Source organism: Passer domesticus, chromosome 10, assembly GCF_036417665.1.
Source record: "Passer domesticus isolate bPasDom1 chromosome 10, bPasDom1.hap1, whole genome shotgun sequence".
Taxonomy (NCBI): domain Eukaryota; kingdom Metazoa; phylum Chordata; class Aves; order Passeriformes; family Passeridae; genus Passer; species Passer domesticus.
The window spans coordinates 17756092-17978995 of NC_087483.1; the positions used below are offsets into that span (position 1 = coordinate 17756092).

Consider the following 222904-nt stretch of genomic DNA (forward strand, 5'->3'; position numbering starts at 1 on the left):
TGTTGGAAGTTCATATTAACACTCAGGACATCTGCTCAGATAACCTTTGCTTTTGTTTCCTTTGTCTCTGCCAATGCTATGAGGCAGACTCATGATTTTAAGACTCAGCAGTGTTGTCTGTGCCCTTTAAACAGACTTGGCTTTGAACTGGGGTTCAGTCCCTTGACAGGGGAATAGGAATCTAGGAGAAAAATCTAGGGGACTCAGAATCTAGGAGAAAAAAATGTAAATGGAAGCATAAAGAGAAATTGAGCAAATTATGATAAGTGCTAAAACTCAACTCCAGCCCAAAGTTTCCACCTTCATGTTGAAAGCAGAAGCTATTTATTCTGTGGTGAAAACATCACTCCTATGATGCCAAATAGTTATGAAGATAGACAGACAGACATAGATAGATAGATACATAGATAGAGTCAGTTTGCTTAATGAATATAGAATTCAGAAGAAACGGCAGTTGCTTGCTAGGTCTTTGATTTGAATTCTTTTGAAGTTTAGTTGATTTTAATGGCCTTTAGATGAAAGTCCTGTACAAATAATTATGGGCATTTCTCTGATTTAAGAAATGGGCTTATTTGGGGGATTTCAGCAGAAGATTTGTTTGTAAAAGACAATACTTCATTTTCTGCTTGCGTTCAGCTGGCAAGCAGCACTTCTGAATTCAGAATAAAAGCCATTAGAGACATTATTCTGCCACCAATGCAAAAAAATATCTTGGGATGAACAGTAAACTTCAACAAGCCTATTGCCCTCTTGGGCATAAATAATGTGTCTCTCAGTAATAAAATCTGTTCTTTGGTCAGGTTCTTGCTGGCAGCTGCTTATCTTTCTATCAAATGTGGGAGGCAGCTTAATGCATTTATTCCCTCCTTGAAAATAGTGGGCAAAAAGGCATGGGATTTTCTGGGGAGAGGAAGGGTCATAAATATGTGATACAAACATGCTACATGAAACCATGTGGTGTCCTTTTTTCCAAACAAGTTTAGTTTGCACATCTTCCATACATTCTTCTCAGAGCTTCAGAGCATTTTTTTTCAGCATCAGTTTAGCCTCTCAACTGCCCTGTTAGACAAGCAATTATTATTTCCACTACTTAAAAGATTAAGAAAAAAGGGGGAAAAAAGTGACTCCCCAAGGTGACATAGGAACATTGCTGCAGAGCCAGGAATAGAATTCAGATCTCCTGACTCCCTGTCTGGTGCTTCCTTAAAAATATATGACCATCTGCTCTACTGCTGGAAGTATAGATACTATATGCTGACTCCAACAAGCTGGCTGCTAAGCCTGTTAGTTTATCCTCTTTTTATCCCATACTGATATCATCTCCAGCTAAGCTTTTGGCCTGGAGTCAAAGTGATTTCCAGTGTTTGAATGATTCGACCTGCGTGTTATTGTTTTAACCTTGCACCACACATATGCTCAGCTATTTGTGACTTATCTGCATACAGTCTGTGTAGCAACAGCCACAAGCTAGAACTGATTTGTTTAAAGATTGCATACTGAAGCACACCACATGTTTTAAACAACTATCATATAGCAGGCAGTTTGATCCTGGTAGCTTCCTGCACCCAGATTTCCTGATGAGCTGCATGTTACTTTCAAGGACATTGTTAAAGAGACAATTAAATGTACACATGTGTGTTTCCACAAATGTCAGTTCGTCATGTTAAGCTTTCCCACTTCACAGCTAAATCCCACACTGAAACCAAAAACCTAACTAAACTAGATGGAATTTAACATGATCAACATTTTTTAAAATCATCATTGGGATTCAGAGAAAATCATGCTCCATTAAATTTTCTTCTCTCTCTCATTGCTGCAGAAAACTCACTGTATGTGTCCAAAACAGAAGCATCACTCAGTGGGGTCAAAACAGTAGCAGACTAGTGTGCCTTAAATCCTAGACTTGTGCTCCACTGCAGAGGGGGGTGGATAATTCAGCTGTTTTACTGAAATATCCTCTGGTTATCTCTGTAATTTTACTTGGGGAAAGAACACAATGAATTGACAGTTCTGTTTCCCATTGTGTTGTCAGAGGACATAGGATGTTCTATAGGTATTGTCTTTTTCTGTAGCATTTATATATCCAGCAGTATGTTGTGTGGTTTTCAATGTGAATCATTGTTCCTCTCTGTATTCCAAGCCTTCGCTTCCACAGCTCTGTTATAGAAAGGTTTTACTGAAAGTCTCTGGACTCCATTGTGATTTGACAATGCTAAATGTTCTCAGACCTCATTAGTTCCAGCAACAATTTTAGGATAAATGGGAATATACTGGAAACTACACAGAGTTACAACAATTTTGTTCTAGTCATCTTGCTGATATTTCCTTGTTTTCTCTCTGTCTCTGCTATTACAGTGAAAACACCCCATTAACCTTACATTTGGGACTTTAAAATAATCACATACCAGGAAGAATTCCAAGCAATATACAGTAGATTAGAATGACATTACTAGTAAACCTTAAAATTAGTTCCATTAAGCCAACTTTAAATGTCCTGCAGCTCATCGAGCAACACAGGATGCATAAGTTTTATCTTAGTGGAACTAATTTGACTATTGGCACATGATCTTGCAGTTTCAAGAAATACACATTTACAGACACTTTCAAGGATGTCTCAATAGATCTTACAGCATTTGTGTACATGCATACTCATGTATTTGAGCACAACCATAAAAACCAGTGTGTTGTGTCAGTGTGGGAAGTTATACCCGCCTTTTCTCCACAAGTCCTGTGATGCAGCTTTTAGACAGCTCTCCTATCAGAGAGGAGCTTCAAGTACCCATAGTACCAATAGCAAGCAGCTCCTTATGGAAATGGATGACACCAAGCTGACAAAACTTGCATGGTCTAATTAGCCTGGCAGACCAGCTTCCTCAGACACCTTTTTCTTTAACCGGGAAAGAAAAATGTTAGTACTGAGTTGTCTTTCCTTAACAGGTGGTCTGAATGGTTACTTTTACTTCATCCTTTAGACAGCAAAATATCACTGCTTAAGGATCTTGAGCTCTAACATACAGTCTGAATTCAAGATGATATTTACCATGTGTTACTCGAAGGTAAAAACCTCTTTTGATTCTGATTTAGGGGTTAAGGGTGATCACATTCACAAGGAGTTGTGCACAAAACCCTATAATCCTTATGTAAACATAATTCCTATGGGAAATTATTCTGCATAAGGACTGTGCAATTAAACTTTAGCAGTGTTTTTCAGGTGCAATGGTAAATTGCTAAACCCCAAGTCCACACTTGCAAGGCTGGCTGCAGAATATTGTTCTTGCAGTTTGATCAAAGATTCAATTTGCTCAAAGATTTTAATGTGCTTGGATCTACTGTCAGGAAAAGAAATTTGGTTTTTTTAACTCACTTTCTCCAGTCCTAAAAACTTTGCTTTATAAGCATATCTTCTGATGACATGATTAGAACTCATGATTGCAAAGGTATTTCTCTAGGAGGAAAGAATTTGCCTAAGTGTTTGATCCTGTGTTGTTGTTCTGAGTGGGCAAGAATTAGGCAAAAATAATCTATTTTGTGGAGAAACAAAACTTCTTGTAAAGCTTTAGCTGTCAAAGTAATGCTTTGTTTGTAATGCACTGTTTGTTTTAGTTAGGCCTTTTTACAGAAGATGTCATGTAACATTAAAAACCTGGCTTGTATTTTTAAATAAAACAGTTATCTTTGTAGGTAAATAAATTAGTATTATATTATTCCTACTAGCACAACTGTAAAGGACAGCACATAAGTCTCCATTACTGTTTAATGGTTAAACAACAACTGTATCCTAGAATAGCCAGAATTATTTTTAATGAGTTCTGTTACAAGGGCTAAAACACTTTATGATTAGATGTGAATATGCTTGCATATGATTTCTTAAACACAAACAATACACACTGTATAGTAAGTAATTAGCTTTTGCAGCTATAAAACATGTTCATATTAACCTTTGTCCTTCATTCTACCAGCAATGACAGACACACTGAGCTTTCTGTGCAATGCCAACACCACTGAGTAAATTATTTTTTGCGTGCATGTAGTTATGTATGTGTGGCCATGCAAGGGGAGTAATGCTCCAGACCCTTCAACCACTGTGAGAAACTGTTGGAATGTTTATGATATCCTTGAAGAATCTCAGAGATCACTAATGAGGTCAATAGTACCTGGCAGAAGATCTCAAAGTGGATCATGCCTGAGTGAAACAAGTCCATTCTGCATAACTTACAGTCAGTAGAATTTCCAGAGTAGTTTTGCAAATGAGCCTTAAAGAATTTGTAAGCCACATTTGAGGTGTGTATGTATGGGTGTGACATGCAGTAGAAACAGCTTGTATTTTGGTGAGTAATATTGTTCAAATAGTTGCTGCTAATAGTATCTGAGTAAGGGAGTGGGTGGAGTAGCTTTAAAGTGCTTGTGTGACATGACGGGGTAGGTTTGCAGTAAGGCTGTTGACATGGCTTGCGTTGGTCAGAAACTTTGGGGTTCTTCAGCAAAGGCAGCCAAGACTTTCTTCACTCTCATGTCTGGACTGTTCCTCCTCTTTGTAAGAGGAGTGGATCTGAAACATCAGCCAACTCTGCCTGGGAGAGCTTATAAATCCAAACAACTCAACATGGGGGCATCCCCATGATATAGACATGGAGCACAGACACCTGGTTGGGCTGGAACTGTGCCTCTGCTGCCAAACATGACATTCCTTGGAGTCATGCACTAACAAGATGGGTGCAGAACAGCAGGAATCTGGGTGTGCCCCAAGGACCTTCTCAGTGCCTTTCCTGTGAGAAGACAGATACGCAGTGGCAAGCAGGGAACTGAAGTCAGATTCCTTAGGTCTCTGACTACTACCTTTTAGTATCAGATCATTTTATCTTTGTTCAGAGAGAGTGGTTTTGATACTTTCATTGCTCTCTTTCCCCCCCTTCAAATGAGTTATTAGGTTCAGCAAATTAATATCAAACCTACAGTAGAAATTTTGGAAAGTGCATTCTTTATTCTGCATCAGCAGAAACTGAACCCACCTCCATCTTCCTCAGTACTACCTTTTGGGGGGATTACTGCCTTCTGAGAAGAAAGTCTTCTTGCTGACATCAGGGAGGCATTCACCATTTTGTACTGCTCCTTGAACACAGACTGATACAGAGCAAATCTCCCAACACGCACACACACACACACACTTTTTTTTGTTTGCTTTACTTTTTATATCTCCATCATGTTCCTTACATTTATACAGAAGTGATCCAGACTGAAGATTTGTTTAGAAGTTGGCATGTCCCTGGGACAAATCATTTATTGGCAAAATGAAGTGTATTCTAAAGCAAGAAGTACAAATGCATCATCTTTCTGCCCCATACAATGCAGTGTGTAAGGGGTGTAGGTTTCTTTTGTATTTTCTGGAGAGTTCTGTGTGTTGAGGAACTGCTGTTCTGATAAAGCTGATATCTAACTGCTGAGCAATCACAAAGGGACCATACAATATTGGTTTTCAATATATGTATTTTTAAAGATTAAATAGTCTTTTATTATGTGAATGACATTTCAAATGTGGGTTCCTCCACAATATGCCATTGTATATTTCCTGAATCATATCTCATCTGTGTCAGCACAAATCAAGACTTTAGTGACAATTGTTGCTATTTACACCAGCATCTGTGCAGTCAGAGGCCAATTCACCAGCTGCTCCCTACTGCAGAACAAGAAAACTGTGGCCACTTAAAGTTTTTTGCTTTGAAGTTGTAGAGGCACTCCCTCAGCGGGTGTATATTTGCTGTAGCATCCTGACTTTAATCAAACCAGCTGAGGAACCACTCCCCTTTTCCCCACAATCCCCACATACTTTCCCATCTTTCTAAACTGTGAGTACAGGTGACATCTTATGTGCAGCAGAATCTGTACCATGAAAATCAAACGGGAAAATACGGAAGATTTCAGGAGTGCCCTTTGTGGATTGAACTGATAAGAATAAACTATGGCACCCACTCAAGAATCAGGAATGTTCAGTAAAAAATGCCGCTGTCTCTAAGCATGGATAGAGTCCCTTACCTAGAGCAGTGAAAAGTGAAAATAAATTCTCCTGTTTATAAAAAAAAAAAATTCATCTTGCTCCATAAAGCAAGCGTTTATCTAGGTTTTAATAGGTGCCATGGCAACAATGTTACTGAGTACTCATAGGCACATTTTTTGAGAGAGGAAACAGGATGAAACAAAAACCTCATGGTTATCTGTGGGCACAAGGACCTGCTGCAGAAAAATAAATATTCTCTTTCTTATTATTTCTGGGTGGCTATTTACAATTGCCACCACATTCATATATTATCACTTAATACCATTGTTGCCCAGAAATACTGAAAAAGGGGGAAACCTGCTACAACTAGAAGGACTGATTTTAAACATAGTTCAGAATTCCATTGTATTTGCATCAGTTAAAAGAGATGAAGAACTACTAAAGCTGATGTAGTTGCTATAGCAAAAACCCCAATACCACAAGATTTACATGTTCACTAAAACCTACACTTAAGTACCATAGTCCCTTTAAAATTATGCATGTCACAATCATCAGATAACTCTGGGTCTGGTCTTGTTCTGAAATAACTAATTTCAGCACATTTCACCTAGGAGTGAATGTTTCACCTTTTTTGAGCTCTGCAAAACACCTGCAGTTCTATCTTAATTCCAATATTCTAGCGTCAGTAAAAGGATATTGAAACTGGAACCTCGTTCATGCAAGCTTACATGCACTGGTATTTGTGTGCAAAGGGAATAGCTCAATATTAACAAATGGCAATACACCATAATACTTACTGCAATAACCAGAAAGGGGTGGAGGGAAGAACCAATTAGAGGGAAATCTTAGTACTTCCTTCACTTTTCCAATTAACCAGAGCCACATCTTTAACTCTCTGCATACAAAGCACTACTCAACCTCTTGTCTATGCAGAATCTGTTGCAATACCTGAGAAACAGTCTCTAAATCAAGATCCATTTTATCTAGATTCTGATTTCTTAACAAAAATCACACTCTTGCAATGAACTTTTAGTCCCTCTTTCCCAGTCACTTATGAATATCTTTATCAGTTTTAGACCAAGGTGGAAATTTTAAAGAGAGTTCCTGAATGTTTCTTGTGAAATACGTAGCCAGAATATTTAATACCCTGAGAAGGCTGGAGTTAGGGTTCAAAAGTAGATTTAAATATGAAGAAATCCAAACTGGAGAGAATTACAGATCATCACGGTCTGAAAATCCAGCTGTTTATGGAGGAAATTTTTTTTTCCAAATACTCACTGTTCTCATTTTGCATTACTTGATAAAATTTGTTTCGTTTTTGCTCAGATCATACCAGTTTATTTTTTGTTAATGCAAGAACCTTCCTGACCTTTGCAGCCCACATCTTCTGCCTGTTTCTTGCTTTCATTTTAGATCTGTTCACACATCCTGCAATGCTTAACATGGATCCTTGGGCCTGTGAAATTTGCTATATAACTTACATTTTTAAATCTTTCTCTCAATGTTTTCTTTTTGATTGTGTGATGCATGACAATGATCTAACCTTGTCACCCTTTTGCATGTATAGCTTTATGATGATGTGGAGATTTCACAGGATAAACAGTACATGCATTATTCTCAAGGAAAAAAAATTATCAGATAATCCAGCTTTATCATGGCATTTTACTGTTTTGTAATAAGACAAGATTTATGAATGAAATAATGTCTAACAGCAAACAGCATTCCCAGTAAAAACTGGGAATCATAAAAGGCAGTGTCTGTTTCTTTGAGATTGGCAGGACCAATACTGAAGTCCAGTATTTCATAGCTCAGAATGAAGGAAAGACATGCTACTATTTTTCTGACTTCTTTGTGGCTCAGGAATAAAATATACTGCCTTCCTATGAGAGTCTGGTTAAATAGATGGTTGCTTAGTGCAGCTGAGTCCCCTGTCTTTATGTCATAGATATATAATTAGTCTAAACCCTATACTTTCTTTAATAAGCCTTCAATTCATTAAAAATCCTCCCCTGCTTCAGCAATTTAGTTTACTTAATGAATTACCTATTTTCATTTCACATGGATTTGAGAATCTTGGCTTGCTATGGATTCTTGAAATACCTTTAGTCAGTCAAACATCACAGCAAAGGTCTGGGTTCCATCCATTGATAAGATACATCCATGGGCTGTATGAAATAAAGCCATATACAGCGTCCTTGTTTCTCACTCCTCACTGAGAAACAATTTCCAGCCACTGCACTTACAATGAGTTCCAAGTGTGAATAAAGGTTAGAAACACATGTTCCTGAATCTTCAGGCAGACTGTAAAAATGGTAGGAAAAGATACAGCTTATATCTCCAGTTAGCCTCAGTGGCAGGTCAGCTAAAATCATCCATTTTGTACCTGTTAGGCTAAAAAAGGGGATTTTGCACCTTTCACACCAAGCATTCCATGCAGTCACAAACCCCATAATTACAGATGCAAAATAATTATTGTTGATCTTCATTGGGAGTCTACCACTAATTTTACTACTGATTCAGGAGAGGAGAATGGTATTCTAAATATAGAGTGTAATGAACAGAACAGGGGATTAGATCATCCTTACTACATGAACTGGACACCTGAAAAACCTGGATTTATTTTCAGCAGACTAGCTTTTTAGCATACGTAAAGATCCAAGAAACCCACAGCTATGAAGTCTCTGGCAGCAGCTACACACTGCTTGGAACTCTGAATCAGTGTAGATGACATAAATTCTTGAGAGAACACAAAGCAAGAAACTTCAGTACACAAGGTGATCCATATGGAAGACAACTACACTTGCACACTGCTTGTATAAGTTTCTACCTACTCACAGGGTGTTTAAGAAAGAATATATAGTGATAAGCTAATTTAATAACACGCTGTGCCATTTTGTGCCCACTGGTGGTTAGTTCTGTCCAGGCTGCTGGCACCCCTGCCTGTGTTCTGTCCCTGAATTTGCACACCTCTGACTGAGGGAGGACCTGACTGAAAAGCTCAGAGCAGCTGGAGGAAGCAGCTCCCCAACCCACCCAAGAGCCACAGCTGACACCACAGCATTGATTTGCAGGTTTCCAGCTTGAATGGCACCGAGTACCATCTCAAACACAGCTCTGTGTGCTACCTGGCCCTCCAGCACAGAATATTTCATACATCCTTCAGTGCAGGCTGGGACCCTGAATCCAGATCAGAACAACAGAATGGCACTGACCAGCCTGCTTCACAGACAGTGCTTCCTTAAAGCACAAGATCCAAAAAGGGAGCATAACAAACTTCTCATTCAGTCAAGCAAATGATTTCTGCGCTGCCTGGTAAGTTTTGGCTGTTAATGGCCTCAAATCTCTTTTTCTGCATGTGCTCCATTTCAGAGACTAAAATGCTGAACAGCTCTCTGCTTTTTATGCCAGAGAAAGGCGACCATGCTGCTTTGGTTACACTGCTTCCTTCATAAATAGGCACTATATTCTATCTACATGTTCCACAAAAAGTTGGGCAGTGAAGTTTTGTAAACATATTGTTCTTTCCACATTATCTCATTACTGTAATACCTTTTTAATATAATCATTGTAGTACCTTAACCATGTGTCCACGCTACTTGAGAAAGACAAAGAACACAGTGCTTGTAGCTCAGCAAGTGAAGCAAGGGCACCACGGTTAGGTAGCACACAGTCACTGTAGCAAATATTGCTGTTTCCCTGCTTCCCTTCGTGCCCATGGGCTGTGTGCTACAGCAAAACGGTGAATGAACATCTGATTACAGGGCAGAAACAAGCAAGCTGTTAGCAACTTGAGCAACTCCAGCAGAACAAAATGTGTTGTATCAGCTACGTGTTATCAAGAACAGAATAGATGTATCAGTTCTCTCTGCTCCTTCCTATCAAAGGTCCAAAGCTGCTTTGTAGTTCTGGAACTGCCAACATCATCAATTGCACCAATACACAACAGGCCTGTGGAGATGCATTGCAGGGTGTAATGAACAAGTCTGAGTATTGCAACACCTCTATGAATAGTTGTGGAGCTACTTATATCAGAAACTTTATAAGAGTCAGCTTATAAAGACACAGCAGATCTATGTTCTTGCAGTGAGAAGTGTCAAAATCTACTACAGTAGCAGTGAAGCAAAGGGTTCAAAAGAAAAAGCACACAGCAAACAGACCATTACTGGCCTAAAGTTCTGAAAACTGAGTGAGATTGATTTTTTCAGAGTGTCCACATGACTGGATCTTTTAATTTACCACCTAGGCTTAGTTATTTACTGATTTACCATATATAGTTCTGCATAAAGAACTATATAGTTGAGAGGAAATCCTCCTAGTGCCAGGTTGTAGGCCAGGTTGCAACAGCACTTGAAACAATTAGAGTTACATCTTTCCCCAGGCTCTCTAGAGAAGAGAGAAATTTAACTAGGGGCATGCAGGAGGGGAAGCAAAGTACAGATTAATCTAAGACACTGTAACAGCAATAGATGTCAGGCCGCTAATTTTTTCAATTATTTCCTTCCATTAAAGAAAATCAGCTCCCACCTCACAAAAGAAAGCCCCTATTATCAGCAGGCAGTGTTAATTTCACAAACATTTCTTACTCAATAACATAGTGGAGCAGGTAGTTGTATACAACATTATTTATCTCTTCTGTTAAAATCCTTACAGAAATTACACAAGAAAAAGAGAAATCAGGAGACACAAACTCTTAGTTTATTTTAATTATTATTCTGCACAGTTGCTTCAGGAAAAGAGAAAGCATCTTCTGAATAAATTTTTCTTTTCAAAAACTCAACTGCATCTTCATTTTTCATTTCCTGAAACTTCTTGTTCTGGATCTGTAAGAAAGTAAAAGGACAGGGTACATTATTTCTATTGTCCAAATTACCCTGTCCTACAAACAAATGCTCAGCAAGGAGAAGGCCACATGAAATTATTGTAGTCTGAAAACACTTGAATCATTGTGTCTATACAAATCAGGGAAATAAGCCAAAGACACATAGGTTTCTCAGGTTCAAACTAATAATTTACTGATAATGGTAAGTAGTAGCTTGTCTTTTAGAGTTCCTCTCTCTTTTCTCCCTAGTGACAGCACCACTACCCTCTAACTAGAAATTAGACACAATTACCACTCTGGAGAAAACCCACCATTCCTGGCGAACCTTCATGCATTGTAGAACAAGGCCTGATCTACCAAACATACTCATCACTGTGCTGCTAACAGAAACAGAGACAGTAGCAGGGCTCTTCTCACCAGAATCACATGATAGCCCAGTTTATTTAGATGCCGCTTCTTCATTGCCAGCTTCCCCTGGGGGTGTGTTGTGCCCAGACAGAAAGCAGACACAGGAGCAAACAGAAAAGCCAACCTGCAACCAAGCAAAGTAGGGAAGATTTCACTGTACAAATGCAAAATAATCATTTATAAGACACTGATTCAATGATGTCTCTTAGCACTGCAGAATATACATGTGTCATTCTGGTAGGCAAAAGTATCAGGACAAACTTCATTATCCTCTTCTTTCTTCAGGTTTAAGTAATTTAGACTCTTTTCTTCCATGAGCTTCACACAAGCACCAGCATCTACAGCAGAATTAGGTACCTAGATCTCCACTTCTCCCACAATGAGAAGACACATTCAAATACATCATTCAACATTCTCTATTAATTTGACAGGTTCTGCATTTACTTTGATCCTTTGCTAATGATATTCATAATCAGTCACTTCCTGCCATAATAACCTATTTGGAAGGGTTTGGAAAGCTGAATGCCTTGGAACACTGAGTTTCTGTTACACAATTCATTAGCTCTCCTTTTATCAAAAAGCAAACTGTACAAAATGCATTGCTGTGCAGTGATCCAGCACACAAATGTTAAGCAGTACCCAATTCTGCTTAAGCATTACTTAAATGATATATATCCTGCTTCAGTTACTGAGAGGTCAGTTTTCTACACGAGATTAAATTAATCACTAAAATGTGGATATCATGATCCTTTTTATTCAAATTATATTTCAGTAGCTGAATTAACTGACATAACATATCACTGAGATGCAAGTTTTTGAGACTTGAGAGAATAACTGAATGTTTAATTGGACAAATACTTTTAAAAAACCTGTTTTACCTGCATTCATGACAAGAGTATCAGATCACTGTGATGTGATTTCTTGCCTCTTTCTCTGAAAGGTTAAGTGCTAGCCTCTGTTAGAAGAAGGTATCGAGCTGGATGAATTGTTGCCCTGCACTGACATGGCAACTTTTGGATATTCCAGTGAGCACAAATAACAACTGAGTCACCTACTTTGCTTCTGCAAATCAGTGAACCAAAGAAGTAACCGGATATGATACATGCAAATAAAACTAGCATGCTAGAAAAAATATGCAGTAAAAAAACCACCTCTGAACACGTGAGTCAGGATGATCATCTGTTGCAGCTATAGGGAGCACCTTCTTTCTGTCTGAATCCATTCTGATTTCAAAATCTGAAAACAAACAAAACAACAAAACATTTAACTCTACAAGAGGTTAAAATTAATGTTGCCATTTGAACACATTAATTGTTCAAATTGTTCTCAAATGAGCAGCTCATTTGAATAAGTTAATAGACACTATCACTGCTCTAATTGCTGCTCTCTAATAATTAAATTATCACTGATAGCTTGCCCTCCCTGCAATGAATATAAAGCTATAGCTTGCCCATCTCAAGAAAAAAAATAAATTTGTTTCTGGAAACTGCAGATTTAAGCTTATGGAGTGAAATAATTATTTAAAGAAACTACTCTTGATCACAGTCTGTCATGCCTACTCAGATTTTCCCACAATCCAATTCCTCATTAGAAATATTTAGAAATACAATTATTACTAGTACAGAAAAATTGGTAAGCTTGATTGCTGGCAAAAAAAAAAAAAGTAAAAGAAACCAAAACAAGTCATATTTTATTTCAAAAAACAAAGTAGAGTTTAAATCTTAACCAGAACTCCAGAGAAGAAACAAGAGAAGAAAAAAGAAGAAAAGAGAAAAAAAGGCAGCTGCTGTTTGGCTCTATTTCTAACATGATTTGGTGCTAACATGTCAACTCTGTCAAAGCTGGCCACATTGGATTTATGTACAATTAACATATGCTTGCTGATGCCTGAAAAAGTGTCCAAAGCAGCTTTGTAAACAAGAAAAATTATAAAAGTTTTAGTAAATTGACTTAAAAACTTTAATAGAAGCATCATTAAAAGTAGATTCACCAATCAATGACATCATTTGTTAAATTACTGTATCTTCAAAGTGTTAAACTTTTAATCACTTGCACCTTATTCAAATTTATTTCCAGCTTATCATTTATCATCTTACAAATCCACATTAACAGTATCACTTCATACCAATGTGATATCTGTATGGCAGCCGAACATTTTGCCGAAACATGTTCTCATCTCCCAGAAGTTCTATCAGTGCCTCCTGAGCCTTTCTGAGATTAAGAGATACTAATGAGGACAAATTCTCAGTCAGCACAAAGGCAGGCTTTGTGAAAGAAGGGCTGTCAAGTTCCATACACGTTTTCACACAGCGAAGCATCACTGTGTTTTGTTCCTTAAGATCATCTGAAAAAGGATACAAAAAATATTACATGCAATATATTATCCCACAGAATTTTTCGTTTCATTATCATTTATAGTCTGGTTTAGCACAGCAAAATCCACTTGACTAGTCTACTACCTGTACAAAATTTTTATATGGAAATTAAATTCTTCTACAAACCATTCCAAGGACCTCACTGTAACTCAGGGCATTCCAAATCCCACTTTTACTCCTGACTCCAGGTAATAAAGTTAGTTTGCAATGGTTAAGACTGCCTGTGTTTAAGTGCACAGCTACTGTTAAACTGTTGCCACCATGGGGCCCAAGACAATAAGCCTGATTCCCTAGTGTACACCCAGATCACTCAGATCACCATCACTACAATTAGCTTTGTCTAGAGGACTTAAAATTTAATATTAATCATGCTTGTGTTCTTTAATTTCTGATCTGCTAACACAATTACAACAAATTACATACACAGGCAGACATCCTGTTTAAAACAAGAACATGACAAAGTGAGGTCTGACCTGGCAGTATAAGTTCATCCTTGCTGTCCTTTTGCAGCAGCTCATCAAGTGCATGGTGGGGAAGATATCCTAAGATGCCAAGTGAATACACTGCCTTCAGCAGCTCTGTGTTGGAAATCTGAGGCAGGCACTTATTCAAGCAGCTATGAAGAGTCTCAAAAAACCTTTTCCAAAAGAAGAAGAAAAGTATCTAAGCACACATAAGGCCACATGAAGTACATATTTCTAACAAAAATACAACTTAGAAATCTTTATTATCTTGCATAATAGTATTTTGTGTTATCTAACATTAATGTTTGATTTTTACTTTGAGGATACAGCAACTTAACAACATATTTAGTTAGTCTGGAACCTGTTTAGTCTTTTAGTTAGAGAAAAAAAATCATATTTAGAAAAAATATGATAAGACACAGCAATTTACTTTACAGATGAATGAAACAGGATTATGAGCTCTTTCACAAATAAAATTAAATACTAGTTGCCATACATTACTCTGTAATGACTATGTAACATCAGGCACTTTAAATGAAAACCTACAGATCCTTTTGGACTCTGGGAACATGGTTGAGTCGTGAATACACTCGAAGAACGATCAAAAGGTTTTTCAAGTTAAGGAAATCAGGGTCTTCTGTCACCTTCTCAGCAAAAACATCCAGCAACTCAGTAGGCTGAAAGCCAAGTGTCTCACAGGCAGAGAGAAAAAGGATAATCTAAAAGAAAAGATAGTTTTATCAGTAAAAAAATAAACAATGAAGTTTATCCAACCTGTTGATTTCATAGAAGACATTTTTAAAGAAAGCAAATTTTTCAAAACTTTTGTTTCTTTATCAATAAATAGAATAGCATTTTAAAAATGTAACAGCTTCATCAAATTGATATTCATAAACATTTGTTCTCCAAAGATCAAGCACAAACATGGAGGTAAGATGGAAGCATCAAATACTCTATTAGTACCACTATAAATTATTTGGCCTCAAACAATTTACCTGTCTTTTGTCCCAAAGGTAGGCAGTAGAATTAACATAGTCTGCTAATGCTGAAAACAGTTTCACATTACGGTACTGGAGAGTGTAACAAGCTTCCAGAATGAGAATTAACTGCCGAAATGGAACATCATGGACATTTTCTGCAACAGAAGATCAAAGAAGGACAAATGATAAAAAGCAACAGGAGCTGTGGGTTGGAGATGTCGAGACATTGTAGGAACAGTTTGGTTAAAGGATGGAGGAGGGGGAAAATATGATAAGAAACTGTGGAAGACCATGACTAGCTAGGCAAAGCTCAACTGAGCCAAAACACATTAAGAAACTGAGAGACAGAAGAAACCAAACTGAGCCAGAATCAAGCTACAATACATTAATCAGCAAAAGGGAACAAATTAACAAAATAAGCAAGAAGATTGTGTTCCCAGGATGTCTTCTGTTTCGGGATTTTTGATTTTCAGCATGCACCAAAAAAATGCTGAAGAAAGTCACTGCTCCCTCTGTGTATGCCACCTGGCCTGAGTGCTGAGTGTGGTGCAAGTCCTATGGGAGAAGGCAGGATGTGCAATTAAACATTGTGTCCTAACATATATGAGAGACCAGGACAAATAAAGACTGTACAAGCAGCCTCAACACTTCTGGATCATTTCTATTAAGAATACTATTTTGCTTCATGCTTTTTGAGACACAAATTCTTATGTATTTTAAGCATGAATCAACACATACTGACCACATATACTTAAGCAATGTATTGGCAAGGTATAGAGAGAGGTGAAAGCATTAGCTTCCATTTAATATTTTTATGGGCTACAGCATGAGGTTATTAAGCAGTACCCAATAATTAAATCCAGTAATCAAGGAAATGCTATTTTCCCTTTAGTTTACCAACTAATCACACTAAGCCACCAATCCATCCTGTAAGTTCCCAATTTCCAATTCAAGTTTTCTTATAAAATTTTATTTGAAATCCTTTTTCCTTGCTAAAATTAAATTCTTTTTCTTAAATCTGTGTACAGAAAAAATTAAAGAAAAATATGTAATTCAGATAAATGTTAAGAAGAGCAGAGATGACAAGAGCTATTTGCTTTTATTATTGATCAGTAATTTTCTGTCCTGCTGCTTGTCAAATGGCTCCACATAACTATAATATCCTGTAAAACAAAGATGTTTCCTGAGTTTTAAAGGAAATCAGAAAAGGGAGATGAGACAATAATTAGGAAGAATTTGGTATAAGGAAGGGAAATTTAATTAACATATTTTTTTCTTACCCTGGATCTTTTTACTGCAGGGATTCAGGATTGGAAGGGAACAATAATTCATTGCAGCAAGAGCCAAAAACATACGCTGCGCAGTCAGAAGAGTCAAACCGTCTATTTCTCTCACAACTGCCATCTAAAGTGAACCAGAGTTTATTAAATCCTTCATTCTTCAGGTATATTATCATTGCTTTCTGGTGAAGACATTATCACCAAAACTTTCCCAAAGTCCTTAGTTCAGATTTATAGGAAAGAAAAAGAAGCAAAAAACAGTAAAAGCATATAATAATTAATGTCAATTTCTTAATACACAATTATAGTAGGTCAAGTGCTCTAGAAATGTGTCACTACACAAGTTTCCAGGAATTTGCATTTATATGGTTATTTTAAAACAAAAAGCCCTCAGTAAAGGTCATTTCCAAATATGGTGAATACACATCTACCAACTCTTAAGAAAGAAGCAGAAATAAAATAGATACAGTTAACTTAAAAGTTCATAGTAGTCCAATTATGGTTTTGCATGTGCATGAAAACTGTAAGCCTCCAAAGTGATTCAACAGTGTGTGAGTGGCCTGTATTTTATACAAACACCCAACTACGAATGTGGACTGAGGCAGAGTCAGCTCTGATGCCAGAAAGGAGATTTCATTTATCAAAGCCATCATTACCTTGATACAAATGACAGTAAAAATGAAAATACAAATTATATTGACTGTTAAAATACAGTATTTTTATTGTATACATATCAGACGTTAAATACAAAATGCATCTATAAGAAATTGCCCTGTGAAAAAATAGCACCCTGTGGGCTGAGAAAATTAAGTGCTCCCTTTAGTTAACAAGTGCAAATACTATTTTCCTATCAGTTTTATGGTGTTTCATGAATGCTATTAAAACCTCTGATGTCAGAGTCCTACAGTTATGAAAACACCAGTAGGCTCTGTTTGAAAGGTTTCCAAAAGGGATTTTAAACCAGGGGACAAAACCCAGTACACCCTGCCATAAAACCTGCAGGTGCTCCCAGCCATTGTATTTCCCAGGGAACCTCTCTCATACACAGAAAAGCAAGACCATGAGCTTGGGGAGTTCTGGCATCTCACTCCCACCAGTCCTCCTGCCCTGTACAGTCACTGGACACAGCCCCATCACAGACCAGTTTTCTGTCACCTCATCTTCAGCCACAGGCTGGGCAAGGGAACAAGGAAACAGCCTGTAAGCTCTTCTATGAACCACCATGTGGCCAACCCAAAGAGCTGAGGGCACTGCTGTTTTACTGCCTCAATTTGTTTTGTTACCAGCCTCCAAATGTAAGTTCTTCCTGCAGATATATCTGGACTCTGATGCATACAGCAAATACAGTTATCTTTCTATTACATTTTCTCTTTCAGTGTCTGCAAAGAACCATACACAGTTTATAAACTATGCACGAGCACAGGCTTTGTGGAAGTAACAATGAGCCTCCAACTAACTTTACCTCTAATTTCTTTTTCAGAAAAACTGGAGCATCTCTTCCCAGGCATTTCATCAGGTTTTGCAGAATAAAGATGTCTCTGATACTTGAAATGCGCTGCTCCACTAGTAACCTGATGGAGAAACACACACAAAAGCTCTCCTCATTCCAGCAGAAACAGGTCAGTACCCCCATTTTTCTTCACTGATGTAGCCCCCAAGTGAAAGCTCTAATTCCTTGCTCCTCTCCCATCTTCCTTTTTTTGAAATGCTGACATAAGTCAACGTTGACATAGCTGCAGCACAGATATTTTACACATGGAAAGAATTATAAATGCTTTCTTAGTGTTAATCCTGATAGATGAATTGTTGTTGCTGATACATTTAACAGCAGGGGCACCTAACCAGACTGCTCAAGTGACAGTGCAAATATGAGTGCTGTTCAGCCTCAAGGAATTAACATCCTTCTGCAGAAAATGAAAATTGCACATTTTTATCTTTAAATCATTGATGTGCAGGCAAGTTCTGAAACAGACAGGAAACTGGATGTCAGGAATGGACACAGACAACAACTGGATGCAAGTGATGAATAAAACCAAACAGACAGTGCTGTGGGCTGAACAGGAGATAATAAGGAGATCATCCACACAAGATGAAGGTGCACTCCTAGCACCTCCTCTTCTGGCTCAGTGGCTGGCATTGTAATTGTTATGTCTGAACCACCCTTAAATATACCTGCACAGGTAAACACATCTACAAAAATATTAAGTGTCACTTTTTAAGGCAGTGGACTGGTCTGAAACTCATCCCTGCAAATGTGCCAGAGCTCCAGACATCAGGACAGAAGAGTGTAGACGGGACTCCTGCTTTGCACCAACTTTTAAGAGCTGTGTACCTGCACTTGCAGGAGAACCTGGTTTTTGGGTATCACATCAACTTTCTCAAAGCAGAACGTGATACAGGGTCAAAAGTACTAATCCATGGCAAGTTTTGTGATAGCTTCAGTAAAATCAATCTCATGGGAGTGAGCAGATTGGTTATACACATAAATCGCATGGGCCCAGATAAAAGCCAAAGAAGTTATTCTGATCAATCACTACACAGAGGGCTTGCTGGACACAACTAGTCTTCATCTGAATTTTCACTTACTTAAACTGTAAGAAAATATTCCCAGGCTGTTAAACAATGCTTTTCATCATGAAAAACCAGGTCCCTAAGACAGTCTCATTACCTCCTGTCTGCATACAGATGAAAAAGGGATAGATATGTGAAGGGACTTGATCAACATCATAAAAAAAACTACACTGGAGCAGCTGCAGTCAGAACACAATCCCCTGCAGACTAGTACCCTTTACCACTGGAAGCCCTCCTCCTTGAAACTGTAAAGACAGTGCCAAAATTCACTAACACAACTCTTTTCTCATGTGATCATTTAAATCCTAAAACCACAGAATGTATTTTACGTGCAGACATACCCTTGATGATTTCTAACAGACAAGCATTTAAACAACATTTAAATATCAAGGACACATGAAAGATATATTTTTCTCACTGTAATCCAGCTTGAAGAGCGCTCACATTCTTGTCTTTATCCATCCCTGCTAAAGTAGTTGCCAAAACTGAGATACATCGGTTATCAAGTTGATTGAGCTTCTCCTGTTAAAAGTTGTGACAATGTCAGATTACTTCAAATCAGTAAAAGTTTCAGAAAAGAAAAACACCACTTTTAATTTGTAACTGCCATTTTCTTTTTCCCCCTGAAAAGTCAGTTGACAAGCTTTATTTCTGCAGAACCCACAAGGTCTCACATCAGTCAAACCTAGTTGATTTGGAAGAGGTAATGATTCAAATTTTGAGATTTCTCCTCTCTTTTAAATCAGGCAGTGGTTTCAAAAGTTAAGGAAATTAGAAGCACACACAAATGAATGATGGGAACTGTTTCCATGGAACATCAGCCTAAACCAGGGATACAATCCAACTCTCTCTGATGCTGCACAGCTCCCCAGAACTACCCAGCGGTCATTCAGCCCAAATTTCGGAGAAGGATTTTCCCTCACCTGGCACACTCTGAGCAGGGTCTGGAGCAGGAGCGTGTTCTGCGGCACGCCGAGGCTCACCAGGGCGTGCAGGCTGAACACCAGGTCCCCGCGCGTCATCCTGCGCGCCTCACGCAGCAGCTGCTGGCACAGCTTCACGAAAGCCGGGTGCTCGAAGATCAGCTGCTTCTCGTAGCGCTGCTGCTCCTCCGACAGGCTCTTGAAGAGCCTCCAGGCCGTGGTCAAGGAGTTTGTGTAGTGCTTGATGGAAACGGCCGCCTCGGCGGCCAGGTCCAGCGCGTCGCTAGGACAGGAGCACTTCTGGAGGCTGCTGAAGAACGGGTCGCTGGGATCCACCGCATGCTTCGCTTTGAAGCTCCCTGAATCACCCAGCTTTTCAACTGCCAAGGAGCTCTGGGAAGCCTTCTCACTCACCAAAGCCTCTGCACCTGTGCTATAAACATCTGTCTTTTGAGATGCAAATCGAAGAGATGATCCATGCAGAGAAGGCAAAATATTTAAAAGTAATTTCCTGAAGTTCGCCTTTCCTAAGGGATCCCTGTATCTGCCAGTCCATGAAATGTGTTTTCTTGTTGTGGCTGAAGATTTGGGAGCGAGCACAGAACTGTACCTATGCACACATCTGACAGTATTTAACAAATAACTTATTTTATTATTCATCTCTGCTAATGCCTCATGAATAGATTTGAAACGGCAATTCAAAGTAAGGGATCTGATGACATTCTACCAGTGGAAACAGTTCTGGAGAAACTGCACAAGATCGCTCATCTGTAAAAACAATTGAAAAGTTATGGATTAGTTACCAGACTTTCAATTCCCCCAGTTGCAATTGCCAAATCTGCACACTTTTACAGGAAGGGAGAAGATCTGGTAAAAGATCCCCGGAAAATGGTTGGCAGAGAGGCTTTTATTGCTCTCCTACATTTCAGTCAAACATCTCAGCACAAGGACAGCCCTTGCTTCCTCCTTGCTGCTCTGCCCGGAAGCGGAGTCTTCTCCTAAGGGACGTTTCTCCAGGCACACGCACCTCCCGACAGGGCTCCGGAGGGTAAGGGGATCCCACCCGCGAGCCTGTCCCAGCCCGCCCGCCATCCCAGGGGACAGCCGCCCTCCCGGGGCTCCCGCGGCCGCCGGTACCTCGCACGCGCGCCGCCCTGACACCGGGCCCGGCGCGCCGCCAGCTCCCGGCGGGCCGCGCGACACGGACGGCGCGGGCCGAGGGACAAACTGCCCCGGCGCGCGGAGCGTTGCTGAGCAACGCCGAAGCGACCGTTGGAGGGCGGCGCGCGCATGGCCAAGTTCGTGGTGGCGGGTGAGGGGGGAGCCGGGAGCCGGGCGGCACCGGCACCGCCACCTTGTACCGGGAGCCGGGAGCCGGGGGGGGGGCAGCTCGCCGTGCTCGCAGCAGTCGCCCCTGTCTGCGGGCTCAGCCCCGTGCCCGTCTTTGCGGCTCTCCGGGAGCCTCGGCGGTCCCGGGTCAGCGTTCCCCCTCACCCCGGCAGTGAGGCGTCGGCATCTCTGCTGCTGCCCCACAGGAGTGGCCTCCTCGGCCCCTTGGGCGCTGGCTCGGGGGTCTTTTTCACCTGCAGAATTACTCTTCCTTAGCTGGCTCACGTTAAACAATGTTTGGTCTTTTAAGCCCTTGTCAGTGAATGACAAAATCTTCCCATTGTGCTGCTGTTGCTATGTTCACAGGTAAGGCAAACTGCCCTTACTATGCCAAAGCTGAACTCCTGGCTGACTATCTCCAGACTAACTTGCCCAGCTTCAGGGTTCACAAGATTGCTCAGCACCCTGACAAGTGGGAGGTAAGAGATTGTAAATCAAGTCGCTGGTAGGTGCTCCAGTGTTCTACAAACCAAGAAATGTGCTTATCTGTAGTATGTTTCTTCTTCTGTTAGTGGTTTGCTGTGTAGGTAGAGGTGCTGCAGAAGCAGCTCTGGCTGCCAGAGCCAGCCGGAGGAAAGGTTACAATGTTTTGAGCAACTGACATCTCTGAGTTTTACCACAGAAGATGAGCACAAAGTGTGGACCAGCCTCAAGCTGTGTTATGTCAATAAAAAGTTTTTGCTTCTTTGTTTGGTTTTCTGGGGTATTTTTTAAAGTATAAATGACTGTTCAGCCTGTAAATCTTTTGCTCACTGTGATTACATATACCTTCAGAGTTCTTTCTTGTCAAGAGCCTTTGTGGCATTCAAGGGCTTTGAATTCCAGTGGAAGTATGAAGTTAAATATCACATATTTGTTTACAGTATGGATGTGCCTTATGCTGTAGACATGCTGCCTATAAGGCTCTGAAAAAAACTGCAGTCTTACTCCATGAGATAGACAGTTCTGTGGTATTTATTACCTTGCGTATTTTGCTTTACACCTCCACCAAGTAACTTGAACAGTTAAGTGAAAAGCAATTAACCTCTTCACCTTACTTACCTTCTGTGGCTGAGTAAGAATCCTCAGATTACTCGCTGCTCCACAACATTGCTGTCTTCTGTACCACTAAGACAACTAAGTGAAATCAAGACTTTGAGGTGAGCTATCCCAGTGTATCACCATTCCTTTTGTTATTCCTGCATTTTGTACCCACTGGTAATTAAATTCTGAAGCACCTTGTAATTATATATTGAGAGGAAATAGTAAGAATGCTTGTAGTTGTAATGTTTAAATGTTATCAAATATAATGTATTAAAACATCTGGTGGGGATGTCATCAGCAGTGGCTTCATGACATTTGTGAAACAAATGGATGGCAACACAGCCAGTCTCCTATCATTTGGAGAGAACTGTTGGACCGTGGAGGGAAGGGTCAGCTTCTGGGAGGACTTAATGATTTTCTGGAATATGCTCAGGTAATAAGCTGCCTTTAATACTGTTAAGCCCATGTTTTACAACATTGTTGTTCTTTTTTTCTCCTTCAAACGTAAAATAAAGCCATTGTTAATGTTACCTTGGTGGGTTTGGACTGCCATTTGCTTAGAGATCATCCTTTTTGTTCTTAGCAATATTACGGCATCACTTCCATGATGCTGAGTGAGGAAATGTTAGACATTGCTGAGGAGAACCTGCAGGCATATCTTGAAATTGTAAAAGAGGATGAAGAGATTAAAAGTCTTATCAATCCTATGCAGATCTGGATTACCAGGTGAGAGTGAAGAGAGTATCTGTGAACTTTTACTCTGTTCAGAAGAATGCACTCTTTCCTATCACATATAACAGGTGTAACCATCTGAAGTTAATCACAAATCCCTATAATTTCATGATTTGACTTGGTTCTGCACCCTCACTATTAGTATTTAACTTAGTAATTAGTATATAACTTAGAAATAATTTATGGTTTTGTTACATTTTACACCAGTTCAAATGGAGGGTATGAACAGGCATCATTTAGACTTCAGATCAGTTTAGGGAAAGCAAGTATTTACAAAATAAGCTAAAAATTTTATAGTGCAACTACCTTGCATTAGATGTTGTTGGAAATATTAGAGTAGGTAAAGAGTAGGTCTTTATGTATAGAAATTCCTGTGTTTCTAATAGTCCTAATAAAGCACCTTAAAAAATTGTGGTTCTATAAAGACATAAATTTTAAGTGGTGGCATTGACTGAAATGTGCAGGATGGAGGAGACTTCAAATGAAAGGCTTTGGAAATGAAAGGAGGACCCAACTCTTTTAATTCTTAACCTGTTAAAATGGCAAAAAGAGCAGTAAAGGATACAAGCTAATGGTATTTTTAATGTAATCAAGTACAAAATAAATACCTTTTTGTTTAAGTAATACTTCCAAACAAGCAGTGGTTAATTGTTTACTGTACCTTTTCTACATCCTTTCTTACCAGTGCATCAGTTCCAATCTGTTATCATCTGATCCCACTGTTGGCAAATGGAGAAGTGTTTGGGATGACCACAGAAATCAGTATCCATTTGCTTGACAATGAGCAGTTTAAAGAAATTCTTCGCAGTATTGTAATGGAAGCTGAAGACATGGCATTCCCACTTCTCCGCAGTATTTCAGAGCACACAAAAATAGATGAGGCTTTTATTGATGCTGATATTATCATTGTTCTTGATGATGTCCTCCTAAACCTTGAAATCCAATCCATTGAGAGCTACATCAGAGAAGTGAGTGAGATCTGCCAAGTGTATGCTCCCTTGATTGAGAAGAATGCCAAGAGTGAAGTCAAAGTCATTTCATCAGGAAAAACCTTTGTAAACCTTAAGGCAACAATGTTAAGGACATATGGCCCATCCATTAGGCCTGAAAATATCATTGCCATTTCAACATCCTGGGAAAGTGCAGCTAAAGCCATGCTGGCCAGGAAGCTGAATATGAACGCAGCAGGTGAATGTTTATGTAGCCTTTGGGGATTTCAGCACACCTTCGAGAGTGTATATTTAATTCCAGAACACAGTTGATGTGCATGCAGAAATGCACAGCGGTGCACCCTCTGAATTTCTTGGCTGTACAGAATGCCAGAGTCTTTGCTTGCTCTGAGATGCAGCCCTGCCACTCTGGTGTGTATTTCATACTGGAGATATTCTAAGGAAGACAATTGTTTTGCAGATTGGGAAGTAGGACTTCAAGATTGCATTTGCACTCTGTAGTGCATTGTTGTTTTGCAGCTGTGAATAAACATGACAACATACTGCTGTGCAGATAATGAGAGTAAAGTAGAACTGTGTTGTAGTCTTATTTTGAGGTTAATTAACTTCCATTTTGAGGTCAATTGTTATAGCTTCGTTATATTTGTACAGTTCTGCACTGCATAGCAAAGGGGTGTTCTGACAATCTGCTCAGCATCAGGATTCTGTAAGTGTTGCACAGCTAGAACTGGTCATTGATGACAAGTCTAGATATTTTGGAGCCTAATAAAATGGAAAAGCAAGTTGATAGACTGAATAGTCTATCAGCAGGTTATTTGAGAAAATCCTTTTGCACCAAAGCAGGTAGGTTTTTAAAATTTATTTTTTACTGTTTATATATTTGTTTTTAGAGGATTTTAAAAGGAACATAGCTGTATGTTTGCAATATGATTTGTTACTATTTTAAGAGTTGAATATTTACTAGATTTTGTCTATTATTTACAGTAACATGATATAAATTAAAGCTTCTTTTTCAGCTTGTGATGAGGTCTCACATGTTAGGGAGAACTTGGTTGCATTTTTCAGATCAAATAATTTCTGCTAGCAAGGCAGGGCACAGATTTAAATAATTAATTTTGAAAAGGATTTATGAAGCCCATTTTTCTAAAAGTATTTGTCTTTTCACTTTCCTTTGTTACAGGAGTTAGAGATGTGATTGTTTGGGGCAATATTACTGGGTCTAACTACATTGATTTGTCACATGCAAAACTTTATGGATATGACTGTGCTATTCGGGGCCCTCCTAATTTTCAACGTCCTTTGTTGAATATGATTTATGATAGGTACAGTACAGATTTATTTCTTTCAAGTAGAATTAAATAACTTTATGAAAGTTAATATAATAGTTTATATATTTATAGATTACAAAATTAAAAATCATTTTAATCCATGGTTATCTGGATTATCTAATAAAGCATTGATAAATGTTTTTGTTTTCAAGATTTTTCTTTACTGATTGGCACTGTACATAAAGGAAAACACAAACCGAGTTACTCCATTTGCAAAAGAAGTTGGGTAGATCCTAGTGCTGTGTGTTGCACTCTCCTGCCAACTCTGTTTATAAGTATATTTTCCCTACATTTTAAATGGGTTTCTCTTATATTATGAGCAGTTTATAAGAAGTGACGGAAGTCCAGGTAGTGATTTAGATGTCTAGTTTGCATGAAGGAACTTTGAAATAGTATTAAACAGATTTCTGAACCTGAATTACATGGAATAGGCCTGAGCATACTAATGTTGTCAGTTTCCCAAAACAGATGATTTGGTAATATATGTGAAAAGGAGCAGTTAGATAGCTTCCTGTGGAAAGAACAGTAGCAGAGAAAGGGTGGGTGCAGTGAGAGGGCAGCAGATGTTAGATACAGCCAGGCCTGCCTATCTGGAGCTCCCAGTCTGGTCTAGACTTAGCATTTACTGGAGAGCAGACATTTCTATGTTCTAGGCTTGTACTGAACCCCACACAGGCAGTCTGGTTCATGGCTGGGTTCTTACTGAAAACAGTCATATATAAATTATATATAAAATATGAAAATGCACATAATTTATAAATTACAATAATAATAGAGGTTATGACTTGAGTAAATGGTCTTTCATAGGACTTGCTACTTTTTAAGCTACATTTTTTAGACCTTTTTTTTCTCTGTCTGTAAAAATGCCTTGCTTTCAACACTGACGTTTGAGTAAGTTTTGACTATTTTCTTTCCTCAGGTTTAGTTCTCTTTTTCTCTAGGAAACTACTCTTCCTGCAGTCATCTTAGTTTTTCATGCCTTTTTTCTGCGTGTTTTGTTGGTAGCGAATGGCTGCATTCAGAAGTGCTGTGTGCACAGAGCACGCTGAGCTCCCGGCTGTCCCATTGCACAGGGATGTTACCTGCCCATGCAATAGCCACGGTACTGCGGTACTGGTACCACGGCTCTCCTTCTGAGGAGATCATTTCTGTGGGAATACTTAGTGAAGGTAAAGCTAGTTTTGCTTCATATGTTCTCTTGTAGCTTTGCCCTGCATATAATAGCTTTCCCCATCTATAATGTTATTTTTTAATCAATATTTTTCATTTAATAAAATCTCGTAAAACAAATCATGTGAGGCTAAGAGTTTGTTTCATCATAAGAACTTCCAAATCTAACAGAGCTTGTGATAATGCTCACTTTTTACAGGCATCTCTTAGGTTAATGTTGTCTTTTTGCAGATGATCTCTTAGTCTTTTAGTTTAAATGCTTTTCTGATGTATGTGTTTTGTACAATAACTCTTTATAGTTCTTAGAGCCTAGGCTATGAAAGTGGGTTCTTCTTGTGTAGTCATGTAAACCAATAGGTGGAATATTTCACAGCAGCCATTTAACCCTTATGAAATCAATCATTTTCCCCCTATTTTTAAGATGTACAATCGATACACAATTGTGGTATTACAACACAGGAAAGACACCTGTTGGAGATGGTCCTGAGGAGGGCCACACAAAATGATCACAGGGATGAATGCCTTTCTTATGAAAACAGGCAGAGAGAGTTGAGGTTGTTCATCCTGGAGAAGAAAAGGCACTGGAGAGACCTTGTAGCACTTTCCAGTGCCTCAAAGTTCTTATAAGGAAGATGGGGACAAATGTTTTAGCAGGACCCATTGCAATAGGACAAGGGGAAGTGGATTAAAAATGAAGGAAGGTCAATTTATATCAGATTCAATTAAGTTTTTTACAATGTATATGGTAAAACACGGGAACAGGCTGCCCAGAGGGGTGGGAGACACCTCAGTCCTGGAAACATTCAAGGTCAAGTTGGAAGTGGATCAGATGGATTTGAAGATGTCCCTGCCCATGGCAGGAGGGTTGAACTAGAGACCTTTAAAGGTCCCTTGCAGCCCAAACCCATCTGATGCTATGATTCATGCACATATAACTAAAGTACAAAGTTACAGTAAAAGAGACATTCTTTTTTGAACTGTACATTGAAAAAGGCAGTGTCCATTTATAATGAGATCTCACAGTTGTAGACTTTTGCAAGTCTGTAGGACTTAATGTTGACATTGGTGAGGATGTAATCAGAAATAACATGTTTTGTCCTTTTTTCCCCTTCTTCTTTAGGTCAGTTTTGCATTCCTGAAGGAATTATCTTCTCTATGCCAGTGAGGCTCCAGAATGGTAACTGGGAAGTCATGACAGAATTAGAAATTAATGAAACGACCCAAAAAGCTCTAGGACGCTTATCCCACGAGCTGGTTCAGGTGAGGGTTACTTGAGTCTCTCAGTGTATGCCCGTTCTGCCACCTATGGGCACGTTGTGATACAACTTTGAGCACAGACCTTTCAGTGTTAGATGTACAAACTGCACACATGCACTTATGCATGGTAAAGACTGGGTACTTATAAGTGTAAGGTAGTATTTGTGTATTGAAATGAACACACAACTGTTCTGCCCAAAAGGAGATGATAAAACAAGTTCACCTATGTACATGTAGAATTTGCACTCCAAAGTTCTGCAGGCTTTGTGCAGAACAGAAATACTGCCTTTCTTTCAATGTTTCTACATTCTATGTTGATTTTTCTTATTCAGAGTTTTTCTATGCTAGAAGACATATTTTTTGCATTTTTATGGCTGTAACTTTGCATGAATGAAGGCCAGACCTTACTAGAATTAGGGATTTTTCAGAAAATACAAGATCATTGATCACTATTTTCGTCATAAACTTCTTGTCACTAGTGAGACAAAAAAATTTATTTGTACTATAGAAATATTTTAAAAGACAGGTCCCAAACTCTACATTCCAGCTTTAATCAGGTTCTGTGATCTTCAGTCATAGTAGTAATGTGTAAGAATTATTTTGTTTTAACATATTTTAAGTTTGTGCTGGAAATTAGAGTAGATTAAAAGAATGGGTGGTATTAAAATACACTTTTTCTTCCATTTAGGAAAAGCTCGTTGCACTAAAGGAAATAAATGAAATGCATCCATATGAAGCAGAATAAAAACTCCACATCTTCTCCCAAGTGTTTCTTTGCTGCTTTTCCTATTATTTTGCTTTTCAAGTTCTCTGTCCTCATTCATCAAAATAAGAACAAATGAACTCTAAAGCATGTTTTAGTTTGAGGGTTTTTTTTCACTTTTTCTCTATTTTCAGGTTGTGAAATTCTTGCACTTTTCCAGTGTTCTCACAATTTCTTTCTAGTTTTCATTCCTACAGACCGTTTCCCTAATTTCTTTTCTTTCTCCCTTCCTTCAGATTCTTTCCAGTACTTTTATATTAGCCTGTTATTTACTATGAGCTGTTCTTCACCATCAAGGATGGGCTGAAGAATGGGGAAAATATTTTGAGTTGGATACCCAGACCTTCTACTGAGCACAAAGCCTTTTGTTATCCATACTTGTTTTTTTGGGAAAGGACTAAAGACACAGTAAGATATTCTTGATGAATGCAGAATTTAATTATTTGGCTAACCATGACCTTGTTTAACCTAGACAGGGAATTCCCAGTTAGATAAGAGCATCCTTCCCTGTCTGCTCTCTACCTGTATGGCACTGCTGTTCTGTAGAGCTGTCCCGTTCCTCCTGTGTCAGTGTTAAATGCTAAGCAGAGGCCTTCCCACTGCTAGCAGCGATGTGCTCAGTTGTGGCCTTCTCTTGTGATGTCACTATCAGGTGTTCAAGTGTTCCCAAAGTGCCCTGCTTTATCTCCTTGCATGTGGAAGTACTTTAGGAGGCTAGCAAAAATAGCTCATGTTTTGCTTTTTTTTTAATCACAGAAATGGAAACCTTGCCTACTGGATCACTTTAGCTAGAGTTGTCTGGAGGAGAAAATGCTGGAAAGTCCCATATTAAATAAGGTTTCCATTGCCCAAAAGAGCAAACTAGAAAGAAAGTCTAAGCATTGCTGTAGCTTTTGCGGTATTTTCCTCATTTAAAATGAGCATAAGAAATCTCTAGGTGAAAAAATATTTCAAAACCAGTGAATGTAACATTTTTAACCTGTAGGCCAAAGTACAATTCCTACTGATTTTATTGAGTTTAAGATTTCATTTGCATCCAACCACTTACTTCTTCAGACCAAGAAACTATTGCAAAAACAGTTTAATGCCTTAAATGTTCATCTGGAAATATTGAGCAGAACTCTCTGTCACAGAGTAGAAGTTTTGTAATTCCAAATATTTTTTTCAGAGGTACTGAAACACAGTACTTTTGTAATAAAGTATGATCTTAGCCAAAATTGATTTTTAAAAGAAAAATATGTTTATACATTTCCTTAGTGGCAATTCATCTTTGTTTCCGTGTTATCCTTATTTATTTAATGAGTTTCAAGAGAATACTCATGTGTTTTAAGTCAAACATAATTAAATTCTTGTTTAAACAGAATTGTTGCAGAACCACTTTTACTTGCATCTTTGGTGTCTTAAATTATGGAGATTGTGTTAATGAAATGTTCCTGTACTTGCTAATTTTTTATCACATATGTTTGAAACAAAAGAGAAAGCTTCCTGTTCTTTGAATCAGTTGCATACAGTTGCAATAAATTCCTTATTTCTGTTCAAATAGAAGTTCAAGCTCTGAATAGGGGTAGACTTCCTATATGAGGAAACTAAGAGAAGTTACTGGCTGATTAGAACAGGAGTGGGAGGGATGTCATGCTGGTCTTAGAAAGAGGAGCTCAGAAAGCTGGGGTATCACAAGGGGTCTGGAGGAATCTGGGGTTCTATGCAAAGTGTATATGGGATAAGCAACATTTAGAGGAACTGAGATAATATTGTAAGTATCCTCATGGAAGAGTTCACATGGAAAATGTAGAGGTAGGTGTTGCAAAAAGTCTTGAAGAGAAGGGTTAGGAACCATTCATTTCATGGGAAGTAGTCTCCAGGAAATTAGTTTCCAGTATGCACAGAAGACTGGCTGAGTTTTCTGAGGAGCATCTAGAGGAAGATGTCTCAGGAGAAAATAGCAGGAAGGAATGCTACCAGTCATCTCTACAAACTACCTGTTTTTCTATAATTCCTTTTCCAAGATAGAAAAGTTAGATTTTCTAATGTGTATTTACATTTGGGCTTTTTCTATATGAATAGGCTTTAGCAATCTTACTCTTTGAATTCTTTTATTCTGCCAGTGGAGACAGTTCAAACAACCTGCAGTTCAAGCACCAGCACTGCACAGCTGTTAATGAGAGAGATAATAACTCTTCCTGCAATATATAAGTAGACTTATCTGACTTCTGAGTCACTAGCTGAAAACCTCTCTTCTCAGAGACTGGGAGCAGAAAGAAAAAGCTGCTCGGGATGTCTTGTGTATCCTAAATTATTCTAACTGGATTTGTTTAGTGCTGTGCAGGGAAATTCAGGTCTTTCCTCATGGAAGCATAAGTGAATACAAAAGGTTTTTTCCCTAGCTTTTGTTTAGGAGAAAAAGAAAGAAAAAAAAAAATAGGAAAGCTAAAATATGGTAACATATTCAAAATTGGTTACAGCTGTAAAACAGCAATTGACTTAGTCATCAGTAAGTTTGGGTTTTCTATAAGCAATGAGGAATTTCTGGGACACATTTTTTCACAACTCTCTAAGCCATGTTATGCAGGTTATTCACAGTATTGATGACTTCTTCTACCTGGGTGTTATGGTAACTGTTGAAAAATTTATGAAAAGGGCTTTAAGTTGTATGTGTCTTACAAATGTTATATATAGACTCCTCATAAACCCTAATATTTGGGTGTACTGAAGATCTTTGTGGTTGGTCTGAACAATTCTAGTTCTAGGACATTACCACTAGGGCTTACTATTTTTCTTCTTTGTATAGCTGCCCTAACTCTTTGTTACAGCTCACTGTGCTTTCTGCATTAGTGTCAGCTTCTACCTCATTTTCAGTCTCTATAGCAACAGTTTCTCAGCAACTGGGAGATGCCTAGTAAAGGCCTCTCAATTTAGAAATATTGCACTCCAACCATAAAAAAAAAAAAAAAAAGCTTTGAAACAAAGATCAAAGAAGTTTTATCTTTAATAATTCAGGATATTTATTACTAATTAATTAGTGTTCTCTGTTTTGACTGCTTAGACAATTACCTGATACTTTGATCTGGGCCTTTGCTAGGCATTTGTTGTGAGCAGCTTTAATTTAAAAGCAAAACCTTTAGAACTGTGTCTTGAAGTCAACTTTTAAGTGCTGTAAAACTGCTGGACTTCTCTGGTGTTGCCATCTGACTTCTGGACCTTCAGTAAGTAATGAGAGGAAGGTAAGTGCAGCTACTGTATTTAAGAGGAGACAATAATTTTGGCCTTTGAATAAAACATAGAATGTCTTCATCCTTCACAGGAAACAAAAGTAATTGTAGGTTCTTTTATGCATATTTAAGATGTTGATCATATGTTGTCTGATTTCAAAAGAAAAGTCTCTGTGATCAAGTTGATTGATCTGCTGGGAGGTTTCTGCCTTACTTCATGGGGCTTGTCTTTCTCTGTACTTTAATTTAATTATGTAGCATATTTCAAAATGCATTTTATTTGCTAAAGTACATATTCTGAGAACCTGTATGTCAAATAAACAAGCTATAAGTAATCAAATGTTACTTTTCTTTCATAATTCCACTAATAGTCAAGAAAAAGGCTATCCTTACTCTGCACATAAGAGTATTCATGTTAATGGGACCAGGACTGTTAACTGTAACAATGTATTTTCTGAACATTTGTACATAATTTTAATTTTTTTGTTTGTTTTCTTAAGTGTTTTTTCACTATTAAAGCACACAAGTAACTGAAATATAACACGCAGGCTGAAATAGTGTATCAATTGGCAAAGTTACTTCAAATTTCATGGGCAGCAGATACTGCTTCTGCTTTCACATTGTGTTCATGTGCTAACACTGAAATAGATTCTCTTTGTTTCACCCAGGCACTCCTACTGCAGTCAAGATCTGGACTGGACACAGAGTTTTGTGAATGTAGACTGTACATACATTAATAATGTCTTCTGTAACTTTTTGGAAGGAGAGTTCATAGATATGATGTTGTACAATAATGGCCAGAAATACGTGGTTGACTTTGAGACTATGAATACCCTAGTACAAGACTATAGGGTGGTTTTCCATATGGGTAATTTAGATGTGAGACATTGTTGTGTTGTACTGGACAGAGATCTGGTCATCTTACAGTAAGTATCAAGCACTCATAGATTATGCATGCTGTATAACTCAGGAAGTCAGTGGATCTGTCCTTATTTGAGTGAGCAAATTCTAATGAGTTCTAATGTCAGTGAGTTTAACCTGGATATTTTTAAATTTATCCCATCCACTTTCTTTATTTTATGTACCTCTGGTACAGAGAAAATAAAGGAGGCAAGCTGTGTATTTCTAAGTCTACCTTCTAGATTGCTACATGTAGCTTTCACCAAACACTTAAGTTCAATTCATTGCTCTGTGTCTTCTGATTTCACTGATTTCCATACATGAACTTTTCTGTCAAGTTATGCAGAGGCTCCTACTACTGCAGCTATTTTAGGAACAGTTGTATCATATTTTTGTATATATTGCATATGAATATATATCTGTAGGCAAACTTATGTGCCTGTGTAAATGCTGGGCAGAGCTGTAGTTTTGCAGAACCCTTAGTAAGAAAGAAAATAGAATAGTGGAAAAGAAACATAGTGACTTTTTTCAGTGAAGGACTACAGTAAAAACTGTGGCTTTGTAGTCTTGAATGAAAAAGACTATTAAAGCAAATCTGTATCTCAATCTGTATTTTAAGCATCTAAATTTAGGTTATGACTGAAATTTAGGGACTGAAACACAAAGTTGCAACTTTGAGGAGCATATTTATGGTAGACTCGGTAATTTTAGATCATTGAATATTTATGCTTCATAAATGGCCAGTATTCTGTCATGTTTATGATCAACGATTCTAACTGAAAAAATGTAATAAGTGAACATTTGTTTAAGTTCAGATTTAACACCAAATTTATTAAGTTTTAGATAATTTCCAACTATTTAATTTTTATTTATTTTCGCAAACTTTCCCTTTGTTCTGCACAATAAGCCATATAGATGGCCTTTGGAATCTTCTTAGATCTATTATACCTAGTGTTTTGCAACTGCAGTGTTAGCTGAAAGATAGTTACTACAGTTAATTAATATTTTTATTTCTGTGATTGGAAATATAATGTTGTTTAGAGCATTAGTGAAATAAATCCTGAGGGGAGACATTCAGTTTCCATTATTACAGTGACATAACTACTTTTGCTTTCACAGTTGTTAATGTAAGTAGGTTCATGGTTAAGCTTCCTTTTCCCCTTCCATATCAGCTCAATAAGAAATAATGTCAGCTCAGCCTAAAACTTTAGTTTTGCTTGAAAATTTTAGAAAATACTTTTGAGTAATTGCAATCAGTGAATCTTAGGAAGAGTCTGGTGCAGATATGCCCTCTGTGACCTGAAATTGTACACTATGGACCATATGGTAATCCTGAATGTAAACACTGGGCTCTTAATAGTGAAAGATCTCATTTCCTGTACTTAAAACTGTTTTGAGGATTGATTTTGCCCTGCTACCATTTTGCAGTTACTTGAATTACTCCTATTTTATGCTGAGCGCAGAACTTGCAATTTGCTGGCATTTCTCTGCACGTGGCACCAAAACTATTTTGTTTAATGTAATTCTGTTTAATTTAATTTCTGAAATGCATCCAGTGAATTGTTCAGATTAAAAGGTTTAATTTGAATGGTTCAATATGTCTCTGTCTAGAATATGTGGTTTTACACTTTGGTTTGTTGTGTTATAGAATGCCTAATGCCATCTGTTAATTTCAAATGGATCCAGACTTGCAGGGTAAGGATTTTTCCTATTTTTCCCCAACTTTTCTCAAAAGACATTTCTATGTCTTTTTGAACAGAAACTACTGAATTTTAATGAAATCATGCCACCTTGAAAATCTCTGTGCTGTAGCACGTAAATCACAAATTACACGGCTGTGATGTCCTGCCTGTATTGTTGGATGTCCAGGCACCTTCCTTGCTGCTATCACATTGGCTTGTGGAATGGTCAGGCACACAGGGCCATGATCCCTAATTTATAATACATGCTAAGGTCTTTTTGCATATTTTGGAATAAGCATTCCAAAGATGGCTGTACACTCCCTTTTTGAGTGCAAAATCTCAGTGGACACTTTATCTGCCACAGAGCAAATACCTCAAAATGCAGAATAGCAGGTAACCAGCTGAAGATGTCAGGAATTAGCACATTTCTACGTGTGTAGTAGCTCCTTTGTCAGCTTCTCAACAAAGGGCATTTATATTACCTGAGGTGAAATTTGACCCACAGCAGAATGATTGCATGCTGGTTTTCTGTCCAGAGGGGAAGTCCCTTTCCTGTGGAAAATGAAAGATTTTAATGTCCCTAAATAGCCTCTCATCAGTAATAATCCTAAAATGATTTGCTATTTTACTTATGTGTCCTCACAAGTTAATTCTGGAACTGCTTGACAGGCACAGAATGCCCTACTTTGAGGCTACATTTTGTTTCTAAGGGTGGACTAGAATTAAGTAGCAGATGGCTACTAAAACAGATTCCCTTCAATTTCAAAATCATCTTGTGCAGGGAAGGTGTTTGAGTTGAATTGTGTGTATATTTCTAGCATTTGTATTTGAGAGTAAGCATTTGGAACTTAATCCATAGCCTAATGAAAACTATGGGAGTTGTTCTGTTCCTTTCAAAAGGGCTTTGGATCAGTTGTTGACGAAAGAGAACTGATGATGCGTGGAAGTCAAAACTCATTTTTCACATTGTATGACATGCTACACTGCATCTCCAAATAATATCACAAAACATAGTATGACAAGAGTAGGACTAAACAGATGGTATAGCAGTTATTGGCATCTTTCTATAGCTTAGGCAGCATCTGGGAAGCAGAAGAACCCATAATTTGCTGACTATTAATATTAATCTGGTGTATTTCTTGGAAAGCATTACACACAGATTGGCACCTTTCCAGACTGAACAGGTGAAGTAATTTGTGAGCTATTTCTACTCATTTATATATATTTATTTCTTATCTTTAGCCTTAATCAACTGTGTGTATCTCTCTCTGAAGTACAGGGAGAAAAGAGTCTCTGAGGACAGAAGGATAACTGATAAATCCCTTTCTAGCTTCTGACATTTAGCGAACAAGCCTTGGTTTTGGTCTTGAAGTTCTAAGTATGTATAAAGTATTGGGTATAGGTCGTGGTCAGCCTCTCTTACTTTCCACTCAGAAAAACATCCTTTGTTGATGTGAAAGATATAAGCTGAAATCATATAAGGGTATGGGATTTAGTCAAGCAGATTGAGTGTGTTTGCTAAACAGAGATGTCAGAAGTAATTTGCTCTGGTAAAGGGCTTGTCTTCTTCTACAAGAGACCCACATGTTGATCTTGACAGAAGATTTGTTTGGTGCTTGAAACAATATGCATCCAAAACAATAACCCTGCTGTGCAAACTGACAAACTGTTCCTTCAAGAAGAGAATATCTGATCAAAAAAGCTATTTGTGTGAAGAAATATTATTTCATTATGATCTTGGCTAAAAGTTTGTGCAGTGTATAACCCTCATAGGCCTTGTTCTGATATATGAATGAACTTGATTCCCAAAGAAATAGATGTGTTCTCTATGTTAAATTCTGATTTTACAAGAGATTGTGTCACTGTTTACAAGAAGACTGTTCATCCCACAAAGTTATTCCAAAAAAGAAAATGTTTTCTTTTTGTTTTCTTTTTTTTCCCCAAAATTTTCCTTCAGAGTGTTGATCAACTCGAAACTCCAAATTTGGTTGTTTTGATTTTTAGTTCGTTTTGAATGAACCACTCTATTGTAATGTGTGTTTGTTTTCTTTCACAGAGGCCTTCAGTGATGTTGAAAGCTCCATATACAGAACAGCCCTAAAAATATGCTCAGTACAAAGTCTTTGCCAGTGTTAGTAGTCAAAGAGAATCCTATGCTTTTACAGGGACAAGAATCTGTATAAAATTTGCTTTGCTGTCACCATGAGTTATTATGCTACTTTGCTTTCTCATTTTCTGCCTTAGAGTTTCAGGATGGATTATGAACACTTAAGATCTATATAGTACTTCATATACAAATTGATTTTTTTTCCTTTTGAATGTCAATGGAAATACATTAGTGAAATTCTAAAATGATGAGACAATCAAATTATTTTTACAATCTGCAGCAATGCTATGTAGACATCACTGACAATTATTAATCTATCTGTGTATTATTTTGCTCATGAAAAGTCAAATTCGAATGTGTTTCTTAGGAGCTGATTTATTTGAAATAATAATTTCTTATTGAAAATGCATTGACTGGACTATAAGAATTAATGCGAGCAAAATAGAACATGATAGACCAGAAAATGCCTGGTTAGTATTCATTCATTCTTGTCTTTGAAGTGAGGGAGAATTCAGTGCAAGCAGAGAGTTGTACAACAAAGTCCTGGTCACCTGGCTCACTTTGAAATTACTGGATGTAAATTCCATATTGAGCTAAATTTCATGGAAATCTTGAATTCTTTATTTGTGCTGAAAATGCACAATATTGCAAGTGAGGTCTTCAGGGTAACACAGAGAAGGTGACTAGTTTGTTGGCCTTGGACATATTTCTTTCATTTGGGGATGCTTTTCTATGAATACGTTTAGTCTGGTCTCAGTCCTGATATAGTTTATCTGCCTGATGCTCTGTGCCAATATGGAAGTACCACAGGTACCGGTTTTCTTTTTATGTGGTGTACTGTTTTAGGCTTCATTTTACAGACCTGTCTTAGCTAGGCATTTCTGATAAAAAATAGTCATGCTTCCATTCATGAAAAGGCAGGGATCCTCATTCATTTCTTCCTTAATTTTCCCACAGTGGATTTGATTGACATTTCTCTGATTCAGCACATCCTATCAAGTGAACAAAGCCAGAGGGAAGAGCAGATTTCTCTGAACACTCAGCAAATCTCTAGAATGCTGATGAAGCTGTTCCAAAGGGCAAGGTTAGAAAAACCAGGCCAGGTAGATCCAAGAGCTGCTGAATTCTCATTGGGCCTACTGATTGCCATGTATGACAGGTGAGAAGCAGAAGGAATGTAGATCCATTGTGAAGTACCATAGAGTCAAAGAATATGTTTTTACTCAGGACCTTAAAGATCATATAGCTCCCACCTAAAGTATCACTAGACTAAGTCCGTTTCTACCACTCTCACACCATTGCTGTGTGAAACTCTCCCACTTTGATTGGTTTTCCTTTGTATAAAAACTAGGAGTTGCTCAGCTGTAGGAATATAAGGCACAAAACTGCATCAGAAACATGGTGCTCAAATGTTCCCAAAACTGGAAATCCAGACTTTTGCTAGTCCATGCTGACTTTTTCTCCGAACAGCTTTACAGAGTAGCTCTTCTGACTTCCGAGATATTTTGATACACTCCTAAAAATGAATCCATATTTGCCTCTGGAAAACAGTACCATGCACAGGTCAGGAATTTGCCAGTAACTTTTTGTTATTAATTTTCCTCAAGCTTAAAAAGTTCATCTACCAATTAGGAAAAAAAATTGATGTCTCATAACTAAGCTTTGCAGCTTAGTGAATGGCAAAGTTTCTGAAAATAATAAGGAAAGACCTCACAGAGTGTGTTTTTCTTATGTATTGTTTGTAAATAATGAGTTAATTATCTAAAGGCAGGATTGGTTTGTGTTTGTATCAGATTTAAAAGACAAAGACTAAGTTCATTGTACAAGTTGTTTACCATAGGTGAAACTTCTCTCTTCTACATCATAGCAAAGTTTTTACTGAAAGTAAATGAGATGTAAGTGGTCTTCAGGACTTTTTCTTGAATTATTATTCACTACTCATACAATCACTACAGCTTAAGGTCCCACTTTGTAAAATTTTTTTGTAAAAAAATCAGCTAAGGCTAAGAATAAATGCTGTATTAAGAAACAAAGAAATATCAAGAGTATTTTGTAATTTTTGTGTGCTGTGGGAATGATTTAGAAGAATCTTCTTAACAGTACTATTTTAGTCTTTTAGTCTGTTTTCTTAGTACTGTCTTGGGAGTGTCATTTTCTTTTTGCTGCTATTTATTTATTTGAAAAGAATTTCACAAGTTTCTTGACAGGTATATAAGATGGAAAAAGCTTCTTACAATTTTCTAATCATGTTTTATTTATAGAGTGCTATTGTCCGCTATTAACACTCCTTTTTAATAGGAGGAGCAGACAGGAATTTTACATGTTTTTGTGGTATTTACTTGATAAGCTTGTATAAATATCTTAAGGGTGTTTGATTGTGTACTTCAGCTTTAGTCTTGGAGTTTTTTCTTTGAAATTTTTTGGAAAAACAAAAATTTTCCATGCAGTTTGTATTTTAGAGTCTATATTGCAGCTTTACACAGTGTGGATTTATCTTAAGACTCTTGAAGACAATTTTATGTAATGATATTTTGAATCTTTGCAAAAGTAATACCTTAAATATAGATTTCCGGGGCTTCCTGATTTGTGGTTTCTGATTAATGTCTGCATTGTCTTCTCCAAAATAATTGTGTCTTTCATTAGGTGCCTATATCACAAAATTTTGTTCTAAATTAATCTACATTATTTATTATCTAACAGTCAAAACTAAATATCCTGCTCCTGCATATATTCTTTTCATTAAATTGAGTTTCAGTGAAATTAAATGTAATCAGCTCAAGAGAAGCTCAGTGCAGATCTGGGGCCACAGTGGAGCTGCCTGATGATATATGCAAAAACTTAGATTGTATCCTGTATTCAGTACTGTATTTGGGAAGGCTTTCCACAATAAAAAGGGCAGAATTTTTTTAGGACATACATTGTAAAGGTAAAATTACATTTTACTTGCAATGTGAAGTCTCTGAAGGAGCTGTTTTCTTTTTGTTTTATGATTGCATGGTATCTTGGAACAGTTAACTCTGCAGTTATGTTCAGTGACAAAGGGTTCTAGACATAAAATGTCACTGGAATGTTACTTTGGTGACTTTTATACATATAAAAGGATACTTGTTTTGAAGTTTTCTTCCTACATAGTAATATTCCATTCTTTAGATGTTTTAGTGCTTATATTCTCAGTGAACGAGAATAGTGTAACTTATTTAATTTTCCTAGATCTGGAACAGGGTATGTCAAAACTAGATCTGCTGCAGCTTCCCTAATTTCCCTTTCAGGAGATGCTTTATTGGCTAAATATAGAAGTGGGAAATGTATGATTTTATACACTATCTTGAAATACTGAACATTGAGGAAAATTTCCATTGTATTTTTTTTTTAAATAAAACCTCCACCATGAAAAAAGTAAATTATGTTGACTACTTAGTTGTAGAGAAAGGCTGATGCAGAATAATGCTTTCCAATCAATATTTTTAGCCATCTTTGCAATAGAGAGCCTCAAAAGAGGTTATAGTGACATTTAAGTAGAGCTTCTATTTGCCTAGCAGAAAAGAACAGAAACCCCATGGTTTTAAATTAGCAATTTACAATTTAAATAGAACACTTCTTGTATAAACATATTTAAATATTTTTCCTAGTTTTGTAAGAATGAGTTCATTGCTTTTTTTCCTTGCTTTCCTTCTCTTTCCCTCACTGTAGGGAGAGCTATGGTCACAGCAGTCACTGAGAGCCTCTAAGGTACATAATATAGTGAAACTTTCTGGAGGGGTTTATTTGTTACACTGCAATTACCATAGCAGTTTGAAGATAGCTTGAAGACAGTTCGGGCTCTGCCAGGATTCCAGGGTTTTTTTCCTTGTTTTCAGCTTTCTTCCAGTTTTTTGCTGTCCCTGATTTGAAGGACACCTTGATTACCTGTAGTGCCCTGAGAAGCCTTCTAACAGACTTAAATCAGGTGATGTCAGTGCAGTGCTGTTACTCAACAGATTTTGTAGGATTGTACTAACTTAGCAGAAGAAGACCCCTCATAGTTGATACCTCTTTTTATATTTGATTACCTTATGGGACTGAAGTTAATAGTATGCTGTGGACATAGGGATCTGTCATGCAAAGTAGGTCAAAGAATCAAATTCTGTCCTTTTTTTCAAAATAACCACTTTCATTAATGAATGCCTCTGTGCGTTCATGTTGCCTGAGCTTACAGGTCCTGGAAACAGCTGGATACAACTGTTCCTAAAGCAAGTAAGCAACTCCAAACTTCAGATGTCTGTACTCACTAGAATAGCTTGCAGTTGCAGTTGTCTTAGCATACAACTATTTCCTGGTGCTGAAAATGGGATCTGAAAATGACCTCTGGGATTTAAACTCAGTGTCCTTCAGTAGTGTGGTGTGGAAATATAGTATGTTTATCCATTACAGTAAGTGAGTTGGAAATAAATCATTCTGACACACCCTGAACTGTGAAACTGCATACTGATGGCATGAATATGAACGGGCTTTCTTCAGAATAGTGTGTAAAATGGCATTGCTGCAGATATTTCACCATCTGTGTGCTGTCACCATTGCAGCAGAGCATGATGGGAACATCTGTTTTTTATTGAGGTGTTTCTGAGCCTTTCTTCTTGATGTAGATCCCAGCCATTTTGGGAGAAGGCTGCACTCTGTCTTGTGTAGAAATTGCAATTCATGACTGTTTCCATGGGGCGAGTGAAATTCTGATGTCCTGGGAAATTATTCTGAATGTTGCTGATTGATTAAACCTTCAAGTGTATCACCACATAACATCCCCAAGTATCTGCTTTTAAGAAGCAGGCCTGATCATCAGTCTCACAGTATGGGAGGATTTGTATCCATAGAAAAGATGCTCAGTAAGATACTACTGAGGACTCTCGCTTTTATTCCAAAACCTTTGGAACACAGTAACATTTTACATGAATGGAAAATTTATACCAGCAAAATCCAATATCAGAGCTTTTATTAGAGATTGTAGGTGAACCACCAGGGTTTTTTTAAGTGAATGTATGAGCTTGAGACATGTATTTTTTCTAGGTTCTGAATGCAGCTATTGTTGAAGAAAAATTCCTGTCTTGGCTGAGATCAGAGCCTGCTGTTCTCCTGTGACTCCCTACATGTTACAGATTATCAGTCACGGAAATGGTTTCTCACCAAGCTAGATGCAGAGTCTGCAAAGTTTTCCCCATTACAGGCATCAGGTGTGTCAGTGGTCTTTAGAATCCACACAATTAGCTCTCACGATCTGCATACCTTACAGGCTGTAACTGATGTACTAAGTAACAAGCTTTGGATGTAATCTAATTTAACCAGGAAAGAGGGATAGAGAGAACCACTGTAGTCTAATGTTCAAGCCTTCATCCTACTTCTCTTTAACTCACTAGCACAAACAGGAAAACTTGCCAAAGGTAAACTGGCAGTCCAAAGGTAAAGTCAAACCTGTGTATCTCATTTCTTAGTTATTTTTCCTATAACCAATTTTATTAACTGGCTTGTTAAATTTTCCATCTTAACATTTTAGTCATCTAAGTAATGTTATAAAATGGCATAGTGGTATAAAAAGAACACTATCCATTACCATCTGACCAGAATGCTCAGAAAAACATTTTACTGTTACTATATTCTCACTAATTGTAAGCTTGCAGATTTAGTTTATTGTTGTTTTTTTTTTTTGTTTTGTTTTGTTTTGTTTATGTATCCTATGTCAATATTACAGTTCCATGGAAGCAGCAAATAGAGGTAAGCTGGTGTGTAAGAAGCATATGAAGTTGTAACTGCATTCTGAAAAATGGGAAATGGTGCTAAAACAACAGTTTCTTCCATGGACTGCATTTCAGTGCAGCAAATAAATAAAATCAAAACCACTGGTGGGTTTGGAGAAAAGTCCTCAGTCATTTGGGCAAAATAACTTGAATTCAAAAAATGCTGAGGAAAGTAATTTATTCTAACAAAGATGTTTCTTTGAATTTCAGAGCCCAGGGATCTGGGTTTCCAGTAATCAAGCTTACTTACACCAAGTTCTTACTCTGGGGAGGTAAAGAAATCCTTTTGTTTTCCCTCACAGGTATCGCTGTTTAAAGTGCCTCAATTTTGACCTTTGCCAAGCCTGCTTTTTCACTGGCCATCTCTGCAAACCACATAAGAGATCACATCCTGTTGTGGAACACTGTGTGCAGGTAGAGTCCTATTGTACTGATTAATTTCCCCATTGAGGTTCTTCATGGAGGCAAGTAGACAGTAGATTCTTGAACAACAAGCATTTCAAAGTTATGTGTGTATTAGCCATAATGGCCATGACATATTAGCATTATTAGTCTGGGAGCAGGGACACAGGGAAGGGACAAAAGCAGGCTTCTAACTTTAGAATGAGTGTTCTGTTCTGAAGTAACTGAATAGATCTATGAAATATCCCACTGCAAGTCTTCATCTTAAGGAATTTTATGGCAAATTTTCTGTTAGCAGATAATCCTTACACCAGTGAAAAATTCCCTCAATGTTCCAATGTTTCTTCATCCCAATCCCAATGCAAACTCATCCAGAAATTCATTAATCCTAAAGTTATACAAAGTCCTATATGACATGTCTTTCTTTTTCTCTCTTTTCTGAATGGCTTCAGTTTTTCCAGTTGATTATAAACCTTTCTGACTCATTTGCCTCTGTCAGTTAGGGATCACATACCTGGACTCTGTTACAGGGGCAACTTGTGCTATCATCACACTAGTGGCAAAATACAACACTGAGAATTTGTATTTGGAAGAGCAGCTTCTCCTTTAGGCAGGAGATTCCAGATCTTGCACACAGCAGCAGATGGGCTTTTTGTGGATCTGTAGAACAGTATCCTTCTGTTCCAGTAAATTAGCTGAAAAGCACTTAGGAAAGTTTCCTCAGAAACCTGTACTTCTTGTTCTCCTTCCCAATCCTCTGCAGTTGATGTGAAAGATACCACAGCCAGAGACTGCACTAAAACTAAAGACTGTTAAGACTTACACCAAGTTCTTACTTGTGGGGAGGTAAAGAAATCCTCTTGTAGTCATCCTTTGTCTGGGGTAGCATTAAACTCTTGCCACTTCATTGCTGTCTTTCTGAAAACAAAACCCTATTGCTAACATTGTGAGAAAATATATCTGGATGCTCAAGATCTGCATTAAAAATAACAGTTCAGTCCTCCAAATATTCTTCCTCATACTCCATCTGTGAGAAAATAGGAAAATCAAAAGTTAACTAAACTCCTCATTAAGAGATTTCTAAGCAGAGACCTTTAAATTAGTGTGAATTGAGAGTGAATGGGAATGTGTGTTTGTAGAAGCACCAGAAGGAAGGACAAGAGATAAACGAAGGCAGGAGATGTTGCAGCCTGGATTGTAGCCACATTGTTGCTGCAGAATTGCGATTGAATCACTGAACTTAAACTTCCTTTATGAAGCCCTACTCTAACACAAACTCTGTAAATATTACTTTATCAGCCAAATATTACAATACAGGCCAAAATCTATACCAAAATTTAAAAGATAAGCTACTCACTATGACAGATACCATTTTTGTATCTGTTGTGTGGGACATAAAATAATCAGCAGTAAGTTGCTATCCCCATACCTTCTACTCTTAGCAGATGCTGTTCTTGTCTGGGTAAGTTTTCACACTGTCTTTATCAGGGATTGAGCTGCTGAGTGGGGGTTTGAAATATCAGCAGTTTTTCCTTACCGTGCTGACACCTTGTGGTAATGTTACTACCATGCTAAGAAGCACTAGGAGGCATGTAGTGTGTTTTCTTTGTTTTCCTGTTCAGTCTGTCAGGGCTCACCCCATGTTCTGCAGCAGTCACCTAAGGCAGAATTGGTTGGTGTCCTCCAATAATACAGCTGCTGAGCTTAGTTGTTGTACATGAGCCTGACACTCCTGTGATAAATGGATGTGTATTTTACTGTATTCTGTGAGAGGAGGATGTGAGCCATGGAAGACTATATCTACAGATACTTTATACAGGTATAAAAGTATTTCTTCCTTAGATACTACTCAGCAGAATTATTGTTCTGACTGTGAGCTTAATCATTGTAATTACCAAAATCCTGTGTTTAGGCATTTCCAGGCTGCCTGACTTGGATCCAGTCAGTATTTTGCCTAAAAGTATTGGAGCTGCTCTTGTGTATGGTCCTACAGCATTACCCACCTCAGGTCCCCTTCTAGGGCTCAGATAGCAGCCATGAGCCTTGTCAGATGATGAACAGATGGACCTTTGCTTTGGAAGCATGTCTGTGTCTGTTTCTGGGCAGCACCTGTTTGAAAAGTCACTTTCTTCTTTATTATCTATCCCTCGTTCCAATAGATGTCAGCAAAGGCGAATGCAAAGCACTTTCTCCACACCATCAGGAACAACCTGTTTCAAGAGTGCTGCAGAAGAAAAGAGGCTCAGAGAAGGACAGCTCTGGAGTCAGTGGAGGAGAGGCACATCCCTGCTCACAAAAAGACTTTGTGAGTTTCGGTGTCAGATGAATTTATAATCTCTGAATGTCAGGCTGTAGGATATGGCTTGATTATGTCCTTTGAGTAAGGGATTTTGTTATGACAGATACCATGTCATGATTTTTCTATTAAAAAGGGAAAGAATAACTGAGAAGTTGCTGCACATTGTTCTGTAGCTTAACTATGGTTACCGTGCTGACAGCTTAATGATCAGTTGTCTTATATAACAGGCTTGTGTTTTGCTTCCCTCCTTCCTTATGTTGTATTTTTCACTCTGTTCTATTTCTTATACTCAGTCTAGGGCCAAGCATTGCAAATATTTACTACCTTTATAACTGCATGGGTTCTTAAGCACCTCCTCTGTGACAAATCCGTTGGAAATTAACTGTGAATACTTTCCACATGTGACCCACAGTGCATTCACTGGCAGTCATTCTACTCAAGTCCCACTAAATTGCAGACGTGTGGAATCACTCACAATAGCAAGTAGATGATCTCACCATTCCTCTTCTTTCAGATCAGTTGTTTTGTGTGCTTTGGTTAATATTTAAAGTCATTATTGTGTTTCCAGTTATCACAGTGGTTAATAATGAGCATTGGAGGTTATGTTGAGATTTTTCCCAATACTTTCTCCTTCCTTACTATGAGATTTTGGTTGATACTTAGGTATAGAAACTGAAGGGAATGATTATAGGAGATTAGCACTAAAAACATACAAAGGGTGAGATTCCTTCCTATTTGTATAAAGATCTAGCAACTGTCTTGCATCTCATGTGTTCTCCCAATGAGGCTACAGTGACGCTGAAATAGGGGGAAAATGGTCAGCCCTCTCTAAAATAATTAATTTCATCTTTATGTGAAGGAGGATAAAAATCTATTTATAAATCTGGATTGTGCTACTCTGGTAGGTTTTCAGTTAGAAAACAATTTTTATATACTATAAGAGCAATAGATGATAGTTACAGTGATCCTCACAGAGAATATTATTTCAGTGTTTGTTTTTTAGAACATGGTGAAATGCAAAACATCCTTTGTTGCTAATATTTCCTCTCCTGTATTCAGCAAAAAAACCAATATTTAATAATTTTGAATATAATTTAATCTTTTTGGAATCAATCGAGATTTCTTTTTAATTCTGTGGGGGTTTGCTTACTAACTGCTTGGGTAGCAATGAGACAAAGAAGAATTTGGGGTTGCTGTTACAGGTGTCACTGAGAGGTTGATAAATATCTAGGCTTTTCCTAGCATATGATGGACTGAACAGCAGCATATTTTGCTATCTTTTTGTGGTTGAATTTCCTAATATATTTAACTCTTGGCTAAAGGAAGCAAAAAAGAGAAGCAGCAAATTGCACTGAGACTAAATGGGTGGAAAGTAGAAACTGTTGCTGAGATTCTGTTGGAAGAGTGGAATTTGTTTTCAGAAATTTCATTCTTTCAACCAAAATATTCCAGCAGGCATAGCTAAACTTTACTTCTTGCTTAGTCAATAGCACATCTCTCTGTCTATTTATACTGTATTAGTTTTCTGCATTTGGATCTTCCTGGGTAGAAAAACCATGTGAGGCCTGATCCTTTCTCTACTCATTACTTCTCTGTTGGTATACAGTCCTCCTGTGGAATTCAGTGGTTCATCACTACCTGGTCCTGAAAATGTGTCTTTCCCAGTGGACAGTTGTGTCCCAGAGTCACCCAGGTTCGTACCTGAAAACAGGACTGTAATGCAGAAGAGTGAGAATAACAAGACACCAGAGCAAGGCAAGACAATAGCTCAGGTGAGCAAAACATGAAGCAGTAATAGTGCTAAAGCTGTGGAGAAGACCTGGCAAGTTAATTATCTAATTGCCTTCTAATTTCAATGAAAATGTAATGGCCAGCTTCACCTTTCTATTAATTCTTCACTTACAGTGAAAATTGTGGAATCTGAAAACTTAGTGAGGTTTGAATTTGTTATCTTCCCAAGTTAAGTGACTAACTCCTTGACTTTCATGACCTTCAGAAGCACCTGTAAGAATATTTGCTTTGGGGTTTTTTGAGATGTCATAGAGTAGCATGCTAAAGTCTGGATGAGTCTGGAGTCCTCTCACTATTCTGACAGTAAAAAAGGCCATCATGTCTTCCTACTGCAAGCAAATGTCAAAGAAGAATGCCTGAATTCTTATCAGACTCAGGCCATTTTTGTTACCATGGAAATAGCAAGAGGACAGGATGGGCCCTCTTAGGATAAACCCAGAGCAATGTCCACTCCAGCTAAAATAGCTAATGCACAAAAGGTCTCTATTAATCCATTCCCAGCTTTCCTCCAAAGAAACAATGTTAAAAGAGTGGGTAGGACAGTGTAGCTAAAAAAAGTACATAGCAGTTTTTTGTTTCTATATTTTTTGAGATGTTGGTAGCTCTGCACTTACTCAGAATACAGGGAACACTGGGTTGTGTTCAAACCAGTTTGTGTCATCCACTCATCTTGTTCTTCCCAGGAGCCAAGGGGTGCAGTAACACAGAACTAGTCTCTGTGTATCAGGTCACTCCTTTGGCTGCTAATCCTGTGCTTTGGAATACCTGCCTTTGGAATACCTGCCTTTTAGAACTCTGCTGCCCAGCTCAAGGTACAGTGCCAGCCAGCAGATATCTGCACGAGATGTTGTGGGCAGACATTGCTTAAACATAGAATTTTGATGGTTGGCATTTGTCCTTTTAGAAAACAGCAGGACAGGAATTGCATCCCTGTGCTGGGATTCTATCAGGTGCATTGCTCTCTTTTTTATTTTCTCTCAGGGCTGAGAATTCCTTTTAAGCAGTTTTATACTGATTTCTAAGATCTTATAGTGCAGATTATTTCCACTTTGATTGAAAAGATGTGGACAGTAAGTCAAATGATTGCTTTTAATAGAATCTGTGAGTATGGAGGTCCTGGGTGATCCAACTCTTAGTCTCAATTTCCTGGCAGCTCTGATTCCTGCCCAAGTTATATCATACCTCAAAAGTAACTTAGCTGGAAAGTGTTTGTCTCCCTGACTTCTGGGCTACTGTTCTCTGCACCCTCCAGAGAATGTTACTTCCATTTAAAGACCAGGAGTTTCTCTTCTCTCTTCTACATACAGTCTCTCTCAACATCTCCTTCTCTCAAAGCAGCTGTGGGACTTGAGAGAGATTGTTCCCAAATCAGAATATTCCATTTTGCAGAAATTGGGAATATGGATTTTGTTCTAATTTCAAACAAATTCTCATACACTTAAATTTGTCATAGAACAAAGAATTTGTTCTATAGAATAAAATTTCTAGCCATTAGAAATACTTTAATGCACTACTTGATTGTAATACATTAAAATAGAAAGGTTAACTAGTAAATCTGTAGATCCACCAGGTCCAAAATTGCCATGCATTCCTATAATAAAAATTGCATATAAATGCTATTGCTGATAAAGTTATGAACAGATACTTCTTTTTGTTTTAGGCAATAGCCTGTTTTGAAGCAGATGTGTTAAAAATGCATGAATCCATTAAAAGCATTCACAGTGACAGCAGGTAGGTAAATGCAATAGTAAACTCACTGAAGACTGGTGGGCATTGCTGCTCCAGCTCCATCTCTAGAAAAGAGATGATTTTTCCATACTTTAGAGATTTTGGGATTTTTAAAAATTCTATCAAATGAGGATGAATAATAAAAACTCAGCAACAAAAATTTTATATGAAGATCACTGGAAAAACAATGACAAAGCAAAACATTTTTTGGTTTGCTTTCCTCAGCATTTCTGCAATGGCTAGCTTACATTTCTAAAAGGAATTTTTAAACAAAAAGACATTCATCCACATAACAATGTCAGAATAGTATATTTTCTCAATTTTTTCTCTGAATAAGGCTTAATCAAAAGAAATTTCATAATTTGCATGAAGCTTTTAAATCAAAGCAGAATTTATTTCTAAAAAACATGCTATACATCACACAGAGATTAATGGAATGGATACAATAACTATTGCACTATAGTTATTAACTATAACAGTTAATCACAGAAGTTCCTTCTCATAGTCAAATCTTTGACACTGTAAATTATTAATTCCTAAATTAAAAATCTCTTGGGAGGCTTGTTTGCTTGGGTGACATGGCAGGGGAGAAGTTGGTATGTGAGCTATGATGCTTACCTTTTACTTGCATTTTTGCCTTCCCCCCCCTTCATTTTTGTAGCTGTATATAAATGTGCTCTATATAACCATGCCTATGACCACTGAAAATGATGGAATTACAATGAGGTGTAGAATTCAATCCTGAATCTATTCTCTTTATTTTCTTCAGTATGTTCAGTTCCCTCTGTTCCTGTTCTGTTTCATTCCAAGTACAATTGCTGCTCCAAGTTCACAAAAGGGCACTCCAAGATTAGAGCTAAACAATTTCAGTTTCATTGTGAGTCTGTTCTCACTTGGGAAAATAAAGAGATATGGCAAAGATCTTCAGCTTTCTTTTAGATTAGCAAGCGTTGAGAGGATATTTGGGATGCCTGTTCCTATAATGCTGCTCTGACCCAGAGCTTATCATGGACCTAGGTGAATGAATCACATTACTCATGGGAAGCTCTTTATTCTTGTTTGTGCACTGACTTCCAGCATTCACCTGTCTGTTCTCAGAACTGCACTCTGAGTTAGTTGAAGGAGGACAGCATTTTACAGTGAGGAGCCCTTAAGTGTTATTATAAGGGACCACTGTAGTATTAATTTTAATTTTAAATGGTCTGACTCGCTGTTCCATTCAGACAAATCTTGCCTAGTTCAAGTGAAACTGATGGGGCTGTTGTCTCTAAGCCAAAGCATTACCACAAGAAAGTGAATCAGGTGAACTTCTGAATGTAACTAAGCATGGCAGAAAACTATTTCAGATCTGTGGTATGAAGCATTTGGTTTATTACTGTAGTGTTAACAAAATTTACTGTCTGCACCTCAGCTGTGAGGAAAGCAAAACTATTCCTACCCTGACTTCTTAGAGAAATCACTAAAACAGAATTATGGGTGGAATTTCTGTCATACTGTGCTCTGACACACTCTTTAGAAATTACTCTTAGGTAATTTCTAAATCTCTGTTGTACACGGAAGGATGGCACTTCTGATTGCAAAAATCAGAGTGTTTTTTCAAGGACAAGTGGCCTGTGCAGAAGCTATTGGTATCATTAAAGAAACTGCAGACAATACCACGAGCAAGAAGAAATTCTATCAAAGAGGCACAACCTGCTTTTACTTCATTGTTGTCCAGGCATGTAATGGGAATCTTTTGCAGGTCAGGGAGCTGCTATAAGCAGTTTGGTCCTATACAGAGGGACTGCTATTGTCTTTTGTTGCAACCACCTTTGTGGGAAAGGTAAAACCCCAAGATGCAAGGTTCAGTCCTGACCACAGTTCTACTCAGCTCTCATATTTCTGCATCTGGAATACTCATGTTCTTGCTAATTCCATGGATATAGTCCAACTTCTGAAATATTGGCCTCTAATCCCAAAGCTGACAAAAATTTCCTGAACTGGTAAAGGGGATAAAGTTTGTGCTAAAGTGTTTGCTCATTTCCATGAATGCATATATTTGTGCATGTCTGGTCTATCAAAAATCCCACCCTCCTGTATCTCTGGCAGGTACATGAAGAAGCAGTTCGACAAATGGAAGGACAAAATGCAATTTCTTCATAACTGCCAGGAAGAAAAAAGCTGCAAAATAGAGGCAAAACTGCAAAGACTGAGAGTAAGCCATGAAAGCCTGCAAATGACACTGCAGCACATGAAGGAAGAAGTAAAGGTGTAGTGATCTATATATCAAGAATTGTCACAGCTATGAGCCATTACTGAACACTAAGAACTGCTTTTCCTGTAGACCAGCACTCTTAACACCATTTCATTACTTTCTAATTGTATTTTCAGTTGTCTTAGGTTCTTCTCTTCAGAGAAAGCAGATAAGGTCTTTGCAGTAGGTATTTTCTTGTCGTTCTGTGCATATCTGGCATCTAGCAGAGATATCCATGTTAGCATATTTAAATACTACTGCAATGAAAATAATGATTATTCCAATAAGAGTTTCCAACAGAAGTGTTAGATACTTCAGTGCAGTCTGTTCTCCAGAGATGAGTCAAAGTGCTGGCATTGAATAAATATAACGTTGCTCCTAATTGCTGTCTTTTACTGGGATGTAATACAGACATCTTATAGAAAATATTTTATTTGTTTTCAATTATAGTGATTCTTATCATTACAATTATTTCTGAGATTCTTAAAAGGCCCTTGTTTCACAGAAAATATTTACGTATTTTCCCCCTACAGCTTTTTTGTAGTATTTTCTGCAATACTGTTTTAGTACTACTGTCAAAGTGAAATACCAATTATTTTTACAATTTATTTTCTGTGTTTTTTCTATTGTAGACCATATTGCAGTCATCAGAGCATCCTTTTGCACAGTGTCATAATACAATGCCAAGTAATCCACATGTTCTGCTGGAAAGGAGAATGCAGAGTGAATTAAATCCTGCCCAAATAAGGCCTATTTCTAGAACATGTGCAGAATGGAAATATTTGAATCCCCCAAACTCTGTAAATAGAATGCAGCTTTTACAGACACCTGAGGTTCCCACTGCAGTGGACGTCATGTTCTCAGATCACCCACTGGAGTCAGTGTCCCTGCAGAGTGACAAAACCTTTATGGGACGGCATAAACAAGCAAAAGAGAAACAAACATATCTGCCTAAACTGACAGAAAACTCTCTTGGTGGAATGGGGAATACAGTTCTTATTTCCACTGCAATGCAGACAGCACCTGATGAGAAGGAGGTCAGACAGGAATTGGAACTGCTAATGATGAAACTGAAGGATGCATTGTCTCTCCAAACCCAACCAGGTATAAGTTCTCCAGTCATCTTGTAATTTCTTCTTACCTTCATCCTGTTTATTCCATAATATTGTTCATAATCATGTAACCCTCAGAGGAAACTCAGAATCTTGCTTTAGCTTTTGTAGTATTATTCTATATAGTAGAATAATATAAGTAGAGCATATTCCGAATATAGCCCCTAATGTTGGACTGATTTGGAACTGGATGAGTCAAAGCTCCTAAGAGATAATGAGTCTTGGCAGTCAATTAAGGAGCAAACTCCAACTGGTGAGGGCATGAGAGGTTTTTGCTCTTACCACTTCTATGACACTGTAACTATAACTCTAGTCCTAGCAGACTTCCAGCAATACAAAATCCCTTTGTAATCAAAGGTCTTACACAGCAGAGCTTTGTTCAACATTTAGGATGCCTCACTTTTGATAATGAGAATGTAATATGGAATATGACAGAAAAAGCTGGTGCTTCTACAGTTATCTTAGAGATTCATTAAGAGTTTTCTAGTGCTCTGGCAGCATCCAAAAGCTTGGAAAAACGTAACATTTATTCTGCTTTTCAGCACAACAAACTGCTTTGCACCAGGAGTTCTTCTCTACAGCTGAGCATGTTTGCAAGTCCTTTTCTGACCTCATCAACCAAGTAATTTCACCAGCTTGTAAATGATGGAAACTACCATTCACCTTACAACTTCACTGAAATACTTAAGGTAATTGATGCCATGTCTCTTAAAAGAGACTCTTTAAAGTGTTTCAGATGTTGTCTGTAATAACACAGCATGACAGGTTTCTGCATTTGCTGACTTCACCTGGAACATTGTGGAGAGCTATATTCCTTTTCTGTTGGTGATTTCCAGCTCCCATGCTGTGACTTCTTCAGCAGTGCAAATGGTTGCCCATTTCTCTCTCTTTAGCTGTTGATATCCCATGGCTGAGTTACTTCCTTGGAATGCTGCTGTATTTCTTGTTGATGCCAGCAACAAGGAAAACGCTTTTTCCTGTAATGTACAGAAGGATTTTAAAGACCTGAGAAATTGAAATTGTTTAATACCACTTCAGAGAGAAAAAAAAATATACAGTCAGTTATTTACTGTCATTCTTTGGCAGGAGGTGCATAAAAATGGTAAATAACTATGTTCATATATGCTCAAAACCAGTTATGGTTCAAGAAAATTTGCATACTATTAAGGATTTTTATAACATCCTTGAAATGATACCAGCTTTCCAAGAAAGAAAACAATCTGAGTTTTTACAGGATTTTTTCTGTGATTACAAAGAAAATAAATTTCATTTGGGTGAAAACAAAATATTTTTGGAAGTTCTGGGAGAAAAGTTAGGTACATTTTCTGAAGCTTTGTTTTGTGTCTAATCAAACAGTGTTTAGGCTGATGTGATTGAAGAGGCTAATGAAAAGCATAGGGCTTAAGAAAAGCTGCTTAGCAGAACTCCACACAGATTTTCCACATAGATTTTCCTTGTGTTGTATTTTTCAGAATGAGTTATAATCATCAAGATAAAGGGCTGCCTGACTCATTAAAGAGGCTAAAATTCTTATTTTCTGTTGGTAGCACCTCAGCCATCTTCTTGAAAGATCTTACACTGTGGTAGTGAGATTAATGAACATTCCTCAGACTTTCTGCTAGTTTTGCTCAAAGGAGGCCTGAATTACACATACTGCAAACACTGGAGAATTTATAGCAAGAAATAATGGTATACTACTGGAAGCTAACAAGTGGTTTGTCTGTAGTAAAGGAAGTGTAAAGAGGTTGAAAATTTAAAAAAAAAGAAACTGATTGAGGGAAGAGGGAGGGCCCCAGAGAACAAATAGTGATGAGGTAATTAGAAAGTGGATATACGCATATCATAACATAAATAAATATACTCTGAGGTAGAAGCTTAGTAGTAAGCTTTTGCAATACGCCAGTGCCAAGAGACACACACAACAATCCAAGGAACCTAATTGTTGAATATGGGAAGATACCCATCAGCTTCTGATGAGACTTTAAATCTCCTTCTAATGTGGGCATCTGAATTAAACTTGGTTGGAAAGAGTAGCAACTGACAAATGCTGGTTTGGTCTGAAGCAACATTGAACAGTCCTGGAGCACAAATTCTTACAAATAGATATTCCTGAACTACCATGAATTGTTTTTTCATGTCATTATGTAAAGATTAAAGAATTGTTTTCCATGCTAAGAAGCAGTTGTTTAGCTCACAGATCCCTGTAATATGAAAAGGACAAAACCACAAGGTCTTTATTTTATTATTCAGTTCAGCTGACAGTGAGGGAATTTCAGTCAGACATGTTCATCCCATCTTTCTTCTGACACACTCTGACTGAGAAACAGTAAGCCGGGAACAGTATCTGCAGAAACAATCGTAGTTCACTGCCACGAATTTGATAAGGAACAGTGGTAGGAGGCAATATCCTGTGTTAAAACACAGTGACATTTTTAAATGTTCCTGTATAGTGGATCTACTTTCATCTCAAACTGAGAGCCCTTCCTTTTCTTTTTTTTTTTTTTTAATATAGACACTCTTTTATCACTTGCATTCTATCACTTGCAGGTTTACCTGTAGTTAGTTGCATCCCCTTTTTTTTATTTCAAAACAATTAATAACACAGATTGCCTCTTTACATCAGCAACTTCGAAATCCTCTCCAATCCTAGAGATTGATCTGTTTTGTCAGTCTTGCCTCCGCATCCTTTCCTGCCCATTGCCTCAAACGCTGAATTTTGTTACAGCCTATTAATTAATAAGCTTACTGAAGCAGAGAAGTATTGTGAAGTCATTTAAGCTAAATATTGTCTTGGCCCGTAATGGTATTTCTGTCTGAAAGGAAGAAGAAAGCTGCCATGAGCCGTTTCCTTAGGGATCCTGTTGTTGCAGGTGGGACCTATCTAAAGTGGAAGCACTAACAGCTGCCCAAAGGGCCCTGTGGAAATGCTTCTCAGTTAAACAGGACCTGTTCAGATAATCTGTCTGGTTTCACATTTGCTAGCATTTGGGAGTGTATGGGAACAGGTAACATCTGCTCTACTCCAATACCAATCGTCCTGGGCTGAGGCATCCAGCCCTTCACCCTCTTTGTCAGGTGCTGGTCTTGGTAGCTCTAGGGACTGTGAGTGAAGACTCTCTTATATTGATACAAAGTTGCAACAATAAGGTTTTTGGATATATTATAATGATATAATTAATGAACAACATCAGTAGAGGAGAGAGCAGATCTGTTGTAACAATGCTCCTGCTGCCCTCCCACGTGGCAGCAAAGCACTCTCATAGGCTGTGACAGCAACTGGGGGTCTGTTGCTGAGTACAATAATCTCTATGTTCCTGTGTTTATCCTGCTTTAGTGTTCTGTGTTAAACATAAATGGTTTGCTGCATGCTTAACTTGAAGAACAAATTAAGTGCTATTGAAGCTGCTAGCCCTGATAAAGTTTTTTATTTGCTTCCTTAAGTCAGGATTTCCCGCAATAGGACTGTGATTAGGCCTTATTTTGTTCGTGCCAGTAACCATTTCAAGATTTCTTTACACATTTTGTGACTTGAACCTACTTCTGCAAGTTGATGAACAACCAGGAAGCCCATTTTTCTGTGGGCATTTGGGAAAAGGTAAAATAAAAATATTGCTACCAAATATTGCTGCATGCTCAAGGAAAGAAACTTTGAATGAACAAGTAAACTTGGAATTAACAACTAAATGTTCATTCATAGCCCTGGAAGGATGAAATTTATGGTTTCATCCAGCCAGTCTGGCAATGGAAATAATTTATACCATAAAAGCAATCAAATGTTTCCTGCCATAAGTTGTTTTGCATTAGTTTAGTGTCAAATTGCCTGCTAGGGTTATCAGTAAGAGTCAGAAGAAGCTGATTTTTCTACAAAGAACTTGTAAACTAAAAAAGAAGCAAATACAAGTTGTGTATGGGAATTTTTGTGATTAAACATTTTAAGTGTGAAAAGAGAGGAGCTGGTAAAATCTGTTAACCCTTTTACTGGAAAACTGAAAACATTCTTGGAAGGTATTTTTCATGTAGAAATATGTACCATTTTTCTTCAGTAGGATGATATCTCTGAGCAGGGGTTGCTCTGTACAAGTGCACAGCTCTGCATACAACCAAATATCACCATCTCTTCTCTAATCCTGTCTTGGAGACAGTGGAGGTTTTTTGACAACTTCCTTCTCTGCTTGTCTATGTTTTATTGAAGGATCAGTTATTTCCTGTTTTGGCACCCAAAAGACAATAGTTTGAACAGATCACATGTATTACAAAAAGCCTGATATACACACAGATTAAAGTAGACAACTGCTTATAAATCATGCAGTTTAGTAAGGAGACTAAATTAATGGGTAATTAAGAAAACCCATAAGTCCGAGTTAATCAGAGATGTAGTACTCGAGGTTACATGCCTTCTTCCACCACATAAATTGACATCAATGGGGATTAAAATATAAAAATAAAGATAAATAGTTTAAAATTATCTACAAATCAAAATCTTAGACTAAATGTGTAATTTCCTCTTTTTTCCTAGCTCTCCAATGATTCTTCCAAGTAATATAGATCTACTTTTATGTATATGGATACTTATTAAATCTTCAAATGAGTCTTTCTTCTTCAGAACTGGTGGCCTCTGAATATGAGAAAATGTCCCTGAAAAGTGACATAGAAATTCATATAAGTAAATAATTTCCAAACAGCAAAGAGCAGCTGAATATTCAGTTTCCCACATCCATGTTTCCTCTGCCTTTAGCTGCTGCTGGTCCTATTTATCAGCATTACCCCCAAGCCTCTTGCTCTGATGATAGCCATATCCCTCCATTTGCATGTTGCCTTTCAATGTCAAGTCACTTTCATCTTTTCCCAGTATGGACCTTTTCCTTTAGTCTTCCTAGAAAACTTGTAATTAGCAGAATCAAAGTGCTTAAGTCTGCTCAGAATCCTACTATTCCACTGCCCTGTTATCGACCTCTCTGCACAGTGAGATCTCTCACATTGTCTAGTTACACATTTGTTATTTCCTTGAGGAACTATGGGGTGTTTTCTTTTCAATGATCTCTAAAAGGCAGCTGGTTGGTTTTCTTTCTTTTAGACATATTTGTCTTCTGAAAAAGTAACCAATTAACACAATACCTGCTTACTTACCAGACCTCAATTGTACAATAGCCTTTGCCCCACTGCCTGCCTGCCTGCCCACCCACCACCCAGCTGAGCTGGGACAGGAAATTATGTCTCTCTTGGGCCAGGTGCAAAGGGTGCTCTGAGCCCAATCACCTGCACCGTGAGGAGGTGAGCACAGCTGAGGCCACTGAGTGATAACGGGCAGTGGGACTGCTGGGTGAAAAGAGAAAGGAGGAAAAAAGGAAAGCAAGGAGGCAGAGGGTTTGTATCTGTACTCTTCAGCTGTTTCTAGGGATGATGTGGCTTCTTCAGGAGGATCTTCTTGTACAGCTGCTCTTCAGGGAGATTGCCGTGAGTACAAAAACTATGTTTTCTTGGTGGTTCTAAAGTCTTATTTTGGTTAGAGTTGTTATAACTGTAATGTAACTACCATGTTTTAATAGATTGGAAATGCATTTATGAAACCTGATTTTTCGTGGTGTTTTTAGGGAAAAGGGATGAGTTACTAAAGATAGCTTGGCCAGATATCTGAAAAACTCTCCCTATTTGTCTCTACTTACAGCTGATTAAGAATTCTCTGCAGAATATCTAGGGAAGTTGAAATGCTGCTGGGTTAAGTATTATTTTAGGTTGATTGAGACAATCTGTCAGATAACTCATATTCAACTGTTGTGATTTTGTAGTCTTTTTCATGGGTTGTGTAGAGTTTAAGAGTATTTTCAGACTGTGAATGCAGTTAAAAGCCTGGAGGGACTAAACTGGCCCAGAAAACAGTGTTTGAATCTCTAAGTCTGGAACTGGGCTACTTCTACTTGTTGGTGCACACTTGAAGAGAATTGTTTCCCAGGAGGACCAAGTATGGGTAACTGTGAAAATGCCTCTAAGATGTGATAAAGTAGGGGTTTTTTCTCCTTAGAAAAGTTCCTCATTCTCAATCTTCACAAGCAGGATTTATCCATTAGTTCTGAAATGTAATGCTAATAATAACACCTTAACATCAGTATTTCTGTGCCAAGTTCAGATATCTGTCTTGCTTTTCCAATTCAGTAATATGTTTAAGGAACAACAGAATGCAGGTTACAGATTGCTCCTTATTTCTGATTTATGATCCTGTTTGCAATTAAAACAACAAAACAAACTCCAAACATATTGAAATTTTAACTATTTAAGAGGAATAAGACTAAAAACTTGGGTGTGAAGCAATAAAGTTATCAACTGTTGCAAAAGTAACAGTATAAAACAAGACAACTTGCTTCATTTTTGGATTTCTGGAACAAGCCTACTGAAAGCTATTTTTACCTGCTTGTGTAGATGTGAAGTACCCAAGGTAATTTACGTGCTGTTAGTGCTGCTCATGGGGCTGAGGAAACAGGCTTGTACCTCTGTGTATAAGAAGTGCAAATTCTATTCCTCATCATTTGCTATGCCATTTCTATCTGCAATTTTTACCAATTGATTTCTACTTTCACTGGTGAAATAAGACAGTTGGATCAGAGGTTACAAAGATTAAAACAGCTGGCTTTGTTGAGAAACTGTGAGACGTGGATGAGAAGTTAGATAGCTCCTCTAAAAAAAAATTTTTGTTGTCACTGCTATAAGCTGCCTGCGACAGACTGATGTTAATCAGCTGTACAGAGAAACCAGATGAACTGATTACAATTCACAAAACAAAGAGGGTGTGAATACTTAGTAGTACTTAAAATCTCTTTGTATAAGAGTGAAGAATAGTCAGAATTTATCATAAAACCCTTAATTTGATTCTTCAAAATACATCAGACTGTTACTCTTTAATCTTGACTAGAACAAAAGCTCTTTGTATAGGAAAATCACAGTGTGATATAGATATGTAGAGCCAGATGTAACAAAAGAATAAGTAGGAGTTTAGACAGTGATATTCAAAGCTGCAACCCCAAACAAAAAATAATCTGGTGCTTTAACCTGGTGGGTTATCTCAGTTTTTGACAATACTACTGCCGTGTGTCTAAAGCTGGATTCTGTTTGCACCCAAAAGTGCGTCAGTCTGGTAAGGATTGAGCAACTTGCCTCTGTGATGTCCAAAACCACTTGGAAACCAGAAGCAGGTTCTGTGCTGCATGCCAACACAGCAAAGATCCAGTCAGAGCTCAAATTCTTTGCAGAGCGGGATAGGATCCAGTCCTTGCTTTTAAATTGCAGGTAGTGGTTGTTTGACTCACAGATTAGAAATTGACTCTGTGTGTGTAAGTTTTTCAGTCTGAGGGGATTGATTCAAGCTCAACTCCTATCTCAAAGTTCAGGATACTGCCTATAGGTAATAGCATAAGGACCTCTCAGTCCTTCCTATCCCAGATTCTAGCTTTCAATACTCAAAAATGTTTAAGGTTTGTGGGCAAGAGTGGGATGGTCCAGTAGTGTATTGTCCATGGGTACAAGAACCCTGAGTTCAAGTCCACTTTTTAGAGACACTCGAATGGGTACTTGCCCAGAGAAGCTCTTCTTTATTCCATGAACATTCTCCCCAAACATCTTGATAACTAAGACACTGCTCTAGGAAGTGGAGATAAGGGTCTCAATCCATTGATGTGTAAAGGCAGTTCTGTCTCTCATGGTGAGCTCATGAACTACACTGCTGGTGATGGAAACAGCATTTCTCCATCGAATTATAGCAGCTACCTCTATCTGAAAGTGGATATATCCTTGCCTGGAGACCATCAGAACTGAAGCCTTGGAAGGGACTGAGATTTAGGAAAAGCTATGTTGTGTCTCCCTTTTGGGAATGAGGATGGTAATTGGCATGCATATGGAAGGGGGCTGGGAACCTGGAGTCTAGGAATTGCAGCACTCAGTGTCACAGTGATGTTCTTCCTGGAGCTGTAGTTGTGCCTGAAAGCCTGCACCCTCTAAGGCCTACTTCTGTTTCCATTGTGTGTTGAGTAAAGTTACCAGTATGGAAAATGAAAAATAACTAGTGACTGACTGCTAGATGGCAAGTATACACACCTTTACCCTTCTGCCAAAAGGCTGCCACTCTCCCCAACAGCACAATGCAATGCATTCCTCTCAGAATGGGGAATTCAGAGCTAGCCTGTTCATAGCACAACTGTGGTAAAAATGCTTGTGTGGAAGAATATATTGGCATATTCAGTTGCTGAGCTGCCTTCTTTGTTTGAATCCTCCTGTATTACTCTTTCTGCTGCTTTTTCTGCCCTATCAAACTGAAACTTAAAAGCTGTTGTGAGAGTTCAGGTTGTTTGGAGGTAAATTTTTTACTGAGATCACATTGAACATAAACACAGCTCTACACTTCACTGGGAGGAGTAGGGGGTTTTTGCACAACATTGTTCTCTGTTTATGTATTATTAGCACAATAGGCCTCAATCTCTTTTCTTTCCCACTAGACTCTAATTATTGCCCATGAGATGCATATTAAAGGACTAGTGACCTTGGTTTCTCCCTGTGAACTGAGAATGTAGAGTAGCTGTCTTCGGGCCTGTGACAGCTTCTGAGAGCTGCCTTCTCCCCAGCCCGTGGGTTCTGGAGAGCACACAGTCCACATAGATATCCCAGAAGAGCTGAGCCAGGTCCCAGAACAAAGCCCCATGTTTCAAGTTCTCTGAGGATTTCAGAAAGATCATGAAGTCCCAAAAACCACCGACAGAGTCAGAAATGCGAGGCTTCCTCATCTCCAGTAAAACAGCTGAGGAGGATTCCCAGCACTGTGGGTCTGCCCGCCCAAGAGCCAGTGGATCAATTTGACTGTGGCAGAGGAAAGGTGTCACACAGAACACTGCCATGAGTAGGAGAGAGCACGTGAGTCTCATGGTACAGTGGATTCTTCCTCTGCTTCCAGGATCCATTATGGCACTGAAATATAAGAAAACCAAGAGAAGCTGAAAAAGTCTCACTCTTAGATGCAGGAATAAAATCCTGTTATTTTACATGATATGCAAGGCACTCAAATACTGTTTCTCTGCTCCTTAAAGATTTGTGTATGCTTTTTGCATGTATATAAATACTAGAGGAGTGACAATGCTCTGTGCAGCAGAAGCATGTATAAAAATTTTTAATCATCCTCAGATCTGAATTATGAACTGTCTTATTTAGAAGTACTTAATATTGAAAGTAGTTTACCATTTTTGGTTTACAGATCCCAAATCTTTTTCACTAAAAATCTATTCCTTTTTACATAATTTAAGCTTTTTAGGCAGTTTTGCTTTTCTCAAAAATTTTATGAGCCGTTCAAAGTAGTCTTCAGAATCACAAGGGTCAGTGGACAGCAGGTGGAAAGATGTTGTTGAAAATGTGTTTCAATGGTTCTAGTTATTGCAGGTTTCAGATTCATCCATTGACCAGGAGTGGTTTAGGTGCTGAAGGGCAGAACAGTTCAGAAGAGAGGGACCATCAGCTTTGCAATAGCAACATAGCACCTGTATTGTACAACATGTACCCATGCATATAGAATCATAGAACAGTTCAGGTTGCAAGGGACCTTTAAAGGTCTCTAGTCCAACCCTTCTGCCATTGGCAGGGACATCTTCAACCACATCAGATTGCCCAGAGTCCTGTCCAACATGACTTTGAACTGTTTTCAGGGATAGGGCATTTCCACCTCTCTGAACATCCTGTTCCAGTGTCTCACCACCCTCATTGTAAAATATTCTTTTCTTTATATCTAATCTAAATTGGTCCTCCTTCAGTTTGAAGCCATCACTCTTGGTGCTCTTTCAACAGGTTGCTAAAAAGCCTGTCCCCATCTTTCTTATAGGCCCTCTTAAATACTGGAAGGCTACAACAAGATCTCCCTGAAGCCTGCTCTTCTCCAGCCCCAACTTTCTCAGCCTGTCTTTTCAGGAGAACTGCTCCTCCCTCCTCATCATTTTCATGGCCCTTCTCTGGACTTGCTCTAACCGTGTCTTTCCTGTGCTGAGATGTATTTGTGTATATTTACGAGTATAGATGTGTATTGCAGATCACTGAGAATTAACTGTTAAAACTGTGACACTTGCTAAGTAGTATCAATAATGGATAGGTAGAAATTCTGAGAATGATTGATTGTTTTATAGACAGAAAGGCCCAGTTGTCTTCATCAGATTTCATTTCTGGTACATCTCTGTTACATTTTCTAAGAAGCTTCTAGCATTTCTGATACTGAACAAGTCTGAGGGGTTGTTTTTAGTGTCGCTCATGGCATATGGAGAATGGATTTCCCATTTGTGGAAATCAGCTACATTTGAAGTCAGCATTTATGACAAAATTCTGTTTAATGCATGTGCTGATCTGCTGAGTATTCATGCTCGTGTGTTTTCAGTTTGGTTGTTGTGGGAAGATACTTCTCTTCATGAGCTAGATAAGCAACTGGCTTTTTGTGTAGAAAGTCTCTTCTATGAGTGATCCTGAAGAAGTGCTTCTTTGCTATGTGAAGAAAAATGCCAAAGGCAGGATATTCGTGTGCAGAGGGATTGTATGAAAAGTAGCCCAGCCACAGCCTGTGTGTGAGACTGGGGAGCAGTAGTCTGCTTTGTGGAATATATTTCCTTACAGAGCTAAAGGACTCTTCAGAGATTTCAGTCCTAGAAATGTTATTCTTACCTAGTCCCCTTCTGGCTACCTGGTCAGGTTCTGGGAACATTTTTGAGGTATTCAGACTTTATTCCCCAGATGCTAACAGTCACTTTTTAATCAGAGTTTGGGTGTTGTGAGAAGAGCTGGATTGACAGTCCTGGACCTGAACATTGCATTTAAGGAACAAAAGAGGGACAGCTTGCTCTTCCTACACTGCACTGTGTAGTGGATGTCACTTATGACAGTGGTTGTAGTAATAGGGCTGTCCTCCTGCTGCTTCCAAGATCCCCAAGAAACATCATTCTTCTGTACCCTACTCCACAAGGCAGGCTTTGATTGCTTTCTGAGAAGCAAGCCAAAAACATCCTGTGAGTCACTACTTCATTCTTGTTTGTGCATCAGAGCCCTTCCACTGGGCACAGACACCTGTGTGACATACAGTAAGCATATATGTCTGTTTACTTTTTCAAGGGACATAGTTATCTTTATCAAGTTTCTGTATTTCAAAGCAATTTAGCAGTTTCTAATATGACCATGATGGTGAGGAGACAGACACAGGACAGTGGGCGGGGAGCCCCAACAACAACAAATTGTTCAAACAAATGAATAATACTAAAAGAAGCTAATAATACTAAAATCCTTTAAATTATGGTTCTGTGACTTTGACAGAACCCATCTCATTTGTACAGGTTAAAAACTGAACTGGTTGCTTTGCATTTTCTGCTCCCCAGCACCTATTCTAAACTTTTTAAGTTACAAAACTGGCTAAGAGAAGGGTTCTTGATCTGTCAAAACAAGGGGACAGCCCTGGGCAAGGAATTGGTAGGACATTAATATGAGAATCAGTGCCCTTGAAACTGTGATGTGCATGGCATTAATAAGGGCCAGTAGCAAAGGCCACTAGTCCTTATGGTCTGGTCAAACTCTAGCAGCACTGTGCTATTAGTCTCCCACAAGGTTCAAAATAGTATTTTTTAGACAGTTGAGAGCTGGAGGGGATCCCTAGGAAACGCCAGAATTCATTAATTTCTTACCTGTGCAGGTAGTGAATGCTTCCATGCAATTCCTCCCCTACACCCCCCAATCTCTTGGTATTTCTGTCCATGCATTGAAGTTTCTGTCCATACATTGAAGTTTGTGTGCGTGTGAGTGCTCTTTACACTTCCTGGTTCTGACTTTTCCCACCCTTCCCCTATCCCTGCTTCTCCTTGCAATGTAGTCTCCTGCTCCACTCCCCGGCATGGATAATGCCTTACAATAGTAATTTAAAAGTTAATCAGTTAATCTGTTGTTATCATCTAACTTGGAGCTCTCGTTACGCTAGTCCCTCTGCCGTGCAGCTGCCGCAGCCGCTCCCGGGCCGGGTTCCCGCTCGGTGCAGCATCCCCGGGCAGTCCCGCCGCTCCCGGGCCGGGTTCCCGCTCGGTGCAGCATCCCCGGGCAGTCCCGCCGCTCCCGGGCCGGGTTCCCGCTCGGTGCAGCATCCCCGGGCAGTCCCGCCGCTCCCGGGCCGGGTTCCCGCTCGGTGCAGCATCCCCGGGCAGTCCCGCCGCTCCCGGGCCGGGTTCCCGCTCGGTGCAGCATCCCCGGGCAGTCCCGCCGCCGCTCCCGCCCGGCCGCCCCGCCCCGCCCCGGCACCGCCCGCGGCTCCCGGCGCTTACCTCGGCGCTCCGGCCAGGGCAGGGCTCTCCGAGCCGCTGCCGCCGCCGCGCTCCTTAAGAGCGGGCAGCCCCGCTTAGTTTTTACGTCAGGGCTCGAGAGCAGCCCCCACCCCCTGTGCCCGGCCGCTGCTCCGGCAGCCGGAGCTCCCGCTTTCTCTGTGCGGAGCTGTCCTTGCTGCAAGTCTGCTCTGCTTCTCCGTCCCGCCTGTCCTCCTCTGCTTGCGGACCCCGGCCCTCCCGGGGCAGCCTGGTGGCCGTGCTGCCTCTGGCCGTGGGGAAGGGATGCACAGCGGGGTGGAAAAGTAACAGATCTGGCAAAGCTGCGACCCTCCCCTTGCTGCACGGGGCGGGGTGGGCGGCAGGAGGAGAAGAGTAGAAAGCAAGTCTGCCCTTGGAGCTCGTGTTGTCCAGAGCCGGCTCAAACCTCAGGTGTCTTGCTTTATGTGCTTGGCTGTTGCAGAACCCTCTGCCCCAGAGCAGGAATCTGTGTGGCACCACTAGAGCTATTTGCTGGCTAGGGCTCAGCCCACATGCTGCAGCTCATGGAAGTTGAAGCAGAGACCCAGAGAAGAGCCACAGAAGGGCTCCACTTAAAGGCATTAGTTGAAGTAGTTGGGCTGTGCTGCCCACTGCAGCTCAGTTTACACAACTTTGCCTTAAGGAGAGCTAACTTGGAGGGCTCCAGCAGAAGAAGATGGTCTGGTTCCATTTTCCCTCCCAAGAACAATAATGTGTCTACATTTTGCAAATGATGTTGCATTTTCTCTCTGTGACTTTCTCAGCTGGATTATGACTTCTGTGTAACAGCTGGAAAACATCTATATTTTGGAGAAATGAGTTAAGCTAGTAGGGAAGTGAAAGGAAAGCATGGAGAGAAAAGGCTGAACACACCTCTGCAACTGACAACTCTGCCTGTGCTCACTGTGCCTGCTGTGATCCCCTTGCACACAGAAAACATACTACTCAAAGAGCTGGGGCTCTGTGGCCATGCTGATAATCACTGTTGGGCAGAACTTGCTTAACACCAGCTATTTGGAGCAATAGGCAGGTGAGACCATTCTTTTTTCCCTCGCTCTGTAGTTTCTAAGCCAAAGCATGTAGCACCTTGCTGCATGTCTGAAGCCAATGCAGCTGCACCAGTCCATACCAGCTGGGCAGCAAACTATTTGTTTTTCCAAGGCTTTAACTGGCAACTCCCTTTTATCTCTGCATGCGGAATCATAATCCCTTCTCCAGAAAGCAACTGTGTTTCAGTAGCATAAGGCTTATCTTTGTTGAAGACAGTGAGGCTGCACTGGTTCACATCAGCTGGAAAGTTGGCTTGAGACTCTGATTTCTTTGATGTTCATCAATACCTTTAGAGTTTGCATTCTTTCTGTGCATCCAGTCCATGTAAATGGAGAAGCAACTTCCTTTCCAAACCCTTGGTCTGGAGATGTGCTTATGACAATAAACACTGCTTTTCTTCTGATGCTTTATCTGCTCAATAAGCAATCCCTGTCAAAGTGTATTTTGTGTAAGTAATGCTACTGTTTAACAAAAGTGCAAAGAACTTTTTGGGGATGAGAGAACGCTGTCTAGAACTCTTGTAAATAGCTGTGCTGTAGGACTTCGGCCACTTGCAAATGTTCCATTTATTTGGCTAGAAGTGTGAGTTTGGGAATGGTGGGAATAGTGGTCACCAGCTGCTGAAACAGACTTCAAGATGAAATGAAGAGTGTAATACCTTGCAGGGGACCCTTGCAATGTGGTGGAGGAAACCTCTCTTATGTAGGATCTCCAATATTTATTTGTGCTATGGAATACAGGCTATTCCAGTAGACTTCATTCTCCTGGGTTCTAGGGCTGAAATGATCCTTAGGGATCAGCTTTTGCTTTTATTTGTTTCTTTTTAAAATCTGCTCTGTACCTGACTCTGCACCCATGTGCAGTCTGGAGCCTCCTTGGCAAGTGGGTAGCCAGTGTACTTCTCCTTGTCTCTGTATTTGGGGGTTGAACAAGGCAAAGGAGAGAAGGAAGGTGTGAAGGTAAGATCTGGGTATTGGGAAGGCAGTTCCTGGGTAGAAAAAGCTCTGGGGCTGCTTGTGTTCATGGTTGGCCTGGCTGCAGGGGCCAGAGCTGAGCAAGATTAAAATGCCACAGAAGTGGTTTTTGCTGCTGTTTCTGTTATCTGTGATGTGTCACTCTAAGGACTATCCCCCATGTTGTTAAGGGTAGAGCCAAATGGAAAGGAAATGATAAAATGTTTCTTTTGAGTTGATAAATTTCTGTCAGCCTGCAACCTTTGTGGAATCATTGCTAAAAAGTGAGTTTGAGTCCCCTTCCGGGGTGCTCTTTATCTGGTTTCATGAAACATTGGTTCATTCCACTCAGAATCCTGGCAGACCCAAGGGTATTGAACCAGGGGCTCTCACAGAAATGAGAGTTGCTGCTCAAGGGAAATACTGCTGCAGATAAAATAGTTGGCTCCACAAACACTTCCTGAGCCTACTACATTCTGCTCCCTCTGAACCAGAGCACTTATATTCTATTTCTGGGAAAGAGGTTTTTGATAATTAGATTGATCACCTCAGCCTCCTAGTGGAGCAGAAATGTACCAGGATTGGCGATCTCATTCAGTTCCACACACTCCTTCAGTCAAGCTTTCTGTGCCCTTCTTAAGCTATCAATAATCTTACTTTCATTGCAGCACATTATATACTCCCCTATATAGCAGCCAGTGTTCATATCTTCTGTGGGTCTCCATATATAATTAATATAATTCACATGAGCTGTCAATCATATCCAGAGTCATTTGCAGAAGGATATTTTTATCAAGAAAAGTTGATTATTTACTCACAGATGAGAGAGATTATTTGCTCATAGATGAGACAGAGGTTTCTGATCATGTAACATTACAGAAAGGATGACATTTCTACCAGAAAAACATAAAAATAAAATAAAACAAAGGGTTAAATGATCAGGATAATAGAATAAGGGATAAGTAAGAAAAGTAGGAGGCCATTTCACTGGTATTTGTATTTTGAATAAAGCAAAGGTATAAATAACTATATACAGAGTTGCTTTCTTCCTGCATTTGCTCCCAGCAAAACTTCTGGTGGTTTAAAACTAACATTTAAATTAACAGGCAGTGGCTTATGGTTGCTTGAGTTAAGTAAGCATTTACACATAAAAAGAGATTCAGCACTGAGGCTGAGACAGTGATGTGTGATAGGATGCACAGCTTGCCTGTCACTTCCATAAGCAGCCACACCTGAATGCAGTATTAAGCTTTTGAAAATGTCCCACATGATGAAAGACACCTGTTTTAGGCTTACTAAAAAAATGCTTTACAGACATATTCTTAATTGAAACTTTGGGTTTTGCTGAATTGGGTTCCAAATTATTCCTGCCTTGTGTGAAACTTGGCTAAGTGATGGCAAAGGCAAAACTTGTGATTCTCAGAGTGGGGGATACCCAAAGGTCTGTTAGCTTTAAATTCATAGTACCTGGCAGAGGCTTGATTTTTCTTCAAAATCCATAAAGGCAGAGTGTGGAATCCTACTCCCATTTTTAACTTTTCCAGTTCTCTTTTAAGCAGAAGGTTAAACTGTCCTTAAAATTGGCTCTCTGACAAACATACTTAAGAGCTTCTTGGAAATCAAATTTAATACTTGATCGGAAGTCTGCAGCTATGTTTTATTCATTTTTAAAATGATATGTAGAGAGCTTTGAGTATCTAAACCTGTTTTTTTAAACTTTTGATGTCAAGTTGTCTTTTTTTTTTTTTTTTCTTCTGGTGGATTGAATCTCTATTCCCAAAGTGTTTGATGACCCCACACTGCTCTAAACAACCGCCTAGGTCTATTCTCTGTTGAAATGGCCAGCAGGAAAGGCACTGTGTGTGAAGCAACCCTTAAGCAGTTCTAACCAGTGGAAAGATGTAGTTATCTAAACATACAATTCTTCACTGCTGTACACTATTGCTGATGGCCTGAAACATTCCCATGGAGCTGCCAGACCAGACATGGCACAGGCAGGAGACCAGGGTATTTCTGTGCCAGGAGCTGGAGCCCTGTGGGCACCCTGGCATGTCTCTGGCCTATGCTGAGAAGTGGCTTTCTGCTAGAAGGTTTGAGGAACTGCAGCTCCCTGTTAGAATAGATTTGTCTTTCTGTGATCATGATTCTCTCTCTCTATGCCTACCAACTGTTGTGTGTGAGAGGCTCTGTCTCCTGTGCATTACTCAGAGTGTTTCCCCAAGAGTAAATTTAGGCGACATTCAGAAGTGTAAACTTCATTGTTGAAGCCACTTATTTGTGGCTTCATGTGGCAGATGTACATTAATTTTTGGAGGATGTAACACTTCTCCTGGCAAATGTATTTAACACAAGCTTTGAAAAGACATGTGGAGCAGGTATTTTTACAAGTGCAAGCTAAGCAATGTTGGTTAAAAATTTATATATATTTTTGAAAACATAATCTGGTGATATGTGATGCTATAAATGCAAATAACCTTTATAAAGGATGTGACCATATTTCTCTCTAGACTTAAGCCAAGAAAATAAGAAAGAACCCCAAACTGATAATATAGTACATTAAAAATTAATTTATGTCTTTTGGGCAAGTTGTCTCACATTAACCATTCAGTTAGAGAGCTTTTGATTAATTTTAATGACATTCTAGGTATTTATAGCCAGACAACTATTAGCTTTTGAATTGAAAGATTTGTTGCCATTTGGGTGCTGGGCTGATGTCAACATGCTCCAGAATAAAGTCTGGTTCTTCCTGACTCAGCCCTCCTGCTCCCTCATAATCCTGCAATGGGGAAACCCTTCTCACCTTCAGCACTCCAGGCAGTCAGGAGAGTCACCCTGGTACGTCACAGCTGGAAGAGCAGTTCAGTGGAACATGTTTTCATAAAACTGCCACTAACATCTGAGAAAGCAAGGCTGTTACAGGATCAGTTTCTCCAGGGAGTTACAGCCAAATCTTTTGGGGAAGAAAAGCACTTTCACAGTGCATTCTTTCCTGAGGCTGAGCAGGATTGCAATGTGGAACCTCCTACCTTGTCCATCTCTGAGAGTGATTCTTTTCTGCAGCTCTTGGGAGAAAAGGGTGTTGGAGCACACTTGCCTCAGGGCAGGTCCTGGGCAATGCCAGTGGGCCACCAAGGAGGGGTGCCAGCTCTGCCCCTGTCACACTCATCCCACAGCATGGATAACCCCTGGCAGCCCTGACCCCATGCAGGGAGCCTGCACATTCCCACTCGAAGTTGTTTGGGAAAATAGTCTTCAAGAAGAAATTGGAGGAGGGGATAGCAAATTATTTAGGACCAAGAAATAGGTTACAGGAGATTCTGGAGAGTAAAGAGGATAGTCTCTCTCATGGGAAAGGGAATTGGGGCATCTTCAGCTCTCCTTGGTTGCCTGCTCATTCTCAGACTCTGCTGGACTATCTGATTTGCTCTGTGTTTTGCTGGTAGCTCCTACTATGGTTCTTTGGCACTTATAGAGTACTTGCTACTCTTCAAACCACAGATGTGAATTCTCATATGTGCACTACTGCTGTTGTCAGAGGAGAAAGTCGGGGGTTTTTAATGTGCAAGATGTGTCATGAATAATTTATTGGCAGAGACATCTGCCTTCTTGAATTATTTTCCTGAATGAAGTAGTACAAGCTCTGTCATTTAGAATACTTAGATGAGTAAAATCCACACATTATCAGTAAGGAACCATGTGATAGAGGCAGAAAGAACACTGGTGGTTTGGTTTTTTTAAAATTAAGTATACAGTTTATTATTTTTTTTTAACAGGTCAGGATACTCAGCCTTTGAAACTCCCATTTTTATTTCACAAATGTACCCTTTGAAACCTATTCTCAAAGAAGATGCTACAAAGGTGATACTAGAGTGAATTTCTGTGCAGTGAGTTTAATTTGGAACTTCTGAAAAGACTTCAGTTTAATTTAACAAGGTCCTTTATTTCCTATCCTATTACTGATTAGGCACAGCGAAAAAGCTGCATATTTCATGAAGATTTTTTTTTTTTTTAATACCTGGGGAGGGGGTTTGTCTCAAACTTATCAGCCAGCCAGCTGTGCCTAAAACCAGTGCTCCCTGGCCTAGGTGTAAAGGTCACCTTTGTGTACAACAGTTCCTGTCCTAGAGATCTTGTGTTTGAAGTGAAAATGACCAGCCAAATCAGAGGAAGGAAAACTGAAGCAAAAATGTAATGGGACCTGAATCTTTTACCTACCTGCCCAGCCCTCTGATCCAACAGCACACAGATAGGGTTCTGTGATGTAAGGCAATTGTTTCTTTCCTTCTGCAAATGAAGCAGTTGTCAGTCTTGTGTTCAGGACTCCTCATTACACAAAGCAGAAGTTAAAATCTTTAATTTCCTGAAGCTTTTCAGTGAATGCTGGAGGGCACTAGTTCTGTTTCTTGGAACTGCTTTTTCATTGCACAGAAATCCTGGTCAAGCATTCATTGTCTGTAAACTATGTTATTGTTAACAATACCTGTAAGAGTAACTTCATAATGGAGCAAGTCTTGAAATAGCAATACAGAGTTCAGATGTACATGAAAGAAAATATGGGAGAAGTGACTGACTTCAAAGGAAACAGGCTTGCTTCTGTACTTTGCCTCCATCTGATTTCATTGTTGTGCCACTCTCAGAGTGGGGCATGTTGACAAGGGAGGAAATGGATGGTCAGAATACGTCAAATCCCAACAAAAATGTATGAATGGAGTATGGAGGTTTAGACTGTGGTCCTTGTACTTACTTTTAGAAGTAACTTGAGCCTTCTCTTTGAAAGAACAGATTGAGACTGCTTAACAAAACCATGAGCACTGCTACTGCAAGTTCTGTACATTTATTCTCTAATTATATGTTATCAGTGTGCTTTGGAGCAAACCAGACAGCTAGAAATCATGCTTTGGGAAGAGGTCCTTGTTAGGGAGATGAACATCTCTGTTTACATAAGCTGAAGAGAGGAGTGGAAGCATCCTTGTGTGACTGCACTGAAGCTGAAAGTCAGGCTTGGCTATGGACAGGTGGAGCTTTAGGTGTCCCCAAAGCTGCTGCCACACAGCTCAGAGCACTGACTGAGGAACACAGGGCTGTGTTGTGCCAGTAGGGTCTGGGAACTTCCTTCAGCTCGACAGCACAAGGTGCTGAGCACAGCTGCCATCAAGGGTCCTTAGGACTGTCAAAGCTGCAGGCTCACAGGAATGTCAGCTGGTGCTGCTGGTGCCATTTTCTTCTGTAACCCTCGGGTAGATTTGAGGTGTTTAGACATTTTTCACTTGTGAGAATAAACTGATCATCATCTCAGCTGGAGATAGGAAACCAGTCAAAAGCAGTTTGCCTGTGCTGGTTTTCAGCTGGACAGTGTCCAGGTTAGACTGCAGGGAAGCAGCACCTGTCATGTGTGGGGACACTCTTTCTGCACAAAAGGCAAAAGCGACGTTATAACCCACAGCATGTTACCAGTGTGTGATGTAAGGAGTGTGTCGTGTTGTGCCTTTGTCACCAGTTAAGTACAGCTGCAACAACCAGCCCTTCTCTCAGCCTCTTGTGTAGTGCAGATGCAAACATTGCTTCATGGTCTCCAAAGGGAATTCAAAGCCTCCAGCAGCTGGACTGATGGCTCAGAGAATCTGTGAATGTATGCTATACAGTGGTGAGTGTTGTGCTTATGAAGTCTGACAACTGGACTTGGACCATGTAAAATGCATTTAAGTTCCTCCATGTTTTGAGTTACCAGCTTTGATGGGGGAAATTCTTATACTGGCTCAGAAAGTGCCACACTAAAGCACGGCATGTTACAGTATTAGTGGTAAAGATAAAGGCTATCCCATGACTTATTACCAAACCAAGCTTTTTTAGAAGAAAATGTTAGTAAGAAAAAATCAACTGACACTTGGTTATGAGTTTTCTACACATTAGAGCATTCATAATTATGCTGTCCTCAGCAGTTTGTGGTTGCTCAGAAATAACACATTAAGTGGCTGCTGATGCTGGTCTCATGTGGAGTCCTTGTACTTATCTAGGGGTTGTGTCCCCTCCTGTGTTACCTGTTCCTACTAAATAACTTATTCCATAAGCCTACAACAATGTGCTTGCTGAGTTGTGAACAAAACATCACTGAACTGAATTATAGTGTGTGTAGCTTTAAGATAATGTTTTTGTGAACTTTTGCTTTCAATTGTACTGGTTTGAGCATCTCTACTATTAAAATTCTTAATTCCTTTCTTTAATTTAAGCTTTACATGGGCACTTAAACAGTCTCTGTGATATTACTGATGGATGATTCATGTTAAATTAACTTTTCAGCTCTTGTAGGTAGGAATCTATCAGAAGTACAGAAAGAGGCTTTTTTGGGTTTATACTGTGGGGCTTGGTGTTGTGTTGGTTTCGTTCATGATAATAAGTGCCCCAACAAGATCAGTCTTTAGTGTTTGTGCTGGAACTGAGAAAGTTTTCATAAACAATTCTAAGATTTTTTTCTTGTGAAATCAAAAGCAGGTATGCATCTGTCTCTATATTGCTTTTCTATTCATATGCTGCAAAAGACTTAACTCCTATTGTAAGGAATGACTGTCTATTCTAATTATAGCCAAAATGTTGCATGTTTCTATTGAGTTTATGGATAAATCCTATATTTAAATGACAGGAAATAGATGTGGATAATAGTGCATCCATTAGTGAGAGTGTTCCCTCACTCCATAATTCTAAATGAGAAAGATGCTTCAATACAGAACCTTGGGAGACACTAACACAAAAGTGTATTTTGTTTCCCTGTCTGGAGCTGGAGAAAGCAAAACAATATCAGTAGTTATCTGGTAACTGTGACATGCATGCATTTGACTTTCCCAGGCTGGCTTCACTAGAGTTAGTCTGGCAAAAAAAGAAAAGGGAAATGGAGTTTCATACAGCATTCCATTAAAGTGATGGCCATAGTATCTGGTAGTTACGATGTAATTATTTAAAGAACACTTCAAGGGCCTTATTTTGGACTTCTTGTAATTATGTAATTCAGATTTTTGAGCTGGAAAAGGCTGCCCTCCACTAACAAAAGCCTCCAGGTCTCACTGAACTCAGTGTAGCCAGCAGCTGGGACTGAAGCAGGCTGGGCCCATCCTGGGTGCACAGGCGCTGGCTCCATGCACGGCGGAAAGGCTGCATGCAACGTCCTCCCACAGACAGCCTCACTGTGAGCCTTGACACAGCTCCAGATCTTTTGTAAAACAAAACTCCATTCAATTTCCACTATTACAAAGGTTTGATTCTTTGAACACAGAAATTAAATTAAACTGAGAAAATAAATTTTTAAAAAATTGAAAATTAAAAACTACTCCATTCCATGTTCATGACATTTTTAATACTCATCTTGCTAAGATGCAGAACAAGGACTATTGAATTTCCATTCATTAGCAGCCAACAGATATGAATGAGTATTAACTTCAAACAAAAACTTGATTTATAACAACATTGAGTTGTGCACTTAAAAAAATAATTACAAAACATTTTTAAAAGGAAGAGTAACAGTGGAAGCAGTAATGAATATAAAACATGACTGATTAGGCTTAAAACATAACTTCAAGTATTCTATGGCATTTCCTCAGACATTTGTCTCATCTGTTTGTGCAATACCCATCTTTGCATAGTGAAGAAAAATTGGTCAGACTCCAGCCTTGAGTAATCTGTTTCTTGACCATGCACCTATACAGCTGTTAATTTGCCTGGCAGCCTTCTCTTTTAGGAGTATCAGATCAAATCAGTGAGATCAGGCGGCACACTGGAATGAGCTATACAGTTACCACAGTTTCTTGTCCAGCTGAATGGAGCAAATGTAGAGTAGATGAAATGGAGGCAGAGTCAACCTGGTCTTCTTTTGGTGACACTTTGTAATGAACAAGTTACTGCTAAATGGATATGCACTTCCCAAAGCACAGCGAGGGGGATGTACAAAAGCAACACCTATCAAATCCAGTTTTATAACTGACTACCAGCACAGGAAGCACTTGAGCCTGTACCCACTCTGTACTGAGCTGTATTGTCACTTGTGTTGTGTGCAAACAGGGCAGAAAGTGTGTTCTTCCCATACACACAATGGCTGAGGACTGGAGCATAAATTCAGTCAAGAAACCCTAATTGCTATGAAACTGCTGGTGTAAATAAAAAAGTTACTCCAGCACTGAACATATATACATAGTAGTTGGGGACCACTGTGGTCTGATTTAAAACATCACATCACACACTAACAATGTTGTTTGTGAAATGCTTCTCCAAGGTTTATTACACAGGTAGTTTATGTATATCCAGTTGACTTATTGTAATTTTGATACCACTGGTGTTTCTGTTGCAGGTTATGCTTGCTTTGGAAGCAGAACCTGAAAAAAGTTAGACATTATGTTCCCAATCACAACATTTTTAGAGAAATGTAATACAGTTGCAAGTATTTTTTGTTTGTCATCAGAAACATGTCACTAAATTACTTCTGCTTAAAGTCAAGCAGGAAATTTTCAGAATAAGGTTTATAATTTCTATTAATGTCAACTACCTGTGTGTGCAGCACCTTTAACTTATAATGTAGTAAGTGTAAATGTGATTATGTTAAAGCTGATTGAAAATATTTAATAACAACTGTGAATCAAAACCAATATATTGGGATGGTTGAATTGAACATTATCATAATAAGAAAAATAACTGAAATGAGGTTTTCTAACTCACAGGAAAATGTCTGCAGCATTTTTGAATGTTTTGGCTCTTAAAGCTAACTTGGGAAATGGATTTTCTCTGAACAAAGATGCAGGAAGTAGTGTAACTAGGCTTCTGTTGTTCCTAAACTGCAACTTTTAAATTAGATCCAAAAGTCTTTAATTCTGATTATCAGACACAGCTGTTAAAATTTCAGTTATGTCACTTACCAAATGAGGTAAGTTTTAAGTCAGGATTAAAAGGATGAGCCAGACTGTCCAGGCCTGTACTTTAAGGGAGCCCTAAACCAGACCTCTTCACAAACCCTTCTCAGGCAGCTGCAGCCAGGTGAGCCTGGTTCCTAGGGACCCAGGACTGCTGCCCAGGACCACTCTGTAAAAATCTGTGTTTGTGCAGAAGGTGTCTCTAAAATAATGGCAACACACATGAAATTACCTGGGATTTTGCACATATTGTGGTGGTAACTGGCTATCAGTAGCCAAGGGTCAAAGTATTAATCTTGCATTAAACTTTGAAAAGTGACATGCAACAAAGACATACAGGGAGTGAGTTAAAAAGGTCAGTCACCTTTGCAAGCTGCTTTGAGTGGATGGGCAGAAGGCAAGAGAATAATAGCTCATTCCAAGCTTTAACATCTTTTGAGTATTTTAAGGCTTATTTAAGTTTTGATTTTACAGGATCTAGGCAGGAAAAAAACTAGCTTTTCTTAAAAGAAAAAAAAAAGCGCTTGGCACTTCTGTGATTAGTTTGAGAGTGTGTTACTTATATAATGGAAAAGTCTGTATAACAGCCAAAAGAAGTAATTCAGACTTATAGTCAATACATAGATATGCATTTATACATTTTAATTGTTTTTGGTTTCAAGCATACAAACTTTAGTTCACATCTGTTTGGTGTCAGAACTCCCTGCATCTGCATGCTGTTATCTGCCTTTTTTGAGCAAGCCCAGAACATCTGCTGTACAACATGCTACAGAAAAAAAGGGGAAGAAAAAAAAACCCAAAACCAAACCCAACATCAAAAATAGATTTACATAAAGAATAGAACCTTTTTATATGGAAATTCTTTCCTCTCATATATATATATATTTATATATAATCTGTGAAAATGATACATCAAAATCTTATTTCCATATTTACACTTTTTCCTTCTTGGAAGAGTTCCATCCATCATTCACTAGCTTCCATACCCAAGAGGCTCCTGTCCAAGGTGGACAGTGAGCCCATGGAGCAGGGAACCCTCAAGTCCAGCAGCAGAATGCACTGCGTGGCTGGAAAAGCTGTTGAAGCCTGGCACTGGCTTCCCAGTGGTTTGTATTTATTGGGCTGCAGATTCTGCCTGGGGTCAGCTTGCTAACTTGGTTGTTTGTATGTGAGCCATGCAGGTTACCCTTTCAAAATTAGCTCCTCATGCCACTGGAGTTTGATAAGAAAAAGGAAGTCATGCGAACTCAAGTGAAGTTAGAGTGCCAGCAGGCTGGGAAAGAATCTTTTGCAACTCCATTATTTTGGAACAGTTCTCTTATTGCACTTGGTCTGTGTGTCTCCTTCTTAATTTGAGAAAAGGAAAAAAACACCTGATTTTTTGAAACAGTTTGCTTGTACCGCTTGTCAGTTAATGTTAACAAGAGAAAGGTGAATAGAGGAAGTATTTCCAACTTATTTCAACATCCCAACTTTGTGTTTATAGTTACTGTTCTCATGTTCTTCTGTACTGATTTAGTTCTTGTGTAGCTACAGCAAAGACATCATACCCAAAATCCAGTAGTGCAAGAAGCAGCTTTTTGAATGGCATTTCTTCAGATAGGGCCTTGTTGAGTTGGATCGAACCTTCGTTTTTTGACATTTCTTCCAGGTTGCATCACAAGAAGATGGAAAGAGAAAAATGCAAGACATTAGTTAGATATAACAGGAACAAAGCCATTGCTAAGGTCATAGTAAAGTAAAAGGCTCACACTGACAGTTTAACCAGTAACTTTTTCAAGGGGTAACTACTGAAGGAATTTGGTTGCATGCTTTCTACAGCACAATACCAAGCACTGGTTTCCTTATGCAGTTTAAAGATCATGCTGGCATCAGAAATCAATTATGTTTGTAGTATTTCAAGCAGTGCTCTAAATTTGTAGAACTTTTCAGCTCCCGGTAACACATGTGTGCACTAGGCCAAGAATGCACATGTTTACCTAAAGAGAATGAGTCACAAGTGCCAGGAATGGCAACACTTCAGCCAGCAGAGGCTTGAGTTCTCAGAGCAAGTGCCCAGCTCTGGCTACAGCAAAATTTAGTTTATGTAATCCAGTGTGACAAAAGTGTGTGTGCCTTTGTGAGCTCTTACCACACTATTGACCATAAGTGCTGTGACTCTCAGAAAGGTGCAAAAGACAGCTGAGACATTGCATTCGAAGGAGACTGGCCAGCTTTGTCAGTTGTGTGATTAGAACTGAATGTTAACAGTGGGCAGCAAGCTGGTGACATCCAATCTCCTGCGATGTTGATGTCCTATGTCAAACAGCAAGACATTAGGAAGCAACAACAAAAGTTGGGTGCAACCTCCCCAGTATCTGGCTTTATGTGGGGCATCAAGCAAGGGGCTCATGCATTTAGTTTTACCATTGGGCATACACACCACTACCACCACCAAACCAACATGCAGAAAATACAGAACAGGAATTCAACCCCTGGATTTTCAAGCTTCTGCAGCCCTGCTAACCTCTACCACTGCTACAATATTTATTCTATACATAAAGTTTAACTGGTGGTTTGAGGGTTTGAGACTAATGCAAAGGCAACTTCTTTTTGAGAGGATTTCCAGAGGCTGGTAATTCTTGGACATCCTTGATTTTGGATTTTTCCTTGGATACCTGTGATTGGATTTGTGCAAGATGAATGCTTAAGAACTGTTAGTTTCTGAAAGAAGATTATTGTATTCATCTTTCGGTCTTTTCCCCTCCAGGATTACTGCACTAATGCTCCTTTGGAATGTGGCTGACATTAGGTCAGTATCTCAATTCCTCATCCTCTATACTACAGGTACATTTGAGATGAGGAAAATAATTTTCAGGCCAACTTGGAAAACTGCCAGATAGGAAGTATGAATATCACAGAACTTGGTTAAATGTGAGTTAAAGGCTGCTGTGTATCTGCTTGTCCTGCCAGTTTCAATGGGAAAAGGACATGTCTGCTTCTCTCCCCTCTACCTCCTCCTTTTAAATACTGCCTAGCATCCTTGAATTCAAGTACTACTGATAAACAACTCATTAGTCAGTCCTTTTAAACCAACAATGCAGATGAAAAATCCAGGTGACATAACTTGTCCATACAGTGATATGGAAATACCATATTCCCATTTGCTTGAAGAGGACAAGCAGACCTTAAAACAGACCCTGAATTATATTGTCACCTGAGCTTATTTTAATTAAAGAAATTGACTATAAAGTCTTAGAACATGGTACAGAGGACAGATGCTATGCTAGCTTCCCAGTACAATCTAACAAAACTCTTTTGACTTTTATCATATCTGTTCTTTTCTATCCTGATCTTCTCTAGTGTAGTGTTCTAGTACAAACCTCATCATGGATTCTGTCCAAACCACATATTTACTTATTTCCTAGTTTTATTCAGCAGAAATACAGCCTTTGAGGAACAAGATACTGACCAAACCACTGCCTTTCTTCACTTAGGATATTCTGCTAACAATGTTGTATGAGGGAGAGAAACATGTGAAGAACTAAAATAAGAGCCTGAAATAGGGAACATGAGGTACAGTGTCAATAAGGAAACAGTACACACATGCAAAGCTTTAACAAGAGCTGCCATTGTAGCACTTCAGAGCTGAGCAGGGAGCTGTTACCCTGCAGGAATTGAAATTCTGTTCTGACTACCTGACCTGCTTTAACAACTTCATCCTGAATTACCAAGCATTATAATAATAACATGAAGACAATTAGTAGTCTAACTTAAATTGGCAAACAGAACAACTCTCCTTCTTCCCCAAGAAAATGATGATAAAGGAGAGGAGGCGAGTAGCAGGTTGTGGACATTTCCACCATTGACAGCTTTGAGTTATAGCAGTACAAGGTTCCTTCTGCTATGCTTCAGTTAAATGGTAAGGGGCAGAAGTGTTCTCTAGGGAAGGACACACCTGAGAATGATGCTGCTTCCTAGTCCTTTGTTGGTTTATGTGGAAGATCTTAGAACATCAACACCTTTGCATTTTAAATTTTAATTCCTCTTTAAATAATGAGGGTCAGCCTTTCTGTCTGTAATCTAACCAGAAAGAGGGTCTCTAACAAGAAGATAAGTATAGGTTATTTTTAGTCAAAAAAGCACTCCATGCTACAGCACATCACTGCCTAACATGGTCATGTTTACAAAAAAAAAATTTCAGAAAAGAAAAACTGGTTTCCAAAAGGGCTGGATGTATTCAAGAAATACCTTGCTGCAGTCTGCTGCATTCTTTTGTGCAGCTAACTAGGAACAGTCATAGAGTCCATTACTTGCAAATGTGTGCCCCTGTGTGTGTTCATGTAAGTACAAAGCTTTATTGCAGATTTTATGCAAACCCAGTATTTTAATCACTTCAACTACCTAATGTTTTCATAGGCACTCCTAAAGCATGGTTCAAATGCTAAAGAAAAGCTTAAATTAACTTTTGCTACAAAACTGGTTAAAATTATCAAAATGAAGGACTAAAAAAAGCAACTTAAAATAGGACACTGACCTCCCATTTATTCCAGTAGTTTGGGGTAAAAGTTAGAAAATACCTCACATTTGAGTCTAGCTGCTGTTTGTGCAGTGATGACTGGATATTGGTCCACAATTCATGCTTGATGGAAATGCTGGTAAGGGATCAAAATGTTCTTCCTCACGAAATTGCCACCAGCATTCCACTGCTTTAACTTGTGGAAACCTTTGGGGTCTAAACGCAACCGCCCAGACCAGTTCAACCTCAGCATCTGTTAGAGCTGGACAAGTCTTTGGTCCCTCCATTCATCTTCTATTAAAGAAACAGAAAACCTTGCAGCTCTTTAGCTAAGAACAATTGCTGGAAATAGAATTGTGCCTACAACCAATTCTCTACCTGCCACTTTTGTATTCTGCTATAACAAGCAGCAGCTTTTCATGTATACTTCCACATCACTCTTATTAGTATTACCTCTTAGCAGTGTTTTGTTACCGAAATTGCTGTTAAAGTCAGTAACAAAAGCATTGACTTATATTACTGCAGTAGCTTAGCAGAAGTGAGTGAATATATGCTAGGAAAAAAAGTGTAGGCCCCTGAGCTACTCTAATGGTAAAAATGTCCTTCCTATGTTAAACACTGTATACTGCACAGACTTGCTGCACCACAATCAAGAACTTACTGCTGTACGTAAACAGATTTAAAAGTACTATGCAAGACTCAACTGTGTAAAATCTACTTCTTAACAAGGTTTCTACCCACAGCCTTTAAGCCACCTCAAATGTCTAATGAGATTCTATATTCTGTAAAATTGTCCATTAATATTTTCTTTCCTATTCTGTCCACATATTAACTTGATTTAAAATTAACCTTGGATTCATTCTTGAAACTGGAGGTCGTTTGTTGAGCTGTTTTTACTTTTTTTCCTCTGAACTTGCATCAAGGTTTCTTTAACACTTCCCCTCCAACCCCACCCCCCACCTCAGTTCATGAACAAAGTTTGCTTAGTTGCAGCTTACGTTTGATATGGGCTTGACACCACAGTACCGTATGTTCATATGAACATCTGATAACCTGTGAAACAGAAATCACATCTCCCAGTTTGTAAAGCATTAGCTACCTTCTCTCATAGTTGCAGAGACTAAATATATCACTTGCTTAAAAAAAAGGAAAAGTTAAAATCCCTTTATTACCCTCATCTGTCCCTCCAGATCTATCTGAAGCCAAGTATTGGAGGTCTACATGTGCTAGCCCTCTTTGTGTACAAGCTCAAAAGCCTCTTCTCTTCCCCTCTGGCCCCCAGAAGAAACATGCACTTCAAGCTGTGAGCTAGGCCAGGCCAGTGTATTTGAGGTTCTGCTACAGAATAAACAGTTGTATCTTGCTCCTGTGAGAGTAAGAGCTTCAGGAGGCATTTCCAGTGCAGATCCTCTAGAGTCACAATGAGCTTCTCCCTTTGGGCAAACAAAGGACACCAGGGTGCAAAGCTGATCACTTGTGAGAGCAGTTTGAGAAGTGTGAGACACAAAGAATAAATAATCAATTACATCCTCTTTTGTTTTAAGACAGGGAGGGATTGTCCTACTCCTCTCTTCCATGCAAGTTCTCAAGCTCTGTGTCTGCTGGAGGCAGGGGCTGCAGTGCTGATGGCAAAGGGCAAAGATGGCCAGGGCACAGGACAGCTTGAAAAGACTATAATATAATTATTTTATATATATATATATATATATATATATATATATATATATATATATATATATATATATATATATACACATACATACATAATAGAATTATTTTATATTTTCATGGCATGTATTTTGTTTTCAGCAAACTACCTTGTGCAATACAAACCTATCATCTAGGGACGCACACCCTGCTTCTGCAAAGTCTGTGAATTGCTAGGTAATGGACAAATGTCTCTTACTGTAGAAAACTCATCCAAAAGGGTAAACAGGCTTTTTTTTCCCCCAATAGCATCTTGCTTGGTTAATTCCCATGGGCACCCTCCAAACGAGCACTGAGAGAAAAATGAATGTGGCCAAGTCTTTCTGAGAACACCAGCAGTGACAGGCAGTGTAATAGGGACTAATTGCCTTGTCCAGGAGAAAGGGCAAAGCCTGATTTACTGCTTTCAGCAGGCCTGAAAGAGATTTTGAAATATTTTCCTTCTACATGCATAGTTAATTAAGGCCAGCTGAAACTTCAAAAATATAAGAGTATAAACCAGAAGTAAAACATTTTCAGGTGACCTTTGAAAGTGAATTGCAAGATAAGACCTTATCACCAGATTCTACTTTGATAACTGCCTTAATCAATTAGGGAATATTTTTTTTCTTCTCAACTTTGCCATGAAATATGAATAGAGGCCATAGAAAAATTTCTTTGAATTATTATTATTACTACCACTTATTCTCCTTGAAGAATTATGGCTCACTGTTGTATCATGGCTTAACCTTGATTCATGTTATTGAAAAGAAACAGCAACTTTAAATGCCATGAAAAATCACTTGTACTTAATTACTTCCATGATCTGTTTGGTTATAAACACTGCTTCTAAAGGGAGAACTTTCATACCAAATACAGGCCATGCATGTGGGCAGAATGGACACTACAAAAAGGGTAGGAATTAAGTACCTTTGTACAAGACTCTCTGTTTGTTTTAACAGAGTAGTCAAGAGGAATGACTAATCTGTTAGTCCTTATAGTTACAAAATACATCAAACTAGAACTGGGAGAGAAATGCTTTCATCTTTCAGGAAACAGCTCAATATTTCAACATGGTCTCTCTAAACATGAATTTGCTTTTTATATTGCGTATTAATTAAAAAAAATAAATCAGTAACCACAAACAAGTTAGGTCTGCTATTCCAGAGTCAACTATGTCAACACAGCTGTTCCTGAAAACTTCTCTGCTCCTTCCACCACTGACCATTTACATGACATCTCTTGTTATCAAAAGTTTGAGCAGTTTGAAACTACTACTAACCAAAATAAGACATGCATCTTTTGGGGGCTTTTTAACCAATGTAATCAGCTTAAATGCTATGGACTGGAGGTGAAAAAAGACCTTGTTCCTCAAGTGTTAATTTAACTTTCATGAATTGACCTAGTTCTTTTATTGTTATTCAACTTTGCACCCTGATAACATTTGCTATTTTCAAATCCATTTTCTTCACTTGTTTACTTCATGTGTAATATCTTTTCTTGTTCAAAGCAGTCTGTTAAGAGTCTGGGGTTAACCAACTTGGAACTCTTGTAGCAGGAACTCAAAATTGAGTGATGTAAGCAAGAAATAGAAATGCCAGAGCCACCGAAGAGAAGACATGCGGCATTGCTTACTTAAAGCCCCATCCTGTCCCCCCAAGGACAATAGCTGCTACCAGGATGGCACCAGCGATGGAGCCTATTATAAGATTGGTGGCACTAGGACCTGTGGTAAAGGATTAGGGTAAGACAGACATAAGAACCAACAACTTCATTCACATTATGTGAAGCATCTGAAGGGTAGTCAAACAATTCAGGGAATACGGACAGCACACAAGGTGATGCCTCTAGACAGTCTCAACAAGCCCAACTTAACTTACTTTTCTTTAACAATAGGAACAAACAAAGCTGTTGGTCTCTGCATTGTGCTATGCTGACTTCTACCACAGATAAAAACCTAGTATTAGACAGTGAATTCCATTGTAACTTACTCCATTATCTGCTTCATGAACACTCAGCTGAGGACACCAAGATAGTTGTGAATAATTCCTTAACTTAGAGGGAAAAATATGAATGCTGTATGTTTTAAGATTACAGAAAATGAGAAAGAAATAAAAAATCAAAAAGCCCTCTCTTTTTCTCCTGAAAGGTGTAGATATTTTAATATGAGCTGAGAGCATCTAGCACTACTTACTCAGAGTCCAGACATCCTACAGTTACATCAATGCTCAATTTACAATTGTTTGACAAAAGCAAAGGATTATATAATAGGGAACAAAAGTTGAAATAAAAGTTTATTTCCACTAAGCTTTCCAAACATCAAAGCACCTCTTCATCATCCTCAAGAAGCTACTGAACAACAAAGTGGGGAAGGGTAGAGCAGAAAAAAGAGCAACAAAAAGAAGCAGCACAAAATATGTTCGTGCAATTTTCTGAAGAGGGCAAGAGAACACCTAAATAAGATATTAATAATCGACCCTTAAGTGCTCTGTTTACCCAGGACAGAGGAAAACTGACAATAGGCTTGAGTAACATTTGCTCTGTACAAAAACTTCCTATTGCAGTCTTTGATGTAAAACATTACAAAATGAAAGTAACTCAACAGCTCTTCTGCAGCATATCACACACTTTTTGTTTAACCATTTACATATTCAGCAACAGCCTTCAAAAACAGCTCTTACCCCTATTCCATTCTCCCCAAACCAACATTTCTACACAGCAATTGAAATTTTCCTAATTAATTGTTCTGAGCTGAGTCTGGAAAACTGTCACACAGCTAATATAAGGAAGAAAGAGGAGCAGCCAGAGAGCAGCAAAGAAATAGCAAGACTGAACTGCAACAACTGAAATTTTTAAGCTGTTAGGTCGATATTACAAAACCTCCTGCCCAACCCCACACACTGCAATAAACACTTGCCCTAGGTTTTAAAATTTACTGCAGCCACTTAACTTTATTGCCTCTACTACATGTTTCTCACCTCAGTGCTTCTGGAGATTCTGATTAGCTATAAGGAAACCAAATTTTAAAAATTGCTTCCTGCAGTTCCTACACAAAGAGTATTCAGGAATATGAATAAAATAGTTGGACTGAAGAAAAATATAATGAACTTTATAGATGAGCTGTGCACAAATTTGACAACAAAAAAATCAAAAGGTAATTCTGTACAATTTGGAAGAATGGATCTTATTTGGACTTACCTTAGAGTCACACCTGGCTCAAACTAACAGGCTTGAGCACAGTGGAGGGTAAGTGCCATCCTGCAGGCATTGTTGTTCCAATTAAGGCTTGCTTGTAACAGCAGCCTAATGAGCCACCATTTCTGACTGAGATCTACTGTTTGCTCTGGATTTCATCAAATGATCTCACAGAACAAAAGACTGAAAACACAGCAAGTGATTTATCTGTAATAAATTTGCCTTGAAAATATATCATAAATATAAGCCTTGAAAAATTCTAAAGCCAGTTTTTTCCTAGCCATAGAATGCCATCTTCTCACAAAAGAGGTGCAATGATTAATTGATAGTAACATAGTAATAAATTAGATAAAGATGTGCCAAATCAACTTTTACATCCCTCTTCTCACTATGTCCCCTGGTTGTTAAATGCCCAGGGATGTGTATCCATTTCATAGAGCACACCTAATCACCAAACATCAGTTTATTCTTTAAATAAAGAAAATCAGTATTGGTTTTATTTACTATAAATATTAAATAATTCAATCAATTTAAACAGAAGATATGATACTAAACAATCAGGCTCAGGTAATAGAAAAGTATAAATACTAAAAAAAAAATAAAAAATCAAGCCTGCAATAGGTAATATGACTAAACAGCAACCATTTATTTATGAGACTGGAGTACTCCAACTGCTGAATCCCAGTTTCAAAATACAGAGATCTAAGAGGATCACTGATGAGTTATACCTTACTGTAAGGATCTATGCCTTATGTTTTATTAAACATTACCAAATAAATTGTAGAATTAATAAACCAGAATTTTGCTACCAGTAAAGGGATGTTTACAAAGAAAAATAAAAATCCTTACGTTTCAGCTCAGTAAACCTCTCCAGTCACTAACTCAGATGCTTGACAAACCAGAAGTAAGAGGCAGGTCTTAACAACCACCACATTGTGGGATCATTTTCCATCCAGACTATCACAAGAGGCAACACTTTGGTATGCAGTTTTTCCACCACACTACTGCTATAACCTGCAGACACAGATTTATCAGGAGGAATCTCCTGCAGATAACTGCCTGGCACACCTCCTTTTCCTGCAAGGACACTGCTCTGGCATGGCTATTGTTCCATCCCTGGCCATCTGTTAGGACTGTGACACAAATCCTACTGAAGGTGTTAAATCAGAACACACCTGAAACTTCAGCAGACTTCAGACTATTCCCAAAATCTTCATCATCATCCAATAGATTCTACAAGAACGAATACACACCATTTGAAACTCTGCCAGTATTAGAAAAGGCAAGTTTACTGCAGACTGTCCTGCAGGTAACAATTACTCTGGTGATCTGATGTCTTTTCTTGCCTGTTGCTTTGCCAGCCAAATCCTCTGGTTTAAGTTCAAAGCTAAGTATCCATTTTGGTATGAAATCTGGCAAAAAAACTACTGCACTATTTTGTCCCCCATGATTCCTGAAATAAGTTCATAAATCATTAAGTAATTAAAGTTATTTCAGCACTTGGAACAAACATTTACAAGTTGCAAGTGAAGTGGTGAGGAAGCAGGAAGGACAGGTCCTGGCATCAGGCTGTGATGCTCACACCCTCCCCTGCAGCTGGTGATGGCCAGGCAGGCATTAGGAACACAAAGGGAATTTGCAGTCCCTGTGTGCTTTCTATAAAACAACAAAAAGTAGCAGTGGCTTGCCTTGAATGCACATTTGTATCTGAAGAAACCAGAGGACAGAGAAATATTGATGAGATGCAGGAAAAAAAGAATGAATAGAAACAAAAGGAATGAGTCAGGAGGTGAGCGAGAAAAGCAGAGGAGAGATGAAGAAAAGCTGGCATTGGTATGGAAGGATACAGGAGCAAGAACAAATGGTCAGGGACACTGGTCAGAGGCGAGTGGCTTGAGACAGCAGGTCTCAGGACAGCAGGAAGAGACAAACAGAAGAGAACAAGGCAGAATGTAAGCAAAAGGCAAGTGGTCCTCAACTTGTAGATAAATTTTCTGCTCCAGAATCTGTCCCCCAAACTTCTACAACTTTCACAGTCTTCAGTTTTTAGCAAACCATTGTAAAAGCTACCAGTAAAACACAGATCTGATCTTTCTCAAGGAAATGACCTATTACCTTCTTTCTTCTATTTGTTTTCTAGTAATTGTCCTCTGTGAACACAAAGGTCTCTACTCTTCTGAGACTCTTGGATCAGTTCCATGCGTGGACAGGTCCCTAGGGCTGCAGACTCAGACATGTGCAGCGCTGTCTGACTGGACCAGAGCTGTGCGCAAACGCCTTCGCACTCAGCCTGACTGGAAGTCACACACTGTCCTGCTCATGAGTCCCCCTTCAGAGAGGTGCCACTGTCACATGCCAGATGTCATATATGGTACTAGAAACATGGAAAAGTTGGAACTCTCAGAGCAGCAAAATAGCAGTCATAACATCTTTGTGTGCACAGTGAACGCGAATGAAGACAGCTTTTACATGGGCCTTTTTATGTGTATATATACATGAACAGAAATTTATATACATCATAGCCATTGTTAAAATTGAGGTACTGGGATAACACTTAGGATTACCATTTTCTAGAACTATGAAGAGATAAAAATTGCTCATACGTATTCTTTATACATGAATACTACACTGCAGCACTGTGCTATCTTGAGGTAACAGAATCCTAGCAACAGAACCTTCAGAAGCTTTACTGTAAAACCACCTGTCTGTATGACTATCACCAGCTTTCATCTGCCTAGCTTGATCATTAGACTGAAAGCCCTGCATGTAATAGAACAGTTCACATTACTCAGTCTATTTTGCAAAAGAATCAAGAAATCCCTTTTTTTCCTCCTTTTCCTTTTTTTTTTTTTTTTGGTAATTTGGTATAATGGAAACATTTAAACATTTAGTTTTATGGTGACAATGTAAAAATTCACAAACTTATTTTTTTATGCCCCACATTATCCCAGACAGGAGAAGGTTTAGCACTGCATGAGCAAACCACATGACACAGACACAGTCAAATCACAGGACAAATACAGTCACCACAGGACAAAGCTAAGGGGAACACAGAGGGCTCAGGTGCATACGGTTACCTCACACACTAAGGCACCAGACAGAGAACTCAAACTGAGAAAAGTGCTTACTCTATTCCCCACCCTGTGCCTCCAAAAATCACCCCCAAGGCCAGAATGGTCCCTGCCACTGCACCTATTAGCCTGTTAGCGGCCATGCTCACTGTGTGGAGGGAAAAGGGAAGAATTTTTCAGGAAATCATCACATATATGTCTGAAATGAAAACACGAAATAATTCCTCAAAGGAATACTTTATAATCCACAGTTGGATAAACAATTCAAATCTCCTCACAAACCTTTGTTTACCAAATAGCGTAGCTTTAAAATTCTGAAATGAGCTCTATTTGGTTGTCTTTGAATGCTTGTAAATATTTCAGTGAGAAGTTTTCCTGTAAATTCCTTTCAGCTTGTGATTCTATTATTTACTCTGAAAGGGAGCTTATTTAAAACAGCCAAAATATAAATAAATTGCCAATAAACAAACTTTCTTTTTGATTACCAGAAACTTACTGTATCCATAACATAATTAAGAAAACGAAAACTGTTTGGAAACAATTCCACCTCAGAAAAAACTAAAAAACCCCAACTTTTAAAGTAATTCCTTTACTAATATTTTTCTTTGTTACTGCATTTATCAATAGGACTCTCTGTTTATCTATATGACCTAAAACAGGTAATATCTTTTAAAAGCAAAAACCTACCCTAGAAACATGCTTCAGGTAGAAATTTTGATATGTTCAGATAGTCTCTCAAGACATTGGAGCCTTACTTTTAATCCTTAAGGGAACACTTTTCAGGAAAAAATTCTCCTGTGTTAGAGATTAAAAGTTTGATAGGTTCATGAAGCCACAATAGATCACAACAAAGAGTTGAATTCCCTGTCAAATGGGAACTTAGGGACAAAGATTTTATGGACTCCATGCTGAGTGAAGTGTGTTTTAAAATATTTTGGGGGGGTTTTATCCTGTTTCATAACTATACACACACAAACACACACACACACTTGAGACATAAGTTCTGCATTTAAATAAACAAACAGTACTCCGCTAGTCAAATAAAAGCCTAATTCTGCAAATTAAATTGCAGAGAAGAATCTCGTGTGTATATGGAGTTCCACTGATTTAAAAACTGCGAACCCACACTCTAAACTAACTCTAAGTTTCTGCAGTAACCAAAAACTAACAGCAAGAACTCCTTGTCTTCCCCAAACTGCTAAATGCTGTGTACATCTGCTAGTACAGGATACAGTAGGTTACTGAGTTTAGAGCAATTAAAGAGTCATGTATTAATAGCACCATAATTAAGGACCACCATTTTTTTTATCCTGAAGTAGAGAATGGAGCCAAAAAGCAATTGATGGATGATGGAAAAGTCTGAAAAATGTAGCAGAATAGCAGTCAATTGTCAATTATCACAACAATACATTAAAAATAGCAACACTCCCTCACTGTACATGTTCTAATTGTAGCAAGAAAAATGCTTGGAGTTTTGGTGTGAAAAAGATTAAGCCTACTGGATGAATTTTCACATCAGTGAAAGTGAAATGAGTGCTTCACTTCATTCAACCTTATGCTAAGGAAAAACAACTCTTTTGGTTTCTGTCTTGGACTTGTAAACTGGCATATGACATAGGGAGTAAAAAGGGATAAAAACTTAATGGAAGCTACTCTTGTGTATGCTGGGTCGTTACAACAAAGGAAAGTACTGCTGTACTCTTCTGAAATCTCACAAATGAATTCCTCTATAAGCATACAGAAAGAGATCAAAGTGTTCAGTCTCTTAAATTCATTTATAGGTGATTCAACATCAGTAAATTACTGATAATAAGAAAAATAATCCATCTTTTGAGATCATTGAGCCACCCTGAACAAAAGCACAGTCTGCCATTTTGCAGAGGACTCCACTGAAAAATGCAGTCTAAACTTTGCCTCTACCTGCTGGCAGAATTCCATGTACATACTATCCATTTAAGGCTTTTTCCTGGAATAATTCAACGTTGATGTATTAATTTTCACTAGGGTATCTCCATGCTGAACGAGATGAGGCAATCTGACTTACAGTGATTTATCAAAAATAAGTGTACCTTCTGTGTTACCCTTCCAATGGACCTTTTCACAGAGGAGGGAATAATTTCTTACCTACCAGATTTGGAAAGGAACAAAGTAAAATTCATATGCTCTCAGTGTCACAGCTGTAAATCCTGCTCTCCTCATCCACACACACAGAGAACTGAACAGCTCTACAGTGTTGGTCTCCATCATTTACATTTTTTTAAGACTCTCTAAGCAGCATTCCACTGTCAGGAAGGTTTTTAGAGGAAGTGGAATGATAAGTGGCTTGTAAGGCAGAGTACAAACCAGGCAGCTCTACACTGAGCAATGTTGGGACTGGGAGCCCAGGAAGCACCTGTACAGATTCCCTATACAAATCTGGACTGGTCGACAGAACCTCCTTCACAACAGTAACTTGTTTCAAGATGATCTCTTCAAACACTTCTTGGCAAAGGTCTACTGGAACCATTCTGCCAAGGACAAAAAGGCACACAAGACAGAGCCATTCCAGAGGGATATACCAAAATCCTGTCCTTCCTTGAAACCTTGGTACTTTCAGAGTAATCAATTAGAGTCTGAGTCCTCAGGACCAGCTTTTTGAACAACTCTTATTTTTTCTCCATCTACCTTGCAAATGGAGCAGGAGAACCTGGAACTGGGGAGTTTGTAAATGCATAAGACTGAATGAATATAGTCTGATGTTGAACAGTGTCCTGATGACAGGAAAGACATTAAAAAAAAAAAAACCCTGGACAGCACAAGTCCAAAGATATCCAAAGATATTCTTTGGCAGAGGAGTCGGAGAAAAACTCAAATACTTTCCTTCCTCTTTGAAAAAACTTTTGGATTATTTCCTCAATACCTCCTCCTTGTATTTGTACTTCATATGTAGTTGAAATACATACCACATACATAAGAACAAGCAACAGTGATTGTAAGAATAATTTATCAAAAATCTTAATTGTTTTTTCTTTCATTGCAATATGATTTCAAGGAATCTGATTTTACCAGGAACATTCCACTTTTCCCTTTTTTATGCCACAGCTCTCTGAATTAGTTGACTAAGAAAACTGAAAATCTCTAGTAAAATATAAATATTCAATTAACATATAAAAAAGTAAGAGCTACACTAAGTCAGGTTCCAATCACAATGAAAATTATCATTAAAAAACAGAGAATAAGGGACAAAGGAAAAAAACATTACCTGTTGAAATCTTCCCCAAATTTAAGTTAAAAAAGTAAAAGTTTTATCAATTCTCAAAGTAGAAAAACCTATTTCCTCTACATGAAGCAGAATTTTACTGTCTGGGTGTAAACACAGCTGTACAATAGTATTTGCTTTTTATATGCTAATTCTGCTACCATGTATCAACAGAAAAACATCATAAATACTTAAAAGAACATAAAAACTGAAACAAAACACAAACCCTTGGGTCCTTCATCCTTCTTGCCACCGGTATCCCTGACAGGGTCATCAATGCTGCAGTCTGTCCCAGCCCAGGAGAAATTACAAATGCAAGTGGCTTCATTACTACAAACCTAGCAAAAAAAAAAAAAAAGACAGCACTTAATTTCTAACTACATTTTATTAACATATCACACTGCATTTATTTAATATGTGATTAGACATTTAACTCATGGTATAAAACTTGCCTATTTGTATATTGTAACAATAACATTGAGTGTTTGGAATGACACAACACTCCTGGAAGTTTGCCTCAGCCCTCCTAATACTCTCACATACTGGGAGAAGCAGAGCTGGTTCTATCATCTCTGGCACACCCCTGCACAGGCTGTGAAGCATGACAGCAATTTAGCTAGACTAGTTAGACCTCCACCAGGCAGCTATCTGGACTTCGAGCCTGGATGCCCAGCAGGGATACAAACATTTGCCTTTGAAAGGTTCAGGACATGGTTACACTTTCCAACCTCTCATTTACAGCTTGCTCCCATGTAGAACAAAGTCAATTTATTTTAATTTGATTTCTCAGCATTTTTCCTAAGCAGCAATGAGGAATGCTTGCCTGGCTTCTAAAAGAGAGGGAACAGTTCTTCCTCAGTTTACATGTACCTGAATGACCTCTAATAAAGAACTTAGCACTCTAAAATTGGAAGTATATTTATTAGATACAGAAAAACCTATCCAGTGGACAAAACCTAAACCATATCAATACTAAGACTTTATAGCTAAAAACTTTCTTTATGAGAAAGAACAAGGAATGGTGCTGCTAGAAGAGGTTACTGTGGAAAAAGCATGACATAAGAAACAGACATAAAGGATGAAGTTTTGATTATAGGACTAGAAATGAAGTCAATCATTACACAAACAGCTAATAATGTCTTTGGACACTGGAACACCATGTGAAAAAAATCCAGGAAACAACCTATCCATAAATGATTCTCAGTAACACATGTGATTTTTTAATTCAACTTTTATAATGCTCTGCTTTTAAGAAGAACTCACTGGAGAACCTTCCCTAAGAACTTGAAGATAAACACATTTTATGGCAGGTTTGATCAACTGAAATACCCTTTTAAAATTAGGAACTATAACAATCCAAAACAGAACAGGTAAGATGGTTCACTCACCCTCCATGTCACTCTCAAAAAGTTCCAAGATGATTTCTAATCTCATAGGTTCAAATCCTTACTTTCAAATTTTAAAATTTTTGTATTCTTGATTTTAACCTAACCCTCTACTTTGAAACACTCAATTTTATTTTCAAGCACAGACAACAAGAAGAAATAACCCCTTCTCGTACAGTTGAGCCCTTTAGGCAAGTATGTGTCTCACTGAATCCCACAGTGGAAAGGTTTTACAGGTATTTAAAACAGCGATCTGTTCATCAAAACAGACACAACATCTTAGACAAATGAACTTGTAGGTAGAATAACAGCACATAATGTGCCTGAATGTAAAATGATACACCTTGGACCTGTTCAACAACTCTTTGGAACTGTTCAAGACCTCCCTCTCTGCTGAGGACCCACAGTTTGGAATTTTAATTATTTAAGCCATGGGCTATAAATCTATGAACACAAAACCAACTTCATAAAGGTGTTGGTGTGCAGGAAAAAGTTTAATTCAAGATGGAAAGTAACTTGAAATACGGGTAGTACATTACAGAAGTTCTTCCAATAATGAATGTCAAAGGTCTTTCTTGCTACTTACAAACCCAACTTTTGGATATAACTGCAGAACCGATTTGAGAAGTTTCCTTTTAAAAATTTTTTTATGCATCACAAAATGGCAGTCTTCCCCTGAATCCAACATTTGTGGTTTCAGATCAAAAGGTCTTAGGAAGACTTTGAGGTGTTAGGATCAGGTAGAGCAGAGAGAGCTGGGCAAGCTGAGCTGCTCACTCCCAGTACAGACTCACCCCATGACCAGAACAGACTTTTCCATTGGAACCAATGGGACAGCTGCTTATGTTCAAGGACTGAATTGGCAGGCACTTTTTGTCCAGACACATCATCTGAGGTCCACATGGAGCTCCATCCTCCACGTAACCTAAATCCGTATCATCATCTAAAAGAACATGAGCACCACTAGGAGAAATAAGTTTTAAGACAGTATTAGTATTATGACTGGAATCTTTTGAAAATATTAAAAGCATGTTGGTGTAGACACTGAAAGCCCCACACCATTCTTTCATTCAGACAGACTGAACAAAACTGTAGAGTTTTTCTGTCTGTCCACAGCAATAACACTGTTCCAGTTGTCAAAATAAAAATAAGTCTAGATTAGAACTTAAATACTCAAGAAGGGCAGCTTAGGCTTTGGGGATTTTTAAGTCTCTGACAGATCATTTTCCTCCTTTTTTTTTTTTTTTTCAAATGCTGTGAAATATTATTGCTAGAAAAAATACTAAAAAACTAACTTCCCATATGATTTAAATAAAAAACTGGTGGAATAATGGAACAATTAAGAACCATTGCTCACTCAGGACCCAACTATGTAAGAGTGTTCTCAGGGTGACAAAAACTGCAATGTTGCCAATGTCTTCAAAATACAAACCCAGTATTGTGCACAGACCCAGGAGTGCAGCAGACTGAAACTCATTTACCTGTTCTTTAAGTGAACTGTAGCTGAACGTCTTACCCTGCCACAACTCTGCAGTTTCCTCCTTCTCAGCCTTCACTTCACTACAGCTGTTTCTTTCACTATTTAACACTCAAAATCATTATATTTAAAATACAGGTCTTTCTCCACCCCCAGAAAAACATAATGCTGAGTATTAAGTTCTGACTGAGGTTCTGCTACTGGAGGGATCAAGCAGAAGATTCAGGAGTATAACCCCCATTTTACTCTCTTTAAATGTGGAATATTGGGCTTTTTATAGTTTGGGGATTTTTTTTAACCAAAATAAACACCACTCAGAATAATGATTTTGCTGCAATTACCTAAAATTCACGGACTCTCATATTTATGTCTCTCTTGATTCAATTAGGTTTGACAGAGATAAATCATGTTGGAATACTGCATTATCTTTTACCTGCAGTCCACTATGCGTCCTTGATGATAAAAAGAATTTGGGATAATTTCTCCTTGAACTTGACCAACTCGTGGAACTCTAGTGAGATTAGTACAGAGCAAAAAGCCACAGAAAACATCACTGGAAAATGAAAACAAAAATCAAAATATTACTGGAATAATATGAAGTAAACTTACAAAAAAAGAGTCTGGCAATGGTGCTGCTGATCACAGTAATATATTACCATAAGCCACATGACAGACTTTCAGAGTGCAAGCCTGGAAATAAAATATTATTTAAATGACAAAAGGCAGAAACAAGTCATCATTCATTCCAATGCACCAGTGAATGCTCACGTGAACACAGAATGTATCTGTGCTCTAAGAACAATCCAGTACAAGTAAGAGGAGCCAAACTGTACAAAGCTTTGTCAAGTTGGGCTGAACTGCTTTTCTCTCTCCCTGGCACCTTACACACCATACATTAATGTCAAGTTTGAAATCTTCATTGCATTTTATTTCCCTTGCAGGACAACAGAACCATAACACAAATTTTTAGTGTGAAGTTGTGTGTGCCCAAGTTTTGGTAAAGAATCTTCTTTTTTAATGTTATTTTATATCTGCATGTATTTAAATATATTTTGTATAATATATACAACATATCTTTTTTATCTTCAATAGAAGGATATTAACTAATACTGCTTGTCCTAAGTCACAGAAGCAGATGAATGAATGCTGGAAATTGACTTTGTTAAAACTGCAAAGAACATAAACAGCCCTTCAGCCAGAGCATTGTCCTGCATCTCTCTACCAAGAAAGAAAAGCTTTTATAGAAATGAGGGGTTTAACATACACATTAGAACACACTATCCTCATCTAAATTAAACAACTCCTTTCCTTATGATCCTATCTAAAAACGAATAATATAAAAAAATCCACTATGCAGGCATCAAATAGTCAAAGAAGGAAAATACTATTCCAAAACTGAAATTTGTATGTATGCAATTAAAAATTACAAAGCAGAAGTAAATTGGGAGAAATTTAAGTCTATCCACTAATGATCATTACATTGAAAAGTAAATTTAATCAAACATTCATCTAGTAATGATCACATGGAAATGAATCAGGCCTTTTCTCTATGGCATCCAAATGTCTAATGGTCCTCTCTGGTGAAAATAAAGGTTGGAACAAACTTGAAACAACCTAATCTGGTGTCAGTCCCAGAACAGAATGTGTGTATCTGCAGCCTAATTTATCCCTGCCAAGGCTGAGGTGTTTTTATGTCATGAACTTGTGACTTTTTGCTGTCTTGTCCCTCAGCTACTCTGAAATAATGGAAGTCACAGTATATTCTTCTGAAAATCTAGAATTATTTACAAGTCTATTGCCGAGTCACTTATAGATTTGTCAGAGTGCAATTTTGTCAAGATGCAAACCTCACGAGGGAAAAGAAATTCAAAATAAAGCAAAATAAGCTGCTGAAACATGCATGCAAAAGTAGAAAAAGTAGACGGTATTAAACCATTACCAATCTATTTAAATTACAAATAATCTCTACCAAGCTGAACTTACTGTTTGCTGCACTGAATCCACCGGTCTCCATCCTTCCCACAGTTTCCTTTTGTTGTGCCTTCTGTATTAAGCTTTTCGTAACAAAATTTGTCAGATCCTGAAGACTCTGTTGATGAAGATAAAGGAAACATGTTTTTCACTAGCAGCATGACAGCTTTGAAACCTGCATAATTTATTGCAGCCATTCTCTGTAATTTTTTTAATACAAAACATCAATTTAAATACACATGTATGTGCACAGCTGGTATTTTCCAGTGACTAAAAGGGAGAACACCCTAAACTGAAATACCTACTGATATGTTCAAAATTTGCTCTGAACTTCTAAAAGTAGCCTCCATGATTTCATATGCAGTATTGTATTCTGCATATGAAATTCATCTGTGGTCTAATTTTGTTTGCTTCATAACAGTTGCACATAGATTTAATCTAGTTGTTTTTCACTGCAATTTTTCCTGATCTGCATTTCAGAAGATTTTATATAGGACATTTATGATAAGCATATGTTCTGACATCAACTCAATGTTGATTTTATTCAATTTTTCAGATGTTCACAGGAAACCAAACTTGAACGGAGTGTAATTTTTATTTTTAGGAGTAAAATTCTGAACTAACAGGTTTTAAAGCTATAATTATTTACTGATGAGCTCATTTGTTTTTTCTAAAAATTAATCTAAAAAAAGAAAATAGAAAAGCACAACAATTATATAGAGGAAGACAAAATAATAAGACAGAGTGGCCACAGTGGCAGTTATGATTAGACAAAATGCCCAAGAACACAACAAATGCCAGAGCACCGGATGTCCTGATAATTCTACTCTGCTGAATTGTCTTCAAATCCTTACACAGAACATTCAGCCCCTCTCTGCTGCAAGCAAAGCCCATTGCAATTGCAATTCTGTTTAACTCAACACCTCTGGACTTAAATCCATACTATGCATATTTAAGTGCACACCAATGTACTAACTTTCCTGACTTGGAGAACAGTATAGGAAGGAGAGGCAAGGTGGAGCAGCTTTGCCATGAACCACTAATAGGATAATGGAACTGGTGACTGTCATTAAAGAAAAGCCAAAAAATCTGGTTTTGAACTATACCCAAAAAATCTTCAAGCCCCTCCCCCCAGCAGCATTTGCTGCCCTACCCAGATCTGCAGCCACATCATCGCTCTCACTGACACCACTCCCAGATGCAGAATTCCACTTGGCAAGCAAGCCATTTTCCCACTGCCGTCTACTCACCCTACTGATCAGAAAACTTCAACTTGTAGTGACAAGAACAAAAAATAAAACCATGAAAAATCCAAAGGAAAAGCAGGAATGAACTAGAAATAAAATACATTTAAGGAAGTTAAAGTTGACCTACTAGATCCCCAGATATATTTGCACTGATTATCTCTTGTCTTGCATTCACCATTATAGCAACGACCCTAAACAAAATGGAACATGTTAGGAATGGGAACTGAAAACAACTTCATCTCCTTCCCCTCCCACAACAAATGTCTCATTTTCACCATTCACATGCATATTGGGATGTAGGCTCCATGAATTTGGGTAGATCAAGTACACATTTTGGCCCATATTCCCAAATCCAGTCTGTGTCCAATACATACTGACATTTAAGCAGTTGGAAAGAACATCGTTGGAAAGAACTTAACATGGAGTGTAATAAAATATCTACATATAAAATGTAGAGATACCAAGTGGATTTCACTCTAAGTAGATATCATTACTATTCATAGAGTGCATAAAACACAAGCAACATTAATGTTTAAAGGATAAAATTTATGAAGAAATATGGAATACACCATTTTTAAAAATCAATACCAAAACAAAACAAGAATGTGTATTTGGTTGATTTCTATTTACTGATGTGTAGGGATTTTAAAACATTGCATACCTGATTAGAATCACAGGCATACCCATCTTGTTTATGAAGATTTGGTGGACACTGAAAAAAATTAAGAATCTTTTTTTTGTCATGTGTACAGTAATAATACATCAGAGTATCACATATGGAATTTTCCTACTTTTATGAAAATTGGACAACATGTAAAGGGGGTTGAAAACATAATTAGTGCAATAATAGCTACAAATAGAAATGAAAAAAATTAACATCTTGATCCATTTAATACAATGTTCAGATCTAACTTCCTGTATATTCCAAGAAGAAATTAACGAGGTGAGACAAAATGAAAGTCAATGTGTTCAGTAAGAGGATATTTGGTAGCTAATACTGAGGATACATTTGCTACACTGCCACAACATGCATTTCAGTTCCACTGCAACAGTGAGGGAGCACCTGGTCACAGCCCAGCAGTCTGTTGCTTACACAGCTTTAGGGGGCTTCATGATCTTAATTGTTATGTTCCCTTGGCACTGGAAATTCTTTTGTACAAAAAAAGTCACTAGGTCCAGAAACCTCAGACTATCAAAGTAAGGACTCACTTTAAACCATTCTTAAGGTTTTTCCTCATCTAGAAGGGACCTGTGAAAATTTGGAAAGAGAATGCTGCTGCACTGGATTGTGTTAGCCAATACTCTGAGGGCAGCTTGAGAAAGCCCTTCTCTCTCTCATTAAGAATGCTCCATCTAGAGTAAGAGATTTATGATAAAGTATTGCCAATAGCTACTTGTCTATGTGTTGATGTCTCAGATGATAAAATTAAAGGAAGTTATTGTTAATTTATTGGCATTTTTAACTATATCCAATGCCCAAAGAGATTGTGATTTGTCCTGAATCTCATTTCTTCAAGGCTAAGAACTTGATGCAGTAGATGACTGCATGAGTTATGAAGTTCTTATATAAACAGAATAAATATATAAACATTCAATATTGAAAAGGAGTATACATCACCTAAAACACCAAAGTTGCTGTGAAATGGAAAACATACAGGATGTTAACTATTTAAAAGAAATCAAATTCAAACATTCTGGCTGTTGTTTATTCCCATATTTTATATTAGCCAAATGTTTCCAGGACAAATACATAAGATCCTCAACTTTTAAAATTCTCATACATGTGCATACTCTTAGAAAACATAACACACTTTATACAAGTGTTACGAGGAGCAGTTGAGGGATCTGGGGTTGTTTAGCCTGGACAAGAGGAGGTTCAGAGGGGACCTTCTCACCCTCTGCAATTCCCTGAGAGGAGGTTATGGAGACATAGAGGTCAGCCCCTTCTGCTCAGGCAGCAAATCCCAGGATGCGAGGAAATGGCCTTAAGTTGTGCTGGAGAGGTTTAGGCTGCATATTAGGAAAAATGTCTTCACCAAAAGGGTTGTCAAGCAGTGGAACAGGCTTCCCAGAGACACAGGAAAATCTCCATCCCACAGGTATGTAAGAGACGTGTAGATGCAGCATTTAGGGACATGGTTTAGTGGTGCAGTTGGCAGTGCTGGGTTCATGGTTGCACTCAATCTAAAAGGTCTTTTCCAATCTAAATGAGTCTGTGTTTCCATACTTCTGTAATTTGTTGTAATAAGTTGTAATTTTTTACAATTATATTTTAAGCCATTTTATCTCATAAAATCTTAATGTTATTACCTTTGAATACATTCACATTTGCAGTGTATTCTTATTATTTAAGTTATAGACCAGGCAACAACTAAAGAAGGATGCCTGACACAAATATTGTACACAAAACCCCAAGACTTACAAAAGCCAAATAAACCTAGAGAAGTAATCTTTTGAGTCCACTTAGATTATTGTTTTCATAAGTTTACACTCCAATATTACATCATCATTTTGGGCACATGACTGTGCAGTTTGTTAATACAATTTTCCTGTTTAATGAATACAAGAAAAATACTGCAAACAAACATCGGCAGTGCAAGCAGAGAACATTTCTGCACACATACCTGTCCAGAATCCCCAGTGCAGAACTCTGCAATGTCACACTCGTTCACTGCATATCGACAGTCATAACCTCGTGGGAAAAACTAGAAAATGAAAAACATAGTTTAGCACTAGGAATACATCTACATCAGCTGCTTCTTTTCCTTCTACCTAAAACACACTCTGAACTTTAACAGGCTGCACGTGACTGCCTCGGACAGCTGAAAAGAGCAACTGCTATATGGCAGCAACACTCACAAGACACGACGTGTTACAGCAGGGTCCATCACTACAATGAGCTCCATTAGAAAGAGAGCACTTCTTACAACAGTCTGCATAGCATTCCTGAAGAAAAAAATAAGCAAAAAGTTTAGTTTTCCATTTTAAACAAGGGTTTTTTTCTTCACAATCTTTCCAACATCAAATTATTATGTACCAGCAGACAAAAGATTCAGTTTAGCACTGCTGATTTGAAATTATCAGCTGGAAGAAGCCTTTGCAGTACTCAAATACTAAATGGAAAACAGTGACATACAATGCTATAGCAACACAGGGATTCACACCTGAGGCCTGTGCCAAATTTATGCTCCTTAGTTCTATTGAACTATTCAATGCAGAAAAAAACTCCCAACCTAATTACAAGTGCAATTATATTTAAATACTAGAACGAGAACTCAAATCTGGAGGGCAGATTTTTGCAAAAACATTACTGGACTATTTCTGCACTAGAGAAGAAAACAACAGTTTACTTGTTCTGTCTGAAAACAGGCACCAGTATCCAAAGTATCAGGGAGGAGTCTCCCACTCCACATATGCTATTCAGGAAAAGCAAAGAGGTAAGCACTTGTCCAGTGCAACTCAGAAACTGCTGGCAAACAGCTGTATCTTGTCATTGGCGTAACAGGAACAGGTGTTCAGAGGACACCATCTTTGCACTCATTGTCATTTGAAAAAATGTTTTAACACAGGCTTTTAACAAACTTGTTTCCAAACAACAGGCAAAACAAATTCATTTCCATAATCCTTCCCTCCTCTCTTACCAATCACTTAATTTATCTTAATAAATTTCATAAGAAGGACTTGTGGAGCAATTTGTAACTCCACTTACCATTCGGAACCCGCAATCACATTCTTCTCCCGCTTCTACGTATCCATTTCCACACTCGGTGGCTTCAAAGAGCTAAAAGAAAAAAGCCCCCATTCCAAAGTAAGAATAAAATTAGCATCAAGTGACTTCTGTGTCACACACAACCCATTTCTGCAATGCTACACAACTGTGCTGTCCCAGCCAATGCAGCTGCCATGCCATCACAAGCATGATAAATAGAGAGACACTACAATAACATTTAAGGGGATGACATTTGAACTTCATTCCTGTTCCATGGACTCCCAGTATTCTGTCAAATCCTTCAAGAAATCGGTCCACAATGTCATTCTTGGGATTTGCTCAGGTACCCACACTTGCTCATACAATGAGCTACTGTCTGTTCCTGTGCAACGTTTGTGCATGAAAATAATAAACACAAAGAAATACTGCCAAAAGGAAGTCCTATGTGCCTTATTAGTAAGTTATACACAACCACATACAGAGACTACTGAACAGCCAATCCTAGAACCAGGTACATACAATGCAGATAAATTCTGCAGCTCAGGATGATGCAGATTCTATAGTGGTTTCACACATTGTAATTTTGATTAAAGGTACTTTTCATTCTTGTCACAGAAATAATTCTGTAAGAAGCCTGTCTGTTTTCAACATAAGTCTGCTTTAAAATAATACAAGAATATCAGGAATCACCAATTTAACTGGAATATTAGCAGCAGAAAGACATCCACTACAACGTGCTTGAAATAAGAAGTTACCAAGTTAAAATGTGAACAGATTAATCTAAGGGTGAAAGATGTGAGCAAACCTTTCTGCACAGGCTTAGTGGAAGTAAAGCTGTGGAGAACCAGCAAGATATGAAACACAACATATAATACAATACAAATTATATATAAACTTGTATTGAATTCTTCTTTGGTAGTTTTGGTTGGGGTGGAGGAGAATTATAATGCTAGTAAAAAAGAAATACAGCATTTCACTTTTGTTGCATTGACCACATAGCTAATCAACAGCACCACAATTTTGGCTGTCAGAAGCAAAACAATAGTGAAGAAATATCCATATGCACTCTTCTTCACCAGTAACGCTGACAGATTAAAAAAAGCATTTAATTATTTTCCCCCCCCTCTGTAAGCTCCTGTCTCTACTACACTTTGGTGCAAACAGCAAGATTGCTTACTCTGAAACTGAAATTCATTTCTCTATCAAACAAGAAAAGTACAGAACACAAGCAGGCACACACAAATTTCCTATGGCAAACAGGAACCATTTAATGTTCATATACACGTCAGAGCTTAACTCAGGATATAATCTTAAAAATGGCATCACGGTAACTGCTTAACAACTCTGCTTTACTTACCAAAGGATTAAACACACAATTTTCTCCTTTTCCTCCTGACCTCTAAATAAAAGCATTCTAAACATTGTATGACTATTTTTCCCTCCTAAAGTACTTTAAAGCTGTGAAGCACTGGCACAGATAATATCTAAAGATAATTCAATCATTTCCCCGTGAGCCTTTCCCCCAAAATAAATCAGATTTTTATTCTGTCAAATTGAGTCAAATTGACAACTTCACATTACTTCGCAAAACTGAAGCTGTGTTTTTCTATTTCCCTACTTATTCCTTTGTGTAAGAATTCTTGCACTCTTATTCTATAAGCAAAGATTGCTACCCTGGGAAAAGTTTCAAAAGATTCTCTTGAACAAGCAAAATTTTTTTTTAGTTAATTGTGCAAGGTGATGGTCCACCAAAGGGTATAGCACAGTAAACAGAACAGCCTAATAGCCTCATGTGGTATTAAATTCTACAAGGACAGCAGTTTGACACTATGATTAAATAGAATACTAATGCTTTGGATGGCTCTTACTTGGCAAAAAGAGCCACATGGAATATTTTTATACTGCTCAGCTTTCCAGAGATGTCAGGCTAACATTGTCTTAGAAAAATTATGACCTTGGTAAGTTTTTAGGCAAAAAAGCAACGGCAGAAGGAAACAGCTATGAATGATAGTTTGCTAGATGTATATTTGAAATTAAATTAAGCTAATGTTGAGAACAACCAAAAGTTACTACTGTCTCTATGAAATCAGCTATGGACTTCTATTTCCCAGTGTGGTAAGTAGCATTCTTTTTAACAACCTCAGTCACAAAGTCCAAGAATTGAGTATAGGTGGAGCATACACTTCCAGATTTATTTTGCACTACTTCCAGCTTAATAAGAAGTGAATTTATGCTGAATGTGACATTTATCATTATTTGAGTATGAAGAATTAGGGAAATCAAGTTGCATTCCTCTCAATATTATTTTTAAATGTTAAGGGGCTGAACAGCTAATTACAACCTCAAGAAAATACCCACACAGATATCTGAATAAAATTGAGAACAGATGATGTCAGTGAAATTATTACATTTTCATTACAATGTGTAGAGATGTCCTAGACTAAATAAGACTACCAACTTATTTATTACCTTTGTCGGCCTGTTAAAAAGACAGGCACCTCCCCCACGACGTAAAAATTCTTTGTATTCTGCAATGCTGCATTTGGAGAATTTCCTGGAATGGTATACCCTAAAATGGCAAAGAATTAGGTGAGTAAATGCCTTGAAACACCATCAGCTACTGGAAAGGGGCAAAGGGGTCACAACTTTTTTAAAATACTGTAAATCCCACTTTCTTACAACCACTGTATGCAACAGTATGACAACTCAGTCTTATTCTCAAATCATAAAATCAGAACACAAGAAAAATTTTATAGTGTTTTGCCTTTTTTATATTTCTGCTTTATGTACAGTATATGAAACCGTAGGTTTTAAACTTCTTAATAAGGTAAACCCACATTACCATAGTAGCTGCTAGTCACCCTTTCTATTGCATGCATAATCCAGTATCCTCTCAGGTTGTTTTTTTAACACCTACAAGATGCTACAATAAGAAGTTTCACAATTTAATACATCCCACTTTCTTCTGATATTTGCTAATCTCTTTGCATGTCTCCCTAATTCTTATACTAGAAGAAAAATAATTGTTTTTGCATAATGTTACAGACTTCTCTCGTATTTCCTCAATATAATCTTTTTCCCAGACTATTAGAAATGTACTTTATTAGTAATTTCTCACTCAGAAAATGTCTGATATGTTTATTAGTCATGTTTTGAGATCTGGGAATGAGATCTATTTACACTACGAAAGTTGGGGTAACCATGCCATAAGGAGGTTCACCATTCCTTTCCTAACAGCTCACTGCCACTGAGCTATTTCCACACTGAGCTATTTCCACACAAGTCTACAGGGAAGCCACAAAGTAACTCTACTGAAGAACTAAGCTCATTCTGTCTTATTTGTAATTTTCTTTGTGATTGTTGCAATCCAGCTTCCACAGTCATCAAGATACTGACAGGAAGTGATTTATAAGACTCAAACCCCTATATTTCAGAAGTTATCCTTTTCTAATCAATTACTTGCAGTATAGAGAAAAGAATCTTTGGCAGTGTGTGAGGGTGGAGGGGAATGAAGTTCCTCCCATATAGATGTGTTTCCCCTTCAGACTTCACTGACCATTTATTTACCCAAGGACTGAGTTCCAACTGTTTCTAGTTTTTCATTTATTAGCACTAAAACGCTTGGATAAAACTCAATGCATAAGTATTTCTGCCATCATATAAACTATGAACTCATTCCAGAGCCCTCAATTACTGATATTTATGACATACCCTGTTTCCTCCATGATGCAACCACCCCAGGATTCAGTGCAGTCACACTCTTCTCAGACAAGACCAAAATACAACAGAAAAGGAGAGAAGTTATAAATATGCTTACAATAAATAGAAAGTACTATAAAAATGGAGCTTGACTAATTATACACGGATTTGATGGTTGCTTGGCTGTACAAACTCTAGCCCCAAAAAGGAAACCAGCCCACTTGAAGACATACTAATACCTTCAATAAATACAATACTTTCCGATTACCATATCTGCAGGTTCTGCAGGCTCAACAAAATTTCAGGCACTACACAAAGCTAAAAATAGTTGGCAAGGTTCTTTCCTCCATGCTCTATAAACAGGCAGCACAAGGCTGTCTGCAGCACACATAATATTGATGATTTTAAATGTTCACCTTTTGTTTAAATGTTTACATTTTCTCCTCCCTAAAAATACAGAATACCCTGAAAGAGGATTGTTACTGGACAGGCCAGGCTTTTTCCATTTGGCATAAAATTATTAACAGTAATATGTCTATCAGCCAATCAAACATTCATTCCAAAAAGTAGTTGAATGAAAATGGATTTACAGTTTACTTACAGCTACAGCACGTAAGTCAACAGTGACCAAATTCATAACATAAAAACAAAAGATCAGCACCTTATGGTTGGTAAAACAGAAGCTGCAAACTGCCCATAAAATTATCTACCAAAGGTAGATGCACCATAGATACTACTGGAAAAACACAGTTTCTCCATGGAAAATATCCAAAGATCATTTTTGTGGTTATTTCTACTCTCCCCGGGTCTTTCATTAATCTTTCCCTATAAAGGGCATCCAAATAAGGACACTAAGTTATCATATCAAAAGCCTCTATTTTTCAGTTAAAAAATATTCTGAGTTCCAAATTGTATGAACTCTGTTTTACCTGTAAAACAATTATAGAGAAAATAGTTTAGTAATTTGCTAGTTTACACAATTCAAAAGCAATGCTTTACAAAACAATATTCCTAAGCATGGTTTCCTAATTCACAGATTTTTGAATTGATTCCACAGTGAAGTCAACATTATCATTCACATTTTTTAAGAGGAAACAAAGAGAGCAGGTAGCCAAACTCCTTACAAAATGCAAGTGAAAACCAAGCAATTTTCTTTAGCCCTGAAAAGGGGTTTGCAGCAGTTTTTGTACCAACACTCTAGAGATGTTAAGGTAACACAAATCTGGTCTGACTGTGAAGCAGCAAGATAACAAATGGGGAAATGTCACACTGGACTAGGTTACAACTCCTCACCATTTCTTCAACTGTAAATCAGGTATTTTTGCATTTCAAGAAGATTGTTCTATTGGATTTATAGATTTCATGATGATAGAAAATGAGTTCTAAATTAAATGAATTAATGGTGTTTTTACCAATATACCTTTGAATATTGGTTATGAATCTAACCTCGACACATGACATCACTGAGGTCATACAAAATGTCGCTAAACTGGAGGTTCTTATTTTGGTGAGGCTGAAATTTCACTACATGTATTTCCAAAAGCAGCAATTCTTGTTCTGTGGTTACAGAAATGTTGGCATTTCTTTCAAACACAACAAAAGAAGTGTTTGTATGTAGCTAAAGAAGACAAAAGACTCCATGTACATACTCGGCTTCCTGGCGGCCGGCTCCCACTGTATTCCAAGATTCTGAGCAAGACTCTGTGCTAGTTCCTGTGCCATGGGCAAAGGGAGGCCATACTGCATTCCAAGAGAAGCACAATTATAAAAGAACAAAAACCCATTAGATATTGCAATGAACATTACACTGCCTCATTCTGCCTTACCACATACCTAAAACTTCAATAATTCTGTGCAGTCAATCACAATTCTGCGTGCATACAAAGAAAATAAACTCAATAAAGTACATAACAGATAAAATATTCTTCTCCTAATCTCAGGGCTGGTTAATCTAAAGAAATAAGTTTATTTGATACATATGCAATACAATTTTGTAATAATAGGATTTAACCCATGTAAAAACAGGAGAATTTCATTATCAATTTAACACTGCACTGAGGAAAAAAATAACAATAATAGTAAAACATCAATACACAGGGACAATTTGTTTTATAATTTCAATGTTAAAAAATTTCAGGAAGAATTACATGCCATTGGCATTGGTACCTCAGAAGATCAAGTGTCTTACAATGCTAAGACAAAGATATTCAGTGCTGTGTTTCAAATACTCCTGAGATTTTTGGGTCTAAATTCCTGTTAAATACAATAAAAGCCAATTCAAGTTCTTTTTAAGACAATAATGAAGACAGGAGAAATACTCTCTAAAAAGAAAGGCACTCTGAGCAGTGGTTTGATTATGATTAGGAAGGCTGGCCATGAGAATCCTAACTTTTTAATATGTAAATTATCTTTAAAGCCCTGGATACTAAAACATATGAACTCTTGAGATTATAATGTAGAGATTCATTCTACTTTATTTCACTTTAGTCATGAAAAAAAAAAATTACCTCATTCACTCCTACTCCTCTGGCCACAGAGCAAACACCTCCAAAGTAACTTAAGCTGCTCCTTTTGTAATGAAATGTCACATTCCTTACAAACAAATAAAAATGAAGAAACTATAACACATTGACATTGGGCACTGAGAGCTTATTGAAAGAGCATACTCTCACACACACTAGGATAGATTTCATGTACATCCATCTATTTCTAGCATAATAAGCAACTGCAAGTTTACATACAGAACATAAACACTGGGAGAGATGGTTTTATATAAGCTTTGACACAAATACTATTTTTCTCTTGTAGAGTCAGAATCAGTCTTAACCCACAAACCAACCAAGCACAGAAATCTTGAGTGTCAGACTCCTAAGACAATACAGTGGTAATATTTCTTTAAAAAGTTCACAATATATTCCAATTTATGATTTGTCATGAAGGAATTCTATTCTGAAATGTACTAGTACTGAGAACTTTAAAAATTATTATCTGAATCCAAACCAATTTAAGTTTTAAATCCAAATGAAAAGACTGAGAAAGACACCTAAAGGGAAAAATATTTAATAGTGCTCTTTAATCTTGCAACCTACAGTGATCCTGCAGGATGTATGAATGACCTAACCTTTAAAAACTGATGGGTTTTTTTTAAGTGACAGGTTACCCCATACAGGTATGTATTTGTTTTTCAGAACATTCTAACAGCCAGCAGAACATTCAGGCTGCAGCTTAACTAAACATTTACAGCCAGGGGCTTTACAACAGACAGGACTGCAGGCACTTTTGGAAATGTTCTAGCTCATCTCTCCCCAGCTCCAAGGAGGCTCAGCTGGAGCATGCCACATTCCACTAGCTTTGGAACATCTCCAAGCATGGGCACTCCACAGTCTTTCTGTGCAGCCTGTTCCAGCATCTGAGCACCTTCTCAGTGAAAGGGGTTTTTTGCCCTATGTTTAAATGGAACTTCTTGTATTTCAGGTTAGATTTGATACCTTTCACCATGAGAAGAGCCTGTTGCTGGCAAACTCTTCAGCAGGTGACACAAAACATGCATGGAAGTCACTAAGAGTGCATGTCAGCTGCACTGTGCCTGTATTATGGAGAACAAAATCAGCATTGTATTGTGATGCCTGTATTAAGGAAATCTGGAGGAAATTCTTCATCCCCTGTTTTTATCTTCTTCTGCAGAAGATGAACTACAGGAGAAAATATATTCACGATGGAAGACGTTAGTTACTCCATCCTCACAGTATGTCATGCTGCTGGGAGACAGCTCAAGATCTTTCCTTATGCTGCACAGGGGAACACACATTTCCTCCTCTTTGCTTACAATGCCATGAAGTAAAATAATCCTTGCCCAAGGCTGAAGCTGAGCCTAGTGATGCAAGTGGAATTTCCCTTCAAAATGCATTGTGTTTCAGAACAATTCATTACAGCTTTAAAGGAGAAGACCTTCCATTAACAAATCATCACTGCAGCCACATGTGCAAAAATGTGCACAAATTTACTAACTGGAACACTCTTGTGGCAATACATAACCCTGTCAGCTCTGCCCTCTCCTGATCATAACTGGAAAAGCAGCACATTACACACCTGATTAGCAAAGCTAAGTGTCCTTAAGGGCTCATCTAAAGACACTTCACAAGTGACACTGTCTCCAGGTTGCAAAGACATTGAAATATCATTATAGATATCTATCGACATGACCATGGTATATACTACACCTATCATTAAGCTTCCTAAGGAAGGCAGATGTTGACTGATACAGAGAATACAAAGCAAAAAAAACTAAGAAAGAAGAGAGAAGTGGAGAAAAGCAGCAGACAGGAACTAACATTCTAAGGATACATACGAGAGCAGGTGCACAGCATCGGCGTGCTGCTTGACGTAGTGCTGCCGGTACTTGGAGAAATCGTGGAGCATCTGCAGAGGGTCAGGGTGAATGTTAATGCGGTCTCTGTCTGTCCAAGTCTCCACAGCAACCAGAACCACCCTGGTGTTCAGCTGCTCCTTGTATATCTGAGGGCAGAGACAGGACAGGCACAGGAGTAGAACACTGGGTCAAACATGCACAGCTAGCCAGTAAGAGTGAAGCGGAAGGACAAGAGGGATAGAGCAGGAGGAAGACATGGGGAAACAGTTAGCTGGCAATGCCTTGCATTCCCTAAAAGCTGATAGTCTGATCTACTTAAATTTTACGTTTTAGAAGGGGGAAAAAAACCAATCCTAGTTGCTTTTTTTTCCTCGAGCCACTCAATTTTTTTTAAATTATCATGGCAAATAACTTTGCCACTGAATTTTGCAGAAAACTTATGCAAAAATCTGCAAAGAAGAAATGTAAAGGTACTCTGGGTGATCTCAAGGAAAAATAAAAGAACTATCTCAAAAAGTAGTGAAAGACTATTTTAAAGTTGAAATGAAATAATTTCTCAGTTTTCCAATAAATCCAAATTTTAATTAATGCTGGATTTCAATTTATATAGTAGGATCACTTAATTCTCACATTGCACGAGTGGAATTAAGGAAAAATATTGATTTTTCTATAAATTTTAATGTTACTGTAGCAGTAGACAAGGAAACAACAGTCAGACAATAATAACAAAACAGTGTTAAAATATGCATTTTAACATTGTGCATGGTACTTTATTCTGACATAAACCTACTGCTGTCTTTAGGTTCAGTTCAAAATATGTCAAATTTTATTAACTAAGGTTATGCAGAACTTATAGATCTACAAAAGATGCATTCCTTATTCACCCTCACCAGAAACCCAGTTTTGTACCAGGACAGTGTTCTCCTTATTAAAAAGTCAATGTATAATACTCAGCTTAGGAAAAAAAGAGAAATATAAAAACAAGAGATAGGAACCAGCTAAGCTCAGTCTTGTCCAAGACCTTTGAAGGAAGAGAGTATTGGCATGCTTCAATCTCAGGGAGACAGGCTCAGAGCATCCACAGAAAATAGTTTACAACATGAGCAAACCCAATGAAATTAAACTGCCTGAAATGACACAGGGGTGGATCAATAAAGACTCTACTTCTGCTTGTGAGAGGAAATGTCTATTTCCTGAAGCAAAAAAACCAAAAGAATGGAAGAGGGGGCAAAGAACCTGAAGACCGCTGAAAGCCATTATTCTTTTCCCAACAAATCAGTAAAAAATACAGCCCACACCTTATGGACACAAGAGAATAACAAGGCAGAAATCCTGCTCTTTTTCATGCTTTATTTAAATAAAAAGTCATTAAGATGTCATTTTGTAAGATCTCTATGAAGGGACTGAATTCTACACAAGAATGAAGCTTGTGTTTCTGCGTACACACAGATAAAAATGGAAAAAAACAAACATAATAGAGAAAGAAAAGATGGATGAAATAACTTTTGTTAAAATGCAGAAGAAAGAAATAATTATCAGATGAGGAAAAAAATAAAGATGCGACCTCTTCTTTGGCGTTGTCCAATATAAATTGCAGAAATATTACAATTATTTACATTTTTATCTGCTCTAGAAATTTTTTCTTTAGGCTATTGGCATTTTCACATAATTACAGAAAAATATTCCAAAACACTTCTGGTATTTCACATATTATAAATATATTCACCTAAATTTTCAATATACATCCAGTACACTTTATATGTAAGAACAAATACTGCACTGTTTCATCCGAGTCAAACTGTTGACAATGTTTTGCACTGAATCATATCACACAGTTCCACTGGAATCAATAATGTCACATGGAAAAGGGACTCAGAGTCAGCATTTGGTAGCCTTTGTATTCATCCCTAGTAGAAAATCTACTTGTTTTCACTACACACAGAGCTCTGAAACATGTGTGATCATGTGTATCAAAAAGAGGAAAAAAAAACCAAATTAATTTTACCACAAGTATTACTTTTAGTTTATATGCTGTGTGCAAAATTGTTTTAAATTTAACACAGATACAATTTATGGTATCTGTGTCAGTTCCACCTATTTATAATGTAGTACAGTGGCATTTTTTTGTTTTTAACCTATAAATAGAGATTTATTTTACTCACGCTCACTTTTTCTTCCAATAGATATATGAGCTATAGTTCCCTTGTGAGCTATCGTTGCAGTTTCAATCACTTGTAGTTAGATACAAATATAAATTTGATTAAATCTCATTCTTAATTGCTGACAGATAATGAAATCACCCCTGCCAAAGGCAAACTCAGTTGCAAGCTTTAAGAAAAATGCCACAGATAATCTGGGAGTTTCTTATACATTCACCCCAGGCTATTCTTCTGCAGAGGAACTTTAGAAGTGCACTTTAAAGTGTAATTGAAATTTGGTATCTGAAAATTATAACATTTTGAATACAGCGCTAAAGTAGAAGGCAGTGAATCAGTTTTCAGAAGAAATATTGATACTTACAGCATCGACAAGGTTTACCACAGACTTTGCAAAATTGTTTGTGTATGCAGTTGAAGAACGGTGCCTTTTGAACTAAAAGAAGAGAAAGTAGAACACAGTGAGAACTTAAATATTTATTACTAATTCTTTATTTTTACAGCATGAAAGTAAAATTAATATTTTAAGAAAGAGTAAGGGAAAAACTCAAAAGACCTTTCAGATCACAGCCTATATCTCATATTCAAGAATCCCTGGAAGATAAAGGAAGCCATGTATGTTATACAGCCTTTCCCAACTGTAAAAGGAGCATTTAACCACAAGAAATACTGTGTTTAGAATCAGAGTTCAAATGTTTGAGACAAAATTACAGGTAAACAAGAACATAAACATGAGCTCAAAATTGAGAGGATGCTTTACCCATTAAAATTACTTACCCTGATGAGTTACATATCAGACTGTAGTAGCCACATTCCATCACTTTAATTATAAGACATAAAGATGAAACATTTACCACTTATCCTGTGCACAGCTCTTTGCAAAGCCCTCCTTTTCTACAACAGCACAATACTTTTGTGACATGTAGCAGTAGTCATAGGAAAAGGCAAAATGGAAGAGGGAGTGCATGGTAAAAGTAAATATATGTTTGAACATGAAAACAGTTAAGCTGAATATACAATAAATCCTAACTTTATTTTTTTTTAATAGACCTAGATGAGCTGTATTACAAATTCTGCTTCACAATGTCTGTGCATGTCATTACAATGGTTTCATGTCTTCCCTCACCCTGGCTCATAAGCCCCTTCTCTTCCAAGTCAAGTTTTTTAAAGATGTAGCTATGGTATCTGAAGATGAATCCTTATGACTTTCAAGAAAATATAAAATTATAAACCAAGATTACTTTACATAGTATGATTTGCAGATAGGAAAAATAGTTCTTCAAAATTTCACAGAAAATGAACATGAAATTGCTTAGAACAGGGGGAAATTTAATGTGTTGAGAGATCTTTATTGATAGAGGAAAGGAAACATTGTGAAAATACACACTATTAATCATTTAACACAATGATCAAGGAGGTTTAAGATAGTTCTTCCAACAAAGACCTTTGCTGCAGGGGAAACATGCCCTCTCCTGGTAAGCAGAAAACCTTGAAACCTATTTAGTGAGCTCCTGGACTGGCAAGCTCTGACTGTGATCACTTCCCTAAGTATGTCCATTTTATTCTTTGAAAAGAATTACTATCTGCTTCTAAGTCACTGATAAGTATGAAGCAAAAAATCTTGTGCTGTAAGTTCTAACAAATAAAGCTTTACAGGAAACAACAGTGTCTGAAATAAGTGTAGTGAGCCCCTTCAAGCACGTCTGCAATACAAGAGGCCAGGAGAAAGAGACAGACATAGGAATATTTTCTCTTTATAAGGAACACCAGGCATAGACAAAATGGCCATAACTTCAGTTACTGTGCCCTACTGCTAAATAACCAACACCTGAACACTCTTAAGAGTAGTTTCCTACCAGGTGGCTTCACAAATGAAAACAGCTCAAGAAATTTCTGTCCTATTTTTCCCACCCATTCAAATTCCCTCCACAGTGCTAAATTAACACAGATAAAATATTAGCTATGTTTGCCCAGACTACTTCTATGATTTATTAGACAGGTGAGGGGAGGGTACATTATGTGTCTATTCAGCACTGCAACAGGTATTAATTACTGCATCCTGTTCTGACATCTTCAATTTCTTGCTCTTAAATATCATCCTTTAGTGTTGACAACAGAGTCCATAACTCCATAAGGCACTGGGAAACTTGCAGCAGGGAGTGAGAGACATAAAAAGCTCTTTACTTCCAAATAAAATAAGTAAAAACTACTGTATCAGTAAAATTTGATTAAAAAAAAAGAAGTCATGCTTACAACAAATATCACTTATCTGACTTTTTCCAGTCATCCCTCAAGACAAAAAGAGGAAAAAATTGGGCTTTCCTCCCACCATGCATTTTGGTTTTTTTAATAACAAACACTTTCTGAATCAAACAAACCACTTACTTTGCACTCCAATATCATTCCTGTTTATAAATATGGAATAGCCATGAAGAACAGAGTTTTGTCTACATGTTTTGCTGCATTAAAATTTAAACTAGTAAAACTAAACTCAAAGTAACAAATTCTGACCCTCCTTCTATATAACTTCAAAGATAGGATGTAATTTTAGAACATTTAGTGTGTTTGTTCTGGACAAAAATGTTTTATTGTTTTACTTTGTTTGTTATGGGCATATTAATTTATCCACATGATACCAAAGTGTTCCAGATTCATTTTGAATATATAATTGCCCCAGAAATTCTGAGGTAACATTAAGTTTCATTAGGTATTATGGCCTACAGTGTGTCTTACAGTACAAATGGTTAATAGTTGCTGATAAATAAAATCCTGGGCCCAAAAAAGGGTGACAATTTGTAGGCTGTACATCAGCCTACAAACTGTCACCAAAAGGAAGATTACCTCTGAATTGATATACTTACCATTTTATGGTCATTGACTATCATGAGCTCCAGATATTTCATTTCTTCAAAGACACCACGAGATAACTGATGAATTAAAGAAATTCTTTGAGAAATCATGAAGATGGAGTTATTTTCAAAAATAAGTGCAGCTGATTTTGTTATATATACATATAAAATATCTATTGTTTAGGGTACGTAAAGCAGTAAACAACTGGGTGACAAATGCAAGTAGGGTAAAGAATCATAGCTCCAGTAACTTAAACACTGCCTGAGAATCTGAGCACCATCACTAGGAAAGCTCAGGATCTACTCTTTTTGCTTCAGTGCAGACACCACCACTGCTTTCCTCCTCCTTACATCACATACTATTCACCACAGATTTCATGAGGAATGAAGTTACTAAAAACATAAGCATCCTCAAAAATATGGGGTGGCTTATGCAACTCAGTGAAGAAATTCAGGAAAACCTCCTTTAACTCCATTATTCCCCTAACTGATACATATGCATGTCAAGATCATGAGGACTGCCCACTTAGGTTCTCCCAGTAACGCAGTTCTTGGTGTCCTCATTTGGAATTTTGATATAATCATGCTACTTAATGAGCCAAGTGACAATAAAATCAGGCATCTATAAAGTAGCAAGAGTTCATTCAAAATCATTCTTCATTCTCAAGCAGACAAAAAATTAAAATTCTAAAGTAATTTCCACTACTAAATTTCAATTTAATTGATGCATAACATTGCTATGACTTTAGAAAGTTTATCACTTTTCTTCCAAATTTTCTATTTTTGAAGCAAAGTCTTGTTTTCTCATTTGATAACTGTATTATGGGACAATATTAAGCTTTTAAAAATACTTGTTTCCTAAACCCTACATTCTCTTGACATTAAAAAATACAGAAATTAATGAGTTTGGTTTTAGAAATGATCTTAACTCAGAGTCAGACTTCTACTTACTGCTCTCTTTCTTCTTCTTCTTCTCCTCAGCCACTGCAGTTCAGACAGAAAGGGCCATTCAGAACTAGAGTCAGTGTCTGTAAAAATTACAATTTAAGAATTATTTTAAACTACGTATGTACACTATCCAAACCAAAAGTAAATTAAGATCATAAACATTAGAAACACCCTTGCTATCCAAAAGCTCATTTTTAAAAAGATAGAAGACATATCAAAACTCAGTAATTCAGAAATTTTAAAGCATGCAAGGAGATGTGAAGAAAGCATAACCTGGGCTTAGAATATACACTTTCTTCCATCTCACTGCCTCAGTAACATTAATATCACTGGTTTAATTCAGTGATTTTCAGAGAAAAGCTAAATACAGGTCTGTGGAGGAAAATCTTACAGCTGCCTTTTGAAAAATCTATATTGCGTTGCAATAATTGTTAAAAAAGGCAGGTAAATATCTATTTTTTCAAGATTTTCTAAATAACTAGCAATTTCACAAACACTGCTAGCTCAATACTCAAATTTTCCAAGTCATATATTCGATTATTTCCAATATTTAAAAATTTACAAGCAAAAACATACCAGGGTCTCGCAGCTGTTTGGAGGCTTGTGTCCCGTAAGTTCTTTGGATGACATGTGGCCTACTTTTACTGTCCTGAAAAGAAAAATATGTGAAATTTTATACTAATTAATAACATCAAGTGAAAAATGTGGCACTTCTTTCAGTATTTATAATTTTTATCATTTTTTCTATAAAACACAAGCAACTGTAGTACCAATCTGGGATAGTACTAACCAGAAGCAATTTATTTGCAATCCTGAACAAATCATAGAGCCTCTCTGCTTCACCAAATTGACCACTCTACAAAAAAAAAAAGTGCCACAGATGTCTTGGAGATTACCTTTAAAAAAGTCATTTAAAAGCCTTAGCATTAGAGAACACAGATCCCTTATTCCAAAAAATCAAACTAGAATGTTGGCATTTGGTTGAAATCTTTTTTCCACAGATAAAAAGCAACTACTGCTATTTACGGAAAAAAAACCTAATTGCAGCAAATTGCAAGAAACCAATAAGTATGCTATCCTTAAGAGGATCCTTTCACCCTGTTTTATTGGTGTATTCCACACTTTGAAAGGACAAGATTTTTAATGCATAGTTCTTTAGACATCTGCCATACCCTAAATTATCACATTTGAGTATCTACTCTAGAAAATAACTCCTTTATTCCGTAACACCTCCTCTGCAGAGCCTGCCAAAACAAGCAATTCTTATCAAAGGGTAGGTTGCTACTGTTCTGTAACTTCCATAAGAAACACACAGCACACTGAAGGACAATACAGCACGCATTGGCTAGATTTTGGGGGGAAGGAGAGGGAGTTTTACATAGCATCTACTATAGTTAAGATTAATCAAGCTGAATAAAGTACATGCTTAAGGCTTTGTTCAAGATAATTATCTCATGTACTGTAATAAAAAATGAGCCTCTGAAAGCTGCATTATTTCCAGTACACTTGAGAAAATTATGTATCTCATCTGTTTTCTCATTTAGAGCTCAACTTGAAACCTTGAGTTGGCAAATGGTATCTCACTTTTATAACTTTTGCTCTACTTACAATTTTTACTGAAATACCACTCAGAGAGATTTCCTGGTAGTATACTAAGCAAGAAAACAGTTTAGTCAATTTTTTTTTCTTCCTTGTATAAACATAATCTCCATGAATTTACTGTGTCTGTGTTGTCAGTTTTTAGAATTGCAACCTTTATGAACATGTGCTACATCACAGATACACAGCATGTACTGCTGCTCCTGGGCAGACTGACTCTTTTAGGTGTAATATTTTCCCATGTCTCTGAAGTTTCATTTGTAGCCCAATAATTGACTGTCCACATGACACCGGGGCCTCTGAACGTTGATCCAGTTTGACAGCATCAGCCAATGATTTTGCAGATCTTTATTCAGACTCTAGTTTCAGCTTTCCAGTCATTACAAGTTTCAGCAGCATCACTTTTTGTCACATACTATACATATACTGTCACATACTAGAGCGAGACAAGCTTGAGAACTGTGGCACAGCATCTGCAGTATAGCCTACAGACCAAGCAGGATACAAACCCTGAGAATTGTCTCAATGTTGCAAAATCATTTCGCTGAAAATCACTCAGAGGTTAGAAATAGACCTAGTTTTACTACTGTCTGTGAAACTCTGTAAACTGTACCAACAGCTAAAGTTTTAGAAACGGTTGTACAAGTGAAACATGAAATAAAAAAAAAATTAAAAATAGCAAAATACTTGCATAAATGCAGTCCTATACGCTGATCCAGCATAATCTTGCATTTGGATATGCTGGATCACAATCACTTAAGCTATACAATGACCACTGACTAGAGACGTACAAAGTTTAAGATACCCAGATGTAATTATCTATTTAATCATGCTTTTTGTGGAATCATGGCAGGCCGAGAGCAACCTGATGCAGCTATTTAGAGAGGAATGTATAAATGAATTTCAGAGATCCTTCCAATGAATCTATAAACGCTTTACTTCAAGTACTAGAGCAAACTGATAAGCACTTTTTGACAATCCATAACCATGTGCTATGGGAAACAGTTTTACCTGCCTGTTTCCAGCATCTAAATGACCAACAGCAAGTAGGAAACAAAGGATTAAAGAAAAGCAGAAAAAAATCATAGGTAAATCATAATTACATAATTGCCACCTTAAACAAATTCAAATCAAGTGTTTTAAAATACTTTTCATTTTCATATTAATGCATGAGACCTACCACTTATTGAATTATTCTAATACTTTTATTTGGTATTCTATTCCTTGAGCAGTCTCCTAAACCAAATAAATTAGACAAAAATAAACTTACTGCAGTGTGGGTCAGATCCATTGGTTCTATCAAGTACAAATAAGTATTATCTTCAAACATGCCACTAGAACATGGAGAAAAAGAAGTCATATTTAGGATTACAAGGCAATCGGTTTGATTCCAGGATATGAATTTTGATAAGACAAAACCAAACTTAGGGCTGAAAAACTGACCAATATTAAATAGATGTTCATTACTACCACTTGTAGCTAAAGCCAAGATTGGGGGATTATTAAGACATGTGGCATATTTTAATGGACTAACACTAAATGCAGTGGCAATGCAATGATAAAATACCAAAAGAGGTAAAGATTTGACCTTGGAAAAAGGAAGTCCTATGACACATCCTAGCATGCAAAATATAATCAACAGCTGAGCTGCACTTAGAAGGAATTAATGGTAATTTGTTGCATTTTTTCCTTGTACAATCTAACAAAAAGATCAATTTTTCTATGACAGAATCATATATGAATACTGAGTATACAAACTGCTAAAATGTAATTCTTGTTTATCCTTTACCATAATAAGTTATCTGGGGAAATATTTACCTGCATTTATTGTATTCAAAGGTTTCATGAGACAGCATCAAAACACTAATTCCAATGAGAATAAGAAAATTTTCAAAACATAAAACATCTTTGAGCCTCTAATACTTCAGTTCCTTCTATATTAAGAGACAATATTCAAGAATAATAATCGGTTATAGCCTTGTTTAAAAAATGAGAACATGCACTTACTGAAGTCCATTACAAGTTGAAAGAGCAACTTTGGAATCCTTCACACCTCTGATATTTCCATGGTAGTAACAATGCTCTCCCCCCTAATAATTTTTAAAAACAAACACACACACAAAATTATCCTGATTTCATGCCTGTTGCATAAAACCAATGCCAAAAAAATCTAACAGTAACATTAATCTCATTTATGTACTTGTCTTTACTGTCTATCAGTAATAAGCTCAGGTAAACTAAAAAGTATTCTCAAAAAGTTTTATTAAAACTCAAGCGTGGTTGTCTCTCAGCCATTGTTTGAAAAACCTACTATTCATCATAACAATATTTTAAATTCTTGTGTCATGTCATCTGAACTCCAACATGCATATTAAACCCATTCTTTATGTAATGATTATAACTCGAGACAGTATAAAAAATGTAAATGCTCTTTGTCTATGACAGCATTATTTCCATTTTGCATCTTACTTAATGAGTTATTCAGATTCTGATTTAAATTCCTTACAAGTTATTGTATATAATTAAATCAAAGTACTTCACAGAGAGTAATCATTCTGTGTTTACCCTTCCATCAGTGAGAATGCATAAAACACGCTTTTTAACAGCTAAATTTGATTATGTTTCTCACACAAAGCTTTTCAAGATTTTTTTTTCTTTAAAGATGATCACCTGAGTAAAGAAATTGCTGTTTGTTCTTCAGTCATTTTTGCAATTAACTAACTCTTTCTAGAAAATACTTTTAATTGAGATCTCACTTCTTCAGATCCACATCAGGAAACAAAACAATCTTTTACTTGGGCATAAAAAGTATTGCAAGACACTGCAAAGGACCAGGACACAGTCCTTATTTGACCTCCTACACAAATTGTGTGGGGTTCTGGGGTCTTTTTATCACCTATAATGAAATCTTTTCCACATTAACATGACCTCAGGAGCTCTATTATCGCTTCTAAATACAGCAATTCAGAAAACATCCCCTAGGAAGTTTGGATCAAGTTACTGCAGCATGCAAAGGTAGCCCATTAGCTGAGTCTGAAGTTCTAATATAATTTTCCAGTCAGATTCATGATTCAGCAACCGCAGTGCTCAATGCTAGTGCTGCAGCTGACAATTGCATGAGCTAGACGAAATGCCAGAGGGAATTGTTTTCTTGCATCATTTAGCATTTTTGCCTATCCTGCAGAAGACTGAGTCTTAATGGAACAACTTCCTTTGTATGTAACATGAAACTGTTTTTCTTCTTCAGTGGAAGAAAACAAAACAGCATATCTCAGTAATCACATAGCAATGGAGTTGTTTAATTCTGCCCTAATCTGCCATTTATTATTTTGAGATTCTCTACAGAAAGGTCAAAATAATAAACCAGACATCTAATACTTGGACAAACAACAGTCTGGACTTTCTGAAGACACAAATACAACCAGAATGCTTGCTTGCCTCCACTCTAAATACAGATATAATTCTCACATAATAAGTTTGCAAGAAATATGTTGGCATTTCTACCAAACACAGAAAAAGTAATTCCCTGCAAATGTAGTTTATAGCCTTCCTAGGAACCTTCCAGTCCTCATTTTGTTACCAGAAACAAACAAAAAGACTGGTCTGGTTCCCTTAGGGCTGAACTACCTTGCAGAACTTCAATCCGGCTTTGGATCAATAGCCTATGGCACTGAATTCAATTTGGGAGCTAGTCTGACAAAATTAACTGGATGTCTAGCAATAGGCTGATTTTGTAATAACTCCAGAGGTTAAGGTTTCAGTTAAATCTTTCTTTTTCTGTTTCACGACTGTATAATCCTTGCAAAGAAAAGTCACTGGAAGACTTTTGAGCTTGTTTAAATGTCTAACATTACCATTATTCTTTCTCCTTGCACTTTGTGCTAAGGACACATAAATAGTTAATGAAGACTAATCTGATGGTGACTTCAACCCCTCCACCTCCTATATCTTACATGATGTAATTGTGCTGGCAGTAATGGATTATCTTCACTACTACCACTACAAATGCCTACTCTTCACCCCAAAACACAGCTTTTCTTTTTTGTACAGTTCCTCTTGTATTGCTGTGATATCTGTACACGATGAGATCATAGTTACCTTCTCGGTGTGGAAAAACACTTCTGAAGTTTATAAGTATTGCTAAACATTTTTTTCTACCCCTTTTTTAAAAAAAAACATTTTTTTGGCATTGTTCCCTAGGAATGACAATTTAAGAACACAATACCTTAGAAAATTTTGGTTTTCCATCTTCATAGTGGATCTCCACATAATTGGAAGATAACAAGTCACTGTCAAAGAAAGGATAAACAAAGATGAGAAAAATCTGAGTACTCTTTCTATTGCTATGGGTAAGTTTGAGGGTTTTTGTTAGCATTTTCAAACCATTTTTGTTTTCCTTGTACATTACTTAAAAAAAAAATCAAGCAGTTTGTATTTCGTAAATGGTTTGAAGGTACAATGGAAGTGAGAGTGTGGTATAGAAGGGTGAATGAAATGCAATCTAATCCCCTGCATTTTAGCTTTACAATTAGATAACCAGCCTTCTAAATATGCAAAGAAAAATACCCCTTGGCCTCAGAAATTTCCTTGCTGACAGTATACGTATTTTAGTTCATCACCATTATCAAATAGCTTTTCCATTCTATCTTAAAGTGTAAATAGATTGTATGTAAGGCTGAACAAATAAATACACCATTATTAGGAAGACAGTAATGTATAATCACTTTCACAAGCTGCAAATACTCTGGTTTTTTTTTTCCCAAAAGCAATAATGTTCCTTAAAAGAAAACACGATGCAGAACCCAAAACACAGTCCATATTTCCCTTTTTCTTACACTTTTTATTTTTGGATACCTCTCATTCTTATTTCCTTTCTAACTCTGCCAGGAAAATTTCAGAAGCATAATAATATTCTATAATATGTCATTTACACTTTTTCTCTTTTTTTTTAAACTAAGCTTAGCCAGCCTGTACACGTCCTGCAATAACCTCTGTGCCCATTCACATCTCACCCTTTTACAATCAGGATTGCAGCATAATGCCCAGGGAGAGCAAAGCAATTAAAGACATTAACTGGCCCCACCAAATATGCAAGATAAGCATTTTACTTAATGTGATCCAGAATTCTTAGCATTTTTGAAGTCTCTAATGTACACTTGCAACTAAAAAAAAGAATTTAAAAATCATTAAAAGGTCTGATACTGGTATATATATATATCAAAACAAAAAAATCATTGCTACAAATAAAAAACACCATTATGGAAATCTGGTGTGGCAAAATAGCTCTCATGGGAATTCATTACTAAAACCAACCTATGATAATGGGTATCTCAAACTCAGATTAGGCTATTAGCAATCCTGATAACACTTCAACTCTGGGACTCCTGGCTCCTCAAATCAATTCTTCATGCCATATTCATCAGGCATTACACTCATTAGAGAGCATCCTGCAGAAGTCAGTTATCAGTTAGAAGTTCTTTCTCATTAAACTGACACAGCACACTCTGGGCCTGCCAAACCAATGCTAAGAGCCCTGATTAATTACTGAAGTCTAATAATTTGTCTTAAACATCACTGTGAAGGCATTATTAATTTTTTTAAGTGCAGATTTTAAAATAAATTCAGTTGCATTAATTAATTTTAACTTTGTGTCATAGTAAGCTATAAACATTCTGCAGAAATTACAAATGCTATATAAATAGTGTAAATACTTGACTGCAATGCAAATATTTATTTAACGTGGCAAGACTGAAGCTTCTAAAAAGGCATACATATACAAAACAAAGTTTAGAGTGTTGATAACATCCTTTTATTCTTTGCATTTTCATACTTGTTATGAAGCATAAAGACTACTGTTCCCTGTAGGGGATGGTACAGACAAGGCTGCAGGTAACTGACATAAGTAAGAAATCTGAAAACTGTAATTACAATACAAGTATTTAAAAAATTACTGCGAATGATTAAACACAGGAACTGTGCTAACATGATAAGGCCCTGACCAGATTCCAACTTTTACAGACACTTCTGCTTCAATTCATGAAGACCCTTTGGTTTTCTCAAACTAATTCCTGGATCAGCACTTACCATCAGGCTCACAGCTTCACACCTTTTTTGCCCTCTCTTAGTATGACTGATCTCAGAACTTCTATCTATGCTATCTAGTGCTTTTTGCATCTCATAAGACTTGCAGTAAGTGATTTCCCACTACGTGTACTGACTCACAACTCACTATAGCTTAATTACAGCATTTCTCTCAGATTTATCCTATTCTGTGTGACATAAGAGCTGCTCAAAACTTCTTTAGTCTACTCTTTGCAGCACCTTTCCAGACTTCAGTATCCTTGGATTTTGGTTGAGCTTCTGTTGTAACCTAGTTGGTTCCTCATCTGCCAACCTTTTCCATTCTTTAGCTTCTCATTAGTTCCAACTGCCAAAAGAATTCCAGTTGGGTTTTGTCCAAGTACAGTGTCCCACATGACAGGATATCTACCATGGCATACTTATGATGGAAAACTCCTGTATGTATACACACAAATACTACAAGTACAAAGCAAGGATGCAGACAGTTTCCCAGAAGACTCCACACTTTTCTCATCTCTGACTTTCCAGCATGTAGGGGGTGTGCGTGGCAAGGTTTTGGTTCTGGGGAGGGCTGTGGGAGTGGCTCTCTAAGAAGCTGCTGAGAGCTTCCCCCATGTCCAACCAGAGCTGGTGCCAGCCAGCTCCAAGTTGGACCTTTGGGATCTGCAGGACATCAGTGAAATTCTCCATGCTGAACGAATTCCCTCCAAAGAAAATTAAGGCCTGCTGTTTGTGATACTCTTCCCAAATGACATGCTATAAACAAAATGCAACTTTAATTTGTGAAGCACCCTTTTGGCAAACATAACACAGTACCCACCACCTAGAAGGTGGAGTGGAAATCTTTTACAAGACTATTGAATTTCACAAAATTGTTTCTCATACAAGACTGGACCAGAGTGTTTATCTCTAGTTTCTGGTCATTATTATGTTTTTAAGCTTGCCACACATAGCCACCAAGGTCATGCAAGGGCATTTTTCCCTTAACATTTCCCTCAGGACAGCAAGAATTCTGAACATTCCATTATAAAAAAAACCAGTCAGCTGTTCCTTAAACTGCATGCCTCCCCCTTGGCAAGTACCTCATTTTTGTCAGGTACCTTGTATCACTTTGTCTCATTTCAAGTATCTGCCTACACTGGCAAAACATCCAAAAGAACACCTCACTTGCAAACATTGAGAGAGACAGGAAGGATAAGGAAATTTGTTCTACATTTTGCTATAACTCTGGGAATAACAGCAGATGTTAAAATACACATAGAACTACTATTGCAAATTTCCCCTACAAAACTTTTACCTGTTATTAATGCTGACAAATCTGACAAAAGACATAAGAAAGTTTTAAAGAAAAAAAAAGAACACTTAACCAAAATAACTTTCAATCATTTTTCCTTAGACAAAAGACATACACAGAAGAGCACTGCAATTTCACCAGGAGGTGTGATGGGGCTCTTTATGTAAGTGGCATCAAAAAGAAAGACCTAGAATACACCAATTAAGAGCTCATGTAGAAAAGCAATTGCCTGAGGAATGAGGCACAGAACTCATGCATAAAGTAGGGTCTCCACAGCACAAAATAACTCTTCTTCCTTCATTATCACTTACAGAATGCCTAAATTTACCTCTAAAAGGCAAACCTGAGTTCTATGAAATACATTTGCATCTCATCTACACTGGACTGTGTTTTGCCACCTTTGATCCATTCAGAACCATTCACATCCTGCTTAGGGCAGAAATGCATCCAGCACAGCAAATTTGATTTTCAGTACAACAAGCACCAGAAACAGTGCAAGCTTTAACTGAAATGAGTGTCAGTCATGATCACATCAGACAAAAGTCTCTTTAGGTAGTGACACGTTAGTATGATCCTATACAATGAACACACAAAGTTGCAACATATTGAATGAACCCATGACAAAATAATTTGTCTGCTGTGTCCTTTTCTACAGCTCCTTCCACCCTGCCTTGTTTATCTCAGATAATTGTTCTTATTGAGCTGTCTTGCTCCTGAGTTACACTGAGAAATGCAAAATAAGCAGCAAAGGGATATGCCATTCCCTGTAGCTGCTGCCTTTGAAGGCATAGAGCAGCTGTTAAAGCAAGCAGCAGATGCTTTCTGAAGAACTCACATCCACTTCCCTGGCATGTACTTCACTGCTGATGTTTTCATTAGCAGGAGAGCTGCAGAGTAAAAGTGGCTTACCTCAGCTGGCATCCAACTATCCTGATGAAGAGAATTGATTTGGGTAGGAAAAGGCTATGAAATTACCAAAAGCTATCACACACAAGAAAGCAAATTACCTTCCAGCAACCTAGCAGACAGGCTGCAAAAATCAGAGTACAGCAAGAATTAGCTTTCTTGCATACTTCCTCTATTATCTTTATACTAACCTATTACCAGGTAATACTTTATTAACTATTCTGAAGTGTTTCAAGCTCAGTACCAGTGTCTGAGCAACTTAGTTTAGTTGAATTATTTAACAGAACACCCATCAGATGTTTTTGTCCATTTGACAGATATAGTTTAGTAGCACATAAAGATGGGAAAAACAAAGAGACCTTGCTGCAGTATTGTTTTAAGACTACCAAGGCACCATCATCTAATGCAATGCCCATCTACAGCCTTGTTTATATTAATAGTTTCAATTATATTCACAAACTTTGTTGAACTCACTGTTTTTAGGTGAATTTATTAAATTTCTATTGTTTATTTAACAAATGTCATAAATACCCAAAGTTTCCTTCTGAAAAACTATGACTAGCTTTCCCATTTTCATTTTAAAAATAGTCATTTTTAAAAATTTTATTTTAAAAAAGAATTATGTAAAAAAAAACAAGAATCAAGTAGTTTCTCAAATAATTCAGTTATCACCCTACTGTTTTTTAAATTAGGATAACATTGTAACTTCCTCTGGGACCATTCTCCAGTTAATTTCTACAGAAACATACACCACAAAGAATAAACACCAATTATAAGGTTTAAACAATTAGACAACATTTTCTGTTATGTTGGCTGCACTTCACAAACGAAACTAACTTTCCACCATAGTCATCATATTTTAATATCTCAAATTATTAAGTCATGTTATGGTCAAATGCAGTGGGGTTGGGTTTTTTCAATTCATGTCAAAGATGCCAAATATTTTTTCTATGACATCTTCATGGAAAAGAAATCCATTTTCCTGGAAACAGAGTTTTCTGGAAAGATGGAATTCTACAGAGAACAGAAGGAAAAGCTAAAAAATGTAGAATGACTGGTGATTTTTTTCCTCCTCTTTCCCAAGAATCCTAAGTTTTGAGGCAAGTTATCCATAGGAAGAAAGAGGAATTTTTGACTTTGGGCATTCCCTCGTTTCTGTCCGTATCAATTAATTAATTTCCTATTCTTGGCTGTGTCTCAGCCACCACAGTCCCAGGGGTGAAGGTTCCAGTATAGCCTCAGCCCCCTATGCTGGTGGAGGCTGGAATTAGACTATGGCTGCAAACTGCCAGAAGATACAGCCAACTTCCCTCCTCACTAAAAAAGCAGCAAGTAGACATTTTCAATTTACTGCTTTTGGTAGTACTGCTCTTTAATGTGTTTTAGTACTACACCAGAACATAAAGCCTGCTACCTTTAAATAGGACATTAAGAATTACCTGCAAAAACTCTTTCAGCAGTTAAAGAACAGCAAGTTAAAAGCTATTTTACATGCTGCTGGAAATGAGATCATTAAAAACTAATCTTCTAGCACCTTGCAAATATTTGCTTAAATAATGCAGGAATATAAAATAAGAAACTGGTCACATATACTAGGATCATTGATTACCCAAATACAATGTTACAACACTGCCATTTGAGGACAAAAGTGAACTTACTCAAGCAAGTGAACAAAGGCTTTTTATATAAATTGTGTTTTATGACAATGCTACATACTACTCATTGCATAGGAAGTTTATTGAGTTTGGGCAGACAATCTGAGTTGAATTGTAAGTCTAACTTTTCAAATGGGATTGTCACCCCACTACCACACTACAACCTTCCATTTTCATACTAAGGGTATTAACTGAAAACATTTAATCCATTAGAGATTATAAAACTATTTCTTTCTGCATCAAGTTATTTCCACAATCAACATATCTGCAATTATTATGCATCATCATAACTAGCATCACACTGAGAGCCTGCAACTGGTCAACACTTGAGTGTAGCAAGGGGCAAGATGTCTAAAATTTCAGAGTAAGCCACCTTGCTAAAGAGTTCAAAAAGTGAGCTCTTTTTCACTGAGTCTTCTTGTCAGAAAAAGCTACCAAAAATCACTCTTAGGATAATAAATTATATTTCATCTGGTTTAGACCATGTGAATCTGCAAAGTTGGTTACCCTTTCAAGCTCCATACAAATCTTACTTATTAATTGTCTCTGCACACTGGATTCAAGGGCTTGAGAGGCTCACATTTCTTTCAAGCTGTTTGTGCCATTGCATCACGGCAAGATGGAAAACAAAGCAAAATTTTCTAGTAACAAGCTCCATAAACTTTCAGATTGCCATCTCTTCTTACAAAATCTCGACAGTTATTAATGAAATTGAATACCCAATTTTCTTCACTTAATTGCCAAGTTATTGTATTTGCTGTGAAAAAAGAGCACCTGCAACATAGAAGGTCGGCAATCACATAGTTTCCAACAGTGATAAAGAAAACAAAAACCTAGAACCTGTTTGCATGTAACAACCATCCTCGATTTTAGCTTTAATTACTATTAGAACACTCAAAAAAACTACAGGAACAAAACCAAAATGCACAGAACACATACAGTGTCAGTGGCATTAACTTAGAGCAACTGATACAAATATATATTCATCATATACAAGGGTATTCCCAATTGTTCTGCCTTTGCTTCTGACTAGACATTAGCAGTACCAGTATGCCAACTACAACCCAACATAGCAAAACAGCTCTTTTGGCTGAACACAAACATAACTGAATTACAAGAATGGGTCTTTTTTAAATCATTGTGTATGGGTATCTACAATTTATGTTACAAGTTTTATGACTTACAATTTTAGAGTATTATGTCCAGTCAAAAACTAGCACAGGTTTTTAAAGTCTTTTTTTGGAGCAGAACTGGATAAAGAGTCAAACAACACTAAAGCAGCTAGGAGGAAACCTAAAGTACAAACAAGAAAGCAGCAGGGACATCAGTAAGGCACCAAACACCCTGTGGCAGTAAGAACACTCCTGATATCACCAGAGCAGAACTTCTTCAGCCAAGGTGCACAGCAAGTTTATTCCCTCTCTTTTTAAAGTGATAGGCACTGCATTTCTTGATTGCTGAGAAAGCAGCCACAATTATACAAAATCTGTACATTTACTTATGAACTCTTGTTAAAAATAAGCAAGGACAAACAGCAGGACTGGACAAAGGGTAACACTGCCAGGATATGAGGAATGTCAATGGGCTTGTGATTTTAACTTGGATAATAGCCATTCACCATGAGACTAAGACAGGAAATGCAACAAAATCCAAATCCTAATAAACAGGAGATAAGAGTTCTGGTCTTCATTATTGCCTGTGTTAGGCCACTGACCAACAGGCCATGGAAGAAGCCACTCAAGCATGGTCTTGAAGAGGTTCAGCCAGAAATTTAGAACAGATAAGAAGTGGTAAACAACATAATTTGTCTCCCGGGAAGGAACAAACTTATCTCAGGATGTCTGCCCAGACTTGGGGATATGTGCAATCATTTTTATGGAACATTCAGGGAATGTGCCAAGGGTAGAAAAGGTGAATCAGGACATAACGTGTCAGAAAACGGAGAGGAGGTGGCCTAGAAAGGAGTCACTAGTGTGAGCTGCAAGACAGCTTGTTTGGCACAGCCCTGCACCTGATCACTGCTGTGTGTCCAAGCCCTACTTGTAATACTCCCTTTGTGACTTTGCTCTCTACTCTGCATAGGTGTGATCTGTAAGGGAACTTGAGAGTCAGTCAACAGCTACAGGGAGATCTGTATCTGGAAAGACTAAGGCCTAAGACAGTGACCACAGAAGAGACCCCAAGCCTAGGCACCAATATTGAATGAACTTAAAGCCTGTGTTAACATCTGTGTCAGAGAGTGCTGGCCTGCCCGTGAATCAGAGGAGAGCCCATGGAGGGGGCTGGTTTCCTTTCACCAGCAAACTTTCAATTCTCATCAGCTGTGGAAGAATTTTATGAACCTGTTTTCTTCTTATTCACCTAAGTACTGTCAGCATGTTTACAGGGTGCCAGTAAAGGCAATGTTTTTTCTTTGTCACTGTGTGTGACCAGCCATACCCTACATACACTGCCATCTTGGGAATGTGTGCTCACACTCACTGCTCGCTGGATGTGCAGACAGGAGCAGTGGAAAGCAGACCAAGAGGAGGAATTCCCTGTAGCTTAGAGAGCACTAAATATTGGTTCCCTTCACAAATATGTCATGATTGGAATTACTATGCACAGGTCCAACCCTCATAAAACAACACAGTCTTGCATTACACTATAATTTTTTCCAGAGCCTAGAGAACATCCAGTGATCTTCAAATTTTCTTTCTCCTTCAATTGTGTGGCATTCCCAACCTTCACACTAATTCATCTTTTGCCAGACACTCAAGACTTTACATAACATTTTGAAAATATAAAATAAATATGAAAATAAAAATGTAAAAGCAACCTAACTTCAAAATTATGCATGGATGAAGGAAAATGTTTCCAGCTCACCTTTACAGCAAAATATCTGATAATTAGCAGTCAAGAAGCCAAACAGACAAATATAAGTTCTGCAAATTTTCTAAAGCCGTAACTTACTGCTTTTGAAAGCTATTAGATTTAATAAGTTAGTGTCTTTATCTCTAACAAAACTTCCCTTTCATGACAGTTTAAGACCAAGAAAAGACCTCATATGAATCTCAAAACCAGAGGATTACTTTTTAAAATCAGTATGCAATTGTTTCTGTAAATTCATTTCTACTTTCTTAAGCATGCTCAGTCCCAAGGGACATAGAAGGGGAAATGCACTTTAGAACATTACATTCTACCTGCTAGTATGAATTTTATACTTCTATCTTATTCTTAAACTTCTTAGAAAATCATAGTTCCACACCTTCAGCAGTGATATAAAAGCATGTGGGATATACACAAGTAAACCATCACTACCCTGTATTACAAGTCAGTTCCTCCAGACTAAAGAATTATGTCAAATTGTCTGCCTGACAGCAAACAGACTCCAGCTGCACCTTTCAGCACAGGCACACCACTAAGAGTCCCATCTCATTAGGAACTTCATGCCTGTAGTGACAATAGTTTGATTTCCAGATCATTAAAGATGAGCTATTCATGCAAGAATTTACAGTATTTCTACACACTGACTTGAGCAACTAAAACATCTCATGATAATTCATAAATAAGTTTTTAAAAAAGCATAAGAAATTCCACACTTCGAAAACACTACTGGAATTTCTCCATCTATCACAATTTATTTTAGCATGAACAATAAAATTTTAAGGGTATTTACGTTATGGATGTCAGTAAGTGTTACTGGTATCTTACATAAAAAATGTTAAATGTTGTTTTGTATTAATAAATTTGGATAACAGCATCTTTTTTCAACAGATCTTGGAATATTACATGCCCTGACCTTGTACCATAAGATGGTAAGAGCAGGAGTGAAAGAAACTTCAAATCATGCACTTACTTATTCAATGTGAGGTCAAGGATGAATTTAGAGCCAAAGGCCTCAATCTGGAAACTTGCCTGGGCCAGATGTACAGCCTGTAAATAGAAACACACAGTTGTCAAAATATTCACTGAGTTTTATATCCAACAAATGTGAAAAACAAAGCTATGGAAAACATGCTTATTTTCATTAATCTCATGGGCATATGAAAACTTCAGCCCTTGTACCAAATTCTGATTCAAAAGGATTTTCCTTTTATAGAGGGAAGCAAAGGATACCTGAAAAGCATACTTTCAAATACACACTCATCCCTCTTAAAAAGAAGAAAAAAAAAAAGAGAAAAAAGTTTCACACAAATGTCTATATTTTGCCATAACCAGATGGCTATGTAACATAAGCAATGGAGTATACTGTTCTTTTAATTTAGTTATTGCAATCATTCCCTTTAAAAGGCTGAAATAATTAAAGCATTTTTAATACACACTTTCAAATATGAAAATTATGGCAAGGCTCATATTACACATTATGAAAAAGTGCTTCAAAGGAATCCCTTCACAATTAATGGCTTTCTACTTGGCACTGTAGCTAAACCAGTATAAAAAATACTGATGCTGGTCGTACTACAAATCAACATTAGCTTGTCTTACATAGAGAGTTAAGTTTAACTCCAGGGTATTCAGTTCTTGTCAGATAAATCGTATTCTTTATTTTTCTCTATACTGTAATCACTGTAGCCAAAGACATTTAAAACATGCTTATCTGTTTTCTAGAAAAATAGGGAGATGATAAGAGATAATCCAAGACTTTCTTTTTGTGAAGAGCTGTTCCAGCAGGGTTGAAGAGATTAGATCTGAATTTCATAGTATCTTTCCCAATAATGTTCTAATAAAATCATGCTTACTTATACACTAATTCGATACAGTATTAATAATTACCCAAAGCTGGAATATTATGACTAAGCCCATTATTCAAAAGACAAAAAAACCCCTATTTTTGATTAAACACCACAATTAATTCTCAGGTATGTAACAGAAAATATATCAAGTTCTAGCTAGTTTAGAGCATACTTAAATAGTATGAGGGTTAGCTTTTACAGCCCACAGCTCTGCTCTCTTTTGGAAATTTCTCCACAAAGGATAAGTTCAAAGGATAAGTTTCTCTTCCATTCCTGCACTACACAAAATAGCACTGATTTTCATCTTCCTTCTCAGCAAAGTTATTAATAATATTTCAGAAAGTTCTTCAATACAATTTTTTTAAGTTGCTATTGTGACTAAAATCAGCTGTGACATCTCCTGTATTACTTTATCATTCTTTGCTGCCAGAATTATAATTTCCCTTTCAAAAGGGTCACAAAGCTTTGTTGTCAAGCTTCTTTTTTAAAAATAGAAGTGATGTACAAATATTTTAAACACTTAATGCCATTAAACAATCTTAACTAAAGCCTGGTTTTGTTCATTAAAAAAATACAATGACTCTAAATGAGAAATAAAAAAATAATATTCCTAGCTGACATCTAAAATCATATAGAAGCAAACCAGTACTAAGCTTTCTCTGTGTTCTGTTTTTTGGTAAATGTATACTGTCTCACCAATTTGCTAACACTGGCCTGGCAGATCTGAGTTCACAGCTGCTCTGAATCAGCAAAGCAAAACAGTTTAAGTACAAACACAAACAGGTGGCATGATCAGACTCTGCTAGCATATACATTAAATAAAAAAAAGGAATGTCAGGTTAAATACATGCCTAGTAGGAGAGGCTTCTCAACCCCAAATCCACTTTTTTTTAACAAATTAAATAAAGGAACAAGTATCACAGGGAGCTTTCCAAGCATCTGTTCATGACAGAAACCTTACTATGTTTTCAAAACATACATGTATTCTTTTTTTTTTTTTTAAAGCATGAAAATTTGTTACAGGAAAAGGGCTGCAAATAGTTTTATGCCATAAAGATTCCACTTCAGAGTTATACAAGCTACTGCTTTGAATCTCCTCCACATGGAACTTTTACCTAAAAGGATGTGTCTTCATATACATGCCACAAACAAGATTTCAATGTTAAATATCTGCAAAATTTACAAGAGCACGAACTATTCCATTAAGGTCATTCTGAAACACGAGAAATCTCTCCCTAGGCATCAGCTACTGATTTCAGTGACAGTTAGATGGATGAGTAGTCTGACCTGCTACAGCTTTCCAACTGTCCAATAAAGCCTGTTCAATGATACCTGTGTATCACCCTTCAAGTTTCTAAGCCAAGAACCATGTATTCTTTATCTTTCTGCAATTTCAAATTATTAAAAGTAATTTTTATTCTTGGTTTCCATTATCTTAAAACCCCTTCCTCTTGTAGACTTACATATAGCAACATTGCTATTTCTGAAAACAACTACTTCTGTGCAAAAAACCAGTACTTGTTATCTATTAGTGTGACTCACTAGAGATGCAGCCTGTGCACAGAAGCAATTGCTGCAAAGCAGCTGACACTAATTTGATGACCTGCAGCAGGGCATGTTCTCCAAACTCAGCTGAAACCACTGCTTACAAAAAGATTTGAAATCCCTGCAGTTTAGCAAAAGCACTGTTTTGAATTCAGGTGAAGGCAATACACTGCTGCTCCAGCAAATACAGATTCTCTTAAGCCAGTTTAACAACAGATAACCACTCCCAAAAGCCATAAACCAGCTGAAGGTGATGAGACTAAATATCCAATCCTGAAACATTATTTTCCTGCAAGAAGTTAGCATAGAAAGCCACCAGTGAATTATCACCAGGTGTTTTAAGCATTACAACCATCATGTACCACAATGATGGGAAGAAATATTTCAAAAAAGTATCTGCAATTCTGTTATCCACCTCATAATTTCACTGTATTCTCTCATCAGCTGCTGTGTAATACAAATACCTGAAGGATAATCTGAAATACAGTGTTCTTCTCATTTGCATAGAAATATAAATTCAAACAAGAATATAATGTTGATCAGCATGTATTTTGAAGAATAGATATGTTTTTGCAGGAAAAATATTAAACATCATCCTCTTGTCTAGCTTGTGCACATGCAAATGCTCACACCTGCAAAAGTGTTCAATATTTACATAAAGAGGAGACCAAGTTCCTTTGTCTGTGTTTGCTTATCATCTAAAAACCTCTGCAGAGGTTCCTGCTTTGACAGCTACAGCCTAGTCCAATGGCAAAGCTCCAAAATTATATAAAGTTTTTCTTCAGCAAAGACTTACTGATGATGTATAATGATGTGGGTTGAAGAAAAGTCTGAGTCTCTCAAATTCTTCCTGTCCTCATACCCAAATTTTAGGGGAAAAAAAAAGTCCTTTTTTCCCCCCCTGTTCTGGAAGCTCGAATTACTGATATAGTCATTGTAACAAGATATTCTTCATACTAGGGACATTCCAATAGTGCTATAGCTGCTTATGAAAAGTAGTAGCTCTCAGGGCTTTTTCCAAGCTAAAAATCCATATATATAAAGAATTACAGTTTCTTTCAAATCAGTCATTATGTTGCAGTATGTTTCAATATAAAAACGGCTATAACAGGAATCTCAGTTCTACTGATCTATGTCACAACTTGAATCCTTCCATTGTTTTCATTATCACATTTGGGCATCATTTGTCAATAATTCACTTTTTTCAGACTTTCAGGAAATTTACAATCATCACCACCAAAAATAAACTACTATGTTAGTTTTACTTTCTTCACAGTAAAACTATGCCCAATGCCACAATGTCTTACCCCTTCAAAAATACTAACTTCTGTCACAAGTCTTTAAACAAAAGTAACAGCATTATTTAACTGACTAATGGTAGCTATGAGTCTTTGGCTATCTTCATGCAGATACAATTTCCAAAGGACAAGCTCATTGCTTTTAGGAATCTATTTTTTTATACAATTCTGCTGACTAAAATAATGGCCAAAAGCTACCTCTCTGTGTTTTGAAGCTGAGCAAGGGGTTTCATCACTCTCATTATGGAAATAGAAATGTAATTCAAATTTAGATGGATTTTACACCACCAAAACAGTTTTTTGCTCTAGACCTCCATTCTAATAATAGCTTAAGTTTTGTCACAAGTCAACGTGACTTATACATATGAGTACACAATCCTGCTTTCAGCTTGTTGGCCTATCCTCAGACCCCATACAGAAACTATTTCCTCTTCAAGCATTTGTTACATTCCACTGCATGGCACATCCACCAAAACAACCTTCCACTACTCCCTTGAAATACAAAAATTCATATTGAAACAGAATACATAAATGTCCCAGCAGCATGTGAAATTTGATGTTTAAAACATACATTTCAGCATTTCACAAAACCTCCTGTTGATGATTTGTCTCTGGACTTTTACAGTAGAGGAATTACTCTGATGCACTTGAACCCCAAGCCTTGAAGACTGTTCTTTGAAAGAAAGGTTATGGGCATGTGAAAAAAGACCTCTTGATGCAATCCTATTGTTGAGCATCTAAACACCAGGGGCCAGAACTCACCATTCTCTCCCAACATGGCAATACTCACATACCCTTCTGTAGTAACACTGGCCTGCAAAGTCATATCCCTCTGGAGATCTTTTCATAAACTCTACAAAGTAGCACATCCCTATCTTGGGCCACTTTCCTGCAGTACCCAGGTTCCCACAAATCCTAGAAATCCTATAAACTTAATTTATTTCTATTTCAGAACAAGGCATAGCAAGTACAAGAGTTGTGCTACCTAACACTTAGGAAATGAAATCTTTTATAGGTTATTGTGTGAAGCTCATGAGAGAATCCAGAAACACATTAAAAAAAATTAAGAAGTTGTAGAAATAACATGACCTGCATTTCAGCTAAGAAATAAAGATCTAGATCTAGTTGAAGCTGGCATAAGGAAGATCTACTCTGAGAAACCAAAGACAGGAAAGACCAATTTCAATCCTCCTGTTAGTAACTACTGAAGACACAGAGTCAAGATAAGCCTTCTGTATTAATATAAATTCCATACAGAATAGAAAAAATAAAAAGTACACACAATCCTCCATTTACAAGTAGTGCAAACTGAAGCTGCACCACAGAAAGATGAGAGGAAAAAAAAAAAAAGAAAAGACAAAGCCAGCTGAAATACTACAAAGATTCTTCAACAATCTAATACATGTAAGTCACATGGACTCCATTCATCATTGTGACCAGTTTTCATTACATGGGGATTAAAAATAAAAACACAGACTAAAATAGGCATGTAAAGGGAAAACTAACTAGTGCATAGGATTTTTTTTCTGGATTTTAAAAAGAATTCACATGATGCCATCTCTTAAGAGTTCATCAATTGTGATCTCTGGTCTTTTGCAAAAAAAATACCTGCTTTTTTTCCAATACGGCTTCCTTTTAAATGGAAAAGAGCTGTTTTCCTTCATCTTAAGGATGCTTTCCTGCTGAACTTTCATATGCTGCATACTAAAATTACATCGAGGACTGAGAGAGCCCTGTATCTCAACCTTTAAAGCAAGGCAACATAGCAAAAATTATTGCATCCACCTGGAGGAGTATTTTCTTTATGTAAATGACAAACAGCTGACCTGATCAGAAACACCTGGAGTTCCACCTCATGAAAAATAGCTCAAAATAAATCCAACTTTTTGGGGGAAGGGGGAACATCTTCATAGTCAAAAGTACTCTTCCTTATTTTTTCCTTTTTAGGATCTGCAAAACAGTTTTCCTAACACCTCTCTCCTTCCCAAAATCACATTAACAGCTTATAATTATGCATGAAGAGATGGCTTCCTCAGAGTTCCTGAAAACTTCTGATTCAGAAACTCTTCAGCAGATACAGTCAGCCTCCATATGAATCCAGTCTGAGTTATTTTCAACTCAAAATTTGCTAAGGTTGCCCTGGGCTGTGCTTCTCCAGCAATCCTATTATGTTCAAACACCTTGCATTGCAGGATTTTTCCTTCTGCTGGCCACTGTAAGGACTTGCTCCTAGCCTTCTGTGACAAGTTGTGCCCAATGCAGTCTTCTTGCTAGCTCCTAAAAATCTGGTGTATGTAGCCTGTGAAAATGAACCAGAGCAACCACCTGGTTCAATAAAGAGATTAACAGTTCCTTCAAAATACCACCTCCACCTGCAGAAGCTTAAAAAGACAGTACACAGGTGACTCAGACCTCTTCATCAATTTTAAGGATTCCTGTGAGTTTCTTCAGTGTGTTTTTATAAATAGATGCTCATTTTTGAACATTTTGCACTAAAAATAACTTCAGAAGAACTCAAAACCAGCTAGCCTTAATTTGACTATGAGGAAACAGGTACACAGAATTAAGAGTTTTCAAGCATCAAGTATTTAAAATCTTTTTTAAGAGCACAAAGCTAAAATAAAGTATACACTAGAACTCTGCCCCCTTGGATATAGATCACTTTGTCAAAACTATGGTTTTGACATTTCCATCTTTTAGCAGTGATAAAAAGCTTTTCCCAAGAAGAAGAAATACAAGAGGGTCTTGATCACAAACACCTTCTCAATATGATGACATTTCACCAAAGGGGCAGAGAGAAAATCAGTGCTAAGGAAGTAACTTATTATTTATTCTCTGCTACACTGTTTTCTTTCCAGTGTGTAATTTCTACCAACATTTCATGGAGAACATTGCAGACCCTTACTTTTGGGACGTGATTTTTTAAAAATATTTTAAATAATTTTACATAATTATATTTCTCCAACTTCTCCAACCTCTTTCTTCCCACATGCACACCATTTCTTCTAGTCTCACCCTCTCCTTATAGTGACTCAGCATTTCTGAGGCATCCAGGCCTAATCCCACAAACTGCCCACATTACACTATTCTGACTACTGTAGAGAAGTTCCACAGAAAGGAGTCTACTGAATATTATCAATAGTTAGGGACACATCATATACCTATAAATGGCATATTAAGGTTGACAAGAAAATACAGGTTAAAATGTATAGTCCCAAGAACAGTAAAAGAACAACAAAAGCATTTTTTTCCACTCTACATATATATAAGGCTGTCTTAACTTTTTTCACATGTTATTAAAAAATCCTAAATACAGATGTCTTTCTTTACCTAACTATATTTTGTTATTTAGTAGTTATTTACCTAACTACTTCTCTTTATTACCAATGTAAGAGACATCAAAATCTCACAAGTAGGATTTATTACCATACAGCATTTCTTTTAATTTGGGGAAGGATAAAGGCCAGTACTGAAAAGAATCCCCCACTAAGTCAAAGCCAACCCATGGGTATCTTACACAATCAATTTCATTGTTTTGTTTATGGGTTTTTGTTTGGATTGTTTTCTTTTTACACCTTCCAGACTTCCCCCAGGCCACAATTATTGCTCTACAGAGAAGATTATAGCAAATCTTAAACAGAGGAAAACAATATAATAACAAATATTTTAGTTATTGTAAAGTAGATGAAAGTGCAAAGAATTACTTCATGCAAGGAAATGCACAAGATGCAAGTTGGAGGTGAAGGTGTCAGGTACGATGGTCCAGAAGCAACACATACAAAAATCCATCTGGACAATGAACATAATCAACTCTTTCCTTCAATTAAATACAAACAATAAATATAAAACAACCAAAATTTCACGCCAGAAGAATGAAGTCAACATAATGTCACTCTCCATGAAGGCCCAGGACTGAGGAACCCTTCTGTGGGAAAAACTGCAGCATTAGCACTCCCTGTGCTTAAAAGGGACACAGTGAGTAGAGAGAAGATCCACTTTACACAACAGTCAGCAGCAAGCATGCCCAAGGAAATCAATACCAATTCTGTCAGCACTGATTTCTGCAGAGCTTTACTCCAACATGTAGATACAAGGCAGGGCATAGGAAAGAACAGCAACGTTCTCGTGGGCAGTGCTGGGTAAGCGTAGAGATTGGTGGACATTGTCCCCAAAGGATTTCAAAAAAAACCAACATACAGCAACATGGAGGAAACATTATTCCCAAAAGCAAGCCTGCAATCACTTTCAAATCCCTTTCTTCCCAGGAGGGGAACAGCAAGGCCTTAGTGTTTTAAGTGTATTTAAAAGAGTGGAGTCACTTGAGAAAGTGTTAGTTCTGAATGTAGCGTTCTCTTAACTAGCTCCAGTTTCCAACAAAAAGCTTTTCTGTGCCACCCATAACATATTGCTGTATCGAGATGCATCCAAAGGCACACACCAGTATCCATGTTCAAGAAGCTAGGAAGCAACCTTTCTTCCTATTAAAACATAAAAAATTATACAGGTACCTTAACCGTTTTTTTCAAAGATTATTCAGTGCCTTCTTATTAATTCCACATCTGAAATGGCACATAATCAATATCAACATAAGGACATAGAAATGTATTAAATTTGTTGTCTAAAATTTCAAGTGAAATGCTATTCAATATGTAGGAACTCCATTATAGCTACATCCTTCAGTAATACCATACACACTGATTTGCTTTGTTGTCGCTTCCCTATCTCTTTATATTCAAATAATCTTTACCTTCATGTTACCTTTTACCCTGTAGGAAGAAATTAATTTTTTAATAAAGATTTATAAAAATAGGATGAAATTCATTTAAAGGGTAAGTGATATTGTTTAGACAGGTTTATTTCTTTACAAAGTCATTCCCAAAACCAAACTTTGTGCAATTCCATACAATTTCAAGGGGAAAAAAAAAAAAAAAAAAAAACAAACAACTTACTAGCTCCATCCATATAAAATGTAACACTAGAGCTTGCCATAAAAAATGAAGAACGCAGGTAGTGTTTCACAAAAAATGGAAACATTTACCACAGTCTTCACTGGCCATGCAGTGGCAGGAAATGAATGCTGCATTTATTAGGTAGTGCACAGCACACTCAAGTAAGTAACTCATGCTGCAAGTTTAGGATTCCAAAGAAGCTCCCTATGCAGATACTTCTGCAGTCTAGAGCTATTTTGGAAGAAACATTTTGTTGATGGTGATGTACCAAAAGTGAAGACACCAGAACCTGTGCTGATTAATCAAGTCAACTTCACCTAATTCTCACTTGTTTTATCTACAGTTCCCTTTCTGAACCATTCTGAAATTCAAAATAATTATCTTTAAGTTAACACAAGGGAAATTACATTCTTGTTTAATTACATACACTCCCTTAATTCCTAAAAACTGTGGTAGGGACCACCATTAAATCTTGAATATCTACAGATTAAAACAATCACAGTTTCACATCACATAGCACTGGTTTGAAAATTCTGCAGATGAGCCTCTTTTTGCCCTACCTTGTCATGTTTCTGCTGGTGCCTTGCCCTGGTATCCAGGATATGGTAAGGGGTCTCAGAGTCTCTGTTGATGTAATAGATTAGTCTTGAAGGCAGTGTGATTTCTTTCTGGATTGGATTGCTGTAGCTGTTATTTTTACTGTTACTGCTGTTACTCTGTTGAAATGCACTCTCTTCATCTGCCGGTACTTCCTCTATACCGCTTGCTGTTTCATTCCAGTGCAGGCCTGGGGAAGAAAGATATGCCAGCCATAAATTCCATGGCAGAATGTGTTTATTTCCATGAAAAAGTTACATATTTGCTTGCAGTTTTCTAACATTTTACTAATCACTCAAGCAAACAAAAAGATAGCTTACTCATTGAGATAGATTTTCACACATGTTTTCAGAAAGAACATTTTTTATTTAATTGCATTAATCTACATTTTCATATGCAGTCATAGATTATAAATATTTTAATACCTCTCCACCTTCAGGAGGAAGAAACCCTCAACTTAATGGATATGTAGTTACCCCCTACCTCCTCTTGCATAGCTGAATTCTTTCACCAAAAGAAAAAAACCTACAAAAAGCTAAGAATACTCTCAGTGCTGCTAACATATACTGAATTCAGAGTCCATGTGCAATGAATGCTAAACTTCCTATTATGTAAAGGGAATTGATTTCTACTTCTTTTAACTTTGACAAGAACCCTTTTCTTCAGTGGCAGCTTTTGAAAAGAAATCCTGTATCTTTCTTCATTAAAATTTCAAGACAGTCAATCAAAGCGATGTAACAACATAACAATATTACAAGGTAAGGACAATGTACCAGCAATAATAACATGATGCACAAACAGACTGCATTCAGAGCATTCCACATGTCACCTAGATGCAAGCAAGAGCAAATAAACAAAGCACACACGAAAATCCGACCGCAAGCAGACAACCTAGCGGATCGCCGTGACACGTACAAAGCCCACCGGAGCTTTTTGTGTCGCATCCCTCACGGGCGTCTTTCCACGCACAGCATCCCAACCCAACACACTGCAGCAGCGGCACCGCACGTACCTCTCTTTGGTGAAAGCAAGCAAACCAGCGAAACCTTAACCGAGCCCCGGCTTTACACACGCTGACACAGACACGTACACAAAGCTGGGAGCGGGAAGGGAGGAAGGAATGGTTGAAGGGAAATGGATATTGCCGGGGTTTATCGCGGGGACGGCGACCGAGGGGCCGCAGACGCCTCAGGCACCCGCAGCCCCGCCATACGCACCGGCGGCCGCTGCAGCCGCGCGGGCCCGGGGGCAGGAGGAGCCATGGAGGAGCAGGAGCAGCGAGACGAGGCGGCCGAGGAGCGGCAGGAGCGCGGGGCGGCGGCGGCGGCCGCAGCCGGGCTGCCGCAGGGAGCTGCTGCCGGGCGGCTTCATGGCTCATAGCGCCCCGGGGCGGGGGGGGCAGCGCGGCACGGCCCTCACGGCCGGCGGGCAGTGCCCGGGGGGCGCGGGCGGAGCGGAGCGGCGCGGGCGGGTCCCCGCAGCGGCACCGCCCGTGCGGCTCCTGCCGCCGCCGCCGCGAGGGACACAGCGGCACCTCGGCGCGGGGGCGGGCGGGTCCCCGCAGCGGCACCGCCCGTGCGGCTCCTGCCGCCGCCGCCGTGAGGGACACACCGGCACCGCCCCGACACCTCAGCGGAGCGCGGGCGGGCGGCGGCGCGCGCGCACCTACCGCGCCCGCCCCCGGCCGCGCGGCCCCGCGCACGCGCGCTCGGGGCGGGCCGGGCCGGGCCGGGCGGGGCGCGGCGCTGTCCGATGTGCTGCTGCGGGCCCCGCGGGACGCGGCTCCACGGCCCGCCCGCGCCCCGCCGGGCCCGGGCGCCGCCGAGAGCGCGGTGCTGCCTGCCCGCGGGGTGCCCGCCGCCAGCTGCGCGCAGCGCTGCTCCGGGCCGGGGTCCCGCGGCTGAAGCGGCAGCGTTCTGCACTGCCCGAGGCGCAGCGCGCAGCCCGCGCCCCTGACGTGGGCACAGCTGCAAACAGTTGGGTTTGGGAACTGTTTTAAAGAACTTTCGCGTAGGGTGAAATGGCTTTGAGGTGCATCAGCCCTGAGCGAAGTTCGGAAGTCTCCGGAGGGCTGAGCAGCAGCAGGGGCGGCTTGCTCTCCCGAGAGCAGGGCCGGGCTCCGCGCGGCCCCGGGCAGCGCTGCAGGTCCCGGCCCTTGGGAGCCGGCGGTGCCCGCTGCTGCCGAGGGATGCAGAAACAGCTCCGAGGGCTGTGCGGAGCTTCAGGCTTCCCCCCTCCTCCCTCCCAGCTCTGTTCCGTGCATTCCCCGGCCGCTCAGCCTTACTGCCTGCAGCTAGCTAGCCCCTGCAGTGGAGGGGGGTGGAGGGAGAGCCAAATGCTCCCAAAAAAAGGTGCACAGGTATTTCAAAGAAAACGGATATGTGTACAATAACCCAAGAGCAGGACTGCAGCGGGGTTGACGGTCAGGTTCTGCCCTGGTGTAAATCCACTCTGCGGTGCTGCGTTCAGCAGCGGTCCGGACCACAAACACAAGGACTGGTGCATTTCTGGGCAGGGAACAGCAGCTCTCATCTTCCAGTCCAGCATGCCTGCGCTGAACCACCAACATGAAAAATAGTTGCAAAGATAAAAATAACTTCAAAGAGATATGAGAGGATGAATCTGCTGTTTTGTATTCATACTGTGACTTCAGGAGTCAGAAAACCTGAGTTCAGAGACAAGTTTAGATACAGATTTCTTAGCAAACATTTTGCCCAGCAGACTTCTAATACCCAAGAACAGATATGTTTTATTTTGATGCAGGTCTTGCTGCTGAGGAAATAAAGATGTTTCCTTTTTTTTTTTTTTTTTTTGGTCTGGATGTAGCTTTTTATTTGTCAGTTAATGCTTCCTAAGCTGAGTCTGCATACCACATGGATTTCCAGAAAGATAGATAGTGTTCTGTTTCACATAAGTTTCTCTACATTCCAGCCTGACTTCATTATCATTATTAATTTAGAAAGTATAAGCAGTTTTACAGATCATTACCATGCAAACTACTTTATAGCAGTAGTGTTATTAGATTTTTTTAGCAATTAAATCTGAATTCTCATGCTGGTTAAATAGATGTTGCTTGTGGAAACTCAAAATTTAGGTGTGTAGCAGCAGACAAACACTTTGAAAAGACAAATCCATGGTATTGCCGGGGTAAAAAAAAAAAAAATAAAATGTGCCTTAGGATTTCACTGTTTTCTAGGTCTAATGAGAAAGCCATACCCGTTTTCTACATAAAATGGATTTCCTTAAATCTCACATTTCCAGGCATTTTCCATAGAGCCCACCCAGCCCAGCTGTTCCTCATCATTAGATATCACTAGAATATTTCAAACAACAGCAGCTCATGTTTTTCCCCATAAACATATGAACAGAACAGAGGATCAGTTATGTCAGTGCATTCAAATCTAAAATAAATACAATTTACAAAACTATTTTACTAGCAAAGAGAAAAGAGTAGAATGACCATGCAATTTAAAAAAATCCAGAAACTTTCACCACGCACAAAAAAAACAAGACTAGCAACAATGAATGCTGGAAACACCTGCTCTCTGAGACTATTAGGTCCTGAATTTGCTGGCCAGATTTTGAGGTATTTCCTTTTTTGTACAAAGGTGGCCTAGGGCAAAGATTTTCTGAAGTTCTTTTAACTCATGTACAAGCCTCCAGCAGAAGTAATCACCTGAAGAACCATCTAGCTCTCCATGAACCATGCATACTCTCCAAATCCCTGATGGACACAGCTCAAGCTGTGCCTCATAAAGCTGCTAGAAACCTTCAGATGGTCATATGCAGTTCACAGAGCACAATCAGCTCAAGATGAAGTGTCCTGCTACGAATGACAGCTGCCTTTCGTTGTTTGTTTGGGTTTTTTTAACTTGCCTTCAACTTTGAAAGACACTACGAAATAATCCCAGATATATTGCACTGCAGATGTCTGAAAACAAAACACCAGAAGCATGGATTATTGTAGCCTCTGTATGCAGTGAAGGAAATGGAAACATCTAAGTCAGAAGCACAGGGGAAACAGCTGCCAGCTGGAGCTTCAAGACTGGCTGGGGAGCAAATGTGTGCCATGCAAGGTACACACATACTTTCCATCAGGTGTTAAACAGACTGTACATCACAACTTCAGATGATTGCCCAGACTTTCCAACTCCTCCTCCTTTTTCAGGGTGGGGGGCAGTGAGCACACAGGATGACATTTCGTAGTGTCACAATTCAAATAAAAAGGGCTTCAGATGCAAAACTGCTGATTATAATCCTGGCTGTTCATATTGATACTCAGGTGGAAGATGTTGGTCCAGACTCTGTTAACCCAGCCATAAAGATAACAAACTTCCAACACAATCAAATACTTTTTCTGGTGTCACCTGAAAAAAGCCAAAGTATCACTTGTCCTGGGAAAAATCTTCATATAAAATATGGATTTAAAGAACTTGTTCATTACAAAGCATAAATAATATTGATCTTTCTGAGTGAACACAATAAGACAGTACCTTCCTATGGAAGAAAAAAAATATTTCTAGATTTCAACAGTAGTTTCCTATCTAATATTTATTTTGATAATCCATGTAACAAGTCCTGTAACAAATCAGCAAGTGGGATATTCCTGGATATTCCCTACAGATAAAAACTGGTTTTTGTTTTAATAGGAAGAGGAATATTTCTGTTGCAGATGGAATAGGAAATTCAGGAGATGAAAACATGGGTGACTGATTTATCAAAAAGTCTTTTCAAGGATGCTATAAGAACAAATCAAATTTACAACAGTGATGATCATTTGAGAGGAGTAAAGCACTAGGACAGTCTGTCACTTTGACAATAACAGATGATTGCAGCTGGGCAGTTCCAGCCTGACCCTGGCCAATGGAAGGTATACATGCCATGGAGTGCAGGCAGCACAAACAGCACGGCAGAAGCAGCTATTGCTGAACTCTGCTCCCAGAGAAGGGCAGTAGTCAGGCCTGATTCTGATTTACTCACATTACTGCCACACTAGCAGGCTCAGCTAGGGTCCTGCTGTGCTCTGTGCTGTACACACAGGACAAAATGACAGACCCCTGTAAAACGAAATTTCCTTTTTATTTGCAATAGCAAATAGCCCAGCCAATGCTGTAAATAACAGAAGAAACCTAACAGCTCTAGGAGGGACACCAAGCATGCTGCAAGTCTAAAAAGTGGCAATTACACGGGGGACTTTGAACAATAGAACCTCATTAGCTGGCACAAGTAATGCACACAACCTGTAATCTGCGCGCAAAAGAGGGTGGTAGCCATTCTCTATTTCTCAACGGGGGTTAACAGAGAAGACAAAGCTGTACTGAAACTTCATGCCACCCATATTCCCTTACTTTGTATCATATGCAGTGTAAGTATGGATAATTTGTACTGAGAAGAAACCTGGTAATTGCAATGAACAATGCATTGCATTAGCATAACTGGTTTTAATCATTCATATTTGAATACTCACCAATTCTCCACATTCAGCTATTCTTAAAGAGCTCCTCAGTAAGTAGAATGAAAGAGGATATTGCTGATAGAAATTTTGTAATTATATTACCATCTCTTGCTACATGTCCCACCACCTAACAATGCAGCAGCAACACAGCATTTAGTCAGAAAAATCAATACTTTTCATTAATTCTGTTTATTTTAGCCTCTTTAAATACTTTTAAGTAACTGAGGGGGCAGGGAAGCATTAAGCGATACAGTAATGTGAGGAACACATAAGACACATTCAGGAAACAGAGCACTGACTCTGTTGTTCAGAAGCAGACATGACTTTCCAAACTGTAGATCTAACAGAAAATGGTTTCCATTACCCTTCACTTTTCCATCTTTGTTTCAACCTCATACACTTTAGAGGAAGAGCTTTCTCCTGCTACTTCCTGGTTCAACAGAGCCCTAAACACAGTTTTCCCCTCTATGTACAGTAGTGGAACTATGTACAATATTCGGCACAAAACTATTTTAAACACAGTAATACTATAGAATAAAATACAGTAAAAAAATGTCACTTTTCCCTCAGAACTGTCACTCATTTACTGAGATCTGTGTGCACATCTTCATTAAAAGCTCCACTCACCAGTGGTACTGCAAAAATGAACTCTTTTGTGAGTACTGTATGTTCCAGCACTCCACAGTAGAATATACACAGTAATTAGGACATACTTGCCAGCCCTCTCCCCTTAACACTATGAAATATTAATGTTAAGGTCAAGTGAAGAAAGTAAAATGATAAAAGAATATATCTTACCAGTGTTCAGCAGGGAAGGAAAGGGAACACAGCTGTGCTGCTAATAGCAAATGGGTCAGAGGGTTTTTTAATTGCAGTTCAAATTTCATCCAGGTGAAATTTGAAATAAATAGTTTAATTCTGGATGCAGGAAAAATTATTTTGAATAAATGTGCTAGACTAATTTCAGAATTAATTTTCTGTGTCCTCCTGTATAATTAACTAAGCCTTCATAACCAAAGGATTTTACAAGCTGTTTAGTAGGATTCCTCAGCAGCATTTAAGCAACTGCATGTAAGAAATTGTACACAAGACACTGCAGTGAGAGTTTATGCCATCAATGGAAATATTCTCATACTAAAAACTCCAATTAATCACCATATTGTCCAAATTATTAATGAGAGAGAGAGCAGCAGCAGAAACATATTGGTCAATGAGATTTGTCAAGTGTTCTGGTACAGATATACTTAGCAAGTAAAACATATGCCACCAGCAGGGAAAAAAAAAGCTGCTCTTCTAATAGGCAAGCACTTCTAACTCTGGCTGTGACAGCATCCTGCTTCTTGCTAGCTTGTTTCACTCTTGTGAGGTAAAATGTAAAAATAGTGTCAGGAAAGTAATGGGGTGGCAGGGGAAATCTTACTTAGATATGTACTTTGATTTATATATCCTTAAAAAAAATACACGGAGTCGATATCCCAAGCACTTGCCACAGCTGATCAAACATTTCCAAGTGGTAGGTTCTAAAAAAGCTAGATTGCAGCTATTCCAGTGCAGCTTTGGTTAGGGGAGGGGTGATGTCATCACTCATTCCCTGACACACTTGTGCAGGGGAGAAGGGAACTACAAGGGATTTCTGGAACCATCAAGTCCAGCCCCCGGCTATTCCACTGCACAGTTCCTTCCATACATTGCCCTCAAGAGTAACTGGGGAGTTTGTCCTTCTACTACCACTGGAAGGCTGTTTCAGAAGCTCATGGTTAGAATCACTAAGCAAATCCTCTTCCTTCCCAGACTAAATTCACTCATGCCCAACAGAAACCCATTTTTCCTTGTGCCCCCCTTTTGTTCCTGAGGCAACACGAGCACTAATAACTCATTCCCTCTACTGGTAGAAAGGACCAGGCTCTCAGTGCTTACAGCATGTAAGCCCAAGTGGTAGGTGAAAATTTCATGAGATTGAAGTTGAAAATACCTCTTAGCAGAGAGAGGCCCCAAAGAGTAAAGGCTGCATTAGCCTAAGAAGCAGAAGGAATATGGCCATGCCAGTACAACACATGCTTGAGCTACTAAACCTCACTGGGAAAAGGAACTCGCTATCTATAGCTGCTACTGCTTGGAAGATGGTTCACTGGGTGTGGACACACAGCAATTAAAGGTGTTACAGTTGCTTTTCCGATGTTCACCCCAAAACAGAAATATTCTTCCTTCAGTAACTGGCAGGTGCTGAGGTGCTGCTCAGGTACACAGTCTTGCATTCAAGAGAGACACCTGTGCTGCTGCTGCTGCTGTCATCACTGCTGTCATACTGTGCTGTAAAAGGTAGGTAAAAATGCTGAGAAGTGGCAATGTTCATCACATGAGGAAAATCCTGGTGTTTCCAAAAAATGCAGCTCTATGAAACAGGCGGAAAAAAACCCAGAAACTGTTATATCCAATTAGGCATCCTGACTTTTCTTCATAGACAAATTTGGACCAGCTTCCCTGCTCTTTCCCTAATTAGGCATAGGGATGAATCAGACATGAAACACGCTACCCTAAAAGATTCCTATTTGATGCTGTATCTAGGCTTTGACACTGATTCCCCTAAAAAGCCTAAAACATTTAACCATCATTTCTCTAGAGAGATGGTCTGAATTTTTAAGAAAAATCAGCGCAAAGTATTATCAAATTGTCGTGCTAAAGCCTTAGGGTGTCCCCAACACATATCACTAAAATATTTTTTTTATCACAAAAATAACTTGCAATATTGAACATGGATCACAGATTGGTGTGTTATGATCCCCACACCAAAGATGTTCTAAACTAATTTCCTTGTAAGTTTTATATACAACCAAATAAAGTCCTCTTTCAGCTTCTCCCTGCCAGCCATTCTGGACCTATGGATTCCCAAATCTTAGAGATTAGTCAGAGATTTGGTCATTCTCATGACCCATCTCTCAAAGAGACCATCAACGTAGTTGTTTTGTAACATTGCATCGAAATTACGCACAGATCCCAGTGAACGTTTTGCATAATTTCTGCTATTAATTTCCTGCTTCCTAAGGAAGCTTGAGTAAATTTTCAATCTCTCAAAGCACAGAAAGGATCATGACCCAACAATATTTTACTGCTTTACCAGACTCGAGCTGCTGGTGCCATAATGCAGCAGATAATTCAGGGGTTTACTGCTTCTGCTTTGTCATCGTGGTACAAATGCAAATAAGATCCAAAAAGTCTTTCCCAAATAGAATATGAAACCCTCAGGCTTCATGTTAATTTTCTGGACAAAAATCTCAGCCACAAATCTTTAGAGCACAAAAAAACTGAAGTCCTCACAACCATGAAAGAGGGTAGTCCTCTTTCACACCCACAGGAGCCACACACAGCCCTCCCATGTGGATTGTCATGTCAAGAACCCACACCTGGGGGATGTGAAATTATGTCCTTTACCCCGCTGCTTTCATTTTTCCTTTCACCCACATGAACTCATACTTAGTCACCCTTCAAAGATCTTATTATTTCTCTATAAGCATATGTTCCCCATGGTTTTCTGGAATTGCTTATCCCACTAGTTAACCACAAGTTTAAACACACATTATTATTTGTTGTTACTATGGAAATGTAGCATGTTTTTTAAGACATCCTTGGAAATTAAAGCAGCACTATTTTATCCTGCAGGGAGTATCTTTGTAGCATACATGATTGAAAAAGCGATACTTTTCCTATACCCCCCACTATCAAGAACAGGTTTATTATTCAAAGCTTATAGCTCAAAACCAACTTTTTCTATTATTACTTATAAAACTGGTTCTTATGAGGAATTAATTAATTTTCTCTCTTAAATTCCACCCATATCTTATGACTAAGAAATGCTCCAACATTAACTACTTTTCAGTTTCTCATGTCTTCATCCCATTTTTTACATGTGGACACCAGAAGCCCCATAAATAAAGAAGAAGGTTGCTTCTTTTTTCAAGACTGTTGCCTTGAGAAACCAAAGGTTTCAATGTACAATGATGCCAGAACAATTTCTTGGTGCAGATGAGCACAAGGGACATGGCACAGCTGTCTGTGCACACAGGTGCCAGCTACTGCTCGGAGACCGGCATCACCAAAAGCAGTCCATACCCATAATTCAGCTTTAGTTGCACCATCAGCAGTATCACAGCTAAAGAATTTCACATAAATACTAAGAAAACCATAGGAATGCATTAACTTGCAGCAGGAAATGTTTGCTTACTGCAAGCAAATCCAGAAAATTAGATGTTCCTACTTGTAGCTGAAAAGGACCAGTTTGCTGATAATCAAAACACTGCAAGCATCAAGTACCTAAACAAAAACCGAAATTTAAAAAAAATCTCACTGCTGATGAAATTGGATTTCAGACCAAATTGTATTCCCATATGAAATGCATACACAAAACTTGGATCATAGGGCTGCAAAATAAAGTATTTACTCAGAGAAACTTGAGTTTTCCTTAATTTTTATTACATGTGCTGATACTGCATGTGGAGCTTGGAATGCAAAAGAATTTCTTAAATAAATAAACTAATATGCTTCAGCTGGCAGAGGTGGATTGGAGCATTAAACAGCAGGGAAACATGCCCAAAGGTACAAAGCAGATTAACTACACAGTCTAAAGGAGACAGTCTGACCTCTGCTGGCCAAAGGCATTTCAAAGCCCTTCTCACTGGACAGTGTTTTCCTGCCCGTTTTTGGGTTTTTTAAAAACATTATTTCAGCCCCATCTCAAAATTTATGGTGCTCTCCAATATAATTGCATAATCCATGAAACCTCCATTTACCAAAGAGATCCTGCTGAGCACAAAATATCTCTTTTGCTCATTCTGCTTATGGATAAATTGACTTTTCTTGTAGAAGAGAAAACTGCTTTTAAACAGCCTTTACCATCCACTGATTCAGGCTCTGTTTAGGCAATACAACAGTATATCACAACATTACACCACCTACAAACTCTAAGAGGGAAATAACAGTAGATGAATGGATGCAGACAAGGAGCATCAATGCAATAAAATAATAAAACAATTCCTAGATCAAAAACCATGTGATCAGAATTATAGTATTTCTTTTGCATTATTTTGCTAAGTAACAATCACAAGAAACCCCTGCAATTCTATTTCTGCTTCAGCAAGTCTGGTCTCTCAATAGTTCCATTCAAAATGTCAGCTAAAGAATGACCTTATTTTCTTCAGCCTAATTGTTTTAAACCTGACTTTACCTGGATGCTGCAGCCCAGCGCCCAGACCAGTGTAAAAGACCACAGGTTACCTGCTAGGAGGTACCACGCCTGAAACCTGCCTTTCTCTGGTTTTGAAGTGAATTTAGTTATTTCTATTTTGAGAACAGCCCTTACAGACATGGGCATATGGTAACAGCCCTCAGTCTGGGCTTAGATAAGACACAAATAGTCTTCCAGTAACATTTAAATGCAGGTTTCTGGAACCCTTTTTGGTCACAGACAAATATATTAAGGCAGCCAGTTGTAGAGCCAAAAACTAGAATCTGTTCTGGAAGCATTGATGTGCTTATCCAGTCAGGGTAGGAAATGTTATTTGGCTGATATGAGCTGTCATGCAGCTGAACTGAGAGCTCAAATTTAAAATATTCATAATCATAATCCTAGCAATCTTATCATCCCCTCCCTTCTCCAAGAGAGCAATGAAGAAACAGCCTTACATTTCCAGAGGTAACTGTTTAACAGAGGGAACATCTTTTGTTGCCAAGCCTGAGTCATCCCTACAGACTCATTTCTTGAAGAAGCGTGCACATAGAACTGACAGCTGATCACAAGCCATCTCCCTGCCTCCATAAAATCTAATCGGTTTTGAAGCAACCTAGTAAAATTAAGACACAGTAACCTTTTCTTTATAGTGGCAAACATTAATAAAACTCTCTGTTACTGTGGTTATGAAGAGGGAAGACTTTTTTATTCATAAAACTAGGTCACTGAGGAAATAATGTGCTCACATAGCAGGGGAGTGCAGATAGCATATTTGCCAGCTCGTTGCCACAGCTTGGACTGCCCCATTTGCCTCTCAGCTGCTCCCAGTGCAGTTCTGGCACTGGGCCTTGCTGGGCTCCCAGCAACAGTGACACAGGCCAGGAGCAATGACCCCGAGCCCGAGAGCTAACCCAGGCATTGCTGAGAGCAGAAATGAGGTCTGGAGGGGCAAGTGAAAAGAGTCAGCACAGAAGCTTTAGCAGCTGGTATGTTAGAGTATTAAGATGGTAAATAGCAGGTGGTAACAACTTTAACTTCTTAAAAAGCACAGATATTGGATAAATAATCATCTTCCTTTGGGGTTTCTTTTGGCTGATGCCACCAGACCAGCCAGACCGTGGTCAGTATTGCCCAGGTAAGCTGAGAGCAGGGTGATTCTCCCAGCTGCCTATTGCCACAGAGGAGCTCCAGATGCTGGGCTGACAAGTGCCATCAACCTGCTGGGGACAGGCTTGGGCAGGGGGGCTTTTCTAGTGAGAATCAGTTTGGCAGAGTAAGCTCCTGGGTAAGACTCTGAGGATGCACAGGGAAAAGTGCTAAACACCACACCCAAGACCTACATGGTTTCAGTCCAAAGGCCCTTGCTGGAAATACAAAAAGACAAAGGAGGCCCTGGGGTGATTGGCTCCCTCCCACCAGCCCAGAGGGCTCCCCACCACACACTCACAGGTGGATACATGGGTCAGGCACTGAGCTCCTTCTCTGACCCATGGCCATCTTCAGGCTCTTCTTTGGAGGAAATCTCACCGCCAGTGAAGATGTCAGTCAGCACCTCTGTGAATTTCCCTGCTCCTGGCCAGCTCAGGCAGGAGCAGCCCCACAGCAGAATGGCTGTTGCAGCCAGGTCACATTTCACACTCACTGCCATGCTGAGTGCTGGGGCAGGAGCAGATAAAGGCTCAGTAAAAGCAGGAGTTGGGCAAGGACAGCCAGCTCTCAGCGGGTGCCAGGGCAAGGCTGTCTCCTTTTGTCTTTCTCATCCCTTGGCTTCCTGTCCTGTCGCTGCTGGAAATGAGGCAGCCGCGAACAAGGACCTTGGATCAGCACTAGGGGGGCCTTCCCTATTTGTACAGCTCTGGAAGGACCTGAGCTCTCTTGCTTACTTTCATGGTGGAATGTCTCAGGTTTCATTGAGTGATTTTCCCATATCAGGCAAGCAGTTTTTTCTGACCTCTTTCTGGCTCCTTTGCTGCAATGCTTCACTGTCAATTCAAAGAAACTGCAAATAATGAGACAAGAAGTGCCAAATGCTCATCTGGTAACCCTCCTACCACATCTTTCACAGGTCTCAGATGGCTGTGTCAGGAGGAGACAGAGATATCCTTTGCTGCCTCTCCTGAAAACTGATTCTGTTTTGATGAAAGCAGTTGTAATCTCTTCCCACTTATCCTGCAAAGCCCAAGCTCCACCCAGCATGAATCCTTGGTATGATCTGCATTAGGCTGCCAGCAGGGCCCATTTCTTTTCCAATTGACATTTGGAGATAGTAGAGATTTCTTAATTAATTTTTTTTTAATTTTCACAGTAAAGATGTCCTCAAGGAATTTACATGGAGAGCTTTCCATTAGGTTCTCCAACAGACATTCCTACCCCAATAGGAAAGGTGGCTGACTATCTAGAAGGCTCTTTGCTCAAGGCACATAGTAATTAGCATTCCTTGTGCCAAGAGGGAGAGGATTAGACTCTCTCCAGCCATCTGCTGAATATGCCTTGCCAATGTCAGAAGAGCATTTTGCTATATAAACAGCACAAAGCATATATCCATACACAATTTTGGAATTTAGTAATTTTCCATGGAAAATAAAATCTGTTTTTGAACAGTGCAAAGAGGAAAAGTGGAAATACAGGACAGCATAATGAGACACTGAAAGTGATGTTACTGAGTCTTAAATTTTAATTTTGGGCACACTGACACTAGTTAAAAATGGCCATGTAATGCAAGTTCTCAGAGATTTCACAAGCCACCTTCATGACATCCATACTTGTTCAGCATACTTTCATGATTAACCTTTTGAAAAGGAAAACTGGAACAGGCATGTGAAATGTAAAGCAGGGACTTCTAAATTTATTTGGAAAAAGTAATGTGGTAGGTAGGGCCTTGGAGGAAGAGACACCCATGTTCTCTCAACTCTAAATTGTTAGACCATCCTTCACCAAAATGTTTTCAGTTACAACAGACAAGTTGCACTCTGCAGAAAGGCAATTCCATTTTCTGGTGGATTTTAATATATTCTTGCATTATGTTTCATTACAGTTTGGAGCAAAACAGACCTGTTTTGTTTTCAGTTGCCTACCAAAGAGGATGGAGCTGCATCTCTGGAAGAGCCTATATCTTTCCTGTCCAGAAGCTGAGCTGTCAGGATCTGGCAGACATCATCACAGAGATTTCTTCGTGCCTGACCACACTCCACTAGCCCAGGATTTGGAATTTATGGATAACAGGTACATTGGTTTCCTCCAGGTAAATCATGGAGAACTTGGGAGTAGGGACTTCCAAATATTAAGCTGACAGTAATCCATGAGCTATGCCCCTATAGCTGGACTTTTCTCCTGCCAGGCCTTCAAGCAAAACAGGATCTCAGTGCTTCTCTACCTGCAGCCTCTATTTCAAGGGACAGAAAAAGCAGAAGAGAACGAAGATTACACACAGCCTACTGTCAACCCATGTCTTGTGTCAGGGCAGAAAATACTTATCAGTAAATTAAGATTTAAATACAAGTTTCCCCCTTGCTTCAATATTCACAGCCGTATCCTGAAATATAATAAAAACTTACCAAGAGCTGCTAAACAGCCTCAACATCCACTGGTTTCAGAAGTAGAATATCAAATACACTGCAAGCACCAAACCTGGATGGAGTTTTATGCCTAAAAGGAATGTTTTCTATCTCTAATTTTTGTGATTCCTTTAAAATCAGTACAACAGCTCTGTTAGGCTTCATGAGCCTTGTCACAAGTACAAGCGTTCACACTGGCACATTTTAAAAATAACTAGTGAGTAAGATCCTGCTCTCATTTCTATAAAAACTCCCCTACCAATGATAAAAACTGGTTAATAATTTAACAAAGTAATCCAAGTGTTCTAAAAGTGGCACAGAGCTGTTTATATTTAAAAGAAAATACTTAGTTATAGGAGATTAATCTGTGAGAGAAGTCTATTATTTAATGCAGAAAACCCTCCCAGACCATTTGCATAGACTCCTAACATCACCTACCCATATGGGTAAGTACAGTCTACTGGCTCCTCGTGCTGTCCTACCCTCACATTCAGAGAATGGCTCTGCAGAGAAAAAAGCTGGCTGCTTACAGACTGAAATATTATCCACAGGCCTTAGTGTGGTTCAGCCTATGTAATACAGATCTCAATTCCACAACTTTACCAGGCCCCTACAAAGTAGTAAGAAAAGTTGAGTCCTTCCAATACTGATATATTGATCTATAAATCAGAAATAATTGGAGGGTTTGCGTTACTTTTGTGGATTTGGGAAGGTTGCTTAACCCCACACGATGAAGTATTTCAATTTATGTTGAACGCCATTTTTATTGATATTCATTTCAGGTTCTCTAGGGCCTGATCCTCATAAAAATCAAGTAAATACTTGGACCAGCATCCAGACCATTACAAATTTCTAGCATTAGTCAGCATGCATTTTGATTTGAAACTGAAGGAGGTCAAAACTAGTGAGCACATTTTAAATGTTTCCCTCAAGCATTTTACCTTACATAAAACATGCGTAATACCAGTTTCTTAATAAGAAATACTTTCAAAATAAACAACTAATAGGAAATTATGGATAATGGAAAAAATAAATATGAATAATTTTATTAGGGCCTCTGCACATTCTTAATGATTCAACTTACAGGTAAAGTATAAAAATATTTTAAATTATTTTTGACTGACATCTATATTCCAAAATTTAATAATTTAACAGGGTTTTTTGTTTTGGCTTTTCCAATATATTATTTTTTATTTTTCAGACAAGTTCAAATTTTATAGCCAAATCTATGTATATGGAATACTTAGCTTCTGGATAGCTGGAAGTGAAACCTGAAAGAAAAATTACAGTTCCAAGGCATTTTCTAATTTGGTTTATAAATAGATGGCTTTGACATGCCACTCACAAAAACTAAGCTATAGTTAGCTTGCCTGGAGCAGCTGCACAGCTGGGAGGAGAACATGGGCTGGCAGCCCGGCTGTGCAGTCCCCTGTGTTGTGATACATACTATCAAAGCACCAGTTGAGAACACAGGAAGAAGCAGCGTTTTGGCTGGAGGCAGAGAGATAGGAAATGGTCTTTGATTCTACACCATCCAACATGTAAGCCACTGAAGGAAGGCAAGCTAAATAGATCCTTAATTGGAAGCAGCAGGTAAGAAACTAACACAGCTTCTTGGGCTAGGCAGGTAGACTCACGGTGAAATTACTGTGTGCTATAGTTGTAAAGCATTTCCTCTGCTGATAACTATGTATCAAAATAATTCCTATATTTAAATAACTTGAACGAATATTCTTGGAGTAGGAATAGTGGACTGGATACCTCAGGGAATCATGCTTGGGATCTGACCCGGGCTCCTGGCTGGCACTGAAGGTCCTTGCGGTGACACCAGGTGACTTCACATATTCAAATTCACAAATTCACATATTCAAACTGCAAAATTAAGATCCACATCCAAACTTTCCAAAATCTCAGTTACTTCAACATAATTTGTTTCAAATCCATCCTTCAATTAGATTCTTCCTAGCTGACAAATAAGCCCAGGACATGCACAAATATGAATGGATAAAACCTTGACACCACACAGTGAATGCCATCATAAAGGCCTTTCATACTACATGCAACAATTTTTTTTTAATCAAGAAGAGTGTTTCCAGCCTCTTAGTATTTCTTCTAACATTAATTTTCAGTATTGTAGACATGTATTTTGCAATTGCAAGAGAAATTCTATTTGCCTTAAGTGACATAATATCAAGAGGCTGAAAAAGAGCAAGTATCTTCCTATGGGCTGCTTGCAAAATGACATCTGAGATGCTCCACGACCTTAGCTTACATCAAGTCCATTAAGTTTAAAGATTTACTTTAAATAAAAATTAAAACTACCACAACCTTTCCTCAATCAAGCAGCCACGCTTAAAAGACAAATACCTTTGTAATTCATAGTTCAGAAAGAAAATTCTTCTTCCTCAAAAGCACAAAGCTGAGACTGTGATACCAATGGTAGTCCTCCTCACTTCTAAGTGTTAAAAACATGAAATTGAAAGTTAAAATCGAGTCAACTTGTGCTTGAATTTACTACTCAGTCCTTTCAAATCCACCTAGAGGGTGAAAAGTTTGACTGCCAAGACATTGCTAAAAGCACAAAGTAGCCCTTTAAAACAGTGCTGAAGAAAGAGAAAGGCAAAAAAGAACTCAAACCCACCACAACTTAAGTATTTTATATAAAATTTCAGAGCGAGTTGCAGACTCATGCCTTCCCCACCTCTTCAGATGTAATTAAAGAATTTACTAAGTTACACACAAACTGATAATGGGAAGTTCAGATTTACAAGTCACTTTTTGACAAATGCTAATTAGTCCCTCCTAAAAACTTAAGAGAAATAAGTATTTTAATAAAGAAAAGACACAGCACTCTCATTATATCTAAGATGGACAAGAGAAAGAACTTAAGATTCATGACAGAGACATGCCACAGTATTCACACAAAAAGAAAATTAATATAAAATGCCCTCTTAAAGAGACATCTAAGCATAAAAGGAGGGACAAACATTGCAAGCCCTCACACTGGGAATATTTGCAACATCATCTCTCTGATATCTGACACAAATTTATCAAGGTTTTGTTCACAGCAAATTTAGGAGAGAGTGCAGTGGCAAAATGTGCTAATCTAATGTTACTATTCTAGCTGTTCTACAAGATTTTTAATCTATGTACCTATATTTTTACAGAGTTGACATCCCTTATCCTTAATAAAGGAGAAAGTGAAAAAGTGAGAAAAGCTTGGGTTTTTGCACAACGCCACTAGCCTGCTTTGGAGAAGGCAATGGCACCACAACTCTCCTCTTTTAACTCCTGTTCCTCCAGCCTTCCTCATTAAAAGCTATTTAATTATCAGCAGTGGGAAACCAAACAGAAGCTCTTTGTGAACACAGGCAAGAAGGTCCATGAAAAAAGCAAGAAACAAAACAAACAATAAGAAACTTATAGTGTAAAAAAGCTGTAACAAAATAAACCACAGCAAGTTACCCTGAATGCCATGTTTGTAAAATATTTATCAAATCAAATTAATACTAATTTAAGCAGTTAGAGCAGAATCTTGGACTCAATACAGAAGTCTCAATCAGAAATCTCAATCAATAGCAAATGGAGCTAAAAGCAAATGGGAAAAAAAGGCATTTAGAGACTTGTAACAAAATTATAATTGTAGCACATAAGCATGATGTTTTAGATTTTCAGTCAGCAAACCCATATAACTTCAAATATTCAAAAGAATAAAGGAAACATCTAGTGGGGAAAAAGAAAAGAACCCAAAAATGCAACCAATCCAACTCCTGTAAGATAAAAAGAAGGATCAAGCTTTAGGAAGTTGGCTTAGAAGATTCAAATTGCCCCAGAAGCCAGGTAAACCCAGGCAAACCAAACCTCACCTAGGCACTCACCGGCACCTTCACCTTTACAAGCTGGGCTCCCCACTTGGAGAAAATCTCCCCTGGAACAGCTGGGCAAGGGTGTCAGTGCCAGCTGTTCCCCACAGCCCCTGTGGACAGTGCCAGCACCCCAAGGGACACACAGCACGAGCACTGGTCCAGCTGCCACCCAGGGAACAAACGGGCAGAGCCTGGGGAAAGGACAAGACCTAGTGAGCACAAACTGAAACACATCTGTTTAAACACAGAGATAAAAACCTTTTAACTATGAGGGCGTGGGTGGCCAGGTGCTGGAACTGGTTGCCCAGAAAGGCTGTGGAATGTCTGTGCTTGGAGATGCCCAGAATCTGTGGGATGTGGCTGGTCCTGAGCAGCTGCTCCAGCTGAGCCTGCTGTGGGCAGGGGATTGGAGCAGATGGTCACCAGAGGTGCCTGCCAACCTCAGCCCTTCCTGTGAGCTATGGGGAGATGCTGGGAACACAAGGCTTGCCAAAATAGAAGTCAGAATTTTGTTGTTTCCCTGCACATGCACTAGAATGTGAGCCTTAGTGGAAAAACTGGTTAAAAAATAAATAAAATGGTTGTTTTCCAACATAGTGTAGAGCTCAGTGAAATAAAGGTAAAGAGGGGAGCTGACCCACTGGCTGCATAGGGAGCTCGAGAAGGATGGGGTGGGCAATAAAACAAGACAAAAGGACAAGGGCCAGATAGAGATCCTTGGCTCCTCTCTACAGCTTCCATGAAAAGGCAAAGGTAGCTATGAAGGCATATGCAATAACTACATAATTACATAAAACCATCTTCGTGATACAGCCGAATGACAGCCATCAAACCCTACTCTGAGAAAATAAAGATGGAGAACTCTGCAATGCAGATGAATCCTTATTTTAAAATGGTGGAGTGTGAAGGAGGAAAACAGAAAACAGAAATTTGCTAAGCACAGAAAAATTTAATAGCCTCTGTAAAACTGGAAATAAAAATATGTAAAATACTGTTTCATTAGTGCTTTCCTTTGAGCTCTAAAAATAAAAAATATTATGCTTATCAATGACAAATACACACTTATATTCACAAAAATATAAACGTATCCATGCATTTTTAAAAATAAATTTAACACTAATGCCTAAAATAAGAATAATACAGAAGATAATTCTTGATAATATTAAACACTTAAGAGTTCTTTACATCCACAGAAAGTGCTGCATGAACAGTAACTAATTGTGGTAGGTAAAAATATGCTGACTTTGACTCCATTATTACCCTGACTCCAGATTCAATCAGAACTAGAGTGTATTGGCAATAACTCTGGAAATTACAATTTGCTAGAATAGATTGAAAAATTAAAGCACTAGATACATTTAGAAATCTATAAAATAACTGTCACCAAAAAGTCAGTATGTTTATTTTTAATTATATGCAGATTGCAACTAACGCAAATAAAATGAAAAGTGTTTCTATCACCATTTGGGCAATTGATTTATTACTCATCATTAGACCTGAATTTTAAGAAAGCTCCTTTTGGCATGTGGAGAAATCTGCGAGCAGCCACATACTGCCTTACAACTTTTCTCTTTAGCCTTCAACAAGATGTACATGCACAACCTTTGTTATAAACATTTCCCCCCTCTTACCAGTGTCTGAAAGTATGAAACAAGCAGCAGTAAAGAAAAGTATTATCCATGCATTAAGCAAATAAAAGTAACATACCAGAAGAGTGAGTGATAGATTCTGAACTGCCCCACTATAGTAGATAGATTTTGACAACTGTTTGCCAAGTTTCAGATAAAATAAACACTAAAAACGAAACCAAATGAAACCAAAACCATCCAAAGCTGAATATTCATTGATCTAGTTTCAATCTAAAATACAAATTTAAGTCTTATGCATCACTTCTACATCCCTCTTCATCTTAAAATTTCAATGTAATAAAAAGCAAGACATACACATGCCTTGCATCCACAGCTTCAGCTCCTCTGTTCATTCTCACAGCACAATCTCCAGGCCAGCACAGTATTTAAGCTCTCTGCATGAGCTAGCAAGGGTGTATTTTGATTCTGCAACTTTTTTGTGCAATATTAATCATAACTCAGTAAGCTATAACCAACATTTTCAGATGCACCAGTGCCAACATTAATGCAGTATGACACAGCAAATATGAGGTGACCAGACTTAAAACATTAAAGCACAATTATATTTGAGGATGTGTGATACTGAAAAACCTGTCTATGAATCCCAATATTTGGGAAAAGCTGTTTTTCAGTTTTCCTTAAGGGTAGAACACTGACAAAAAGAACCTAAATTTAGAAATGCTGAAACTGTTAAATCACAATCTGCAATAATGATGTGTTCGTACGTTTCATGAAAAATCCTTCTGCACTCCAATAAATGACTTCCAGAACCATCAAAACACAATAATTATAACACTAATTACTCCAGTGAATCCCAAGCCAACTAAAACTGTGCTATTAATTCCATCATAACTCTGAAACACACCAATTTGGATTGGATCTCCCTTCTACACTCTATAAGCATATCGTTAATTGCTTTTATTTCCCATGAAAGAGCAATCACCTGACTTAAACTTTGGTTATAGTAACATGCTTGAAACTCCATGTTTAGATGGCTGAACAATTATTTCTTTAGTTAATCACTATTTGATAGCACAGTATTGACTTCATTCAGCCAACTACATAATACATGGATATTTTCAAGCATGGACTGAAAACTGCAAAGCGTGTCCTGAAATTTTATGACTTACTAAAGTCTCAGGAAACCACATGCCTCTGCTTCTCAGCCATTTACTGATCTGACACATCTCTGTGTGTTGCTCCTGTAAAAAAAATCACACTGGTTTAAACAGGCACTGCTACAAACAGCAAATTACTACCTAATGTATAGAACAAGGTATTATACTGTTCAAGGCATTCCAGTAATTTTTTTACCATACTATTAAAAGTATTGTTGCACACAGTTTTGAAGAGAGTTCTGCCTGCATTAATTTGGTCTGTGATTACAGATGCCAAACTGTTTTGCATAAAGTAGAAAGCTGCTAAAGACTATAATATTTCCAGCCCCTGCTCTCATATAGTAAGTGCACATTCTCAAAAAACTCTTAATGAGTAAGCGCTGCAGGCATCTGGCTTGCCATGTGCTTGAGGCTTCTTGGTTTCATGCTGCCAAAATGAAGTTAGACATTTTAAATGTATCTGTCATCTTTTCAATGCCATCCTAGAGTGTCATTGCTTCAGCTGGCACAGAACAGGATGAATCTTGGCTTCAATGAGTCAAGATATCACACCATTGTGAACAGTTGTTTAAATTATGACTGTCTGCCTTCATAGTAGTAGTTTATTTCATAGCATTCTGTTGTGTTCTTTCCACAACAAATTATAGCAAATAGCTTCAAGGTAAACGCCACATCAAGAATAAAGAAACTCCAAAAGCACATATTCAGTCTTTACTTTATTAAAACAAGATTTGTTCTGCTGAAGGAATGAATGAATTTATAACTGCAAAACAAACAAGGAACAAAACCTTGGCTTCTGGGCATGCTCAGAACTATGCTATTATTACAAATATTTTTCTGAAAAATATTATCAGGAATGCTGTAATTCAGCAGGTAAAACATTAAAGGCAAAAATTCAGTGATTTTAGTTACATTAGTGAAAAAGATACATTTTACTTTTCCTATCAGTCCTCAAAACACCAAAAGCTGAAAACCCCTTATTTCCAGTATGAGTTCAGATTACTTTGTTCTCAGGCACCCTAAAGGAAGAAGAAAGGAAGACCAGCAAAGGAATCAAAAATCATCATCCCACTCCTGTTTCACACTGTTCAGTGATGTAAAGCAGTTCCCAAGCACAGGAGCAGCTGTGCCAACCTGCCCTCTGCACTTCAGACTGGGACAACATCCTCTTCTGTCACCTGTCACTGATTTACTTCCAAACAGAACATACTGCCCTGAAATTTAGCTCTTTACAACATAAAAATAAGAAATCCAAATACATGATTCAGAAAAACAATGGAAACAACAAATCTGAAATAAAATGAGCAGAAGATACAGAGAAAGAACATCGAGCCACAGGACTGGATGAGTCTGTAGTATCGCTGTATCCTTACAAAACCACATTGTGTCAAACAACCACAGACAAAAGAGACAGAGAACAGATAAAAAAATACAACACCAAGCAAAATTATTGCAAAATACATTATCAATAACAACAACATAAAAACCACAAAACACATTCTCATTTGGGCACAAATTCAGCATGAAACTTAAACCCAATTTCAGATGAAGCCATAGACTCATTATAAACAGAAACAACCTCATTTATCTGAGTCCCAGAGAGGGGTACTTTCATAACACAATTATCAGAACATTGGATACAAACCTGTCAGAAAGAACAAGAGAGCAAAAAATCCTATCAGAAAATTAACTGAAGAACTGCAAGGTGCAAGTGTCAGCCATCTAAGTTTTGGGGGATTGCTGTTTTATGTTTGGTTAGCACCTGGCACAATATGATGGGGTCACACCCATGGTTCACAATCCTAATGAATAATAAAACTCTGCTTAGAATACGACTGTTTTGAAAGGCTGAATGAGTAATTTATATGGGGAGAGACTTTTTAAAAATTATGAAACGTATAATAAAAACTACAAACTTACAGATCAAAATTGTGTAAGTACTGAAGAAGAAATGGTAACATTTTTCCAAACTATTAAAGAAGGTACTGGTTCTAACTGCTGCCAATTTTATTCAAAAAGCATGACTTTATTCCTCTCTACTCCAGCTCTTTTCTTGTTTCTCTATATTAAGACATGCAAACATACTGACAAAACATCTTTGTCCACCAACATTAAAATAACCCAGTTCCCCTCTGCTAAAAAAAAACAAAAACAAAACAAAAAAACCCAAAAAAACAAACAAAAAACCACCCAAAAACAAACAAACAAAAAAAAACCAAAACCCAAACCAAAACAAAAAAAAACACAAAAGGGAAAAAGAAACACAAACAAAAATAGAAACAAGAAATATCACCCTAAAACAACCAGCCCACCCACTAATTTGGAGAGAAAGTATTTGAGTTCTCAAGTTTGCCATCGCTGTAGACTTCACAACCACATTTTGAAGTACCAGTCATGCTGCTAATGAAACAACGCTCTATTCCATAAGGGCAGAAATTGCATTATTTATCCAACAGGAAAGTGCTTGCCTATTTCTCAAGAACCCAGAATTTTCTCCTTCTTGCACATGATATTGAGTACCTTGGCAATATTTTGTTTTGCAAATATGTTCATAATTCTCATTCCAAAGCAGTTTCTGCTTTTACTTCTCATATCAGAGTCTTTCCTCTTTTTCCTAGTGGTCATTGAGCATGCACAGAAGAGGTTTCTGAACATTCACAAGTGAGGCACAGATTGACATGCAAGCCTACAGTAAACCTTTTTTTTGCCAACGTCAACCACATAAATGTTTCCAGACTTGTACCTCAAGTCTTATTCTTCTAATAAATTCTTACATACTTTTTTTCATTTTTCTTTTATTTTAAAGGAAAATATATAGCTACTTACACTCTTGTTTAAATATAACATTTTTCTTCTAAAAATTCCACCCTGATAAGAGGGTCTATTACCCAAAAGACATTACAGTCTAAAAATATTAGTAATTTTATAGTCCTCAACACATCTTTATTACTCAAGATTTCAAGGAAAAGTTGTGCACTGGAATAAGACAAATGTACAATGAATGATACGGAGTATTTTGACTCTAAACAAATATACACTAGTGTTCTTAAAGTACAATGTGCATTAAAACACACAAAATAATTCATGCTCTTCACATGTGAAATACTGTGAAAAATAAGATGGAAGAAGTTAGGAAAACATTCTTGTATCATAAAAATATGTTAGAATGGGACTTATCTATAGTTAAAGCTTTGCTTTAAAACAAACTTTATTTAAAAATCTTCTTTTGCTTTATCTAAAAATTAGCCTTTCTATAAAAACCATTCCTTTAAAACTTTGCTTTAAAAACATCAGTTTTATATTAGACAAAATATTAAATTATACAGGCACAATTAGTTGAGGGCTATAAAAATTTATATTATAGCCCTTCATATTCCAGTGACTTGCAATACAGTCATAAGATTCTGTGTCTACTGACAACCATAGGAAAATTCATCCAAAGAAATCAACTTTTATATAAAAAGTAAAATAAATTAAAACAAATAAAAAAATCTGTCAGACCATATTTGACTTGTAAAGGAACTAACTTTCCAGCTGACACATGCACATCTTTTATTTATCTTAGGAAATATGCATATACATTAAAAACATCCTCAAAATATTCTCTGAACATGTGGTTTATGATGACAGCTTTTATACTTCCTTCAGATACTGTATATTAAAATAAACCATTTCCAAGTCCACCTTTATCTCAGCCCAAATCTGTGACCCTTGACACTTCAGAAAGAAGTGAATGAAGAATCAAGAATGGTTTCATTTTCTGAGGGGAAAATGCACAGATATGTTCAATGCCAGAGACAGCAGGGTCTGCTCTTTTCCATGTTTTCCTTGTGCTCTGAAAAATGTACTGTACCACTAGAGAATTTATGAAGATCTTCAAGGTAAAATAGATTATATAATATATCAAATTGAAGATTTGAAAACCAAAGCCTGGATTGTGATGATGTTTAACTGCGTGCTTAATTTACTGTAAATGAACCATTAATCTTCGGTTTTAAAGCACAGAAACATCCATAAGACTGGCTTTACACCTCCTAACCACAGCAAATAAACTGTCATCATAACAACTATTAAATAAAGAAAGAAAAGTAAGTTAAACCACCATGGGTTTGGGGTTTTTTGCCATAAAACCATAGTAGATGGAACATCAGTGGCCGAACTTGAATTTCTGTGGAATGTAATTTTTATTCAACCAGGTTTTTTAACCAAATATTTGAACTCTAATACATTTAAATGGATGCTGTGTTAGGTTTATTTAAATATTTTATTGAAAATTTAGAAAGAAAATTTGAACTCTAGTCCATAAAAATTTAACCAACACTACACCAAATAAAGCCAGAAAAGCACAGAACCCCAAACTCACAGCTGACGTTCTAAAACAACTTACTGCTATTTGTTTGCATTATAACTTTTCCATCCCCCTCAATAAGGAATGTGAAATTCACCTACAAACTTAATCAACAAGCTATTAAAAGCAAACAAAGAAGCCCCCAAATATAACCCTGTATTTCTTTTAGAATTCAAGATTTCACTTCAGCTACCACCATTTGAACAGTCCCCTAAGGAAACATATTTCCTTACCAGCATGGTCCATTATTGCTTGATGAGAGCCCACAGTGACTTTCAGCCCAAAAGAAAAAAAAAAGCTTTGGACATGGTTTCAGGAACAAAGTCTATACAAAAAAGTGTAAAATTATATTTCATTTCAAAAAAGCATTGATCTGAATTGTATCATACTGTATTAATTTTAATGCCATTCCACAGGCAAGTATATATTATGTGTTGAAGAAGGTGCACATATACACAAACACAAAATACATACACAGAATTCAGCCCTGATTGATGTATCTTCATTAAATTTCTAGCATAGCAACCGAGTCATCTTCTGCACTTCAGAATTACGTGAAAAAATTAAAATAGGCACAATTAATTAACACAGCTTCTAAATTACCTTATTACAGTGCACTGTTACGCACTGATAATACCATAATAACAATATGATACCATTCAAGGTCATTTTGCTGATGTACAGGTGAAGACTAGTAAGTATGATTATAAGTGCTTTTAAATCAAATCCACAATTTCTGCAGCTTTACACAGTAAAACAGTGCAATACATTGTGCCCCCATATTCCAGGAACAAGAGCTGAGTTTACAGTTGTATTTATTTCACATTAGACTGGCTTTGCACTTTCTGGAGCTTTAGCACTTCAACTGCATTGTCTACGGCCTCCTTTTTTTCTCCTTCCTTCTTCCAGGTGCTGGCTATAAAAAAAAGAAGAAAAAAGTTCTTTTGGTAGCTAGCTCTCACCTGGTAGAACAAGACAGTTTCGAAGTAATGGTACAGCAGAAGTCCTTCTAGAGGGTCGACTCACAGAGCCAGGATGACCCCGATCTCCACTTACTTCCCAGTTTTTGACTTTGGAGGAAGCTTGCTCTGGTTTCTTGGGAAAAGATTCTGATGTGACTTTCTGCCTTTTTTCAGGAATCCCTGTTACAACTGTTGAGTTCAGAAAGGCCCTTTTTGGTTTCCTCCTCACCTTTAACTTTTTAGCATCAGGCTTTTCTTTCTTAGGGTGCTTTCCCACTGTAGTTTTCCTTGTCTGGCACCTATGGATGGAGAAAGCAGATTTCTGGGCACAAGGCTGAAGTTGTCTTCTCATCCCCTCTTTCTGCTGTTTTTTAGTTCTGGATGTTTGTTTGCCTGTTGTTACTCTGGCTCCTCTCCTTGCAAGAGTACATCTGACAGACTTAGATCCTGCAGCCTTTCTGGAAAAAACTGGTTCTTTGTTAGTGCCTTCTTTTCTCTTCCATATTGCTTTTGGAGTCTCCCTCTCTGACCACTCACTCCTGATGGAGGTCAGAGGAGTTTTGGTAATTCTATTAAATGGAATTAATCTACAATCTCCTTCTATCACAGAGTTCAAAGGTGAAATGATTAGGTGTTTAAAAGAGTTCTCAGATACAAGACAATCTGTCCTTTCTGTGGCAACAGATGTTCCATCTGCCTTTTGACTTGAGGCTGCATCACTCCCTTTATCTCGATCGGGCAGGAAAGATGCTGAAGAACTACAGAAGTCTGACCAGTTGAGTGGCTTTGATGGCGTGCTCTCTCTCTGTGTATCAGCTAGTTTCTTCATGTTTGCATCAAAACTGAGACTTCTGAAAAGCTGTCGAACATGAGAGGGCTTTTTGGCCTTTTCTCCAACTGTACTCTTTGGAGGAGTTTTCAGAATTCGATTTGTCAGTGGGTCATAATATTTGAAAGAACACTGTTTGTATTTATATCTTACAGAGTCCTTGCTATCTGTGGAGTGATGATTTTTCCTCATTTTGGGAATATCTATAGGTTTACCTTTGCACTGTTTTACCTCTGGGCATGAGAGTACATACACCACTGTCTTGGGCTGTACAGGACTCATGATCTTGCTATAGGACTCTGGAAGTTTAAGGGCACACAATCTAGTTTTCATGTTTGGAGTTTTTTCATTCTCCAGCCATGCAATGCTTGCTTTCTGATCAGGTGGATCAGATTCCCTTCTAGACATTTTCCTTTTTGCTACAGGGTAGTTCAGCAGACTTGTTTGTGTGCCATGGCTGACTTTAACCACCTGACACCTCGAGGCCAGGCGCCATGTCCTTTTCCTAGGCATTTTTACAATTTGTGGGTTGCATAGTGTATCTGAGGCTAAAGATGGGTTATCAAAATCAGAACCACCACTCAAAGCATCATTAAATTCTGGCAGTGCTTTAACTGGTGCACTTTCTGTTCTATTACCCTCAATAATATTGATCCTTTTTTCATCCTTCTGCTTTTTTTTCTTCATTCTCTTCCCTGTACAATTGGCTGAGGATTCATTGTTAAAGTAGCAGCGAAAACGACCTTCCCTGAAATCACGCACAAGTTCTTCAATTTTTATGTCATCTTCATACATTATCTGAGACCAAGTTTTTCCCACAAAAGAAGGAGGCACGTGAGGCAGGGCTGGAAGAACTGGTTCTTCAGTGTGAACTACGACTTCCTTTTTCACTGCTTCTATTTTCTCTGATGACTCAGTTTTTAAAACAGAAGAGAGCTGTGTTCCATAGTCTTTATCTTGCAAACATACTTGGACTTCTTTCAGGAATTCTATATCTTTTATAGCTGCCTTGGGTAAATCTGTTCCTACCTGTATTGGTGCATCACAGTCAAAACTCATTTCAGAGCCCTCTAAATTACTATGGTCCAGAAGTGATGAAAAAGGTACACTGGTATTATTCTCTTCTTTGAAATAATTTTCTTCAGATGTAGTTTCATGGCAGTATTTCACAATTACATCTTCAATAGTTTCATCCACTGATCTTTCATCACCTCTGTTTGTCTTTATGTTTTTGCATCTTGCTAGCCGTGGGGATGTCCCAAGATCAAGGGAGCTGCTGATACCCACAGTATCCCTGAGATGGAGATCAGACACCAAAGTTTCATCCTGAGTTCGTAAACTATCTCGCTTTGAGAGAGCTTGACCTGAGGTAATAAAGGAAGAATTGCTGTGGCTGCGTGTAGGAATCTGATGAGAAACTGAAGGGCATTTTGGGTGAAGCAGTGCTGGAGCAGGATTCAAGCGTGGCTTCAATAACACGTCCCTACTGCAGACCTCCACTGCTCTTTCATCACATCCTCTCTGCAGAAACAGATTTGATGCTGCCAAATCCCTAACACTTTTTCCTGTTTTAGGATTAACAGAGGAACTGTGGCTTATAGGACTGAGAGAAAACTGCTGAGGTACAGGGCTCACAGCTGTAGACTGACCTTCATGGCTATGATCCGCAATTCGAGTGTGTTTCAGATTTACCCATTTCTTATCACTACAAATGCCAACAGACTGCTGGGATATTCCTGGAACACGTTCCTGGCCTCTTTGAAAACCTGCTTGTGTAACGAAAGTTTTCTTTGTGCCCTCAGGAGACAGGCAGGGAACAGAAGAGCCTATTTCACGAAGGGACTCCTGGTCTTTGCTGGAACTCTCCTGTTTCTCACTATTTCTCTTTTTCTGCATCTCTTCTGAGGATGGGCAAGAAATCCTAGGAGCCTCTAGAGTGACGGGGAATGGCATGTCATCATAGGTTGGTCTGAAGGGGAGGAGAGAAAAAAACAGCTTAGAGAAATACTGTAAATATGCTTAAAATTTTTCAAACAACAGCAGTGTCGGGGTTTTTTAAGAGTCATTACCTAGACTGCATCACTTCTAATGAACGAACTGAAATTACTATTTCTGTTGTTCTATCTAGCTCAGAGATATTAAATTTTTTTAGAATTATGGAGGGGGAAATGCTGCACAAAACTAAAGATAACAATTTGGGCATTAGTCAAGGACCCTCTTTATGCAATCATAAATTAAGAATGGCCAAATATAGATTACAATAATTTTATAAATACAGCAGAGCAGAAAAAGTAAAGGTATTTCCTTTGTTTGGAGTGGTAAGCCTATAAAGAGGTGATTTCACTGGTCATACTACCCTTACTTAAAATCGAGCTTTTATAGTGAAATGGAACATAATAATAGGACACAGTATAAAACCATTGTTGAGTATAAAGGCCCTTTTCCCTACAAAACATGTCTGCCTAATAGGAACTCTGCACATGTGGCCAAAGAATTCCATGTTTACTGTTTCTCACAGACATACCAGAGCTTCTGACTCACTCCTGCAAGAAGCCAAGTTAGGATTGTTCAGCCTTGCTGTGACGACAGATTTTTATATATTCTGTAACTGGCAGTTCTGTCTTTAAGACTGCCTCAAACACAAGGGTTTGTGTCTTCCAGAATTAACACAGCTGACAGATATGGACTATTTTTCCTATGCAACACAGGAACCCACAAGGCTTCAATGCATAGCAGCCAGGCAAACCCAATGAAAACAATTTTTTAAATATGTAAATATAACTGAAGAAGAGAATATTGTGTTTCATTCAAAAATTATAACCATCTTGTGAGACCCAAATGGATGTTTACTTCAATATATAGAAGACATCAGCTAACAGAAGTATTGTGAACAAATTTTATAGTACAGTAATTTCCTTGGTTATATAACTAAGACTACATACAATTAAGGGATATAGGACTGAGTAAGCAAGAGAAATCTCATATAATGAAACATTAAAAAAGAACTATTACTACATGAATACAAAGTAATCAAATACATCAGATGATCAAACAGTGCCTTTCATCTGAAATGCTGCTTTGCCCTTGCATGAATTCTTGGTCACCTAAGATCTGAAATAGACCTAAAGGAAATGCCAGATGCAACAATCAATCTTTTAACTTCCTGACTTTGGAGTTTGTCCATCTTTGTGTGAAACATCTTTGCATCCTGGCATCTGGACCTTGCTGAATATAAAACTAAATGAAGAAACTATAGCAAACTCCTAGGTTTCTAGCTCAGTTAACAGCCTACAAACACTTCTCAAAAATTACTTTTAAGCAAATGTCCCTGGGGGGAAGAGAACAGAATGACAGTTTTATATAGTTAGGAACTTTTGACAGTTTTGTTACAAATTACCCCCTTAAGTAGAATGAAGATTTACTTTCTAAAATGCTCAATACTATTTCCTTAGCTAAAAAACTTACATACCAAGTGTTTGGAGGAAGGAATGATTTGGTGGTTTGTGGGTGTTTGGTTTTGTTTTGTTTTTTTACTGGGGGAGAACAACAATATCCTTTGAAATTCAGTATAAGGCAACGCTCTGATGAATTTTTCCTTTTTCCATGTAACTACTAGGTATACTGGTTCTGTAAAACAAATCAAGTCTTACAAATATTTCCATCATCTTTTAAAGTCACATAAAGTTCTCTTGTACTAATTCATCTAAACAGTAAAACCAGGTATTTAAAAAACTGTGTGAAACTGTGTATAAATGCAAGTGTTTCAACATGAGAAAGAAGAGAATCAAAATCTTACCTCAAGTGTCAGTTAAGACCATGACTTTCTTTTCAGAGCAGGACCACAGCAAAAATCTATTCATACTTTCTTTTCCATCTTTGCTTTTCTTCCTCCAAACTCTGTCTAGATTTGGGATTACTCTCCCCCCTTCTTCCTCCACATTAATCTAGATTTTGTGTATTATTTGTCACATTCTATTCCTTCTTCCAACAACTTAGAGGAACATGGGTAGATTCCTTTTCCTTGTTAGTAGGTTTCATTTACCAAAGCAACAACCTTGTATTAGTGACACCTCCAGAGAAGCCTGTATTAAAGTGAATCCTATATTTTCTCCACAGCAAAAAACACTGAATGTTCTCAACAGTGCAATAAAATCTATTTATTTAAAATGGGAAGACAATTTATTTAATTGTAGTGATGTGTACAACATGTCCTGGGCTAGTCTGCCATAGCCATGTATATTAGCTAGTTCTGGCACATCCCTGATAATACCAATGAGTGTTTTCAGACAAAACACCCTTCTGCTTGTTTGTCAAGACATATAGCAGAGCTCTATATTGAGAAACTGTACTTTAGTGGGATCAAACTGGGATTTTTGTCTGCCTTTCAAAACATAACAAATGAGGTTTAATTGATTTTCCTTCATCTACAGAGCAAAATTTAACGCTCTGATCCTCTTATCACTCTTGAAACATGCACATGATAAATAAAGAGAACACTTTTCAAAATTTCAGCATTAATGAATTGGCCAATTAATTTAATTCAAGTATTAATTGAACAGGCAAACTGAAAGGATAATGAAAAAATAAACATGTAAATACTTACCTGACATAATCAACAAACCAAAATTATGAGCTCTTTCAAAACATACATTATATATATATGTATGTTTAGCAGTATATATCTATATATATGTTTAGCAGTATATGTAAGGCCCAGAATTAAAATATTTAGAATAAAACATATAAAGCTCAAATTTTAAGAATTTGTAAATGCATGTGAGATTGTACAGTATGCCATTGTAAGTGCATTCCTTCTTTTTCAGGTCTTCACATTTAAAAGTGAATTGTTAGTAGTGTTGTTTCAAATCCATAAGTAGTGAAGTTTTGTCTTCATATAAACAGTAATTGTCTCCATTGAGCAAGTTTTACCTCAAATGAGCCAAATTTACTGCTCAGCAGTAGAACAAATACAGAAATTCAAAACACATGCATTCCACTACCACATATTAAAACAAAAAGCCTTCTGTATTATACCTGCTGTCATGGTATCTGTGGGGATGATGCTGCAAAACATCTTGAAGGAAACGCTCCATCAAGCTACTGGTACCCGTACGACTCCTACAGTATGTTGTAAAATGTCTGTGCTGGGAGCTGAAAATATGCTGGTGAAAGATGCAACAGATGATTAGTCTAATACTACTGGTAACACACAGGCCTATTCCTAAAAATTCCTTCCCAGGTTAAACATTACACCATTGCTATGAAAATATTTAAATGAAAAGAAAAATCTTCTTTTACTATTTTAAAACCTTAATTGAGATTTTTAAGTCTGTTTAGGCAGACTCACATAATACTTGAATGTATTGAAACACCTGAGTTGGAATTTAAATTAGTAGTTCTGGATGCTGCTGACAAATCTCTTCTAACTAGTACAAATACTCTCACAAATCTCACAGCTGCTCACAAGTCTCTTAACCAGAACAAATACTATAAATTTATCTATAAATTACTTCTAATATTCTTGAACTTAACGTGATCAAACATCCTATAATTCACTCAAATTAACAAGAATTTTCTTAAGTGCAGAAGATTAAACAGGCTTCTACTTTCTCATTAAACAAGTCTATAAGACAGGAGACTGAAAAAAGAAATTAAAATGATTGATCAAACATCTCCAGCCTTGATATGTAACATATTACTATAAACCTAATACTTTAAAATATATACAGATCCCAAGATTAAAGACACAGAGAAAACCATAATGGATGCAATGCAGAGCTGTGTGGCACTTCAGAAAAGCAGACTGCAGCAGCTGTGCCACTCCATCAGCATCTTTTACAACAGGTAACAAATAAGCCAGGTGTCTTCTTCAGGGCACATATTGTGCAATTCACAAACTGCTCATTTTTCACTCAGTATTGGTTGTTTGGTGTAGAAACTGGTATTTATGAGTTGATAAAGCCTTAGGTACTCCTTGCTATGTGCTGCCAAATTATGCAGAAGCTGTCTCACCTGTTCCAGATTGCTGTAGTGTACGTGGCAGCAGTTGCAGTACCCTTGTCTATTGCGCACAGTGGGTGCTCCAGGCCGAGGATGTTCTTGTCCTCTTCTGTGTAAACTGAAAGAAGCAGGTAATATTGTCAGGAGGTGTTGGGTTGTTTAGTCCATGTCCTTAGCATATCTATCTTACTACAGAGATGGGAAAAACTTGAAGATAAATGTTGCTATTTTAGAATTACAATGGTGAGACTATGTATTTTAAAGTATTCTCATGCAAATTTCACTAAAGAACTTCTTCCTTAAACACAGAACAAAGGATAACAGTTTGAAGGCACAGTTAGCTGAAAATAATTGCCTCTAAAGAAAAAGGCAGTCATCTTGTCATTTCTCTGTTTGTTAGTATTTTGAAACAAAAGAAGAAAAGAGCAAAAAAACTTGACATCCACACAGCTGTTTGGGGCACTACAATGTGCCTTCCCCACAGTTTTTAACAATACATAGGTGTAAGATACAAACGACCTCCAATCATACACTTAATCCATTTTGTGTCACTTTCATCCATTACACAATAGACAGGCTGAAAAGCAGATTCTTCCCATTTTACTTTGGTAAGCAGTAAGCTGGATGCCAGGTAGATCATCACCTAACTTACCTGCTACTGCTGTCCTGTCGTGGAGAGCTCTCAACACCATGTCTTTGGATTCCTACAGAAAAACAAAAACAACAACCAAGAAATAAACCAACCAATCACAGATATACAAAACACAAAAACCAAAAGTGTACCAAGGAGATGGAGAGTTTTACCTGCAGCTAGCTACTTCTCTTACACTGCATTTGTCAAAACTATTATTTTAAAGGAAGATAAAAGGTTTAGTAAGTTCAAAAAAGCATGAAGAGATCCTTTTGTCAGCAAAGTTCATCCAACAACTTCATAAAATAAGCTTTACTCTTTCATAGCTGAGGTGAGTGAGTTTTTCTACTGATTTGTCTGGGTTCAAGACTAGGCAATCTACATTGGTACTGCAACACCCATGATTACTGTAAAATGTAAAGTGTCTCAAACAGCTTAGAACAGGACAAGAAAATTACACCTACATGAAAACTTTGTGGATGATTCAGAAGTCACTCCTTCCATCCAAGTTCCAAAATGAAATTTAAGAAATCAAAGTAAGCAACTGAACTACAAGATGAACTAATACTCCTATTGATAGTTATTACATTTTTAAATGTAACTGCAACAAAAACTACTTTGAATTTTTTCAACTTCTTACCTTGTGCTGAAGAAGCAGAAGCTTCATCAGATCGTTTGATTCTCTCAAACATCTGTAAGTAAAAAACTTTTAAAGTCAGTCCATCCTCGTACTCACTGTATCCTGAAGCTCCTCCTTCAGTCCAAGCTACAGGCTCTTTAAAAGCTCTAAACTGTTTCAGCTTTTTCAGCTATAGACCAACACCTGATTTAAATGAAGCTGCATTGTAAAAAGAAACTTCTGCTTTACTAGGTTACCCTAATATTACATTTAGCAACACGTTTTAGCTTTGATAGAACAGGCTAACTTTTAATTAATTAAATCAAATACTATACTTATGAGCAGAGTACACACTCAGGTTATTAAGCAGTAACCTTGTCAAATTAATTTAATTACTTAATTTCCTAAGTCCCCTTAACAATTAAGACGAAATATATGTAAGAAAACCCATATGAGACCTATAGCACACAAAGTAATTATCTAGGCTGGAAAAGCAAGCCTTATTAATCAAAAGATCTGCAAATCAATTTTAAATCTCACAATTTTTAATAAAAATAAGACTGCAGCAACAAGCAGTTACATGTTTTAGGGTGTCCAAACACAAAGGATTTCCAGGTGTCACACAGGCCTTTTATGCTATGGAATGTAAACATTAAATCAGCTTTCTAGTACCTACCTTAGAGTCACCAACCTTCCTCATCCACCAAGGCTGGCTCCAGACTAGCAAGCAATAAATGTCAAACAGGAGGCCATTTGCAGTGCAGGACACTTCTCTCATCCCATCTGGCAACATGGAAGTTAAAGAGCCTTTTAAAATAACATTAATAATGCATGTTTTCCATGCCCTAAGACATGTAAATTTTTCTGTACCATTTTGCAAACGGTTGAACAAAAGGATAAATCTTTTTGAAGTCTGCAGCGCATCATTTTTAATATGGAAGTAATTTTGACAGTCTTTCCTATATAAATGTTAACCATTCCTTCTGGAATAACTTTGTTTCTTCTTTCCTCCTCATGGGCCCTGTACTAAACATTGTTGGCATTTCCCTGACTATGCACTGCTCATGATAAAATACCTGAGCTGCTATAGCAATTATGGTCAGAAGGAATGTCTTAACAGCTCTACTTTAAAGAGCCCCTCACCCCCCAAAACACCAAACTCCTTCTACTTCCCATTGTGCTGCAATTTATTTAATAATATTAAAAAACAAAATAAACAAGAAACCCTAGCTGTTCCTATAAACCTTTTCATCTGGCAGCTGAGAAAAGCTTTTTTGATAGATCAACTAATCTCAGCCGTCCTGTTCTACTTCCTATACACTGCCAGGATCTGAAAGAAAGTGAAGGAAAAACACAGAAAACGATCCCTCATGAGTGATGCTTTATGTAAAATAACTTGTTCTACCTGCTTGAAGTCAACTTCCTGCTATTTTAAATCTTACTATGCACATATAATATTATGAAAAAGGTACAAGTGTGGCAAGTGTAACAACCACAGAGGAGCTATGTCACGGCTGAGGCAGTCAGAGCTCCACAGCCAGCAGGGGACACCACAACCATTCATCCCCATCCACTGCCCCAGAAGGAGGTTAAAGCATTTCGGTTCCATCTCCAAGATGCTAAGGAGTGATAACTGCAGTATGTTGGATGATGGAGGAAGACCTATTGTCTTAGAGGAAAACCTATTCCCTTTCTATCAGTGTTTTGAAAAACCACTAGTGTACAGCATATACAGCTTGCTTACCATTTGAAGTCAAGCTTAACCTACAAGCTAATAATATTAAGGAAATGTGCTACGTAGATGCTTCATTTATGTTGCCAAAATCTGGATAGCCTGAGATCCTTACTTTTTTAAAACAGGGACTAGAGCTATAAATCCACAAAGGATTTTTCAGATGTCCAAGGAGAGAGTGCATAATTCTGCATCAGTTAAGATATTTATAGTAGCAACTATCTTAAACTGTTGGATTAAGAGTAAATAAATAATATCTGTTCAAGATAAAGCTTAGATGTTTTAGAACCAAAAAATCCTTTAAATTGTAACAAATGCATAAACAACCAGTTACATACAGAAATATTTGATTTTGTAAAATTCAAATCAAGCTATTTAGCAGCTGTCTCTAGAACCAATGCTTTGTTTTGGCTTAATTGAATTACTCTGTGTACAGCAGGTAGGGATTGAAAAACTTCATTAACAACGCAACCAAAAGGTATGAAATGTACACAGTGAAATTTAAAATAATAATTAAAAAAAAAATCGGTGGTGCATTCTGAGAGTATCTGAGTGTTAAAGGCATCAGATAAACTCTCCAGACAGTGTCACTCTTGCACCGCAACAAGTAAAATAAAAAGGGCGAAAAGGCAATAAAAACTGCTCCTCGAAATGCACCGCATAAAAACCCGAGCCGCCCCTTCAACTGAGAGCAATTGTGCTGGGCAGGCAGGCGGGGAGCAAGTCCCTCCCCTCAACACAGGCAGCTGCCTTCCCCTTCCCACAGCACTACGGCACACAGGGAGGCGGCAGCTCCGCTCGGGAGCGGCCTCTGCCCCGCGGCCTCACCGCAAGGCGCGGGGCCCATCCCGTCCCGTCCCGGCTGCACCGAGCCCGCGGTGCCCGCCTCGCCTCGCCCCGTCTCCCGCCGGGCCCCGCCGCCCGGGGCGGAGCCGCAGGGCCGGCCGGCATCCGAGGGACCAGGGCCGGCTGTGCCCGCGGGAGCGCCGCCCGCCCCGCCGGGACCGGCACCCGCGGCCGGGCGCTGAGGCGGCCGCGCGCTCATCCCGGTTCCTCGCTGCCCGCGCCGGCTCACCTCCATCATTCCCCGCTCGCTCCTCAGTGCCGCCCTGGGGTCAAGGGACGCCATCCTCTGCTTCCTGCTCCGGGTCGGCGGGCCGCGCCCCGCGAAGGGAATGGCGGGAGCTGCGGTTCCCGGGCCGCTGCTGCCGGCCCGGCTCGGGCGCCTCCTTCCCTCAGCGCCGCGCTCCGCCTGCCCGGCATCCCGGCCCGCCCGGCATCCCGGCCCGCCGCCGCCATGCGGCCGGGCCGGCGGGAGCTGGCTCAGCGCGGCTCGCACGGAGCCCCAGAGCCTCAGGCGCTGCAAAACTGCCCCAGAACACCTCGGGGTGGCGTCTTTTTGTCAGCCCCGGCAGGGTGGTTTTGGTCACGGAAAAGTAACCTCTTAGCTAAGTTTCATTTCAACAACTGTACTAGTCATTTTCTCCTTCAAAACACGCTATTTCATGTACTTGAAAGTAAGCGGAAGCTTTATTTTATTTTATTTTATTTTATTTTATTTTATTTTATTTTATTTTATTTTATTTTCGGCCATTAAAAAGCAGTTTGCTTTTCATGGTGTGGCTTGTTCAAGTAGGTTTTATCAGAACGTTTTAAAGATGACTTTATCAGAGTTAGTGCTAGAGCTGCTTCGCTTATAAGTGGGCTTAAGAATGTGACCGTACCTCAGGTTCTTTTATTTTCATTTGTAGGGTTTTGAAGGTTTATCTCATCTCCTGTGGGAAACCAGCCATTGCATTTTTCTCTCATTATGCTGAAGCAGCAGGGTGTTCTAAGTAATCCGGGCAGACACAAAGTCAACACAACACCCTTATGTGTGAAGACAGGTGCAGATACAGGCTTGGATTATGCAATGGGGGGAAAACAATCTTGAATGCACTGTAATGTGGCAAACTTAAAGAGGTTGCTGTAAAAAGGCGCTGCTGTGTGGCTATGTGATTATAAAACCATGGCTTAGAAATGTCCACCCACGCTGAGCAAGTAATTCAATACAAATTTCACGTGACAGAAGAGTAGGAGAAGGCCTCTCTTTAGGAAGGCTGAATTTAGTTGCTGTCGGATTCTTTTGATACATGCATGCCTATGAATATATCTTTCTTGCTGAAAAATAAATATTCATTACAAAACAAAAGTTGGCTGATGATGTTTTGTTGCCTAGTACAGTACACAACTTGGGAAAGCTGGAACTTTCAGCTGAGAGCATTTGCATGCATGGAAGGCTCAGGCACGTGCCCAAATCCTTGCATGTCAGCAGAGCTTCATTGTTTAAACATGTGGCAAACACATACATAGACATGTTATCTTAGGCTGAAATAGTTTACTTTTATGGTGGTTTATGGCAGGATTAGTGAGTTACTGTGGCTCTGCTAACTCCATAGCTTATTGAAACAAAGGAAGCTTGGTTACATAGCTGAGGCACTGAAGTTTCTTTTCCAGAATGGTTAATGCGAAACAGAAGCCCTTTTTAGCTATGAGAAATCTATGCAGTCTGTCTTATAATGCCATACAACATGTCCTCAGAATATTCCTGAATATTTTTGCAAGAGAGAATGTAACATTCGATCTCTTGGACTGTCACTCAAAGATAGCAGAGCTTAGGCTTGTGTTGCCAAGTGTTTCTTGGCTTTCGACTCTTTCTGTATTTATGAGCTAGAGGTTGCACCTTGATTCAAATTCAGGTAAGGCTTTGAGAGAGATTACTGTCCTTCAGTCTCCTTTTCCCCACTAGGGAGCCACTCCTCATATATGAGCACAAACATGGAGTAGGACTGACAAACTTCCCTTCCCCTTAAAAAATTATACTTTCTCCTGATCTAAGCATTAGACATTTTCTCTTTGTTGGTGTCTTTACTCATCTATTCAGATTTTAAAAACTACCCCATACCTATCACTGTGTTGCTTTCTAGTTTTGCTTTGATTCGTTATAGTTTCACTTTCTGTTATCCAAATGTAAGTCAAGGTTGTACCTATGAAATCATTAAGACAAATTAACAAAGACAGACGCTTTCCTAAAGAGCATCAAATTGCTTCCAACAGCTGGGTTCAGATTGAAAAAGAGAGAATGTGATGAAAGAAAATCAAGCTTGGTAAAACTAGCTGGCAGGACATTCTTGGCTAGGTTTTTAGTTTGTTGCAAATGTACTTTATACATTCTGATGTTATAAGCCTAATTTAGCCTTAAATGGTTGTTTTGGTAAAGTTCTTCAAAGGATCTGAGCTAAGTGTTGACTGACTGACAGCTGAAGGTCTGGGGCTTGAGCCATGCATCATTTTTGCCAAATGTTCCCAAAGATGGGTTGCTGGTTTTAGCCTGGATTATAACAAGGCAGAGTGACTATGTGTGTAGATTTTAGAGAACTTCACATTCTGAGTAACCTTGGGAAAGAAGTATCTTTATAACTTTACAGTTGAGTGGCTGTTCCATAGTGCTTGGCACTGTATTAAAACCTTTAATTCCTAAGAAGTCATTGTAGAAGTAATTTTTCTCTGAAAAATCTGATGTTGGCCACTGGCTGGTATCAGGTATGAGATTTATGGAACAATTATCTGGTCCTGTATGGTATTCTGATTTTCCACTTTATTATGAAGTCTATGATATTTAATAAGGTTTTTTAAAGTAAAAGAAAATAATTCCTCATGAGAGTAAAAGGCAAGGATAATTTCTTCACAAAACAGAGCTTCTTGTTGTCTTTGCTCTGCTTTTCTTGAACAGTTTTCTGGGATTGACAGATTACTATTACATATTGATTCTTTATTATAAGTATTTTTCTCATTTTTGAAAGAAAAACATATGTTTAAAAAAAATAATAATGCTCTTTTATTTACTTGGATATGGCACTGAAACTAAACTAAAACCAAAACCAATTTTTTCTCTTTTTTTGAAGGAGGCAAACTGACTATGGGCATTCTGCTTGCTTTCTCATTAAAAAACTGAACTTTGCTTTTTGTTTTGCATTTAAAGTTTTTTGATTTTAGCATAAGAGCCTTACCTGAGCTAATAATAAAGACATCCTCAATATGCAGGATATTAGTTTAACTCCAAAACTTAAAAGATACTATAGAGGTTATTGGTTTTGCTTCTCATTTTCTTGCCAGAACAATCTTCTTAAGATTAAGTTTGAGACTTAAATTTTCTTTTTAATTGCTTAATTGTTTAATCAACCACAAAGCTTGACAGTTGTGTAATAATTGAAACATGATTGGATAGTGACCAAGAAAAAAAAATTTGAGATACCATTTAGAAGCTTTAAAAGCTTTAAATAATCATTTTTGGAATGCATGGGCTGATAATTTTCTCCTAAAAATATTATTTTACTTTTTTGTAATCAGGTCTTAATTTTTTAAAACATGACTTGAAATATGAAACAGTTTGACTCTTTTTCCAATATCTTATTAGAAGAAAATTCTCCTCTAGTCTATTTTTTATTGTTATTTGGAGTCCATGCTGCTGCTTTCACAGGCTTACCTTGTCAGTTTGTGGGTTCTATGCATTTTTTTTTCCACTAAAATTGCTCTCTGTATTTTATTTCTGTATACATGTACAGAATCTAGAGATTCTTATTATAATAGTGCTGAGAAAAATTCTGGGATGCAGTGATCCCAGAGGGTTTTATTACTGCTGTTAGGACTGCTGCTGCTGTTCATTTGCTGGCAGGTCGTCCAGGAGGAACGGCTGAGGAGACAGCTCTGAAAGGATTGCTTTAAACAGTACGGCTACAAAATGTATCCAAATCCAGTGCTTTCAGAAAGTTTCTGTATGATGGGCTTCTAATCATCTTACGTTAGATTTCAAATCCATACCTTAGCTTTGCTGCAGTTGTTTTGAATCTCTCCATCAGCTTAAATTAACTTGGTTTTAGTGTTTTGTTCTAAAAGAAAATGCAAAGAAAATAAATCAGCAGTTGAGAAGTTTGTATGCTAAAGGGGATTCTGTTTTCAGAGAACACATTTTCATCATAAAATGCTGAATAGTTTACTGTTGCAGTAATTTCTGTTTTCAGTTAATGATCAGTCTGTTAATCTCTCCAAAATAACTCTGCCTGATTTTTTAGGGTAATGATGTAAAGGAAGAGTCTAGGTCAGTAATTAGGCTTGGAGTTGCCTGTAGGTGCCTGCTCATGAATTGCAGGATATTCTTTGACCTTCATGTTGTGCATGGAGTTTTTTTGTAACTTCAAAAACAGCTCTTCCTTAGAATTTTATTCTGTTTTTCCATTGTTTCATATTTACTTTCAAATAATACCAATTTTAAAATTATCTGACTGATGTAGTCAGATTGACCCTTGAGAATTGCAATATCTTCAAGTATTATTGATCACCAAATTACTTGGAAATGTATGATAATTTCTGACATGAATGTGCTGGAAGAAGCAATGGAATGTCATAAAATGGCTCCATTTCCTCCATGCTGAAGGGGACTCTGCAGCCTGAGAGCCTTCAGCTATGAATGAACCAGAGGTTCTTGTGCTAGCCACAGTCAGAACAGTGTGATGGAAATGCACTTATACTCAGAACTGAATTAATCTCATCTGCATAGCACAATGTTTGCTTTAGCCTGTTTTAAACCATCCATTTTATTAACAGATAAGGTAACAAATGAATGGGGCTTTTTAATCAGATGCCAATGTGAGTGTCTTGAAATATTTTAAATAAGTGTAGTAGATGACTAATACTCCCTTATAGTCTACCTCACATTTTGTCATAGTAGGAACTCAAGGCATTTTTGCATAAGTAAATATTAATTCCCATTACTCCAGAAGGCAATAATGTCTTTCTGATACAAAGAGATAATTTTCTCAAAGCTGCTTGGAAGGTTATTAATTCTGTTTATCAAGAATTTTCAAGCTCCCAGAAGTTTCAAGCCAGCTTTTACCCCTTTTAATATTCTGAGTTAAATGTTTATATACATATATTTTAATGGAACTTTTCTGATTTTAAATAGATGGATATGAATTTAAGATAATATGGAATGTAAAATGCTTCTGCAGCTTCCTTGTCTGTAGCGCAATCTTTAGGAGTTGAGGAGTTCCAAATATATACTATTATGTTGAGTCACTGGATGTTCTGCAGTTTAAGGTGGGGTCAAAATGTTTTCCCAAGGAAGTTAAGTAAGTGTTATTTTCTTCTGCTCTGGCTCTTCTAAATAATGTAAAACTTTTTTAATGTTCCTGCAATAAACCACATAAGATATTCTCTTACATCTGAGAAAAAGTTGACTCTCTGCTTTACCATGGGAATAATTTAAAGAAAGTTTTCTTTATCCTATTCAGGAAGCAAGCAGAAAGTTAAACAAGAGAAGTCCTGAGTTTTTTTTCCCAAGGACAAAACTTAATTTTAGGCTAAGAATGCTGGTATGCAAAAACATTAGCCTTTGAAAAAAAGTCTCTTTCTCTTATAGTTTGAAAACACTGAGGTTTTCATAGAAAAATTTTAAAAGGAAGAAAAAGAACTTTTAAACAAAAAGCCTTTCATTTGATTTGTGTTTCTTCAGCATTTCACATACTATTCCTCTGTGTTTCTAATACTGAAGTAATTGGAGTTCAGTTTCTAGTTTACACCCAAGGTTCATACAATTAGTGTAATTTCCCTTTGCCTAGTCTCTCAAGCTGAAATAGAGAAGTGGCTGTTTTCTCTTCTCTTCTCTTCTCTTCTCTTCTCTTCTCTTCTCTTCTCTTCTCTTCTCTTCTCTTCTCTTCTCTTCTCTTCTCTTCTCTTCTCAGAAGACTCTATTTGTCCTTAAAATACAAGTAGCAACTTAAATATCCTGTACATAAAATTCTGAGTCCAATCTCATGGATTTAGCATTTTATGTAAAGGATATGGACTTCCAATTCATGTAAATTCCATATTGAAGTTCATGCTAAGTGCTGAATTTGGGTCATATAGTCTTCTTTAAAAATAGATTGCAAAGTGAGGAGGATTTCAAATTAACCTTTATGTGTCTTGACAGAGCTTAAGAATCAGAACTAGAATGGACAAATAAATATTGGGGGGGAGGTTAGCTGTCTCTTTGCTTAGAGTGATGTCCTATGCCTCATCCTCTGAGTCCACTGCTGACTTATTAGAGATGGTGGTAGTTTTGCTTTTATTGAAGGCCAAGAGTGAAGGTTGACTTATACACTGAGCCCTTAACTAGCAAAGTGTTTTTCAGAGCATCTAAAAATTTGCTTTGCCTCTATGACAAGTAGCATGTTTATAGGGATTTATCAGCTCCCAACTCATTAGAGGCTGAGAACTGGGTAGGGTTTAGAAGCAAAATTGATATCAGAGAGGACAAATGCAGAGCAGTAGACAGAAACTGGCATTGGTTCTCCCTCTCTCACATTCATTTCTATGGATAAATAACTTAAGTCCTTGTGGAGTCACGTGCTTCACAAAACGTGTTTGCATCCACTAAACAGAAAAAATAGACTGACAAATGTAGCTGACTATAAAAAGCAGCTTGAAAAATACAAATGAATATGTATTGAAACCACCAGACCAGGAGGATCTCAGAACATGCTCAGAACATCTATAGGTGATTGAGTTTGATTTAGATTTGATTTACATGAGCTTTGCACTTGGTGATCAGGAACCATTCCTCACTGCAAGGAGCAACTGTCCAATTAAAAACCTTAGCATTTATTTTCAGGGAACTGCCCAAATTTTGTTTCAACACTCAGTTTTGCTCTGTGTCCTTTGCAGTTTCCCTGTCTCCATTTTTTTTTGTGTTTAAGACCAGCTGTGTCTCAGTGATCATGGTAGTCAAGAGCAATAGTCCAGTTGTAGAATAGTGAGGCACAGGAACTGGTGATTGTTTCCTTCATGCAAATCTGCTTGCTTTTTGCATTGTTATTCATCATAATAGTCTTCAGCAACTTGGCTGTGAATTTTTAATAGCTGACTGCAGAATGTGAAACAGAAGCATCTCTTGGGTCAGGAGTTTTGCCCGTTGTAGCATCATAATGTAATCCTATTTGAACTGTGGATTTGGAGATTTGTGGATTTCAATGCAAAGACACATTATATAAAAGGTGGAAACTGAGTCTTTGCACTTTAAATGGAAAAGGAGATCTCTGTTGTAAGCATAGGTGTAAACAATTATGCTGGGACTTGAATGCTGAGTGGGTAGGGCAACCTCAATCCCTAAGAAATGTGGTTAAAGTTCATGCCTGTGCTTTGGGTTTCTTTGAACCAGACTGGCTAGGCTTTGGGCAGATTTTGAGACATCTGACTCAATCCAAGGTGCAGTAAATTCTGGCTTTACTCCTCAGACCTGTCTACAGAGATAACTCTATAGTTCCAGGTAATTGATGTGAGGTGAAAAAGAGCAAATTGGTTAATCCATAAACCAGTACTGAAGATATGAAAGTATTTTGTGGAATATGTAGTGAAACAACTGTAGTTTGCATAGCCTTTTTTTTGTGCCTCTAATCTTTGCAGATCTCTCTGAAATAAATTTTCCAAACACTAACATTCCGTTCCATGGGAGGAGACAGCACTTTGGCTAAAATGGAAAAATACTGTCGTTGAGTTGGCTGGTTAGCTATTCAATTAATATAATCTTTAGCACTCAATGACATAAATCAGAAGCTTGGTTGTCAAGACACACTGAAAATTCCATGGATTTCAAGTGTTATCTGAGTGGCAGGTATAATTTCTTATTGTCATATGAATATAGTACTTGAATACCTGTGGTCTGAAAGTTATGTAGAAAATAATTCCTACTTATTGTGGAAAATGAGAAAAAATGCACATATAAAAACAAAATCTGTGGAGGAAAAAGGGTATTTCTAATGGTATTTTTCTCCAGGTATCATATAAAAATGCATTATAAAATAATACTTTACTTATATAATAACATATAATACATACATCACAGAAATATATACTGTAATAAATTATTATCTGATATTCATTATTTCATGGTATTGAACATTCTGCTGACTGTGTTTGCAGGAGTTGCTGCTGCTTGAACTGGTATGTACATACATTGATATGTAGACGTATAGCAATATATGCTTGTGTGTTTTGACCTGACTAAAGTAATGAGGAAAGATTTTGCCTTCTGCAGAATTATTGAATTTCTTCAATGTGTTGTACATGAAAATCTTCCTTAATATCAGTATAGAAAGAGGTGTGGACCTGCCTAAATGAGCCCAACCTTCCTTCATCGGGTGGTTTGTTCAAATGTGTCGCTGGAGGATTTTGTCACGGTTGCTGACTCTGGGATATAGTGGGTAGTTAAGCCACAAGTAAACATTACAGCTTTACCTAAAGGATAGCCATGAATAGCCATTAGTTTCACAGGAAGGGAGGAAATGACCCTTTTCCTGATTGTCAGGTAGTTAAACGCGGTCTTCCCAGGGTGGATTTCAGTCGATGAGGTATTCAAACAGTGAGGACAAAGGAACAGTGAAGAATTACATTTCTAAAAAAAGACCTAACTGTAAATAGCAGTAAGTAGTTGCTTTCTTGTGTTGTTCTGCCTAAATTAACCCTGAGAAAAACTAAATATCTTTTGTTTGATCTAATTTGCAAATTCGTGGTTTGTACAATTTAAATGAATTAAGGAGCATTGATGGGATGTTGATTAGTGCTGAGATTATCGGCACACACTAATAGGTAACTTGATAAGATCCAGTGGTCCCAGCAGTGGGTATAATTGGCAGAACTATCAGGCAATTTTTGGCAATCCAGATAAATTAAAAATTACTTTGTGTTGTTTTTTTTTTTTTTTTAATTGCTTTGTAATTTGTCCTTTGGTTAATACCAGTAAAGCATTTCTGGAAGTTTTTCCCCTGTTTATTTTTTTCCATACATCCTGTGCTTTTGTTTTGTTTTATAGGGTTAAAAAATGACCAAAGAATCAGAAATGCTTTTAAAAATAACTTGCTTTTCAATAGACCCACTTTATTCCCTGCTGGATGACCCACTGTCTGTTATCTGTATGTAAATCCACTCCTTTGTTGTTTTTCCATCAGGTAAAAAGTAGAATTTCCCTGCTTTGCAAGATCCAGGTGCACTGTATGCTCATGAATGCACGTCCCTCTTCAGAGCTCTCTGGCATATTGGCTTTGATCACTTACCCAGTTGAAAAAGCACAAATAAAACGGCAAAATACAAATATAACTTCCAAATAGAGGAGACATGAAGGAAGACATGAAAGTAAACAAGGTGTTGTTTTTTATTCACTAATTTTCTTCCAAGCATGTAACTTTCACAAAATTATCTGCAAAGATCACACTCAAATGGTGTCAGTGGTTAATGGGTTGCAAAAAAGTGTATATTAAAAAGCCATATAATTTGTGACTCACCATTCCAGTTTCACTGTGTCTGAGCACAGAAAGAACTAAAACAATGAAATATTTAGAACCTAAGCTTACATTCTTTACGGGTTTAAGATTTCCACTGTGATTAATCGAAACTATATATGACTAAAATGCTGCAGTTAGATCTAAAGAGAAAACAAGCAAAACTGAACCCTTTCTGATTTAATGCAATTTTGTCTGTAAAAATCTGTTTTCTTTTTTTAATTTTTTTTTCTCCCAGGTATGTTACTATGCTGGTTATACTGTGCAAGTTGGGTAATTGCTCATCAATCAAAAGTCCTTTTCAATAGAAAAGGAGAAAATGTCAGTAGGACAGAGAGGTAGAAAATTATTTTAAATGCAGTAATCTGCTATTCTTGGGGAAAAAAATCTAATTTCCTATGAATTAGGAATTCATTCATCCATTCATTCTATCTTCCTCTGCAATGTGACTTCTGGGCCCTTAGTGTTTGGTATTTCCTATTTGGTGCAGTGGTAAGGAAGGATGAGGAAAATTGCTATGTGGGGTTTAATCCTCCCTTGATTCTGAAGGATGGAAGAGCTGAGGTATCAACACCAGTATATGTTACAGTAATCACAAACTGGTTTTTAATTTATAGTGAGGGGAATAATGCCTTAGGGACAATCCTTCACTACCCCAAACTGCAAGAATCTTTTGCACTTTCCAGAATGCTCTCTTCACCGAGAAGGTGAAGAGCATTTGGAAAATTGTGACTGTTTGCTGGGGGTTTTATCTTTTTTGTGGGTCATGTCTGGGGGTATCAACCTCTTAATTTCCTCTTCTGTTCTGCTGAAATAGTATTGAGCAAACCTTTGAATTAACTGCCTTACAATAATTAGATTTGGCAAAATATCTAGAGACACACTCATGTGCCATTACAGGTGAAAAAACCCTCAGCAGATCTGCTGTTGAAGGGTGCCTCTATTTACCCTATCCCAGCATTTACAAAAGAAGATAATTATGGTAAAAAGAGCTTTTATTATTGAAGATTCACAAATCAGGGACTAGAGAAAATAGTAAATCTTTAACATACAAGAAATAAACAAATGAGGTGCTTTCCTCAGGCAACCCCCACTGTCCCAATATATTCCCAGGAATCCTGCTCTCCTGTCCTTTCCTTATGGTCCAGGAGCTCTGGGCATAATCCCCATCCTCCTTTCATGGAATTAGAGGCTTTCCCACTCATGTACATGTAAAACCCTAATATACATGTATAATTTTCAGTGTTTAAAGTTATAATGGCAGAACAAGAAGAACTGTCATGGAGGAAAAACAAAGAAGACTAGTTTTGCTAGAAGGAGTTTTTGGTTCCTGTTAAAGCAATCTGTGGTCTGTGAACCTAAAGAGAGTTGCTTAAGAGCTGATAGTCTTGTTAATGCTGAAATCCCAGTTTAGCTGATCTCACTAAGCATTTCACTCTTCCGTGGGTTTTTGGTCTTGGTATTTTTGGTGGTATTGGGGTTGGTGGTTTTTTTTTTTGTTTTGTTTTGGTTTGGTTGTTTGGGTTTTTTTGTTGTTTTTTTTTTTTTTTGATGCTTGGTCAGTTTGTTGGAGATTTTTCTTTCTAACTTTTCCTGGAATCAATAGGTTTGCTATCTGGAAAATTTGGCCTTTACTAGATTCAATCAGTGTTGAACATCTTACATATTTTGCATTAGTGACAATGGAGTACCACTATTAGATTATTGTTTGCACTGGCATGGTAGACTGGCAGATGCTTAGCTGATTTAAAATGCTATGGTTAGTGTGGTAACATCAGAGTCAGGTAAGCTGTGGTAGGTAGATACTAAGGGAATAATATTTCCATTTTACTGACTGAGAAATTGAACAACATGGAGATCATGAGGCCTGGCCACAAAACCTCATCAGGCTTTTTACAGAACTGGGAGTCAGGCCCAGTCACCTAAAATCCAGTTCAAATTTCTGGCCAGTGTTACACTGACAGAGAGAGTCACTAATTAGTGTTTTGAAGATCTTACTTCTCTCTTACACACAAAAGGAGATTAATCTTCTAATCCTAAATATCGAATGAATGTATCACACTGTACAGTTACAAAATGATGCTTTCAGTGTGACTTTTTAAACATCTTTCAGCTCATTCAACATTATTTTCTATAAACCAGAGTGCTTACAAAGGAATACTGTTCAACCTCTCCTCTGCAGAACAAAAAGCAGCCCACAACTGTAAGGTCTCTTTCCATTCATCAGCCACCACATCTGTTGCTTGCTTGGACACTGACCAAAATGATTCATTCAAATGTCTAACATTTATTTTTGGTGAAATACTGGGATTATACAGTGTGGCAATATTTCAAAAATGGGTCTAGAAAACCAAGGGAAGTTGGAAACAACTTCCTCAGCTGAAAACAAACACGGCGTTATATCATTCTGCAGCTTTATTAGAGGGAAGGCAGTGGCCAAGTGAAGCAGCTGGAATCACACTGAAGTGACTCTGAACTCTGCAGATCATTTCATTCTTCCTTCTGCTACAGAGCTCAGATCCCTGATTTACAGTGCCTTTTGTTTCAAAGAACTAAGCAAGGTAGGTCAAACTCTTTTATATTTAAGATCTTTCTCTCCCTTCCCTTCTCAATAGTGAGTCTACAGCTGCAACAACACTTGCAGGCAAATGTTGTAAGGTGGAATAGCATATAACGGCTAAAAGAGCTTCTTGGAAGAAAGAATGTGATACTGATTTACTTCAAAGGTTACTTTGAACCACCCCAGCACCAAGAAAAGGTATGAAAATGTGTGTGAATTTAATTTTTAATTACTTTTGAATATGTTAATACACACACCAAGGAGTTTTACCCTGTCAGCAAATGGTAAGTGACCCTGACTTAAATCTCTCTCTCCCCTCTGTGTTCCCTAGTGTGTTGGATTTAATTTTTTATTTGCTCAGGGATAGTGTGTCTTCTATAGCTATAGCAATTTCCAGTATAATTAGTTAAAAATACATCAGTTCTGATCTGGACAGATTCTAGAACAGAAACTGGAAATAATTTGTACTTGAATAACAGATTAAGAGAATACTTCTGAAGAATTGCAGTTCTGCAGAATTAAATAAGGTTTCTGTGACCTCCACTGGAAAGTGTGTGTGTTTTCCCTAACCACTGTGGAACAAGGTAGGATGTGGATCTAGCTTTCAGTAAGTGTATTGGAAGTGACAATAAGATTTGAAGCCTTGTGTGCTACCACATAATGAGACAGGAATAAATTCCACCTGCTATTCACACTTAGTGATAACAGTGTCATTGTCACCTATTGCCTTTCTAGATGTGATCTTGCAAGCCAAACAATATCCCAGATTTGTTTTTGTGGACTTGGAAAACATGGATACACTGAACATTGTCTGTGAATTAAAACACATTTGATTTCTACCTGAATAAAATAAAATTACTGAATAATATAAAAAGCTTATTAATTCATAGCTAAGGAGAAGACAGTGACTGAGAGTATCAGAGTATGTCAAGGTAAAGTAGTTTGTCAGAGGACATTTGTAGAAACTGATTTCAGGATTAACTTACTTGTGGTAGGATAGCTTACTTTCACTACCATAGTGCTATTGTTCTGCCTCAGAACTGGGAAATGCAAATATTTTTATAACCCAATTTAATTTTGTTTGATGTCACTGAAACTTCTGGCCAAATTTAAAGCATTATCAGCATCTTATGCCAGACAGACAGGATAGAGGTTCTATCAACTTTACTTCAGTCCTAGGGATTTTTTTATATGCTGTAAGTGAGTCCACTTCTCTTGAACTGAGAATCTCTTTGACTGTGGCACAGTGGAAGTTATTTGACTCTGGAGAATGAATTTATGGTTTGGATTCTCTAATTGCCTTTGTGGAAAGTCAGGGAAGCTCTGTCTAAGGGTTTCTAGTTAGGACCTGATTACAGATTTTTACTGCATGGGTGAGAGCAGAGGATAAATATTGATCAAAATAAAGCAATTTCTATGTCCTGTGCATTATACATTCTTTCTTTTCATTTTAAGAATTTCTTTTTCTGCTAACAACCAAATGAGCAACTTCTGAAATGCTTCAATTTTTTGTTTATTTTTTTATCATTTATATTGATAAATTGATTCAAGAGGAAAACTTAGATCTGTTTCCTAATAAAGCCAGTTGCATTAAAGAATTTTATTCTCTTTGTGTTTTTAACAGACACTTGAAGTTTGTGATCTGCTATTCGATATTCATTTTGAATTAATAACTCTGTTATTCCAAGCACTAAGCAGCAGCCAGGTTTCCAGGGGATTGTAATCCTTTGAATGGTCTTATTATTTGCTTATTTATTTATTTTGTCTTATGGAATGTGCCAGCAGTTCAGCTGTCTCTCTTACTGTGGTGGCTGCTTGTCTGGCTAATTTGCAGTCATTACTTCTGATAATGGTTTAATTTGTGCTCATTCAGTCTGAAGCTAGCAGTTTCACCACAGTGCTGGGCTCTGTTGTGGCTGGCTTTGTACAAGAGAGCTGACTGTGAGGAGCAGTTCCTTGTGGTCTCTTAGCAGAAGAAAGGGGCTGCTGTGGCTGGGGTAGGCAGTGTCCAAGAGACATTGCTCCTAGAGGGGAGATGCCATTATGTGGACATGAGCTCTCTCACAATTGCTTTTACTTTTACCGTGTGCTTGGGGCTCCTGGGACTAAAAGAAAAAGTTATGTGTCCTTCCTCAAAGGTAGCATATAGTATTTCCAGGAAAGCTCAGCTACTTCTGTACTCTTTCTATCTTCAGTATGTTTCAGGGGTTGGGGGCCTTAAAGCAGGAGCAAAAATCCACATGGTTGCTTTTTTCCAAAAGGAATTCCTGCTGGCTTGTTGGTCCTACTTCTCTTCCTCTACCCAGGCTCTCTCGTCCCTTTCTGATACTTCTTGAAGGATGTATTTCAAGAATCAAAAGGCACAAGTATGAAGAACCAGAATCTTTTCCCTCTATCCACTGAAGATATTTGCCTCTTTATTCTTTTGGCAAGTTATTCTGCTCCCAACTTTACCTTCAAATTTACTGTTTGGCTTAGGGCAAAATATGCCTCTTCCTTTTCCTACTCTTGTATGTGTTTATTCTGTTTAATTATAAACAAAGCAGGAATTGTCTTTCATTACTTGCTATAGTGCCTAGATCCTGCGAGGCTTTGATCTTCAGGACTAGGACCTTTGGGTACTTTCCCAACATAAAATACTTTCTTCTTTCAGCAAGTGTGAGCCTGGCACACGAGCTTTATTCCCTTGTGAGGCCTTTTAGAGCAGACAGAGAAAGTGATGTGTGGTAAGTCCTGTACAGTCAATGTAATGCCACTTCCTACACTCCCATCTCTTCTTTCTAGTGATGCCCTTTTAATGAGTTTCAGCCCCACATCACTTTCATGAGATATTTTGGAGATGTTAAGAACCATTGCCCATTTAAGAAACCCGAGTACTGTTAACTGAGGGTGTTGTACCATATCTGGCAGAGTCAAGTGAGAAGTGATTTGTAAAGGTAATACGGGAAGCCTGTAAAACCAGTATTTCCAAGCTCCTAATTTAACACTTTAATCACAGGTGCCATCTATTCCTAACAGTGCTTGGAATTATTCTCAATACCGTGTTAGGGAAATGGATAAATATCCAGTCCTCCCAAAACTGTGTTTAACAATGTGAATTTTTCAGTTTTGCAGGAATAAAGCCAGTACTTACTATAGACTTGATCTTAAAGTAAAAAAAAAAAAAAAAAAAATTGGCTTTGTGTGAGTAGGAAAATTAGAATAACACTGATACAGGAGTAGACACCCTTAATCTACTGTATGCAATGACCCTAGTATATTAACTGTGAGGACATAATAAAGTATGTTATCCAAAACATTCCAGCTGATAAGATATGTACTACCAGTATTTTGGAACTGGATGTTCTGATATACCCATGCAAAAGTATGTGTCAAGAATAATACAAGCATAGAAATATTACATTTATGCTAGAAGAAACTGCTGAGGGGTAGAATAAACCTAGGAAAATAGAGATTAATTTAGAGGGCAGTACACAACCAAGCATACTGTAAAAAAAGACTAGGAAATTAATCTGTGAAATTTAATAGGACATCAGAAGGCATAGCAGAGGAATAAGTTGTGGTTCTCTGAGTTATTTTTTAACTCTTCTAGGTAAAAGGACTGCAAATACAGCAGATTGTAACCTATTTTTTATCTGCTATTCAGTAGATATTTTGTATCTTGCTGGAGAGAATGTTACTTTGGATTTTTTTCTGTAATGACCTGTTGTTACCTGCAATACCTTTTGAATAGCTGTTGTCTAACATATGTTTAATTGGCTTAATTAGTCTGCTGAGTCAACTGCAGAAAAAAAAAATCTCTGCATTTACTCTGTATCCTCTACTCTCACTTTACTATTTTTTGTTTGGAGGAGTTGTGGTTAAAGCATGTGTTTGTTGAAACAGTACAAGCATTTAAAAAACATGCTCGGAGCTGCATGATCATGTAACGATCACATGAATGCTAGTCAAAATATTCTTTCATCACAAATACGTGAAACAGTTGCAAAGTAAAAATTCCAAGTGTTTTTTGCATGAAAACCTTAAAAAGCCATAATTAATTAGAAATGCAAGCATTAATTATCCCATCAGTCCAGTCACTGGAAAGCTGAAGCACTTACATTTTTTAAATCAGATATCTCTGTTGCTCTAGGTATGTAGTTGTTATGGTGGCTTATAGCCAAAGAAAATCCTGCTGGCATTTGAGGAGGAATAGAAAACACGTGAAGCTTCCATGGAACAACACTTGATCGTGTGTTAGCTCAGAGCCAGTAGGATTCATGGTGTACCTGCTGGCTCTGAGGTATGTCCTGGGACTGCTGAGACACAGCAGTGGGGATGGCAAGCAAAGGGTGCAAATCCAGGCTGCGTTTCTCTTCCTTGTGAGAAAACAGAGCAGGAGCAGCAAGGGCTGCCCAGGTGAGTGCTGCCTTCCTCCACCACAATGAGCATGATGGCACAGAAGGGGCCTCCCTTCAGGAAGGAAAAGGTCTCCCAGAGGTGAAGCTGTGGTTCTTCAGCATGAGAGAAGGGACAGTGCCAGGTTTGAGAAAGGAGGATAGGGCTGTGGTTGAGCCACTAGGCAGGGACTCTAGATTTAGCACTTGGTTTGATCAGAGACTTCCTGTGGGTCATTCTCAGCATTCTACAGTAAACCAGACTGATGATACTTCTCACTTGAACCTCACTTCAGTAAGGGCTGTGAATACTGAAGCATTATGACTGGTTATGTTAATACTTTGGCAGTGCTGGCACATACAATACATCAGGCAATTGTAAAATCTCAAGTGTCACTGTCTAGCTAAATGTCTATTTTTTTTGTAAGAATATTAATTTTTTTTCTCGAAAAAAATTTTAAGTGTTTCACAGTTATGACCAGTCATTTTCCTGACTCTGATTTTTATGGTTACACGGTTTGCAGTGGCTACAGCAACTCCAACCAAAGAAATATTAAAAATTACATTCTTACTTTTGTCTTTATTAGCAGAAGAGAATAAGAGCAGAAACAAGTGCTGACTATGGAGTTATCAAGTGCCCTCCCTTTCACCAATGCATATCCTGGGGACGTCTGGGTTTCTTTGTCATCTTTGGGAATGGAAGACTTGGTGCTTGGGATCACCTTGAAAATAAATCAGTTTCAATGATATGCAGTTGCTGGTTGCAGACATTTATCAGGTCTCTGATTGTGGAAATAGGGCACTGCTCAATTGTAGCCATTATCTGGAAGATATTTTATATTCAGGCCAGAACTACTGTGGTACTTTTCCTACTACAGCAGCCTTATTTAGATATGAAGTTGGATTTTCCATTTTTTGTTGAACATTTCTGTGTTGGCAAAACTGCTGGTCTGAAATTGTAGATTTACCAGTATTAACTGAGTCTGTGCTGTATGAGTTTGTTAATCCTGTAGCACTCACTTTGTGTGAAGTGTTATCAGGCTATTATCTGGTCAAAGGATTCAATACCACAGATGAGGTGGTGTGTTATGACTAACAGGGTTGGGTTTGGCCGTGCTTGAAGAAAGTTAGTTTTGGCCTAAGTTCTAGGACGTGTCTAGCTAGTACATTGCAAATACATTTCTAACACTGCTTTGCTGAGAGACATAATGGAGAATGATTGTTATTTGCATTCCTTCCTTATCTGCTAGAACAAATACATCTATATTGTGGCTCAAAAACATTTCCAGTCACATGTCGTATCTGTTGTGACCCATTATTGAATTCAGGATGACACATGAAATAACTAGATTACCATATATCTAATCACCATTAAAAGGATAGTCAAAAGACAATTGTTTGTGTACGTGCCTGTGAAAGAGAAAACATAGACACAAGCCTTGATTCTGCTTTTGTGTATACCGGCTTAAAATGCTCCTCACCTTAAAATGCTCCTAGTGGCTTTGTCTGCAGGGCCAGCTTTAGGCTTATTCTGTAGCATAGCTGTGATTTGGTTTTGTAGTATGAGTGTATCAGGCACCTGCTATAGGAAAGTTTCTGCATAAAGGCAAGTCTTATCTTGGCTTTGTCCTTTTGAGGGAGAAATGTGAATCAATGACAGTCTGTAATTTCATCAGTATTCCTTGTGTGTTTTCAGATCTATCCTATGTCTTTGTAAAATGTTTGCCAGAAATACATGTGTACCTCTGATGAATTTGCTCAGCCTTCAGAGTTTTGAACTTTACAGATAAACTACAGGTGGATTTCATGTTTATGTTTTTGAAGCTGGATAAATTCAAAATTTGTCACCTCAAAAGTTCCAAGAAAAAACTGATGAATTCAATGCCTGGCTAAACTTGCTGCCACAATATGACAAGCAGGTTCTAAGTGACCTTTTGTGAAACCAGCTGTTCTCCAGCTTTTGACTCTTGCAAATGACAGAAGTTGAAGTGATGCAATCAAATAAGCTTTCCTTTAGCCACAGATAACACACATGGAATGTGATGTGCTCAGAGTTGTTCCAAAAGACATTGATAGAAGGGTTTGTGTAACGTCTTCCCTCTATGAACTGAACTGTTGAGACAGCCAACTCCCCAAACCATAATTTTCTAGTAAGTCAGCACCCATTACTGTGACCTCTGAAACCAATATAGCTGGCTAAAGGCTCTAACACTGTTTGTCACACTGAAAAAATAGATCTGGGGACTACCACTCAAATATTTGTGTTAACTTTTAACTAACATGGACAATGAATAAACTCTTCCCTTTGACCTTTCTGTAAAATTCAAAAGTAATGAGGACCAAATGTGAGAGAGAGAGGTTGTGTGGGCTGAGCTTGAATTTGTGGTAAAGACTGCCAATGTAATTCAGTTAGTTCCTAACTTGTGTGATGCCCAGGGAACTTTGAACTCCCAGGAGGACTTTGCTTCTAGTGAAGTGGATGGAAATTGCAACTTTTTTGTTTGTTTTCTTCTATTTTAGACTGAAAGCCCAATGCAATTTAATTCCAAAGCTGTTGCACTGACCTCAGGGCTGAGGTGTGGAGGGGTCAAACAGGATGCTTGTGGCATAGCCATGAATAGGTTCCAAAGTACTGTCCCATGTCATAACTCTAAGGCCATTCTTAGTGTGACAAGAGCTGTTCTATTTTTAGGCAGATCCAATCATTTGTCCAAGTTGTCATTATGGTTTAGCTATAATAGTGGCAGAGGACACAAACTCTAGGTACTTTTAGTAGAAAGCTGCGAATATGTCAACTGAGATCCAAGTCTGTAATTCCCTGCTGAAAGTCAGAGAAAGACTGTTCCTGCAACACTTGGTGAAGTCTCTTCCCAGCAGTTCTGTGGCTTTATATTTTAGAAGTATTTCCTGATTATCTGTATTTCTTAGTAATTCTGCTTTCTCTCCTAAGATCTAAAAGTGCCAAGAGACATCCTGTCATTTAGAAATTAACTTCTGTTTTACAGAAGAGGACAGGAAATGAAACCTCCTGGTCAACTGTTTTCATAATTAAGCAAGTGAATCAAGGAGGCTCAGTTTTCAGAGCTGCTTGTGGCTCAACAAACAGGAATGGACTTGTCAAACAACTGCTGAGCGTACACTTTACACAGGGTGTTTACTATTTAAAATAAAACTTTTAAAAAAGGACAGGATGAAATCTAAACTCGGTTATATTAATCCATATGCAATAGAACACTGTTCTGTAACCTGTGGCTGCTCCCAATGCTTATTGGCAGGCCCCTAACCACACTTTCCTGTTTATTGAAAAATGTTTTCCATGCACTGGCTCCCCAGACCAGCAGACACTGAGCCAGTGAACTCCACCAAACCTCCCTTACCCTTTCTAGCAGTTGCCTTAAAGCCAAGCAGAAACTGCTGTCTGAAAGTATTGTTTTCTCTACTGAGCCTCAGTTTGCAAACACATTCATGAGAATTTGTCCAGCTTGGGAAAGCAAGCCATTTGTCAAAGATCGTACAGGAAATTGGTGACAGAGTAAGGAATACAATTAGATTTCTTCACAAGACCTAGACTTGAACTGCAAGACACTTTTGACTCTGGAAATTTATTAATTTCAGAGTAATGTATTAAGAGATAATGTGTTTCAGGACCACAGAGAAACATCCCTGCTGAATTATGGTTAATGAAAACAATCTGTGTCCTCATTGATGTAATCCAGTATAACTCCACTGACAATCACCTACTGCTTATCTTTTTCAGGACAGGGCTTTACACCATGAGTCCTGCTATAGAAGCGCTTCATATATCTCAATGTCACAAGTATAAGTTTCTGGACTTTGCAAATGTAATTGGCAGTCTTTTCTGAGCCCTAGCCATAAAGTCTAATTTCAGCATCTGTGCACTGGAGCAGTGGTAAACAATGTTCCTTCTGCTTTTTTACTCCCACTGCTAAAGAAGACTCACTGCGTTGAAGACTAGAGTTAGAGAGGAGGAAAAATATAAGCCTGGAAAAATAAGTGCATTCTAAAGGTGTGCTCTTTCATTGGAGTTTTAAACTACAGGAGGCTTGGGAAATATTTGGCATTTATTTGGGTATGTGTTTTTTCTCCTGCGATACATGAATTTTAAAATGCTAAATATAAAATTAACATTGTTGGGCAGTAGGCAAATGTTTATCATTGTCATTGGAGCTGGAAATTTTTTTTGTTTAGATGCATAAATTTGATTTGAAGGTACAGTTTTTTGTATAGGCAAACCCACTTAAAAATCCAGTTGTTAACCTGACTGCCCTCTGAAACTGTCCAAATCTAATGTTCCAGATGTTAATGGTACTGCTCCATGTTTATACTCTTCTCTCAGCAGCTGTTAAGCTGTTTGAAAAAATTACTCAGATGGGTGGTGGTGGTATTTAATGCAGAATCCACCCCCAAGGGGCATGTAATTACATAAATGCAGCCCAATAAGTATCATTCATCAGGACAGCAAACCAAATAACATTCTTTCAGCCTGATGTAAATCACAAATGCTATCATAGCCTCTTGACAGAACAGGCTGTGCTGACTCTTACTACATATTTTTTTAATCAAGAGATATAAAATTACACAACCTTTCTTTCCCTTCCCTGTCTACCCATCTACAAATGGGAAGTCTAATCCTGCTAATGCGTGTGCACATGCGCTGTGAGTAATCCTTTCAGACTGGGCGAATTACTTTTTGGAGGAAAGGTAAGTGCAGGAATACGAGCTTGCAGATGTGGTTGTGCAGGCAGTGTGCTCTGGAGACCCCTCTTGGGTTGTCCCTAGCATGCTGTAATTAATGGCATTACAGGAATGCAGGGCTGAGTTCCAGAAGCACGGGCTGAATTTTGGTTTAGGGATGGAGAGAGCACTCAGAAATTTAGCAGTAAGATAAACTGTAGTACAGCTAATTGACTGCTCTCAGGCACAGGTCTTCAGTGCAGCTGAGTCCAGCCAAAATATTCAGCTGTAAATGATGACAGAGTTTCGCAGAATAATTGTTTTGATCATTGCAGAGACTTTTGTCTGACTGTGGCTACCTGTGATGTGTTGCAGCTTTGTCTGCACTGCAAACTAAACACTGTGAAATAATACTGTGAAATAACTTCTGACTGCTTTTCTTTCTGTTGTTCAAACTCTGTTTCCCGTCCTCCCATTAATTTCTTTCTTCCCCTCTGTTTTGGTTTATATTCCATTTTCCCTCCCCCTCACTTTCCCTCCTACCCACAGAATTTCTATGTGAAAAATCACATTGTACTTGCAAGTTCCAGAAGCTTTTGTAAGAGAGGAAAACTGAGAAAATTCTGTAATTCTATCTTAAGGAAAAAAAAAGGACACAGAACTATTTTCATTTATAGCTCTTACAATGTGTTTTTTATTCATGGGAAACTTCACTTTCTTTCATCTATTACCTGTTTCTCAGCTCACTAGTGGAAGAACACCATAGTGTGTATTTTCCCTGCAATATGTTCTATACATTTCTTTCTCTACATTCTTTGCTGTATTAAGGAAATCCAAGATGTTAAATGGGCCTGAAAGTAATAATTTCTTGATACAAACACATACATGAAAAAGATGAGTGAACTCATGAACTTTTAGTTGCTGGAGAAATCGCCGTCTGTCATTTTGTTAACTACAGTTTGAGGCAGGGTGGTGGGTGAAATTTTATAGAAGATGGTCCTGGCATTTTAAGTGATTTTTTTTTTTTTCCTGCATAGATGTCTAATGCTCTTCTGATTTTAGACAGATATAATCCATAAACCTTGCTTCACATAGGAACAGAGCAGTAAAGTACAAAACCTGACCAGAAAAGAATAGCACAATCATACTTCAATAAAACTTTGTGTCTGGTCTCCTAGAAATCTATCAGTGATACTGAGCTCAGCGCTGTCTGTTAAGAAATTAATGTAAGGAAAACACTTATTGAAGATTTCAAGTTCCATTTTGATTTGAACATTTCTTGAAATGCCTGTGACCAAACTTCTTCAGGAGTTTTGTGCAAGCAACTGACAGATAAAAGGTGACAGATTTGCCAAACTAAGGCAATGATTTCGGTTTATGATCAAAAACTTGAAAGAATTACAGTTTAGTATTTACAGTGCAGTAAAATATTTCTCCTTTGACCATTTCAATTCTTTTCTTCCCCAGAAAGCCACTCTGCAACATGACATTTGAAGATTTTGAGAACTACTCTTATTTCTACGATCTGTCTGAGGAAGATGAGTCACCCCAGTCCTCCCTCAGCATTGCCCATATTATTTCCCTTTTCTTTTACAGTGTGGCATTTCTGCTGGGAGTGCCAGGTAATGCCATTGTCATCTGGTTTATGGGCTTTAAGTGGGATAAATCTGTTTCCACACTCTGGTTCCTGAATCTGGCCATTGCAGATTTCATTTTTGTTCTCTTCCTGCCCCTCTATATTACATATGTGGCAATGGGCTTCCACTGGCCTTTTGGGAAGTGGCTCTGCAAAATGAACTCATTCATTGCACTACTTAATATGTTTGCCAGTGTTTTCTTCCTGACATTCATCAGCCTTGACCGCTACATCCGCCTGGTCCACCCCGTCTTTTCCTACAAATACAGGACTGTAAAGAACACCCTCCTTCTGAGTGGGGTCATTTGGATGTCAGCTGCAATTATTGGTGGCCCTGCCTTATACTTTAGAGACACAGCTACAGTTCTCAACAATGTCACCATTTGCTACAACAACTTCCATGTGCATGACAAGGAACTTATTTTGCTGACACATCACATTCTCATTTGGGTGAGGCTTGCATTTGGTTACCTCTTTCCTCTAGTGACCATGGTTATTTGCTACTCACTGCTGATTGTCAAAGTGAAGAAGAGAACTGTATTGACTTCTAGCAGGCTTTTCTGGACCATCACTGCTGTAGTTGTAGCTTTTTTTGTCTGCTGGACACCGTATCATATATTCAGCATTGTGGAACTGTCTGCTCACCATGATGAGAACCTGCATGACTTACTGCAGGATGGCATTCCCCTCTCCACTGGCCTTGGTTTCATCAACAGTTGCCTCAACCCAATCCTCTACGTTCTGATTAGCAAGAAGTTCCAAGCCCAGGTGAGGAGCACGGTGTCGGAGGTGCTGAAGCTGGCCCTGCGGGAGGTGAGCCGCTCGGGCACGGTCAGCGAGCAGCTCTGGAGCTCGGACAACGCGCCCGCGCGCTGCTGCGAAACTGCCCACTGACTGCTCCTGCCAGCAGCTCTCCACAGGAGCTGACAGGAGATTTGCAGCTGTTCTTCACTTCACATGTGCTAGTCACATGTGTATCTTTGCATTGACAGTTTTCTGTAAACAGCTGGCTAAATTGCACTCGCTGCTTTAATGGAAAGGTTTTTAAGGGACACGTGGTTTGAATGTGTGCCCTTGCAATGCACATACAGCCTGAACTGAAAGTTATCAGCATAGGTGGAATTACTCTAACTGGGCTTTTGCTGGGGACTGTTGTTGTGGTCCTGTTGGTTTGCTGTGGTTCCATACCTCATTGATATCGAAAGAACACAAAATAAAAGTATGTACCTTGCCATTGCTGGTACAACTCCTAATGGAGGCATTCTCATCCAAGAGGCTGTGGCTGTACATCTCTGGGTCGTGAGTCTCCTGATTGCCTGCTACTGTCCCAAGGAGGAATCCCCTGGCTACATCTCACCTAAATGAAGCTATCAGTGGCTCCACTCTGCACCTGGAGAAGAATCCCAAGATGGAGAACACCGAATTGCTGCCGTCTATTGTCAAAAAAGAAAACTATGGAAAAAAAAACCCCTGTCTTCTCCAGTGTTCTTTATCTTATACTCAAAACTAAGACAGGAGACCCTGTGTTTTGGGTCACTTTACTGTATTTTTAGCACCAGTTTGGTGCAAAATACTGAGCTGATGTTTCATAGAGGTATTTGGCTTATTTGAAATGTGCAAAGAATTAGTGAAAATATTTCTTACAGTTTCTGTGCCACACTTCTTTTTCTATGTTTAAAATTTTAGTCCTACAGAGGTTTAGTCCTACAAACAACCATTGATTGTTCTTTATTACTCTTTCAAGCAAAGGTAAAGAAACAATATAACATTTTGTTTGCCTTAATGTTAAGCTTATAAAATGGGTGGAGTGAACTCATCAGTATTCTGTTACAAGTCTGTAGCCAAATTCGGACTTATTTTCCAAATAAGAGGCAAGACAGTTCATCCAGGAAATGGAGTCCACTCCCATAAGAAAGATGAAGCAGTCCCAGTTATGCTGTATTCTGTTCCAACATGTTGCTTGCTGCAGAATCACACGTGCACCAATGCAAATATATATATATATATATATATGTTATGTGGTGCGAACCAATTTCTGATGCAATACCACTTAATTAAACAGTTGAATGTGGGACAAAACTCTACTGAAAGCAAAAGCACCGAGCTTTGGATAAATTTGAACTGTTTTTTGCTAGTTATTGGCCTAGGCGTAGAGAATAAAACTGCCTTTCAGATAATTTACCTAGTTTATATGGCCTGCCAACACAGTAGCATTTATGCTATAATTGAGGCCTTATATGTAAATAGATTTGCTTTTGTATAAAAAATACATATATGCATGATCACATCCAGTATTGGTAACTGCACAATAGAAACAGCCTGACTGTGGTGTGTAACTATTTCTTTGGGCTCTGGTTCCAGAGTCTGAGAGTCAGGCAGGATCAGTGGAATTTCAGTGTATTCCCCTTTGGGTTGAAAAGCTGGTAAGCAGCATTCTTCCTTTGAGTCATTTGCTGCCTGGTACATAGTTGCTCATCATAATATTTTGGCACCATGCTGCTATATGTGCCTAAATCAAACATTTTGCAGTTTTTCTTCACATGTTCCCTGACATCTTTCTAAGAATGATGTACTCTCCTGGCTGTGGTCCAAGTGAAGTAATAAAATTTTCTTCTTTCCAAAGATTATGTTCATTTACTTTTCTTAGCAGCAATGTGTGGTGACTGGTTTTTCTTATAACAGCTCCTTCCCATGATTTTGGAAGGTGAAATCAAGCCCTGGCCCTTTCTACTATGGGATTAAGGTTCATGTCAGCTTTCTTCAGCTGTGTGCACACACATGTTCCTGTGTACAGCACAGAGGCAGATTTTCAAATGGGGGAGCATATACTTCCCATCCTGCATAAAGGATCAGAAAGTGTGGCCTGAAGCAGACAGGGGGAAGACAGAGGATAGAATTTAGAATTGAAAAAAGCCAAAATCAGCCTTGATCTATGGCATTAGGTGGATAAATAATTGTGCAATGTAACTGCTACTGTTCACACCAAGATCAGTTACAGAATTATCTAAATCATTTCCTCAAGAGTAATACAAGATATCTAAACAAAACAGATAATGCTCTAAGTTTCTGTTTCCAAAGAGTCTCCAAAACAATGCCAACAATTCTATGCTGCTTGGACTGAGGAACACTCATTTGACTCACCACAATGGAAAAAATGGCCAGAAAAAGGAAAGGAACCTGTGTCATCGTGCAAAGAGATACTACAGAAATAGCTATTGACACATTTCATAATGGACAGGTTCTAGTTACTTTCTCTAGTTTGTGTTTCTGAAGGTTTTTATGTAGATTAGTTTTGTTCAAACTGTTTTCCCAGTATTCCAGTATAGGACATATTGAAGTTAATGGAATTTTCTCCTGATCCCTCTGTTATGGGTGCACTAGGGACACTTACCTCATTTTTTCCAGGGTGCTGGTTTTTCACAGGCACAATGACACAGTAATATGCCAGCACATACCCAAACACCACCTAAAAACACCTAACACAAATATGTGTGGATTGAGCAAAATAATCTTGCCCACATACCTACCTATTTTTTCACTGTGCTCCCTAGGGTTTTTTTGTTTCTTTTGTTTCTGTGCAAATTTCTTTTTAATATCAGGATTAAAAAAACCAAAAAACCCTGCCAAAACTCAACACACATAAGAAATCTCAAGAACCAAAGAGTTTGTATGCCTATGCTAAGCATAAATGTAGCACACGAAAATCCAGTCTGGCAGGTCACATGGATGACTCAGTGCTGCATTTTAACAAAGTTACCATCTATAAGTCAAACCTTTTTATCCACTTAGGGCTTTAATTTGAAAGCCAAGAAAAGAGTATCAAGGTAAGCAGCACATTGAATGGGAGGTCAGAGAAAGTGATGGCCAAGATAATAAAACCTGTACTTTTGAGGCAGAATTTTTAATAACTTGCTTGCCTGATATGGTGCTTGGCAATTTCTTACTTTTAACAGCACCATGACAAAATTGGTAAAACTAAGCTACATGATTCAGCAGAAGCAACAGCTAGAGAATTGCCACAAAAAGGGTACTGTTTAGGAATCAGATTTATGGAAGGTGGCAAGTGAGCCTGTAACAATACTCACTTTCAGATCTTGAACCAGGCTTTAAGCCTCTTGCAGACAGATTTTTTTCTGAGACAAATTACAAACAAAGCTCTTACATAATCTGAAGTTGGCAGACCTTTAAACAAGGAGAAAGAGGACCTGCTGTGCCAGATAACCACACAGATGCTCTGTGAAAAAAAAACCAACAAAAAGAGTTACTTAAGATGCAGCTGTCAGACTCGGACACTGGGCATCTTCATCTCCCAGTGACCAATGAGGCACATAAAAGGATTCCATTTCATGGTTGCAATAAATCCTTCCAGTCCAATGTAAGGCATAAAATTATGAATTTGTTTAGAAGCTTCACAACTTTGACAGCTTCTACATTTGTATCATTCCTATAGACAGTTTTTGGGATTTATCCCTGCTGGTTCTTCACTCGCTAAAAGAAATGTCAAAATCAACCTAGAAACCAATCTGGAGCTGAGTAAACAGCTCCAACTGCTGTTAATTTCACTACTTGTTATATCCTTTAATGTGCTTGCACTGCCAGCTGTTAGTTTCAGTCACGAGCACACGTTTGTGGGGTGGGTCAGAGCCTGCAGCCCGTGCACAGCTCCCGTCCCACGCCCGGGGCACCGCCGGGCTCGCAGCGCCCCCGGGAGGCAGCGCCCCCTCCGCAGCAGCGTTCGCTGTGTCAGTCAGCACACAAAACTCCACGTAATTCCTGTGCAAATGTTTCCCAGCCTCAGAGGGAAAAAAAAAAAAAGGTCCAAGTGGTAGAACAGGTGAGAAGGCACCAGGGTAGTCTCAGGCCTTATCTCCAGAGCACTGCAAGTCACTTTGAACTTAATCTCCCTCTCTCACTGGAGTTTTAGCTGTCAGAGGCTGTGGTGTATTTGGTTAGTCACCACCCTTACTAAACAAAAGGAATTTATACTGTTTACCCACTAAAACATGCACTTTAACTGAGCCCTGCTCCTTTCCCTTAAAACCGTCCCTCCCAGAGGAATTCCAGACATTTCCAAAGAAGCAATTTCCTCCACAGATGGAGGAAAGAGCATTTCAGTATTTTAAAGCCATGGTAATGTTAACTCTGAAGTGATGCTCTGCTCATGCTCCTGTGCTCCTGGGTACTAATGAGGTGTCAGAGCAACCTTGAAATTCAGTTTCAGCTTCTACTTTACCCATTAAGAAAACCTTACATGTGTGAGCTGGATTACTCTGAGATTCTGAAACAAGCACAGACACTGCACATTTTTTGCAACAACATTTATTCTAGGTATATCAAGACTTAAATCTTATTGAAAGCAGCTACATCCATTGATTGTACATAATCTTCAAAAGCTGTTATTCTCTCTTCCAGCATATCCGTTCCAACTTTATCATCTTCAACAACACACTGGATCTGAAGCTTTTTGATACCATAGCCAACAGGTACTAGCTTGGCTGCAAAATAAAAAAAGGGCATTTAGTACTCCTTTATTGGAGGAAGCTCTTAAAAATACACATCTAAGAGTGAACTGACCAAAGCATATAAAAACAGCCTTTGGTCCACATTATGGACCACCTAACTAATAACCCACCATTCATTACAACTGATGGAAAAAGCTGATTTCTGTGGACCTCCACCCCTTCCCCAAACCAGTGATGTGGGTGGGTAAAGGCGTGGGTTTGCTGCACCAGGAATTATACAGGGAGCTGCAGGAGAGCAAAGTCCTATAGCTTTTAAAACCTGTATTTGAATCTTAACCAGCCACTGCACTAATACCCCTTTTCTGACCACATAAAGACACTGCAGTACTGCAGCTCCCCCATTACAGCCACCTGCATTTCATAGATCAGCAGTGCCCACAAGTCCCAGTACTCATAGACTACCCCAAGGGCCTGCACTCCCCCTCTCCCTGCTCTGAAATTCCCCCATACTTACAAGACCCCCAGACCAAGCCATCTGCTTGAATGCTCCGAACACACTCCTCTAATTTGGCCATGTCTGTCTCATCATCCCAAGGCTTCACATCCAGCAAGATCGATGACTTGGCAACAACAGCTGGTTCTGGGGGAAGAAAATCACCATGAAAAGATAGGCATCTTCCAAAAACTCATGAATGTACTTGCAAACTGGTTTTACGAGAGCAACGTCTCCAATTTCAGGCACAAGAACCTGCTCACATTGCTGTGACAGGCCTCTGGAACCAAAGTGCATTTCTGAAGTACTGCAGCTGTGTACATCCCAGGGTTCAATATGCAGATGCATTATGCATACACAGATTTAATTAGATGACAGTGTTTGTTACATAGGAAGTCCTTCTCAGAACAGCTGAGAAGGAGCCTAATGCTGTGTAACAGTTTTATTTTCCACAGAGGGAATACTGCAACTGCTACAGTTCTGAACAGTTCCAGACCAGTAGCTGTGGAGTAACTTGTGCACTGCAGCAGTTTCTCTAAACTTTTATATCCATCTAGGTAGAAAGGCCAGTCTCTGGAAAGAACAAGCAGGAGTGTATGAACCAGAACAAAAAGCATGTTAACACTCCTATTTGCTATGGGAAGGCTGAGCTCACTGGCAGTTCAAGTGAAGCCAATTACTCCTGTCTCATTCCAGTCAAGCTAATCTATTATTACAGTTAATTAGTCGTTCTAGCCATCCTGTCCAAAGGCATGAAAATTCACCCAACCATAATGATGAGAAAGCTCTTGGCATACATACTTTTGGACTTCTTTGATTCATACTGGGCCAGGCGCTCTTCCCTCAGTTTCTTTGCTTCTTCACTTTCCTGAAAGAGAAATTCCCAGTTACAGAAAAGCACCAAACCTCCACATCTCCAAAGCACTACTAAACTGACTGGCATCTACTCAGATAAAAACAAATCATCACACCTGTCAGCCGAAAGATGGTGATTTTTTGTTTTACTCATCATGTAACCAGTCAAAGTTGGGACAGTTCACCCCATTCCAGCCCATTATTTTCTAACTTTGGAGTTTTTACCTTCCAAACTTTCCTATTCTGCAAAGATAGCTACACTTGAGAATTGCAATGCCAAAAATCTAAGTAACTTCAACTAGGTCAAGGTGAAAAGCTGCATACACGTAGCTCTTTCTAAAAACAACAATAATAAAGAAAAGGTCACAAGTACCTCCTCATCATCAGATCCAAAAAGGTCAATGTCATCATCATCTTTGCTATCTGTGCCTGCACCTGTTGTGTCCTCAACATCAGCAGGACCATATTTTCCCAAAGCCTTCTTTACTCCTGGCAAGCTGAAAGAAAAATTGAGGTATTAGGAACCTCCTCAAACATCAATTTATCAATGCACATACAAATGAACTTATAATGTGCTAAAAAGAGTAAAAATACAATTCTGCTACTTGAAATCAGAACCTCATGAAAGCCAGCCCCCAATATTCCTGACATGCCAGCTGAGTAATCTGTGTTTATGGGATTTGCTGTAGCTCATCAAAGCTGGTATGATCCTGCCCAACTAAGTACATGGACAGGAAAAGCTTCCTAACTGGAATCCTTTATCTGCACTATATTCTGTCTAGGAGGAATTACCAACTTCTTGTTCATGCTTCTCTAGAAATACTTTCACTTTTTAAAAACCTAGTAAGTCACTGAGAACACATTATTGCATGGTAACTGCTATTTTCCTATGTTTCAGTTAATATTTTACCCTAAACCCTTGCTGTTAACAGGACAAGGGACCAGAACTCCCTGAATTTACCTTCTCTTGCTGCTCCTATAGTCCGTTATCTTACAATGAACTCATAATTGTATTGCTAACGTGAGCAGTTGTTACTAAAGCCATAAAACTGCCTTTTGATTTCAGGAACCATAGGCAGCTTCCAGATACTTTGCGAAGCCACTTCAAAAACTCAGCTCCCTTTAGCATTACAAAAGCTTTAGAAACTTTTACTGGAGATTGAGCCACTCATTGGAAGTGTTTCCTTGGAAGAGGACTGAGGCTCAGAGGGAGCAGGGTAGCAGTACTGACCCTACCTGTGCTGTACCTTTTCAGAGGCCTGCAGTCTCCACGGATGTCAATACAGCACCTTTCATGAGCATATAAAACCACTAAAAGACAAAAGAGATACTATTTCCTTTCATATCGCCTTTTCTTTCCATGTCCTTCGGTACTGCAAATCTTTAATTTTGTCCTCCGTACTGACAAGAGGTTTGCTCTGCTTCAGGAACTGTTTGTGTTCCAACACCACAAAACGCCACGTGGTGCCAATGGAACTCAGTTTTGCTGAAATTCGAAGAAACGAATTTTGTAGGCTAATTCGGGTAGATATTGCAGCTTCGAGTTTTACCATACCTTGCCTTTTGCTTTTCATACGACTTAATGTGATTGTACCACCGGAGAGCATGGAACAACTCTGCAGGCGGAGGGGCAGCGATCGCTTCGAAGACTGCGATGTCAGCCTGCGAAGGGACGTACCTGCGGAGAAAAGCCAGATTACGCCCTTTGCTCGGGGCACGCAGGAACACGTGCAGCGGCGGCCGGGGTGACTCGGGGCCCTCCCGCGTCCCCGCCAGGCCCGACTCACGCTCCCCGCACGCCCCCGCCGCCTCTCACCCCTCGATGTAGCTCTTGTCAGCCAGGAAGTCATTGAGGACGCGGAGGCCCGCGGCGGACTTCAGGTCCCCGAAGCCCATGGCGGCGGCGCGCGGCCCACACGCAGCGCCCGCCCCGACCGCCAGCGCCGCGGGAAAGGGCCTGGCCGCGCCTGCGCCGCCCTTTTATAGCGCCGGTATCCCTCCGCGGCACTGCGCGCAGCTGTGTTCCTCCGCGGGAGCGAGCCGCGAGGTAGCTCCTCACGGGTTGGCTGCTGCGGCGCAGGGCGGGCTGCGGACGGGACACCAGCGGGGCGGGAAAGCTCCGAAGTAATAAGAGTGAGGCTGACTATAAACCCTAGGAAGGCTTGCGGCGCCACACGCACTTTGTAACATTGTGCTGTCGCCACACCCCGCCCTGCTGGCAAAGCGGAAGTTGCCGGAGTTGAGCGAAGAAAGAGGCGGAAAGGGACGGAAACTGCCGAGGGAGGGCCGTGCGCGTGACGGTGGCCGAAAAGGCTGTGGGCTAGCGGCGGAAATTACGCACGTCATCGTTCGCTTATAGCTTGCCGGAAATACCCGAAGCGGTTCTCTCCGGAGATTGCCGAGCGCGGATTGCCCTATACGGAGATTGCCGAAGACGGCTGCGGAGATAGCCGAAGGAGGCTGAGGTCAGCGGCGGAAAGGCCCGAGGCCGCCGCCGCGGAGGCCGAGGCGGAGCGCACCGTCCCGCGCCAGGTAACGGCGGCGCCGCGGCGGCGCTCGGTGCGCGCCCTGCCGCCGCTCCGCCGCTCCGCCGCTCCCGGTGTCCTTGGCGGGCCGGGCCCGGGCTGGGGGCTGCCCGCCGGGCGGGCCGCCTCCAAGGTGACCCCCGCGCCGGGTAGCGCTGTCGCCCGCCGTGCCCTCGGCCCGGGTACGGCGGCGCTGGGCCCGCCGCCGCCCGGCTGCGCCGTCCGGCCCGTGAGGGAGCGCGGCGGGGCCGGCGCTGCGCTGCCGGCGGAGAGGCCGCTCAGTGCCATCCCTGTGGGTGATGTGTCGATCGGTAAATGGTATCTCGCGTTTGGCGGAGGTAACTCGCTGTCCCATAAGCGCACATATAGGCGGGCATACGTGCTGCTCTGCTGCTCGTGTAGAGGCTTTACTTTACTCTGCCGGTTTAAAACTCGCCGCAGACATTTGAACTGATGACAACAGTGCTGTTTTCTCTCTTACCCAAGCACCATGCTTCGACTGTTCGCTGTCCCCAGGACCTTAGCTGGGGTCACCCAGTGTTCCAGAGTATGTGGTAAGTGTCTGTAGTTTATATCTGGTCTCTGGCGATAAATGTATGTGCAGTTGGTTCATTGAAGGGCACATAAGCATGCTCGTTTTGCAGGCTAAGGGATTCTGTGTTGTCTGTCAGCACTCTATAAAGAAAATCACGGGTGGGGGGCTGATGGTTACCATCTAGCAGTAGGTGAAAGTTGTTTTTGTTTTCTCTTTACATGTCCTTCAGGGCGTACAACTGCAACAGCAGCCAGCAACCAAATAGAGGTGTTTGTGGATGGCCATCCTGTACTGGTGAACCCTGGAACCACTGTCCTGCAGGTGTGGGGAATGACATTGTCAATTTTCTGGGACTTCCCATCTCACTTCTTGACAGCATATTCTGTTCCATACAGCAAAAAGCTACCTGCCTTTCCCTTGTTTCTTGCAATTCTTTAGGGGTATTTTAACTGACTATGATGCAATTTCAAGTGACAGAACTCCTTGGAGGAATTCAGTGTTTGAAAAACAAAAATATGCCATGGTTGCTTGAAAGAAGATGCATGCAACATCAATCCCAGCTGCAAAACTTTATTCAATGCAATAACAGACTTCAATAAATTCTGGTTGAACTTCTGTCTCTGAACACTACGTTACCTTGTAGTCTTTCAGAACCTGAACATTTTGTATCTTACTACAGTGTGTCTTGGGTAAATGAGGCATTGTCTCCTTTTAGTTATTAGTTGTTAGGATTCAGGGTGCTCATCCTTAGCTGCTTTTATTATTCTTGTTGTGGGAAGAAAGGGAACTTGGATCTCCCAGCCTGTACTGAGCATTGTTACTTTTCAGGCTAAAATTTCAAGTAAAGATTTTTTTAAGAAGCCATTAAATGAAGGTGTGGTATAATAGGTTAGAATATTAAAATACACATTACAGTGGTATTTCTTCTGGCAGGCGTAGCATTAATGCTGTAGCATAGATCCTATTAGCTGTGGGGGTTTTATGCAGGAAAGGCTGTCTTCATCTGGCCTCTGGAAATCCGTTGGCTCTGTCCTCCTGTCTCTTCTGTCATGTTGTCTTTGAGTTTGGGGTCTGTTGAAGTTGAAGATTGACTGTGCTGGAGTACCTTTACACAGAGTATCTGTGTTGTTGGATTATCAGAAATCATTATGCTCTTGATGTTTTTTTTTTTTTTCAATTTTCATTTTGATGCACTTTTCTGTAAAGAGTGTATGTGTTCTTAAAAAAGTTATTTGTATTGCTAGTGCCCTGTTGCAGAGAATTCTCTCTGTTATTGGAGGAAAGAATGAAATAGAGGTCAGTTTTCATTTCCTCAGTCACTTACAAAGAGAAAGAGTAGAAACTGGAAAGACTAGAATTAGAAAAACTATATTTGTAATTGATATCCTGACTTTTTTTTTTTGCTTTGTCACAATTTTTTATTTATGGTCACTTCTTAAGATGAAAGGTCAAGTGCACTCTGTTCTTGAGCACTGGCAGTGTTACTCTTTGAAAAGCTGCATAGTGTCTTCTGAGGTGAAGTCTAAGAATTAATTTTCCTTTGTTTCTTATTTTTTGATAGGCCTGTGAAAAGGCTGGAGTTCAGATTCCTCGGTTTTGTTACCATGATCGTCTCTCTGTTGCTGGAAACTGTAGGATGTGTCTTGTGGAAATCGAGAAAGCTCCAAAGGTATTGTTTGTGTTTCACAGGAATTGCAATATGGAATATGCAATATAGAATTCAACAGGAATTTTTTGCTTGGGCCTAGTTTAAATCTTGTAAGTAATTGTTGTCATTCTCTTGGACATGAGCATTTGATAGCTGTGTGTTTGCTGTTAGATGCATTTTATGCTTTGTAGTTCAAGTTTCAGCCACACATTTTCAGCTGAAACTACATAAATAATAAACCTCAAATACTGTGTGAATTGGGTTGTAGGATTAGTACATGCAGGCTCATTCTAAGTAAATACTGCAGTTAGTAGTTTATATTTTAATGCATCGATATCTATTGTGAAACAGTTGATTTCAGGAGTGAACACTGTCTTCAGCAGTACTAAGAAGTCTGTGCACATTCTTTTGGAGTTCAGTCTTGGATTACACATGTATGCTCACAGATAAAATTTTTTAGCTTACCCCAACTTCAATTCCATAGTTTGAGCTTTGTGTCTCTGGATACATTGGATTATCACTAAAAGTGGAAGTCATGATGTGATTGAAAAGTTGGAGGGATTTGTTTACAGAGCAGGAATTTTTGTTAATCTTGCAGTAATCTTGAGAAGAATTTTATTCCAAGACTTTATACAGGCTTTGTGCAAATAAATGTCTTGTAAACAATTCATGCTCTGAATTTCAGTTCTAGAGGTTTTCTAGATGTCTGCTGAAGCTGTTTGATTTGCCTTGTATCTATTACAACTGACATTCTTAGTGCTGTAACTGCTCAAATTGGGACTGGAAATTGTAATTTTATATTTTGAATAAATCATAACTAATTTAACCTTTTTATATAGCAGATTATTAAGAAATATGGCTTCTAGTGACTTTATAATTTAGACTATTTTTTTTGTCCTTGCAGACCATTTTCTTTTATTTATTTATAACAGATACCTATGTTAGAACTGGGGTGGGGGGGAGAAGATGGGGGTTTGTGCCCATGCTGAGAAGAAATACATTGTGTTCATGCTTTCTTTTTATGGTGATTGCAGCCAGTTGCTGCTTGTGCCATGCCAGTTATGAAGGGCTGGAATATACTGACAAACTCTGAGAAGTCCAGGAAAGCAAGGTACCTGTCTTTTAGCCTCCTTTGGCTGATTAGTTGTACTATCTGCTAAATGGTGTTGACATTAACTTCATTCTCTGAACCTAACAGAGAGGGTGTAATGGAGTTTCTGCTGGCCAATCACCCCTTGGACTGTCCTATCTGTGATCAGGGTGGAGAATGTGATCTGCAGGTACAACATCTAATTAAATTATGTAGACTTATGTATAATGCTCTTGTCTTAGGTGAAGTTGTGCTTACCAGCAGCCTGGATATGTGTGTGTTCTATTGTCTGTTGTAGGACCAGTCAATGATGTTTGGCAGTGATAGGAGCAGATTTAGAGAGAGCAAACGTGCTGTGGAGGACAAGAACATTGGCCCCTTAGTCAAAACCATCATGACTCGGTGTATACAGTGCACTCGATGCATCAGGTAAAGCCCTTCACTTTCACTGGGGAGAGTACTGACAGGCATGTTTGTGTCACTTGGTTACTAGTGAAAGAAACCCCATGAGGGGTAGTCAGTTGTTTAAAAAGTTATTTTCTGATTGTACTTAAAAATTTTATTTCTGTTAGTGACTGATAGCTGGTTTCCTGGAGCTACCAGACAGGAAATAGAGAAAGATGGCCAATGCATGAGAGTGAAATCAGAGTTCTGCAGGGCAGAACTGGTCCCATGGTGTTGGTGCCAGAATGGATATGTGACTTCCTCAGCCACAGTTGTAAGATTTATTTATTTTTGATAGTCTCTGGTATTTATGCTGTTCTGTAGCCCTGAGATCTGTACTGGCCAACTTGAGCCAGGTGGAAAAGAGTACAATGTACCCAACTAGTTCTAGAAAGAACTTGTTACTTAGGACTAATCTCGGACTCAGTTTTTGTAATGCAGTGAGTATTGAAGTGCTGTGTTTTTTGATATACCTCCCCCTAGTTTTTGTAGCCCATTCTGAATGAAATTCTGCAGATGGTCCTGTATGTGATGGCACTGACTAATGCACCTAAACAATTGTTTTCTTCTTTCAGGTGTATGAAATAACGTTTTAGCTTAAGAAAATGAGATGAGGGCTGAAAAATGTTCTGTGTTGCAGTTGTACATGCCAGACGTGTTTCTCCTTTGTGCACCTACCAGGTTTGCTAGTGAGATTGCAGGGGTAGATGACTTGGGAACAACTGGAAGAGGAAATGATATGCAAGTTGGCACTTACGTTGAGAAAATGTTTATGTCTGAGTTATCAGGAAATATTATTGACATCTGCCCTGTTGGTGCTCTTACCTCCAAGCCATATGCCTTTACTGCACGCCCATGGGAGACAAGGTAGGTGTCTTAACTCCTACTGAAGACACAGCTTTCTCTGTTGGTTGTACACTTCACCTTAGGATGTGTCCATCTGTGATAACCAAGGGTTTTCTCTGGTTTTGATTTTCTGCATTTTTGTTGTAGACTTTTCCATAGACTGAATCTAACACGAATTTTGTTACTTAGAGCTTATTTAAGACAAGGAAGAATGTTTTACTTTGCAGACTGTTCTTCCCTTAATTTTACCCTAAAATGTTTTGGACTTGTAGGTTGTGCTGATTGCTTAGTAAAAGATGCGTATAAAGGAAAATACAAATTCATTAACTCACTAATTGTTGAGAATATTATTTAAAATACCTTGTGAAACTAAGCTGTTCAGCCTCAGAGCAGATCTCTGTGTGATTTTCTTAAGTAGTTGTTTAACCCTAAACAAGACCTGAAACACATTCAGGAGACAGAATCATAGAATGTTAAGGGTTGGAGTGGACATTGGAGATCATCTAGTCACAACCACCCCTGCCATGGGCAGGGATGCCTCTCACTAGATCAGGTTGCTCAAGACTTTATCCAGCCTGGCCCCGAACATGCTGGTTTGACCATCCCAAGGGCATTGAAAATCCCTGGAGCTGCTGTAAGTCTGGAGGGGCAGGGGAAGGCGCAGGAAGGTGTCTGCCCAGCGGTGGCTCTCCGGGAAGGCGGAGCCTGTAATGACCAGCCGTGTCCGCTGGAAGGCGCCCGAAGCACGGAGCCGGCAGCGGTGCTGGGCAAGCCCCGGGTCAGCCTCCCCACCTGCAATTTCGTCCTGTCATAACCCAGTGGCACTCCGTGACTGAGTTACATCCTTCACACACCTTCCAGAGATGATAAACAGCAAACAAGGAACACATCCAGACAGCAAGGTGTTATAGAACATGGCTCTGAGAACATGTGCAGCAACTCTGAGACCAGCACCTGTTAAACTAATACAATGAGAGCTTGTAACAAATTTATTTTGTTGTTACCTCAACTATTTGTGCCCCACACTGTATGCTTTAAAAGACTGTTGGGATTTAACTGAGCAGGCAGCTAAATACCACATAGCCAGTTGCTCATTTCAGCCCCCCATGTGGCATAGGAGAGAAAACTGGGGGGGAAAAATATAAAATTTGTGGGCTGAAATAAAGACAGTTTAATAGGACAGAAGAAGAAAATTACAATAATGATGAAAGAACTAGAATGTACAAAGCAAGTGATGCAGGCTGCAGTTGCCCAGCCAGTCCCTGAGCAGCAGCCCCCAGCCAGCTTTCCCCCTTGTTCACATGCTGAGCTTGCTGCTGTGTGCTGCAGAACGTCCCTTTGGCCCGCTGGGGTCAGCTGTGCTGCCTGTGTCCCCCCAGCTTCTTGTGCCCCCTGCCTCCTTGCTGGTGGGACTGGGTGAGAAGCTGAAAAGTCCTTGATGTGGTGTAAATGTTGCTTAGTAACAACTAGAAAATCACTGTGTTATCACACTACTCTCACCCTAAATCCAAAATACATCTCTGTACCAGTTACCAGGAGGGAAATTGTCTCTATTCAGGCCAAAAATAAGACACTGGCTGCTTATATATGAAAGACTGAAAGTGGTTTATTTGTTCTTCTAAACAGGAAGGTAGAGTCAATTGATGTTCTTGATGCAGTTGGAAGCAACATTGTAGTGAGCACGAGAACTGGAGAAGTGATGAGAATTTTGCCAAGGCTGCATGAAGATATCAATGAGGAATGGATATCTGACAAAACCAGGTGTGTGGATGTTCTTGTACCCACATGATTTATGCATCCACTAAAGGCATAGTTTGGAGAACCAGAAATGTGCACAGTAGCACCAACTTTTGTATTCAGATGGTAGTATTGTAAAGCTACAGTGAAGAAGAATTGTAAAATATGTTTTTGAATTTTATAATTGAAGTTGCTGAGTTTTCTAATGTTCTGATTTTTGTAACATTTTTTAATGGTAACATTTCTATTACTGATCATTTTCTGAGTTTTTGAGAAGGAAAAGTTGAACTTTCAGGGGAAATATTTCCTGGTTTTCTCTTTTCTAAAAGCCTGTAATTAGATAACTCACTCACAGAATTATACACAATTATCTTTGTCTTTGCTCTTTAATGATATTTTTGGTGTTCCCTTAGGTTTGCTTATGATGGTCTGAAGCGTCAGAGACTTACTCAGCCAATGATCAAAAATGAGAAAGGAGTATTTGTTTATACCACATGGGAGGATGTATTACCTCGTGTTGCTGGTGTGGTAAGAGCAGTTTTCAATATAAGTAGTCTTAAAATTAATTTCTAAACTTGGATCTATTACAAATATTAATACCAAATTAATCATATTTAAAATAATTTTTTCCCTAAGGTTATGAGGGGAACCATTGTGTTTCCACTTAAATTTCTTATTTTGATCAAGATTTCCTGTTTCATGGAGTGGACCTTGTAAAGAACTTTTTAAAATCATTATTTCATTTGGAGCATTGGGAGAGAAATTACTTTCCTATTTAAATAAACATAAACTGTTTCTTCAGAAATTTAGGAGGAAGCAATTTTCCCAAATACTCTGGACTATCTGAAGACATCTTTAAATTTATTTTTACTGTGCTATCACCACTTTTGCCATCAAAGACATTAAGTCTGTATTACTTATATCTGAATTGTGCTTTCCTCAGTGCTTTCTCTGTGTGGTGATTGATTCTGCAGTTCAAATGAAGTGCTGCATGACTGCTCTGGATTTTGATTAAAAATTTTATGTGGGTGAAGTAGAATTGAATAACTGTAATTGAACTTTCCTCAAGGATGTTTTTGCCCATAGTACAATAGCAGGCTTTGTTACAAAAGCTATTTCTTCTCAGATAATACCTTTAAGTTTACTACCAGAGCTTGTGTTATGAAGTTTGTATTCTGTCTGCAATGTGGCTTTGTTAAAATAAAAGCCTTCCTCTCTCACCACACCAAATGAGAACTGGCTTCATCTGGGTGATAACTCAAGTGGGAGAGACCTGCATAGAATGCAGAGAGCTCTTCTTTGTTTATCATGGGTTCTGAAGGAGCTGGAGCTGCTGCCTGGCAGGAATCAGACATCACTGATCAGTTTGTGCTACTCCAGGCCAGCGGTGGCACTGCTGGCTTTGGCATGCCCTAATTTAACAAATATTTACCTAAATGAGAATTTATTTCTTTTGTTTATGTTCATGCTTCCTTTCTGTGCAGCTCCAGTCAGTGGAAGGTAAGGACATAGCAGCAGTTGTAGGAGGGCTGGTGGATGCAGAAGCACTAATAGCTCTGAAAGACCTACTGAATAGACTGAATTGTGATACACTCTGCACTGAAGAGATCTTTCCTACTGCTGGAGCTGGGTAAGAGGACAGGCAATGTTTGTCTATAATTAGTATGTTAATAAAATTTCCAGTCTGCATGGCAATATTCTGAAATTAGCAGGAATAACAACTGGTAATACATTAGCAGGATTTGTTTGAATTTACAGTCCTCACACATAGAGTGTATTTATGGAGTGGGAGTTGATTTGTAGTCTCTGCTCCAGCAAGGGTTGCACACTTACCCCATGTTATACTGAATGGATGGCTGCTGCAGTTTAAGAGTCAGTCACTGAAAGCCAGTTATGCTCTGCTGTGAGCTGGATAAGTTAGTCTATTTCTATTTGTGGTGTGAAAACATTCATACAGTTATGATTAGTAATTTGGATTGAGAAATCTCTTGTCTTTCTGAGATGAAAAAGTATTTTCAGCATTTACAGTCTTTACCATAGCTTCTTTCCTTCCCTCTACTGAATTCTTACCCTCTTTCTGACATCTTTTTGTTATAGCACAGATTTACGCTCTAACTACCTGCTGAATACCAAGATTGCTGGGGTGGAGGAGGCAGATGTCCTCCTTCTGGTTGGCACCAATCCACGCTTTGAGGCACCGCTTTTTAATGCTAGAATTCGAAAGAGGTTTGTATTCCTTGGTGGTGAACAAGCACACAAATCCATCTGGATTTGATATGGTGCTCGGCTGGAGCTGCAGGCAGTAACTTGAGAGCATTCATTCAGATGGGATCATTGGATTTAGTTCACCTTTTAGTAAAGGGAACGGTGATTTACGTGTGGAAAAAGGATAGTACCCTGTAGTGTAGAGCTAGTTCCTTCTCACTTTGACATTTTACATGAAGTTCATCTACTCAGACATTTATTCCTTTGTTACATTACACAGACACCCCAGATTTTCTGTTTTATAGAAGTCTGTTAAAGCATATTCCTTAAAGATTTATTTTCAGCGTCAGTTTATTGCTTTTTGTGCTGTAACAAATCAGATGTGCTGAGTTTAGAAGCCATCATTCCGGTTTAACATTTACTTTGCCAAGTAGTGTGGCTTTCCTAAATTTTTGAACATAGCTAATTCAATTTTAATAAGATATGTCAGTACGAGGCAAATGACGTCTATAAAAGCCCTGTCCTTCTTAATGCTGGGATCTTTGAAAATTGATGGTTTTAAACAGTAATGGTGTTGAAATTTTGAAAGGAGAAAATGCAGTGAGACTTTTGAATGTGTATTTTCTTGTATTTTTATAAGTCTGTGTCATGAGAAGCTACAAAAAAATTTCTAACTAGCTAAATTTTTCTGTGTTTATCTAAGAAATAAGTGGATTTCTAAAACTGAATTGGCAGAAGCTTGGGGGGAGGAGGGAATTGAGTTATGAACTTGTCACGTAATGTGTGTTGCTGTACTGTTTCTGGAATATATCTAGAGAAATAATGCTTCTAAAAAACCTAGAGGCTTGCTTAACAGCCAGAATAAAGCTAAACTGCATCTTACCAAAACAATGAATGCCACTTAAATTCCTTTGCAATCCTATTTTAAGTTACTGTGCTGAAGTTCTAATTAGTGGCTTTGGTTGGGTAAAACTCTGTATTTCTTTAATTTTTGAAAAATGCTTGTTGTGTTTTCAGCTGGCTTCACAATGACTTGCAAGTGGCCCTTGTTGGCTCTCCTGTGGATTTGACCTACAGATATGAACATCTGGGAGAGTCCCCACAGATACTTCAGGACATTGCTTCTGGCAAGCATGCCTTCTCCAAGGTACACAGAACTTTAAGAGTGTAACTGGTAAATTCCTCAGGTATTGAGTAATAATCTGAATTCCCCAGAGACAGATTTGAAGAAAAGTACCATCTTGTAGATGGGGTTATTTGCTTTTAATCAGATGCAGAGGTAAAGCAGTGATTAGTGTGCACCAAGTATGTATAAACTGTGTAATACATTCAGGTGTGTAAAACTTTGCAGTGCAGGAAGCTCCTGGGATATTTCTTGATATAAAACAGGCTTTTCCAGTGCTGCTGTTTCCACTTAAATGTGTGGTTATCGAGTGTACAGTTGTGTACTGACAAGGTATTTTCCTGCTTACAGCAGTTTCTCTTGGCTTTATCTCTAAATGAAACAATGACCATTTTGGAACCGTAGGTTGTTCACTTACAGAGAAATTGGGGATTTATTACATTATGTGTCCCAAGAATTGTCTTTGTAGCTGTGGAGTGAATTTCTGATTGTTGGCTTGCACAGGTCCTGGACAATGCCAAGAAGCCCATGGTGGTGGTGGGCAGTGCAGCCCTGCAGCGCGGGGACGGAGCTGCCATCCACGCTGCTGTTTCCACCATTGCACAGAATGCCAGGACCAAGAGCGGGGCTGCTGCTGATTGGAAAGTCCTGAACATCCTACACAGGTTTGCTTAAAAACTTTTTTGGGAGCAGCTTACTTGCACATTGGGCTATACAGGTTACCATAATGTATGTGTACAGATTGCTCCGTGTACACATAAGCAGCTTATTGGGTTAAAACCTGTAGGGAATATAAAAACCAGAAATACAAGCTAGCAAAAACTTCTTAATAAAAATGGGTTCTTTGACCTGACTCTCGATGAGTTTTTATTAATTTATGATATTCAAATGTAGAATTTAAGGTTTTAATTTAGGCATAGAATACAAGAGAACGGAATAACATCTACCACAGTAGGATGCACAGCAGACCAGTGTGGCTTGCTAAATGACTGCATTTTATCTAGAGGAAGAAAAATAAAATGGCAAGAGTATTTAAATAATATGGTTTCTTTGTAATAGTATAGTTAGAGCAGGGCTTGGGCCTCTGAATGAAACTTGAATATAACATTCTGCTGCTGAAACTGAAATATTTAGTACCAAAATAATGATGAGTTAAAGAACACTGATGACACAAGTGTGGTTTGGCAGTCTTTCATATTGACTTCCATACTTCTGGTGCACCATCCGTTCAACCTTAAGTGTAAAAAGCAACCTAACTTATAGAAACCTCTATGTCTGACTGTGTCAGACAAAATGAGTTACATTGGAAGATCTGTACTCTAGAGAGAATCTTTTTTCTTTTAAATAAGACTGGCACCTGATTATGGAGGATTATGCAAAACTGTTGCTTTGGAAAAGGAAGACTGCAAGAAAATGGAATTATTATTTCATTCTTCTAAAAGTATTTTTATGTGTGAATAAATGAATAGCAATGAAATAGTGGCCTTAAGTCTTTGATGATTTTGAGTAGCTGATGGCCCCAGTCTTTCATCTTCCACGAGTGCCCTAAATTAAAGGCTTGATAAGTTCCATTCATAGCTGAAATGTCATCTGGAGCATTGAGCTTCACCAGTGAGCAGCCTCCCACTAGGTCCCGACTTCCAATATCTGCCTTTATTTTTTGCTGTCCCATCTTAAATAGGTGAGATGGCCTGTGAAAACTTTAAATGGTGTCAGGTTGTCAAAATGCAAAACTAATTCGATACTCTGTCAAAAATTTCAGCTGCCTTGGAGCTTCATGTTTGTCTTGTTACTGTTAGGAACCTCTTACATCCCTTCAAAATATTTCCTCAGAAAAAGAAGTTAGGTCTGTTCTGATGGGAGAGGGAGAATTCTGATATTGCTTACAGACATGATGTATTTGTTCCTACAGGGTTGCAAGCCAAGTCGCTGCTTTGGACTTGGGTTTCAAACCAGGAGTGGAGGCAATTAGAAAAAGCGCTCCCAAAGTCTTGTATCTCTTGGGAGCAGATTCGGGTTGTATAACACGTCAAGACTTGCCAGAGTACTGTTTTATCATCTATCAAGGTAATTAGTAGATGTAAATTAAGAAATGTTGCTATCTCAATAGCTGGAGAAAAAGCATAAACAGTGGCATAAAACCCTTTGAGGAATTTTAGCCTTTGTTTTCTGCCAGGGAAAGGGAACTTATAACACACAACTGAGATACTGGTTACCTATTTCTTAGGTAAAGATTGGAAACTGTTGATGAGTAATAAGGGAATGTAAATCAGTATAGTGCTTCTGAAATACAGTTTCAGAGCTGGCAGACAAAACAGCATTAGTTTCCAGCTGTTCTATTGTACCAAAACATGATCTTATATTAATCTTAGAATCCTTGTTCCAAGAACCTCCCAAATCTGAGTGACTATAGGGACTGAAGTACCATTTACTCCTGCTTGTACTTCCCAGAGTATTAGCCAACTAAGACCTCAGAGCAGCCAGCCTCATGGGCTTCAGATTACTGGATAAGCAAAAGTTAGAAAATACTTTTTTTTCTGGGAACACAGAAATTCTTTCTTAGTAAAGCATTTCTTTTTATTTTTAATTACTTCTATTTCATGGTTGTGTACTGTTTCCTCTTTCCATATATTTAGGGCATCATGGGGATGTGGGAGCTCCCATGGCTGATATTATTCTCCCAGGAGCAGCATATACAGAGAAAGCAGCCACATATGTGAATACTGAAGGTCGGGCCCAGCAGACAAGAGTAGCAGTAACACCTCCTGGGATGGCAAGGGAAGACTGGAAAATTATTAGAGCTGTCTCTGAGGTACTGTTGCTGTTATAAGTTACCTCTGATAAAAGTATACTGAGAGGTTAAGTTTCTTTTTGTAAACATTTTCCAATCTAAAAAAAAAGTAGATTTTCAGGAAAACACGTAGTTTGAAGAAGTAATGTTCTGTATTGAATCCTAGGTTAATTCTGTGAGTTAAATCATACTGTTTCCCTTTTGAAGATGGTTCTCATGTTGCAGTTGCTGTATGCTGTTGGAATGCATAATGGGTCAAGCTTTGCAAATTTAGCAGGTCTTTGTGAAGTACGTTCAAGGAAGCTGGTGGGAGCATGCAGTTTCTTGCTTTTTAGATAGAAAACAGCATAGACTCTTAAGATCAGGATCTGGTATCATTAGATGAGGTCAAATTAGTAATCTAAACCACTCTGAGTTAAATCCCTAGACCTGATGGCATTTCTTTCTGTGAATCTCTCAGTTGGCTGGTTTGACCTTGCCTTACGAGAACCTCGATCAAATACGGAAGCGTCTAGAAGAAGTATCACCCAACCTGGTTAGATATGATGATGTGGAGGAAGCAAACTACTTCATCCAGGCAAATGAATTGGCCAAGGTAAGCAAAACTGAAGCATCTTGGCATGATTTAGTGCTGTTATATAGCATAATGCCTTTTTGAAAAATCTTCATATGTAATACAAAAAGCATTTTTTGACCAACACTGAATGCACTGAATGCAGAATTCACCAAACAAATGCTTTGGTAACAAGCTCCTATCACATAGTTGACTTTCTTTTCCTTTCTTACCACAGTTAGCAAAGCAACAGCTTCTTGCTGATCCTCTTGTTCCACCTCAGCTCACAATAAAAGACTTCTATATGACAGGTATGTACAGTCTTTCCATTCTGAAATCAGAACATTTTACTTAGCTTTACACTAAGGTTCTTATGATTCGTTTAAAACCTTCCACTGAGATACATAGGATTTGAGTCTTTTGAAGAAACAAATTTTTTTCAGTAAAACTATTTGGAATTTACATAAAGCACAGACTGTATTTTCAACTAAATTATTTTATTTATCCTCTTTGTATCCAGTCTTGTAATAAAATTATTTTGTATTTTTATTTGTAGTGTCTGTGCACTGACATGTTTGGATTTTTTTTTTACAGATTCTATCAGTAGAGCATCGCAGACAATGGCCAAGTGTGTGAAAGCTGTTGTTGAAGGTGCCCATGCAGTAGAAGAGCCATCCATCTGCTAGAGACTAATCAGACTTCCACCACCTTCTTCTAGGTTTTTGTTGCAGTTAACTGCTGTGACTGATACATTTTTTCCAAAATCTATTTGACAGGCTGTTGTATTTTTTTTTCTTCCTTCATTCACATTTTCATCGCTTCAAAGCCCCATCATACTATAGCACTGTTGTGTCTGAGGGAACATGCAGCACTCAGCTTACTGTACCCAGAGGCAGGGTACATGATGATTGTATACAAATAAATTATAAATACCAAGCCACCCCATTACCTGTGTAATTCATGTAGCTCATGCTTCTTCCATGAAAAGAATTCAGTAAGCAACTCAGTAAGTCTTGATTTTCTAGGAAGGGGTTTACATGGCAAAAACACTAGATTGTAATTTCCTTCCAGAGTATCCAGGTAAGTTAATATTAAACCCTGGTCAGACTGTGAACATGCTATTTTTGTAAGGTACTTAGAAAGCAAGTTGTCCCTCTTACCATTGGTTTATGCCCATGTTCAGACCTATCTCTGCTTTGGATACTTGTGTGTTTCTTCATTTAGTTTCAGTTGAGACTGTTCTTGGAGGAAATACAAATCATTTTGATGTTGGGGCTAAAAAAAAAACAGCTTTCACACAGCTTCCTCATACTGAACTGCTTTAAAAAATAGTGGAAAGACTAAAGGCCTTTATACCAGTTCAAATACAGAAAAAAAATTCTCAGAATAGTTTCTCTGTGTATTGATCTTTATATAGCAAAGTAGGAGAAGGGGTTGTCTGTGGTATTTTTTAGTTGGGCAGTTGGGGGTTTTTTATGCTTTTGAATAACTTCAGAACAGTGACTCTCTCCTCTGTATTATGCTGGTTAATGTAAATTTGGAAGAAGGATAACTTCCTTTTCAACTGCCTACAAAAGTTCAGTGTAATTTTTCCAGGAATTGTGAATATGGGAACTGTATCATAAAGTCATAATTTCCAACTGTATTATTAAAAAGAAAGGTGTTAATTTTGCATGAGGCAAAGCTACACTTTTCAGTGTAGAATAATACTGCGTACATGGGGGTGCTGCTGTAGAAGTCTTAGTTTTATAAAATTCCTTTTTTTGTCCATGCTTAAAATTTCTCAGTAACAAACATGTAACTTTTTAAAACATTGTTTTCCTTTTGCCCAGGGAGAAGACTCTTCCTGGTTATCCTGGTATATCACAGTGTCCTCACACCAGTTAAGTGTTCAGTGTTGGACATGGTTTTACTCAGCCTGCCATTTCCAGTTACCAGCAGGGACAGGGTCAGTTCTCGTGGCGGTGCAGAAAAGGGTAACTGTTCATTTTACTGAGATACTGCTATGTTAG

At 38.4% G+C, this 222904-nt stretch overlaps 8 protein-coding genes, 2 long non-coding RNA genes and 2 other non-coding genes across 53 annotated transcripts; 5 read left to right on the forward strand and 7 right to left on the reverse strand.

Moving 5' to 3' along the window:
* Positions 1–10665: 10665 nt before the first annotated feature.
* Positions 10666–21032, reverse strand: FASTKD2 (FAST kinase domains 2). 3 transcript variants are annotated; one of them, XM_064434118.1, is made up of 12 exons: positions 20950–21032; positions 19813–20580; positions 19308–19411; positions 17781–17889; positions 16319–16442; positions 15054–15193; positions 14605–14777; positions 14068–14231; positions 13345–13563; positions 12371–12455; positions 11229–11343; positions 10666–10812 (listed from the first exon to the last, which is right to left on the reverse strand). In XM_064434118.1, the coding sequence occupies exons 2-12, from the start codon at positions 20470–20472 to the stop codon at positions 10693–10695; spliced, it is 2013 nt and encodes a 670-aa protein (XP_064290188.1). In that variant the 5' UTR covers positions 20473–20580; positions 20950–21032; the 3' UTR covers positions 10666–10692. The 3 variants fall into 3 exon arrangements, with proteins under 3 accessions (XP_064290188.1, XP_064290190.1, XP_064290189.1); XM_064434120.1 differs by having other exon boundaries at positions 20840–20965; XM_064434119.1 differs by lacking the exon at positions 20950–21032 and adding an exon at positions 20735–20877.
* Positions 17797–18413, forward strand: LOC135308762 (uncharacterized). Its single transcript, XR_010369140.1, has 2 exons — positions 17797–17937; positions 18274–18413. It is a non-coding gene; the product is annotated as an uncharacterized LOC135308762 (long non-coding RNA).
* MDH1B (malate dehydrogenase 1B) lies at positions 21033–108391 on the forward strand. 20 transcript variants are annotated; one of them, XM_064434127.1, is made up of 12 exons: positions 28412–32559; positions 34182–34228; positions 36272–36346; positions 37280–37481; positions 42390–42501; positions 44649–44794; positions 46395–46560; positions 48240–48310; positions 50396–50555; positions 51173–51644; positions 52195–52341; positions 85102–92902. In XM_064434127.1, the coding sequence occupies exons 2-11, from the start codon at positions 34210–34212 to the stop codon at positions 52296–52298; spliced, it is 1527 nt and encodes a 508-aa protein (XP_064290197.1). In that variant the 5' UTR covers positions 28412–32559; positions 34182–34209; the 3' UTR covers positions 52299–52341; positions 85102–92902. The 20 variants fall into 20 exon arrangements, with proteins under 20 accessions (XP_064290206.1, XP_064290208.1, XP_064290204.1 ...); XM_064434128.1 differs by having other exon boundaries at positions 28412–31645; positions 32302–34228; XM_064434129.1 differs by having other exon boundaries at positions 28412–31627; positions 32302–34228.
* Positions 52371–60594, reverse strand: FAM237A (family with sequence similarity 237 member A). Of its 3 annotated transcripts, none has more exons than XR_010369134.1 (4): positions 56780–56830; positions 56222–56287; positions 55683–55857; positions 52371–52629 (listed from the first exon to the last, which is right to left on the reverse strand). XR_010369134.1 is itself a non-coding variant. In XM_064434145.1 (3 exons), exons 1-2 carry the CDS (start codon positions 60589–60591, stop codon positions 56139–56141), a joined length of 564 nt encoding a protein of 187 aa, XP_064290215.1. In that variant the 5' UTR covers positions 60592–60594; the 3' UTR covers positions 52371–52629; positions 55683–56138. The 3 variants fall into 3 exon arrangements, 1 of the variants encoding a protein (XP_064290215.1); XR_010369135.1 differs by having other exon boundaries at positions 55683–55913; positions 56780–56824; XM_064434145.1 differs by lacking the exon at positions 56780–56830 and adding an exon at positions 60177–60594 and having other exon boundaries at positions 55683–56287.
* On the reverse strand, positions 73302–140601 carry ADAM23 (ADAM metallopeptidase domain 23). 9 transcript variants are annotated; one of them, XM_064434110.1, is made up of 28 exons: positions 140221–140601; positions 138967–139193; positions 129738–129814; positions 120189–120252; positions 117971–118053; positions 117234–117297; positions 114941–115013; positions 114368–114444; positions 113429–113494; positions 110932–111003; positions 108391–108557; positions 106550–106634; positions 105692–105782; positions 104055–104103; positions 102813–102912; positions 100344–100415; positions 99494–99580; positions 99259–99339; positions 97296–97346; positions 96762–96825; positions 95400–95505; positions 93850–93969; positions 92734–92902; positions 90781–90892; positions 82686–82776; positions 80363–80417; positions 76998–77161; positions 76278–76510 (listed from the first exon to the last, which is right to left on the reverse strand). In XM_064434110.1, the coding sequence occupies exons 1-27, from the start codon at positions 140372–140374 to the stop codon at positions 77027–77029; spliced, it is 2592 nt and encodes an 863-aa protein (XP_064290180.1). In that variant the 5' UTR covers positions 140375–140601; the 3' UTR covers positions 76278–76510; positions 76998–77026. The 9 variants fall into 9 exon arrangements, 8 of the variants coding, with proteins under 8 accessions (XP_064290181.1, XP_064290184.1, XP_064290183.1 ...); XM_064434111.1 differs by lacking the exon at positions 76998–77161 and having other exon boundaries at positions 73302–76510; positions 140221–140600; XM_064434114.1 differs by lacking the exons at positions 76998–77161; positions 80363–80417; positions 82686–82776 and adding an exon at positions 87374–87464 and having other exon boundaries at positions 73302–76510; positions 140221–140600.
* Positions 140602–150539: 9938 nt separating this feature from the next.
* Positions 150540–153195, forward strand: LOC135309436 (uncharacterized). Its single transcript, XR_010369710.1, has 3 exons — positions 150540–150665; positions 152714–152901; positions 153017–153195. It is a non-coding gene; the product is annotated as an uncharacterized LOC135309436 (long non-coding RNA).
* A 7353-nt stretch (positions 153196–160548) lies between these two features.
* ZDBF2 (zinc finger DBF-type containing 2) lies at positions 160549–176160 on the reverse strand. Of its 3 annotated transcripts, none has more exons than XM_064434149.1 (8): positions 176042–176160; positions 173911–174017; positions 173256–173307; positions 172637–172688; positions 171997–172102; positions 171019–171146; positions 165385–167953; positions 160549–165109 (listed from the first exon to the last, which is right to left on the reverse strand). In XM_064434149.1, exons 2-8 carry the CDS (start codon positions 174010–174012, stop codon positions 165068–165070), a joined length of 3051 nt encoding a protein of 1016 aa, XP_064290219.1. In that variant the 5' UTR covers positions 174013–174017; positions 176042–176160; the 3' UTR covers positions 160549–165067. The 3 variants fall into 3 exon arrangements, with proteins under 3 accessions (XP_064290219.1, XP_064290218.1, XP_064290217.1); XM_064434148.1 differs by having other exon boundaries at positions 165250–167953; XM_064434147.1 differs by having other exon boundaries at positions 160549–167953.
* A 198-nt stretch (positions 176161–176358) lies between these two features.
* On the forward strand, positions 176359–201286 carry CMKLR2 (chemerin chemokine-like receptor 2). Of its 8 annotated transcripts, XM_064434150.1 has the most exons (7): positions 183637–183655; positions 184349–184463; positions 184989–185181; positions 187732–187879; positions 187963–188076; positions 192011–192160; positions 198417–201286. In XM_064434150.1, the coding sequence occupies exons 6-7, from the start codon at positions 192138–192140 to the stop codon at positions 199477–199479; spliced, it is 1086 nt and encodes a 361-aa protein (XP_064290220.1). In that variant the 5' UTR covers positions 183637–183655; positions 184349–184463; positions 184989–185181; positions 187732–187879; positions 187963–188076; positions 192011–192137; the 3' UTR covers positions 199480–201286. The 8 variants fall into 8 exon arrangements, with proteins under 8 accessions (XP_064290228.1, XP_064290220.1, XP_064290224.1 ...); XM_064434154.1 differs by lacking the exon at positions 192011–192160 and having other exon boundaries at positions 198417–201284; XM_064434153.1 differs by lacking the exons at positions 187732–187879; positions 192011–192160 and adding an exon at positions 196012–196344 and having other exon boundaries at positions 187934–188076; positions 198417–201284.
* A 2520-nt stretch (positions 201287–203806) lies between these two features.
* EEF1B2 (eukaryotic translation elongation factor 1 beta 2) lies at positions 203807–207566 on the reverse strand. Its single transcript, XM_064434169.1, has 6 exons — positions 207212–207566; positions 206951–207073; positions 205769–205892; positions 205342–205408; positions 204562–204687; positions 203807–204080 (listed from the first exon to the last, which is right to left on the reverse strand). Exons 1-6 carry the CDS (start codon positions 207289–207291, stop codon positions 203926–203928), a joined length of 675 nt encoding a protein of 224 aa, XP_064290239.1. The 5' UTR covers positions 207292–207566; the 3' UTR covers positions 203807–203925.
* On the reverse strand, positions 204916–205050 carry LOC135309488 (small nucleolar RNA SNORA41). The gene has a single exon (XR_010369744.1). It is a non-coding gene; the product is annotated as a small nucleolar RNA SNORA41 (small nucleolar RNA).
* On the reverse strand, positions 205481–205560 carry LOC135309485 (small nucleolar RNA SNORD51). Its single transcript, XR_010369740.1, has one exon. It is a non-coding gene; the product is annotated as a small nucleolar RNA SNORD51 (small nucleolar RNA).
* A 146-nt stretch (positions 207567–207712) lies between the features above and the next one.
* On the forward strand, positions 207713–221837 carry NDUFS1 (NADH:ubiquinone oxidoreductase core subunit S1). 2 transcript variants are annotated; one of them, XM_064434168.1, is made up of 19 exons: positions 207713–207927; positions 208407–208474; positions 208685–208776; positions 210017–210124; positions 211138–211214; positions 211302–211383; positions 211492–211622; positions 212319–212504; positions 214110–214244; positions 214634–214748; positions 215705–215850; positions 216318–216446; positions 217443–217572; positions 218053–218213; positions 219461–219615; positions 220185–220360; positions 220800–220934; positions 221131–221203; positions 221487–221837. In XM_064434168.1, exons 2-19 carry the CDS (start codon positions 208411–208413, stop codon positions 221576–221578), a joined length of 2187 nt encoding a protein of 728 aa, XP_064290238.1. In that variant the 5' UTR covers positions 207713–207927; positions 208407–208410; the 3' UTR covers positions 221579–221837. The 2 variants fall into 2 exon arrangements, with proteins under 2 accessions (XP_064290238.1, XP_064290237.1); XM_064434167.1 differs by lacking the exon at positions 207713–207927 and adding an exon at positions 208168–208258.
* Positions 221838–222904: the final 1067 nt, after the last annotated feature.

Excerpts from the sequence above, each read along its gene's own strand:
- ADAM23 (XM_064434110.1), bottom strand. The coding sequence starts at position 140,374 with ATGAAGCCGCCCGGCAGCAGCTCCCTGCGGCAGCCCGGCTGCGGCCGC. Across the intron at positions 139,194-140,220 it reads CGCGGCTGCAGCGGCCGCCG|GCCTGCACTGGAATGAAACA; the intron begins GTGCGTATGGCG and ends TTTCTTCCCCAG. Across the intron at positions 99,581-100,343 it reads GTGATTGCGGGTTCCGAATG|GAATGCTATGCAGACTGTTG; the intron begins GTAAGTGGAGTT and ends TTTTTTCTTCAG.
- CMKLR2 (XM_064434150.1), top strand. The coding sequence starts at position 192,138 with ATGGTGTACCTGCTGGCTCTGAG. Across the intron at positions 192,161-198,416 it reads GTGTACCTGCTGGCTCTGAG|AAAGCCACTCTGCAACATGA; the intron begins GTATGTCCTGGG and ends TTTCTTCCCCAG.
- MDH1B (XM_064434126.1), top strand. Across the intron at positions 48,311-50,395 it reads AGCATTCACAGTGACAGCAG|GTACATGAAGAAGCAGTTCG; the intron begins GTAGGTAAATGC and ends TATCTCTGGCAG. Across the intron at positions 50,556-51,172 it reads ACATGAAGGAAGAAGTAAAG|ACCATATTGCAGTCATCAGA; the intron begins GTGTAGTGATCT and ends TTTCTATTGTAG.
- EEF1B2 (XM_064434169.1), bottom strand. The coding sequence starts at position 207,291 with ATGGGCTTCGGGGACCTGAAGTCCGCCGCGGGCCTCCGCGTCCTCAAT. Across the intron at positions 205,409-205,768 it reads TTGGATCTGATGATGAGGAG|GAAAGTGAAGAAGCAAAGAA; the intron begins GTACTTGTGACC and ends TTTCTCTTTCAG. Across the intron at positions 204,688-205,341 it reads TGAATCAAAGAAGTCCAAAA|AACCAGCTGTTGTTGCCAAG; the intron begins GTATGTATGCCA and ends TTCTTCCCCCAG.
- NDUFS1 (XM_064434167.1), top strand. The coding sequence starts at position 208,236 with ATGGTATCTCGCGTTTGGCGGAG. Across the intron at positions 218,214-219,460 it reads GTCCTGAACATCCTACACAG|GGTTGCAAGCCAAGTCGCTG; the intron begins GTTTGCTTAAAA and ends TTGTTCCTACAG. Across the intron at positions 220,935-221,130 it reads AGGCAAATGAATTGGCCAAG|TTAGCAAAGCAACAGCTTCT; the intron begins GTAAGCAAAACT and ends TTCTTACCACAG.
- ZDBF2 (XM_064434147.1), bottom strand. The coding sequence starts at position 174,012 with ATGAGAGAAGTGTCCTGCACTGCAAATGGCCTCCTGTTTGACATTTAT. Across the intron at positions 173,308-173,910 it reads GGAAGGTTGGTGACTCTAAG|ATGTTTGAGAGAATCAAACG; the intron begins GTAGGTACTAGA and ends TTTTACTTACAG. Across the intron at positions 167,954-171,018 it reads CACAGATACCATGACAGCAG|ACCAACCTATGATGACATGC; the intron begins GTATAATACAGA and ends CCTCCCCTTCAG.
- FASTKD2 (XM_064434118.1), bottom strand. The coding sequence starts at position 20,472 with ATGAATAATAAAATAAGTTATTTGTTAAATACTGTCAGATGTGTGCAT. Across the intron at positions 19,412-19,812 it reads CCCTGCTCAGAGTGTGCCAG|GAGAAGCTCAATCAACTTGA; the intron begins GTGAGGGAAAAT and ends AACTTTTAACAG. Across the intron at positions 15,194-16,318 it reads CTGCAGTAAAAAGATCCAGG|AAAATGTCCATGATGTTCCA; the intron begins GTAAGAAAAAAA and ends CTTCTGTTGCAG.
- FAM237A (XM_064434145.1), bottom strand. The coding sequence starts at position 60,591 with ATGGATCCTGGAAGCAGAGGAAGAATCCACTGTACCATGAGACTCACG. Across the intron at positions 56,288-60,176 it reads GTTCACAGGGAGAAACCAAG|GGACATTTTCTCATATTCAG; the intron begins GTCACTAGTCCT and ends GTCACTTTTCAG.